The sequence below is a fragment of the Phyllostomus hastatus genome, unplaced genomic scaffold (genome assembly GCF_019186645.2).
Source record: "Phyllostomus hastatus isolate PE091 unplaced genomic scaffold, TTU_PhHast_1.1 phas_contig_58, whole genome shotgun sequence".
Lineage (NCBI taxonomy): Eukaryota > Metazoa > Chordata > Mammalia > Chiroptera > Phyllostomidae > Phyllostomus > Phyllostomus hastatus.
In genome coordinates, this window is record NW_025333916.1 from 14,527,410 (window position 1) to 14,815,767 (window position 288,358).

Below are 288,358 nucleotides of genomic sequence, written 5' to 3' on the forward strand. Positions count from 1 at the left end.
CAAACAGGCAAAGAAGCAGTGGTCAGAGATTTACAAGGAAAAGGAGAGAGAGTCATCACCAAAGCTAAGGGAATAAATCCTTTGAAAAACAGGTTTTGTGGACAACAGTATCAAAAGTGGCAAATAAGCACTGATTGCTGTCTACTGGTTTTGGAGTTGACACCATAAATGGCATTAGTCCCCTGGGAGAACAGCCAGGTGAATGAGGCAGAACCAACCTGCGGTGGCTGAACAGCAAAGGGGAAGAAAAGAAGCTACTGTCACAAAATCCACAAGTAAAAATTTTGAAACAGTGACTGAGTTTAGACCAAAAAAAAGTGTAAGAGGGAAGTTCAAAAGGTGAGTGTTTAATCAGATTGTTCTGCACAGCTTGTTTGTTCTAATTATTTAGCATGTAGTAGTAAAAATTCTCTGTGATTACAGTTCACAGCATTTCTCTAAGATCTTCATCAGTAGCTGGTATGGCCTCATGTGAAGCATAAATCACCTATGATGACAAATCTTCTAGCAGGAAAACATGCTCAATAAAATACCACTTTTGTCACATATCAAAGGTTTCCTTTCTTCCATATTTGAGCCACTGAGATAGATACTTCCCGAAGTATTTTGGAGCCTTCAGGGGTTTTCTTTTTTGCATGACTTCCCACATGTTAATGCGGCTGCAGGACACATTATCACCTTTATCAAAAAGAAAGCAGACAAGAGAAAGGTAAACATAAAACAAGACAGCACAATTAGAAAAACTCAGTTCAGTCTACCTACATAGGGAAAAACCCAATACTTCCCCATGTGATTCTCTTTTGCTCTCAAACTACTCCCACACTCACACAGAACACTTCACCTCTAGTCACCAAACATGTGGAGGTTTTTCACACTCCAACAAGAAGAACCCAAGTCCATTGGGGGGAGGATGTCCTTCCCATAGCGACAAGCACTGCTTGAGACATGAGCTGGGTGTCCTAAATTTTAACTCAATTCTGACACCATCTACCTGTGGCAGCATCAGATTCCACAGGTCAAGTGCTGGGTCCTAGGAGACTGCCCCCATCAGACTCCAGATGCCAGTCCCAAGCCTAGGCTGTGACCTGTGCTTCTGATCTAATGACTACAAACTGGAGGTTACAGGGGCCCCCTCCTGTTCAGAATACCAATCACACATCCAGGTTGTTACTTTCCCTTCTGACTGGCCATGAAACAGAGGTTCCCACAACTCCCTTTGGGTTTGATTAATTTTTAGAGCACTTCACAGAACTCAGAGAAACACGTCACTCACTAGATCACTGGTTTATAACAAAAAAATGTAACTCAGGAACAGCCAGATGTAAGAAATGCAGAGGGCAGCGTATGGGGAAGGGCTGGAAGCTTCCATGCTCTCTCCGAGCATGACACTCTCCCCACATCTCCACTCAGCCCTCATCCTTAGTTGAGGTCCAATATCACCTCGTTAACATACAAAAGACATACTGTCATTCTTATCACTCAGGCAACTCCAAGGGCTTTAAGGAGCTTTGAGGCAAAAATGGGAATGAAGACCAAATATGGTAGTCCCCCCTTATCTAGAGGAGACATATTTCAAGATCTCCCGTGGATGCCTGAAACCATGGAGAGGGCTGAATCCTATGTAGACTATACTTTTCTATATGACACTAAACTTATAAATTAGGCACAGAAAGAGATTAACAATAACAGAAAATAAAGAACAATTACAAATACTATAATAAAAGTTATGTAAATGTGGTCTCTGTCGCTCTCAAAATATTTTGCTGTATACTATTCACCTTTTCACTTAAAGGAAGCACTTTATGGCTTCTTTTCAGCAGATCTAAATTGCCAGCATCACTACTCTTGTGCTTTGGGGCCATTATTAAGTAAAATAAGGGTTACTTAAACACAAACACTGCACACAGCAACAGGCCATCTGGCAACTGAGCCAGCTACTAAGTGACTAACAAGTGGGGGACTTACACAGCACAGAAAGGGATGATTTACACTCCGGCAGGGCAGAGCAGAACATGTGACATCTCATCACAATACTCAGGGCACTGCACAATTTAAAGCTAGTGAGTTGTCTATTTCTGGAGTTTTCCATGTTATATTTATTTTCAGACCACAGTCAACGGCAGGTATCTGAAACCACAGAAAGAGGAACCGCACAAAAGGGAGGCTACTGTGTATATATTTTTTGTTATCACAATCTTCACGGTATCACAATCACCCGGAAGTAAAACAAGGGAAATCTGCACCACCCCCAGACCCACCTCTCCTCTGTTTCCCGGGTGAGGTGAGGGTGGGGGGCAGGTGGTAGTTTCAGGAACCAGGTAACTCTTCTGACAAGGCCTCATTGCTCAGACGGCCTTTGGGTTTCTGAGCAGCTCCCTTTCCTATGCCCACGCCTGTCCCGCCGGTCACTGCTCGCCAACTCTGGCCCAGTCATTCTATCCATTCGGTAATAAAAATGCATAAATAAAACATGTAATTTCCACATCACACAGGTTTTTCCATGCTTCAGGAATATTTCATTTTGCTTTCATTTTTTTTTAAACTTCACAGAAATAATCTTGTACTTGATATTGTTCAACCTCTTATCCGCTTACCCTCCTTCGAGGAGTAATTTTCCATCCTTCCCTAAAACTTAACATATCTTTTTAGAGTTTGATTTTTTTTCTTTCTCAAATTTTCAGTTGGATCATCTGTGCCTATATCACAAAATGATAGCGCATCATGTGTCGTTTTACTTGTCAAAAGGTAATCTTTCACATAATAAGCCTTCACTAAAAGTCCTGGCCCATAAAGGAGCCAGTATATCATTTTGTTTTTACAACAACCAGCATAAGTAAGTTTAAAATGGGCCTCCCAGGGACACTTCAACAGCAAGAACAACAACAAAACAACTGTAATGACAGGTACTCCAAATACTGTGGCAACCAGAGGGGAGCTATTTTTGAACTGACAGGCCTCTCTCTGTCCCTCAAATTATGCCACCGATGCTGCTTTCCACTCCATTTATAAGTAGGATCATCCAGCTCAAAAGAATTCAATGCTATTTCTTATTAATAGATCTGGAAGAAGGGGAATGTGTACATTGGGGTAGGAAAACATTTTTCTCTAGAGTGTCAGTGCCGTTCAGAGTCAATTAAGGATAACACCTTGGACATAAAATCTAATTTTAGCTATGAAGTTTTCTTTTTGTTTTATACCTTTAAAACAGAACATCATTTTAAAAACTTTTGTTAACTATTTATCAATAACTTACAATTTGCTAGGCATTAAAGATAAAACAGTGAACATAATGGTGCTATATCTGTGATACAGGGTAGCTTAATTCTACCCAGGAAGACAGATTTCAAATATCACAAAAATACAATATAAAGGTATTCAAGGTGCTAAGGGAGTAATGACAGGGAAACTGAGGTTATAATTCTCAAAAAGAAAAATCTAGATGTCTTTTCCTCCCAATTCTATTACAGTTTTGATAGTTTATCATTCCTTACATTAAAGCAAATACCATGAGGAAGTAAATTTGAAAAAAGAGAACTTAATTGAGGCCTTTTTCTGATTCTTGTTGGTATATAACTGCACCCTTAATTTCTAAAAATGGTTAGAACTTGGTAGTAATCATGTATTATAACTACAACAACTAAAGCCAATTTAAAATATAACTTTGTAGTGACTAAAGTTCAAAGACACCAGAAGCAGAAGTCTTTTAGTATTTTGGCAGATTAAGTGGATTTTTTTTCTTAAAACTATTTCTCAAGTGCCAATAATACCAGAAGTGATTATGGCTTCTTATACCCATGCGCTGGTAAACACATCTTAGGAAGAGAGAATCATGTGAATCATCTGTCTCTGAAAAAAAATTTTGTCTAGTAAGGCAATTAGTGTTCTAAAGAACTGTCCTACTATAACTTTTTCAAGCACCAAAGATTCTCGGGTATAAACTTTTCCTTGACAGAACATGTATTCCATTGAACAGGACACAAGAGCCTCTTTAGAGTATTATTTGACCAGTTTATAAAGGAGAAGTCCACCTAAGCATGTAGCCTCAAAACTACATAGATGTATTATAATACACTCTTTTCCAGTTCTTAAAGTATACATATGCTACTTACTATTATTTCCATTTTTTTCATGACAGGTGAATAAAGCAAAATAGCTTCAATAATTGCTGATGAATATTTTGATGCAAGGACACAAAGTAGATGACTTAAAGCATTAAGAACATATTATTTTATTGATTAATCAATCAAATGTGATTGCCTAATCCATGATATGGGGTAAAATCTGCTTCCATTTTGAAGTGAAAACAGCAAAAACCTTAACAAAAATCTTACCCTATCAAAGCAACAAACATGGATTATTCACATTCTTCCTTTCTTAGAGGAAAAGTAAATAAAAGAATGAAAATTGCAGTCATGGGTTTATTGTTTTTCTTATTCCTTGGTAATAGCAGCATACAGAAGGAATAGAGACATTAAAATTAGATGTATATTTTATTTTATGAGTTTTCTTTTTTCTAAACCCTAAGGAAAAAAGATAGCTTTTGACAGCCAGAACTTTGAAGAATCAGTGAGACAAAATATGCTTCCAATTAGCCCTGGCTGGTGTATCTCAGTGGATTGACCACAGGCTGCAAAACAAAGGGTCACCAGTTCGATTCCCAGTCAGGGCACACGGGTTGTAGGGTTGTAGGCCAGGTCCCTAGTGGGGGTCACGTGAGAGGCAACCACGCATTGATATTTTCCTTCCCTCCTTCCCCTTTCTCTAAAAATAAATAAATAAAATCTCTTAGAAAACATGCTTCAAATTCAACTATTTTTTAAAAAATGGTGCTAGAAAGTCATTTTCAGAGTTAACTTTTTGAAGGGTAATCACAAAATGGCACATATATTTTACACGGAAATGAAGATAATGCTATAAAATGTAATATTTTCATAGGAAAATTACTAAATAGAAAATAATACCACCATTAATAAAGATGTAAAGAAGGCTAGCTGTGGAATGCCAGTGGGCGTGAAGCAGCCTGCATGACAGTCCTCTAGGCAGAAATGAAGCTTCACTCTTAGTAAAAGGCCAGGAATATAATCCCAAAGGATTGAATTATTTTACCTGAAAACTTTTAATTTACCTGCTTCTATATAGAAGCAACACAATATTAGGATGTATTTTGAAATAACTAACACATATCTTAAAATCTCACAAATTTGTTCTTTTTTTGTTTTCCAAGTGGCCATGAGGACTACAAATTTTTATTTAGGATGAGATCTTATAGAAGTTCACTATTAGCTTGATTAAAATATCTAGAGGCATTAAAAATGAAAACTCAGTGATCACCAGGTATAGGTTGAAGGAGGGGAAGCACAGGGAATTTTTTGAGCAGTGAAATTATTTTGTATGATATTATAATGGTAGACATATGTCATTATACATTTGCCCAAATCCTTACAATGTGCAACACCAAGAGTGAACCCTAACATAAGCTGTGCACTCTGGGTGATAAGGACGTGTCAATGGGGGTTGATCATCTGGCACAACTTTATCAAACTAGCAGGGAACACTGATAATGCGGAAAGCTATGCATGCGTGGGGACAGGATGACTTTGGGGAAATCTCTATACTTTTCTCTCAATTTTCCTGTGAACCCAAAACTGCTATCAAAATGTTAAGCATTTTTTAAAATAGAAATTCAATAAGACAATGTACACAGTTGTTTTCTTTCAACAGTTAAAAGAAAACTGTTATTCCAGTTGAGGGTGGAGGCTTCTGAACTCTCTACACACTATTCTGAGTACTCAGATAATAAGAAATATGCAACACAAAGCCTAATAGCCATAAGAAAATCCACAATGTGATCAAACCACAATACAAAATTATCAAGTATATTTTTGCTCTACATATATCTGTCTATTATTTTATGAGTCCAGATGTAAGGAAATGGAGCGTAGCGACTATCTATGAAATTGTAGTACACAATTGCATTCAGCACAGACCTATTTGTTTAAGAAAGTTTCATGCATTGTAATTTAGATAATAAAAATATATGTTAGCAGTTGCCAGAATCTGATAAACAACTATATTTACTCAACTTGATCCAAAGGTAGTTTCTACTGTCTCCAAACAACTTAATTGATACAAAGAGTAAAGAATGCCACTCTCAGGCCAAGTATAGTAAAACAGTGTAGATTTTAAAATCTAGGTCACAAAACCATATAGAGATTCCCCCGCTATTTGAGAGCAGAATGCTTCTATGAAACTTTTTGTCAGCCAAAATGGCATAAAGCAAAAAAGCAATTACCATTAATTTATATGGAAAAATGTCTGAGCATTCCTAGACCCCAAAAATAATCTACCAAATCATATCAAATACACTTAATCATGTCCAGTTTTATGCTAAGCATAACAATGTTAGCTTTTTCCTATACCTTAGGACACATTTGCTAATGGATGCACAAAATAAATCGAGACAAAGCACAGATGCTCACAGACAGTTGAAAGCTATGGTGACTTGATGCTGAGATGCTGAGCGTGGTTCCCAGGGAAGGAGTTTGCGGTGCCACCCTCTCTGCTTGGGGTGCACGCTGCCTCTGAAATGGCTCAATGCAAAACGAACAAATACTGGAAGCTATTTTCACTTTTCAGCATTTTTTTTGTAAAAGTGTAAATCCTCTTCAGATTTTTTTTCAGGCAGAGAAAGCAGGTTCTAACATAGGTCTCTCATAAAAGCAAAGTGGCATAAAGTGAACTTTTGAAAATCGAGGGATACCTGTATACACCTCAGGCTTTTAGAGCTCAGCTCTCCAGCCAGCCCATCGAAAAAGTCCTTCATGAAGGAAGTGCTATGTTCAGAGCTCAGACAGAATGAAATAATATTTCAGGCATATAGAAATGGATCCCTACAAAGGAGAGCCAAGAGTCAGGGAGAGCAAATAAGATGCTACTACGAAGAGTGTATAAGAAAGGGTTATTCACAATGAGAAAACAGTTAGAGTTTTGAGAAGCATTACAGGCTTTTTTATAGTCAACAGAATCCTGACATGATCATTTCCAACTTATAGGAAAAATCAAACATTTGTAATGCTAGGTGTTAGGATGCTGAAGAGCAAAACTAGCAGGGAAGAGGGAAGGACCAAAGGCCATAAAAGTGAATTAAGTTCAGGTTCCAAATCAAAACACATTGCTATCTTTTATAGAAGATAAACCTGAAAATTTGGACTAGAATCATTTTCCAATTTCTTCCTGATACTATACTTCCTCTATGGTTTGATTTAATTTAACAACTTTTTCTCTATCCCCAAATGTACAAGGAATAGAGCTTGAGGTGGTTTGGGAAGGAACATTGGAAGACTGGAGAAATGAATTAAACATGAGCAATCGATGTGCTCATAGTATAACGGGAGAGATAAATACATACCTAACTAGTGAATTCAATTGGGTGCTGAGTTCGTAACAGAAATATAAGGTAATAAACAATGAGGAAAAATAATTCATTCTTAACTGTGTTGTAGGAAAAAATACATGAATTACAACCGCATCTTAAATACTCCAGATTTGCAGAAATGAATGGCTGGGAAAACTTACATTAGGACACCTGGGTGGCATTGGGACGATTCCCCAATCTGTAGACTCAGTTTACGTATGCAGAAAGTAGAAGATTGTTCTTAGATCGTTTCAGCTTACTTTTAATTTGAACAACTTTCTACTTCTCTTCAAGTGTTATTGGAAGGGGATAAGGAGAATTCAGAATATAGAACATTAAAAGGGAAGGACTTCCTAGAGATCACCAGATTCTGAAGTTACTGGCAATTCTTTCCATTAAAGCTGAAAGAGAGTCATTTGAACTTTGCAAATTTTCAGAATTTTTCATGTTCCTAAATTACCTGTCTTTAAGTTCAAAAGAGATCAAATACCACATATCTGCACCAGCAAGCATCATCTAGTTGACATTTAGGGCAGAATTATTGAAGAATTATTGTTCATTTAGCAAGAAGGCGAATAGCAGTTAGACACGGAACAATGCTTCCTCTTTTTCATTTCTCCATTTACTCATAGAGTCTTCTTTCCAGTTTACCTTTTTGTGCCTTAATTTAGCCAGAGGTTGGAACAACTTGACTGTGGCTAAGAAAGAAGTGCAGATTTCCTATTTATAGTAGAATCAATTGGCTGGACTACTCTGTGAAAGGAAGTACTCAAGATAAATGCATATAAAGCTATTTCCACCTGCACTGTTCAAAGATTTCCTCCAAAATCTTTTTACTTCCTCAGTGTTTAAAATAAACCAAAGTGAGCTTTCTAATGACCTCAATGCCAAAATAAAAAAGCATATATATGATTTATGTGTATGTGTATGTGTATATATGTAGATATAGATGGGTACTTTAGTTATTCTTTTAAATACGGTCTCATATCTGCCTAAAACTTCAATGTAAGGAAAGGATTAATTCTGTACTTCTTCTGAGATGAGGAAAAATGTGGTTTTACCTATCAAGCTTAGCATAGACTTGTATATAAAAATTTCAGAAACATCCAGATGTTTACTCAAAACCATTTAAATTAAAATTTACTAAGAGGCATGTTGTTCTAGATATATGTTAATATTCTCTTCTAGTCTTCTGGTAGAACTGTCCCTTAGCATGGCACTTGGCTAACCACTCCTTTTTGTCATTCTTCTTCACAGGCCTCTGGTACACTGTGTTCCTGTCTTTCTCTCCCTCTTTCTGACAACTCTAAACTCTGCCCTTCACTTCCAAACAATCAAAGTCCTATATCTTGGTCTCTCCTGAGCAGTCTTGGCCTATGCCAACCTTGATGCATTAGCTAATTTACACCCATTTTACTCTAAGAAGGACTATATATAAATCACTCCAGCCCAATTAAACTTGACAACCTTTCTTCTGAAGGTTATGAAAAGAAAAGAGCAGGAAAAAAAATACAATAAGGACTACACTTACTTATGGTTATAATTGGTTTAAATTAAAAATACCTATATAAGTGAAAGTAAAAAAATCAATATTCTAGTGGTGGCAATTGTAATTTTAAGACAAAACTTTATCTTTTCACTAACCTTAACCTAGTTCCTTAAAAGAGTAAAAAATTTTACCTTGGTTGATTATCATTTATGCAATCACTTGTCAGCCAAGCATGGAAGAAAAATATGTATTATGGTTCTTTTAATTCTATGAGATCAATAACAATGACACAAATTATTAATCAGTCTTTGATGATTTATTATTTATGCCATTGGCTATTAGATGCAAAAATACTCTGAACTAGCTTTTTTTGGTGGTATCATCTCTAGCTTAATTTTTTACTTATTGCATTTATTACAGTGACATTGCTTAATAAAATTATATTGGTTTCAGGTGTACAATTATATAACACACCATCTGTATACTGTATTATGTGTTCAGCACCCCAAGTCGAGTCTCCTTCCATCACCATTTATCCCTACTTCACTGTTCATGTACCTCCCCACCCTCTTTCCTTCTAGTAATCATCGTGCTGTTGTCTGTGTCTATGAGAGTTTTTTTTAACTAGCTTTTTCAATAACTAGCATCCCTCATTTGTTTTTATTATCTCTCCTGAATATAAAGAATCTATCATCATCTTCAACAATGTCAATAAACATTTTTAGGTCAGCTTCTAGTAGCTGTGTGCTAGAAATTAAAGATGCAAAGATGTAAATAATATGCTTTATGGTACAACTGACTAAAGTCAGCATCTAAATACGTGAAAATACAAACAAAACACAGGGCAGCACAAAAGTGGCCAGTGGATGTCCTTAGCAGGACGACGGGACTGTGTGGGAGGAATGGATTCCCTAATCAGACAGCCGGCACAGCCAAAGACTAAAGCTGTGTCTCGCTGCAAAATGAGTAGAATCTAGTTAATGAGGAAAAAGTGAAAACAGAGTTTCAACGTTCTGGGCAAAGCAACATGCTGAGAGAACAATAGAGTCCAAGAAAGGTGCTGTGAAAACAAAAGCAAACAACAGGCAAGAAGGGAAAATGCACGTTTTTACTTCTCAGGAGTTAAGGCTATTTTATCACTTGGTGTAATATTCATATATGGCCTCACTAGCTTCTGAAATGGCCCTGCTCTTAATACTTGACCAATTTATTGCCTAATTATTTCATTCGCCCTTTTCAGGAGTCTCTCTGCAGGACACTTTCCCAGAGTGATAGTACAAAAAGTAGGCCCTTTGAATGCTGTCTCCCTCCCATTGCATTAAAAGCAAAATAACCTTTTATCAAATGCTTTGTGACCAGTTACAATATTGAATTTGTATTTTAATCATAGAGTTCAACAAGAATATAGCCAGTGGGAATGACTTAATTACAAATGATGTCTTTCTCATGGCTAGGCTAGCAATCTCAAGGGATGCTTTAATGAAGTTCTGAGCCCTCAGACAGGAAAGGTCAAATGGCTTTGCTCCCCAGTACCTCAAAGTGCACAGAGCTGCACCTTTATGTTAGCAGATGTTCAACCAGGTACAATATTAGCCTGAGGCAAAAATTCCAGGAAACTCAACTCACATGGAAGAAGTTCTCTGGAATTCGGTGGATAATAGAGCAGCCTTTTTCAGAGTTGGAAGAGGAGATGAATTTAGATAATTTCCATTTGAATGTAAATATATATTTTGTTCATGCAAGGAGGAATACCATTCTGTTGGAGAATGTATTATATGATATAGATTCATGATATTTTAGATCAATAGCCTTTAAATGTTGAAGATGTTCTTGATATGTTTATAGTTTGCACATATCTAAGTTTGTATTAGTTTAAGCCAGATAAAATTGCCTTTTTGGATGGGTCAAAAATGTTTGAATATTTTATTTTATTTGGTTCAATCTGATTACTCAAATTTTCTAAAATTAGCAAAAGAATGCAAAGTTGTATTTTATAACACCATACTGATCTAATTTTTATTTTTTTAATATTTTTCTGTTATGCTAAACAAGATCTTTATAAAATGTGCAGAAATTGCATATATTATCCATTATCTCTAAATTTGTGCCTGTTTTTTTCAGAACTGGCTTTGATTTTCAACTTTGATTTTTAGGCTTTATACCTTCTGCAATAGTCAGGTAATTCAAGGTAAAGCCTGACATAAATTACAAGCACATAAGTCATTTTAAAAATTAATATTGAAGAAAGTATTTATTTCCTTTTGAAACTAAAAAAAGCTGGTCCCCTGCCTTCTCTAAAATAAAAACAAAAACATCTCTGGGGACAACTGTAACTGAGCAACAATTAAAAATTTAAAAAGAAATTGAAAAACAAACAAACAAAAACATCTCAATATGCAACGAAGGACATGAGTTTCCACATGAATTAATATAGTTAATGCTTCGAGGGAATCTTAATATACACAATACTCTTTTGCTGTTTTTCCTTTGAAAAGATATTTGGATCTTTAATTTTTTTTACAACTTACACTTCGTAAAATGGTCATAAAAATAGATTTGTATTTCACTTATTTACTTGACTTTTTTATCAAAGCTTATTATAGTTTTGCCTGGATGCTTAATTATAATGACTGATCAAAGTAATGTATACCTATTAAGGTAACATTAGTTAACAAAATATTTTTTAAAATTTAAAGGACTTAAAGCTAATTCCAATGTAAATTTTAATTTTAATTTTTTACTTTAGAGAGGGGGAAGGGGGAGAGAGGGAGAAAAACATCAGTGTGAAAAACATCTATTGTTTGCCTCTGGGAAACATCCAACTGGGGACCGAACCTGCATCCCAGGCATGTGCCCTGACCCGTAATCAAATAAGTGACCTTTTGGTTTACAGGATGAGACCCAACCAAATGAGCCACACAAGCGGGGATGCAATGTAAATTTTAAATAATTAGTAACCATGAACACACACAAAAAATGAAAACATATATTAATTAAATTAAGCCTGAATAACACTTGAAACACACACTATTGAGAGGTTAAGTACTTGTGATTAAAAATACTGAGTATCTTTTGACAAACACCAGTAACTAGACAACTTGGAAGGGAAGACAGGAAAGAGGGGTGGGGTAGCAATGACAAGGAACAGCAAGGGTAAGTAACTGTCATTATTTCTGGAAGCCTACCTCAAATGGCTTCAATACCTGAAGTTGAAAAGAATATTCTAATTTTTTATATTGTCACTGTTGTCTGAATAAATTGCAAAACAGATGGTTCTGTGTGGCTAACAAACAATTTGTGAAGAGAATGTACTGCATTCTCTTAGTATTCGGATGGCATGAATGTATAGAGCAGACACAAGGCAGGGGGACAAGGGCCATCCTCGGGCCAGCTGACTTCCTCCTAAGGCCATTCCCAGAAATGACGTTCTTAAGCTGAGGGAACCTGATCAGTATTTAAACTGTCTTTATATGATTTCATAGCCACACACCAGCAGCCTCACCACCTTCATGGAGCTTTAATATAAAAATTATAGAATATTTGGTTTTAACTCTAATTCCTTTACGTTCCTTAAAATACATACCATTCTGAACGTTTACAAGAAATTACATAGACACTCTTTCATGGTTAAAAAACAGATGCACTTTATTTGTATTGGCAGTTAATGCATTCCAAAAGCCATGTCAATAGCCACGATATTAACGACATAAAATTCAAAAACCTTCACCGGCCTGTGGGGAGAAACAGAAAAAAGAAAAAAAACGAAAACAACGTCTGGCTCAAGTGTTGGAATTACAGAAAAGGTGATGAATTGTCTGTTAGAAGATTCATTTTTAATTATTTCATTTCGAAAATAACTATCTTTATTTCATGAAGGTTTGTGAGCGTTTGGTTTGTCTTTGGAATAAAATAGGGGCACGTGTTAAATTACCAAAGATGAATAGCAGGCAAGGGCAAGCCCGGGCACAAGAACTGGTGAAATACGTTAAGGAAAAGCGGGAAGACTTTTTTTTTCTTTTTTTTTTTTCTTTTGAGGTCTCTTTCCCGCCTTTCTCCAAAGAGGAAGCAGCCTGGGGTGTAGGGTTTATCTTTAAGACAATAGCGCCGCTCGCTGCCGCCCGCACTGCCCGGACCCAGCGCTCTCTCCCCGCGCCCCTGCCCTACCTGTCCCGAGAGTCACCTGCCGACCCGAGTCCCTGCCTCCCCGGTCCCCGTGCCTCGCCTACTGGCTCGTCTGCCCACGAGAACCCCTGCCCCGTCGACCCGCCGCCCCACCAGTCCTGGGCCCACGGGACGCTGGGCCACAGCGGCGCCCGTGCCCCTGCGGGACCTGCGTCCCAGCAACAGCGGGGACAGGACCTGGCAGTCGGCCCTCTGCCTCCCCAGGGCGGGCGGGCGGGCGCCCGGGGGGCGGCGGCGAGGCCCCCCGGACACGGAGGTGCCCAGCGCCCCACGCCCGAGGTGCCCAGCGCCCCCGCCTCCCCGGCCGGCCGGCCAGTGTCCCGCCTCCTCCCTGGCCTGGGGCCCCTGGGGCTTGTTTGCTTGTCCTCAACCCCAGGCCAGCCCCGCTCCCTCCTCCCGGCCGCTTCAACAGCCGTTTGCTTCCTGCGGTGTGTTGCTTTTTTCCCCTCCAAGGCTCCATCAAAGGTGGCTCTGTTATTGAAATATGAAGCCATTTCCTCTCCAATACCCTTGGTTACTCAAGGCGGGAATCAATGGACCTATATACTCTCTCAGGAGTTATAAATAAATGTCTATTTATTCAGGAGGTGTTTTCCCGCGTGTCCCTGCATCTTCCCCGATGGTTATTTTGGGGGCGAGTGTGTGTGTCCGAGAGTGCCCTGTGCCCATCTGGTTCTAATCCTGGGTATAGATCCATAAGCCAGCCCCACCCATCCCGTCTGCCCTTCGCATTCCTCACGCTATAAATAAATCCAGGTTTTGAGCTGTGTCATCCAGAGGTACAATAGCAGTTGTTTGTTAAAGGAGATTCAAACCCAGTAACAATGCTGAGTCCAGAAAACAAGAAAATATACTTCTGGCCATTGCACTGGAAGGGCATCTTCCGTTTAGGAAGCTATATCTCCTGTGGTCATAATTGCCACTCTACCTAGTTAGCCTGGATCTACTTGCGGGCGGAAAAGGCAGGAAAGCTAGTACCTCTGCTACCCTTGAATTTTCCTTTTAAGCAGAGGCTAAAACAAAGTGAAAATCCACTGTCCCGGTGCGTCTGCCTCACGCCGCTGCCCCACAGCTCATTCCACAGACCCCTTGCCCCATTCCCTCAGGACACACCCAAGAAGTGATGAGGGTGCAGGAGGTGTGGTGTGGGTGGGAGCTTGTGGTTGTAGCTGCTGCTCTGCCTGTATTTGGGGATCTGAGCAGAGGGGAAAGCCATCTAAAAGCTGCTGTTTCACGAGGTCTGGGCACAGAGCTGCCCCTCCCTTCCTCCCTGAAGTTTGCATGAAGTGCATGTTAGGCTGTAATTAGGGGATCTGGGAGGAAAACTTTCCTGGTGACGCTTTGCTTTTCTTCTGCTTTTGGTGAGAAAGTGCCTCCTTCTTCTCAGGACCAGGACCTCTGCCATCCAGCGCCACAAAGAGACATTCTGAGCACACACACACATACACACGCACACGCACACACTTGCCTAGAGACAAACTTAAGGTGAGGGGAAAGAGCTCTAGCTTCACTTGATCTCCAGTCTCCAACTTCAGCAGGACTTGAGAACATTTGAACTTCTGGATTTCAGGACAAGGTAAAATTTCCATCACTTTTTTACTCTTTCTGCCAAACCTTGGTGCCTTTCAGATTTCAGAAAGCAATACATATCACGATATAGGTATACATTAAAACAAATTTTCTTATGATTTTCTTTTGATTTTAACATAACAACTCAACTTTTTTCAGCATCCATGTCAGATAAAATATTGTACAGCAGTAAACAAGCTCAGTCTAGAATTGGGGCAAGAATTAACTAGTATCCTGGCATTTGCGAACGCTCCTATAAACCTGGTAGACGGCTGGTTTCCAAGTGGTGGCTTTTCCATCTGCACTTCATCAGGCATTTTTATAGCACATGAGAGGGGAAAAAGGAATAGTATAGGGTGAAGGAAATGCTGAGGAATGGGACTGTCCATTTCAGACTTGTGAGTTATGTTTTAGGGAATAGGTAGATGTGTGTGAAAATGAAAGTTACTGATATCATAGATAATAGCTGTTAGATTGATCATCTTTACGATGTTACCAATTTTGGTCCAGGCTTCTCCAGTTAACTCTGAAATGAAGATCATAGAATTATGATGCATTTTATACAGAGAATCATGTTGATGAATAATGTTAATATGCAAAAATTTTTGTCGTGGTTGTTAAAATTATTTTTAAAAGTTAATTAAAGGAATTATTTATGTGTTGAGACTGCTCACCACCCTAAGCAAATCTGAACTCTTTGAGGCTTAAATGAAATTGTTTTCTTCCATTGACTATGACTGTTGTGTTGAAAATAAGATGGCTTATTATTTTGAAAATAGGTTATTTTATTTTCATTTCTCACTGGAAAAACACACAAAGTGGCCAGTACATTTGGGGACTTTTAGGTGGAAACTGTTCCAGTCCAGGCTCCAGTGTGACGTCATAAAATCCAATGTGCTGGCTGGCTTCTTGGAAGCTAACGGTTCTTAGGAAATCCTGTGAATTAACTTCTTTCTAAGTAAAATTCAATATTTATTCATTACAAATGTAGTTCCTGGTAACCGTTTTTATTTGATTATTTCAGTATACTAAATTTGCAATAATTGTATGCACACTTCAGTATATAATATTTTCAATATTTTATACTTTGATATTTTAATGGAATCATAAAATAGGAATATTGTCCTACTAAAAATATATCATAATAGTTCTCTTTGGATTACTTTTAATGTGATGTTTCTTAATCTTTTGCATTAGTTTTTAACATCAAGTCTATGTATTTCTACTAACAAAAATGTTTTTCCTTCCATTCAGTAAAATGGAATGTATGCCAAATGTTTATTGAGCATTTAAGTTTTAGTCTTTAGTTATTTGGGGGCTACTTAATAATTTAATTGTTTAAGCTAAGAGAGAATGACTTTACATTTTTGGCAGTCTCTTCCAAAAATTGGAAACAGCTTAAAATGGGAAAACTAGATAAGAAGTATTGTCCTTAAATTTGATTAAATGAGCAAGAGAAAACCAAGTACCTCCAGAGACCCCTGGTGCCCAGGAAAAACGTACCCAGGGTCCAATATTGCCGTCAGGAATATCCAGGGAGCCAGGGCTTTCTACAGGAAAGAAGAAAGGGGGGAACATCATGTTCTTGTAAAGTGAGTCATTTATGTCAGCTGTGCCCTGTCTCTTAAAGGAATGACTGACACTGTAATTTAGAAGTGCAGAAGAGACTTTTACCAGGAAGAATCAATTCATTATTGTCCTAGTGGTTTCACATCCTTTTCATTCCTTTGGGAGCAAGTAACACATCCAGGATAAATACATTCTACATTCAGAGTATGCAGAGTTTGAGTAGATGGTCTGCTACACAGTCTTGCTTTTTAGCATCCTGGGTACAGAATATTGGTGTTTTCTGAGTAGTTGAAAGAGTCTTTGAACCCTTAGGTGGCACTACACTTCATCTTTGTGAAGATGAACAATAGTCGTATTCAGGAAATAACTCCCTTATGCTGAAAGCAAAGCATTAGTTCTTTTTTTATTCCATGCATGTTTTGTTTTCAGATTCTATTTTTAAGGTAATGGTGTTCCACCAATTAAAACTCCAACAAAATGAAAAGCAAATTTAAAAATAACTTTTACATTATAGTCTTCTGTTGCCTGTAGTTAGTTTTCCAGCAGCCTGGATTTACGATTAGCAACCATATTACCTGGTCTATGTTATTTAAATGCAGTCAGTCTGTTATTTAGAAGTAACAAAGTGTTGTTGGGAGGAAATAGGGAGGGATGAAAACTTGAATATACTTAGGATTTTAATCAATAGTGTTTAAGGAGGATTAGAGGAAGCATCTGGTTAAATAAATATTAGGTGTAGAGTGGTCGTGATGGTATAAATTAATAATGCAGCTCTTTCTTTGCACCATGAATGGGAAGGTCTGTGATGGTTCAGTGTGTGAAGTGCGGTGCCTGGGTGCCACCTAGTGGATGAGTCAAAGAAGGCGGTCTCACCAGCCTCCTCAAAAATTCAGAGACTTCCTTCCATTCTGTTAACATTGAATGCAAACTGCAGGCCAGACGTTGGGATAGGTTCTCAGAGTAGAAACTACAGTAAACGACTTTTATATACTTTAAAAATCAAGGCACTACTTAACGGTTGATTAAATTCCCAATGGTTGTATTTAAAACCAGCTAACTCTTTACTAGGGAATTTACCATTAACGTTCTGCCTCCATGAGAAATTGTAACTTGCTTCTAATGTAGAATTTGTTTTTGTGGAGATGTCATGACTTAATTAAAAAAAAAGGGTGGGAGCCCTGGCTGGCATAGCTCAGTGGACTGAGCGCGGGCTGCGAACCAAAGTGTCGCAGGTTCGATTCCCAGTCAGGGCATATGCCTGGGTTGCAGGCCGCGGCCCCCAGCAACCGCACATTGATGTTTCTCTCTCTCTCTCTCTCTCTCTCTCTCTCTCTCTCTCTCTCTCTCTCTCTCTCTCTCTCTCCCTCCCTCCCTTCCCTCTCTAAAAATAAATAAATAAAATCTTAAAAAAAAAGGGTGGGAGAGTTTGAATCTTGAATCACCATTTTTTCTAATGGAAATACATTTTTGTCAGGTTTATTGTTTTCAAGTTTAAAAGGGTAAATAATCACTAGCTTAAAAGGTTAGCACACAGAAAATAGCACATATTACTACATATTATTTAGATTTGTTTCATTATATGTAAAGGATAATAGTAAAAATTGCTTTTGGGTAGTGAGGTTTCTTTTTTCTTGTCTTTTTTTTTTACCAAATATTGTGCTCAAACTGTAATAATTAACATATAGAACAACTTCTTCTATACCTGTTACCCATATGCAGTTTTGAAGCAGGAACATTTCTTCCTTTAAATTGCCATGATGGAAAAAATCCTAGGCAGGAACAATTACAATGGAGGTCAGTGTCTGAAAGAAGCATCAGGATATCATAGAAGATTAATCCATCAGAATATTAAACTGAGAGTTTTGAAAAACTTTTCTGCAGGAGATATATGAATTGTTGCTCCAACTGGCTCCCTGCAAGATATATGACTTAATGGTAACAGTGTTCAGCACATCAGCATTAATCAAGGGCAGTTCTGAAATTCAGATTGGAAGGGAAAAAATGCCTCAGTAGGAAAAAAAATGATTAATTTGTTACTTGCTGAGTCTAGAGGTATAATCTATAAATTGAGGTAGGCCTGCCAGTGTGGAATGGAAGTTTCCTCTGTAAGGAACTTTGGTTTTGTGTATGGCAGTGAGACCTGCCTGGTGCAAGAAGGAAGCTACTCACTAAGTCCTTTTTCATTAATGACACAAAATTATAGCCTCCATTGGTTAGTGGTGATGGCTGGAAACACTAACCACCATGTAAAATAAAGCATAATATTTTAATTTGTATTTCCCAATAAGTCATTATCCCCCTGAAACAGGCCATCCTGTTGACAATGTCAGCTTAACATCTTTGTGATTCAGGATGAATCGAAAACCCATGCCAGTGAGAGTTAGTGAGAGGTTGCCTGAAAGCCAAAGGACATGACTGTAGAAGCTGAGTCATGGGCTGGAAAACTCTTACAGGAAATTTTCATGATTTTTCATGACATAATGATACTATTGTAGAAAAGAACCACCTTTACAAGAGAGAATCAGCCAGCTCTGTGAAAGGGTCTGATGCTCCTGGGTTCTGCGTTACATTACTGTTGCTCCTCATAATGGCTTCTCCAGTGAGGGAGACCTCCAGGGGGCTCGCTGGTATTGCAGAGTTCTTAGCTATATTCAGAGAAATCCAGGATTTATTAAGATATCAAATGGACTATCTTACATTGCCGGACTGATTTTGAGCTTCTATTCACTGTTCTATAGCTTAACAGGGGGCAGGCGAGTGATGTCTGAAATGGGGTGAATGCTAGAAGGCCAGGAGGCTACTTGCAAAACAAAGCAAATAAAAAACAAACAAAATAAGCTAATAGAGTCTAAAATTCATTTGGAAAACTTACTAATGTTCAAGGATTGGTTTACAGTCTTGCAAGAGAAACAGAAATGTCACCTTTTGTCCAGAGAGAATACGATTTAGTTGAATAGTTACTAAAACTCCACTTACTGTATTCCAACTACCTTTACTGTACTACGTAAACTCCAATTAAGTTAAATATATTGAAATTATTTCTGAATTTTTAAAACTTTTTTCAAAGTTTTATAAGTAATATCTTGGCTCAGTCTCCACCTATATACTATGTGATTTTTTGCTGTTGTTTTGAGTTTGGAGATCAGCTCATTTCATCATTCATGCATGCATTTGTTCATTGAGCAAAAATTTTGAATACCTGCTTTTTGCCAATCACTGCACTAGCACTACGTGGCTCTCACTTTATACCTTGAAAATTAATTCTAAAAAAATTAGAAAATCAAAACTGATGATAATGAATCTAAAGTATTGCAAGATCCCGAGGAACAGAAACAACCAAAAAATTCTAGGCTCAGAGCTTTTGTTTTCAAAGAATTTTGAGCACGGATCTTGAAAGTCATTTTTCTATTTGCCATCTCCTAGCTGAGTGGGTAACAGCTTTGTTTCTTGGTTATGTGGGCACAGATGGGCCTGGGAGGGCAGCTCAGAGACTTTAGAGCCCCAGGAGGGCTAGGGTTCCTATAAGATGTCTAGTTGGATGATCAGGAAAAGCAAAAATTCATTTGCACATAGATGCCAGTTTGCAACTAAAATTCAGATTGAGCACAGAATGTGTTACTGTATATGATTTGCACCAGGCACCATGCTGGGAGTTGGGAGTGGCTTGAGGAGTTCACAAGCTAGTGGAGAAGACAGATGGACACACACCATGAATCACTAGTAAAATTTGCCAAGTAGGTGTAGTTTGCCTTCCTAGGCTCCCAGGTCTTTTCCCTTTGAACTTATCCAAACTTTCCACCTGATTCTGTCTCATAAACTGAGACTCCTGCCCCCCATTCCTCAACCCAGAGGACCCAGAAGATCTGATACTTTTCTAGTTTATTCATTTCTTGACTGATCACACACCTAAGTGTGAATGAGTTTCACTGGCATTTACATTTCAAGCCTTTTATCTCCTTAAAGTAAATGTTTTGTTTTCTATAAAAAGAATTTCAAACATCTGGAGGCTAAGCTGATTTAGTCATCTCTGGTCTTCTATCTCAGTGAACCCCACTCAAAAGCGAGGCCAGAGGGGCTCCCTCAAGGCCTGTTTACAGAAAACTGAAGGACCCTGGGCTCTGATAACCACTGGCTTCTTCTCACTGAGCTTGTTCAACCTGTCCTTCCACCCCACCCCCATCCCAGTGGCACCCAAACCCATTTGTTTGAACCCTTATTCACTTTGCCATAACCCATTTTCAGGGCCTCTCAGCCCTCATTACCGTGATTGGGTTGCTGCCCCTGAACAAGGAAGGCACCTCTAGCTGGTTATATTCTACTGTTTGAGCCCTTATGCCATCCCAAAAATCTGGGTCTAGAGGGAGGGAATAATGAGAATCTACATATATGTGGTCCAAAAATTGCTCTAAGTCAAAGGGCTGAAGGAGGAAGTCGGGAATATGCATTGGGCAAGCATAGGAATTAGTCATCACGTTGAAATATGAGTCAAAGTCAACATCTTTTTGAAAAATGTGGCCAGGTACTTAACTGCAATCGGTGTCAGAGAAATTTTGCCATCGATGCTGATTATAGATTCTGGAAAACTAACTGTGGAAAAAAGAACAGTGAAAATTTGCTTTGGCTATGTACAACGTAACACTAATCAGAGTCATTTGTTTAAATTTCTTCCCATTTCATGTTTAACATATGGCACGCTGACAGTCATGTTTTAGAAGCTGTTTCAGATTACTTATGCTCTGATTCCACATCTTTGATTATGCCACCCTTGTTTGGTGCTCCTGTAAGATACTGATCTAGTCTAATATAAAAATGTGCTTCCCACTTTCTAAATTGCTAGGACTGATGGCCCAGATTGAGCGAGTTGATTTCCTTTCCTTTCTACCCTGTAGCTTAGAGGAGAGGGATCACTGGCCTTGAATATTCACTGCACAGGGGATATAAATGCTGGACATTCAGTAGGTGCCCTATTGTTGCTATCAGTGTCCAGTCCAACGTTGAATATGCAGCACCAGCAGTCTCCTTGTCTTCTATCCCAATTGCTGTATTTCAGATGTGTGAACACCTCCCAAATCTAGGCCCTTCTCTGACTTTGTCTTTCTTTCCTTATCAGTCAACTTTCTACCTTTCAGTATTGTTAAATTTATAAACTCTTCTCAAATTTAAATAATGATAATTGGTATAAAATTTATGAAGTAAATAATGCTAATTGGTAATATTAATAAAGCTCTATGTTTAAGGAAAGCAAGACTGAAGGCAGGAAATGAGTTTTAAGAGGCCATGTAACAGGATGGGCATGATTTAATAAGGGTACATTGACTGGATGGGGGAGAGAAGTCAAGAACATGGTGAATATTTCAAGGGTGGAAGCTAACATGAAGAGGGATGCAATTAACTAAGCTTGGGAATAAAGGAAAAGTAAGTTTTTAAAGACAAAGGTGAGTCTAATTTAGGAAGTGAGTGAGCCAAGAATCCATCTGAGTTGTGTGTATCTTAAGCACAGGGGAGAAGTCATGGCTGGAAATAACTGCTTGGAAGTAGTCGGTATTAAAATGGGAGTTAAAAATCCTATGCAAGGATGTTATAGAACACAGAGTCATCCATCCAGCCCTGGCAGAGCCAAACACTAGACACTCAGAATTGCATTGAAGAAAGATTGGCTATTTTATTATGAATAATGTCATCCAGGAGAACAGGAAGTTAATGCCCAAAGCTGAAACTTCCTGGTAGTGGTGTTTGGGTTACGGATTACATAGGGCAAAATCACAAAAAATTGTGGATTAGAGTTTAGGGCTGTGCTGAGAACCAACCTGTTGAAGGTGTACTAGGGATAATGAATCATTTTTACAGGTCTTACAGACAGCTCTAAGGGTTTGTTTTTGTTTTTGTTTTTTCCAGTGCCTCTCTCTGTTTGATCTCCTGGGGAAAGTAGTGGGGGGGCGGGGAGGGAGCTGTCCTACCTCAAGGCTCAGGAACTGAAACATCACTTAGGTCAAAATATAATCTTTAGCCTGCCAGAGGTCCACACCCTGTGAGCATCTGTCCAGTCTGGGCTTCTATGTTCTGCCGAATATCCATAGCAATGGTTAGGTCTCTAGAGGTTTCTAGAGTATAGATAGAGAGAAAAAAAGATATTATTTTTAGAGCTAGAATTTGAAACTAAATTTAGTCAAAGTCATAAAGACCATGGTTTCAATTCTTCTCTTTCTTTTGATCATTCTTTGGTCTTGAGGGAAAAGGGTGAATACTACTCTGGCTGATTTCTGTTAAACATTCAGGGGCAGAGGTGAGGATTAGAGAAATGAAACTGTCATATTAAATTGAAAATAGTTTTTAGTTCTTTGTTTACCATGAATGTTGCTTACTATTATAATGTTTGACTTTTCCCTGGGAACTCTGCTTTTAGTTCTAAAGATAGATCTTTAGTCAAAGACATACGACCTTTAACAGTTAGGAAACATAATATGACAAGGACTATCAATATAATGCATCCCCATAATAACCCACGAAAGAGGCTTGCCATTCCAGAATGTAGCCAGGAAAAGAGATTGTCTACTGGGTCTTTCTCACATCTTGTGACAAAGTAGCCTTCTCAATAATTCTATTTTTTTGACTCTAACTTCTCCGGAGGTATTAATACAGGTATAGCACATTGTATTAGCTGTTGTTTAGACTATTTGTTTTGCCAGCAAGTATGTAATCTAAAGCAACCCTATTGTGTAAGGTCTCACATGTGCTGAGGACTCTAAAGAGGTCTTTTGGAGTCCTAGAGTTCAGTCAGTAGAACAGGATAAATGGCTTTATGTTAAATTCCATAATATCAGGTATTTAATAAGAAATATGTCTGTGAAAACAGAAAATAAACAAAGGTTAATGATCAGAGAACATTATAAGGCAGCTTCTGAAGGCTGTCAGTCAAGATTTCTAGAATTAAGGCTGAAAGCATCTTCCATAGTTTGAAATGACTGATGATGTTATCAGATGCTCAGGTAAACTTTCTGCATGGATTACACAGCGTCAGTCAAAGATTGTTTAAGCATCAGCTGTTGCGGCAATATTCTGAATTTTATATCAAGCTGTCCATCTTTAGCTTGCAAGGCTTTGGTGAAGGCAGTTTTAATTCTTAGTGATTCCTTGTCAAAGCATGGGAGATAAATTAGAAACATGTTTGGAGAGTCATAGCCAGATATTGGAGGAAACTAGAAGAATTCAGGATTCAACCAGTTTACAAGTAGAAAACAAAACAAAATCCAAAAGACAATAAACACTAGAATCTAATATCCACAAAGGTATATTATCATTTAATATTACAGTTATTGTATTAAAACATGATTTTTTTCTCTCTAATCATCCCTATTTTTACCACAGATAGCCAAGTTAAGACTAATTTATTTGCAAAATAAGTCATTTCAATAAACTTGGCCTGATTAATTGTTTAAGTCCAGCAAGAAGATTAATTAACCACATAGGCCTTTTGAAGTGTGCTTTGTTGGAGTCTTTCATGAGGCATCTTTAGAGTGAACGTAAAGGGCCTCTCAAGTCCAAAAAAGCCAAGGCAAAGACTTTCCATTAGACATTGCCTGTAGTACCTATAGGTTTGGGTGAGTTCCTCTCTTCTTGAGGTCCCAAAATGTATCAAGGTTCCTGTACCTGCCAAGAAGTGATATTCTTTATTCACATAGTAAGGCTGCTGGGAACCAGGCAAGCAAGATACAAGGACAATACTTCCAACCATTTTTATTGGCTTCCACAAGTAAGTCTTAACTCCTTGAAGCTGTGTGGTCACATTCAAGTCTATGCATTTCCCATTCAAACATGCCATTCTAGTCAAAGCCTTGATAATAAAAACTAGTTTCCAATTGTGTCCTATTAAAAAGGGAACAGATTCTTACTGAACTAAGGCAAATAATCATATTGGCATGAAAATAAAAATACTTAACTCCTTAAGGGTTAGTTTCAGAATTCTGGAGGGATTAAGTAGGAAGAAAAAAATCAATGTTTTAATTCTGTTTGCAAAGGTATAATTTACCAAATTGCTAAATCATAGTAGGTTAAGAGAAACAAATTTTCTTTTATATGGAAAGCAAAAGTTTTTTAAAAATCTGCAATATTTTAAACAGAAATTCATAAAAATTGTAATCATTCTCAGTTCACTCAGTGCCTTATAATCAATTTGTGCAATTTGTGTTTCTCTTGATCACTTGCCAGCATTTCATGATTACAGTTATTCCTTAGAGTTCTGTAAATCTTTATTTATCTTAAAGGTACAATCTGAAAGTTTATTCTCAAAAGACCTGTGTTTTGAAAAACAGAGTCCTCTCTGTTTTTCTCAAGATGAAACATATTTTCAAAAGTATCACAGTAAAATGATGACTATCTGTAAATGGCAAAAACTTTAAATAATATGGTTATATATATATATATATATGTATATGTATAATGCAATTGGCAAAGAAATTTCCTTTTTTCTGCAACACAACATTTTAAAATACCAAGTAGAATTACAAATGAAAATACATATCAGGATACTGCGGACTCTTGGAGATTATACAATTTCCAAAAAATTCATTTTTAGTAATGAGAATATAAGAATACAAACACAATATAATTATTATTTCTTTATTTGACAAAGCTTCCTATGTGATTTTAGTATTTCAAATAGGCCTAATTAGTTTAAATTTATTCTTGTATAAAGAGAGAGAATAAATTCTTGAAGTATACAAGGGCCCCCTGGAATTACCCAAATCTACTTCTAGATTAAAAAAAAAAATCTCCTTTTACATCCTGAACCCGGGATGTTTGTCAAATATGCTTGACCAAAAATATTATATATCACTATGAAATGATATTAAAGTATTATTTTACTCACAGTGAAAATAAAAGATTTCTCACATAAATATAGATAACCTATTATTATAAAAGCCTTAGTTCTTAGGATTAAGAAGATTGTTTTTTTGAGTGATCGAATAACTGATGCAGAAAATAACACAGAAAACTACTTAAATAAAATATAGAATTATTGCTATCTAGTTAGAAAATTTCTCATAATATCTTATCTGGAGCAGAACAATATAGGAAAATTTTATCCTTTTGACAGTGTGAAAGAGAACCGAACTCCAATTCTGTACTGTTACTTTAGGTGCTTAAATTAACTTACCCTTTAAATTGATTTTAACCTTATTTACCTTGACCATACATAAATTTTTCTTTCTTAGGATTCCTTTTCCATAAACCTCTATGACTTTCCTGGACCCTCTTAGTTTGTCTCTTCTTACTTATTCAGAAAAATAAATCTTATTTTAGAACAATCAACTTTGTTTTAATTCCTTGAAAAATATATTTCCATACCTTATACCCATCTCCACTGAAAACTCCCATTATTTCCTTCCACACTAATTAGAATTTATAACCCTTATAACATTAATTTTTACTGGCAACTAAAATGTAAATAATCAGCATTCTTTATTTTTTATTTTTTTATCCTCAGGCAAGGACTTTTTTTTTTCCTTCTAGAGACAGAGGAAGGGAGAGAGTAACATTGATGTGAGAGAGAAACATTGACCAGTTGCCTCCCATAGGTGCCCTGACCAGGAATCGAACCTGCCACCTTTTGGTTATAGGACTACGCTCCAACCAAGCCACACTGGCCAGGGCGTAATCTTTAGATGGGCAAATTTATAAATCTACTTCACAAACTTGAGAAAAATACATTCTTTCATTGGCAAAAGACAAAACATTTTTATTAACAAATACAAATTTATCTTTTAATTTCTCTGTAATAAGAGGTCAAAAAGAAGTAAATTTAGACACATCAAGCAATTAATGTTTCAGTATTTTATGTTATTTGGAAATACTTAGACATTCAATAATTTTTTATGCTTTAACTTAGTAAACTTCTAAAGTTTCAAATTACCAAAGAGATTTACAAAACTATTTGAGTACACATACAATATAATTATTGGTAAAGAGGTAACCTAAAAGAAACTTTTAATTTCATTTACATTTATTTAATTTACTTGCTTCTATCAATTAAGTGTAAATTACTTATGAATATTTTAACATACCAAGTTATTTTTTTTTTTGCTGAAAAAGTTTACAATGCAGATGACATGAACTGATTTGACTGACAAACCCAGGTAGAATAAAAACATTATTTAATGCTGATAATGTAAAGATATGCTTATATAAGCAAATCAAACTCAGACCAAATTTAATATCAAATATTTTCCTAAGTAATGTGATTCTGAAAACCATTTGGGTTAATCTGTTTTATTTTTAAGAATTCTCATATAAACACTTGTTCATTTAAGTTAACTTAATATTAGAAATAAGCAGCCCTGGCTGTTGTGGCTCAGTGGATTGAGCCCTGGCCTGCGAACCAAAGGGCTGCAGGTTAGATTCCCAGTTAGGGCACATGCCTGGGTTGAGGGCCAGGTCCCCCGTTCAGGGGGCACTTGAGAGGCAACCACACATTGATGTTTCTCTCCCTCTCTCCCACCCTTCACCTCTGTCTAAAAATAAATAAATAAAATCTTTTTTAAAAAGAGGTAAGCAATATCATTCATCAGTCAAAATATGCTTATATGTACAACATACACAGACATACATAAACATACAAATAATTGTAAGAGACCTCATAACTTTAATGTTTAATCACCAGCTTTTTGTGTCCCAGATACAATTTAAACCCTAGAAGAAAAATTCGATCCAAATTACATTTCTAGCAGATGGGCTAATTTAAGATTTTGATCAAATGACCAAAACTTTGCCTTCAGTAAAACAAATAATATTAACAAATAACATCCCTCCCTCACTCACATTCATACATTTCCCCCCAACATAAAACAGTTTCACATTTAATTTGCCAGGTTTAGACCAATTTCAAAATTGGTTTCAAGTTAGAAACAAAATTTCATGGCTCGGTTGATCTTCTGCTTCGCACCCTTCAAGGTCTGCTGAACCGCGACAATGACGTCAGTCAGACACCCTTCCCACCAGATGAGATACAGACTCAACAAATAACAGACACAGTTCCAGTAATCAGTCCTACTTGCTCATTTTAACTTCCCAGGGCTTTTCCCTAATACAGCCATTAGGATGATCCCCAAACCAAGTCAGATTAAGTCCCTTAAGGGTCCAACCAAAAGAAATCGGGGTGGGGTCCGGGCGCTCCCTAGGTTCTTCACCCATGAGGTTACTCACCAGCAAATGTTTCCTAAACCAAGTGCCCAATTTCTCTCACTGCAAATGAAAGCACTGTAGGTCAGCCACAGCCAGGCAGTGATGAGCACTGCGTATCTATCCCTGGAATAATCAGTTCAGGCAGGGGCTCAGGCAGAACCTGGAGAGAATGCAACCAGCCAGGGGTTGCCGAACAGCAGGCAGAAAGCCCACTCAGGGCTGAGTCACTTCTTGGTTGTCATTGTTGTTTCAGAAGAGAAAGGGTTTGCTCACTCAGTGCTAATGTAACTGAACAAAAATGGAGGTTCAGTTGCCTGTTGCCACAAAAGCTGAACTCAGGAGGCATATGCTGGTGCAAAAGGAAAGAGCTTTTATCCAGATGCTGCATGATCTGGGAAAATGGCAAACTCCCAGCTCAAAGCCCATCTCCTCTTCTAGCCATGGAAAAAGTGCTCAGCAAGGCCAAGACAAAAAAGCCAGCATCCACAGTTCCTGCTCCATTTGAAAGTACAGTCCTTCGGAGCCACAAGCATTTGGTTGCCAGGACTGCATGGTTGTGTAGTCCCAGCCAAGAGAGCGTGCGTCGTCAGCTGGGCAAGAGAGAGTGAGGCTCCCTCCTGGTGGCCATGGGCCACAAAACCACGCGCAGGTCATGAACTAGAGAGAGCTTTTCAAAAAATGACCAATTTCCCAAACTTTTGCGTGGTTCAGATGGGCCCACCTCCCAACCAATCCCTTCTCTCGCCAGGCTAGAGTGACAGGCTTCTTTGATCTAGCACCTCCCGCTGACCATTTTGACTTCTAAGATGTATTAGCTTGCCACTCCAGTTTGGTATTGGAGTAGAAGAAGGCAAAGACGTTATTTTCTATCCCATTATTTTGCTAGCCTTTTGCATGCTCGGTGTAAGAACCTCCCACTGCCACTATCTTGGCTGATGAAGGAGACTCCCTGGCTTTTTGACTGACTCTTTTATAGTATCACTAACAGAACCAAACACTAGACACTGAGAATTGCAGTGGAGAAAGACTGGCTATTTTGTTATGAATGGCACCATGCAGGAGCACGTGAAGCTAATGCTCAAAGTTGAAACTCCCCAGTAGCATATATGTTACAGATTATATAGGGCAAAATCACAAGAAATTGTGGGTTAGGGGCTCAGGGTGGCATAGAAAGCTGACTTGTCAAAGGTGTGATGAGGGTAATGAATGAATTCTTCAAGTCTTGAGAACAGCCCTCATGTTTGGTGGTGGTGGTGGTGGTTGTTGTTGTTGTTTTTTCAGGCATCCCACTGTCTGATTTCTGGGAAAGTAACCAGGGGGTTATTCCACCTTAGGGCTCAGAAACTGAAACATCACTTAGGTCAAGGTGTTATCTTTAGCCTGCCAGAGGTCCACACCCTGTGAGCATTAACCAGGTCCAGGCAACTCTTCTGCTGATTTTCCAGGGAAAAGGCTAGGTCTCTGAGGAGTAGATATAGAGAAAGGAGGGATATGGTTTCCAGAGCTAGGATTTATCAAGAGGGAAGGATATCATCTCAGGGAAAAACAAAGGGAGAACAGTGGGACAAGAACTGAAATTCTGGAAAAAATTGATAAAAATGCACTTGCTTTATTTTTGCTTGATTTTTACTTTCATCGATTGTAAATGCCTACTGAGTCGGGTAACATTAATTTTATTAATTCTTGTATCTCATGGTTTTAGACATATGCAGATAGAAGTTATTAGACATGTTCATTGAATTCAATGAAATTAAAATGTCATTTTCCAGACTTGATGCTCTAATGAGAGATTTTCATGATAACCCTGAACCTGAGTAAGACCCCAAAATGTCTGAGTTGTAGTTATTTATTCATTTTTTTCCAATACTGAGCTAGCTTTAAATATGTTGTTTTATTTTTGTTGCTGTTTAAAAATCAGTAATCAATGTGTGGGGTAGGTGGTAATTCACCAGAGTACTTGATTAACCCATGTTGTTTAGTTTAACATGTAAATGATTTCACCACAGAATGCAACCTACAGTCCATTTAGAATCATTTTCCTAGTTCCTTGATCTTGAGGGCCTCTAAATTTTAAGTTAGATTGGAAACCAGATCGTAAAATTTCTCTGGTATTTTCAAAAACTTGTTTTTTTTCCTAACTCTTCTTCCCACTGCACCTGCCACTGCACTAGGTCAGCCATATAAAACACAATAAATAATTGAATAATTTTTAGTATACACATGTGCCAAATATTTCACTGTGCATACTTATATTAAATAGATTATTTGTTGTTTATCTTAAGTTCATATTTAACTGGGCATCTTGTATTTTTTTGGCTAAATCTGATAACTCTTTCCCCCTAGCTGAAGTTCCTATAACTAGAATATAGCAAAAAAAGATTTTTTCTATCAGTCTTCTAAACTCTTCTTCAAAATATGAAAAATTGAAATTACTGAATTTATTTTCACTAGTGAGATAAATGTATTAAAGAGATACTCTAAATAAAATTATGTAAGTACAATATACCAGTCAAGATGCAAATTTATAAAACATTTATAGCCATGGTGTTCTATATCTTATATACTAATAACTATCTTAAGAATGCCCTAAATGTGTATTAGTGATTATGTTTTAGTCTAAAATATTTTTAAATAGTGTGCATGTTAAACAATAAAACTTTTGTATTTTACCTTTTCAAGTTGACAATAATGTTAATAATTTTTAATGAAATAGTATATATTCATTAAAATATATACAATGTACAATGAGTACAAATTCTCATATTCTAACTACAGAATATCTGAAAGGGATATTTTCCCTTGTTAATTGTGTTATATTGTAGATGTGCTGCCACCTTGTGATGTTTTGAGGTATGAAAATTTAACACATTATATTCTCCTGTTACCCCAGATTGATAATTTGGTTGTTGAAATTATTTCTTAAGTAAAAAAAATATATATATAATAATTCCAGTCACCAAACTAGAAAACTTGAAGTCACAGACTACAGGTTCATCACACTGCGCTGGAACCTCCATTCCAGACTTCCTATATTCCTTTCATCCATTTGCTGCCTTTCTTCTTCACTTTCTCCTCCACCGCACATCATGCTTGCTGAAATTCTCATTACCTGTGTCCTGTTGTCAGCAGAGGAAAAAAAATTGAACTATCCACTTCCTCCACATTTGCTCAAACTGCTGGAAGCTGCTGGGAAAAACTCAAATCACACTGAAGAATGGGAACACTGTACACTTCATGTACCTGTCTTCAGCTGGATCTTTAATGCTGTGTTCTGCCATATTTCTTAAAGGTTTTTTGCTTCTGTCTCTGGATGGTGTGGCTGAGTTTGTTGGAGCATCATCCAGTACACCAAAAGGTTTTGGGCTCCATTCCCAGTCAGGGCACCTACCTAGGTTGTGGGTTTCTTCCAGGTCAGGGCATGTATGGCAGGCAACCATCCATGTTTCTCTCTCTCTCTCTCTCTCTCTCTCTCTCTCTCTCTCTCTCTCTTAAAAAAAACTAACTAAAAATATATATCCACATATCCTTGAGTGAGGATTTAAAAAGAACAGTTTTTTGCTTCTTGAACTCTATAGCAAAGTTCCAAGCCTCCCTAATTCATCCTGAAAATAGAAGCCATATGTAAAGAACTACCCTCTCACTATCCTGCCACCCAAACTAGTCCCTGATGTCTAGCATCCCCATATGTTCTTTTTTCCCTTCTATTAGGAAAAAAGTCTCCTTTATCCCTAAGAGTCTAAGCAGTATTGCTCTCTGAGCTCTAAATCTCTTATTCTTAATTTTCTCAAAATTATTTCCTATCAATTAGCCTCTTTCCCTCTTGTATCTTCAACGTCTCCCACTCTGGTTATTTCTTCTTATTGGCATTTAATCATGGTTAAATCTCTTTGTCCTAAAAATATATGACTTTTCCTACTCTCACATACATTCTGTCTACCAGTCTTACTTCTACCAGAGCCAAATTTAATAAATTAATCTGCTCATTTTCTAACCTGGCACCTGCTCCACCCCTCACTTCACTGCAATGTGTTTTCATCCTTACCTACTCCACTGAAATGCTTCTCATGGGAGTCACTGGAGATTTGTTTCCAGTGTGTTTTCTTGGTGGCTGGCATTTAGTGCTGGTAACCACGTTCCCTTCATGACAATCTCTTGCTTTTGTGACATCACACTTTCCTAAGTTTCCATAGACTTCTTTGATGATTCAATCTCCATTTCCACTTCACGCATCTAAGGAGAAGCTCACCTGCTCCACAGCCACCTGCATTCCAACAGCCAGGATGCCTTGCCCTTACTCTATGTATCCCCATGCGTCGAACCACCACTACCTATGTGCCCAAGCTCCCAGATCACTGCATCTGTCCAGTATTTTCCCCTGAGTGTCCAAACCATATGCGTCTTATCACTGGGAGGTCTCACAACATCTCCATCTCTGAAGGCCCCAGATGAACAACTCTTCTTTCTCTTGAATTTGAACTTCCCCCAATTTTATTTAGTGTAATGAATGGCTCAATTTTCTCTCTACTCAGTTTTCAAAAACAGAAACATGGACGTCATTATGTTGATTTCAGCTCACAAATATCTCTTGAATATACACACACTTTTCTATCTCCATTAGCAGAAGCCTCATCCTTGTCACCATCCTCTCTCACCTAAATTCCGACAAATCTTACCCATTGGCCCCTGTGTCTCCAGTCATGTTACTTTCTAAAGCATCCCCCCTATGGTGAAGCCAGAATAACCTTTCTAAAGTGTAAATCTGGAACTATTTGCCTACCTAAGTCCTCCAATTGTAGTGAAGCCTTTCTTTGCAGAGAAATTTTAGTCCAAATTATTTAATGCCATTTTCAAGGTCCTCAGTGATCAATCATAGCTAACGATTCCAGACTCACCTCTCCTCTTCTAAAACTCTCCAGCAGACAAGCTAACAGGATCAAATGACCAAAAAACTCAAGACAAAAAACAGAAACAGATCAATAAGAGACCCAAATATTAGAGTTCTCAGGTACAGATTTTATGTGAGTAACTTATTTAAGAAATGAGATGGTAAGAGAATTTTACCAAAGAACTAGAAAGCACAGAAAAAGGATTCAAATGGAAATTTTAGAACTAAAAAATGTAATAAGTAAAATTATGAATATCTCAAAAAGTTTAGACACATTGAGGAGATGGTTAGTTAACTGGAAAATAGGTCTGAAAAAAATAACCAGATTGAACTATGAGAGAAAAGGAGGAAGAAAAATGCTGGCTGAAAGGTGGGGAAAGGAGTAAATGACAGAATATGGGATAGAGACGTTGGTGTCCCAGAGGGAAAAGGAGCAAACGGGGCAAAAACAATCTGTTAGAAATAATAGCTTGTGACTCCTTATGTCACAGATTCAAGAAGCACAACAGTCCCAATAGGATAAATAATAAATAACCCAAAACTAAAAAATCCACACCCAGACATGGCATAGAAAAGCTGATTTTAAATCAGAGACACTTAAAAGCTTTCAGAAACATAAGACTTCAGATCAACTAATGAGTAACAAAATTAGCTAGTTGAAAACTTTGCTTCTTTTTTTTCCACTGTAGGAAATGCCAAAAATCAGCAGACAGGCTTGACTGCATTCTGGGTAGATATTATCTGCTTGGTCTATTTTTTCTGAAAGAGCTAAGTCTTCAAGCACAGAGGATATCGGTGTGCCTAGTCTCTGGAGAAGCTAGGTAGGCAATTTGTTTTAATCTGGAATGTCTCATATTTCAAAAAGTGGAGAGTGCACACATTAACTGCTCGGAAAAAAATTCTAAAAACAATAATTCAAAAATGGAACTCAATAAATAAAGTAATGTGAAAAACATAAAATGCCACATGCATTTTATAGTTAGTTATTTGAACTAAAGTAGGGACCCAATGGATCTTGTGAGCAGATTCAAACTAGGGGTATGACTTAAAAAATTATTTTTTCTTTGTAAGGGAAGATGCTTCCTAATTTTTTAACTGCATCACTATTTCATGTTATTTTAAATTACAATGAAGAAATTAATATAATGATTGAGAAGCTTATGATTTATACAGGATATTTTACAATGTTATAACTGTTTAGTACACTGAAAGTCAGGCCTTGGTAGTAAATGCAAATTTATCACAAAGATTCTGATGGTTTCCAGAACATCTATCTTCTCTTCCCTAACACTCAAAAAGTTCTACTCCTTAGTTTTTTGCAAAGCACTTCTTTCAGGCAGAAATCCCTTACCCTTTGTCCTTGCCACCTGAAATAGGTCTCACTCTAGCATCATTAATATAACACTTCCTCCAGGCAACCTTACCTCGTACTGCTCCCTGAAATTAGTCACATATTTCCAAATTTTTTCTTCATATGTGCACCACCATTACTTCAGTTAACATTCCTTTCTATGTATTTATACTGTAAGTCAGCAATTTTCAAGCAGTGTGCCACAAGAATTTTTTTAAATATGCAGTACCTGACTATTTAGTGAGGGGCACTGACCTCTTTTCCCTTAGATTGTCAAAAAAAAAAGACACTAGCCATCTGGTGTAAATGAATCAAAATCATATCTGGTTTTCTTGTCAGATAAGCAAAAAATAAAACATTTTTTGATATGCCACAGAATTTTAATAATTAGTTTATGTGTGCCATGAGATGAAAAAGGTTATAAATTACTGCTGTAATTGTTGAAATGTCTCTTTTCTTATTTTATAGTGTCCTTGTTAGCAGATTGTTTTATCCATTAGATAAACGGCTCAGAGTTTCTACCTCAAAATTTATACTTAGAATCAGAGTTCAAAGGACCTAGTCTATTCCAAGTTTCCGCCCACTATAGGAATCCCTTGTGTAACATAATTGACAGGTGTTTGTCTATCTGCTTCAACACCTGCAGTGGCAGAAAACATTCTATATTTCACGGGGCAATTAATTTTATATTTAGAGGACTTACCAGAAAGTTCTTACTCGCATTGTACAAAATCAGCTCCCTTAACATCCTTTCATTGGTTCTAGTTGCGCCCTGTGGAGCTACATTGAGGAACGTGAGTGTCTTCCCTAGTTCATAGTCAGGCAATTTATTTCTAAATGCGAAACATTATGTTTTGTCCTTTAAAATTGTATTTCAGGCCCATAGTTCCATTCTGCAGATCATATTTTTTTCTTCTGGCTTCCAAGTCACATTTCATAGCTCATGTACAGGCTTCGAGTCTTGAAATTCTAAGATTAAATGGAAAAAAACAGACTCATTTATAGTAACATGACTTGAAAGCAAACCTCTTGAATTGACTGTGCTCACAGAATTATATAAATGAATAAGGTAATGTCTTTGTTACTGGAAAGGTCTCCTTTTATTAAACAAATAGCTACAGCAGCAGAGAAATGGAAAACAAACATCAATGAGGAGTTGAAAACCTTTATTTTGAAGACCAAAGGCATAGACCATCTGCACTCTTCTTGTGACTTTATTTTATTATATATTGTTACTATTTCAAATTAATCTCCAGACAGCAGAGCGAGAAGAGCATTCATTGTTTTTCTAATGTCACTAAATATCTGCATCCTTAAACAGGTCATACTGAAAAAAAAAAACCTAGTTTGATCTGATAGTACTATTAATGGTAATGCAGTAATTGCCCAAAGTTAAAACAAAATAGTTTGACCAGATTGAGATCTAAACATTAAAGGAAAATACTAGTTTACTTATAAAGTAAAATGTGATTTTAATTTGCATTACTGTATATCTTTGGGAAAAATTCATCCCCACCCCCACCCTTGCCACCCTCATCCTCCTTGCCTGCACCAGCATGGCAATATTCATGCTGAGGGTGAGACTCCTGTAAGATAATACTTCTCAATGCTGGGTTGTAATAGGTTTGCTAGAGGCCAGAAACTGTCCTCTCAAACTGATGGGAGGGGAGAGAGTCACTCAGAGATGGGGCACCTGCAACACCTAAAATGCCAGGTGAACCTTACATCCTCTCAGTGGTTTAGAGATCTGGCTCCAGCATTGTCTCAGACGAGCAATCTGCCTTGATCCTTACCTTTATTCTTCTGTACATACTGCACCTTTATACTTTTGGCTTTTTTTCAGATTTTTTTCTTTACCGCTGATTTTATGCAATATTATTGTTGTGCGCCTTGCTTTAATTGTCTTCCTGTCTCTGGTGCTTGAGATTGTAGAGATTCTTGGCTCTGTGGGTTTACAGTTTTCATCAAATATGAGATTTTTCAGTCATTGTCTTCTGCCCCCTCTCCTCTTCTTTAGACACTTAAACTTGGCTTGTAATTTATGCTATTTTCTATTCTATTTTTCAATCTATCTTCTCTGTGTTTTATTTCAGACAGTTTCTATTTTAACATCTTCAATTTTATTTATCTTTTCTTCTCTATTGTCTAACTTGTCATTAATCTCATTCAGTAAATTTTTCATCTTGGACATTGTTTTTTTTTTCTAAATGTTTTATCTGGACCTTATAAATGTCTTTTAAGACTTTATTTAATGTGTTAATTCTTATTGCTTTTGAACATTTGGAATACAGTTATAATAAAATTTTAATCATTTTATCTACTATATCCATCATATATATCTACTAATTCTATCACCAGTATCATTTCTGGGTCAGTCCATTGATTATTTTGGAGGGTTATTTGTCTATATTTTCATGCCTGGTAGCTTTTTTCTGGGTGCCATAAAATTTGAATTGTGCCTTATTTAGTTCTGAATAATTTTTGTTCATTCAAATATTATACTTTGTTTGGGGACGTGGTTCAGGTACTTAGAAACAGTTTGATTCTTTCAGGTCATTCTTGTAAGCTTTGTTAGATGGTACCAGAGTTGCATGTAATTTAGTGTTGATTTTCCCCCACTATTGCATCTAAAGAATCTTCTTAAGTGTCTAAAATAATGCCCCATGAATTATGAAGTTTTCTGTTTCAGCTATTGGAAACAAGTACTATTGCCAGTGCTGTGTTAAGATGATTACTCCCTGGACATAGGCAGATTCCTCACCCACAAGCACTGATCAGTCCTCAATTAAATATTTCAGGGACAGATTCTATAAATATCCTGAGTTTTCACTTTGGGCTAGTCTCTCCTCCTCCCTCCCAAACCTTCCCTTCCCCTCACCTCCCTTACTTTACCCATCTCTCTCTTCATCTCCTCTCCATCATTCTGCCCTCTGATCCCTAGCTTCCTTGGATTTCCAGAACTCTGGGCTCCATCCTTTCAACTCAGGTTGTCCAACACGGTCTGCATACATTCCATCTTCCTGTGCTGAAAACTTTCTTTAGATAATAAGCTGGGATAATCATATGGCTCACTTCAGTGTATTGCTCTTCTTTGCCTAATTTCCGATATCTTGAGTGCTGTTTCTTTCTATATTTTGTCCACTTTTTTTGTTTTACATAGGAGGGTAAATCCTGCCTCTCTTTCTCCCATCTTCATCATAAGCCGAAGTTGTAGATGGTTTTATTTTCATATTTTTGCTTCTTTTTATTTTTCTAGTACCTCTAAAATAGTACACACATACATATAAAACTTGTGATATTAAAAACATGTGATTTATTTTAATAACCAGTGTAGTATTATAAGATTTATTTGGTAATTAATCATATTAACATGCCAATATCTAATAAATTCACTATGTAGTTTTCAACTTCTTTATTAACATCCAAATTATATCAGATATTTCTCCCTCTCAGGATAAAATCATAGGCACACAAATATCATAATTTAAGAGAAAAAAATGGAAAGACCTGTTTTGAAAAGAAAGATATGTGACTTTTTATTTAAAAAACCATATTAATAAGTCCTAAAATGTTGCAATGGTATGTATTAGAATAGCATTTACGTAGCTCTAAATATAAATTACCCAACATTTTCCTTATTCTAGGTTTAATATATTCCTCAGATATTTTTTATAAAAACTTTAGTCCCTATTTATAGATGTTTCTTCCATGATCAAACAGCTAATGAGAATTCCATGGCCTGAGTCCTCCACTTTGAATAACTTCTTACACTTTCCCTAAACTCTGAAACTCATCACATGCCTAAAACCTGTTTCTACATCTGTGACTTTGGTTTTTATGATCTCCTTGGGTGGCTCACTTTTTTTCCTGGAATTTCTAAACCTCAAATTATGAAACGATCTCTCTGAAAAAGGTATCAGAGATTTTTAATTATTTTCTTGCTTTGGGTGTTTTAGGAACAAAAATCGAAGATTGCCTTTCCATTATATCCAGCCCAAACAGCTATGACGAAGTCCTGGTGCCAGGAATGTGCCCCGTGCACCCTTTCTTTTTAAGAAAGTAAAGATTGCTTCCTCAATTAGTTGAAACTTCTGGGTGGTCTTTTAAAAATACTTCTTTGAAGAGAGTAGTGAACTAATGATACTGTAAATGTAAAATAACATTAGTCCTTTAATTCTGAAGCCAAGAAAGAATGAATAGCTATTCAGTGTTTTTGTTTATTCATATAAAATTTCCTATCTCTGACTTTTAAGAAGAAAAAAATCAATATAAATACAGTAGAAGAAACTTATTTAAAAGATATGTGTATTAATTGGGCTTAGAATTAGCCAAGTTTAATTAATTGTGTGTGTGAACATGTGTTGCTTCTTTTTAATATGTAAATAGTACATAACCCCACATACTTAATACATTGTATATTAAACTTAGTATATAGTAGATATAAAACATCTAGAGATATATAGTAAATACAAAATGCCTTCTATTTTTTTTTAAATGGCCATTACTTAGCCTTAGTTCACACATTTGACTCTTTTAGGTCTGAAATCACCCCTGTGTGTTCTCTGGATATTATTCTTCCATTATACAATAGTTTGCTCTTGGCAAAATACTTAGTTGAAGTTGCTTCTGACACACCATTTTTTCCCAGAGACTTTTTTTCTCTTTTTCCTTTTTTTCTCTGGTCAAAGAAAAAATTGCATTTTGCTCTCCTTAAAAATGTCCATTGAGGCTGCCATCCCCTCCAGAGAAATGTAGGCCATGCTGACAGTATTTGTAGTACTTACTCCTCAGATACCCATACTGGGATTTTTATTACTATACTGACTGTATCAGTTTGACAGTGGAAACAGTCAACCTGTAGGTGTTTAGAATGTTTAATTTTGGCTCTAACTAAATCTAGTGACCCCAAACCCTCTCTATCCACCCATCCTAAATAGGATGAATAGTCAAATTAAATCTGTCATGAAAAAGGAAAATCTTCTATAAATAAGAACCTAATAGTTGGGATGATTGGTTAGTGGACTGAGCAAATTTGAATAAGACAGACTATGTGCTTATTGTAGATTTTGCAAATCCTCCAGGCAAGCTCATTCTAAGTGGCATTTTTGGCTGTGTAAATACAATGTCTGTACAAAGAATCGTACTTGAGCCTGAATACAGAACATTGAATAAAATTCCCCATGGCGCTGGTGAGTTTCATCAGCTATTGACCAAATGGGCATTAGTTGGCAAATAAATACTGTCATGGCCTGCAGCTTAGCTTTCTTGGCTTATGGCTTTATTAGTGGAATTATTAAAAGCTATTCCTCACTGTACTTAAGGAGAAAGTGATGGAAGTTTCCTAGTCTGTTCACCATTGCCCTGAATGCACATTTTTTTAGTGTTAGTGTCTCTCCAGTCTGTCTTATTGTCTCTCTTATAACAAGCTTTCCTCAAATACCCATTATTCAAAGCTTAAAAAAGAGACTGGAAGCTGCATTTGCATTTGGCAAACACTACTCCAGGAAATTATCCAAAAATCCTGGGTGCCCACTAAGGAGGTCAACAACCATTTGCTTTTCATGTGCATTTAATTATTGGAGAGAATTTGATTGGCCAATTATACTAGTATTTTGAAGCAACTTCATTTTACAATTGAGAATAAGGATTTCTTAAAGTGGGGACTGTGCCAATGAGCTCATGCCAGATCCATTGTGGGCACCAGAAGTTTAACTTGTGAAAAGAACCAAATAAAGAATTGCAGAAACTATGCTCTACATTGAGGTAAATATAGCCCGTGTTTCAGAACAGACAGCCAAGGGGGATGGTGTGTCTCAGTGGCCAATGGGATGACTTCTTGGACAAAACTTGTCTCTCATTGCCTAAAACATTCACTCTGGAAGACAAACCTTTGAATCAGAAGCAAGAGATTATTGGAAGACTAAAGAAAAAGGAGAAGTGTTGGTTTCAAAGAAAGAGAGGGTCAGAAAGGAGCTATCACTTGAATAAGGACAGTAGGTCTGAGGTGGGAGCGTGGAAAGGTAGATCTGTCAGCAGCTAAAATGTCCAGATATCAGCATGTTCTAAAGAGGGAAAGAAGAATGAAGGAAAACAAAGGAAGGAATAGAGGGATATGAGAGCAAATTTAGGTGGTCCCATTTGGCCTATTTTTGACCTAGATTTCTTGATTATCCAATATTTGTACCTGAAGGAAACCAAGGGCATAAAAACAGACTTTTGATATTTCAGTTGAAGAGCAGTAATTGGGAACATTCTATATAAATGCATTTCAGAATTTAGATATTCTAACACCAAAGACACAAAAGTTAATTGATCCTTTTGATATATTTTCTCTTTTTTTCTTTCCATTATTTAGGTTAAAGAATATGGTATTCCAAACATTAAGACTGACAGATACAACTTGCTAAATAGCTATGAGGACATTCTTCCAGCCTGGGTGCTGGGGATTCAAGGACTGATAATACACAAAATGGCCATTGATCTAAGGGAGTCGGACTTGGTTGGGGAAGTTACACACCTAATGACATTAGTGTAACACCAATGCAATCCAATGGGATTTAAAGAGGTTTTTTCTGGTTATTCCATAATGGTGAGAGATTTTTGGGGATAGGGGTTGCATTTTATTTACTTGCCTCTAAAATATTGCTCAGTAAATGCTTTAAATACAATGTTGGTAAGTAGCTCTTCTGCCTATGCATATGACTAAACAGAAATTTATGCTTTTTCTATCAGGGTTATTTTGCAAAGACCTTCACTAATTACCATTAAAAATGCAAATTGTGGTCAAGAGGTTTCCATCTGAGGGCCAGTGCTTTTCTTCTCATTGGGAGGAACAGCAGACACATGCATCCTTAGGCCACACACCGCATACAGACAAAATATTCACCAATTGTGCAGTTTTTAAAAATTAAAATTGATTTCAAGTAGATCACATCATTGAAGCTAATGATTCAATGAGATCATTGTCTTTTTTCTTTGCTGTTTTTTAATGAGCAGTTGCCATTTTTTATACCATTATATTGTACATACTAATTTAAGTACATTTCCTCTTTTGTTTATATACCAAAAATACCTGTCACCTTAACTACCTTAACTTTAAAACAGCCAATTTAAGTTTTTAATTTCCTCTTCTTCAATTATTTTTTTTAGCAATGGCATTTTTTTTTACAGTATGAAAGTCTTCCCTTGAAATGCAGGAATGAAAAAAACAACACACCCTTCCAGATGTTGAAAAAATAAACTTAGCCTGCCCTTGAACTTCCCAAAATTTAAATCACCTTCTTTTGTTTTGTGTCACTTTGCACCCCACCTGCATTGCCCTCTTCTCCCACCCTTTGGCCCAGCAGTGCAGACTCAGGAGCTTTCCTAAGTTCACGTGTTTGACTGGGTCTCCAATGGCAGAGGTGGGCTGAAGGATGGGACATATGCCCATGTCTGTACTGGGTTTTATGCCTTACTTTCCTGTCAGCATTAGCAGAATGAAGAGGTGACAATGGATACCTCTGAAATCATTCACTGCTAGAGATTACCACCTAAAGTCCAACGACATCAAGCCTTCCTATTTCATTGCTGCTATTAGTATTACCAATGCAGATGAGAATTAAAGTATGTGGAGTGGACACTCTTTGTCTCTCATCGAAGCCAAGGAAGATTTCCATAAGCTTAGCAGGAAAAAAAGCAGAGTTTGGAAAGTGTCATTATATTAGAGTCTGGTCTTGTTCTCCCTTCTACCTTTTTACCACTAGTAAGAGCTGTTTTTTATTTGTTTGTTTGTTATTTTGCTTTTTATCTGTCATAGCTTTCCCAATCTAAGATAGTGAGAAAATAATCATGCAAGGAGTGGATCAAAGGACACTATCCTTAAGCAAATTTTAAATTAGTAAGTAGGAGGAAACGAGATAGATTATCCAGCCTCCAGTCTTGTTTTCCTTCCCTTTCCCCATTTGACTGTATTTTATGTCCCTGATTTTGTTTTGACTCTGCCATTGGTAGTAGTACAATTTCAAACAATCTCCAAGATTTCTTCAAGAAACGAAATAGGAAATGTTGATGAAAAATCAATCCCACTCACACTGTGCCTGCAATGGCTTGTGCTGTGTTTGTTTCCAGCAGTGTGAGAGTATTCTATCAATAAAATGGGCTGGAGATTAGTGGTGGAGGGAAGGAGGTAGACAGGTAGCAACATGTGCCTTTTAAAAGCTTTTATGCTGTATGTTCTCCTACAAATGGACTTCAAGGACGTGTATGGAAACGCTTGCAGGAGGGTACGTTTGCAGGAGGGTATAGGAGTCGTATGCTCTAGGCCAAAAGTGGTCCTTTTGTGTCAGAGTGGATTACACTTTTCAAATGAGCAGCAAATTTACAAGATTTGCTCATGACAGGCTGAGATCGAGGCAGGCCAGAAAGAGGCATAGCAATCAAAAAATTATGAAGCGATTACTTCAGTTAACTCTTGTTCACCCTTGTATGAACTGTGTTTAGAAGCACAGAAATAACAATCTCTTCTATTTACTCATTGAAAACTCACTGAAAACTCACTAGATGCCAGGACTGTAGAGACTAATCAAATATGGTTTGTATCCTCAAAGTGGTTTAAACTTTTGTAACATTAGCATGAAATCAAACACTTTTGGGTGCTCCATCATTCATTTGAAAATGATGTGACGGTTTTCTGTGTTTGTGTGAATTGTGATGATTTGTTCATTAGGCGTGTGTATGTGGTATGTCTAATATATAGAGGCTACAGCATATGGGTGTGCGGGCTGTGTATCATACAACACGGGGACTGCCATTCATCCTGCAGGGCAGCCAACACCCCTGAACTCCTGCTGTGGGTGGGAGGATTTTGTGAGGACACAGTTTCTACCCTTTTGCAGTTTGTGTTTCAGTGGCTACAGAGCTACACAGTGGGCTGGATTCTGCTTTCAAATCTCATAAAATATTCCTACAATCACTTTAAAGTATGTGGCTTGACAGCCTTTTGATATAACTCAATATAAAAATGTATTAAATTTGTTTTTTTAAACTCTTTTTTTAAGATTTTATTTATTTAGTTTTAGAGAGGGAAGGGAGGGAGATAGACAGAGAGAGAGAGAGAAACATCAATGTGCAGTTGCTGGGGGTTATGGCCTGCAACCCAGGCATGTACCCTGGCTGGGAATCGAACCTGGGACACTTTGGTTCCCAGCCCGCGCTCAATCCACTGAGCTATGCCAGCCAGGGCTAAAATGTATTAAATTCTTGATGGGTTCCACGATTACACTGATCATTGAATTTATACCAATATTTATATTAATCTGAGACCTTTCTAAAGATTGAGAATCCAATACTAAAAGATAACCTGTAACATTTTGAAATGTTTACATTTTATTTAAAAAAAAAACATGGACACCTTTTCAGTTAGTCTTGCATTCCCCTTCCTCCATAAACAGAGTATACATGACACGATTAAGAAAATACTCTATGTCATACACTCTAACACAGAGGTACTGTTAGGGTATTACTGTGAGGTTTGTAAAAAGAAGGAAATAACATGCAGTGGTGGTAGCAGTTGGTTTAGGAGAACTGCTAGCACCGTCCTGGTCTCCAGCCAGCCCATGCTGATTACCCTGCTCTCCATCACAAGGAGCTACATGTAGTCATACAACACGCACCCTCTCACAGCTCTTATCATTTGCATGTGTCACTCCAATAGACAACAGTATCTGCCCCCTCCTCTCTATCTCCTCATCTTGCAGGTCCAGCTGAGCAATCATCTTCTTTGTGAAACTATTGCTGTCTCCTTCCAGGCTGGGTGAGGTGCCTGCCAAGGCTACTGCTTTGCACAGCTCCAGAGGGTGTCATTCTCATTGCATACTGAAGAGATGCTTCTTCTTCTCTAATCAGCCTGACTATGCCTCTGTGCTCTTAGCATCCTGTTCTGCTCTGGGGCTTGCAGCCTCCCAAAAGGCTGACTGCTTTTGGGATTTGAAATTGAGCCTTTTTCTGCTTGCCTGACATAAAGTGGTGCTCAATGGATAATTACTTGAATTATGGCTTCATGTGACATAGCACATAATTTAGGAGCTCTTGAGATGTGTAAAGCTGGGTTTTCTTTCCCTACATCTGTTCAGATTATTCACTTAGCCTATCTGGCTGATATTTTTCTCTATTTTGATGTCTGCCTTTCAAGTCATCTCTCCTACTTCCGATGGCTTTGCTGCTGGCTGACTTTGTAGGTGTTCATTTCCACTGAGGAGTACTGTTCCTCCTCTGCCCAGATGCTGCATTTTCTTTCTCCTCCCCCATATCCTCATCCTCATCTTTCTTGTCTTCCTTTTCTACTTCTCCCTCTTTCCCTTCTCCCCCAATTCTCTGTTCCCCTCCTGCCCCTCTTCCTCTTCTTTCTTGTTCTCTTCTGCTTGCGTCGCAGTGGTAAGGACTTTCACCTTTTAAACAATTACCTACCAAAGCACCCTTTTTTAGAAGCCAGTCTCTGAATCAGTCATTGACATTATATTTATCATGGTATTTACATCGTTCATGGTTCTCTCAGTATTTGCAGTACTGTGTGCACTAAAAACTACTTTGGGGTAGGCAACTATTGCCAGATTCTGAGGGGGATGACTGACAGCCATCTATGTGAGGTTTTTTCTACAGTTTTTGAATAGCAGTTCCTTTTTTGAGGAGCCGTACAATGTTACCATCCCTCTTGCTTTCTAGGGACTATATTCTCAGGATTCCATTTCATCACCCAGCTTTTATAAATACATCTTCGTTAACTGCTAAAGTTAACAATGTGAAAGAGTTTATTCAAAGATCATTAGTACACAAATAAACCAGCCATTATTTGCCCAGCATGGATGAGAATTTGGGTCTTTTATATAATTGTTCGTGAATGACCATTTCTTGCTTAAAAATTATGGAAGAGAAAAGCTTTGTGTTTATGGTTGCATCTTTCCTCTTGACATTGGCAGGACCCACCCAGGAACTCTGCCACTCTCTCTAGCATGGACTTGAGGCTCTCCTTAATATTTTACCAAACTGTGGTCAAGTTTCAAATAAAAAAAGGCCTTGGGGGACTTTGTATTGGTAAGTCTAATGATAGAAATTTGGAGCCAGGTGGAAAGGAGTCTGTGGGAAGGATGGGGGTGGAAATTTTATGGTATTTCGGACATTGAAAAGCCTTTGAGTTTTAGGTACACCTACTTTCCCCTACTTCTTGTGAGAATACTGCCCAATTTTTTGTGCTTTGTGTTCATAGATGATTATTTAGTTCTGAATCAATGCCAAGCCCAATACTTATTTAACATAAAAGTTTTAAATAGCATTGTCCTTTATAAAAGTTGCAAACTATGTAGATAATTGTGAAGTCTAGAGTCATCAGTTCTGACTGACTGACTGAGCTCCAGTGCCTATGGAAAATGTTGGTCAAATGATCTTAGTTGCTTTCAGAATAAACAGATTCCTCAGCTAAAAGAAGATACAGATGAGGATTATTGAGTTTTAAAAGCTTTAAAAAAACTGTCACAGATTACTATAAATTAGAAACCTATTAAATAAATACTCAGTTTGAGTCTTGCATAGCAAAGCCAATTTGGATGCTCAACTTAATGAGCTTATCTGCCAATATTTGCCAAGTTAATTGGAGAGTATTGGAGTCTCCCTTTTTGTGCTGTGTAGACACAGTCTTTTGGGCTACAACAGGCTTTGTCACTCATAAGCCAATAAACTGAATTCTGATGAGACCATGTTCTGATGCAGGATGTGGACCTATAGTAAATCTGCTTCAGGGCTGAATGATAGCTTAAAAATGACAGTCAGTAAGCCCTGGCTGGTGTAGCTCAGTGGATTGAGCGCAGGCTGGGAACCAAAGTGTCCCAGGTTCGATTCCCAGCCAGGGTACATTCCTGGGTTGCAGGCCATAACCCCCAGCAACCGCACATTGATGTTTCTCTCTCTCTCTCACTCCCCCTCCCTCCCTTCTCTCTCTAAAAATAAATAAATAAAATCTTAAAAAAAAATAACAGTCAGAAGAAGTGGGGACTGCATCAAGAAGAGAGGAGAGAGAAGCCGTTGCTGCTAAAAATCATTAATGGACTTATTTTTGTTTTTATCATGACTTAGTACAATCAGATACCTCAGCGAATCATCCATCAGTCTTTAGTAAAAACTCAGAATTGACATAATATTTAAAACCTTTCTACACCTTCTCAGAGTCTGATCACCCTCTAACGTGTGTGTGTGAGTTTCCAGATTCTCATTGTTTGTCAGCTAGTTTAGGATTGCAGGCAGAGCACGGTGGTGCGCTTAGAGTTGGCTTTTGCATTATATAGAAAACTCATTGCTGTCAAGTTCGTGATGCAACCAAAGCTGCTGTAGATGATCTGCAGTTTTATTTTTAGATCCACTGTTAATATAAGGTTTAAATGACAGCTGTTGAAAATTTGAACTTTATAAGAAATGCTAACATTTTAAATAAAATGGAGTCTTAAGATATTGATTTGTCAGCTCCATTAGAAATATTTCTGAAAGTAATTTAATTGAAATTGATGTTATGATCAGTTTTCTAGTTATATACTCCTTACTTCTAAATATTTTATTTTAGAAATTTTTGTTTTATATTATAAAGTCTAAAATTAAGGTTTGTATTCATTTAGTTGTCCACATGTGAGCTAGATTCTAAACTCATTTTTATGTAACCTACATTTAAAAGCAATCCTAATACTTGTCAGAGTTATTCATATGTGCACTTTAAAAATGAAGAGTTATTGTTCGTAGTTTTGAAATGATGTAAAAGAGTAATGAAAATGGAAGTTGTTTTATTTTATTTGCTTTCTCTTCTTTGGGATTTGCTATTTGTTAGTAAGGAAACAATGAGATAGCAATCTAAGTTCTTAATATTTGTATATATATGCATACTTTTATAACGTTTGAAATAAAAAGACTGTTTACCACTCATTCTCGACTAAAAGGGTCTTCAGATTTCTTTGAAATGACTATGTTTAAGTTCTATTTGAATTTCAATTCACGAGGAAGTATGTCTACCATTTTAGAGTTCTTAATTTAGTGTCAAATTCCTTGTCAGTGTTTAAAAATCATTTGGTATTACTGATAATGACAATGAGCTATTTGATTTCATACATTAAGAAAGAATTGTAAAGTACAATTTAATATAATTTGATATAATGTTTTGATCATGGAATCAAGAAAGAATGAATCTATAAGATGACATCCTTCCTATACAAGCATGCCTAAAAAGCATACTCCTTTGAGTGTTTTGCTCGAGTTTGCTAGAGTTTGTCTGTGAAACTGACATTAGGCCAGAAACAAAGAAAATTTTTTTGAAATTTTAATTTTAATCAAAGTTACATCTAGCATGCAGACTTATCCCCATAATGCAATCATTATTATAATGCTAACACACTGTGATAGCAGTTAGCATATTAAACTATAAAGAAATTATGAGATTGTCTGAAAAGTGGCAGCATTGCTAATTTATATTCTGACAGACTAATCATCTTTTCAGAACAGTTCATAAGGTGTTTTGATTTTTGATGATTTTTTATGTGTAATGACAGAAAATATATGTTTTTTTTTTCATTCCATGAAGGATGTATTTTAAAACATATAGCATTGTAATATTTATATTGGTTATATTTTATTTTTAATATTTTGTGGTAATTTTATAATTCTTAAGGCATCAAAAATAGAATAAAGCCCTCAAGGATAAATAAAGAGAAGCTAAAAGTTTTATTGTTTTAATGTCTCCATTATCATCAAAATATATTGCCTAACATGTATTTATTTACTTCCTCCACTAACAACTATCTGTTTATGAACCAGACTATTAATTGTAGGATACAGCTCCCCTCCTGACCCTAGAAACTGAGAAGTCTCATTTCACTGAAAAACTTTTGAGTGCATAGTGAGAACACCTGCAGATAATATACAGCCAGAGCTCAGAGTAACTTACTAAGACTACTGCACTGACTTCTGCTGCACTCTGAGGCTTTGAGATCGTAAGTCTTGTCTAGCTATCATGCTGTATTTTTTCTCTAACAGACTGTGAATTATCCACTAAAGTTAGAACTAGAACATTGTAATATATTGAAAGCAAGTCTGGAATTTTTTCAGTGTGGCCTGCAAAGAGAGTCTTAGTGACTGCCCAATAAAAAACATTTTTATATAGTTATGTCAGAATGAATTGGTGTTTCTGTGTATATACCCAGTCTCACCCGTATGATGTAGCTACATATACAAAAGGCACTACAAACACACAACAACAAGAAAGTTAATTTTTCCTATAGTCACAACTTATATTCTTTCTTTCCTCTCATATGAGTAGATTTTGACAACTACCTGGCCACTAGTATTATGCCATATGGAGAGATTCCTGGTTGAAGAAGACGTACCACAAGATTGGAGAGGCATAATTTACTCTGCTAATTCTCTTAATAGTGTAAAAATGAGTCAAATGACATATAAAGTAAATTTGCATTACTATATCTATTATATCTATAAATTTCATTCCCAAACTCCATGTGAACTGGGTTGGAGAATGCAATTCCAAATGAAGGTATCATTTGCAAATAAATGTTGAATGAAATGTTTACAACTCTTAAGTATCACTTTTAGGGTAAAGTTTCACATAGTTTTTAACCTAGGAGTGTCAAAATCCTGCTATGTGTGTTTCATTTATTTATGCATTCAGCAGTGCCAGACTCTTAGTTACTCAGAAACAAAAAGAAAGTCCCAGTAAGTCCTGCACTTAGTATGTATACGCACAGCTTTCCCCTCACACCCTAGTCAGGGGTGTCAGACTCATTTTCAGCGGGGACCACATCAGCCTCGTGGTTGCCTTCGAAGGACTGAATGTAATTTTAGGACTGTATGCATGTGACTAGTCCTTAACAGTTAAGCAAGAGCTCAGTGCTGCCACTGGGTAGAAACAAGGTGCCGGGCTGATAAAACAATGTAGAGAGCCGGATTCAGCCCACAGGCCTTGTGTTTGCCACCTGTGCCCTAGATATTCAAACAAAACCAGTGAGGAACCCTTTAATAAAGCTGGTTTCAGAGAAGCTGAGCCCCTGTCTCAAGAACTGTGCAAAATGGGTTCACATAGGCTAATGAACAGCTTGAGCAAATGTGCCTTGATTAAGTGTAGGGTTGCAGAGTTTATTCTAAATTCCCAACATTCTCTAAGGGAGAGCTGGCGAAGGATAACCAGCCAAAAGCAGTAAGTGAATTGAAGTGCTCTTTAAACAAGCATTACTGTTATCATCCCTTTAAAAATCCATGAATTTTTGTGTTGAGGAGGACAGTCCTAAAATGCAATAAAGTAGAAAGGAGGGCCTGGTATCTCCAATAATAATAGTAACTAATACCTGTAAGGCTTTGACATTTGTAACCAGTTATTCCAATTCATGGGTGGAAAACTTGAACTTGAAGCAGTTGAGTGGCTTCTCCCATGGTCCAAAACTAGAAAGTGGCAGAACAAGAAATGGAACTAAATTCTGCCTTTCTTCCATTACACACATTCCACATCTCCCCATCTCCCTGAGACAGCCCTAATTCACACGTCACTATTTTTCCACCTCATTGTAGATAGCTCTCCTGTTTGCCTTGTGCCCTGGTTTGGATAAGTCATGTGATCGTGTCAAATATCAAAAATGCAAAAAATGTAACACAACATAGGGAAAAGAAGTGAGAAAAAGTGAAGAGTGGATGAGTCAGATTTGTAGATAATGAATAACAAAATGGAAATATAAAAGAAAAACAGGAGAAAAGAAGAAGGATGGATAATTTTAGGGGGGATGGAAAAAATAGGCTAATTACAAAATGCAGAGGAGGAAAAGAAAAAGAAATGACTCATAAATTTTAAAATGCAGCTTAATCTGAGAGTCATAAGGGTCTTAGATGCAGCCTCTCAAGTTTTATCTGCACAGCATAAATCCATGACTTGTTGAGATTTCTGAGACTTTTTGGTTTGTTTTTTGAAAAACCCACAAAATGTGTTTTTTTTTAATTTATTTACTTTTAGAGATAGGGAAAAAGAGAGAGATAAATATCAATGTGTAAGATATATATCGATTGGTTGCCTCTCACACGCCCTCAACTGGGGACCTGGCCTGCAACCCAGGCATGCGTCCTGACTGGGAATCAAACCTGTGACCTTTTGGTTCACAGGCTGGCACTCAATCCACAGAGCCATACCAGCCAAGGCTGAGACTTTTAATTAGGAAAGAAACCACAAGTAAATAGTAGAAACATCTACAACAACGTGGTCATTTTAAAATGGTTTGCTCTAAACCTAAACAGTTTCCATACAGGTGGCTAAGGTGTGCTTAGACCTTCCTTCAGCAGTAATTGTAGGCTTTACTACAAATCTTATTCCTAGGGAAGCCATCTTTAGACATTCTTGGACCTGGGAATCACAATACAATATTCATTTCCTTGTTGCATTTTTATTTCCTCAAACTCAGAGACAGTGTGCCAAATATTCCCTTTATTATCTCTTTGCTACTTTTTTATCACCCTTCTTATTGCTGAGTGACCTTTACTTCCTCTTTACATACCTCTCTTTATATCTCCTATGCCTCCTTCTATTTTTCACTCTATTCCTGTCCACGTGACACCCTTTGACAGTGAGTCTGTAAGGGAAACCACGTTGTTTTCAGGGAGGAGCAATGGGTCCAGAGCTGATGCTTTGCGGGAACCTCAGAATCAGACATCAAAAGTCCAGAGACTCTCTCAGGAAGTATCTAAAACTGTTTTAGTAACATGACAGTCTTTCCAAATTCAGAGAATATAAATCATGGTAAATAATCTTTTTTAATGTCAAATATATTTTTTAAATTGTTAGCCATTTTTGGATGGCAATTGTTCCAAATTGAATCACATAGTTTTCTGTCTTTTTAATTTTATAAACATAGCAACATTATGAAAAGTTTATAAAAGTATCCATTTGCCTGATATTTTAGGAAATAACTAACATGCTGTGTGCATTACTTTCTAGTGTTTTAATGTAACACTAAACACAAACACGTGCACGCTGTAGAAAAACGGAAAATTAAGGAAGGGAAATGAACACAGGAAAACAGTACTGCCCGGGATTTACGGACTCTCTGAAGTCCAACTTCAGTGAAGAACATCTGGTATAGATGTTCTGGCATAGACCAGTGGTTCCTAAATTTGAGCCTGTCAGACTCACCTGGAGGAAGGGCGGGGCTTGTGAACCACCGGTGCCTGGGTCCCACCCCAGTTTCCGATTCACGAGATGTGGGGTGGGACCCAAGAATTTGCTTTCCTAAACAAGTTTCCCCGTGATGCCCCTACAGCTGCACCAGGACCCATACTTTGTTCAGCCCCTGCCTCATTCCACACAGTAAACTTTTGGAACTCACCTCCCCTGAGTGTGAGTGTGCTCTATATCTTCAGTGTGCCCTTTTTCTTGTGTTTACCCATAAAAATTAATTGGGTTTGAGGTGAGTTATGTCAGCTCATGAACAATAGTTTGTCTAGTTTTTATACTTTTTCAAAAACACTTCTCACCATAAAGAGAATTTATTATTGCTGCTGTTGTTGTTGTTATAGTTATTACTATTTTGTAGGTGGAGAAATTGAGACTTGATATAGTAGAGATGAGATATGGAGTTGAACTCATGTTTTCTTCTTCCTGATTTAGGACTTTTTCCATTTACCAAGTTGCCAAAGGGTCATGCCAAGGGCAAGGACCTGGGGACAGAGTAGGAGGTCACCACGAGGTCTGTGGCTGCACATCTCATTCAAGACATCACAAATGCCCTTCAGTTTCTTCAGTAGCTTGTTTTTTGGTAGAACAATGAAAAATGACAGGGAGAATGCTATGTTCACTTGAAGTATATACAGACTCGCTCCCTGAGGGGAGTTACTGTTGTATAGTTGAACAAAGAATTTTTTTTTCAGTTATGGTTTCACTCTTGAGCATTGGGTATATTCCAGGCAGGTCTGCATTCTTCACCATTACATACAGTGAATCCTGGGGCTTAAGAAAAGAACCAGATGTACTATACCTGCACACACTGAACAATTCGAATACACCATTAGTCTAAGGTCTTTTGCCATCATTTGGGTCAATGGCCTGACTTCTGTATTTTTCCTATATGTAGAGCCAAAACAGAAAACAAAGCTCACCACCAACAACAAAACAATTGATGACCCATTAAAAATGTTAAGTAAGGATAAAATAATCTACAATTTGAAAAGTCTAACATTTATAATTTTATAAAATAAAGGTCTTTCTAACAGCAAAATAACAAGAAAAGTAACTTCAGAAAAATGAAAACAATTTTTAAATTGAGTTAATTTAACCCAATGACAAAAGTACATTTTGTACCCATTTCACTGCACCACTGACCAGCTTTTAGAAAAGGGTGATCATGAACCCTCTTCTGACTGTAAATAGATCAGACTTACAAGATATCAAAGAGAAGTTTCAGTCTATTTGAAAATAATTTCATCAAAAAAGATTCTTTGGTTTGAGATTTTATGGTTTCTTTGTTCATTCAAAAACAAGCAAGCAAACAAAATACAGCTAGAGACATGGAAATAAAGAACAAACTCACAGTAACCAAAGGGGAGGGGGAGGGGGGAGGGCGTAATTGGAAAGAAGGGGAAGGGTCCTCAAGAAACATGTATATAGGACCCATGGACAAAGACAAAGGAGAGTAGGACTGAGGGTAGGTGGTGGGGGTAGGGGAGCCGGGGAGAGTGGTGGGGGAGAAATGGAGACAACGGTGCTTTAACAACAATTAAAAAAATAAAATGTTCAGAAACCTCTAAATTGATTCTCATAATTCTTAAACTAAATGTCAAGTGCTAAGCTGAAACAGGTTTATGTGATTATGCTCTCCATGGAGAAAAAAGTAGCTCTTCATCATCCTCCACACAACAACACAGGTAACCTTTAAATGAAGTAAAATCTCCCCTCAGTTTTGGCTTATTTATTCCATGTAACTGGCTTTCTCAGGTCCCTTTTCCATTCAGTCCTCCTCTCTGGACACAGTACAGTACTGGGTGCTGGGCTTGCAGTGAGAAGAACATTAAGACTTGAACTCACAGATGTCTGGCACAAACAGGGCTACAATCAGTGCTATACACCGACAAGCCAGTGAGAGAGGGATAAGGGGAGGCACCTAGCTTGTGTAAGCGAGGCCTTGAAGGAGTCATGAGAGCTGGCTACGGGACCTGGTGCATTCCTTGAGGTACACAGGACACCAGTAAAGGGGCAGAGAGTGCTGGCTCAGGGGAACACTGCCCAGATTCCAAGCTCTTCCCTTCACATGGTGGGACCTCACCATTCTGACAGGTGTCTACTAACATACTACTTCAATTGCCAAGCATAAAGTAGAGGCGGAAGAAATAGATGACATTAGCTCTGCAGGCACAGAAAGTTGTGTGGATGCCTTCCACCTGGATTTATGTATCCATTGCCTCATATGATAATGTTAAATAGTAGATGTTTAAGGAATAACATTATTTGGCCACCTTGGTGTTAGATTGTTGGTATTAATTAACATGTCTTAATTTCTATCCATCAAACTATTAGACTTTATGTTGTCCAAAGTATCTCACTTCCAAATAGCAGTTCAATTATCATCAAAGCTGAACTGTAAAAATACAGTGTGCCATGTCTTTGACTATGAATATGGACATTTCTATTTGAACTCATTGTGAAGCTGGCCCTAGCATCACTGCCTCAAGGCTGGATGGGTTACAAAAAGAGATCGTCAGTGTATGAGTTGTAATCGAATTAAGAGTGCTGGATCAAGGCTGGTGGGATGAAAGTCCCCAAAATGTCCTAAATCTTACTCATATCAAAAACTAAATTTTTTTGCCAAACATACCTAGATATTCAGAGAAGACATCATTAAAAAATGCAAATAAGCAAGATTCAGCATCCTTTTTCTCTGAAGGCTGGTGCACAGACCTCTGACACTGCCCTTGTTCTCAAGAACCTCAGTCTAGTGTGTGGTGCCCTGTGCGTACTTTGCTGACAGACCTGAAGATTGTGTCCTTAAAATTCACTTTTCTAGTTATATTTTAGTGAGACCGTTGTTATGCTGCCAGAGTGGCAAAGATGATTTCCACTCTATCCTACTTGTAAGGTGCTAATGGCAGTGGGGTCCTTGGAGGTGTTCACAGAAAAGATGCCTCTATTCTAATCACAGACCATGAAGTCGTGCAATGTACTCAGCTTTTTTAAAAGTGAAGATGGTGTTTGTGAGAGTGCACATGTATATGCACACACATGACCCACCAAGGAAGTGTCCATGGCACCAGGGTGGTGTCATAAACAAGGCGGTGAGCACTCATGGTAAGCAAAATGCCATCTGGCTTCTTCTATGTAAGTCTTGGGGAAAAAAGCTTATATTCATGTATAACACAAGTCAGAGTTTTAAGATCATAGTAGCTTCAAGTTAAAAAGCCTAAATTTAAAAAGGCAACAAAACAAATACAAAATTTTCTTTTTTTTTGGAAATATAAGGACAATTCAAAGTAGGTGTTGCTTTTGTTTGAAAGCAAATACAAGCTTTGCCACTTACTAGATGCGTGACCTTCAGCAAGAAACTGCAAAATTGAAAATATTTGTCGCACAGTGTTATTGCAGAGATTGCATGAAGCATTGTATGCACAGTGCTTAGCATGGATAACACTTGGCAAGTAGTAGACATTCAGTCAAAACATTCAGCTACTAGGATTATTGTTATTTATAACCCCATGTTTGCATATGTAATTTGGTCCTTGGAGAATTAATAACTTAACTGAATGAAATGAGCCCTTAATGGTATAATTTTTAATAGTTTGGTCTGGAACTAAAGGAGAATTATCAATTTGTGCTGGTTCACCCATTATTTTATGTTTGTGTATATAATTGTCCCGATTATATTCTAAATTCCAAAATGGTCACCTTTAGTATATTTGTTCACTGAAAGCATATTCTGGGATCAAAACAGGAAATCTTTGTTAAGAGTATTCCATGGTCAAAAGTCAATACCATGAAAAAATAACCATTTCAAAAAAGTCCTCAGAAGAACAAGCCAGTAGTGAACTTCTGAAAATATGATAAGTGTATCAGGTAGAATTTTGAAGGTGACACTTCGTTTTCTGGAAAAGTTCCTCAGTTTGCTCATCCACCATCTTTCTGTGGCATAATGAAGAAGAAGAAAAGGGTTAAAGCAAACATGAAAAACTGAAGCCATAGGCATCACAGTACTGCCAATGTTTAGAGGGGAGAAGAGTGCAGGCAGGTGTTGTGGTCCCCAGAGAGAAGCAGGGGATGTGGAGAAATAGAGCGAATAGTGCGTTCGGCTCTGGAGTAGAGGCTGGCTGGCGAGGACCTCCAGGAACAGACTCAGAGCTCTTTAATAAGTATTCCAGGGAGTCAGGCTTTCCTGGAAAAAACAAATTAGTGTGAGAAGCCAGTACTGTGCAATTTCAGTTTTAAAAATAGCCAAGTATTGTGAAGGCTGCTGTGTGCATGAGAGAAAAAGAAAGCCCTTGTTAATATTTGCCTCAGATTCCACATTGAAACAGAGCAACCACACTGAAACTCTTGCTCGGCAGAAACTGCAAAGGTCAGAAGGTTTGTATCAATCACTTGGAATGACTTTTTGCTCCTTCCAGTGACGAAGTTTGAGGGGTAGGTGCTGTCCCCTTTTATCAGTCGGTCTTGCAGTAAAGGACAGCCGAGTGATGGCTCTGCCTCTCTCACTTAGGACCAGAGCTGCTCCTCACCGTCTGCTTCAGCTCTTCATTTGCCTAATTGCACTGTGAGGCTGGCAGGGACTTTCCCTGCGGCGTGGCTCTGCTGACTGCAGAGACCCTACCTGGCACTCAAAGTTGGTGCATCAGCATTCTAGGTGGAAATGAATGAAAAATCAATCAGGATGACTGCAGTGGTAGCAGGTACAACTCTAACCTAGTTTGTCCATAATTTTCAACTATTCACCATAAACCCAAGCAGTATTTAAGATGGTAAGTGAATGTGTAACGAATGTGCTGCTTCTGTTTAATCAGTCTTTTTTTTTGTCCTTTTTATTTGTCCTTTTAGAACAAGCAAATCTAAACTGCTTTGGAAGCCACATGGAAAATGAATGATGATGTTAACTTTCATGCAAATATTCTTTATTTGGCCTTGTTTAACATTCTGTTCCTAATTAGACTGGCTGATAAATATCCATATATAGATACATAAAATTTGTGTAATTATCTTATACTTCAAATTAAGAGGTTTAAACAATTTTTAAAACTCTATTATATCCTTGCCACATGTCTTTGCACCTTTCTATAACTCTGTTATCAAAACTATACTATCTTAAATTTTACAATTCTGCAAAGATAGAGTTAAACACTATTTGGACTCTGGCTACATAAACGAAACTGGGATTGTTCAAAGCTGCAGTCTTCAGCTCCCAAAGACAGCTACAAAAACTTTCTGGACAGATTGGGTTAAATATTTTTACAGACCCATTCTATGATGATAAGGCGGTAATAAGTTGTGCAGTGCAACACTCCAAAGGGTTCCAAATCTCACAAGCCTCTTTGTATGTGATGCTCTCACAGTGAAGAAGAGTCTTGGGCTATAAAGATGAAGAGCCTACTTCTTCTGGTGCTGATTTCAGTCTGCTGGGCTGATCATCCTTCAGACAACTATACCCTAGATCATGGCAGAGTTATTCACATCCAAGGTAAGAAAACACAGGTTCTCTTATGAAAGTCAAATGAATTTCGAGTTACTTAGAGTTGAGATGCTTGGTTAGTGTTTCTTCATTTTAGTTCTGCTGCATTGACTCTCTCTTGTCCTTTCTGCTAATTGGTGAACATGTTCCCTGGCTTTTGAATGCTATGGCATTACAGTAGAGTTAAGAATTGGGGACAATTAAAGTGGAATGACTTATGAATGTCCCACTACAGGGAGTTGATGCAATTACTCAAGGCTTTTTAGTACAGTTGATATCTTTTAAGTAGAACAGAGGGCTTAAAGTTTATTTAAATGCAAGGGAATGGGGTTGGGGTTGCGGGGGGAGAAATAGGAAGTAAAACTTACAATGTAAGGTCATGCTATTAAAGTAATCATTTTAGGAAAAACAATGTGAAAATAAAAGTCAGGCAAGCTAAGGCTGAGGAAAAAGTAACTTACCCTGTTATAACCTCCTTTGGTAAATATTTAGTTCCAATAGACCAACACTTTGCCTCTGCATATGTCTTTTCAGCTCAGCTGATTCCTAAGCCTTAGAGCTGTAGCAAGATTTGGGGCTGCAGTACAATGCAGCGTTTTGCTCAGTCCCAGCCTCAGATGAGGGACATCCTGTATTAGGAAAGCTAAGAGACTTATGCAATTAGGAAATGATAGTTCTAAAGGAGCTTTAGCTTCTCTCTTTGCCCTTGTGTGCTAAATAATTAAAAGAAGTATTACATAGTTTAACAGTTTATACATATGATGCTATTAATTTTAGGTGAGCTCAGTCTAGGGACCAGAGGCATTATAAGTTTGCTAAGAGATATGAAACATCAAGTTATATCTTCAAGGTCAAAAGTGTAGTCTCAGAAAACTGCATCCACTGTTGAAAGTATGACTTGTGAAGGTCAAATGACAGTGTAAGTCTGGCTAGAAGCATTTTCCTGGGTGTATTATGACTACCCAAATAGAATTCTGATTTGACGATAGCTAGCTGTTTTACATACATCTCTCTCAGCTCTTTTTGCTTCCAACAGCTTTGTGTTTTTCACTGTTGGACCATGAAAAGGAATTATACAATCATAAATTTTACTATACAAGCTGCTGACTCAGCTGTTTTTTAAATGTGTACAGTAGAAGAATCAAAGCTGTTTCCCAAACACTATATTTACATATGGAGATATCTTTTTTAAATTTGATCTTTATTGTATTTTTTCCATTTAGACTCATCGTAACCCCCTTCCTGCAGCAACCACCATACTGTTGTCCATGTCCATGAGTCTTTTACTGATGAGAAATAACATCTTTTTAACATCTAGTCACAGAATTCAATTCAGCCAAAAGGTCAATTCCTACTCATTATTAAGGATAGCAGTTTTAAAGCTGATTTAAAATAAACTTTAGCTGTGATTTTAAGTTATTATTAGACAAATACCTGTTATATCATGAACTATGTATAACCATTTAGTCTAAATTGCACTCAGAATATGAAAATATTATTTTGGAAGTGTATTAACATTTTAAAAATTACTCTTGGGGAGCCTTGAAGTCAGATTTAAGTTTTGTCAATAGGGGCAACTTCTATGGCTCCAGCCTTTCCATTCCCTTACACTCTGTTGGAGTAGAGTGCGGAGGAATTTCTGGCATGAGGTATCAGAATACCCAGATTATGCATACACTATCTAGCATTTTTAAAAGAAATAACAAGATAGTTCACTTCATTTTAATTGTAAATTGATATTCTTAGAAAGTTACTCATAGCTTTCAAGTAATAAAACCACAAGGCCAGAATTTTGCCTAAGGAAGTTAATACTAAAATGGGATTTGGATCAGGGTTATGATGCTGGCTAGGTCCACAAGTCTTAATTTGTTTTAAAATTGCTCCAAATACCTGTTCTTGTTAATTTCCAGCTAATAAAAAGTTTTCTTCTCCCTTTATGGCAGCATTTAGGTTGAACGCTCACATTCTTCAGTCCTTCAAAGAAACATTTCCAGGTGGTCTGACGGAATTTCCGTTCTTTCATATGCAAAAATAAACCACACAACATAGTAATCACTAATGCAGATAACCTGCATTACTTACTTTAAATAAGATTATTTTCCTGTATTTAAACTTTTGTTTATCAAGCATGGCCCAGACGAAGTTTAAAGAAGCTGAAACCCTCATAAAATTTTACAAGAATTTCGCGGTCAGATGATTTAGTGAATCTGACTCTCAAGTTCCTGAATTGTACTGATAAGCAATACAAGCTTCCCTCGGTAATAGAAAATTGTTCAAAATTCACATCACTGCAAAAACACTGTTTCTACCTCCCACTTTTCATTAAATCTCTACGCTTATACTCTTAAGTGTGCAGGCCTAAAGCACCCCAGGAAAATGTGCACAGGATTCTCCAGTTCTCCTCAGCTGCCTTGGTTCAGTGCTAAGTTCCTTGATAGTGTGATCTTGAGTCTCATGCAGGAGTTACCTGATTATTTTTCTGAAGGCTTCCTCACAGTTTTGTTGTGGAAATATTTTTAAAAATATTTGGATGTGGGAGCGTCTATAAATATATGGACACAGAAACATTTAATCTTTTCTTCTTTTTTTCAAGTGAGATTATTGGGAAAGAAAATGTGAGTGTAGATCCCTGTGCAAAGGGTTTCTGGTGAAAAGCATTTTTCCAGTTATAAAAAAGAAAACTCTCCCAGCTTCCCATGAAAACACAGTCTTAGATAAAAAATGCACATGTACTAATTTATTTTTTAATTATATTATTGAAGCAATTTGGTTACATAAGAAAGCAAGCTTTACTTGTCCATTGAGTAGGCTAAAATGTTCAATTAAGATATTAGGTTATATATCATATACTGTCCCCGATGTAGGGGATAGTAATTTCTTCAAATATAGATGCAGGAAGAAAGAGCTGCTGTTAATACTGTCTTATAACACTCTCAACTCATGCATTACATCTCTTGTTTCATGATATGCCTAGTCAAACAGCCTCTGAATCCTTTGAAACTTGAGACCATTAGGAAGAATTTTATATGGAGTACCAAGTCACACAAAAGTGTACTTTTAAAAATATTTGGATCAAGTCCAAAAGTTCTTTCTGTAGACTTTTAATTACATGTAGAGGTTCAGAGATAATAGATATACTTTTTTTAAAAACACAATGTTTAAGAAGACATTTACATAGATAACAGAGAAATTATATGACCATTTGCTCATTAAACAGCATAAAAAGCAAAATAGTAATAATTATACTAAATATGTAACTGCTTGACCTTATTCAGGTCAGAGAACCAATGCTTCCTGTCTCTGGTGTTCAAGTGCAGGTCTTCTGAAGACAAGTTCAAGAGTTTTTCCCCTAATGCCACATGGCTTTGGACTTAGGCAATTAATCTCTTCAAGTCTTAGTTCCCTTAGCTATAAAATTGAGCATAGTCACTGTTTATTCCACAGAGCTTTGTAAGAATTACATTAGATACTATTTGGACAAGTGCTTACTACTGAGCCTGGCACACAATTGGCTTCCAGTAGAAGGCGGTTATTGTTGTCACGTTTGTTACTTCCTCTCTGACCTGGGAAAGGAAACACAAAGGCTGGTGGAAACACTCATGCTTCTCAAATGTATTTGTTAACAGAACCGTAGTTCTAATGAAGTAAACATTTTATAACTTGCCTTCATTGTTCTATTTAGTTTCACAATTTAAAATGTCCCCGATAGTATTAAACATTACCTGATACTTTTACTTTCCTTGTAAAAAACAGAAGCTTTCCAAACTTAAGTAGTTTTCCTTTAATATGCTTACAAGGTGAACACAGATAAGCTAAATGTTATTCTTTTAAATTAAAAAAATAAGACTAATAGAAATTTTTTCCGTTCGATTTAATAAGTAAGATTTACTGTCATTTTCTCAAAGATAAAACAATAATTTTTTAAAGAAAAAAATGTCAGAAGTATATCTCTATGGTAGAAAAAAGAATGCATATGTAGAACCCCTGGCAGAAGTGGGCACTCCCCACCCAGTGGGTTAATTTCTCTGTTCTGTGCGTGTCAACCTACTCCTCTGTTCCAGGTTAGAATGTCTTACTTTGTGTTAAAATGGCTCTCTTTCCTCATCAGATTGTCAACTTTGTAACACCGCAGCTATATAGCAGTGCCTAGCACATAGTAGGTGTTTAATATGTATTTTAGTAATATGTAATATGTAGTTTGTTAAATAAATGCATGAATATAGTGGGATACATCCAAATTATTGCTATCATAATGAGCATTTCTTAAATCCTGTGGCATCCGTGGCATTTAGCAACACAATGACACATCGAATAGGCTTAATGAACACTAATTTGATGACTGCCTTCATTCTAACACTGACAAAAGCTAAACCGTAGTTTACAGAAGGGCTGTCCAAACTTTCGGTGTCTCTGGGCCATGCTGGAAGAAGAAGCATGTCTTGGGCCACACATTAAATACACAAACACTAATGAAAACTGATGAGCAAAAAGTCCACGGGTTAGACACCCCTGGTTTACAGAATTTAAGAACTTAAAAGGACTTTAGTGTGCAACATCTAGATCAATATGCCATTGTACAAATAAAGAAATCAAGACCCAGAGATTTTGTTTCTTGCTCCAGATTGCATGGCTAATGAGGAACAGTTTCCCTTGGCTAATCCCCTCCCCTTCTTCCAATTTGGGCTTATTTCTCAGCTTAAGGAATTTTGCCTGACTACTGCACTCCCCCCTTTTTCTGGACTCTGAGTTTTCTCACATCTTTGTTTCTTTTTCTCTGTAGAACTGGCTGTTAACTTTATTTTCAAGTAATCATTTCTGTCCATCTCTGCCACAAGAACATAGGTCAGCCTCACCAGGGCAGGGATAGCTGATGTATCCCAGTCACCTAAATCAGTATCTGGCACATAGTAGGTGATCAGTACATGTGCATTAAATAAGTCCAGGATCAAATTCCAGGTATTTTTTGTCAATTCTTTCTTTCTTGTAAGCTGACAGGGTTTAAATTTCCAAAGTCTGCATATGATTATTTTTGTGTCTTTGCTTCGCTTTTTCATCACACTGTCTTAATTAGCTTAAAATACTAAAAAAGTTAATTAGATGTCAATACTTCAGGGAGAAGGTTCTATGTAAACAGAAACCTAAGTTTAAAGGATAAAGTAATTTTAACAGACAAAGTGACCGTCTTTATGGACTGCCCAGAATACATTGGAGACAAAGTATACTCCAAAACCAAGCTTCTTGAGCTTCAGCCTCTTAACAACCATTTATTTGGCCTGCATACATAATTGAACAAATAAAAATAAATGAACACATAAACAATAAATATACAAGTGTTTTAAGGGGCAAATGCTGTGAGAGAGCCCCAAGGGTGTTGTGGGCTGAACCTAGCTGAGAAATAGACAAGGAGCAGGAGCCAGTCACATCAAAAGCCAGGGATAGAGCATTGCAGGGAGAAAGAGGAAGAATTCTCTGAGATGGGAATAAACATGTTTTCAAGCCAGAAGGAAGCTGAAGGAGCTGCAGCCTGTCATTGGACAGGGTGTGGTTTAAGACAAGACTGGAAGAGTAGGCTGGAGTGAGATCCTAGTGCTTTGTGTTTGGTTTAGAGTACAGAGTTCAGATTTTATTATGAAAATGGTTAAAAGGTTTAGAGCAAGGGGACAATGTGGTTTGATTTACATGTACAAAAGACCACAGTGAACAGTGGATTATGGTGGATCAAGTGAGTAAAGGTAAGGGGAATTTTAGGAGGGTCTTGAGGTAATTGGGTGAGAAACCACAGTGCTGTAGACCAGGATGGTAGCAGATGAAGATGATCCAGCTGAGGGGAAATGGAGGTACAGACAGCAGCACTTGGATGTAGAGAACAGGGGGAAGAAACACAGTAAACACACCTCCTAGATTTTGGCTTGAACAAATGGATAGATGATGGAAGCAGAAACTAAATTGAGGAAGATTGGGAGAACAGATTTGGGCAGGGCTGGGTCAGGGGGGACTTCAGTTAACTATTTGATGTCCAATATATGACTGGCCGGTAGTTGGATTTACTAAGTTTGGTGTCCAGGAAAAAAGTGTAGTACGAGAAAGTTTTGGAATCATCAGTACATAGTGGTATTTATAGCCATAGGACTAGATGAGGTCACCTGCGAAAGAAGGCAGTGCAGATGGGGGCAAGGAGCCAACCCTGGCCTGAGATTTAGAGATCCTCAACACCAACAGGTGTGGAAAAGAGGAGGCACAGGTTCCCAGATGCAAATGCTTCCCAAGTCTGACGTCTTATCATTGAAGTGTGGCCATTTTTTCTCATATATTTTTTTTACATCTAAGTTATTTGCAAACATCTTAAAATAGGGGATTTTTGCATTAAAATCTGCATTTCTAGTGTCTGTTGAAAAATCTAAAGATGTGCTATTCTTCAGCCTGTATTCCCATTGGACAACATCAGTGGGAGGTGGTTCCTGCTTTGGAAAGGAGGAGTGTCCTTCTCATTTCCAGTGCTCTCAGGACTGCAGTGCCCTTTCCACTCCCACAGCCTTGCACACCTGGGCATTTCTGTTTGACTTACCTTTCATTTTGTTTTCAGCACGAAACTTAATACTTGGCACATTGAATGCTGTCAGTTCATAATTGTTTATTAAATAATGAATCACAGGATCCCTTTTGCCTCCAGGATTGACTGTGACAGTATTATTTTGATGTCTTTGATGCTAAGTGAAGACATTAAGCATATATAAGTATAAAATCAACCTGCCGGGGTCCAGCCTAAGCGGGTCTCTGGGTCCCCAAAGGAGGAATGGTTCAGATGAAACAAGACACCAGATGAGGTGCTGGAGGACAGCCAGGCTCTCTAGACCTGACTGACTCACCGAGAAAAATCAATCTTTATTTTTATAGGGGAGATTATACAATATTCAATACATAATATGATTATTAAAACAGAAATGGTTACCATAAAAATAATTTCTAAAAACACAGAAGGTTTTACAGATGAATCATGTTAAACAAAGAAATAACTGAAAAGTACAGGAAGTCCCACAGATCAACCATATTAAACAAAGGTTACTTGACCAAGAGGGTCATTAATCAGATAGCCAACGAAGCCATACAAGCACAGACTTTCAAATACTGATTATAATTAAATATCTACTAAATTTCTATAGATTGGTCTAAATCAAAGGGGTACAAGGAGTGATTTAAAAATTAATTGTTGTTTATAGAAATTAGATTGTCTAAATTAAATAAATGATTTTTTACCTAGATCTGTTAACTACATATCTGGGGAGGCATATTATGTTTCTATGTACTAAGATTATTATATTTAAATTAAAACTTCTTCCTCCTCCATTTACCTGGTCCCATCAATAACTGCTTCTGCCCAGGGCATGGGAGAGGCCATGGTTCTAATAAATCTTGAGCTTTTGAATGGTGACCCCTGAAACATTCCTAGCAATGGCCTCCTTCAGCGTTCTGGCAGTTGGTCTGCCCATAGTTTAATTTTGTCCTTAACTTCCCAGGTGAGGGAAACAGGCAACATTAGGGTTGCTAGGGGTCTCTAGTTAGTAGTCAGCAAGTCATTTCATGCAGAATCAGAGGCATCGTGCAGAGTTTTTTGTTATAAAGCACAGGTGTCCAAAAATCTCACCACTTGATGCTAATAGGGACAAGCATACGGGAAGAGATAGACAGGAGACCCGGCCACAGCCGCTTCTGCTGTGCAGACGCATCTCATCCAACCTGACTGTGTCAAGGGTCGGTTGTTGGATGGCCTCCAACACCAACTGTGTCCTTTCTGCAAATTATAGATAACTTGACCTTGTACTTCACCGCGAAGGGGAAGTGGTCTGAGTGGAGATAAGTAGATTAGCGATCTACCCCTCTACCACATAAAGACATTTCTAATAATTAAGGACTGTGTGGTTAATTACAGCCTAATGAAAAAGAATGACTCATGCTAATGTTTTGATTTCCCCATACCTTTAGAAACAAGCCTCCATTACAGTTAAAATCCTGCACAGTATGTTTATATTAAGAAAGTCATTCACTATATTAGTGAAATATTCTATTTTATTTTCCAGTTTACTTTCCTGTAATACATTCATTAATCTCTCTATAACTGTGATAACCAATTTGCTTTATTCTAAATCTAAAATAATAAGAATTAAATCTATTTCTTTTTCCATAAATCTTTAATAACACAGAAAAATTTAAATTCTGAAATTCAGAGCAGACAAGTCTCAGTTGACAAAAATACTAAGATCATCTCTAGTTCTGGGACCAGTCGTGTTGGGCTCACCAGTGACAATAATATTAATATTACTGTGTATGATACACAGTAGAAAGTATACTACCTGAGTTGTGTCACTTAGTCCTCCCCACAGCACTGTATGAAGGTGGTTGTCCTCACTGAGGCTGAGGGAGGTTCAGTAGCTTGCCTCAGGTCCTATGGTTACTGAGAGGTAAAGCTGAGATTCAAACTCAGGCAGACCAGTTCTTGTGCTCCTAACTCACACAGTAACCATATAACCTCATCTACACCTTCTCTTAGAAACTTTTAAGGGAAGCACTGGGTAAACTGGTCATTTTATTCCAGTCCATGAATATAATTGTGTTCCAGAAGAAATCAAGTCACAATGAAAAAAAGAGTTTGGTCTTGGACCCCAGAGAAATTTTTCCCATATGCCACCGTGGTGATTCTTTATAGGAGTTGGTGAGGTGGGGGTGGGTTGGCAGCTGCAAAAAACTCACTACACACGTATCCCTGAATGATGATTGTCTGGACCCCCCAAGGAAACTGAGGAGGTGGCAGAAAGCAGTTGGATTATATAAACACAAACAGATTTTCTTGAAAGGCTTCTCAAGTGGTAGTCCTGAAATGCACTCTTATTTTTGTTAAGAACCAATGGGTTAAGAGAATCATTAAGAGCTGACATGTTTTGAATTTGTCAGGAACCAGTAGTTTTTAGGAACTGTCTCTAAAGGAGCACAGAAAAGAAGGCGATGTGGAAGACAGAAGCTGCTGCATACCTGGCACACTTGTGGAGCTCGGTAGCTGTTTGTTAGTAAGAGCCAGCTTTTCTGGGCACTCACCGAATGTAAGGCAGGAGGAAGTCTGCAACATATTACCTCACTTAATCTCACCAGGGCCCTGGGAAGGAGGCGACCCAGCTCTGTTTTGCTGATGAGGGAACTGAGACACAGAGAGGTTAATGATACAATATAAGGGGCATAGAGCATTTATGTAACCAATAAATACTCACAGTTGAAAAAAATAGATGAAGTAATAATGAATGTGGGAAGAGTTAAAGCCCACAAAGAGCTTAATCAGCAGAACAGAACTCAACTCCCTCATCATACTTCTTCCTGGTAGAAAAAGATGAAAAAAGAGAATTAAGAAGACAGAATTTTTTTTCAGGATATAAACAGTTTCAGCTTTACATCTCAGAATGGTTTTTTATTAAGCTGGGTTCAGTTGATTCCCCCCTAGGGCTATTAGAGGGGGCTCTTGATGCACATTTCAATCAGAGAAGCTCATCTTTTCTCAGATTTATATGGCAAAGTTTTGTCTAAAATATCCTTTGGGGAGAAAAGTTCCATACTTCCAGAATTTTTTTTCAATATGTATTGCCAGAGTTCAACCCCTAGGCTGTAAAATATAGTAATAAATTTGTTCTTCAATTTTTACTCTGAAATTTGCATATAATAACATGGTATGCATTCATTGTCAGCACTATCCAAAACAATACTATATTTTGGTGCTGGATAGTTTCCCATTAGAGAAACAATTTAGCTTAAGGCACTACCTAAGAAGATGCTACAAAGAAATTGTAAAAGCACAATTCTAGGCAATTTGGTTCAGCTGTAGATCGATAGGAAGTAGCAAGGCACAAACACTCTACAAAGGTTAGAGAGAAGGCAGGGAGGTGGGGAGCAGGGTGGTTGAGAGGAGTGAATCCTTGAGGCCTGTGAGACCACAAGGCAGGGTCACAGGTGGTGGAAACCGGCCCTGAGCACTTGACAGCGAAGAGCAGTCTTCACTTATCCCATTTTCAGCGTTGGCTTTTCCCTTTGTAGTTCAAAACTAGACACCAGTCAGGACATTTAACAACAGTATCTTTAAGGAACAGTCTATGAGATAAGTTTTGCATGTTTTAAAGACATGTTTAAAGAGAACATTTTTATTAACGGAGCAATAGGTCTTCTGCAAAAAATATATAATCCTTAATTTATCCTTCAATGATAACCATATTATATGATTACAATCTTGGCTAAGAGCTCTTTAGCATATTTTCTGGAGATGTTCTAGATAAGTTTTTTTGGTTTATTTATTTGTTAGTTAAATTCCCTCAACTATTTAATTTATTTTCCTACCATTTATTTTAGTTTGTACATAGGCAATACATTCACATGGTTTAAAATATTTTAAATGTACAAGTATACACAGTGAAAGTCTCCCAAAATTCCTACACCCAGACATCTACCTCAGCTTTCTACAGGCTACGAAGGTCATTAGTTTTTTGCAGATCCTTTCAGATATAGTTTATGCATGGATACATATTTCTTTTGAGTTATGCAAATGATTAGAAGCATGACATTCTCTTAGAGCAGAGTTTGAACTTCAAATGAAGCAAAGATGGGCTAGGGACAAATCCAAGAGTGTTTCAAACTCAAAACAAGTAGGTGAGGGCAGAGGGCAAAATGGACCCTCATTAAAACTCCTCTCCTGCCCTCTTTAGGTCTGCCCTTCCTGAGGCGCTGAGTCATAGAGAACCTCAGGGTCCTTTGCATTTGGGGATATCTGGGGAAGAAATGAAAGCTCTGCTTCTGACAAATTAAAAGTCATCAGCTCTCCAACAGGACAGTAAAGGCTGGATGGAAGGTGGGGGTCGGGAGGCAGTAGGGTCCAGAAAGAGGACCCTCATAAAGTTTCTGATGCAAAGCTGACCAGACATGTCAGAATTATAATGAAAGGATGGGAGCTTCTGACTCCAGGTGAGCAACTTCATGAAAAATTATATTCGTTCCAAGCTGAGAGAAACAAAATAATTATAAACAGTTAAATTTTAATGAGTAAGATACTACATTTTTTTTCATTTTTTCTAAATCACCCTACTCAAATGGAATATGTAAGGTACAATGAGAGACCAATGCTTACATTATACTTTCTTTTAAATAATCTTTAGTATGTGTATTTAATTTTTTTTAAAGATTTTATTTATTTATTTTTGGAGAGGGAATGGAGGGAGAAAGAGAGAGAGAGAAACATCAATGTGCGGTTGCTGGGGGTCATGGCCTGCAACCCAGGCATGTACCCTGACTGGGAATCGAACCTGAGACACTTTGGTTCACAGCCCGAGCTCAATCCACTGAGCTACTAGTATGTATATTTAATTTTTTATAAAGTGTTCTCATTTTAGAGCTGTGTAACTGTATAAAGCAAGTAGCAGGCATCCATGCCTACTGCTACAGTGAGTGCAGGCCATAGGCAGCACAGCGCAGTCCATTGCGGTCGCAGACACTGCGAGTGCCAGGCGTGGTGTTGCTGAGGGAGGAGCCCTGTGAACCAGACGTGGAGGGGGAGGCAGAGTGACTATTTTCACTAGACAATGCAAGCACAGCAGTAAGGACACAAATCCCTTTTGGCTGCTCGTCCTCAGGCAGGTTTGGCTACCCTAATGAAAGTAACAGCTTTCAAAGTGTTAGTTTTACACACCCGAACCCACCACAGTGATAACAGATGTCAGAGAAACAAGGACCTATTTTTAAAACCAGTGCGATTTTTTCAAATGACTCACCGTGGCGCTAACAGTTGAGTCTCATCCTCCCAGTTTGGAATGGCAGGGAGAAATAGCTTTCTGTTCAGTGTGATGAAATTTTTGGAAATAGGTAGTGCTGGTGGTTGTACAATATGGTGAAGGTAATTAATGCCATTGCATCATACACTTACAAATGGTTAAAATGGCAAACTTTATGTTATGTATATTTTATTACAATCAAAAATTCAGATGGTGGTAAAGGACAGTATTTTTAATGTCCTAGTTTAGTGTCTTATTTAGCCATGTTATATTCCCCAATTCTTTGTTTTTCTGTTTACATTTTATTGATCTACAAAGTTCAAAAGTCTGTAGGCTACTTCACCTACATGCCAGTGAGCAAGTAACCAACCAAGACTGGCTATGTGCACAATTGACAGTTTATTTTGAAAAGAAAACTTGGATCTGTAGCACCTTCTCTTCTTTTTCTGTTACCTGTGTATTTCTCGACAAAGAATGGACAAAATAAAAAAGGGGGCATTACATTTTTAATAGAACTAAGAACAATAGGTAATAAATAATCCAATATCATGTTTCTAAATTGTTTTTCAGTAACTAATTGCTTTTGTTCTATTGTTTAAAAGACAGCATCTAAATTATATGGCAATATAAAGATCACTTATTTGGTCATGTAATTGCTTTTATAATTTTGTGAAATTGAACAACGTCCTGGATTTCACAGCAGAACTTGTAAAGTAATAACAAGACCCTGCTGTTTCCCCTGGAGATAACTGTGGTCCATGAAGGGCATCAAATCTTTCAAGTCACTGTCATTGAAACTCATTAATAGAAATATGAAATTTCTGCGACTTCAAAATTGAACTTAAAAAATTCACTTTCCAAATGAGTATATGTATACTGCCTACTTTTTTTTTGCATTTTTAAAAGGAAAACAAGCAATACTCATTCTTACTACCGAAGTTTATTTTTATTTTTTCTATTTTATTTGCTTTGCAACTGAGTGTCGATCAAACAATTTTGATTTAAGCATAAATTTCAAACTGATCCAGCTTTTTGTGTCCAATGATCAGATGCAAGGCTTCTACTGGACAAGAGAGTGCAAAGTTTGCTGTCAGCACTCCCCATTCCCTTTACTAGTCTTTGTGCCTTCTCTCTTCCTCTCCAGCTCAGTGTATTTCCTGGGTGATCCCTAGCAGGACCACCTTCCATAGTGAGTCTGATAAGACTCTTAAACTCGCCCCAGCTGTTATGGCTCAATTGGCTGGAGCATCATCCAATAAATCGAAAGGTTGCAGTTTTGATTGCCAGTCAGGGCACGAGCCTGGGTTGTGGGTTTGTCCCCAGTCGTGGTGTGAGGCAACCGATCAGTTTCTTTGCCTCGGCCCGCGAGGCAGTCAACGGGGTCCGCCGATATACCTGCAACGGATGAAAAGGGATGGGACAGGAGGCGTGAAAGAACGACAGCAAGACAAAGGATTCTGATCAAGCTGCAAATTTTATTTAAAAATGGAGGGAGTTATATAGAGAGGGGTGGAGGAAGGCAGATAGAGGAAGTAGCTCTGGTTGGTAGCCTTGGGGCGTGCTCTTAGCTAGGATTGGTCAGGGGACGTGTGATGGGCGCATGATCAAGGCACTGATTGGCGTGCTATCTGCATGTTCAGGCTAGGCGCCTGACCGCAAACATCCTGTTGTGGAAGCGCAATCTTTATTTCTGATTGCATCAGCCTGTTTCAGGCTTATCTTGGCCCCCAACATCTCCTCCCTTGTTTTCATTTTTAAGGCGAGGAGTGGACATTAACCGGCTAGGGGAGGCAGTGGTCTGGCTCCTCCTGAGCTTGTCCTGAGCTTTGAAGTACCTTTGCGGAGGAGAGGGTTGGGGTACTGACCTCTATGCAAGCCGACTTGCCTCTCAGGAGACATAGCAGAGCCACCTTCGGGGCAGCTTCTCCTTGCGATGCTTTGCTCTGCACCTAGCGGTATCCATTACAATTTATGTAAAGTATAATGCCAAGGGTTATACTGTTCCCGTAGGAAGTGGGGGGTGGTAAGAAGGCGCTTATGCGCGAGGACATTCTCGGAGAAAACGCTGCGAGTCAGTGCCAGGTTCATTCATTTCTAGCTGATGATAATGTATCTGGATAGATTTGCCAAGAAGGGAGTTAAGTTGGTCTCGGATGAGGTTTGTGGTGCGCCTGAGAACCCAGGGAGCAAAGGTCAGGAAGAGAATGATAGCTATTAAAGGCCCGAGGAGAGGGAGAAGAAAGGGGAGTAGTCCGTTGAAGGCTGTAAGGAAAGGGCTTTCAGTTAGGGCTTTTCGTCATTTTTCCAGATCTTCTCGAAGGGTTTGGATCTTGTCCCGGACGATGCCTGACTTGTTGGCATAAAAGCAGCATCGTTCCTGTAAAGCTAAACAAATGCCTCCCTGCTCTGCTGTGAGTAAGTCTAAGCCTCGTCTATTCTGGAGGACTACCTCCGCTAGGGAGTCTAGTTGGTCTTGAATGTCAGTAATGGTACTGGATAAGGCTTGGACATCATCGACAAGTTGTTTGGAAAGTTTTGTATAGGAGTGAACTGCGACTCCTAATCCTGCAGTTCCGGTAGCTACCGCTCCAGAAACTCCTAGACCAACAAGCAGGGGAATAATAGCTAAGGCTCTTTTTGTGTCGTCCTGCGAAGTGGTCAAAAGCAGGAACGGGACGGGTTCATCCCCTGGGATAATGTCTATGTCAGGTAGTAAGGCAGCTAGGGCACATAGCCCTGTCCAATTGGCGGGCAGGGCGGTGAAAGGTAGATTATTGCCACAAATGAATGCTCGTCCTGGACCAGGGCAGAGGGATGTGCTGTAATTAAGCGTGTGGCTACAATTGGTAAAGCTAGCGAAACCAACAGAAATATCAAAAGAATTATTTTGTAATTTCTTATAGATGCAGGGGGAGGAGTAAAAAAGCATAGGCTGAACTCTAAAGGGTATGCTGAGGGTGCAATTTTGTTCGGTGATATTCAGGGCTGATATGTTGGTGGGGACAGTCTCAGAACCAAAAACTTTATAATAATCATTCAGACAATCACCTACATGGTGCCAGACACGGGAGTCAATGCTACCCTCTTGAGGAAACCATGGACAGATTTTAAAAATGAAAGTAAAAAAGGAATTTAAATCTTTTTTACAAACCCGAATCTTCCACACCTTGAGGGATTCCTTTAATTGACTAACAAATAAATCACGTTGTGAACATGCCTGTCCCATGGTTGGGTCTTACCTTTGAGATGCCGCTGTCGGGGAACGGGGGTCGTCAGGGAATGCCGGCGCGCGGTTGGGCAGTCGCGGTGAGCCGGGCGAGACGCTGCAAAGCAGTCAAAACGCTGCGGTCGAAGGGGACAGCGGTCCGCACGAGCAATCAGCGGGGCCCCACGTTGGGCGCCACTTGCCTCGGCCCTCGAGGCAGTCAACGGGGTCCGCCGATATACCTGCAACGGATGAAAAGGGATGGGACAGGAGGCGTGAAAGAACGACAGCAAGACAAAGGATTCTGATCAAGCTGCAAATTTTATTTAAAAATGGAGGGAGTTATATAGAGAGGGGTGGAGGAAGGCAGATAGAGGAAGTAGCTCTGGTTGGTAGCCTTGGGGCGTGCTCTTAGCTAGGATTGGTCAGGGGACGTGTGATGGGCGCATGATCAAGGCACTGATTGGCGTGCTATCTGCATGTTCAGGCTAGGCGCCTGACCGCAAACATCCTGTTGTGGAAGCGCAATCTTTATTTCTGATTGCATCAGCCTGTTTCAGGCTTATCTTGGCCCCCAACATTTCTTGGTGTCAGAGTTTCTCTCCCTCTCTCTCTCCATCTCTCCCCCTCTCTCTAAAATCAGTGAGCATGTTCTTGGGTAAGGATTTTAAAAAATTAAATTAAAAAAATTTTCTTTAAGAATCTTAAACTCTTACACTCAATGTTCTCATGGCATATACCTGTTGCTGAAATGGCTAAGTTCTGGTAGAGCCTGCAATAGAAGCCAGAGCTCCTGACTCACTGTCCAGTGCTCATGCCTACATCTTACCTGTTCTGTAGCAGGCTACTCCCCATCAGTGTTCAGTGCTCTGTAATCTGCACTGTGGATCTGCTATGAAAATGAGCAAACAGAATGCAGTGTTCTCAGCAGGCTGTGTTAGAGGTTCAGGTTAATGATTAATGGCTCTCAGTCACTAAATATGTTACACATTACACATCTTTCTCAGGATTTTTTGAATTTCAGTCAGGGACTTCTGTCATCTATTAGCTCAACACCCAGTCCCCCCAAAATAAAAATAAAATGGTAGAAATTTATTTGGTAGGCTTGTACAAAACCTTATTTTGTGGAAAGACTGGATTTTTGTGTCTGCTCCCTTCTCGACATTACACCACGTAAGTCATCATCTACTCACGATGCTGGAGTAAAAGTAAATAGTACCTAAAAAACCATAAGCTTACACTTCTAAAGTACTACAAGATGATTTAGAGTTAACCACAAGAAAAAAATTAGAAGTCTCAGTCCTTTGCACAAGAGTTTTGATCTTTGCTTTAACTCTTTAATTTATGAAACACTCAGCTCTTGTGTTCATTCTGGAATACCTTATGATTACGCCCAACCATACAATCATTTCCACGTTTCCTGTACAACACAGGTGGCATTTTATGTACTTTTTTACTCCACAGAGTTCAAAACTTTATAATTAAGTGAAACCATGGAAGGTTAACATATGCCAATATTAAGCTCAGTATAAAGCAGTGTTATATTTGAGAAATACTGTGGAAAATCTATGCAGTAGGAAGAGTTACTAGTGAATGGATGCTTACTTTGGGTCTGCCATTATTTTAAGTGTTTTATGTGTCTATTAAGTCAACTCTAGAAGTTGTGGGGAGAGGAGAGGGGAAAAGTCAGAAAATTGTACTTGAGAAACAATAAAGAATAAATAAATAAAACAATAAAAAAGTCAACTCTGTAGAGTAGGTACTACTACCCCTAATTCACATATAACAAAATTGGGTTTAGAAGTTGCACAACTTACTCGAGGCTACAAAGCCAGTAAATTAGGGCGGTGAAGTTAGAACAAGGTCTCTATCACATTAAAGTCCTTGTTCCTAACCACTGTGATAACCCATATCCCAGTGCATTTGGACATTAGTTTCGACTTTAAAGAGCTTAAAAGGAACATGAAACTGCAACCTTTTGTAGTTTTGTGTCATGTCTAGACTGAAGTTCCAGCAGGAGAAAGCCCAACTCCTAGGTGTCCTCCCAAGGAGGTAGGAGATCTTCCCTATGACCCTCACGCATAACTGAGCTAACTTAGTCAACAGCTCATTCTTCTCCTCCCAGAAAGAAAACACTAGAGATACTTAGGTATAACTTATATGCAGTCATTGGGGATATTGTAGAGGACAATCATACATAGGGTAGAGTTGGATAGATTACCTTTCATCTCTTATAAGTTGATGGTCCTAAAAATAAAATCTAAAGGAAATGTTTAATGAGCTGGATTCACTTTAATTAAGCCATTATATTGTCTCTCTCCCTCTCTCTCTTTCTCTCTCCCCAAAGTGGGGGCATTGATGGAACTGTTAAACTTTTCTGTTTCTGAGGGTTGGGGCCAATCTATACATGAAATTTACTTTATTTTTAAATATTGCATGATTTTGATTGCTATATTATAAAAGTAGAACCACTGTATCTATTTCTGTATACTTTTTATTTTTAAATCTGAATAATATGTATGCCACTAAATAGCTAAGTTTTAGATCTGTCTGGAGGTGAGAGGCTACAACTCATATTGTCTTGTGTATCTTAAATGATTCATGTCCAAGGTTTACTCAGTACCTACCTGCCTATGGCAGAAGGGCTAGAGGAAAGGCAGTTTTTGGAAGCCTTTGAAAGCTGTGTATAGATGAGAAGTTGTGTGTGTCCAAGAGTCCTTATATCACTTTCTCATTTTCAAATCTTGCACATCCTCAAGAGACCTTGTCAAGGTCAAAGGCACAATGAGCTAACCAAGGGAAACCCCAGAGAAAGCCAAGATCTGAAAATAACCATGGCTCTCTAGAGAACCGCAGCCCTGCTGACTTGGCAAGCTTGGAATGCTGCGGTACTCTCTGGAAGGCAAGGCGATAAAGTCTTTGGCAAAGGAAAACAAAAGGACAAGGAAGGGAAAGGTGGCTGTGATAACTGTTAAATAAGAAATAGCAGGAAGCAAAGAGAGAGGAAATAGAAGGTGATTTAAGGAAATAAAGAAGTAATTATTTGGCTAGTCAGAAAATAAGTATAACTTTGGATACACTTTTAACATTCAAGTTTTAAGGAATATATTTTAAAGTCTGGAGGTTTTATAAAGCATTCACTAAAATACCTTTGTGATGTCTGGCCTTTTATAAAAACTAAGATATGCATGTTGCTTAAAATACTCCAGAATGGCATTTTAATTACAGGTATATATTTGAATAGAGGCCATAAAGTTGAGGCTATTCTAAGTTCTTTGGCCAGAAGTATAATAAAAGTTGATCATGTTGTTTTATACTTTTTCTATAAATATAATACAGATTTATTATATTAGAAAGCTCACTTAGGAAGAGGAAACTATATCTACAAATTTTTTGTTTATATTAATGAAATAATCATGGCACTTCATCATTTTTCTTGGTCTTGTTTCTATATATTTGACATTTAAATGTAAAAAAAAATAACATTTATTATGAAATCATCAAACTCCAGATGACTATGGAATTTTATATCCAATATTTCTTAATGCTAATGCACATTCTTCCTCTTTTCAATGGTTCAAAAGACATGGCTACCTTCCAGATGCCCTATAAATGTTAGGGGTAACTTTCCATCCTGGTTCAAAAGGGACTGCTCTCAAACAATGCAGAGAAGCTTATCACCCAATGCTACTATTTATCAGATACCCTGTAGAGGTAGCATATTTCACTTCAGAGAAATGTCAAAAAGCATATTAATGGTTCTTTTCTTTCTTTTTTTTTAATTATAGCAGAAAATGGCCCCCATCTCCGTGTGGAAGCAGAACAAGCCAAGGTGTTCTCACACAGAGGTGGCAATGTTACACTGCCATGTACATTTTTTCGAGACCCTACAGCATTTGGCTCAGGAACCCACAAAATCCGAATTAAGTGGACCAAGCTAACTTCAGATTACCTTAAGGAAGTGGATGTTTTTGTTTCCATGGGATACCACAAGAAAGCCTATGCAGGCTACCAGGGTAGAGTGTTTCTGAAAGGGGGCAGTGAAAGCGATGCTTCTCTGGTGATCACAGACCTCACCCTGGAGGATTATGGGAAATACAAGTGTGAGGTGATTGAAGGATTAGAAGATGATACTGCTGTGGTAGCATTAGATTTACAAGGTAAGTATCTATAAATCATGTCAAACTTAGAAATTATAACTTACCATTGATCATTTATTTTTTCATGATGTCTAGTCTTTTTTTTTTTCAGGATGTCTAGTGGTTATCAAAGCTATAATAAACCAAAAGTCCATGCATTGCATGTTTTTCTATTCTTGTGTATTTCATAGGCTATGATTCCAGCTTTCATATTTGAAATGTACACACAATGGTTATGCGCAAAATTGAAGCTATTTGCAAGTAGAAGAAATGTGCAGTGGAACTGAATTAATAATATTCAGAAACTGCCTATGCTATTCAAAATTTAAATCTCATTACATGGTTATTGAGACATTCAGATTCAATGCTTTTTTATTATACTACTAAAATTATCTCACTTTCAAAATAGTGGCAAGTTTTGTGAAGGATATCTACTAACTAAAATACATGTAATTGTATTCTGTAAAGTAATTCTGAAAACAATTTAACAAAAAAGTTACCTCCACATTTATTTAAGTATTACTGTAAAGAAGTATTTTTTAAAAAGCAGCAGAAAGAAAGAAGGAGCTCCTACCCTTTGCAACATTATGGATGGAGCTGGAAAGCATTATGCTACGCGAAACAAGCCAGGCAGTGAAAGACAAATACCACATGATCTCACCTTTAACAGGAACCTAAATAACAAAACAAAGAAACAAACAAAATATAACCAAAGACACTGAAATAGGGGACAGACTGACAGTGACCAGAGGGGAGAGAAGAGGGAATTTCAGGGGGAAATGGGTAGGGTTTACAGGAACAAATTTGGAGGACACATGGACAAAAACTAGGGGTGGGGGGTAATGGGGGGGAAGAGGGGAGGGTTGGGTGGGTGGGCTGGAATGGGAGTAAGTGGGAGAAAACTGTACTTGAACAATGATTAAAATAAAATAAAAAAAAAGATTTTATTTATTTATTTTTGAGAAGGGGAAGAGAGGGAGAAAGGGAGAGAAACATCAATGTGTGGTTGCCTCTTGCATACCCCCTACTGGGGACTAAGCTTACAACCCAGCCCTGTGTCCTCATTGGGAATCAAACCAGCGACCCTTTGGTTCACAGACCAGCACACAGTCCACTGAGCCACACCAGCCAGGGCAAGAAGTACTTTTTTTTTAAATGGTCAATAGTCTCTTAGACATTGAATACCAAATGGTCAAGACATTTGAGGGAAATTTTCATTTCTTGTATATGTAATACATTCAGTAGGTTCAAAACCCCAAATCTACAGAAAGCTCAACAATAAAAATGTCCTTGTCATCCTGTGTCTCTTCTGCCCAAAGCCCACACTCTAAATGCCCCACCAGTAGGGAAACTCTTCTCTGTGGTTTCTCATGTATCTCAAAACTTACATTCATGAATCTCTGAGTTTCTTTACGCTAGAGGATGAATTTTAGCTGCTTTGATAGAATATTTTTCTTCCTTGTGCACATGAACTATAAGTGTGTGTATGCTAGAAGCTCCTTTCACCTCCTAGGATGGATTTTTGCACTTGGAAAAGGATGGGTTTGCTCCACTAGCACATCATTGAAGATTTGACCTCTGAACCCCTTAGAATCCCATCACATGTATGGAGATTCATTAGCTTAATGTATCTAATGAATTATACGATGCTGTAAAATGGGGTTTTGTGACCTTTTCCTCCCAGTTGTTCTTCATTCCTGAATGCATGTCATCTGTGCTTTCAGTTTTTGATTCAAATTAATACCCATGAATATTGGTGAAACTGAGGCCAAATACACAAAAAATATCATCTGAGGACTTTCAGAAATAGAAAAATAATTCCATACGTGTACATAGCACTGTTAACCCCTAGGAAAGGCCTAGAGGAAGGTAAAACTATGCTGCATGGTCTCTGCCTTTTTGTTACTAAATGTAGTTACTTAATGGAGTTATTGAAATTTACTTTAGTTTTTATATGTATCATGATATGAAAACCTTTCATATGTCTAACAACTTAATGTTTGCCAACAACTGGGATGAAATAGACTACAATTATAAATATTAAAGAATATATATTCAAAACATACTTCCACTGACAGAACTACTCACATCGTTTGCTATTGCTCATTTCCATGTGATGATGTACCATCCTCATTAACCCCTTTGCAGTGATGCATACCAGACCTCCGTGGAAAAGTAAAGAGCATTTATTGTACTTTGACATATAAGGATAAAATAATTATACTCAGAAAATAACTAAATACCCTTCTTTTCACCCATGAAAGTTTGACTTTTCTTATTTTTGTAAGTGGTGGATGAAAGCAGTCACCACTAGCTCCATAATTCAGCTGTAGAAATTGCAGATTTTTCTCAAAGAGCCAAGAATATTTCTGCAGTCATAGTTGTAGGTGTTGAAATTTTAATAAGCTGAAAGTAAAATATGTAAATAAATTAATGCTAAAAATTATGTTGTTCCAGAAATGTTCCTCTTTGTAAGAAATATCTGATTGTTGAACTGTATGCACTGAATGTGCATAATATAGTGAAGCTTTTAAAATTTTGGCTGAGTAAAACATAGAAATTGACCTTCATATACTTGCAGTGGGTTCTTTCCAGCATCATCAAATATTCATTAAAGTGTATGTAAATCTTTTAAGCCAATAAAACAGTAAGTTGATCATTTATTCTTATGATTGGAAAATAGTGAAATTTTAATATAGGGTTTCATTTTGACTTTAGGAAATGCTTGCTTGAAATTATGCTAAATATGAAAGGAGCTCAAATAAAAAATACTACACTGGATTTGAACCTGAACCTACCACATTTCAGTAATATTCGATGATTAATCAAGGACAAATTACTAAAGAAAAAATTTTCCTAATGCCCATGAAAGTCCACTAAATATACTGCCATGAATTTAAGCCTGATTTTTTTAGTTTTTAAAATTATTATAAATTAAAATATTCTTGCAAATCAAAACCACAATGAGATATCTCCTCACTCCAGTTAGAATGGCTATCATTAATAAATCAACAAACACCAAGTGCTGGTGAGGATGTGGAGAAGAGGGAACCATTGTGCACTGTTGGTGGGAATGCAGACTTGTGCAGTCACTGTAGAAAACATCATGGAATTTCCTCAAAAAAAATTAAAAATGGAACTTCCTTTTGAACTAGCAATTCCACTGCTGGGAATAAACCCCAAGAATCCTGAAACACCAGTTCAAAAGAACTTATGCACCCTCATGTTCATAGCAGCACAATTTACAATAATCAAGTGCTGGAAACAGCCTAAGTGCCAATCAGTAAATGGGTGGATTAAAAAACTGGTACATTTACACAATGCAATTCTATGCAAAAGAAAGAAAGAAGGAGCTCCTACCTTTTGCAACAGCATGGATTGAACTGGAGAACATTATGCTAAGTGAAGTAAGCCAGTTGGTGAAAGACAAATACCATGTGATCTCACTTCTAAGAGGAAACTAATGAACAAAATAAACTAACGAGGAAAATAGAACCAAAGATATGGGAACATAGAACAGAACGACAGCAGCCAGAGGGGATAATGGTGGAAAACAGGTGAAGGAATTAGTCAAAAAACCATATATGAATGACCCATGGACATGGACAATGGTGTGGAGATTGTGGGAGCAGGGGACTAGCTGGGCAGAGGAGGGCAAAGGGAGAAAAATGGGGGTGACTATAATAGAATAACAATTAAAAAATATATTCTACATTCTTCACTGTTACCTTCTTAAGCCATTTGGAAAATGGAATTCAACCCATATGGTTTCCTTTTCTCTCCACATGGACATATTTTGGAATTTTTCTGTCACTTGACATCCAGCTACCAAGGAAATCGCTAGTGGATAAATTAAGCATTTTCATTTACAGCAGCATTCCTGGGTTTGCTGAGGAAAGGATGAAAGGCACAATGGACAGGGAGCACTGTAGCAATTTCTTCTTAGCACTGACTGGATTCTTAGCTGGACACCTGGGTGTAGCTCTTCTTAGATAGAGCCATATGAAGGTTTCCCTTCCATCATCACTGCAGGGGGCACTGGCAATCCGAGAGTCTTTTCCTCCTTCCTTTTGGCTCTGATTCAGCTTACAGATCACTTAGCCAAGAACCTGAGAAGGCAGGATGAGATCAGGAAGCCTTCCTGGATCTCTGCCTGTTGTGGACAGTGCCAGCTGGACTGCCCTAGAGAGACAAACGTGTCCTGCAGAGGCCTTCAGTGGATGTGACTTGATCTAGGCTATTGAAACTTCTTCTTGTAGAGTCTTCCAGGACAACTTATAAAAGAAAACACTTCCTGTGTGGACTGGTTGCACTATTAGTGAATTGTACATTCATCTTTAATAAGGCCTACAGTCTCATAAAAATAGCACAAGTGATATAGTTCACCACATTACTGTCAGTGGGACAACTTTTTATATTCTTTATCTAAACTATTAATTCTAATTATATTTTAAAAATCCAATGCAAGGACTTGAACAATCACACTAACATTGTCTTTTAGCAATAATGGGGAAAACATTTTGATACAGTGTCCTTCTTCAAGTCCAGCAAATGGCACAACTTTGCTTTCTTAAGCAATCATTATCCTTTAAAGAAATTGTGCAGAAAATTGTGAGACAGCTCAATCGCCTCCCATGATTATTTGACTAAAAGAATGCTTTTGGAAAACCGCTGCATCTTCCCAGGCTAACTAGCTGCCAAATCACACAACTTATATTTGCCTTTTAAAATATTTAACTTAATTCTCTGGCATTCACTTAATCAGCTGATGTCTATTCTTACCCTACCTTGTTTAGGACAAGCATCAGGAAGTTTTACTTATTTTCCCATCTTTAATAAAAATTGTTTTAAAAGTTTAGTTTTGTTTTGCAATATATGAATGTGAAAACTGAAAAATAGTAATGAAAATATTTTTAAATAAAGCCTTTATTTTAGCAGCATTGTTTAAGAACAGGAAAAAAAGTTTAATGGCTGTGTTAAAAACTGAAACAAATATGAGATCTATGATGTTCATTACGGAAGTATTCCTCACCGTAAAGAATTGCTTTATTAAGATAAAATAAGACTGTTCAATTAGGTTTTTGTTAGATGTGCAAAGGATTTCACTTGGAGGTTTCTCCAAATCAGAAGTCCTGTAAGCAAAAGTTACTTATCTGCAAGTTTTTAGGATCAAGTGTAAAAGACAGTTTATGAAATTAAGAAAAAACTGACAGTAACCAGAGGGGAGGTCGGAGGAGATAATGGGGGGAGAAGAGAGAAGGGTTGTCAAGGAACATGTATAGAAGACACATGGACAAAACCAAAGGGGAGTAGGATCCATGATGGGAAGTGGAGATGGCTGGGGAAGGAGGAGTGGGGGTGGGGGCGGAATAGAGACAACTGTACTTGAACAACAATAAAAAAAAAGAAAAAAAAAGGAAAAAATATATATGGATAATTTAACATATTTATATTTTTAAAAGATAATATAAAATGAATTACTAATTATATAAGAATAATTACTAAGAAAAATACATTGTGAATTTTGATAAATAACTTCTCTCTCAGCACTACTTCTGTATCCCCTACCATGCTTAGTTTTCAATATTGACTTTCTCCCAAACAGGGCTCAGGAATACATTTTTAGGGATAGTAACCAACAGCAGTGGTAAATTCTCAAAGATGGCTATTTGGAAAATATAGTCCACAGGCGAATCATTTTAGAAAGGAGAATTTCAAGGTTCAGGCTGAACTCTTAGCAAAAGAGGTAAATCACTGAAGTTGTCAAACCACAAAGTGAACTGTGACACACTCAGGGCTGAGAGGCTGTTTAAAGGGGAAAGAGACAAGGAGAAACCAATGCAAGTTGCCAAAACCTACTGCTTCATCTGATGGAGAGTTTATCATGTTTTTTCACCAGTCAAGTGGGATTTATTCATACTTGTTACTTTTTGTGCCACTAATGATCCTGTGCTTTCTCCTTTGTATAGGTGTGGTATTCCCTTACTTTCCACGACTGGGGCGCTATAATCTCAACTTCCATGAAGCACAGCAGGCTTGTCTGGCCCAGGATGCTGTGATTGCCTCCTTTGACCAGCTGTACGATGCCTGGCGGGGTGGGCTGGACTGGTGCAATGCCGGCTGGCTCAGTGATGGCTCTGTGCAATACCCTATCACCAAGCCAAGGGAGCCCTGCGGAGGCCAGAATACTGTGCCCGGTGTCAGGAACTACGGGTTTTGGGATAAGGAGAAAAGCAGATACGATGTGTTCTGTTTTACATCCAATTTCAATGGTAAGATACTAACCATACTTCCTTCTTTCATATACCATAAACCAATATGTACTATGACACTACACATGACTTTCAGTCTTGTGTACTTGAAAAGATAAAAGCTTTGAAGTTTGAAAAGATATAAAAAGTTCTTTCAGGTCATAATTTATTTTTAATTGACATGAGTAAAGCAAAAGTGTTCATTTCCACTGTTCTTGGGTTTTGTTACATCTGATTGGTCCTGTGAAATAGTTTACCGTGTGATGTTGTCTAGGGTCTGCTTTTTGTTGCCAAAGGTGATGTTGCCCCTCTATACCCTCCCTAGGATATAGCTCTCTCAAATGAAGTAAGGGTGGCTTCTGTGTCATGTTCTCTTTCACTGCATTCTAATGTCAGTACAGTCATAAATGATCAGCAAGGTTGAGGATGAAGAGTGCTTTGTAAGAAAACTCAGTAGAAATAGCATTGGAGGTGAGAGCTGAAGAGAAGAGGTTCATGTTTCCTCAATGTGGATGACTGATTCTTTGCATTCAACAAAAGTCCCAACCTTGCCCTGCTCCTTCTAGAACCAGCTGCATAATGAAAGGGGCCCAGTCAAAATGAAAATGTTGGTCCCTTGTTCCAAAATTATTGAGGATTTTAAGATGGTGACAGCAGAGCATTAAACCAATTATGAGACCATGTCTAACTGCACAGGTCATACACCCATGAAGCAAACCCTGGCCCCATCTATTTTATTTCCCTGGTGACATGCTTTGAAAAAAATAGCAAGGGATCAGGATCATCAAATTTTCTGTAAAGGGCCAGATAGTAATATTTTTGCTTTGCACACCATATGGTCTCTTTTGCAAGTAAAAAATTTAATGTGGTACATAGTAACACAAACACAGCCATAGACAGTATTAAATGGATAGGTGTGGTTATGGTTTTTTTTTATCTTTTTTTTAGATTTTATTGATTTATTTTTAGAGAGGGAAGGGAGGGAGAAAGAGAGAGAGAGAGAGAAACATCAATGTGCAGTTGCTGGGGGCCGTGGCCTGCAACCCAGGCATGTGCCCTGACTGGGAATTGAACCTGCAATGCTTTGGTTTGCAGCCCACGCTCAATCCACTGAACTATGCCAGCCAGGGCGGTTATGTTTTAATAAAACTTTATTTGACTCAGGTGTTGTAGTTTGCTGACACTGGTGTAAGTGATAGAACTAGCTAATGTTCCAATGGCTCTACCCTTTCTCCAGATCACGTCATCTTAGTCTAGAAAGTACTGCAAGCATTAATTTATACTTCAATAATCTATATTTCATGTATAATCAAACACAAGAGTGATTATATTCTATCTGAAAAAAGTCTGAGAAAATATTCAATTGGCGTGTATCACTTCAGTCAGTGCTGTCATATTTTATACATTTTATGGGTATTTAATACATGTTGAAGGAATCTTAGTAATTAACACTATTCAGTTAGTGGGGAGACTAACTTTAAATTGCTCTTGTGAAACAAAAAAAAAGAAAAAGTTAGGTATCAGGCTCCCACAGAGGAAAGTTGAAAAAAATAAATAAATCATCCTTTTGCTGGTGAGTGAACAGACTAGGTTCACATTCTGAGCCAGTATTATTTATGGCAAGTGTCTTCCTGTATTTTTTTCTTTTTGCATTTTCATACTGTAGTCTTTGAATAAGAATAATGTCTTATTGATACCTGTGATGAAAAGGACTTGAGGGCTTTTGATTTTTTTTTAATGGACTTTTATGTCAGGAATGTTTTTTGATCCTTTCACATTCAAATTTTGCCTCTCCAGAAACTTGTGCTGGGGTTCAGTCTTGCTACAGCTAGAATTTAAATAGCTCTTGCTTTTAACATGGAATTCTGTCTTCTCTATTGCCACAGAAGGGCCCTTTTAGTCACTAATTAGTGAACAGAAACTTCATCTGTCATTTCCCTTTTCCTTTTTAAAGCTATAAAAGGGTATGTCTGAACATGTATTAAGGGGCCAGGAAAAAAAAAAAACTAAGTAATTAATGGAGAGTGATTTAGGAGCACTATATTTGATTGAGAATCCTAGGTTCCAAAAACTGTTCACACATGACTCTATTTCCCATTATCCTGAGAAACACTTCTCTGTGGGGCTCCTTCCACCTCTGCATGGCTCAGGCACACACAGACCCATTGATCTCTCTCTCTCTCTCTCTCTCTCTCTCCCCGCAGGCCGTTTTTATTACCTGATCCACCCCACCAAGTTGACCTATGATGAAGCGGTGCAGGCTTGTCTCAATGACGGTGCTCAGATTGCGAAAGTGGGCCAGATATTCGCTGCCTGGAAACTTCTGGGCTATGACCGCTGCGATGCGGGCTGGTTGGAGGACGGCAGTGTCCGCTACCCTATCTCTAGGCCAAGAAGGCGCTGCAGTCCTACAGAGGCTGCAGTGCGCTTCGTGGGTTTCCCAGATAAAAAGCATAAGCTGTATGGTGTCTACTGCTTCAGAGCATACAACTGAGCGTGCCCCCCGAGCACGGCAAGTTCAGAGTCATTAAGAACATGTGAAAGGTTTTTTTTTTCTTCAATATGAACTCATGCAAGTTACCAAAACTGTGATAACCCTTTTTTTACTTACTGTAAAGAGTCATTTTCATAAAGATCAATTCATTAATTTGTTTTTGTAAAGCTATCATTCAATATATATTATAAATTAATATAATTCTAAGGGAAGTGCTACATAAAGGAGGCTTTAGAGCCAAACTGTTTAGGCTACATCATCCCAACGAAGTATCCCTCCATGAACGGGGCATGCAATAAACTGAGGACTGCTGGGATTAAATTAAGGAAAGTAAAGCTACTCAGAGCAGCAGCTTCCACAAGCACAAATTTTACACATTTGTACAATTTTGAAATGCACTACAACAAACAAATTAGAGCAACAGTCTTGAAATGCAGGCTTCTTTACATAAACTGAGATTCTGAAAGGTTGCACAAAACTCACTTTCACAAGAAAAAAATCTACACTTTTTTAAAAGTTAATATTTCAATTCTCCAATAGAATGTTTTACTGTTTAAAATCCTGCCTTTTTGACCAAAACATATAGTAAAATTCATATGGACTCCAATGCATAGTGATAAGCACAGTTAAAACTCCTTAATAACCCCGTTTATATGAAGTATGAGATTTAAATAAGCAGATAATATTTAACCCACAAGAGACTCCTACCTTCTTATTATTAAAATTACACATGCCTAAGAAGAATTGTCTTATCTTTTGAGTAGCTTTACTGAGTTATATTTAAATTCTAAGGGCCATTGGCTAAGCAGCATTTAGCATCTACTCAGGGCAGTTATATAGATAAACTGCTGGACAGAAAAATTGTAAAATTTAGCAGCTTGATTTTATGTTAGCTTATGAAATGTTATTGTCCTATAAAAATAACTTTAAGCTATTTAATATTTCCTTCTTATTTACATTACATTTAAAATTTTAATTCATAACAGGAATAAATAACTACACACATTCCTAACCAAGAAATATAGACCCAACTTTCAAAATTCTTATTTTTCTTATTTGTATTTACACTAGAAAGCCCAACTGGTGCCTGTGGTTGAGGAAAAGGAAGTCAACAAAGTAATTCTAAACCTTCCTCCATAAGAAAACGGTGGTGAATGATGTCACTCTCCTTGCTGGCCATCGTTATGTGTAAATGAAACACTGAAGCTGTCATCAAAGAGTTTACACTAAAATCGTCAGGGCTGTAAGCGAAAGGGAAAAAAGCCAGCTTCAGAAAAGCAACTTCTGCATCAGCAGCTCCAATCTTAAATAAAGCTCTGTTTTCCTATATTTTTATGACTGTTGAGACCCCACAGGGACCAATATTTGTATTCAAATTACATTTTATGGTTTCCCATTGTTTCACAATGAGTTCTAATAAATGGGATTTAGTATAATAATCCAAGTATGACATAGCTGGCATGCTTTCATGAATGTTTTTATGTAGATTTTCCTCCCATGAACATGAGTAAATAAATCTGTTTCCTGAATTGATTGTGGTTGCATTTAAAGTGCTGTAATAATTCTAATAAATTTACTCTCTAAATGTAGATTACATTTGTGGAAGGTATAGAATAATTGGAAGTCCATAAAACCATAACTATATTCATACATTATCCAGACAAAATATTGTAAGTAAAAGTAAATCACTTCTTTTATCAAGAACATAGCTGGAGATTTTCAGATGCTTTAATTATTAAAAGATAACAATGTATGCATGCACATTTTTACATTAGATTGGATATGCAAATTGTACAAAAATTACAAAAATAAATCCAAAGAGATTGTGAGGTTTAACTCAAATACTGGTGATACAAATAGAACTTGAACTTTTAAGTTAAAAATTCCTGAATGGTCTCAAATAAGATAAACACTTTATTTAAAGATTTATTTTTAGAGTACTATCTCCAAAAGAGTGACTCTTAACACCTCAACTATGGAGGTGAGTTCATTGGAGGAAGCTTATACTTGAACGATTATTACCCACAATACAAGAATTTTATTGGAAATGCAAATGGGAACAAATTTATATTGAACAGATACATAATTTTCAGTTATTGCTGCAAAACTCTACCTTTATAATGTTAAGCATAGTCGCTAACATTTCTTAACTTTTGAATACTTATTAGTATAGGAATTGGTGCTGATCAAATACTCTGGACTGTTAGCTGATTAAAATCTATACTGATTGAACACCATTTTTCCAAGCTTGTAAAAAAGTTCTTAAAAAGAAAACTGCCGGGCAGAATTTTTATCTTCTTACTTTCCCCTAAAGGATGAGAATCTCCTTACCCCTTTGGACTTCTACTTGAATAGTTTTTTTTTTAATGTTACCATTTGCCATTTTCCCACCAAATGTTTTCTTTCCTACTTCATTGACCAAGATATCTCACTAAGAATGTTGGGAAAAGACAGATTATCCTTGTACAACTACTAACAGAAAGTCAGCACATTGGCTAATTCAGAAATTGCCCCTCAAGCTTGAGTTCCAAGACTATCAAGAAGAGATAAGATGGGACACTGGGTTAGAAAATCTTGTTTTGATCATTTTGTCCATAATTAACACATGTGGCCATTAACACATATAAGCAGCAAAGTTTATCTTGGAGTTGGATTGAGACACCTACATTTTAAAACCCATCAATAAGACATGGTTCATATAAAAAGAATAGGAATGGACACAAGTTAACCATATTAACACTGGAAGCCTTCTTTTAATGACTGCTGCCATATTTTATCACCGTAATTTTTAGTCAGATATGGTTTTTGTACATTTAAACTCTCTCATAGAAAGGGGGCCGGTACCTGTTAAAGTTTTATTTTATGCAATAATATAGTCGCTTATTATTTTGGCAATTCAAAGTAGACTCAAAGGAGATTCCAATTTGGTTGCTGGCAGCCATACTGGGTTTCTTGATTTCAGTGCTCCAAAGAATATGGTGGTCTCACAGAGTAGCTGACCACTGTGAGGGGGGAGTAAAAGAGAATTACTCTCAGTTTTCAGCATAGAATGCATTGAGAATGATCAATGGATAACTGACAGTTTTGTTGAGAAGTTAACTGTATCATAGCTCACTACTGCCAGAGCAGCAATGATGTACGAAATAAATACAAAATACAAAAAGTCATTAAGCCATCTGATCAAAAGACAATCAGTATTTAAAGGAATTTAATACCTACTGAATACAAATCTGAGGAAAAGAACCAATCTGTATTACAAGAAAAAAAATGTTTTCATTTTCTGTAAGATACAATGAACTGGTAAACAAACATTAAAAGACAATTTTGTGTTACTGCAGTATCTTTTGATTCTTCTGAGTTGTACAACCTTAGTTATTATCCTTTGTGTCAAACTCTATAAATACATTATTTTAAGAAAAGATATTTAACCCATTTTGTTCTAATACATTTATGTTCAAATTGTAACCACATAGAAATTTCCATTTCCTGGAATTTTTGTAAACTTAAAAAAAGAAGTATATCTATGGTGTTGCTAAATCAACATTAGTACTGTCCCAAAATCTATTGCTTTTTTCTTTTTATATGATTCAAAGCATAATTTATTTTTCTTATGATTAACAATTCCAGAAATCTGTGTTATTAGTAATTTGATTAAAATACTTGAGGTAATTTATAACTTCAATTATTAACACTGAATTAAAAGATTTTTATTTTCATAGTAAATTTGCTACATTCCAACAAGGAACATTTTTTAATATTTCCATCTTTTTCCTGAATATTCAACGTGGGAAGTAGTTTCTGGATTTTCTTAGTATATAGAAATGAATTCTTAGGTACAAGAGTTCATTACTGATTCAGTGATTTCAACACAAACATACTCAAAACATTTTGAGTCATTCACATTTCAGACAGAAAATGCACCAAAATTTTTCCCATTCTTATTTGAAATACAATGAAAGACTTTGGAGAAGAAAGTCCAAGGACTAAAGCATCTGCTTTTAGTGTTTATTTTCTCACATAGATGAAGTATATTATTTTTACCTTGCTAGCAAATTTCATCTATTGCTACAACCTGGTCATGTATAAAACCTCCTGGTACTAACACTGAAGGGTCCAATGGAGTTTCATTATGCTTAAATAAAAACAAGCTACCCTGCTCAGATGTGATGTCCTTAGTTCCCAACCAAGTGACAAAGCTTAATACTAAGACTATTCTTGAATAAAATGGACCCTGTCCAGGACAGTCAGATATGTAAGGAGAATAGTGAAAGCAAAAAGATTATTGGGGTGTAAGAGGAACACAGGGATGAACTAAGAAGAACCTGAACCTGATATTTCCCTTCCTGTCTTGATTTCTTGGGCAGACCACTGAGGATTGTTTAGATGCACAACTGAGAGTATCTCTGTAGTCCTTGATTCTCAGTAGGTGATAGATATATTAGACAACTGACAGCAAGCTACGTCCCCTAGTCTTAGAAGGAAATTCACTACACACTTTTTTTTCTACAGAGAAGCAAATCAAGCTTATTTATTTTCTCCATATTTCTTTTAGGCTAATAAACTTTTGCTACCTTCACAGCCACTCATCATCTGAAACAACATGGGTCAGCCCAGAAGGCGATTCCACATCATTCTTGAAATCCACCAATTCTCCTTCTCAGCCTATTTCTGTCCACTGGGGCTGTGTAGAATCACCTGCCTCAGCTACTAAGAAGCAGCATTTTCATTTAGTTGGTACTTGACTGCAGCCTGATTTCTGTTTATTTAGGGAGTCCTCCCCAGATGTAGAGAAACTTCAGATTTTCCATTACCTAGCAATGAAACTATTGGTTTTATCAACAAATATAAGGATTCTAAGAATATTTTATTCTTGTAATTGTTTTCTAAGGAATGGGCTCAATCATCAACTCTTTGTCCTGTTTGAAATATATTTTGTTTTGTTTTTATGTTTCTCCCATTGATTTTCATCAGTAAACACTCTGCTTTGCAGAACTCACATACTATATATGTAGACAGCAGGAAAAATGGGTTTGAGGTTTTAGAGTCTTTGAAAAGCCCTCCCTTAAAGATGCTGAGAATCTTGCATGGGAATCTAAAACCAGAGCTGCAGAACACTCATTTATTATTCTGAGAAATAAACATATTCATGTGTAATGATTGCTGTGAGCCCAGGGAAAAGATAAAGTCTTTGGGGGTTCTTCCTGTGCTCTACTTTTGCCAAATGGAACATCCTTACTCCATGGAAAGATACTCCTGTGATGAGAGCCAAGTATCAAGTGGCTGAGAAGAGACTTCTGCTGTTCTGACAGAATGTTAATAGCCAGTTTTTAAGTTCAATATGCATGGGACTTCAGTAACCTAATAAAAGCAGTTGTATTCAGCATATTTACACCACTTGGGAGAATTAGGAAAAGATTGAGGCCTGGGTCTCTCCTCAACAGATTATGGTCAAGAGTGCAGCCTGGACCTAACGATTTTGTAAACCTCCTCCGGCCTCAGCTAATTCTAATAAGCAGCCAAGGTTGAGAACCACTGGTCTTAATAGATTTAGGAGAAAAGTGAAACCATTCAATTGATATAAAATTATACTGATATTAAGAATTCAATAAAAAGTAATTTTTAAGTAGTATATAATAGGTGTAAATTTGATTGAATTTGGAATACTATTCCAATATTTAATTTATCTGATTTAGTCTTTTCTTTTGGTGATAGTTCCCATGAGCAGATATGCATCTAATAAGCTATTTATATGCCTGCTCCACTATTGTCACTTCTGTAAAAGTGACTTTAAACAATTTATATATTATTTTGATATCAAACTCTTCCCAGTCTAAAGTATTGACACCCAGGGGCTATAACAGTAGTTGTATAAAATATTTTGGGGGAAAGAATCAAATTCCACATGAAAGTCAATGGCTTCTGAGATTTCAGTTATATCTCAGAAATAAAAGAGCTAGCTCCACTGTGAGCCTTACATTACAAACAATGACCCTCACACACATACACACACAAGCCAGCACATGCTGGCAAGATAGACAAGAGAATCTAGGGTGGAGGAGATGAGGAGGAAGAGAGGTGGAAAGGGAAGAGGGAGGAGAGAGGAGAAAGAAATCTACCTTTGTCTTGAGAAAGGATACATGGTTTGATGAAATAAACTTCCCAGGTGTCAGAAACAACTTCTACTTTTTAATAGTATAAGTGTACATGTTAAAATGTATAAATCGGCTGTCTTCCAAAATCATCTTTATTTTATTGTGCACACATATGGAAATATGCAGTCCTCTTTACCTATCACTAATTTACTCACTGAATAAAAGACATTGCACTGTTTTATAATCTGAAGACACTATTCAGTACAGTGGTTAAGAGCACAAACTCTAGAGCCAGATACCTGGAGTTCAAATCCAGATCTGCCACATACTGTCCCTGGCCAAACCGTAGGATGTTTCTCAACCTTGGTTTCCCCATCTCTTCAATGTCTGCATCACTGAGTTATAAAATTTACATGAGTTAATATATTTTGGTAATGGCTAACACAATATATCATTGTGTGCTGAATATTTTACATATACAATTTATTTAATTTACCTAACTCTATAATGTAGGTATTATTATCTATTTTTTACATGAGAAAACAAAGGAGTTGTTGCGCGTGGGTCACCAGCCAGCAGTGACCACGGAACGCTGTGGATGGCTCGACGATAAACACGTGAGAAAAAACGACACATGCACAGAGACAAACTAGTTTCTGTGGGGAAGTAGGGACGAAATGGCCACCCCCCCAGTGGGGGAGCGCCTGATTTACCATCCATACCTGCTTTTATTAGGCTCATTTTGCATAATAATTCAGGTAAAGTATAGTACTCATTAGGGGAAGTAAGGAACTATAGAAAACAAAGAACTCTGCCGGTCTATTGAGTTGGGGGTCAAAGAGCTGTAAGACTGAGGAACAAACTAACTTCCTCCTAAGACCCTTCTCATTCAAGTGAAAGCATTCTAAACAAAGAAGGTTTCACAGTAATTTACATGTTCTTTCTTAGGCCTGATCACCCTGGGGAATCCGCACTTCTCAGTACCGAGCTGCACCACCCTGTCATTGTTTCAGGCTTAGGTGGAGCAAGGGAACTAGGTAACCAAGAGATAAGGAGATTTTCTCCCAGACGCTGAGAACTCAGGCTATGTCAAAGCCGAGGAGTGAGGGTCCATCACCCCCTTTTGCTGCAGCCCCCCCAAGTCCTTCTTTTGGGGGGCCTCCCAAAGTGATCGTGCCTGGCTTAGGTCGTTCCCCCGTGGGGAATCTTACCCGTCTTTGGCTAACCGACCAAGCTTTTGGGGGGTTCAGTCATGAATAAAGCAGCAGAAGCAGCATTCCTGCCAGGGAGATAAGCTTTTGTCTCCTTGCTGGCTTACGGTTCCAAGGGCGTTCCCTTAGCCTTAGCTAGGTGGGGGTTTCAGCCTCTGATACCAGTCAGGGCGGTTCCCAACAAGGAGTAATAAGGTTAAATGACTTGCTCAGAGGAGCATAGTGAAGATTTAAGTCAAGAGATGGTTGAAGGATTCTCTCTCTTAACCACTGCACCATACTTAACTTCATAGAAAATGATGGAACAGCTCCTGGTACATAGTAAACACTCTGTAAGTATTAGTTCTTGTTATAGTCTATACCTAGATTCACAAGTCAAACAGGTAAACAGGTCTCAGTTTCCTCATCCAAAAAAAGAGATCAGGATACCAATATTATAAGTTTTTCTCATAATTAAGTGAGATTATTTGAAATTAAATTCATTATCCTTCATCATTAAATACTACCTTGAAATATCATTATGGTCCATTTGTTACTATGCAAACTTTTAAAATATAATTAATATTTCTATTTGCATATACTTTTGGTCATTAAGCTAAATTGTAAGTTTACAAAAGCACAGACTATTAATATGATTTTAATAATTCTCCACTTTCATTTCAAAGTCTAGTGTAGTGCTATAAATGTCATTTTTAAATGACATTAATATTTTCTTATCACATATAACACATTTATAATGAAAATACTGGAAAATACAGATAAGAACAAAAAGAAAATAAATATCATTCATAATCCAAACACCCAGGGGAAAAATAAAGCTTTATTTTGATTAATAACATATTTTCTATTATATATGCAAATAAGTCATCATTTTAAATAAAAATTAGATCAGCAACATAGATTTTAAATACTTGCTAAATTAATTAACTGATTAATCAACCCTAAAAATATAGAATGTCATAACTATGTCATAATAAAACAATAACTGATTTCCTAATGGCTTATGGGTCTGGCATAGCAATTTGAGTCTGCTACAAGTCACCCCGATGCAAGTGAAAAACATGAACAACAGGACAGAAAATTAAATTAAATTAGCTTGAAATACCCATTACTGTTCTTCAGCTTCTTTAATCCTATGGGTCCTGCAGAGAGCACAGAGACCAATGGATCTGCTCCTTCTTTCCCCAGCTTTAGAGGACATAAAGGAAAGACTAGTGGCTAAAGACATGAAGGGTATCAGAATACTTCCTTGCAAAAAACCAAAAGGATGAAGTTCTATGTTGTATTCCCTCCATTGAGAATAATAATTTTAAATTCGAAAGAAAAAATGAAAAATGTTAACCAATAACCTAACTAGATTAAAAAGAATAGACAATAAGTAGAAATGTATACTAACAATATAAGTTAGTTGACACCAAAAAGTTCCAGAAAACTGCTGACATATGACAAATTCATTGAAAACTGGCTCCATTGTAAAAGGCCAGTGTCGGAAACTCCAGGCATCAAAGTCTGAAGGATTTGGTGGAAGAGCACTGTTCGGGATAAACTTTGGAAACTTAGAGTCACAATCAGTGCAGCGTAGCAGTGTCTAGAGAACGACACCTAACGGTGTGGAGAGTCCGTGGACAACTGTCCCCATGACAGCTGATGTGAAGAAATGCCCCATGCTATTTGCTAAAGCAATTACTTCACAAGTCAATTTTGACATGCAATATAAACAAACTCTTCCCAATGTTGTTTGAAATTATGCAAGGATAAATAAAGCACTTAAAACGTAATTAAAGGTCACTTCTATTTGAAATGTAAATACTTAATGACTTTTCACATATACAAACCTTTAAAAAAACTAAAATTTACAAGCATACAGGAATGATCTGAGGCTATGAAAGTTATTCTCTTCTATGCTAATAATCAGAAAGAATTAAAATTGTGTGTTGTCCTTATGATTTCAATGATCTGCAAGCCATCCTATGTCTAGTAAATCCTGAAAGGCAGTAAGTACACTAGTATGTTGATCGGGGTTATCCTTTTTCCTACTTCTGTTCCTACTTCTAAAGTTTCCACAGCAAAGGTATATTATACAAAAATTACTTAACAAATTAACATGTCACAATATTAATACATTCTCATTGGAGCTAAAATTTTCCTCCCAAAATTGGAAAAAAATATTTCAGATTAGATTCTGTAACTTCCTCCCTCCTTCATCATACTTTGTTCCAGTCCCACCACTTTAAAACCCCCTGGATATTTCTCGGTGAGGGTCTGAACCACTTCTAGTTTTTCTCAAGAAGGGCCCTGGGCATTTTGGATAAAAATGATCCTTTCCTGTCCGGGATTATCTCACCTTTCAAGCACTTAGTATTCTTCAATCTTCCAGCCACTCACTGTTAGTGATTGCGCTCTTCTAATCATTGTAACAACTCAAAACACACGCTTGTCCTGGATCCCTCATAGGGACAACAGCCACTTTTTTAAGAAATGCCTGCGTTTTCTATTACATGGCAGATGATTAGAGTAGAAGGGAGAGGAAAGAAACTAATGCTCCCCAGTGGGGCTTTGTTACAGCTTCTCTAAGGTGGCCACAACCAAGCTCCTGCTGCAGTGTCCACCAGAACTACAAAGGTGTGCTCCTCCCGAAACCAGCCATGAGTCTGGGGCTCAGTCAGGGCTGCCCTTCTCCAGGAATCCATGGGAGAGTTTACTCATTGCTAATCTCTTATCTGCTGCTGTCTTTCTATGAGTGCCTGAGGTTAGGAAAGAAACCCAGGCAGCCCTTATCCCTCTGATTAAGATTATTTGTTGATTAAGTGAATTAATATGTGTAAGTGTTTCTAAGAATGCCTGGCACTAATTAGTGTTCCATAAATGCCATATTCATCATCAATAATTTTCTTTATCGTCAACACCATCATTTGTGATTTTCTCTCCAAGCACAATATATGAATTTTATCCAAAGCTGGAGCCTGGAAGCTTACAACAATTACCCCTTAGTCTACTATACGCCATGCTCTGCATAAAGCAAGTTATTTCTTCTTCAATCTGGTGACGATCAACTTAAGATAAACAGTTTTGCCCAATAGTCAAAATATTAAGTTGCATCCATACTTCTAATAGACACAATGATTCTGTTCCTGGTAATGTATTTTTCAAAAAAACAACTACCAAAATTATTCACAAATACATGTTTTTAAAAACATTTGTTGAGTTGTGAAACCAAACACAATGTAAAATTTGTCACACATATTCCTTTGGAAATTTTCTGCATGCACTGAACAGTTGAAGTTTCTTAAAATACAAGACTGGTGACATTTGAACCAGAAATACTTTTTCGTGGCTTAGTAGAGCTTTCTGTAGCAAGTAAGTCTTTTTTTTTTCATTGATTGAAGATCCTTTTTCTAGGATTCAAACTTAGAATCAAATGTCTCGAAACTGTCAGTTACATCCGTGAAAGGTTTGATATGTCTTTAAATAAAAACCGTGGGGCACCTGCTGACAGGGCCTGTGTTGGCAGTGACTGCAGACCCTCAGTGGAGTGAGGTACCTACAGTTTGGGCAGTTAATGGGGGAAGGGACAGTATGGATAGGGTTCTAGTTAATTACTTTTAAAGGATCTAAAATTGGTGTTTGCCAGACAAACAAGTATAAACTGAAATTGAGCTGTGTTCTGACCTGGGACTTGGTCATTCCTGTTCTGACATACAGCGTCTCTGATGTAGAAACACTGCAGTTTCTTGAGACCCAGTTCTGTCCGCAGTTCCCCAACTCCTACACACTTCCAGCAGCACCTGCTGCCACGCGCTGCTCGCCCTAGCCCTCAGTCAAGGCGCAGAGGGACTGAGGGGGAGACAGCTAAAGAGGTGAGTCAGATGTGAAAAATGAGAATAATGCTAAGATAAAATGAGGTTTGTTACATTTCAGTGTGCATACTTACCTATAAAACACCTTGACTTTCCTTTATAGGAGTTTCCTTTATATAAGAACTTAACTAGTGATAACCTGTATCCCTGCCAACTGGTAAGTGAAAAGGGTCACTCAGAGCAGAAGACTTTTAGGGAGGGTTTTTCATTAAATTATTAACAAGTGTTTGCCTCCTTTTTAGTTCTCTCTAAAGAAAAGAAAACATCACAAAGCAAAAGGCTCAAAATAGATCTATTCATTAATCCTTGTTAAGTATCTGTGCATTGTCTGAGCTGCCACATTTTATGTCCCAATTTAAAAGTCATTCAAGTTCAAATTCTTTTTAGTTGCAATCTGTTCAGGATCCCTGGGGAGTTTGTGAACCAGATGGCTGACAAATATGCAGAATTCCACCTAATCTAACTTTTTTCTTAAAATAATTGAGTTTCTCCTCTTTGTGTATCCTTTAATAAAGAGCAAATTATGCAACGGGAAAATGCTATTGACACGTGTTCAAGTTTTAGTGGGTGATTTAATACGAGTTAGTAAGCATGGGAAGAAATCAGGGTCATAAGGTAGATTTCCTAGTCCACAAGTGCTCCTCAGCTTGCTATATAAATGAGTAGAAATGCACGTTACTTGTCCAAATGAAACTTGAAAGAGCCCTTGAATTTTAAAAGCAGACTTCCAGATTTGACTGAAATGTTTCCTGATTGGCTTCATCAAAAATGTGTATTTCAGCAGTTCTCAAACTAATTTTCTGCTGCCTCTCACACAACAAACATATAGAGATTTATGATGTGGTACAATAGTATGTTAAAATATCAGTTTGCATCCTTCCTCACAAATACTGAATGTGTTTACTCACACCCTGAGGGCTTCCTCCCTCCACGTGCTGGGGTCAGACCCCTGCAGAGCCTAAGGAAGAACTCTAAGATACTCAACCCTTCAACAGCACTGGTTTAACAGGAGACTGAGAGTCCGATGCCTCCTGGCATGGGGGGCGGGGGGTGGCACAGTTACTGCTCCCCAGTGGATGGGAAGAGAGAAAAGGGACTACCATGTGGACAGAAGAGCAAAAAAAGAAAAGCAGAAAGTCTTTGCATGTTGTCCCTATAGACACAAAGGAGGGGTGTGGGCCTGAGTCAGTGCAGAATTGTCCCTTGAGGCCACCACTCCTTAGCTTTCTCTGCCTTCCAGTTACAGAGGTAAGAGTTGCTTTACTTACTGCTTCCAAGGGCACATTCCAGGAGCTATACATAAGCTCTACAAGCAGGAACAGGGTCCTCACTGCTCGCCACAGCACAGGGTCTGCCTCCAATACTCCATCTTAGAGTTGGCTTCTGCAGATTACTGCTGGCAGTGGCTGTCTTAGATCACCTTCTGCTGGTAATTGACTCTAAGATGTAGATTGAATGCAGGAAGTCTTTAGCACAGTGTACTCAGGAATAACACTTGTGAGGGGCCAAGAGAAGAAGAGTTGAGCAGAGGGACAAGCTGAATGACAAGGCTCTTACAACAGAAGCTTTAGCCAAGCCCACGGGCACTCAAGAAGTAGAATGGATCTTTAGGCTTGTCCTGACTTGAGGGAAGGGGCAAGGTGTTTGTGTCCCTGAACTGATCCGTCCTTGGAAGTAGGCTGCTCCAAGGAGGCTCTTCAGCAGAAGTCAACTTTTACTAAGGGATTTAGATGTGAGTTTTCAGCAGCCAGCATGCCCAGCAGCTAGGAAAACAAGTATCTCTTAAAATCATGTCTTCCTGATCTAGGGCCTTTAGTCTGGATGCCCAAGCCGCCCTTTGGTAAATTATCAACGTCCTGCAAATCTTTTTTTGCCAGCCCTCTCCTCTCCAGTCACACTTTGTACTTGTTTGCCTGGGGCTAGCTAGGGCCTAACTGCAGTGATAGGTTGAAAAATGAGAGATAGGAAGGACAGGTCATGAGAAGAGTCACCTTTGCAGCATAACCATCTTGGGTGAAGTTGTTTGAGGCTTCCAGGCAAGGCAGGACCAACTTCACCGATAACAAAGGAGGGGCTGCTCTTCTAGCAGAGGAAGCCCTGTGGGGACCAGGACACAGCATCATCCAAACTGTTAGGAAGGCTCTCTTTCCAAACCCTCATGGTCTTCCTCGCTCCCAGTCACACAGCAGATCCAGTGAAGCTATACATTCATCTCATCTAATCATTAGCAGCTCCCAGGTCTTGTTTTCGTGATGATAGCTCTGTGGTTACAAAAGATTAAAACAAATTTTAAGGTAATCCTGATCATGCCTTGAGCCAAAATTAAAAATTCTAGTTTATGACTTTTTATCTTTGTAGCTTTTCAGAACAGTCAGAAGCAGCTAGCCCACATCAACATTGCTGCTAGAAGGAAATCTGTACTAATACCACATGAACACTGAAGTAGCATGTCTGCACCGTCCCTGTTCACCAGGAACTCAGTGTCCAAAGGACAGTGTTTACATCTTCCACAGAGTTCATCTTCATCCATATAGTAGGTCAAATGACTGGTTTTCAAGATTCTATTAGCCCATAGCAATAAAATACTTAAGTTCTGGAAAACTTTTTATGTGTTCTATTCAAACAAAAATCTGAAACTAAGGAATTGCACAAATAGCTTCATAGAACAATAATTACATGAAAGAAATAAGTACTTTGAGTAAAGAATTTCCCTATAAGCTTTGAATAGGAGCTTATTTTTTTTCAACTATATATGCATTTTTTAAGTGTTGAGAGCAGGGAAACTTCTAGTGATTTCAAAGTAAATTCTAAATTTTTAGCATGAGCAACCACATCATATAATGTAGGAGACTGCTGCTGAGCAGAATGCTGGAGAGATGGGATTAGAGTCTGCAGTCAGAGACAGAAAACAAACATGTTCAACTCAAGATCAGGCTAAGAAAGAAGAATTTAAAAAAACTGATGTATTAAGATATATTGATTTAATTGCATTTAAAAATATGACTGCTTGGCCCAGGCTGGGTGAGTCAGTTAGTTGGAGCATCATCCCATACACCAGAAAGGCTGTGGGTTTGATTCCCTGTTAGGGCACATACCTAGATTTTGTTAGGATCCCCAGTCAGGGCATGTATGGAAGGCAACTGGTCGATGTTTCTCTCTCTCTCTCTCTCTCTCTCTCTCTCTCTCTCTCAAATCAATAAACTTCTCTTTGGCTGACTAGTTGGATAATTTTTACTTATTAGGTTCACACTATCTTTATATAAAAAGTAGTTAGGCACTGAGTTAGGCACAGGAACTACTGAACTGACCCTTTAGAACCAGCACCTACAGTGTCTTTATCTTTAGAGAAAAACTTATCTGAACAAGCTGATAGAGTTCTTCTAACATATAGGGCAATAGCGTTGCAGACACTAAATTGGGTTAGGAGAAAGTGGTACTATTTGGAAGTACATAATATCCTATAATTGTATGTGACTAGGTTTTTCTACAGTGTAAAATAACTGTGTTTCTAGATAAGTAGTCCCTAGATAAAAATAAGTTGTGATTTCATATTTAAACAAGAGAACACTTTGGAAAGAATTAAACTGCTAACTGGTGAAACTTGTGGAAAAAATGTTTTTAATTAACAGTGTATATGCAAAGCTTTAGAAATCAAGGTAGAGTACCAGCATCCAAAGTTAATTGGCTATGATGAGATGTCACATTGGACTAATGAACTACTTTTTAAATAATGACCATGACTTGCCATATAAAAAGTAAGATTAATATACTTTAAACCACCATGTAAAATTACTTTTGAAATAGTCCAGATGGGATTTCATGTGTATTACCAAAAAATGAATATAAAAAAATAGAAAAGCACTGTCGCAAACCACTTGTAAACACTCTTTAGTTCTATAAAGGCCCCAGACACGATATTTAGAGAGACATTCTGATTAACATTTTACCATCTTAAAATTATACTTACAGGGGTTAAGAACAGATGTCAGACACACACATTTTTTTAAAGATTTTATTTATTTATTTTTAGAGAGAAGGGGAAGGAAGGAGAAAGAGAGGGAGGGAAACATCAATGTGTGGTTGCCTCCCGCACACCCCCCACCAGGGACCTCGGGCACAACCCAGGCATGTGCCCTGACTGAGAATTGAACCAGTGACTCTTTGGTTCACAACCAGTGCTCAATCCACTGACCTACACCAGCCAGGGCAGACACACACATTTTTATTCTTATATGTACATATGGCTCAGGTGTGTGAAGAAAGGGCTGTTTTAGCAATTAAACAAAGCCTTGAGGTATCCAGCAGACTGCATTAACTGTCTTTGTGAGCAAGAAGGAGATGTAAAATGTGCAACGTGAAACTTAAAATGTGAACATTAAGAAAGCCTATTCTTAAATGTCTGTTGGCCTCTATGTTGCTCAGCCACACCTCTGTTCTCCTCTACTTGTGGCTTTCTTTTCCCTAAATCCCTGTTTATTCCTAATGTTCCACCACTCCAACGTCTCTTTACTTTGCTGCCTCCAAGTTCTCATATTTCACCCCAATCTATTACACAAATGATTTTCCAAAATAAGAATACTTTCCCCTTTAACAGAAATTCCACCATCAATGGTTGAGATAATTTCTTCAACCCACCACCCCACCAACAATCTGCAGCCTGCAGAGAAGTCCACCTCGCTGAGGTTTAAATCCTTGGACATTAAAGATGTTCCTGATCCTCAGGCACACAGGCTTGGAGGACAGTCCTGCTCAGGGCTCCTTCTGTTACGACCGTATGGTCTGTATTGTCTAATTCTCCTCTTCGGTGTCTCAAATTGGCCTGCACCAAATATAGCACATCGGGTTAGTGATAATATACCACCTACAGAGACATATCTTTCAACCATTATTAACACAGTTTGGTTTTTCTGGGAAAAGTCTATATTCAGTATGCTTACAGCCCTGCAGGGCCAGACTGAGAGATTCACCCTCTGCTAATTCTCATCTGCAAGCACACCCTGTGGGCATGGCTGGGGGCACTAAGGCAGGCGTTTTTCTGTCTGAAGCCCCGCTGGCCAGGAGGTCCACAGTCTGCTGCAGGCCTTAGTGAGAGCAAAGTGACTTGCAGGTGGGTGCTTCTTCAAAGCCTCCTCTCACTTCTTACAATCCCTGTGACTATATCCTATAAAACTTTATTATGTATCCTCCTGCCTGCCAGACCCTAAAGATCCTTGATTAAAGATCCTTGATTTAAATATAAATATTAGCAACATGCTTAACGAAAATCAAGGGTTGCAATAAAAGGAATGAAGCCTATGTCATCAAGAAAGAAACTAGAAAAACAAAAACAAAATAAACAAAAAAAATCAGCCTATAAGTTTTCTGTCTTTATCATGGAAAAGAATTTAAATGAAAGGCATTTTCAGCACAAAAATCTTTTCATAGTTACCCTGCCCCCTGAACTTACCTCCTGTATATTATCTAAGCACCTCCTTCAAAATACTTAAGTTTTACAGACTAAAAAAACAAATCAAATACGACATTTTTAACAGTGATGACAGACAAACTCACCTTCTTCCACAGCCAATTCTCAGATATTTACAACAGGATCCTCATAGTAAATTAAAAGCCCATTTAGTAACCTTATGTGACAGCTAAGCTGTCTGCAAGCAGCCCTAGGCGAAGGATACAAATGTCTGGTTCACTCACAGAGAGCCATAACTTACAAACAACTTCACAATGTTTAGTCTTGCTTTCTTTGGTCTATAGACTCTGCCATCCGTTTTATGTTTAGTGCCTATTTGCCAAGGCACTAAAGACATGCTCGGAATAAAGTATCTATGAACACACTATTTATTAAAATGAAAAGGAATTATGTGAGAGTCACCTTTTCAGAAATAATCATTGTACATTTGACCTGTACCAGTGAGGAATAGGGTTTCATCTGGAACATAATTACAGGACCTAAACCATGTGCTCTCAGCACACTGTTCTTCACAAAACCCAATGTACTTCTTGGTAAAATAAGCTGAAAGCTCCTAGTTTAAATAAGCAAACTGAGAAGTGTGTAAGGGTGTGTATTTACTGATGCCTTTTAAAGTGCTCATAGAATTGCATAGGATCCATAGCAGTCTTGGCTTCTTCCCCGTTTGACTGACTTGGGTCCTTTCCCATGTCTCTGGGAACCATCCCTCTATTGCCTTTTCAGGCCTGGACCTGCATTTCTAGGGCACCAAGGTCAGACTCCTCACTTCCCAATAACCTCTGTTTGCTCATCCTCTGCCTCCCCATCTCCCACACCCTGGAAGTTCTTTACAACTAAGCAGTCTTCTCCCCAAATGACATTTTCTCTAGGTAGGCATCCAAGTAAAGACACACACACACATACACACACACACACACACACGCACACTCACAGGATTTGACCTAAAATCCTAAATCACTTATCTGGGGTCATTCACCTGACTCTACTGTCCCCACCAGTAACAGATCCACCACACCTACCTATTCACCTCAGGCCCCAGATACACCCAAACTAACTGTTGTTCCCATTACTGTCAAGAATGCTCATTCCTTTCTGTTCTCCCTATAAACATTCGCCAAGGCCTTTGTAGATACACTTGAATATCATCTATTTCAGCACATCTATTTTAACTCTCTTGGACAGATACAGAAACTCCTCATCCATGCTTCTCGTAATTCCCTATACATATAACTGTATTGTTGCAATTCTTGCTCTTCATACATTTTTAAACATATCTGCCTCCTTGTTATATTATATTCTACAGGACAGCAAGAACCACACTTAATTAGCTTTTGTATTTTTATGCAATCACACTACTTGAAAACATAATTTTAATTGAAATGTATATTACATATACCCAAAACTGGGATCTAATCCTTTCAAGTGACAATGAAAAAGAAAAAGATATTACTGCTTTGAGAACTGAAGTGTCTGTATACATCTATGAGTGTATAAAGAATTCACAGATGAAGTGAGAGAGGCAGGGGCAAAATAGAAAATGAATGGAATTAAGCATTTGAATGAACCATTAAAGTCCTACACAAAACTTTGGCTGGCGTAGCTCAGTGGATTGAGCGTGGGCTGTGAACCAAAGCATCGCAGGTTCGATTCCCAGTCAGGGTACATGCCTGGGTTGCAGGCCACGGCCCCCAGCAACTGCACATTGATGTTTCTCTCTCTTTCTCCCTCCTTTCCCTTTCTAAAAATAAATAAATAAAATCTTTAAAAAAAAGTCCTACACAAATTGTGACTAATTTAGGAGGAGTCTTTCGAATTTTACTAATAGATTTTCTCCTCTCCAGAAAAGGGAGCGTATATACTCCCTTTTCTGCTTGTGTACATGAACACACACACACACACACACACACACACACCTTCAAGATAGTTTTAAGGGGTCTTTTGCCCTTGAAATTCATCCAAGGATTCCAGTAGAGAGCTTTTGGGCTAGCAGCCTCTGACCAGAGATTAAGAGCACTACATATTTGGAAATGATGTGAAAGGCAGGACTCTGTAATACAATGAATAGTCAGCTTTAGGAGAAGTGGAAGTTTACAACAGGAAAGAAAAATAGTGTCCCTTTGGACCACACTGGCTAAAAGAGCTTTTGCTCCAGGGTTTATTTGAATTTTATTTTAAGTTATATCTGGCTTATCATTACACCTAGCTGCTGAGGCAGTGTGGGTTTGTTGCAGTGGCTGCTATTTCTTTACGAGACAAAAAGATACAACTGATCAAAGGCCTCATCCTTTTCTGCTCTGAAGTGGAAGAGATGAGATCTTTAGGAGCAAGTTGTTCTAAGACGGGGAAAATGTCTAAGGTGTAGAGCAGGGAGTTGGGAGAAAAGAAAGTAATGGCTCCGAAAGAAGATAGATAAGATGTTACACTTATTTTCACCATTAAATTCACACTTGGAAGAGCATTACAATCCTTAAAACTTTCCAATAGAAGAAGGAATGAGTAGGAGCAAGGAAACAGGATGAAATGTGAAAGAAAAAGGAAAACAAACACAACAAATAAGATACAGAAAAATGTTAAAATTATATGGAAGACTTAAAATAAGAAACTACTACTTAAGAGAACTATGGCATGCTAGCAGTTAGAAATAAAAGCAGGTTGTGTCTACAAACTACAATGAGGAGCAGGCCACTTTGCTCACAGCCACTGTAATTCAGCAAGCCCCAGGCTCCCTTCTGGGTCCCATCTAGCTTGCCAGGACACAGAGGTTCTTCTTGGAGACTCCCAAGGGTTCTGCCTGATTTTCACCATTTAGCAACCTAAACAATTACAGGACATTATCATTTAGTTAGCCCTCCCACTATGCCAAATACTGATCTTTATACATACATGATTTCACTTAATCCTCACAGCTATTCCATGAAGCAGGTGCTGTCACTATCCCAATTTGTAGATGGAAAAAAAAAAGGAGGTTAAGCAAATGTTAATTTTGTCGAGGTCAAACAGCTCATGAATGCAAAGATGAAAGGGTTTCTCCTCCCAGCACACATGGGCATGGAAAGCAGTTGCAAACCTGAGCTAACTGGTTATGAGACATGAAGTCTGGAGTGTAAAATGATTCTTCTGACATTATGGCAGACCAGACAATGAAAACATAGCTCAGCAACCAAGAGAAATTTCAAAGTAACTTACATTTTTTATTCGAGTAACGTTTCTTTTTTTTAAAGATTCTATTTATTTATTTTTAGAGAGGGAAGGGAGGGAGAGAGAGAGAGAGAGAGAGAGAGAGAGAGACATCAATGTGTGGTTGCTGGGGGCCGTGGCCTGCAACCCAGGCATGTGTCCTGACTGGGAATAGAACCTGCGATGCTTTGGTTTGCAGCCCGCACTCAATCCACTGAGCTATGCCAGCCAGGGCTCGAGTAACATTTCTTAAGAGTCCATTCCCTTTCATCCACTTCCATACCGACCTGCAGCTTCTCTGGTCCTTTCTCACACTAACTGCCTGAAAAACCTCCTTTTTCAGTCTGAGCCATCATCTCTCTGGCCCCTTTACTTTCTTCTCTTGGGCAGACTTTTTACAATTCTCCCAGTTTTGAATCACAAAAGCCAACTATGCAGAACCTCTGAGACAGTAAGATAAGCAGGCCAACTCTGGATGGACTGTCACCTCCTGGCACTAGGCATAGTTCGGTAGACCGAGCACAGGTCGAAGCTCAGGTCCACTCTTCCTCCTGCCCTGGGTGTTGTTGGGAAACCTCCAAACTACAACACTGACCAGCAGCCATCATTGGACACTGGGAGAACTCTTCTCAAAAGAAAGAGAAAGGAAAACTGAGGATGGGATGGGGAACAAACCACTCCTGAGCTGGCAGGAAGAAGAACAGGCCTGAGAGCTCCCATAGATCAGTCACTTTGGTTCTCGGATATTTGTTTGTATGCTGTTCCCTTTAACTAGCCCTAAATATCATAGGATATGGGGGTTTATTTTGTATAATAGTAATAGGAAAATACTGATGAGATATGATGAAGAAAGGGACTTATCCACACACATTGGAAAATAGTTTTGTTACCATAGGTAGTTAGCTACTTGTTAATAAGAAAGAGCAAAGAGAATTACACATTGAGCTTAATGTATTGGAGAACACCAGCCTGTTTGCTTCACCAGTGTGCTACAGCTTCACACCCCACAGGATTATAGCATTGCTCCTCCAAGGAAATTAACGCTCCTCCCTTCCCCCCTCCAGTATACTGAATTCTAGGAGGGCACAGGGGTAGGTGCTTACCAAAGAGGCCTGTCTGTCTAGCTTGGGGAAAGACGGGATTTTGGGGAGGTGGACCTATCAAAAGCCCACAGAAACTTGAAAAGTTAATCATTGTTTTGAAATAGCACCTGGTCTATCCCAAACCCAAGGTAATGTAATCCCAGGGGAATAAAAGAGCTCTCACTCTCTCTCGGTCTCTCTGTTCCTCTTTCCCTCTCCCACCCAGCAATGCACTCACGCATGCATTTGCACATTCTCCCTGAACCCAGGAGCAAACATCAATATGGGCCTAGTAGCAGCAGGGGCCTGCAGAAGCTGGTGTGGACTCCAAAAGATTAAACTTTAGTATGAGGCAGAAACTCTGGACACTGGCTGTTGTTTTGGCCTTATTGAGGACACGGTTGGCCATTTTTCATGGCGAGACTGATGGAGAGGGGACACAGGGACAGCCTTCCACACAAATAAACCATATTGCCACACCACAATTTCTCATGCATGGGTCTCTGACATGCTTTCTTGCCATCCCATGGAAGAGCATGATTTCCACCCACAACCATAAAGTAAAGAAGAGACTAAAGAAATGAAGGGTGATGAGTGACAACCGAATATTTCCTTTGTTTTTGTCCTATTTTCTTCATCCTTAGCAAAAGGAGTTTTGCAAAGACTCACACATTGTCAGACATTACTATGAAGTAATGCATTCAAGTCATATCACAGGAGGAGGTCAGTATTAACAATGTTTTGGCTACACTCTGTTTGTAATCATGGCAAAGATATCCACTTGGACTTCTCAGACATAACTGGATAAGATTTCCGTCTAGCCCAGTGCCTGGCACATGGTAGTCAATATTTATTCACTACATAAACAATTGTCTGTTGTTCACATGAATAAATGGTCACATGTGAATGGCAGTCATGATTAGGCAGATAAGGTCATGAACTAGTGACATTTAAGTTATTACTATTACATAACTTCATCTATTCTCATAAGCTAGTGATACCAGGAGATGTGGAGCTTTCATTTAATAACTGTGGGAAAATAAAAGAAAATCAAATTTGAGAAGATCACAATGACATTGATTTAGGATGTTGACTGAGCTTTAGGGCTGGAAGTCTTTGTTATCTCTGTGATAACTGGCTATTCCCACTTGCAGACAAAGACTGAATGACTATCCTTTATTAAACTAAATGTTATTGGTGACTGCTTTGGGCCAGGGATTATAATAGAGACCATACTGAGATGACAGGAAGGAGAAAAAATCATCTATACCCAAATTAGACATAAGGAAGTCATAGTCTGGGATAAACAGTACAATACAATGTGAACCGTGGCATAATTGAGGTATATACTAATAGATCAAAGTGGAAAAGAGTGTATGAGTTACGGGGGTGGAAGAGGGGAGCACTCCTCATGGAAAGGAGGAGTGTATTTTGTACAGAATTGCCGGTGTATGGTGGTAATTAAAAGCAGGCTGACCTTTAGTCCGTTTTATTATTGCTTTTAAATTTTCCACAGATAAAGTACCCCCTGTTTGCCTGCTGCCAGGGCAAATTACTCCCCACCCCACCCCCACCTCCTATCCCCTTGGCATCCACTGATACCAAGTGCTTCATTCACAAAAGGAAAGTAGGGATTGATTTTCTCCAAGGAAGCTACAAAAAGAAAAATAGGACCAGTGACATTTAAACTGAATTTTGATAAAAACTAAGATTTCACCTAGTTATCTAGAATTAGAATATCATAAAATATTAATTCCTACTGGATTTTTGAACACGTGCTTCTGTGTGGGATATTACTATTGATTCACACTTCTAATCAGCTAGGAGTTACCACTGCTATTCTTTAATACAGTAAGTTAATAACTTTGCTCACTCTGCCTCCCCACTCTTGGGAATACTGTGTGTTTCTCCAAGGGGAGAAAGGAACCCTGACTGTGGCCCACAAGCTCCTGTCTTTCCTTTCCACACACACAGATGCAGGTTAGTTTCCCCAAGAAGCTGACTCTGAGGCAGACTAATGTATAGCATGTTTATTAGGAAGTGGAAGCAGGAAGAAGAAAAGAGAATTAGTGGAGGAAGGAGTTGAGCTGTGATGCAGGCTTGATAAAGGGCTTTCTCTGGTCCTGTTCTGGAAATATTGGCCCTTCCAAGTTGTCCCACATTGTTCTGAAATGACCGAGCCTTTAGTGACCTGTCAGTCAGTGAATGCGGGCCACCCTAGGAAGGGCAGGCCCTCAGGCCAGGCTGCGACACCTACTGCATTGCAATGCCTGAAGAGAATAATATCTGAAGGCTAGCTTCTGACCACCCCCAGCAGGACCTTCTTGATGGGGCTTTTGGGGGGTCCATTTTCATGTCAATCATGTATACCTCCTGCTCTAATGCAAGCTGCACTGTTTTGGACATGTGCTGTACTCGGTATCCAAAGAATCCAAGCACCACCTTCCTGACTGCCCCATGCTAACAGAATGCATTCAAAGTCTCTAGTTAAGAAGAGTACTGCCTTCCACCCAGTTCCTTTCAAGCCGTAGGCACCAAGTGGGTCATTATCATAAAGTGCGGTTTATTCTGGAGTACACCCTAGCTGTGGCTTGTAGCAGCCCTGAAGTGCTCAGCCCTTTCCCACCTTCTGCCCCATCACCATTCTAGAGAAAAGGGCCATTTCCCTTCACTTAACCACACTGTTAATTTTTTCAGCATTTGTTCCCAGAAAGAACAGCAAATTCTCTATCTGTAGCTGATTGCTACATACACTCATATGGTCACATTTAGTTCTGGCATATTCATACACCATTATTATTATTATTATTATCATCATCATCATCGTCATTATCATTATCATTATTATTCTCATGGGCTACTCAAGCATCGTGTTGCAACAGGTTGGTATACCAATGATTGGTCAGATGGACTACGACAGGGAGGAAGACTCTTGTGTTTACTTAGCAGGTTAGTCATTTGAGGTGGAGAGTTGGCCTTTCCATTTTTATTTCACTGGTGTGTTTGTCAGAAGAAAGTTGGATAGGTTAAATTCTACTGGGACATGATACAAAATAGGAGTTTGTTTTATAAAACACTCCCAGAGACTCAAATTTAACATATATCAATAATCTGTGGGCAAAATTGATGCTTTAGGAAAACTGTTTCTCTAGAGAGAACTTTAATGCTATTCATTACCCATACTATGATTCTGTTAATTTTCAATTTCAATTTATCTGGAGGGTGTTTTCCTCCACCCTCTTTGACAGCTTCTGGGATGGCAGTGGCTGAGAACTGGAGGTGAGGAGGATAATAATCTGTACTAGGAGGCATCTTGGGCTCTGAGTGTGAACATTTAAGAGTATCAAGCACAGGGGGTCCCAGATTGGGGGATTTTAAAGACCAGAAAAAATTTCCAAAATTAGACCACCAAAATAAATCTGTCTGTTAATTTTGCAAATAAGAATTACTAAAATAAAAACTTGTACCTACGAATGTTATTTCACAAAATACAGGACATTTTAATATCGACACAATACAGAAACAGTTTTTAAAAGCCCAATTACTTAAGGTAAGTATCTTTAGCTACAGTAAAACTTTCTACCTGTCCTTAATTTTATGATTTTCTTAATTTTCTGATTTCACTACAAATGAAAGTTACTTCTGTCTCCCTTAGCCTTTCCAGGAGGGCAGTGACTACCATTTTTGTTTGCCTCCGCTTTCCTCAGCCTAGCACAGTGCCTCATGGTCACACATAGATGGGTGTGGAACCCCAAATCAAAGTAACACAGATCATCTTCCTTTCATAGGGAAGAAATTCCATAGATTTTACTTTGAGAACATTATCTTATCTCTCGCCTTATCTTGTGTTGCCAGCATTATATATAAAGGATTCTTAAGGCTTCTGTCTTGGACAGAACTTATCATGAACAAAGGTGGAAAAGATGTGTAACCTTTCTGGGCCCTTCATAGAAGGATGGCCCGCATATATTCAAGTTTGCACTGGGGTAGTCACCCCAGCTAAAGAAGGATTAAAGAAGCTTCAGTTTCTGGTTACATGTGTAAGGGACTTGGAAGCCACTATGATGTTCTAACAACAAGTGAAAAATCAACAACATTTTTGATCCATAAGAGAAGAGAGGTCACAGATGAAAATGCTGCTCCCAAGGTAGAGAAACATATGAATAAAGGGGGTCTTGGGATATAGTGTTGGGTTAGCAAACCTGTAACTAACTACTTGCTAGAGGCTCAGTGTGAACAAGTGTGTTAAAAACTCCAAGTGACTGAGTCATGGGGGGTGGGGTAGACCAGGGGACCCACAATACTTTTGAGATTTACTTCCAGAAGTTTGACCAGACTCCCGAAGTAAATACTGAAGAAAAATCCCTTCCTTCCAGCAGGGCGAGGGAAAAAGGAACCACTTTGAAATATGCCAGAGAGCTCTGTTCTTAACCAGGTCTGTCCTCTGAGGAAACTAGTTAACCAGAGCCTAACCCGTTGGGACATTACTGCCTAACTCACCTAAGGAAAGAGAATACCCCACCCCAGCCCACACTAGCCACCATCTCCCATCAAAAGGAAGAGAAAACACTGAGAAACACTCAAAAAGTTCACAGTCTGGAGTCATAGACTCACTGCAAGACTGAGACCTAATCATAAGACATTAAGAATATTTCCCCTCCCCCTACAATTCACCATCACATTATTAAAGCTTTTTTACAAGAGTTCCTTTTACCTGGTGTGTCACGTCTGGCTATTAACTAAAAATTGCAAGGTTTACCAATAGGCAAAAACACAATAGAGCAAGCATCAGAACCAGACATGGCAGGGATGTTGGAATTATCAAACTTGACATTTAAAATAATTATGATGCTAAGGGCTCTAATGGAGAAAGTAGATGGCATGCAAGAACAGATGGGCAATGTGAATAAACATATGGAAATCCTGAGAAACAACCAAACAGAAATGCTACTGATAAAAAGCACTGTAGCAGAAATGAAGAATGCTTCTGATGGGTTTATTGGTAGACTAGACATGGCTACGGGAAGAATCTCTGAGCTGGAGGATGTGTCAACTGAATCCACAAAAACTGAAAAGCAAAGATAACAAAGACTCAAAAAACAGAACAGAATATCCAAGGACCGTTGGACAACTACAAAAGGTGTAGCATACCTTTTGTTGTGGGATTATCAGGAAAAGAAAGAGAGAAAAGTATATTTAAACATGAAAAAAAGATAAGGGTTTGCCAAGAGTGAGGAATGGGAAGGAGAGATGACTAAAAAGAACACAGAAGATTTTTAAGGCAGTGAAAATACTCTGTGTAATTGTTTTGGTCTGTTCAGGCTGCTATAACAAAATTTTATAAACTGGATAACTTATAAACAACAAACATTTCTCTCTGGAGCCTGGCAGTCTGAGATCAGGGTGCCAGAATATACAAAAGTGAACTCTAAGTTGAACTATGGACTTTTGGTAATAATGATGTATCAATGTAGATTCATCCTTGGTAAAAAGTACACCATTCTGGCCCTGGCTGTTGTGGTTCAGTGGATTGAGTGCCAGCTTGTAACCCAAAGCATCACTGGTTCAATTCCCAGTCAGGGCATATACCTGGATTGTGTGCCAGATCCCCAGTAGGGGTTAGGGGGAGGCAAGGACACATTGATGTTTTTTTCCCTTTCTTTCTCCTTCCCTTCCCACTTTTCTAAAAATAAATAAAATCTTTTTAAAAAGATTTTATTTATTTATTTTTAGAGAGGGAAGGGAGGGAGAAAGAGAGAGAGAGGGAGAAACATCAATGTGCAGTTGCTGGGGGCCATGGCCTGCAACCCAGGCATGTACCCTGGCTGGGAATCAAACCTATGACACTTTGGTTCACAGCCCACGCTCGATCCACTGAGCTATGCCTGCCAGGGCTTAAAATCTTTTTTAAAAATGTACCACTCTAGTGAGTGATGTTGATAATGGAGGTGGCTATGTACGTGTGGGGGCAAAGAGTATATGGAAAACTGTACCTTCCTCTCAATTTTGTTATAAACCTAAAACTGCTTTAAAAATATTAAGTCTTTTAAAACAAAAGTTTTTTTAATGTATTTTAATTTTAATTTAATTTTATTTTAAGAAGAACTACAGTCTCTTATCTCTCCTCGCAATAGAAACCACGGGGAGCAGGCAGAACTCTTCCCATTTGTGACATCTAGTGGCTCTGCCTCTGAATGACAGCCGCTTAGTCAAAGGAGGAAAACCTGGCAGAGTCGACAGTGGCTCTGCCCTGATTTTACTGACTCCTGAAAAAACACTATAGCTCTCCTCATTCCCCAGAAGAGTTCAGCGGTGTTCCAGTTTAAGAATCAAGTAAATTAAAATATAAGGGTTTGTCTGTTTGTACAGTATTTATCTGGATTTGGGAAAGCACAAAAGCCAAAGAGCTCCAAACCTCAAAAATGATGATAGGAAGCCACTGAAAACCTAACTCTTTCTCATCCTCTGGCTGTTCGTTGGCACAAGAAAGACAATTGAAGGGCCAGTTATCCTCCATTGCAGCATCTTTCATGGCAGTGGGAGGCCACCCTCAGGATGAAGCTTCAGGACAAATGTCCAGTATCTTCATGGATGCTGGTTCCTTGGGAAAGAACTGGGAAATCGACTCAGCCTTAGATCCCGTCTGCAATGATGTTGACTTGGCTTGTGGGTATCCTCTCTGTGTTTTTGCTAAATAGAGACACTACGACATTGCATATATTATCTCACTAAATTTAATCCTCATTCCAACTCTGGAAGGTAAGTCTTTCATTTCCTATTTTGGTTAAAGGAGTGCAAAGGCTCAGAGAGACTAAATAAAACTTGCCCTACTTAAAGCTAAGAAGTGGCATTGTTGGCATCTGATTACATGTCTCTTTGGCTTCAGGAGTATATTTTTCTTTCTTATCATGTTTATCCAAATCATAATTTTGATAAGCCCACTAATATCCCTTGTTTTTCACCAGTATTTTCCACCTTCCTTGACCCCCTACATTAGCAAATATTCTGCGTTCACTGCCTCAGGGGAGGGATGTGGAAAGACAGAAAGTTGAAAGCTCCAGCAAATATTTGGGGTTTATATCCCAAAAGTCTAAGTGAGGAGGCAGTTAGAGGGTTGGGGCATAGATAAAGAGCAGAGGGAGAGTGCCAAGAAATGAAATGGAGGGAAATGGGTCCAGTGTTTTTCCATGACTGGAGAGGTGGGGTAAAGATGGTAGAAGAGACACAGGTGGGTCTTGAGAAAAGAGGCTCTAAAGCCTTCTTCCCTGGCAAAGCCATCACAACAGTCACACTTGCTGTGGAAATGTCCATGTGGAAATGTCCATATCTCTTTAGCGAGGTGTCCCTGACTGTAAAATGCCTGTTTGAGAATCACATGCCCTGCAGTAGACTGGAAGCTGCCGGAGACATCAGATCTGTAGAGGTGTGGGCACAGAAACAAGGCATGTCCCCAGACAAGTGGGCCGGACAGATGTGCACGTGGTGTCACTTAGACACAGCCCTGGGAGATGGTGGGGAACCTAAATTACCAGGGTTTGTCAGCCTTGACCCCCTTGAAAACTGAAGAACAAAATAAATGTCATGTTGAATTACAGAAGAATACAATTATATTTAATAGTCACCTTGTATTAGGGTGACTATTACAAGGGTTGCCACAAAGTGGGTGGCTTAAAACAACAGAAATTTATTCTCTTAGTTCTGGAAGCTAGTAGTACAAAATTAAGGATATTGGTCACCAATTTAGAGCCCACCCTATTCCAATAGAACCTTATTTTTCCTTGATTTCATCAGAAGAGATCTTATTTCCAATTAAGTTTCTATTCGCTGATACCAGGAATTAGGACTTGAACATAGCTTCTCCAGGGAACACAATTCAACCCACTGCACACCTGAATCTGTGGTTTTGTGGTAGGCAGTTAGACACACCTGTGCAGAGCAAGGATAATGGACCAGGTGCAGAAGGGCAACAGGACTAAATGACCTGGGTGCCTAGCAATGGGCAGAACTGGAAAAACAAGGACCTTGCCCCAGGGTAACCTTTTCTCCCTTGTCTTTCATATCAGTGGTCATGAGATTCAGACTCTCACCTGAACTTTCCTCCTTGGCACGTCACTAGTCATGCAGTAGCCCCCCTTGGAGGAGGAACAAGGGGCCAAAGAGTAGTCTCATGAAACTCCCAACTGAGCCCTTGCACAACCGCTCCCTTAAGCATTAACCTCTAGGGACAACATCTAGGTTTCAGTTGTATTTCAGCTCCAGGCCCAGAAAAGTAGCAAAACCAGACAAGCGATGCCATGACTGCAATGACTGATGACCCCCTACCCTAGTGCTGACCAATTAGTGGAGACCACAACTTTGAAAGGACATACCTGGAAAGTTGATGAATATTCTATTGAGATCTTTCCCTGGGACCTCCCCTAAAATCTCCACCCTTATAATCTCTCTCTCTCATGCTTTGTCCCACCCCCTTTACCCAGGCAAATTTTCCTTGCCTCTCTCTTTCTTAAGCTCCAAATGACCTCGTTTTGCCTCTGTAAATTGTTTCCTGTGCCTATTTCTTTTATGGGTCACTTCTTCTACCTCTGTGACTTTCTAAATAAACTTTCTCTTGTAGTTTTGAGTCTTGGCTCTGAATTCTTTCATAACCAGAACTCAAGGGAGATTGCTGAACCAAGGTCTGGTCTGACTCCACCCCTCTCACATCTGGTGCTATTTCACCACCAACAGTCTGGAATTCATACCTGCTACACACAGGAGTGGAAGAGGTGACACCATGCAGGGCTGTGGGCACTGGTATCAGGAGGGGGATGGTATTGGTCAGATGCTAAGGTGACCTGGGATCTTGAACAAGGCAATTAGCTTCTCTTAGTCTTCTTGACTTTCTCCTCCCTCCAGGGCCTGGAATGTTGTCTGATCCTGTCTAGCACTGACATTTAATGGTCTTACTGGCCCTGAGTGGAGGGGTAGGGAAATCCTTCCCCCATGTCTCCCACACAGTGTAGTTTCAGAGGTATCACAGGATTCTGCTGGTCTGAAAACACTACCCTACCACCTAGTAATGCTTCCTTCCTTACTGGCTTGCTCTTCTCATCATTAGAGCCACAGACGTATTTAATGTATTGTCTCCTGAGGCCATTGCAAGGATGGTCTGATTCTAAATAACAAACAAGATTGACAACAAGATTCCATTTTGAACGTGAAAGCTACAGGGAGACTTGCTTGGGGGAAAGTGAGGGGTAAAGCTGCAGCTGAAAACCTTCGACTGCCGAGAGAAACTAGCACATGATTTAGAGGAGAAAATGTTAAAGAGGCAACACAGGGCTTACAGTCTGCACAATTTTCGTTATCATTGCAAAAGCATCCTTAAAAGAAAGCAATGACATAGAGCCAAAAGCCAAGGAACAAAGACTGGCCCAGGCTCCCCCCATTCATCTCCAGAGAGAGCCAGTGAGCTGCTAAAGTGACCGGGCCCAGCCTGCACCAGGAGGCTACAGTGATGTCTCACTCGGGTAAGGAGACAGTCTCAAGGACTCCCTCCCACTGCTGATGGTTTTCAGAGATGGAGTTCTGGCTGAAATCTGGGCTGCTTTGCAGTGCCCAGCAGCTCCGTAAGTAAGAAAGCAGCCATGGGAAAGTGTGAGGAGCGAGACTCAGGATCTCAGAGTGGTGATCAGAAGCTTTGTGCTCTGGAGACAGACAAGCAGCCCAGATGCCACACTTACTACCTCTGTGACTTCAGACAGGTTGTTATCTTTTCTATGCCTCAGATAAAATGAAGATTATTATTTTATCATCTGTCTAGAGCTATAGTCGTGAGACTAAATGAGATGGTGCAGGGCAAGTGCTCCATAGAGTGCTTGGCACAAGAGAAGCATTCGGTAAATGCTACTTATGTTATAGATGTAGAACCAAAGCTAAGTGATACTAAAAATTAAGTGCCACTAAGGCCACATAGATAAACAATGGCACCTCTAAGGTGAGACTCCAAGATTCCTCACTTCTTAGTTTTTTCACAAAATGACAGAAACAAAAAGAAAAAAATGAGAATACTATATTTAATAATCAGTTATCATGTTTGCCCTGTGCCAGGCCCCATTATAGGCACTTTATTAATACTGAGTCATTTAATCCTCACAGCAACCAAAGAGGCAGGCACTGTTATCATCACCTTTTCATAAAAGAGGAAAATGAAGACAGAAAAGGTGAGTGACTTGCCGTGGTCACCCAGGGTCAAAGGGTACTATGCTGTGTCTAGGGGTTCTAAAGTAAGTTTATAAAGCATAAGGGCATCATTTTACTTACAACATTTCCTCAAAACTCATTAGCTAAAACATACTGTTATTTTTGTACATATTTTAATTTTAAGACATACAATAGACTAGATGGTATACACCAATCTAAGTCCCCCAGTTATCTGTGACTAAATGAAAAGCCTAAAATTTTAGACTGTATAGCATAAATTGATAGCCTATTCAGTTACTAGCAGATACAGTTCTATGAAATGGTAACTATTTTCCATAAGATAGCCTCACAGAATTTACCTAACAGCCCACCTCAGCCTCTGTGTTTCTGAAGTTTCCTAGAAATTATTTAAAAATTAATCATAAATGTCCCAAATGTCTAAAGCAAAGCATAGAGAAGATAAATTAATCTTCATGTGACGACTTTGATCTTGCCTATGAATTGTCATATCATATGTTGCAATACAGTGACATTTCATGGTTCACAGCCCTGATGCCCTCAAACACCCTAAGAAAAAAACCCCGATGGGTTCCAGAACTGCACATTTGGCCCAGGGCAAAGTGAAGTAAGATCACCAGCTGGCAAAGAGATGAACTCTTATAAAGCTGAAAGCCTGATCAAAAGATGAGTTGTGAAAACCTGGTGCATTAAAATGAGAGGGAAGCGTCAAGGTCATTCTCAAGTGCCTGGCAAGAGTTACAGGCTAGAGGGTGGGGGTGAAGAATGGCATCCTTTGTTGACAAGGAGGACTTTAGAATAAGGGGAGGTCAGCATACAGCACAAAAATAGTTCAGTTTTAGACATACTAAATTTGAAAATCCTTGAGTCACCCAAGTGGAGATCTCAAGTAGGTCATTAGATCTAAGTTGTAAAGTTAGAAGTGGAGCCTGGACTGGAAATGCACTTTGAAAGTTTCCAGCCAACATTGAAGTTTGAGTAGAAAGGAATTAAGTCAACAAAGATGACTGAGAGAAAAACTTGATAGCAGAAGCAGGAGGAGTACCAAGAGTGTTTGGTATAAAAACCTAAGACAGAAAGTAGTCAACTGTGTCAAATGCTGCTAAGAGATAAAGTAGGATATGGACTGAAAGAATCCAGAGAAATACCACCATGGAAGTCCCTAGTGACCCTAGCAACAGTGGTTTCATTGGAGTCGTGGGATGGAAATTACATTACAGTAAGTTGGAAAGTAAAGGGGAGCCAGCTCTGGCCTTGGCATGGTAGCTTGTACTGGTTTAATGCTACAACTGAAACTAGTATGAGAACTAAATGTGCAATATGCAAAATGTAATAAAATATATGCCATATAAAATGTACAAAACAACTGCTCGACACTGGAGAAGCAGCAATCAGGTGCCAGAATCCTGGAGAGAAGAAGGCATAGAAGGTGTGCTCCACATCCCCCCTGGCTTTTTCTGTAAGGTAGTTCTCCATATTCAAACATAAAGAAATAGAACCTTTGTGGAAAGTGGCAATTTTGCAGGGTTGAGGCACTCCAGAAGCAAATTTCTAAAGAGTTAAAAAAATTCACACAAGGAACCCAGAGAGTGGTGTATATATTCTCCACAAGTTGTTGGATGATGCCTAAGTTGTGCGCCACAAATCCAGATGAAAACAGCAGCTGGAGAGCTAAAAGGCTGAGCACAGATCTCAGCAGCATCCAGCCCTGGGAAACAAAGGTTAGAGTTTAAGCCCTACTGAAAAGAGGGTGCACCAGTAAACATCACAAAATTATAGCCAAGACCTCAGACAGGGAATGCACTAGGAGCAGAGGAAACGCACAAGGAACAAGGTCTGCACAATAAGGTCAAATAAGGTAAAACAAATTAATAGTCTAGCCCTAACAAAGCCTAAATTCACACCTCAGCAGGATCTATCTGCCTGCCAAAAAAAACTAGCTTTTTTTTTAAAGAAATCCACAGAGCCTCTACAGTTTTTTTTATCCACAATATCCAAACTTATGAAGCATGCTAATGCATGTAATACACCAGGTTTACAAAAAAACAGGACTGGGGAAAAAATGATCCATTGGTGATTAGATATTAGAGCAAAAGTTAGTTGAATGGTGGAAACGATTAAGTGAAAAAATGGAACATATAAATAACAAATGGACATTTTAGAATGGGAAAAATATAATATTTGAAATTAAGAAATCATTGGATGGGTTTTACAGAAGACTGAATACTGTACAGCCTGGACTGGTGAATTGGAAATCAAGTGAATAAGAATATGCAAGAAAAAAAACCCCAGAAAAATAGAAGAAATAAAGCAGAAAGTAAGAGATATATAAAGCACAGTCAAAAGGTACAAATCTGTATAATTGAAGGAGAGGAGAGAGAGAATGGGAGAGAAGCAATATTTAGAGAGATAATGGTCTATTCTACAACATTCTCTCCCTATTTCTGAAGTCAACATTGTATCCTGAAATGGTGTTTGTTTGTTTTGTTTTGTTTTTATCAAAGTCTGATATCTGGGAAACATTCTCTTGTATTTTCAAATGTCTGCTGTCTTAGCTTGGTCTGCTCTAATGAAACACCATGGACTGGGTGGCTTAAGACACAAACATTTATTTATTACAGTTTTGGTGGCTGGGAAGTCCAAGATCAAGGTGCTTGCAGATTTGATTCTTACTGAGGATCCTTTTCCTGGCTTACAGTTGACTGCCTTCTTGTTGTGTCCTCATTAGGTAGAGAGAAAAAAAGTTCTGGTCTCTCTTCCTCTCATGGAACTTTACCCTGATGACCTCATATAAACCTAATTACCCCCTAAAGGCTCCACTTCCAGGTACCATCACTTTAAAAGTTAGGACTCCAACATATGACTTTATTTTATTTTATTTTTGGAGGGATGACACATAACACATGCCGTGTAAATTGGGTAAGTAGGAAAGGTGAGCTTGAAGGTCAGGTCTGTCCAATGTCAGAGATTAATGATTGCTTTTTCCCCTGCACCATGCTGCACCCTCTTCAAGTACTAGAACCATCTCCCAAGCCAATATAGTCTCTGTGTTCTATCATAAAGGCATGCAAACTGCGGCCTGTCACAACTGTCCTTCCTTGACACAATTCTCCTTCTTATTTCCCACCCTATGAAAAGCAAGAGTCTCCCAGGGATTTCTGGTGAATAAGATTTTCACAAGCCCAGTCTTCTAAACAACTCATTAACCAAAATATTTCAACAAAGCTTTTAACCCAAGTTAATACCTAAAAGCTAGACACTGATTTCAGACCATTAAGGTTGACCTAGAAGTGTGGAACAGCAACTTTCGATATTCTATTTATATCTAAAAATCAAGTTAAGTAATAAAAAAAAAACTCGCTAGTTGATAGGCTCCATTTGTATCAGAGGTGGTTGTTCAGTCACAATTTTATTTTTTCCTTCTTTCCAAGGTATCATTATGTTCTTTATGCCTTATTTCTATAAGTATAAAAATACATTAAGGGTATCCATATACAACTTTTTGGCTCCAGACCAGGTCTGAATGCAGAAATTGGCACCGTAATCATAACAATTACCAACAGCAAAGTCTTTTTCAATGTTTTTATGTGTTTCCCTGTCATTATACAGAGGATTAAATAACAAAGAATTTTCTATGCTCTAATAAAATCATCCATTTTTAGCCTTTTAACTGATGGAGAAAAATTGTTTTGTTCTAAATGAAAGTAAGAAAATATAGATGCTAGCAGATGAATTGACATATAATTATCCGCTTCTCAGTTAGTAGAAAAGCAGTCCCAGGGTACTGAAGTTGAAGTATTTTGCCTAGAAAGCAATGTAATAGAAGCCTGATTTTCTATAAAAAATATTTCTTATTGTTTTGAATTATATTCTAACTTTCCAAGTATAAATGTCTGCATGGGTTCAGTTTTAGTATTTAAATATATTTCTGGGGGGAGAGTGGGACTCTTAAAGCAGAAAATTTGTGTTGACTCTTAGAAAATTAAATTCTTGTAGATATTAACTTAGTGTGTTCTTTTCTCTAGCATTCAGATTTGAAAAAAACTTGCCTTGTTTAGTGAAAAATAAACAAGAATTATTCAAAGCACCATGTAAGGTTCAGTCACATCTTGGACTTTGGGTCTCCCAGAACCAACTACTCTGGGATCTGCCCTGGTTTTTCAACCCAACAGGTCAGAAATAACAGAGTCGAGTGCTAGGAGAAGACAAGGGAAATTCTATATAGACCCTTCTGAATTTTATTCACACAACTTCCAATGTTATGCATAGTATGCCAGGAGGGTATCATGTTAGCTATTCAGGACCTGGCATATGAATGGAGAGAGGACACAGCAATTTGTAGGAACTACCTTTATGTGAGATACCCTCCATCTATAAAAGTCCATACAAAATAAAACCATTTGGCGTCATGAAAATCATATATGTGGAATTGTTTAGTTTCCAACAAGATGGAGAAATGGGACTCAGATTTCCTTTTTTGTTTTAAACACCTCACCCCCAAAAGATAAGATGTATAAAACAATGGTTTGTAGATGATGAACAACAGGCAGCACTAGACAGCAATCTGTGAAAGAGGAGAAACAAATAAAGCAAAGGATGCTTTTGCATCTGTATAGCTAAAATGTGGAAATAATTCACAACCATCCAATAAATATCTTCAATTGTTCTTCTTTCATTTTTCAAAATATATAAAAATCATCCACTTAATCAACAAATATGTATTGAGCCCTAGTATGTTACAGTTGTAGGTGCTCAGGGCTAGTAAGGGAAGCCAATAAGAAACAAGTAAACAATAAAATAAGTAATGTAATTTCAACTGCTGAAGACTGTAAAGGTAAATAATATAATAGCACATGATTTACAGGGACAGAAGACAATGTCTGTGCCTATTTTGATGTGATAATCATGCAAGTTATTTTTAAGAGGATGTGTGAGCAGGAGACCTGAAAACTTAGGTGTGCAGAGGTAGAGAAAGAACACTGCAGATGTGGAAAGCATTGCCTTTAAAGGCCATGCGATGAGAGGAGATGCAGACAGAACTGCAGTGACTGAAGGGAGCCTGGTAGACAGTGAGTTCGAAAGGGCTGGCCAGGGCCAAATCACAGAGAGTCTTGGGGCAATGGTAAAAGCTTCATATTCTAGTCTAAGTGGATTTACCTCAAATCTGGGAATGTTTTGAGCAGGTGAGTGACATGATTAAATTTATGTAAAAAATATAATTCACCCTAACTTGAGTGTGGGGAATGGGTTTAGAGTGAATGCATAGAGATGGAATAGAAGGCAGTTTTAGGAGTAAAGCAAGAGGTAATGGTGGACAGAATGACAGCTCTAGATGTGGTGAGAAGCAATTGATTTCAGGATACATGTTCATATTTACATTAAAATATATACTTCATTTCTAGTACTGTTCTAGGTACATTTGTGCAATTGCTCATTTGATAACACATCAACCACACAAGGTAGGCATTATAAGTAGTATGCCTATTTTACAGATGAGGAAACTAAAGCCCAGAGTAGTTAAGCACTTAAATATTATGAGCTATTAATAGGTGAGGCCTGGATTTGGCCTCTTGAGTCTAGCTCTAGAGCTCCAGTATCTTAACCATTGTATCATGCTACAGAACCTACAGGAAATGCCAATGTCTCTCCTTAGTCTCACTGGCTTTCATTTAGTTTCTCAAATATGAAGTGTTGCTCTTACTGAAAACAAAATACTAGAGGTTAAGGCTCTCAAGCCCCACTAGGATGATAAGTTGCACATAAGTAGCAGAGGAAGTAAAAGCTGTCATTTTCATAGCAGCATGGAATATGTGTACCGGAAAAATGCATGCTGCAGAACTCTGGAGTCTTTGCTGCAACTCACAGAGGTGTGTTTACCAATAACTGTTACCGAGACCATGCTTTTAGGAGTCTGCACATTTTGTTCTGCTCTGTACAAGATGTATCATTATAAGGGATGCTACTATAGTGATCCAAAGTATCAGATCAATTTCAGAAGCAAAAACCAGGAAAGAAATTGTATAAATACAGCTGTAGATAAAGATAGATAGATAATTTATATTGTATAGGTACGTATTATATCATCTATATTGTTTGTATGTTACATTTTATATTTACTACAGTGTGTATATATATCAACTGCCAGTAATATGTATTCCATCATTCTACTGAGGCTTTTTCATTAAAAACAATCAAGTGATCAAATTTTATAAGATAATATTTCATTTGAAATTAAAATCCATTTCATATTCTTTTAAAAGAGTAACCATTTCCATTGAGGTCTGTGTTGGTAACCTCAGAGTATTAATTCAGTAAATAAGATGAAATATTAGTACAAGTGTGGGGTAGATCATTTTCTTTCTTTCTTGGGTGTAGAGCTTTGTTCTGCTCTTCATACTGACTACATGAGGTGAATGTAGATGAGCCAAATAAAACTAGACATATTAGCATGTCACAATTAATACCAAGTGACAAAAAATAACTTTTGCAAGCCAACTTGAAATGAGATTTTTTCGGACCCATGTTAATTATCTGTAGTTTCAATTTCATTATTAACCACCAACTACTGGAGCTGACTTGGACTGACTTCATTTGCACTTTAAATGATTAGTGTTTAATAATGTATTGTGCATTACACAGACACTCATAGAGAACCTAAGTTTCAATTACCTGTCACTTCAAATTATAGGCTCCCAGTAATTAGCTTCTGCCATACAACCCATAATGGAACTGACCAAAGTTAATAGAAAGTAGGAATAAAACTATATAGCCAGTTTGGCATGAGTGGATTTCCAAATTAACCAATTTGTGTACTTTTAAATATATTTCTCTGCAGGAATTAGAGTTGTCTGATTAACCTTTCTAAGTCTCCCTCATTTGTAATAAAAGCAGTAATAAAGACAGTGCCTGTCTCATACGCATTATTCATTCACTATCCAAATAAAGGCATATTGTTCAGTTGTCAGGGTTTCATCAGTGATCTACTTTAAAACACTTTTGTATCCAGTCATGAATTATTTCTAAAAGCAGAGACAACTCATACCTAGTATAATATTTAGAATAAAATTTTAAGTCCTCATTTAACCTATGAGGCCTTCTATCAATGGTTCTCAAACCTGACCCCACATGAGGACCACTCAGGGGCTTTGGGTAGGATTCTGTGAGACTGGGGAATGGGGATGTAGGGGGATGAAGAGGGGTGAAGATGCCTAGCCTGAGAATGCTTTAGAAATTTGCCAGGTGTGGCCAGTTTGAGAGCCACCATGCTACATTATCCTGTCCAGAACAACATAGCCTGAGAACTTATTAGAAATGCAAATTCTCAGGCCCTACCCAAGATTAAGCGACTCTGAAATTGGGAGCAGGGAACACTAATCTGTGTTTGAATGAGCACTCTGGCAGATGTCAATGCCCACAACAGTGTGGGAAGCAGTGCTCCAAGCCTTGCTATCCAAACTGTGTTTTATCTCCCACCAACATCAGCATCACCTGGGAACTTTTTGGACCTGCAGAACCTCAGACCCATCCCAGACCTCCTGAAGCCACATCTGCAGTTTAACAAAGTCCCCAGGTGATTTATAGGCATATTAAAGTCAGAGAAGCACTGATCCAAGACGGTGGATCTCAAACTTGGCTGCGAATTGGAAGCACTTGGAGGAACTATAAAAAACTTGGATGTCTGGTGAGCTGAGCAGGCAGCTTCAACATGGAGCACTCTTTTATTCATTTTACAGACCTATGTTTGGAAAAAGCTTTCACTGTAAGAAGGGCTCTACTACTACTAAATGCTTTGGGCTCCATCTACTGCCCTTTTCACTGGAACAGCCTCGGAGAGAGTCACAATGGCTAAAATAAATAAATTTGTCTGATTCTTGCCTCAGTCTATACTCAGGGGGCTCACAGCACCCTTAGCTCCCAAAGAGGCCTCTGGTGCTTTCTGGGTGTCTCAACATCCCCACTGCTGCTGTCCCATGTTCCCAGCAGCCCTCACTGTGCCAGAGCCACTCCTCTTGCCCTGCTCTTCTCCCTTTAACTACGGGTCACATCTTGTCCATTTTGCTCTAAAACACAGCACTGCATCACCCTTATTTCATGGTATCTAATAAAAATAGTTCCTTCAGCTTCTGCCTCAAGTCATACAGAGTATATGTCCCTGTCCTCTCACTTCCACACCAGGAAAACAAACTAACAAACCAAGGAGAGCTCCAACTGATGTGGTTCATTGGGTTGAGCACCCGTCTCTGAACCAAAAGGTCACTGACTTCAATTCCCAGTCAGGGCATATGCCTGGGTCCTAACTGGGGGCCAGGTCTCCAGTTGGGGATGAAAGAGAAGCAACTGATTAATGTATCTCTCACCCATTGATGTTTCTCTTCTCTTTTCCCCTCCCTTCCCCCTCTCTAAAAAATAAATAAAATCAAGAAAGAAAGAAAGAAAGAAAGAAAGAAAGAAAGAGCGAACGAACCCAGGAAATATTTTTCCTTTAGTTTGTGTTCAGCAACATAATTCCTAAGAATCATCTCTTCACTGTGTGTCAGACACTACCAGATCCTAAACATCATTTAGGTCCTGTTAAGACCCAGCTGCATTATGAATCCCGTAGCAATTGAGTCTCAAGAAGCCCATTAGACAGTTGATGGACATGCTGAGTCCTGACCCTTAATGTCTCTATTTCAGGAAGATCTGCTTTCCACTACATCCAATCTGCCTGATGGCCTGTGAGCTGATAATCACTCCTCCCCTCAATACACCCCCTGCAGAGCCAACTCGGGGACTTCCGTGGTGTTTGGGATATGCAGGAGGCTTTCCCATCCACTCAGATCTCACGAGCCCAGTTCCTAACTCCCAAACAAGAAACAGGTAGGTGTAAGAACCAGAAGTTCAGCCAAAACATTGTTTGGCACCATGTCAGTACATTGTAAATCTACTTCCAAGATGGCAGAAGACACAAGTTTTAAAAAAATATTCGAGACTATATTTTTAAGAAGGTCCTTATTTGCCACAAAATCATTGCAAACTACTTATTGTTGAATACAAATCTTCCTTCCTACACATGAATGTTTTTTCCATTCCAAATTTACAAGTTATTTATAGCTTCCAACAAAGCTTGTTTTACTATGAAATGCCGCTCATTCTGACAAAGAAAGTGTATAGTATTTTCAGGTGTAGGATGTTCTTAGACCATGTGTGGACAACTAAAAACTTTCCTGTTTCAGGAACAACAACTAAAAACCATAAGAGCCTTGTCTTATTGTGGAAATAATGTAGTAAAGTCTTAAAAGAATTCAAGATATTACATAGACTAGTTCCTGGACTATAGTTCCTGCTCAAAAAATATTTGTTAAATGAATGAAAAAAATGAGTGCACAAATGAATAAGTTTATATTTTATATGTGCAGCCTAAATCTCAATAGATATCAAAAGTTTGTGAAAACTTGGAGCTATGGAAATAACTATGTTATTTCCATAAATTTCTCTGCTATGTTTTCTTTGAAAACAAAAATGTGGATTTTTTTAAAAATCTCTACACTGATTTCCAAAATTCACATATCACATACTTACATCAATATTCTCAAGACACAGGATAAAAGCATATCAGTGACTACTATGAGTGCTGTCACGGGGCTGCATGTGCAAATTTCATGCATTAATTTCTTTTTGTTGGTGGTGGTACCTAGTTTTTATTTCATAATCATAAACTTAACTCTGCAAACCAGCTAGACTTGGAAGGGGTAAGGAAAACATGGAATCCAATGAACTGTGTCGAGAGTGAGAAGATTATAGAACATTCCAAGCAGATGGGGGTGAAGGGGCAGACTCCTGAACTACAGAAGGAATGGTCTGGTGGTTAAGACAGAACACAAGTCAAATTTAGTAGAGTTGTCCACAGTCAGTGATGGTGATCTTCTTGCTGGTCTTGCCATTCCTGGACCCGTAGCACTCCACGACTGTAACAACATCCATGCCGTCTTTCACTTGGACAAAGATCGCACGCTTGCCGTCCAGCCACTCGGTGTTGGCAGTGCAGATGAAAAGCTGGGAACCATTTGTGTTGGGTCCAGCATTTGCCATGGACAAGATGCCAGGACCTGTGTGCTTCGGGATGGGATTCTCATCATCAAATTTCTCCTGGTAGATGGATTTGCTGCCTGTGCCATTGCGGTGTGTGAAGTCACCATCCTGGCACATAAATCCCAGAATAACTCTGTGAAAGCAGTAGCCTTTATAACCAAATCCTTTCTCCCAAGTCCTCAGAGTGCAAAAGTTTTCTGCCATCTTTGGAACTTTGTCTGCAAACGGCTCGAAGGAAATGCGTCCAAAGTTTCACCATCAGCATCGATGTCGAAGAAGATGGTGGGGTTGACCATGGCTTGGCACCGGAAGGTCCAAGGTGGTGGCATTGGCATCTGCAAAACCTCCTGCATTAATTTCTTGATCCTCATGTCCAAGTCAAATGTCTGCATGAAGTTTTCTCCACATGTTCTGGAAAGCAACTTCCAGTTCTGCCTCAATGGAAAATACCTACTTTGTTTAAATAGGCAGGAGTGAAGGTCACAATGGTTTGGTATCTAGTGTGAGATAACACTGACATTCACTCTGACTCTGCAGTCTGTGGTAGACATACAAAGCAACTGTATTTCTCTAAATATTCACGTGTCTGAGGTTCCAGAAATCTCAATAGTATGATTCTCATCTGCTAAACCATTCAGCCTCTAACTTAGGTGGCAGACAACTGTGGATGGCATATTTTTGGAACAGAGTGGGGAGGGAGAGACAAATGCCTTCACACTTTTTTTGTCCTCAGATTTTGATGCTGCTGGGTAACAGACCTGCTCAATGAATGTAACATAACAGCTACTTGATAGCACTTGTGGCAAGGAGGGAAGGGGTTTCTGTCTTAGTTTCAGTATGTTGTTATTAACATCTTCCCACTGACCTTCATTTCTATAGGCTCTCTCTCTAGCTAAGGAGTGGCAATGAAACACATGAACAAGTCCAAAGTCATACTTGCTGGGTGTACACCCTGCTCATGAACCAAGTTGTCATTGTAATCTCCCTGCACATCAGTTTTCTCCATCAGTAAATAGGAATGACAATAAAAATCAATGTAAATATTAAGAGAGGGGATTAAGTCATTCATTTAACAAATATTTATTGAGTGCCTGCTGCATGCCAGGCACCACACTGCAGGTGTTAGGAACATGGCGATGATCAAAACAGAAGAGTGCCTGTGCTCACAGGGCTTATGTTCTTGTGAAAAGAAACAGATGGCCACACACTTGTGAGAGGGGCTGGCTCACAGTAAACAGTGCCCTCTACACATAGGTGTGGAGCACTCTCTGGGACCACGGGAGTTAAAAACAGTGACTTCAAGCCATTATTCTCTTGAAGATTTGCTTTCCTATTTGTGTTTTCTGCATTTTCCAACACAATTACAATGAACAGGGATTATTTTGGTACGATATTAACAAGAGGGCTGTGACATAATTTAACCAATACCTTAAAGTACTTTCATGGTGTCTAATAGTTATGATTCAGGTAATGATTCAATAAACATTATTTGCCTGTGCTGTTTCCAGCCTAGAAGCATATTTTCCAGCTCTAGCACAGTGGCCCATTCATCCTCAGTGATTCCAGCATCCCTCATCCTCTGGGTGAGTCTCTATCCTGAACCTCTGCTTTACAGATGGACAAGACTATTAATTTTTCAAGCCCTCATTTAATCAAAAATTATTTTAAATCTCTTTGTCCTTATACAATCAAAAACTCTCAAGCAAACTGCATTACTATTGCCCTTCATATATTTCTTGTTTTGTTTTGTTTTTTAGGCAAACTGTCTACTCTTTTTTAGCATGAATGCTTTGTGGCATTTCTATTTTCCCTAACTCTGTATGCATAATGGTATAATTAATATTTTTCTTCTTTCTTCCTTCACTAATCAGAGCATCACCAAATCCCAATGCCTCTTTTTAATGACATGTTTTCTCTACATAGATTAGTGCAGCTTCTAAAAATCCCAGAAGGTCTTCTTCCTTTCCCAAGTCCTTTCCCCAAACCATTATGTTATTGTATTACTGTCATTCCTCTGGAATTACTTTTATTTATTTTGCTGGGTTACATTTTTCCTGCTGATGCTATTAATTTTTAAACTCCCAAAGTACCCTTTCTGCCTTCCATATTCGTATACAAAATGAAAGCATCTGCTAATTAACTTCATACTTTAAGAAGGAGAGACTCAAAGTTAAAAGTCAAAAGTATTACTACTTATTAAGCACTGAGGATATTACTCACAACAAAGCCTACGTAAAACAGATATTCTCAAATTTAGCTCTAAAGAATTTCACTTTCCTTCAGTGCTGAAACAATATTCCCAAGACCACTTGTTACTTGCATATATATATATATATATATATATATATATATATATATATATATATATACAAACACAAAATTTTTTACATACATCTGGTACCAGGTGTATGACTCCAGAGCATATCACACTATCTGTAAGACTGCTGCTGATCTCTCTCCCTCTCCATCCCTCCCCATTGAGGGCGTGGCCCATCTCTTAATTCTGACAAGCTCAGTTAAGCCTTGAGCTGTAACAAAACTGTCCTGAAGACATAAAGAAATATAATACATAGCCAGGCAGCACTTAAAACTCTGCACTTTGTTGGCCTGTTCCAGAGGTTATGGGCTCTTCCACAGATTTTTATTAGAAGTTTCTCTCAATATCAGCACATTTGCCATCAGGTTGCAAGCAAGTTCCTTCTGCAAAATGTTTTCCATTATTTGGAATCAAGACCCCAGAGAAAATAAACACAATCTTTTCTGAAGTAAAAGCTTACTCTAAAAAAAAAACATTTTGTAAGAGAAGAGAATAACATCTACTTTTCAATGCAGAGTAACTCAACTCCTCTTTTTATGAATTCTCCAAAGTGGAACAGGAGCATGGTCTTAGACCCCCTGGAATGGCTCCTCCAAAAACAAAGGGAAAAATCTCTGAGAGATAAAGGCAGATCTTATCCAGAAAAAACAAAATGGGCTGGCTGCTTTAAAATACCAATCTCCTTTCCCTCTCTTCCCTTGTTTCCCATGTATGGCCGCAAAGCTTCAAAACATCAGGGTTTAGTCTCAGAGAAACTTGTTGTGCACACCTGTAACTTGACTCCAACTCTTTCCTTTACTCCTAATTATGAAACAAGTGTTGAGTATGGAACTTGACTGTGACCTCAAGCAGAGGAGTATTACATTTTATTTTGGAAATGAAACCAGAGAATGCAGCCTCAGGACCAACCAGTCTTCAGTGTGGCCATGTTTACATGGACAGAGCTGAGGCAGAAAAATGGCTGGCAATGCACCTCTCACATGCTTAGTGTTCAGTGGTTGTAAAGGGAAAACAAAAGATATAACCTCGTAAAAGTACACAGCAAGATGCTGTGGAAAAAACCCAAGGGAACAACTGTGGAGCTTCCAGACTGTAACGTATCATGCCCATCCTATGATTGACATGAACTAAGTTATTCTCAAAATTTTGCTTTTAAAAAGTATCTACAAATACCTTATCAACTAGGAATTTGACAAAAGACAGAAGACAGAATAAAATTGGATAAATTGAAGAGAGTTTAATAAAGTAACTATTTACAAGGGCAGGCAGCTTAAGGAAATCACAATTTATAGTGCAGTACGCCTGGGCCAATAATAGTGGAGAGCTCTACCATTCTAGATCTGAAGGGTCAAGGTGAGAGAACAGTAGTGAAACCAGGGGTTGGAGAGGTCCATGTGGTGATGGCAGACTGCTAGGAGCTCATGACTTTGCTATGGGGATACCAGCAGCCCATGGGGATCCCACAGGATTGAAAGGGAGCCTAAAGGGCATGCACACTGCCATCTCTGGCTCCGATCTTTTGCCTTGCTTGCTCCCCATGGCTGAACCCAGTAGGATCAATCTATACAGTCAATGTAGAGGGCACATGCAGGAGAAAAAGGGTGGAGAGTGCATCTGGAGAAGCAAGCCTATGTTCCACTAACACAGCATTGCTGGCCTTCCATTTCTGCCTTATGTACAACTGCTACAAGGGCTCATGCCTGACCTTTGATCAGAAACTGAACAGGAAGCCAAACTGGTCTAATTAAGAGAGAAAAACTAAATCTTAAATTTAATGGTTGATTTATTTAAGATTTCTAAATCAATTCCTCCATTCTTCTTAAACCCAGAATTCCTAGGACAGTGTTTCTTTTCTTTCCCCCCCAAAGCATTTTGCTATGTATACAAAATTTGATTTTATTTTGTAGGTAATAAGTTCTGAAGAATTTTGAGCTAGAGAATATCAGGCTCTGATTTGCACATTTGAAAGAATACTCTATAGTAGTTCAAAAGATTATATTGAAAGTGATGCATCTAGAGATACTAATACTACATGAGATGTTGAAGAGAGTGGAATAGAGAGAAGATGATGGCTATGAGAAACTTTTGGAGTTAAAATTAGTAGAATTTTGTGATTGGTTGCATATGGGCAATAAATTAGGAGGTCAGAATGACTTTTTTACTCCTAGACTTTAAAAGATATATATGGGATGGTTAGCAGGAGGGTTGAATAATTGTTCAAGTTGGGACATACAGACTTTAATGTACCCATGACATCCATCAACTGAATATACGCCCATAACACAAAAGAAGGAGATGTGGAAGTTACCATAATGTAAAAAGTAATTAAGGCCATGGTTATAAGGAGTCAGGTAAAGGTGGAGAGTAGGACAAAGAGATGGCCAAGAATGGAGGCATTAGCAAAAGCATTTTGAGAAATCAGATTTCTTCCTGCTTTAGTTCCATTGCTAACCTTTCCCTTAGACCTTACAAGCCACTGAGGACAGGGACTTGGCCTGTCTTGTTTATGGAGGTATCCCTGATATCTAACATAGTGTCTGGCACATGGTAAGTACTCAATATATATTACAGAATGAACAGTGAGTTCGATCTAGTTAATGGGAGAGGGCGATAGGATTTAGGAACAGTAGTTATTCAGAGATCACTTCTCTCCCATGGACTCTCTTACCTATACCCCCATAGGACTCCCCATTGAACTTGAAGTTCCTTTTCCTGTCTGGCTGTTGCTGAGAATTTACAATATTATTTCTTTTTTTGGCTTGTTTCTGTTTTTAAATTTGTCTCAATTCTTGCATCTCAAACTTTATTTCAGGTCTATCCTGTAAGAAATAATACATTTTAATCATGCTGTTTTATCCAGTTCTCCCCATAGAAAAAGTTTTCCTCACTTGTGAAACCAGAGGTCCACCCTAAGTGTGGAGAGCAATCCCTGCCAACTGATAGAACACATGTGCTCATAAACATGGGTGGATAGTGTGCTAAGAATCTGAAAGTACTTTACAGACTGTGTATCTTAAAGCAGTGGTCTCCAAACCAGGGTCGCTTACCCTGGGAATACCCCAGACTCTCCAAGGGCACATAGGAACATAAGGGGAAGCAATTTCCTGAACTTCAGTTTTCATCTGGCCTCTTTCCTAAAACTCATTTATGTAGAATGGTGTCTGTGGTGGGGACTGTTCATTCTATGTTGCATCGTCATTACACCAGTTCTCAGAAACTTGAGCTGCACCAGCAGCATCTGGAGTGCTTGTGAAAACCCAGGCTGCTCACCTGACTCCCAAAAATTCTAACGCAGTAGCATAGGTTTTGAGGATTTGCATTTCTTACAAGTTCCTAGGTGATGTGAATGCTGTTATTTCAGGGAACAAACTTGGAGAACAAAGGCTCTAGACAATTGCTCTTTTCCCACTTTATAAAAAACACCCACCATATCAAATGCACCTCTCATTCTTCCTGAGTCTCATGACACATTGCCATGGAATGTAAAAGTGTACAAACAAAAGAATGAATCAAAATGAGTGATTCTGATGACACTGTACAAATCAAATCTTTTTTTAAGTCAGGTCTTTACAAAAAAATTTCTGAAGGACTTCATTGAGATGCCAGTTGAGAAAACATTTGATAGATTACTATGTGACTTTTGGCATATAATTCAGGAAGAGATAAAAAAAGTTGAGAGGCAAAAAAAATTGAGTAGCATTGCATAATAAAACTATCATTTCCATCTACTTCTGTGAACAAATTTTTAGTGTTTAAATTGATAAAAACAAAATAGAAATGGAATTGATGTTATGCCATGACACATTCTACTTTTAAGTAACACTTACTAATGGAGATGCAAACTGGGGATAAAAATAGCCCTAATCATTTCGTTGAAATATATTTCTAATAAAATTTTACAATTGGTATAATAATCCTTTAAATTTTACAAGAGTATAATATTGTTTTGATCGATATATATCAGTAAAGTACAATAATAAGTCAATCCAGGAGAAGATTTTTAACTTTCACACCTTTATGTTCCCAAGAGAACATTAATTTTCATATTAATCTACAAATTTGGATATATATATATATATATATGTTTGATAGCTTAATCAATAGAAGACTTTCAAGCATATATATGTATAATATTTGGATAAAACTCCATGGGGAGAACTGAAATAAGGAAACAAGTCCAAGAATAAGAAAAGAAAAAATAAAGTATCTGTTAAAAAGTATTTTCTTGAAGTATTTTTAAATGAATGATAGTAGGATTCAAATCATTATGTTATTTAGATTCTACTGACTGTATTTAAAAGAGTAATGTTACATGTTTACTATAGAATGGCAATATTTAAAATATGCCAAAAAATGACATCCTTTGCAATTTTTTAACTTTATGATGAAAAAAATTGGGGTTGACAACTTAAAAAGTAATGGAAATTTTTATTTTAGAGCCAACACTTTAAAAAATTATTTAAGAATTATTGCTTTAAGGCAGCAAACTTTTAATCTTCAACAGGGATCACTTGAGGAACTCATATGGAACTCTGAATTAAATTCCAGTTAAAACCCAGACTTTGCTTATTCTGTAAACACCTCAACAAAAACCAGTTTTGTTCTTGTTTGGCATTTGCTCTTTCTTCTCCAGCTGAGATCCAAACATACAGAAATGAGTAATAATGGGAAAAGATTATACAATCTTGAATGACTCATTCAAAGACATTTATAAACTTTCAATTTAGACTTGTTTTAGAAAAGAACCATTGGGTGAATTCTGGTTCATTTAGCAAATGGCAATTGTAGCATAATAAAAAGAGGACACATACATATCAACACAAAAATATCACTATGAGCCTTTTCCTTCAAAAACTATTTCACTGAATTTGTAATATTAGAAAACAAAAAGAGAAACACATTAAAATATGTTGATGTTATCATTGGGTCTTTTTCAATTTCCTGTTTTTTAAATTGTTCAAGTACAGTTGTCTCCATTTCCCCCCCACAATTTTCCCTGCCCCACCCACCCCCACCTCCCACCCTCGATCCTACCACCCTTTGGCTTTGTCCATGGGTCCTTTATACATGTTCCTTTTAGCCATGTGATAATAACATTTTTTGCCTTTATCTAAAATATATTTTTTCTGGTGGATTTTATCCTTGGCAGGCATTCATGCACAGATGATGCACAAAATCAGCTCTGAACCTTGTGTGACCTATTACATTTTTTTCTGTCCATTTCCAAGCTTCATAACTTTATTTAACATGATTTATGACTTCTCAGCAATTAGTTCAAGGTTAATCTATTTCCTACTTCCTGCACAGTATTAAAAATATAGTTAACATCAGCAAAGGTCTATTTGTTATCACATTAATGTGATGTATCCCTCCTATACAATTTCTCTTCCCTCTTTTCCACTTCAGCTACCCTGGAAGACAATCTCTTCCTAAATAGCCACCAGTGGTAGGGGCCCATTCCTCCCCCTGATATGCAACCTTGCCTTTAGATACAAACAAAACCACCTCTGGTTGACTTTGAGTAGTGCAGGTCTCCTGGAACTTATTACTCTGTCCCAGTATTCTGGGTGATGGAACATCTCCATTTTTATTATTTGTATCCAGAGGAACAAAAATTTGGTTGGTGGAATTATAAATATCCAAAAGGGTAGGCACAAGTAATGCAAATCAGTATATACTCTTTTGGGTCATTTCTGTTTCAAGTTCCGTGTAAAAGATGAGAGATTGCAGATTAAAAGGATAAGCTCAGCAAGAAAAAGAATCTCCTTTTCTGAATCTATTCATGCCCAACTTCCCATATATTTTTGACATTCCAAGAAAGAAACCTCAATAGAATTTTCAACTCACCTTCATCCTTTCTATATTCTGTACAACTGCAAAACATGTACTGGATTTGTTCTTCTGAGTTATTGATAAAGATATCAAATAGAACCGGCTGTAAAACAAACCCATGTGTTGCATCCAGTATAAAAATTTATGTGGCTGAGACCTGTCTAGTTCATTCTGTGCCAGACCTCCAGAGCTAAGTACACTGCCTGACACAGAGTAAGTACTTAATAAATAGTAAGTGAATGAAAAATGAAAAGATGGATGGATATCTAGGTGGATAGAAACAATGTTTTTGACATCTTGTCATTAATTAAATATGACTGTCTAGCCAGTAACTTTACCTCCTAAATCTATAATAATTGGGAGCTTAATATTTTATTTTTTTCTCAAGGATATTTTGCAGGCTCTAGCAATTACATGCATCCACTACAAGCTAAATATGTACCTTTGGATCAATAACTTGAGTTCTCTACACCTGACCCCTCATCAGCCAGAGTAACAGTGCCCTCACAGGCTTATTGGAAGATGATGCACAGAAGACACTAAGCCTGGAAGCACTTGGTAAATCTGAGCTATCATTTTTCCTATTGCATGTTACTCTCACATTTGAGATCAATGCATAGGTATGTAGATGTAAACATTATCAAAATTATCTCAATTTTTGCAGGTATGTATATAATCACCTCTCTGCTAGCCACAAATTCATTTCATCTGAGCAGCTTGTACTCTGTGATGGAACCAGAATGTAAAAATGTTGGTGCATATTAGGATTAAAGTTGTAAATAACCAGACCAGTCACAGTAATAAAAGAAGGACTTTAGGTTTCTTTGGTGAAACAAAAGCAGGTATAAAAAGTTACAAAGATTTTAGATTTTCATTCACAAAAAAACCCACAATCATTCACATTTTACACTATACATGATATAATATAAATACAGGAATGTATTATGTGCATCGTAATGAAAGAGGAAAAATGAAAAACTGATAGGCTGGCACAGTGTTGTTCTGTGCTCTGGAACACTCAGTGGTGGATTACAGTTAATGCAGCAACCAAGGAAACTTGCACAGACAGTGTGAATGATTGTAGCTACCGTGGTTACTTCTAAGCAAAGGAGGTTTTATGAAAAAGAATTATTGCTGAGCCTGTTCTTTTGCTATTTGCAATTCTTACGCTGTCTACTTTTCTCAAGATCATTCCAACTGAAATTAGGGATAGACTCCTAAATGCCTTCTTTCCATTACAGATTTTTATTTAAACATTAAATTAATTGGATAATAATTCAAAGTCATCTTCGGCAGTCACTTTATTCAAATAAAGGGGAGAAAATGAGTGGTAAGAGATAGGAAGACATTTTAACACATACACCTAACTATTTCTATATATATGCTTCTTGCTTGGAATGGGCAAACACCATTCGCTGAAAGCTATACACGTTTCCACTCTTTCCGTAATAAACACTTGATGCATTCTATCCATCACATTATTGAATCAGGGACAAAGTACCTAAGAGTGTATGGTTCCAAACTGTGTGAGAGAAGTACAAAGGCTAACACTGAAAAATAGCTAGCATACTATGTCAATTTTCAGGTTTGGGGGAAAATAACATCCAATAAATTAAATCAGTATGGCTTACTTCATTTATTTATGTATGCTTCACAGCTGCAGCATTCATACATGAACATTCAAAACTTTATAAAAGATTAAAATGGTTATATATACAATTTTTTTCTTTGAATGTGTGTTGTTGTTTTAACAATCCCCCACCCTCCAGAGCCCTGGATCTATACCCATTTGAAATGTGTTGATCTGGAACCTTGCAAAGTTAGTGTTATGAAAGCCATTAAAAAGTAGACCTGGTTGAGTTAATAATTAGCACTTTGACCCCTAAAAAATGCTCCCGGTCATAGAAAAGTCCTCCATTCAGGCCTTTCTTGTAAGTGAAGAAAAAGGGATGCAGCAAAGAAGAGGTCCACATTGCAGTCCCTCATTCCATTGGGACCCCATTAGCCCGGCTTTAGCGGCACAGGGAAGCCAACTGCACCTACAGCTGAGACGGTGCAGCGTGACCCACGAGACTGTGTATTTGTTAGTTGTCCAGGAATAGCCGTCCTCAGTCTTGCTGACAGTCAAAGGGCAAGTGAAACCATTTCCAGCCTAAACAAACTACCAAAAGCAGCCAAACCAATGATGAAAGACCTCTAATGCTCCATAATCATCATTAAATATGCCAGAACTCAGTGTGACTTTTCATTTTATATACAGGATTAAAATCAACATTAAATCATCTTATTTACATTGCCATTGGTGCTGAAATGGAGCTTTTTAAATAGTACAGTAGGCTGGTATACATTAGAAAATGATCTGCACTGGAGGCAAGTAGAAACCCAAGAAATCAAATAGGCTGCAAATGGTTACTCTCTGCCCTCATTTTCTTTCATCTCTTTTGCTTTCTTTTTAAATGCCAATGCTCTCATTGAAAATGTTTTGGGAGCGCAGCAACCCAAAATGACTGGACAGCGGTCCAAAAATCCAGACCAACTGATAATACTTCTTGAGGTGATAGGAAAGGCACAGGAAGTTAGGACTTTGGCTGAAATGATGAAAACACATGTTCGCCATTTTAGGGATCAGCGCCTCGACTCCTGCCACCGCCGGGTCCAACGGTGCTCGTGTTTTGATGCATTTATTGAATTGTCCTTTGATGAGGAGAAATTTTTTAAGTATTTCTTAGAATAAGTCCTTTGGTATGCAGATGCTACATGGAAGGAAAAAAAAGAAAGAAAGAAAGAAAACACAACAATATTACTTGCTCCATACCCTAAACTACCAGTACCGCAGCTGTAAAATGTAGGTGTCTAGTAGTTGTTATAGCACGGTTGTCCGTTCTGTCTAAAGGACCACTTACGGTTCATGCAGGTAATTTTAGGCATGGCCCATCTTCCATTTCCTAGGCAACGAATAGTTGGAAGGTGGCGTTGAATGAAACCATCTTTGCAGTGATATCTAATCAGGGAGTTGATTTCATAACGAGGTTTCATCTTTCCAAAGGTCTTGGCATTTTCTACAACAGGGGGCTGGCCGCAAGCAACTAAAGAAAAGTAAATTAAGTTATTTCCAAATCATCTACATATTTGTATCAGTATGAATCTCTTTTTATCTCTTTGCTTTTTATGTTCCCAATCAAGGACCTTCATCAAAAGAATCACTTAGAATTAACAAATTGAAAATTTTTAGGAAACACAACATCTCAATATTGGGGCTCTGGGCTTAGTGTGAATCTCAAGACTATGTCATTTTGAATCGCATTTTATTAAAGAACCATAGTGTTAAATGGTCACTTTTCTAAAGAAAAATTAAAAATTAAAAAGCAGCTGTCTCATGTGGCCTGGTGGTATCATCTTCATCACTATCCCAGTTTTTATTTATTTCCTACCCTCACTTGGAACAACAATGAATTTGTAACAATTAATATTACTGTTACCTCCCTGAAAAAAATTAACATCTATAATAATATCATGGTTCTAAAATATGGACAAAACATGTCCAAAATGTTGACAAAATATGAACTCTAAAGTATGAGTAAGATACCTCTGGTTCTGCTTGAGTTTATTTACTCTCTTTTGCCTTCTGCACAAAGATGGGAGAAAGTCAGGCACAGTATTCATGCTCTGTGTTGTAATTACCTTAAAAACATAAATCTCAGCTCTTGAGAAGAGTACTGAAGGTACATCTTGGAATATTTAACTATAATTTTTAATTTACAATGAAAAATTCTAAATATCAACCAACTTACCAAGAGCAAATAATGAAAGAGAAATAGAAGTAAAAGAAACCTTGTAATTTTTAAATTCAAGACACTGAGCAAATTGATTTAACTGAATTTGAACTTACAGTTTTATTCAACATTGGTGTACTTGGTTTGAGTGATATATTTAAAAATTAGCTTTCAGTGAGTGACTGTGTTTTGCTATATATCTTGTATAAAAATATAATTTAACTTTGTTATAATTTCCCTAAATGGCATTTCCTATCCAAGTCCTAAGGATTCTGCCATCACAAGGCCAGCAACAAGAACATATTATGTTATCTTCTCCCATAAATAGTGCAATTCTTCAATGGGAGGATGATTACCAGGAACTTTGGTACCAAGATGTTTGATGTTAACATCCTAATAGTAAAAGTTTACAAACATTAAATTTATTTATATATTCATAAGGCTGTTTGCAACCATATTCTTCTTTTGCAATGACAAATTTGGGCTTAACTTATACTCTTAGTTCCTCTAATTTATTTCTGCTTGACAAAAGAGCTTGGGACATACTGACCCCTAGCAAACAAAGTTGTCTTTAAAAAAACACAACCCAAGCATTTCCTTTCATTCGTATAAGAATTATCACTCAGATAGACATAACCTAAAATTAGATTATAAAGTCATACTAATATGATGAATAAGTTAGAAATATTTGTGCATGTATTTGATCTACACAAATTCCTAAAACAGAAATTTCTATAATAATATATTGTTTTCAGTTAATAAAATATACAATGTATGTGTTTCGATGATAACCCCAACCTGCACTTTTTTTATTGTACTATGAAAAGCATGTACCAAGGCCCAGGTACCTGCTAGTATCAGATAGAAGGAAACAAAACTGACACAGAAGATTAAATATTATGAATTAGTTCATTAGACTTAATTCTGTGTAATGTTGACACATTAGACGTTTTCTTTGTAATTGTGAGAAAAGCAATGTACAGATTTCTTCTAAAACTAGCAATATGTGAAGACAAGCTAAAATAGTTCCATGAGTGTGGTATTGGCAAAGACAGGCAAATAGACCCACACATATATGCTTGATATTCAACAGAAGCAACGTGGCAAAGCAGTGAGGAAAAGGAGCTTTTCATTTGGACAATTGGGTATTTTTATGGAGAAAAATTTACTTGGTTCCTTACCTTGGAAAATGCATGGAAAATCAGTTCTAGATAGTTTAAATATATAAATATAAAAGGTAAAACTATAAAACATTTAGAACACAACATAGAAAATCTTTATGATTTTAGGGTAGTAAAGGTTTCTTCAGGTAAAAAATGGTTTAAATCATAAAGGGAAATGTAAAAATTGATGAATTCTGTTCATAAAAAAAATTGCCATTGGGTAAGAGGAAAGACAAGCTACAACCTCCGAGAAGATATTTGCAAAATATCTCATTGTCAAGGGACTAGTAGTAATCAGAATATAAACTCCTACAAATCAATATATAAAGGAAAGCAACCAATTTTAAAAAATAAACAAAAGACATAAACAGAAACTATAAAAGAAAAGCCATGAATGATGTATACATTTATGAAATGATATCAAGGGAAAAGTATCCAAGAAAATGCAAGCTAAATCAAAAGAGATAACATTTTATACCCACCAGACTGGAAAAAATGTCAAAGTCCCAAAATACCAAATGTTGGCGAAGATGTGGAGTAACAGGGCCTTTCGCACGTGGCTGGTGGGAGTGCAAACTGTAACAACCACTTTAGAAAATAATTTGGCATTTTCTAGTAAATTTGATGGTACGTATATCCTATGACTCAGCACTTCACTCCTGGAAAAAACCCTATGGAAACTCACAGATTTCTACCAGGAACAAGTTTAAGAATGCCCATGGAAACATTGTTTACAGTAGCAAAAACTTAATATCCCAAATGTCCACTGACAGTAGAAGTGATAAATAAAATGTTATATAGTTATATAATGAAATACTATACAGCAGCAAAAATGAAGAAATACAGCTACATGCATCAACATGGATAAATCTCACAGACATAATGCCAAACAAGTAAAAGCAAGGCACAAAATACATACAGTATAATACCATTTATATAAAGTTTTTAAATGTGGAAAACTAAATAATTTGTTGTTCGCAGATATAAACATATGTGATAATACTAAAGAGAAAAGTAAGGAACTACGTCATTATCCATGGTTGGAACTGGGAAATAAATAGATGGGACTAGAAAGAACCTATAGGATGTTCCAGGTAACTGTGAATAGTATGCACTGAGGTCTTCTTTTAACTATATATATTTTTGTAGATATATATGTATAGATAGATATAGATAGATATAGATATAGATAGATAGATATAGATAGATAGATATAGTCTTGTATTTATTATAATCCTTCTTTACAGGTATTTAATTAAAAGTAGAACTATTTAGATCTGTATGTTTTAAGATGTCTAAAGTATCTGAAAGAAGAAATGAGAATCTTTTTTTTTTTGAGAGGGTAGGAGAAAAGAGGGAGGATGAGGAAGAGAAACATTGACCTGTTAACTTCTGTCCTGCTTTCCACATGCGCCCCAGCTGGGGCCAGAACACACTACCCAGGCATGTCTCCCTGACTGAGAATCGAACTGGTGACCTTTCAGTTTGTAGGACAATGCCCAACAAACTGAGCCACACCAGCCAGGGCAAAAATTCATATATTTTATAAAAGTCTACAGATATTTATAAAATTCATATAATTCCCCAGATTATTGATTAACAGAGTTAAATCTACATAAATAAAAATCACTAGGGAGAAAAAATACAAGGATTGTTTTGTTTTTTTCTCCTTTCATGAGGTAGAACCAATATTTTATAAATCTCTTTCCCCATTGGGAAATGTAAATTGTGATGCCAGGTTTGTGAACACTATTTAGGTACAGGGCAGCTATTCTCAAACCTGGGGTAGTTTTCTTCCTCTCCCTCCCTCCACAGGAACAGCTGAAAATTTCTGGAGTCACTTTTAGTTGCCACAAAGTCAAGGAGAGGGACATGGAATGGAGGGGAATGCTAGTGGCCTTCAGTGCACAGAGGGCAGCGATGATGCTAAACATTCTGCAGTGCCCAGAACAGCCCCCCTCAACACCATGACTTTGGGCATTGGCCCAAAGTGGCAACACTGCTGGTGCTGAGAAACCCTGTGCAGGAACTACAAGAATGTTTGGATCACAACATGAGAAAGATGACTCCAAGGACCATTTGGAGATCTGAGAATGCAAATATGACATTTGGATAAAGACAAACAGTTCATTACAGACTTCTTACATTAGAAACAGGGAGAATAGACACTTGATTGCTCTTTTCACGAGTCCCATCGCCGAAGTGCTGAAGCAATGCACATAGTCAGGAAAGCAGCTCACATACAAAGGATATTCACAATAAATTCTACTTCACATCAGAGAATAGCAAAGTAGTCACAAATGACGGTTGCGTTTTAGCTGAGCTTTGTGTAGCATAGTGTTCTATTTATTCTAATAATGTGTCTCATTATTGGTGTTTCCTAAAATCTTTATAGAGTGTGAATTTGTAGTTTTATTATTTTTACATTCAAAAACAAATCAATTGAACTTTATATTTTGCATTCCTACTTTGTACTCTTACTTAAGGTGGGTGAAAGTCTAGCCCTCGAGATTAAATATCCATGCTTTAACACCATTATCCATTGCAAAGAGGTTAAAAAATATTTATGGAATTCCTATTTGTTTAAGGAAGAAGTCCATACAGTGTACCTTAGACATTCAAACATACTATATTGGTTGATAATAAACACAACACATTTTTTCAAAATCAGCTTTCTTAATTTATCTACTTAATGTAAACTAAGCAATATCTCTTCATTATGGAAGTTATATTACAACTGTTTTTATCTCATTGTATCTTGAAGGCATTCAACTATAGATGTGGGGTGGCTTTTTTATTCCATGATTTATAAGCATACAATGAGCTTCTAAAAAAATGACTAAAATTTTCAAAGCATCCAGAGCCCCTGCAGTTAAAAAGAGGGAACACTGGGTAAGGATGGCCATGACCTGCAGACTACGGCCCCGCTGCAGGAGGGCAGGGGTTTCAGCCCCAGGGCTTCAAACCATACTTGAACGTGGTCAAACAGTAAGAGTTATTCTTTTTTTTTTTAAGTAAAAATCTCAGAATATTTTATGATATATCACAATTTTGAAATACTGACAACCTTTTTTAATGCTTTCTTCATCAAAATAAATAGATTTTTAGGCCCTTGGGCTGGTTGTTGTTCCTTTTTTTTTTAAATATACTTGGAGGTAGTTTTTCTACATGAACACTACATTATTATCTTGAGCACCTGAAATGTGTGGTGAGAACACTCCTGAAAACAAACTTTTTAAACTGTATTGTAAGGGTGAAATATTTAAGAGCAACAAGAGACAATGTGTATGACATCCAGTTTGTGTCTTGGAGAATGAAGCTTAGTCTTCCTGAGTTTACTTGATAATGAACATGCGGATTAGGTGTACATAATTAACGGAGCAATTATTACCTGTTCCTTTCTTGCAAGTATAGGTGAGATGATAGTTGCAGGGAACATCATTCCACTGGCCGTTCTCATGCCAAATGATGACCACGCAGTCTTCTCCAGAAGAAAAGAAGCTGTCAGGCTGGTTGGGCCTCCAGTTCTCATATTGCTGCAGAAATGGAGGGAGAGCCGAAGAGCCACGTATGATAAGAATGACACTGGATTTAATAACGATCAAATTAGAATGGACCAAATGTCTAACCATCTAGCTAAAATGATTTTGGTGGTAAAGAAAAAGACTTTTATGGTTTGAATAGACAAAGCCTCTCTTCAATGATATGTGTTTTCCTATGGCAATGAGATGTATCTGAGGAATTTTATTCTACATTTCTAATATATATAATCAGTGCTCAATTTAAAAACTAATTGTGTTATTATTATTATTATTAATTATAACAGAATTAATGAAAGGGCAACAAGTGAAAAGATCCATGGTCTTATCACTCTAACCTACCCTGTTCCCCAGCCCTCATGTGCAGATATCATCTGCACAGCTGTAATTAGAGTGCAAGCAAATCAGTTTCTTCTTCTCTACCTGACCACTATAAAGTACCTTTCTTTGTCTTATTTAATGGGATTTTTTAATCCAAATTCATTCATTTGATGAATATCTCAAATTTCATTAAAAATTTGAGGTATTTGCTGTATTTACTTTATGTATTTACCTACCATACCTGTACCCATAATTTTATATCCAACCTCTCTGAGTTATTCTGTTTTAGATGTGATCTTACATGCACCATATGGTTGAGTTTTGCTTTAAGATCTAATCCTGAAGTTGATTTCTCTTAATAGGAACATTTATCACATTTATACATATTGATATTAAAGATAAGCTTTTACAAATATATCTCATTATAATTATGTTTGGTATCTTTTTTGTATAATGTATGTTCAGGTATTTGAAAAGGATTTTATTGATTGGGTGTTTTTCTGTTGGTTACCTTTATATCTCTATCTTAAGTGGCATCTATGGATTCACCACTCTGACCAATGATATCTAACTGGAAATGTCTTTGTCTTCCATCATCATAATACACAAAACATAATACATGGCATGTATTATTCATCACCTACAATGAATGAAGTCCTCTTCTAGCAACCTGTTATGCATTGTCTCTTACAACAATCTAACAGCATTGGTAGTAAATTCAACCTTAAAGATAATAAACAACCATTGGTTTATGTTCAAGTTTTGTTACTTAAAAATATTCTACCTGGCTGGCGTAGCTCAGTGGATTGAGCGTGGGCTGCGAACCAAAGTGTTGCAGGTTCAATTCCCGTCAGGGTACATGCCTGGGTTGCAGGCCATGACTCCCAGCAACCGCACAGTGATCTCTCTCTCTCTCTCTCTCTCTCTCTCTTTCTCCCTCCCTTCCCTCTCTAAAAATAAATAAATAAAATCTTTAAAAAAAACAACAAAAAATATTCCATATGAACCAATAATTATAAGAGAAACACAACCCCTATCCCTATTCAAAATAACAAACATGAGATGAAAATAATACTAAACTATACATAAGAGCCCACTTTCCTAGTCTTGAGTCTCCCAGCCAGAATTGGTATAGGACAATTTTGTTTGTTCAAAGTCTTTCTTGCTCAACTTGAGTATTACTTTCCCACCATGCTTTGCCTATTGTGATTTTACATAAAATCTAATGGTAACAAAATAGTTTTGACAAACTTCCTTCATGTGGCAGAAATACAGATTCAGAATTATGGAACAATGGTTCACATGACTGTCTTTTCTGGGCCTACAGATAGACTCGGGGGGTCCAACCTTTTGGTGTCTCTGGCCCACACTACAAGAAGAAGAGTTGTTTGGGGCCACACATTAAATATAGAAACACTAACAAAAACTGATGAGCAAAAATGGTTTTAAGTAAATTTACACTTTTGTCTTGGGCCACATCCATAGCCATCCTGGGCCACATGTAACCCATAGGCCATGAGCTGGACAGCCCTATTAGTCTTTTCTTAAATGAGATTTAGTCTGTGATTTGAAACAATGAGTTAAGAGATTTTATTTGAGAAAGTTAAAGGCAGAGAAGAAAGAACTATATCTAAGAATGAAGGCAATTGTTCTGAATTGAGAGAACAACAACAACAACAAAATGGTCCTAATATTTATTTCCAAGAGCACCATGGCTATTTTTATGTCTTTTAAAAATGTATAAAATAATTTGATAAAATAATTAGTAAGAATACTAAACTTTGAAAACTTCAGTGTTGAGATCTACTTTTCCTACAGCTTTCTTTAAAGTTTTCAAAGTTTTCAAAGTTTTCAGTCTCTAGGAGACTAGAGATCTTGACTTTATTATTTATTTGTTTTTAAAAAGTGTCTTTGAAGAGCAATAAAACTGCAAAGAACCAAGGGAAGCTTAATACAGTTTTTTGGTTTTCATTTTTGCCGAAACAAAGAATGAAGGTTGTTTTTTAGTTCTCTGGTGGAAAACCCAATCCAGCAATTAGATGGATTTACAACCAACTGCAGTAGACTGAATCATCCCACTGAGTCCCACCAGATGGCCCTGGGTAGGGAGCTTAGAAGACCACACTCCCCCCGGTACTCTTGGACTAGCAGGTCTCCCTTGGGCCAGGAACTGACCTTTGCTCTGAACTGGCTTTCTAATTATTTCTCTGCTTTCCTTTTCTATGCTTACTTCCTTTCCCTTATTATCTTTCACAGCACTCCTTTAATAGATAATAGACAAGGAAATGGAGCAAGAAAGCAGGGATACGGAAATCATATTCAGTCCATTACTGATGTATAACTTAACTTGTCTTTAACACATGATTTGAGGTAGGATAAAAATAATAAACAAAAAATAGAAATGTCTTAAAAATAATAAAAAATCTACATCTCATATCTTTTATGGTGGAAGATTACAGAGTTTCTCAAATATTTAATTTGGATTTTGGAGCACAGTACTTTCTAGCTTACCTTTGAACTAACCCTCTTACAAGAAATCAGAAAATGTCCTCAAAAGTAGAAAACACCCAACATCCCAACAGTATTTGCAAACCATGCAATGCTCCCCCTCCTTGCCTCTGCCCACACTGCCCATCTCCCTCTCTTGCTTTTTTTCTTCCTAACACTTATCATCTAACATCTCATATGATTTACTTATTTACTTTATTTTTTTCTCCCTAGTATAATGTAATCTCCACGAGGACAGGATTTGGGGTTCTTTTGTTCAATACTATATTCTCAGTGCCAGGAACAATGCTGAACATTTACTGGTGATGTTTAACAAATAGTCTGATGTTTAGAAACAGTGAACCGGAGCGTGTTACATTCTCCCCTACCCACACCTACCCCGACTGAAGATGCTGCTTGCTGCTAACAAGTCACAGGTAAGACAGGCAATTACAGACACAGCCGATGGAAATAAGCAACTTTTCTGGAAGGTATCTGCCAATACATATCAAGAGCCTCAAAAAGTTTCTACCCTTGGACCTCAGGATTCTATTTCTAAAATTCCACCCTAAAAATAATTACAAATGTGAACAATATTCTGTCTAAAATGCTACTTATACTAGCAATAAATGGGAAACTACCTTTAGAGTGAACAAATATTTAATAAATTATAGTATAGTCAGACAAATAAAATATTATATAACCATTATATATCCTGTCTTTGTATAAAGGGATGGGTAATACTAAAGTGCTAAGCGAAAATTAAAAAGCAAAATACTAAAAACATACAATGATCTAAAATTTACACATACCATATTTTGCTAGGTATAATGCGCACCCATGTTTTTGGCCCAAACTTTCAGGAAAAAAAACCTTCCATTTTAATTTTCTAATTCAATTATTTATTTATTTATTTATTTATATGTAGGGACAAAACCTATTATCATATTCCAGGGTATTATTTTGCATATGGATATCATTATTGCTTTCTAGAGTTACACTTTTAATGCATAAGCATAAATAAAAGAATTAAAAACATTTATATAGATACAGAATTACTATGGCCCATGAATAATGTACATCCTTATTTTTCCCTCAAAAATTTGGGCAAAAAGTTGTGCATTGCACACAGCAAAATATGTACTCTCAGAGGAAGCTCTGTGTGTGTGTAAAAGACTGAAAGGAAATGCAGTAAGACATTATAAAGTTTATATTTGAGTGGCAAGAGACTGAAATTATATTTTATTCAATGTATTCTTACATACTTTAAAACGTCTCTAGAGTAAGCATGAATTATTTTTCTAATGATAAAAAACAAACACTATAAAAGGATCTTTGCAGCTATCAGGAAGGACTTACAGATTTCTTAGCTGACTCTTTTAAATCTAACCTCAGCAAGTATCACTTTAAGTTACAGTCATTTGACTGCCCTGTATTTTGCAACTGACATTTCCTCCTGATCGGAACAATGACCAGCTCATTTTCACACTGAAATGAGATTCAGATTCCCTGCCACTGAAGTGATTTTCAGAGTGTGAGCTGCCCAGGCACAGACCTCTGGTAAAAGATTTAATTGTTTTTGGTGGGAATTACATTTGGCTTGCAACAGTGATTTAAAGTGTGTGCTTTGTGTTGTTGCTTGGCAGAAATGTGGCTTAATGGTGCAGGACCAAATTTTATGTCCGTGGTTTTTACAGGAATGTCTGATACCCACAAACATGTCACACTATTACCTCATATCTGATAGCTCCATTGTGCAGATTTATTTTGGCTAGGGTGGTTTGATTCTGCCTCATGTTATTGCCAAACAGAGTTAGCAAAGGAAACTTCAGTTTTCTGAACAACCAACTCTCTTTGTTTCCTCATAAATGCTTTACAGCCTTATTTAATATCACTTGCAGAGAGAAATAGTGTAAAAGTGAGGAAGCAATCTCTCCTCAGGAAACTGGTTTGAGTTATTAGGCTGTAATAGAGCATTTTTTATATTCACAGTATTTCATACACACAGAAATGTAGATTTTTGAAATGAGCAGGGAAAAATCACCACTCCCATATGGATTTTTTCCTCTTCGTTACTAGCTTCCATAAAGCTAGTATGTCTTAAGGAGAATTCACTTGCACTGCATTAAAAAAATAAATGTTGACTAGACTTTGGCATGTTTGTCTCTGTCTCCGAGACTCGTGTTCCCGACCCCAAACCCCAAACTCTCGTTGCCGTCCCAAGACCAGAATTTGGTGAGTGCTGCACCTGAAGAGAGAGCCCTACATTACTCTGCATTTCCGTTTCCTTCTGACGGTAGAAAATTGTGACACAAAACTCAAATATTGATCTAGAGAAAAAGCTAGCAAAGATTTAACATTTTCTACATGTCCTATAACAAGCTTGCATTTTATTTAGAGATAATTGTTTTGTACCTAATATAAAACTGCTTAATGCTGTACATTATGTGATAAAGTTACTTTATTTTTAGAGTTCCAATTAAATGTGTACCACTCTCTATTTGTAAAAAAAAATGAAAAAGAAAAAAGAAAATGGAAAAAACACCCAGCATTTCAATTAAACTGGATTTAGCAACTTTTCAGTTGTTTTCTTTTTCTTTCTCTCTCAACTGGATTCAAACAAGTCAGTTGCCAACACACATAAAAGGATTCAAAAAGCCTCTAGTGAAAATCCACAAGCTATGTAGAGTTTCTCACATGAAAATTGTCTCCACAAACCTGAGAACTCATTCTGAACCAATCCTAATATTGATGAGGAAAATTCAGAGAAGACTGAAGTTATTCATCAAAATCCATCCAACTTTAGCCCAAACTGATGTGGCTAAGTGGGTTGAACACCATCCTGCAAACCGAAAGGTCACTAGTTTGACTCCTGGTCAGGGCAACATGCCTGAGTTGCAGGCACTGCAAGCCAGGGCAGCTGATCAATCTCTCTCTCCCTCTCTTTCTCCCTCCCTTTCCCTCTCTCTAAAAATCAGTAAAATCTGAGAAAAAGTTTTTAAAAAATTCTATCTAACTTTATAAATACTTAGATTACTCCAAATAACCCATATTTTATTGTAAAAAATTCATTTTTGTCTCATATTAACATAAAAACAAAGAATTATTCCACAGGTCTTCTGGAGCACACAGAACTGCCCTGTCTGACACAGTCATCACTCGCAGAGAGTGGCCTTAATCCCACAGATTTAACAGCGACTGGACTAATTTTTTTCAAGCCGAAAGGCTAAAAAGCTATTCTTTCCTTTGCTCTTCACAAGTCTCCAACTTGATTCAATAAGCATACTAGAGAAAAGTGTGTGTAGGGATGGGGTGTCTGCTTTTGAAAGTTATCAGCAACCCGCTCAAGTCAGACAGGGTTTACATCCTTTCAAGGTGAACCTCTGATTATATAGAGTCTAGGAGTTCCCACTGTCAGTCAGAGATACCAGACATCTTTTATCTTTAAAATACACACTACAAGGCCATGATCCACGGGCCTCAACCCTCAGCAGATAACTAGCATTAACAAAACAAGCATGATAAAGATAACAAGCAGGAACAAAACAAACTGATGATGAAAATGTAATGTAACTGACTGACTATTTCCTTTTGCAGAGATAGGTAACTGCCTTTAACATAAGGTTAAGAGATTTAGAAATACACCAGGAGTTTGCTCTGCTTAAAAAAATAAAAGTTTGCCTTGGTTCAGCTTTGGGCTCTGCTTTCAGTTAAAGGAAACCAGTGTGAGTTACTGCCGTGACAGTCACATCCCAGCTGGTCCTTTAGGTGACAGATACAAGCAGACGATGAGGACATGCACACACAGTTTGGGTGAAACTAAAAGGCTGGAGCAAGGAAGGTGCTTGAAGCTTAGAATGGCTTCCTCTTACCCCTCCACTCAACACTCCTGAACAGTGTTCATTTTTCCACATTGAGATTTTTAGAGAAGTGTTTGAAAAAGAATTCAAAAATCAAAACCTTGAAGATACAAGGTCATGATTCAACCTCTACTAGGGAAAGAATTCCCAAAACATTAAAGACTCTTGTGCTTAAATTCCTTTTATCTGCATCTTAAAACTAAGAAGTTTTCAAAGCATCCTTTTTCCTATCCAAACTTAATAACTAGCCCTTCTTCATAATATTTAATCCATTTCAAATTATTTTCCTGTATTTTATTTTATTTTATTTTATTTATTTTTAGAGAGAGGGGGAGGGAGAGAGAGAGGGAGAGAAATGTCCATGTGTGGTTGCCTCTCGAATGCCCACAACTGGGGACCTGGCCTGCAACCCAGGCATGTGCCCAGACTGGGAATCAAACAGGCAACCCTTTGGTTTGTAAGCCAGTGTTCAGTCCACTGAGCCACAACAGCCAGGGCTCAAATTATTTTCATTACAATTTTATGATTTCTCTTAACTTGATCTAATAACTATAAAGAATAATCAATGGGCACTAACTACTGCTTCTAAAGACTTAGACATTCTGTTTAGAATCTCTTCGTTTCTTTTCCTCTCTACTAAAAACAAAAAAAGAATGTTCACAGACACTAGGTTAAATTAAAGGTCATCTTTCTGTGAGTCATACATTTGAGACTTATCACCATCACACACACAGGCACACCCCCTACAGTGTGCCCAGTGCTTATTGGCACTCGGGAAGATCTGTATAGCAGATAGGTTCTCACCATAAGTACCATAAAGAATACGCAAATATTTAAATGATTAGCAGTGTAGACAGCAAAAGAGCCCTTGAGATGGGAAACTAAGCTATGCATTAGACAGACTTGGTAGCTAATAGAACAGTTCTTACACACCAGCCAGCTATTGTGTGACAGCCTGAGCAGAAGGTACAAATCATTTCATACTGTAGATCTTCAAGATTTCTAGTATGTAACTGCAGTGGCAAATCTTGAACCTGCAGCTAGTAAAGGCCTATTTTGTCTACCTATGTCTAACTATATTTAGATACAGTTTATCAGCTTAGACGGAGTCACCCTTTAATTTTTAAAATTCACTGTAATTCAGATTACTTTGAGTGGTCAATTAAAAGCTCTGTGTTTCAGAACTATTATGAATGTTGCCAAGCACATTTGAACAATTAATCACAGACATTCCATTGAAAAAACATCTTTGACATTTGCCCAGGGAAGCTAGTCTATGATGCAATATATTATTGTAATTTGGGGGAGAATTTACTAAGACTTCAAGTTAAAATTGGGTGTTTTTTTCCATGAACAGTCCAGTCACCATTTTCACCTAGTCTATCCCGCCCCAAATACTGCTAATTTAATTCACTGTAAAACATTTTCATAAGAAAACCAAAAAAAGTCCTTTAGGTTCGCATACCAAGGAAACTCGCCAAGGAAAACTTTCCTCTGTGTGTATTATTGTGCACAAAGTAAAGAGACTCGAGAGAGAACTGGTCCTAATATTTGCCTCAATGGCTAGGATTTTACTAAGCATGTGACTCCATGTGCTGGCCTCACACTGCATTTGAAAAATCATCTTTTTCACATGTAACTTTCAGGTTCACAATATAAAGCAATTCATGCTAGAATTTTTAAACTCAAAGCTACAGGAACTTAATTCACAGAGAATATTACCCCTGGAGACATTCAGGTGGCAGTCTGGGAATGTGCAGTTTTGAAATGCAAAATACAACATGGCCACTAGGTGGTAATATCCATCCATCATTTTATTATGAATTACAAACTATTAACAAAAAAGAATGTAGAATACGCCACCAGAAATCATGATTATTTACTCCATGTCGCAAAAAAAAATTTACAGGATCATCTGTGATATGTCCTCTCAGTTTTGTGAAGGACAGCATGGAGAGAACACTATGCTAGAAGATGGACCTCAGCCAGAGCATATTTGCCAACCTGATTGCGTTCTGTCCTGTTAGAGGCTATGGTAGCCATAATCTGAATTTTCTATTGGACTAAAATGTTCATCTACGGCAGCTGCTTCTCTCCATTTCACTTTTTAAATTATCACATGGTTTATGTCAATAGTGAAATCACATCAGAAGCAAAGCAAAATTTGTAAATCCTACCTAAAATCCTTAGAATGGGGCAGATCATTATTAACACCTAGGCACACAAATGAATGTCCACAGTGTGATTCACATTTAGTGTGGTTTTAGGTAAAAGCTTATCAAGAGTAGCTATAGAAACATGACACTAAAAGCCGACTTCCCTGTGTGCGAACTCCTCTTATCACCTGTGCTCCCACAGCTACAAATGACATCCAAATGCAGTAGATGCCAAGGGTAAGCAGATAACCACCAAAGTACAAAAGCAAACTCCAAACAGAAAATGCTTCACCAAGAGGACAGTTTAGCCATTTGAAACACACGCTGATAAGAGGCCACCTTTCCCTAAATAAAGAACTTAATAACCACACTGGGTTACCCCCAGGCATTCAGAACACAGGTCAAACGTTTATCTGAAAGAAAGCTAGAAGGACTACTTATTACAGAAATAAAAACATTTGGGAACTTTAACATGCCTTTGTTTCCCCTAGACGGCTGTGGGAAACAATAGGCATTTGTGTGCAGTCTGTGGAGGGCACAGTTAACTTTGTTTTATTTAACTTGTTCGGGGCAAATGACCTCCCTGAAAGGTAGAGATAGACCCTCTTCTGATCCTTGTACTTGCTTAAGGTTACTTCGGTCTGGGTCCTTGTTTATTTATAGTTTAAAGGAGGTTATGGTTTTGCTGTTGTCTTTTAGCTGAACAACTGAAAGGAAAAGAGCAGCTTTGTTTTAAAGGAGAAAGAGACGTTTGTTTTGGTGTCACCGCCTGAGGCTGGCAGCCTGGAGTCAGATCCCACAAACATGAATATGCTGAAGGAAGAAAAACTAACTTGGGGTCTCCTGATAGTTGTTAAAATGGCAGCGTGCCCATTCTTTTCCTAGCTGGCAAATCTCTGTATGGAGGGACGATCTGCCAGGTCTTGAGTGCAGCACTAATCTTGTGTAATAGCGTGAGCTCACTGCCCGACAAAGGCGGTAATTATCAACAGCATTTTCCAAAGGATGTGAGTTATTCCCACTGTGAGACCACTTGGAGACAGGGCCCCAGGCAGAGCCCCCTGGAGCCGCTTGCACTCGGTTCCTAGCATGAACGGGGGCCAGTGGACTCCTTCACCCGGGCTTGTTTGCACAGGTCTTTAGTCAGGAAGTGCTAACATCCAAATGCAACGCGAAACTGCCAAAACCCATTCAACATTTTTTTTGTCTTTTTGATGGTTATTCATTGCCTGAAACTATTAGTCATGAAATTTAAATGTCTGTATGTCATTTTAAAGTTTCACAGAGCATGTTGGAAGAGCATCTGTGAGAAGGAACTATGGCATTAGTAAATTTTTTTTGGATAGTCTTCTTAATTATGAAATGATTTTCTAGGGATGGGTAAATACTGTCCTTCCAGTTGCTTGACTCATCACTAGCTATTTGCACTCAAGTATAGGTGAGGCGGAGATGTGAGTTTTCTGTTCTAGAGCTTGTCTATAACTCCTTACATTTCCCATGCAGAATCAGAAGGACCAGTGCTTGGTTTCAAATCACATTAAACTGCAACATAAGTAAAAATGTTCATTAAGAGCTCAGTGGTCTTTTGCAGAAAAGAAACTGAAAATTCTTCTAATAATGATGAATGTGTTAAAGGCTGAGGAAACAGCATATGTTTTCCTTGGCTTTTAAGTTAATATAATGAAGCCTGTGAGGTTTAACATAATTAAATTAATGTTGATATGCAGTGTGACTTGTTCACAGAGAAGCAGCATTCAACTTGGAGCTAAAACCACACCACAGCTGACACACATCCATCTGCAAATGCTTTATAGAAAGTCTTCTGAGATTTTCAGGTAGAAAGAGAAAAGCTTAAGTTTTAGGTTGGGGGGGTTGTTTTGCATTATTTTTCTGCTAACTCATGTAATCCTTTCAAAAGAGCAGAAACCTACAAAAAAATGTTTAGACAACATCAGAAATTAGTTAATAGTCCTGATTCTCTTTTCAAGGTCCAAGACATCTGGGAGAGGGAGGAGGCTAAAACCTTTGTGTTTATAAAGCACAATAATGATACATTCCTGCAGAAAAAGAATAATGGTTTATAGCCTGCGATTTGTTACTCTTTTTCTCTGCCCCTTTTAAGTGTCTCTTCCTGGGTTAAGGGCTATTTCTTTATTGTTTCTACTTTTTTCAAAGCTGGTTTTTCTCACAATACTTTGCTTGACAGACTAATGTGTTTGTTTATGAAAGAAGAAAAGGCACTCTGGATTTAAAGTAAAATCCATAACCAATCTGGCTATTGTCATGAGCCGATTCTACCCAGGAGAGCGAGTGAGTGTCCCAAATTCTAGGTGTGCCAGCTTGCCAATGTTGGATCATGCTTATTAGAATAAAAAACAAAAACAGTATTTAGTTATGCTCTAGAAAACATTTAAGTAGAGTCTTTTTAAGTAGAAAAGGCTATCAAGTAGTGTTTTGTAATCTACATTGTAATCTACATTGTAACAAGAGGCCAGATGAGTTGGCTAGAACTAGAAAATAAAACATTTTCTGATCTGTGAATTAGGAAACTACTCAAGAACTCCCTGGCCAGCTCTAGACCAGCTCAGAGGAGAGGAAGGCTGTGCGTGCACCAAAGAGTGAGGAGGAGGAGGTCAGGACCACTTCCTGGGAAGCCCAGGGGTCGGGCTTCAGTGCTAACGAAGTGAGATGACCCAAGGAAAATGTGAAAGAGATGTAGGAAGTGTTTATTAAAATGTATAAGAATAAATTTAGGGTTTGTTTTTTTCTTACCAAACAACTCAAACTTTCCAAAAGCCCCTCAATATTTTACACAGGGAATTGTCTGTTCTGTTCAGTCCTCAACCTCTGGACAATGCTTTGTCAGGCGACATAGGTTTTTTTGTTGCTGTTGTCGTTTTTTTTTTTTTTGAGGTAGATGCATCTGATCCACTGAAGTGCTGACCTCCCTTAGTGAGGGATTAGCTTTGAAGGTGCTGGGGGATGCAGTGAGGGGAAGGGATTAAGGAGCAGTATAGACCACAGAGAATTCCCCTCATGAGAATTTTATTTCTTGGCGTCAGGAGGAGGATGGAACAGGAAGGTGACAGCTTTAAATCTCTGCAGTCCATGGGTTAATTTTAAACCACTGGTTGGGGAAGCAGGTTATTAAAAGTAGTGTGATTACGGCACCTGTTTCCAATATCTCCCTAACCATGCTGTCCATGGACACACAATAGTCTAGAGTTGCAAAGACAGTTGTAAACATGAGATTGCTAGGAAGTATATAGACAGAGAAGTGGAAGTGTTTCCTGAGGTCTGGCTCCCTCTGTGCCAGAAAGAATGGTCACAGGTGGTGGGTGAATGAATGAAGCTCTGTCCTGCCTTAGGCAACAGCTCATCCTTGGTCAAGCAATCGATGAAAAACAAAGGGAGCTGATAACATCCGAGAGTGAGATTTCCTTTTGCTTATCTTATTACACTTTGGATTTAGATAATAGGGTTCTTTAAAGTCATTTTTCTTAAAAGAATATAATGGTAGAATATGTACTTATCTTGAAAAAATATCCTCCTTCAAAGTTTTGAGTAATCGTTGGTTTCCTAATTCTCCATGGAAAATCTGCCCCCATGTAACTCAAATGAGCAGGGGCAGCAGAGGTTGAAAAGTTTACTTTCTATTTTTTCTTCCTAAAGTTTACTATAAATGTGTTCTTTGGACAACCATGGGCAAAACAGCATCATTCTCAGAAGGAACACTGTTATCTTTGGGTTAACAACTTTAGTAAGATGCATTCATTGTGCTTAGCTATAAATTTCTTCCTTTCTGAGGAAGATTTTTTCTTGTCACCATATTTGAAATCCCACATATTATGTTTTAATGTTTTTCATACTGGTACAACTTTAAATACAATATTTAATCTAATATGCAAGAATTGCCACAAAGAGATTGAGCCAAAAGACTTCATTGGTCATTTCAGGATTCGAGAGATTGCAGCTGAACAGTTGAGTTCATTGAACAATGTATGGCTATTGAATATCATTCAGAAAACATTTATTAGGTATCTATTTTTGTCAACAACTCTGCTAGGTGTTAAACAAATAGAGATGAAAGTTCATCTCTGCCTCAGAAAGCACAGTGGCAGGAAATTACCCCCAGAGGTCTGTGGTAGGATAGGAAGTGCCCAAGGAGCTGCAAGAAGGCTTCCTGGAGAAAGGGGGCTCTTTGCTAAGCAAGGAACTGAATGCTTATGAAATAAAATTAGGGCAAGGGGCATGAACGTTCTAAGTACCAGGGCAAGTGTATGCAAAGTACTGCAGGAATGAGATGTTCTGGCTTATTCCAGAGAGTGTTTTGAGATGGGATAGCATAGGAAGTGGCAGAGGGAGTTGGTGGACTTGGTACGCCATGCTAATACTCAGACTTTTACTGAAGGCAATAGGAAGACATTGAAGAATTTTAAGAAGGGAGTAACAAGAGTTCATAGCAAGTAGAGAGGAAGGTTGTAGGCACTGAAAACAGATCTGGGGGAAAACACTTCAGATTAGTCCTTGATTTAACAATAAGTTAAGGATAGAGCTTAAAAGTCAGATAATACTGTAAAAGCTAGATAAGAAATATTTGTTTAACTTTGCCAGCTTTAATGTGTATTTAACTTGGATGGTTTAACTTAGTGTCTTTGAAGACATTACTTGGGTGACAAGGAAAGTATTTCATTGTTGAAGTTATTTGTCAAGATTTCTAATAAAGCACTTGTGGCATTTCACTGTTATAGAGATCAATAGTAAAGTTAAAGAATAACTGTGAGTAGAAATCATAGCTGCTGATAGAATTAACTTCGTGACACCCAAGTTGAAGCCCAGGTGACAAAGTAAAAATGTAGATGTGTTCAGAGAAAACAACCTTAATACAAATCACAAGGGGAAGCCTAGAACCAATTTTACTCACGAGTATCCTTTCATGAAATTTACTGGTCAAACACACCAAATAAATAATAAAAAAGACTTTTACAATATAACAAAAGCAGGAATTTGGCATTTTGTTAATTATGTCAACATCCTATTACAGAAGCCAATAATGGGGAATGAATCGATCAGAATCTGAAGAAGAGAGGCAATTTAGAAAATTTGGACAAATAACATTGTTAATATAGCATAAGCATGGGAGTTGAATTAGTCTGGCTGTAAAGCACAATCACGTTAAATGTGTTAAAATTATACTGAAAGTTGATTGAAAGCGAAGTTTAATTATTTCAAGAAAAATAAATACTGAAATCGAGACCCAATATAAACTTGTTTTTACTGAATATTACACTGAGTAACCAAAGGTAACATACAGTAAATATCAAAGGTTCTTTTTGTTTTGACACTGCTGTGCCTCCCAAGAAGGATAAGCTCTAATCAATCTTTCAAACCGAAAATGGAGTGGGGGTGGGAAAGACAGAAATCACTCTAAAATATAAACGAAGTCCTTAAAATTACACACAGTCAAGTTAACACCATTTCCAAGTGTAAGCAGATACTGCTTTCCCGGGTGAAGAGTTTACTATTAGGGGTACTTTCAAAACCAAGACACTTGGAATAAACACTGAAACAAAGGAGAGCTATTTTATTCCAAGGCCTGTGCACATATGGAACCTGTTAAGGGGATGGTGGCTGCAGGAAGGACTACAAACGAGGGTGAGAGTCACCTAGGCTGTCCCAGAGAGGAAGGGATGGGGCGAGGGTGGGTACGGAGCAGAGAGTGGGCCAGAGATCAGTCAGATGGGAGTGAGACCGGCTGTGGGGCAGATGGTCTTTTCTGTTCCAAAATGTTCAAAGTTAAGGTACACTCCTTACCACACTTTCATTTTATACAAAGAGTGAACTAAGAAGAAACCAAGGGTCTGTCAGAGTTTTTTCTGGAGTTACTTGTGTCATTTCTTTGATAAACTTTGCTTGTTTATATAATTCATTTGCTGCCTTCTTCAACCAAGGCCCTCCCTGGGGGCTCTCTCCATAACCCTGGGCTTACAGTGAAAAATGTCAATTAATTAAGAATAAGGTTCCTGTGCACATTTTGTAGTTATCAATGTTAGGTTCCCTTCCTGTGAAAATTTCCAGGGAAGATCAATATTTTTCAACAAAGTGCAATGCTTGCTTATTTTCCAAGTTTAAGACCAGTCTGATTATGGAAATGGTAGTTTTCACAGTCCATTAAAAATTAATGGATACAGATGAAAAAAAAATGGCTAACTTGCCTTGCTTGGGCAGAGTGGAATAATAACAATTGACGGGCCAAGCTAACCTGACTGGCACCTGACAGGGAAGATGAATTTCCTAAGATACATAACAGATCTTACATGGCTGCCAGATGGAAGTCAATATTTAGTCTCATTAATCAAGCTCACAGATCTTATAGGGACACTGTGAGAAATAAAAAGCAAACAAGAGAAACACTTCTTTGAAGAGCTAAACTCCTAATGGGGAGGCCAGAATAAACGTCTATAACACACAAAAATGCTAAGAATGAAAACATACAAATCAACTCTATGTAACCAATGAGAGATTGTACATAGTCAGGGACTTGTCCCAATCAGGTCAGTATGTAGCAAATGCCAGCCTTTACATACACTCCACCTGGCGAGATACAGCTATTCCAGGCTCAGGGCTGACGCATGCAGGTAAACTACGACATTCTGGCTTCGGTAGTGTAGTTGGGATCTCACATGGACCTGCACTTTTCACTGGGCTATTTATAAAGGAAAGTCTCTGAGAGAAAGACTTAATGATAGGTATCCTAGGAACCCAATCTATCCCACAAGAAAGAATTAGGCATCAACAAGAGAAAACTCATTAAATGCCTATACGATATGATACACATTAACAGAATTATGAATGGTTTTAACTATCTGTAATATATAGAAAAATGTCCTTTTAATTTTTATATTCACTTATAAATTAGTAAAACAAGTCTATCTTCAATTAAAATTAACATGCAAGGACTTGTGCCATGCCAACCACTATTAATCTAACTGACCAAATTTATCCTCCTTAGTTACAATGAAAAGAAAACATATGGATGCAAAAATTGCAGATACACCATCTAGTGAGAACAATTAGAAGAAAATAAGACTGACTGACCCAGAGGCTGTGGTTCATATACCTGACTGGGAATGTGTTTTATGGACAATCAGCTTTCTTTATGTTTTCTGATTCTTGCCAAAGTATCTACTTATGAATTTGAATGACAAACAGTGCTGATTAAACATAAGGAGTCAGGACAAATAAAGGGCAAGTCCAGCTTTATTTCAGGGTTGCTAAAGGCAAAATGTAATAAGGATACTCTTTAGAGTCAAGGAAGTACCAGCCAGAAAGGCCAATGGCTTTGGAGACAGGCCTGAGTTCAAATACTGGCTTCACCTTTTAATAGCGTTGTGGCTCTGCACAAATATCTCAGCCTACTGACCTTTCCTTTCTTTACCTGTAAAACACCTAATGCCTCCCGTAAAGGTTGTTACGGGGAATAAACAAATGCAAAGTCCTTACTTCAGTGGATGACATGGATGAACTAAGGAGTAGGAGAAGAGACCCACGTGTAAAAACCAGAATTATCTTCTGGAGGGTGGGCCCCTTGTAGTACAGGCTTCCTCTGTTAGACGAGTGTTCTAGAAAGCCATTTGTATCAGTGTATCAAGTGGCATTGTTGTGAGAGGCTGCATTTGGCTTCAGTAAATGTTTTTGCAAACTCTTTCAACATGTTTCCCCATTGCGTGATGGGTGATTTAAGAGTGCACCCACCCACACCACACTGAGTGTTCAGCAGTTTTTGACAAAAAAGGCATGGCCCCCATAAGCCCCCCTCCCTATATGCCCTTGACCTGAGTGATATTTTTTTGTTTCCCCAGGTGAAAAAAGTTCTCAAAGGGAAACATTTTGTCAACATGGAAGAGGTGAAACAAAAAAGAGCAGAAGCCCTAAAAGCCATCAAAATTGATGAGTTCAGAAACTGTTTTGAACAGTGGAAAAAAGTCTCAATAGGTTTACTACATTAAATGGAGAATACTTTGAAGGTGACTTAAGTTTAAACGTGTAAGACTAAATACACAATTTTTTATAAATAAATTCTGTTTTTTGGAGCCCTCCCTCATATGTCCACAGAGCACAAAGAAGCTTTCCTGGACAGAGTAGAACTTCCAAAACCAGATTACTTTGGCATTTGTTCTAAAATGAACTTTACATGTTGCCAAACTCATTAGATTAGATGAGTGGCAGCTAATGAATGAAATTTAAGCAGCTAAGTAATTCACACCCCCAAAAGAGCTTAACAACTATTTTCAACTTTTCTTCTTGTTTATCTAACTTAGAATTTAACTTACATTTGCTGTCTAGCCCAGCGCATCCCAACTTTGTGTGCATTTCAGCATCACCTGGGGACCGCTCAGAAAACACAGCTGCCAAAGGTTCTGCTGTAATGAATTTGCACTGAGTCCTAGGCAGCTGTATATCCCCCTGGTGATTCCAACAGCCAGGGCCTAGACTCACTGGTATAGCTAACTACGCTTGAAAATTTTTGAAAAAAAAAACAACAACAAAAAACAGCTTTATCTATCTTGTCTTAAGAACCTTATTCCAGCCTACTTGAGATAGTGGCCAGTATTACCAAATCATTCCTTTCTTTATAAAAAAACATATAATTAGTGAGCAGAGCTTGAATGTGAGGAAATTTATAAGATCACAATCCAATAATTTTTTTAAGATGAAAAAAGTGGGCATTTTTTGCTTGGAAATATAATGAGTCAGGCCTTATAGCAGATTTCCAGTATAATTAAGTAATGGAGAAAGGTATTTTTAAAGGCCTTTTCTCTTACAGTTATTCTTTTCCTTTTCATTTTGAAGCTATACAAAGCCAAGATAACTATCTTAAAGACAGACTACAGGCAATTCTGATTATGTGGTTTACCAGTTCAATGGAAATCTGATAGTCTTCTTGCACAGAGAGCCACAGTGATTGGAGGACTGGGGTTGGATACATTTTCATGGAACTCTAGTCTAACTCCCCTTCGTTTCACTGAGCGACCCTGAGCAAGTCCCTTAACTGGTCTCCAGTCTAACATGTCCTCTGCACAATGCAATCAGTGCACAGCACCAAGTTCTTACAATGGGCATTATGTTCATCAGCAGCTTACCAGTGTGCTGCCATCAGTCCAGCGGAAGTCATGCTCAAACATCTTGTCATTGAGGCCTATCCACTGGTAGTCATGGCCCACACCTACAAAGACGGTAAATGACACAGATATTTGTATTAGCTTTCCAATGTATGGATGGAATGTAGTAAAAAAAAAAGGATTTCAGGTTGAATCATGTGTCCCCTTCTCTGACTGAATTTTTGTTAGGTTGCTCATAAAAATATTTCATGGTCTAACTTACTTTTGTTCTCCTGCCCAATGTGCTTTAAACTGAAAAGCTAATTTGCAAACATTGCTAAACATAAAAATATCAGACATAGACAATCATTTTTATAACAATTTATTACAATTAGAATGTTTTTATTCATGCTTCCTGATGATAGAAACTTTGGATTTATTTTTTTATTATTATGCCATTAGCAAAAAATTCAGTGACTCAATAAAACAAGACAGATCTTACCCATGCTGGCCTCACTTCAGAAGGCATGTGTTTGTCCTAAAGCAGTTGAAACACTGAATACCCATGCCAGACAGTTTTGCAGAATTTCCTCAAAAATAATGGCTTTTGCCATAAAATTAGTCACAGGTAAGCATACCAGGCAAAAAAATTAAATGAACCTCTATCCAGATTGCAAATTAATAATCACATCTCTAAATGATAGCAGGCATTAGGAGAACATATTTAATCAAGCATCAAACAATGCTTTATGAGCAAAAAAAATCTATATATTTGCTATGTAAAACTTAGCTGCCCTCCTCTTTGCTATAGTTTAAAGAATTAGTAAATAGCTTTGGTGGTAAGTTTCATAGCATTGTCTCCATCTATTCATTATCATAATATGAAAGTCCACCTTCTATGCTCTAAAATAATTAGAAACTTGGATGAGAATGAATGATGTACAGAGGATAAAAATAGGGCACTATTAACAATTCAATCTTAATTACTGGGACAAAAACAACTGAAAGCATGTTCTCTTTAACTTTAGACAGCATATGCATGTGCATATTCAAAACAGAGACCACATAGGCAATAACCATCAGAATAATTATATTGAACCATAAGAGGTAGCCATTTTTGTAAGTCAAAAAATGATCAAAGCAATCTCATGCATTCAATCTGTAGCAGGGGTGTCAAACTCATTTTCACCGGGGGCCACATTAGCCTCACGGTTGCCTTCAAAGAGCCAAATGCAATTTCAACTCCCTAACAGTTAAGGAATAGTTACATTTATACAGTCCTAAAATTATTTCGGGCCCTTTGAAGGCAACCACGAGGCTGATGTGGCCCCAGGTGAAAATGAGTTTGACATCCCTGACCTATAGCATGCTGTTTCACCTCTTAGTACTGGCTAACCAAGAAATTCCTTCCTGTGGTATCGTTGAATGTTTCCCAAAATGGGGGACTCATATAGCGGAGATGAGTTTAAGTAGTTTGTAAATGAAGGACTCAAGTTGAATCAGAACTGAGAAAGCTATTCTTTTTGCTGTTAGTGGTAGATGGAGAGGAAGCTAAGCAGGTGGTGAGGATGAGCGCAGCTTCAAGAAAGCAGTGTGTATTTGGTACATACGATTCACAAACATTTGTTCTTCGTGAGAGAGAATGCTTGTGAGATGGGCACCCTGCAGACGGCACTCCCGCTCAGCTGCATCCCACGTGCGTCGATGGGCAAAGTACTTGTAACACTGCCCTTGGAATTTGTGCCAGCCGTAGTCACACGTCTCGGTGTCTGGGCAGAGATAAGGCAAGAGGCTTAATGAACTCACCTACATCATTTAAACTTGGCTCACCAATCCAAGCGTGAACTGAAGACCCAAGGTATATCAATGCAACATCCCTGTAGTAATGGATTCATAAAACTTGGTCATCATGACAAAGAAAGTATGGTGAAGAGGGCCCAGCTGATTCCTGCCCAGCGAGTGGCTGTACAGCAGGTCAACAGATAAGGTCTTATCATTCTGTTCAACTTTGTTTTGTTATCATGTAGATAATACTGTGGGAACTTAACTCCTGTGTTTTATCAACTAGCCTCGGCTTAGACAGAGGCCTGATACACTCAAATGAAATAAAGACACCATTTCACTTAAAGTCTTCAGAACCTGGAGAGGATGTTTCATGGGGAATTACTATACATTTTTTTTTGCACTGAAAAGACAGTATTTAACTGCAATTTCCTTAAGTAAAGGCAGTTTTAGCAGGAGAGAAGCTTGGAGGAGAGGCCAGTCAAGACCTCCTAGGCTGCAGTGTCTACCAGCTTACTTGTGAAGCAGTTGGGCTAATCCCTTACAAATGAAAGTTTTCTGAGGAGCATCAATGAAGTGATAAGAATTCCAGCTAATAGGATTCTGAATGCTTGCATAAGGACTTCAAAGGTCTGGCAGTAGTCCCTTCCCACTTCCCAGAGAGATAGCAGGTGGCCAGTATCTAGCCAGGTAAGATTTACAAACAGAAACAAATCTTCATCAGTAGGCAGCCTCTGGGATATAGCTAAGGCTGCATGCCTTCTTCCCAAAATAGCAGGAATATAGGTAACTGCAAATGCAAATGTATCCAAATTTTAAGTTTATTCAAAATGACAAAACCTAAGTTCTTTAACTGCATTCCTAGTATTCCACCAAGCCATTTTATTTGGGTTGATAAATATATCTATCTTTTTCCCTCTTTCACAATGAGCGCACTGTAACCAGTGTCCTGGTAGGAGGAACACATTTTTTCAATACATTTAGATTATACACTGGCAGGAAGCTTCAGCTGTACTCCCTGGTTTGCCATTTCTAACGTATTTTCATAGGAAAGCAGCCTTGCTTGTAGCGCTGCACGGTCAGTGGTGATTTCCCTTCAGACTCATGCATTCACAAGTGGGGTTCAACTCTATTTGATAATAATACATAGAAATATTTTTTAATTTTATTTTTATAAAATAATTCTCACAAATATATTTAAATATTACATGTCAAACTAACAAAATTGTAAAGTTCATAGCATTTTAAGGACCAATAAAACTTTCCATGTTACCTAATGACCATTTAAGGGATGACCTTTCTTCCCTTAAATTTACTGATCAATTAAAAAAACCAAACCCTCCTCCATGAAATAAATGCTTGTTTTATGCATCAGACTTGGTGGCTAAATTGAAAGTCAAATTGCCTGATTTTCACTGTTCACTCCTCTTTCTCCAATTGTGGGAACATGCACAACTGGAGAAAGAGGAGTAATGAAAGATGAAATTTTTTCATCTGAGAGATGAAATTCACTTTTTTCTGGCTTCAGTTGTTTGGGCCATAATCATATGACAGATGCAACTTATCTCTGAGAACAGTCTTCATTTCAGTTTAGTCTATCTGGCCTGTTGTTTAGTTACTGCCAGCTGACTAATTGGTTTAAACCATGTGCACTAAAGGCTTTGAGCTTTATTAAAGTGCTGTTTGGAGACGCCAAATCTCATAGGAAAGGACAAGAGACACAGCTAGATGATTTGGTATAAAAGTAGCACTCAGTGCCCAAGAATGAGGCATATTTTGGTTACTTGGATGTAGTAATTTTCTTTTTGTGGAGTTCTCATGAAGGACTCAGAGCTGAGGTACAAGTGGTGGGGAAGGAATCAATCTTCATGTAGGAGGGGGTTAGTTTACATGGGAAGAAAACTGGAAAAATTTTTAGAACACTCTTACTGCCAAGGTCAATAATGCTACATTATAATAGCACAGTGTTGCTTAACCTTGGAGATTATCATTGACTTTAAAACACAGTTTAAAATTCTAGAGGATCCAAATTTACTGAATAAAGCATCGTAAAAATTCCTCTATATATTCTTTCTTATCTTCTATTAACCCAATGGTTTTGGTCTGGTTTTATCTTTTATCAGGAAAATAGATTATCATTACTTTTCCTTTTACACCCATACAAAGAACACATGACCATCACACCTAGATCCACGACCACGTCACTGCTACAACACCTTTCTCAGTCAGCAGGCACACACATTCCTGCCAGAACAGGGATCCAAAAACAGGGCCAGGTTTTCTGTTAAAACTAACAGGGACAATGTATGTATCTGTACTAAAATAATACTTGACAAAGAGGCTTTTTAAAAAGCCAAATATCCACACTGATTCACTGGACTTTTATTCAGTCTATGTGTAAGGAAGAACGTGTGTCAGGCAGCATCTCCTGGGGTTCTCTTCCGAAAGGAGGTATCAGAAGCAGTCTGTTTACCCTATCTTAGCTAAAAGTAGTGTAACACATATTTTATTTATTAAAAGGCAACGCTTTTTGGTGATTCTGTCTTAAAATTCATTTGACATGGAAATACTTTTCATGCTTTAAAATGCCGGCAGTGCACAGGCTGCGTTACAAATCCCCAGGTGTCGTTTTGCCGTGCATGCTGGCGTGTAGGGGGGTGGGGGATGACTCCTGTTCATGACCACAGGAGGTGAAACTGTCACTCTTAAACAATCTCACAAAAAATCCGTTCACTTTATGATATGCATGCAGTGTTTTCAACACCTCTGACAAATAGCTGTCAAGTCTTAAGAAATTGTCAACACTGAGGCACTTCTCACTGGCAAGCTGTATCATTGACTTTGGCTGGGGGCAATCTGAGTGTACAGAACTGTCTTTCCACAGTTCTGAGACCCCATCTAGATCTCAACTCTGTTATCATTCCATCAATATGTAGCCCCATTCCGCAGTTATTGGGAGCTGGGGTGTTACTAAGGCAGAGAACAGAAAAGGTCAGCTGAAGAAACAATGACCCAGTCATCACTGAAATTTGGACAGAAAACTGTTTAGACAACAATGCTGCTGTTAATGAAGAAAGCATTTGTTCTTAGGCAACCTGAAAAAGAGCAGAAAAAAATCTTTCACAGTCCTGGCAGTAAATCACAGAAGCACAGCTGCATCTGGTAAACAGACTGGGGTGGCTCTTTCTCAGCATTGCCTGGATGAAAGTTAAACTTGCTGTAAGATAATACAGAATGTACCTGAAAGTTAGGTGGTACCAGAAATGAGAGGGAAAAATAAACCTTTTTCATGACAAAATTCCTTCAAAGAGGTGGAAAAGGTAACTGGGCCCTGGATCCACCAGGTACATCCATGAACAAAATCCTTATTTGTTTGAGCTACCTTAGAAGAGGAACGATGTTGTAAAAAGCTAGGCTTTAAAAGGCAGCTTAGGTTCATTTTTCCCACTCTCTAATTTATTAGCTGTGTGACCTTGAACACAACTTTGCTCCTCTCTGAGCCTCAATTTCTGACCCATTTATAATACTGCATAGAAATACTGGGTCAACCAAATGCAATGATTCACCTGGAAGCATTGGATTAACTATAAATGATCCAAAAAATAGTATCTCTTCTTCTGCTCTGCCAAGAATTGGGCTGAGTCACCAAGGCCAAGGGCTGTGTCTACATTGTTCGGAGCTCTGTTTGCAGTGCCCAGGACAGTGCCTGGAAAACAATGGGTGCTCCATGAACACCCATCAAACAAACGGTTTTTTGAATTGTTCCTTGTACTTGAAATGAAGGGCAGTCAGAATCATTTACACATATTTTAATAACTCAAGTGTATCACCCTTTCTTCAACAAATATCATTTTTCTCACTGTTTTACTTTAAGAAGGGAAACAATGAGAAAATTCCTTAGTCAATTTTCATATTAGCCTTTTAAAATTCTGAAGCAGATTTATGCTATGCAATAAAGAGAGAGGAAAAAAAAACTCTTAAAAACTCAGCCATCAGCCATCCCCTTCAACTGGCAGTTTAATACAGGCTCCTTTTAGTTTTGCTTTAATTGTGGTGACGTCTGGACTAATGCTGAAAAGCAGAATGTAGGGCCAGACCAATGTGTTTGAGTGTCTAATACATTTTCATTCTGTCTGGTGAAATGGAAGTTTGGCACTAGGCACTTTTGTCAAAGCCAAACCACTGTATGACTTTAAGTAGAGGAAATTGATGTTCCAAAGTTTAGTGTGCTGAGCATGCAATTTGTTTCTGATTGATGGACTAAGAAATGTTACCATTAACCACCTAACATTCACTCTCAGGTTGGCCATAAAATGCAAATTACAGGGATCCTGAGATTTAAGCCATCGTGCACCTAGACCTTTCATTCAGAAAAAGTAAATGCTTCTTCAGTAGGAAAATTCCCTGTTGAGCAGATCCACAGTATCTTTTACATAGTGTTTGCCAAGCCAAAGTTAGTGTATTCTAATAACTATATAAACTCATTCCCCATAGATGATAGACTGTGAAAAATAAGCCCCTAGAGTCACAAGTGCTTAAGGGGAGAAAATAAAGGCAACGAATATTGAATACTCCTCAATACAAACCACATACATGAATTTAGGTTTATTTCTAATTTGTCCTCAGGAAGAATACTTATAACAATGTTCCTTTTTTTTTTGCTATCTAGTCCTAAATTCAGTTCAGTGTGTCTGTGGATAATTGTATTCTATCAGCAAAACAAAAATGATCAAGTCAACACTAGTTTTCAGATATTGTGGACTATGGTCGTGGCAGGAAACCAAATGTATTTAGGTAACTTGTGAATTTCCTCTGTAGGAAAGAATATGCAGTGTGGCCAAAATTACTAAAAACATCCAAATCATTATAGCAAAAGGCTATCTAGAAGTAACATTCAAAATGAAGTATCAATAAGGTTCATTATACAAATGTTGCAATAGCGCTTACCTTGCTCACAAAGTGCACCGACATAGCTGGGGAGACAGAGGCACCTGAATGTATTAAAACCATCAACACATGTGGCTCCATTGCGACAGGGGTTAGAGTGACATTCATCAAAATCTGCAATAAAGTCATGGAAGGTCATAAGAGTACTTTCAAAAAGAGTCAAAGGATTCTTCTGTTCACTGTAAGGCTGCTAGATAAAATACAAGATAGCCAGTTTAATTTGAATTTCAGATTTAAAAGAAAAAACATTTTTTTTAGTATAAGTATGTCCTATGTTATATTTAGGGCACACTTAAAATTTTAAAAAATATTCTTGTTTTTCTAAAATATAAATTTAACTGACCTCCCTATTTCTATATTAGATATTTGCTAAATACCTGGCAACCCTAAGAATATTTCAAAAGTATTAGAGGAGTGTCACTGTATCCATTTCTTTTAAATGAGTCATATGAGCCTTAAAATGAACAGTTTTAGTCTAGCCACCCACCCCAATCCTGGCTCATGCTTCCACGACCTCACTCATGGAATACTGAAAATACCTAACAGCCTCCCAACCCCTGGGTCCTTCCCTCTTCGCTCCGCTGTCACCTTCGTTGAGCACAGTCATGGCAGTTTTACTCTTTGCTTCCAAACACACATATATTCAGTTATTTAAGTATTTTGAATTGACTTTAATGTAAAATGAATGCAGGCCAGATAGATGTGTTGTATATATATAGTGTTTAATATGCAATTATTCCTTAAATATTATCTATTGCTATATCTATATCTCCACTAATCAGCACACAACTAAAGCTTACTAACTGTTGGCTTCTTTTTTTAAGATTAAGTACTCTTTTGATATGACATTGGCAATTTTATTCCACTGCTTCTGTGGGCCTTCTTTATTCAATCAATATGAGCTAAACTTCTTAGTTTTAAAATATGGCTTTGTAAAACTCTGTTGTACTTAAATGGATCACTTATTGATCAATTTATGCAGATTTGGAGGATAGATTAATATTTTTTCTTAATACTGATGCAACTTTATGTTTGTAGAAAGCCTATCTGTAAAAAAACACAAAAACACATAGCTGACCTCAGTAAACTTCACTGAGTCTTGGTTATATGAGCAAAATTCAGTAACCATCTGTGCCCATTTCCCAGAACCTACTTAAATTATACCGTGATTGTAATTTCACTGAACAGAGTTCGTCTACACATGGGTCTCCCTGAAATCCTCCAACTGATTCGAGCAATGTAAAGTCTCCCCCAATATGCTTTTTGGAAAAGTATAGCACTCTTCTGGGCAAGGACGTCTTACCGAGTTCACAGCGGTCACCACTGTATCCTGGCACACAGGTGCACACATAGGAAATTTCAGTAGAATAGCAAGTGCCTCCATTAAGGCAAGGGTTCGTTTTGCAACGATCGGGTCCTTCATGTACAGGAAAGTAAGAAAAGTAATTAGGCTCATCTCTAACTTTCAATGTATTTTAGCATAAGATGCCCCTTATTGCTACCATAATATATAAGGTTTACCATAGCAACTTAGAGATACTACACATAAAAATTAACATTAACTTTACTCTCTGGAGTGTTTCTTGACATTATTAACAAAATGCTACAAATTGCATCTATTCATTTCTGGGATTCAATCATTATTATTTTAAACAATATTTTGTACAGTATCTGGCAACTAATATATTCTACTGCAGATTTAGTTGGCATGATAATGGCAATTGATTTTAGTCAAAAATGATTACACATATGTGCACAGTGAATGGAAATGTATTCTTTTAAACGAGGTTAGTTCATGTGAAATGGCTGGATACACAGAACATGCATTCTTTTTAGCAGATTGGCTTGTTACCATCATTTGAATTATTATTGCCTTTTACCACTTAATGCTCAGAAACTGTTTTTCTTCGAAAGTGTGCACTGAAGTCTCTTCTGCTACATTAATATGCTTTTTCCAAAAACACGTTCCAAATGTACTCCTTTAAACTATACTTGAAGAAAAGCAACACATGGATTAAACTCTACTGTATAAAAACAAACCCAAACACAAAAACCTCACCTAAAATGAAATCCCCAATTTTCATTACAGTTTTTCTCATTAAAACAAAAATAATATTAAAACCCCTAGCAGATAAATATAAAGTCCAGAGACACAAATTTATGAAGAGAAACAGTTTAAAATATGTTTACTAAATGCAAATACTTTTAGACTATTTGAAGTACATATATTATTCTGTAACAAGTCTTGGATGGTTGTTTTTACTTTTATAGCTTATATTTATGTGAATATTTTTCTAGAATTGCTTATTTCAAAATGTTCAGAAATCCATATTACACTTTAAAGTTTTATAAAATTGAGATACATGGTTATACATGGGCTACAACCTATTTTCAAGAATCCTAAGACCCAAAACCCTGAAATGATCACATGTGAAAAGATGTCTACTTATAAAACATGAACTTAATGACTATCAGGATATAGAAGATGAGTGAGTCTTTTCTACATATGAAAATCAAACTCAAACTTTCTGAGTGTTAAGCAAATTTGAAACTACTAGAAAGCTGGACAGATTCATAGTCGCTTTGTGTAGGTTCAACATTAGGTTAATTAGGTTAAATCAGATGCTTACACCTACTTCTCCAAAAGCTACTCCAATTCTTCTAAGACTTTTTCTCATATAGTCCTAACTATAAAAGCTCCCTATAGCCATTTTAGCCTTCTGTCTTTCCAAGTACTCTACCTAGATGATGAGGCTACAGTCCACAATGCATCTACATGTTGCCCTCAGTACAAAGTCAACATGACACTTAGGAGAAAGCGCTTGGTAAAACTGTGAAGCTCCACACACATGTGACGTACTAGTCCTGTTCCCACCACAGACATTAGATGCCACACTGAGTATGGAAAAAGGGGTTGGCAAGAAAGGGGGACTTTCTATGAACTTAAAGTAGCTTAGATTAGGAGAAAAGTTTTATTTTTATGATCTTCATTCTTCTCTACACAGTTTGAATTAATCTCTGAAAGTTGAATCTGCAGCAGATAAACCAGGCAATACAACATGAACAGCCGTTCACTGAATTAATCTAAAATGACAGTGTGTTTTGCAATGAAGACACAAACTCTAACTCTCAGTAAACAATGTGGACTGGATAACTGGTACACATTTTTTATTCATGTGTCAAACTTAATTCTCTCTCAATATATAGTTATTAGCAATGATTTTTACATCATATTTTCACCAACCTGAAGTATATTTTAACTAAATTACAAAAGAATAAATATTGGCCAGATTACTTGCTTATGATTTACAGATTGAATATAGAATGACGACAGAAACAAATTCATCAACCACATTTGATATATTTTATTCATAAAATAAGTCATTTATAAAAGTTGCACTTTATGACTATTTATCTGAAGCACAACAAACTAAAGCATTAGTGGCACAAAGGGTGATATAGAAACAATCAGAAGAATAATTCTAGGTATAGCCATGCTGTAAAGCATGCTCATTAAAATAAAACGTATTTTCAATCAAACAGCCTTTGAAGTACTGATTTTTTTTCTTTTCCTAAGTAGTAGCTGGATGGTGACAGTTATTTATAGATTCCACTGACATTGTTGTTCTCATAATATTCCTGGAAAACCACCATTACAGAGGACTTCTCTGTATTATCTGTCTAGATTAAAAGGAAAATAATTTTAAAATGTAAATATGCCAAGATTGATGGTTCACATATCATTAACTATCAATTATCCATTTTTATATTAATAGGAAACCATCAAAGATCAGTGGAAAGACCATGGACTTTGGAATTGGGCAGATCTGTGTTCAAATCTCACTTTTCCCATGGTGTGTGGGTGGGTGGGTCTGTGCAACCAGGGGCAAATTACAGAACCTCTCTTATAAATGGGGAGAGCAGTACATGCTGTACAGCTTTCTTTGCAAAGGTCAATTAAAAAAACAGAAATCCTCTTTCAAGACTAAATGCATACCCTGAATACCCAGTGTGTCCAGGCACTGTGTTAGAAGCACTATGTAGGCTATCTGGAGCAAGGACATTGAATAAAAATTGAAAAAACAAATATGAATGGAAAACTGATATTGCACAAACTATGTGAAATGCTTATTAGAGCTCTTCACTACTGTCAAAATTTAAAGGCCTGACAAACTTTGATATTGCCATATTATCGCTTATCAATGAGAGATTTTTGAGAATTTTTTTTCTTTTTAAAATTAACACATGTGGCTATGGAACGTATGAGAAAGTAATACTGTAGTTGTGAGTAAAATGAAAATTAACTTGTACACCACTAACATTTTCAATTTTTCCTTGGTGCAATTATACCCTGTTTCTAAAACACACAAAAATACAAAGCTCAGAAATTATCTATACTTACTTCCTTTGAATCTCATTATGGACTCAGTATTGTGGCCTCGCCTGCTGCTTTGTGAGCAATGTAGAAATCTCCCCTGATTTAACATCACAATAAAAACTACATACATATATGTTAGGGCCGAGGGACTATTTCCAGGTTTGGAAACAGATTCATCAATGTTGTGACCTTACCTGGTAAATAGACTGCTGTGCCTTCCACTGACTCTTCATTCATGTCAATCAGGAAACGGGTTTCATTAGAAGTTTTCAGAAAGTAAAGTGATGGTGTTGGAAGAGAAATATTGAACTCTGCAGTGTGTACTGTTGCCTGATTATTGGAGTCAAGAATTATCGCTGGTATGAGCTGCTCTGATGCTGCTACTGTGGAATCCTGCTCTCTGATCAAAGCTGCTTGTGTTTCAGAGTTTATTTCCAGAGAGGAAAGAGCAGTGGGCTTCCCAGAAGTCTGTGGGCTGGGCTGAGGCACCGCACCTGCCTCAGCCCCATAAGCTGCAGAAACAGAACTAGAGTGTGGCCACAGTGTAGCACCTTCTAACTTAATTTCACCTGCAGCTGTGACAATACTTCCAGCCTCAGGTGTTCTCTTACTAGAAAATACCTTGATCATTTCTCCAGAAAGTTGAACATTGGTTTTGTTTGGGGAATCCTGGAGAATCTCAGTTCCTTCTACAACAGTTAGTTCTGTGGGAGAAGCTTCCATTTGTTCTGATAGTGTAGATTTATTTTCAGCTTCAGAAAGCTCTAGTTCTGTGTCAGAAGGTAAGGAAGGAGGCTCAGTTATGTGAAAGTACTCTTCACTTGATGGTTTGAAATTCATTTCAATATTTGCAAATTTTCCTGGGGACATTCGAGATGTGCCCGCACCTACTCCAGGCAGAGCACTTGGCTGAGGGCCCTCTGTGTGTTCAGAGGCTCTGTTGCCTAAATGGACAGTGAACGGAGATGATGGAATCTCAGAGGACAACTTTTCAAAGGCCAAAAGTGATGATGTTGTATCGGTGTAATCTGGGGGATTAGATTCTTCCACCACATTAGGTGCTTCTGTTAAACTCTGAGCCATAGGGTGGACAGTACCAATACTTACGTGGGGGGTAGAATCTGTTGGTGCCTCCCCAGCTCCTGAAGAGAGCTCTGGCTGAAAAGAAGGGTCTAGATATTTCTTTTCCTCATACTCTTCCTGTGTCCTTTCCAAATGACCCAATGTTGATATTACTTCACTTTGGTCTGCAATAGCTTGACCATCAGACAAAGTGCTTGATTCAAAGATATCTTCCAGGGCTTTTGCTTCAGTTTTTGGTTCTTCAGTATTTGGATGAACTGTGGCAGACTTACTAGGAATGGGCAGGGATGTTGCTGTGGGAAGTAAAATATCTAATTCTGTTTCTGTGCTTGGGATGGGGATCTCGGTTGTTAAGATAAAGCCCATGGGATCAAATTGGTTTCTGTCTTCAGAAGTCATGGATTCATTATGCCCTACCTGAGTATAAATAGCCAGAAGACTATCACCAGAACCTTCTAAGTTTTCCTCAGTTAAGGAAAGGTTAGCAGCTGCCTCGTACTTCTCTTGAATTTGAGCACTTTCTTCAGTATTGCCATGTGGTCCTGCCAGTGTCTCTGGATCTATTTCCGTTTGCATTCCAAGGATGTCTTCATACACAGGTTTAGTATGATCAATATCTATGATAGTATTTTTATCCGATGTCAGCCCAGGTAGAATGTCAAGGACAGTGCTCTCTGTAATTGTCAGTAATAAATCCTTTTCCTCTTTGTCCAGATCTATAATAATATTTTCAGTGGCTTTTTTTCTGTCAGGTTTCAAGGTGGAATCCTCAAATCCCCTGTAATGGTCTTGGAAACTATCTGCACCTTCTGTGGACCTCTTATATGACATTGTATTTGATGGCGTGGTAGTTGGATCTGTGGAGCTTTCGTTCTGCTCTAAGTGAAGAGGCATCACCACCGAAACTGTTGGGAATCCGTCAGCATTAACAGCTTTAGGACTTGAGACCTCAGGATATTTTTCCAGGGATCTATTAGAAACAAATGTGGTGCTTCCTTGCCTGGTTGCCTGAGTAGTTCCAGAAGTGTGGACTAAATCAACTATATCCAATTCCCCAGATCCTTCTCCAGAATGTTCATAAAACAAGTCAGATGGTTTTGGTGCTGATGTAACAGATCCTTTGGTCATTCCAAGACCATAAGTTCTAGCCAGAAAATCAGTGGAAGAGGTTGTTGTCTCCCTAGTTTCTGCTACTGAAGAATTCTTGTTAGAGACTTCTTCAAGAGTGAGTTGTGGTTGGCTACTCTGAATTTCTTCTTCCCAACTGTGAGTCTGATTTTGAGGATGTTTAGTGTCTGCGAAGAAAGTGAGAGTTGCTATAGAGGGTCTTTCTGTCCTGGTGTCACTTAAAATTTCTAGTGAGGTTGTGCTGGATGCTGTTTCACTATCTTCAGAGATGCTGTCTGTTTTAGAAAAGGGTGATCTAACCTCCTTTGCTGCATTTTCCATTCCCTCATAGTCTTCAGTGGTATCACTTGAGATGCTAGTTTCTAAACTTTCCACTTCAGAAGTCTGGGGATATAATGTGCTAATGATTTGTTCCATTTCAGTAAAATCCACTGATATTTTAGTAGGCAAAACTTCTTCTCCTGATCCCAGGCCAGAGAATACATTAGTATCTGACTCTTTAATTATTGGTCTCGTAACTTTGGGAAATCGTTTGATGTTTTCTTCCTGTTTGATTGATGAATCTGTAACTATGCTTTCAGTTAATATAGATTCAGTCACTGAGGCAGTAGCTAAGAAAAACTGGGATTTTTCAGGAACTTCAGGGAGAATAGTATAGGGTTCCACATCCTTTGAACCTGGATGTGGAGTGGACATGTCAACTAAGGAAATGCCTTCCTCCTCCTCCATTTCTTTATCAGTATGATACGTTTTCTTGGTTGTTAGTGTAGAATAATCTGCAGTTCTAAATCCAGTTTCAATAAATGTTTGTGAATCAAAAATTGTCTGTTCTGGTGCAACAGAGCTTTGAGAAGATTCCAAAGATTTTTGATCTTGAGTCTTTTTCTCTGATGCTGTTTTGTTTTCAACTTCTTGTCTTACAGGATTCACTTCTTGCCTGGACCACAGTTTGGTTGGCTCCATCGTCTGGGAAAAGTCTGTTGAAACCAAGCCATCGACATTTATCTCCCCCTTTTCTGTTGAAGCTTCAGTACTTTCAGATTCTGCTCTTGGTAAAACAGTGGATCTCTCGTCAGCTTCCTCGATAGTACCTTCCTCTCCTGAAACTTGGTAAATAAATGGGGATTCTGTACCAAGAACACTTCCCACTGCACTGGAAAACACTTGGTCAACAGAGCGGTTGACTGAGACTACTTGCTCCCCGGAGCCCTCAGCTGAAGCTGTAAACTCCTCCCAAGGGTAGGCTGACGTGCTGACCAAGGTGTTACCAGGTCCTTCTGTGTCAGCTCTGTGATGGATGTGAGCGGAAGTAGGTATTGCTGATGGTAAAATTTGAGTATCTTTAAACGCCGCATCTCCAGAGCCTTCCATCATCACTGTTTCTTCTTTTGTTACAGGATTAGATACTGATGAGTATTCTCTAAAGTCACCACTGTAATCTTCCTCCAAAGGAAAATCTGTAGAAAAGCCCTTTATTTCCATCCCATGATCTGGCTCTCCTAAAATCTCTGATACAAGGTTTTTCTCAGATGTTTGGCTGATAACTTCAGTAACCTCTCTGTCCATCACTAGTCCTGTTGGCTCAAAAGGGAATATAGTTTCTACATGGGGAGACGAGGTGCCAGCCATTTCTTTTATAATTTGAATTCCAGGCTCTAAATGTAATGAAAATGAAGAGACAGTGGTGGTCCCTAGGTCAGCAGCAGCTTCTCTAGAGCTCTGCTCCGTAAAAGTAGGGGAGGGGTTACCCAGGATGGAGAACAGCCCTTTCTGAACCCCAAATTGACTGCTACCGCTGGGCTCACTCATCTCTGCTCTCAGATTGTCTAAAACATTTGCTTCTGTAAAGACAAGATTAGATCTCGTCATTTCCCTTTCAGACTGCGTGGGTGTTGTCAAGGATATAAAACTGTTCCTGGTAGCAGATGCTGAATCACTAGAGGTAGCTTCATTTGAGTTTTCTAATTCAGAGGGTAAAATTAATTGATCTGATCTCTGTGTGAGCAAATGTGGCTGAACTGTAGTCATTGTACCTACAGTTCCCTCCTCCTCATCTTTCCTATGCTTTCCCTCAAGAGAGGTACTGAAATCCCAATCAGAAGTGTCTGCTTCTCTTACAAATTTGGTGGGTACTACTTCTGTAGAAGGTTGTTCAGAAACCAAGTAAACAGCAGTTGCAGGAACATCAAAAATGTTGTCTGTGATTATTATCTTGCCAGTGTCTAAAGTAACTAGAGTATCTGTAGTATTTCTCTGTGACAAATCAGTTACCACTGTGAACATTTTATCTTTATCTTCTTCTGCTTCCCCAGAGCCATCTGGAATATGAATCGAAGGACTCCCAGAGAGCTCTACAATTTGCCCAGAGGTTATTTCCAACCAGTTTCCCACAGTGGACAATGGGTCAGCAGTCTGGGTCTTTCCTGCTAATGTAACAGATTCTTCCTCCAGAACATTTGTTGACATAGAACTTGGAACTGTACTTGGGGTATATATGATAGAAGTACTTTGTTCTGCTTCTTCACCAAATGTTACTTCTGTAACCCTTGGAAAGATCATTTCTGGGGATTCTGTGTCAACGGCAACATCTCCTGAAGACTCTTCAGGAAACAGAGGTACAGGTTCAGTATGATCAGGTACCAGATGATCAAGTTCAGGACCTTTCTCCGTGGCAGATTCTGGTCCCTCTGTGGCTTGTCCCTCATGCACTGGGACTGTGGGGAACACATCAGGCTCACCACTTGAAAAACGTTCTGGTGTTTCAGGGTAAATCTCAGGCTTCCATGTCATTTCAAGCGATTCAGTTGTTTCTTTAGATTCATTTGGTTGCACAGCAGTAGATGATCCAATTTCAGCCATGAGAAAAGGATGAGCATCACTCTCACTGCTGTCTGAAAAATTCTGAGAAGGTGCAACACTTTCAAACTGGCCACGCCTGGCTTCTGCTGCCTCTGGGTCCTTGGGCACTGTGGTGACTAGGTGTTTCCCATTTATGTACTGCACTGATGGGGTGGTTGTTAGGTCAGTAGCATTTGCACAGTCCTCGTCTTCTTCTTCATCTTCTTCACTGTGGTACAGATCTAGGTCAATTAACTCGGGTAAAATTGCAGCAATTAGGTCGTGCTCTGAATCTGTTTCTTCACTACAAGGTTCATCTTCTTTAGATTCTGAATCTATTGGATGACCAATTACACTCAAATCACTCATTCGACCTGAAAAAAACAAAGAGTTTTCACAATACTTAAATAAAACAGGTGGCAGTGTATGACAGAAGAAACTGATAGCAAGGCTGGCAGATTACATTCACACACAAGGAAGGGTTCAAATCTTTCCACATGAAGTACAACCACTCTTCTATACATGGTCCCCAGTCTTCAGATTTTCTGTTTTATATCAATGATAAGGAAAATAAATCCAATTTGAGAGTATAAAAACAAGGTATGAAAACTCTGACATGTTTTACAAAGCAGTGTCCATAAAATGAAACAAGCAATCACATATATACATTATAAAAGTGAAATATGGAAATCCATCTTTGTGTGAACTGAAAAGAAAATTAAAAATTAAGATCATTTCACTATGTCATTCAGAAAAAGCAATTGGTTATTGTTCTTTATGTAAGGGGATCTCTAGTGATCCTCTATTCAATAACAAAATGCGAAGCGATTCCTTTTGGCCTTTTGTCATGATTTGTCTTAAGAAGACTGTCTTTAGAAAAGTAGAGAAGTTTCTTTCTAGCCCTTTTACAGTGCAGTGAGAACCCCTCCCCAAAGCAACAGTGAGAAAAGACTTGGTGTGAAAAGGTGCCCATGGGTGCAGCGACCTTGAGGAAGACAAAGCAGAACCCAGGGACTGCACAGAGTCTCACCCTCCTGCCCCCAGAAACATGGCGCAGAATTATTTTCAGCCTAGCCCGGATCCCTGCCACACATGTTCAGGCTGAAGGTGCTCAGGAGGAACCTGAGAAGATCACAGGAAGAATCATTCCGATGGAGCCACACCTGACCCCCATGGTAAGGAGATAGTTCCTGTTGCAAGAAGCCGCACCCTTCCACGTATGAAAGGATCAACATCTAGCCCTTCCTGATGGTCAGAAAAGACCCTACCGACAAGGAACCGGTATTGCCTGATTCTTTATGTATCAACATAAATATAGATATATATGAATGATCAATAAAGACTCTACAAAGCTCCTTCTATATTTTTAACTATAGTTTGTTTAAAAAAAACAAAAAGAACAAGACCTTCATGTAGCTAGAAGACATTACTACATTTACATTTATTCCTCTCACTAATAAAACAAAAAAGAAAACTTCTCTGTATCCCATCTTACTGTATTGTCTCCATGAAAGACCATTTGTGTAGGGATAGCTCACTCTTACCCAGATTACACGTCCTTTGTCGTGAATTTCACACATTTCTTATGTCTCAACCCCATTCCGTGCCACACACCCATCTTTTCAACTATGTAAGCAAGGCTCATGGGTATTCAAATGAATGAAAAAAATTCTACCATAAGAGAAGTGAGGTAAATGCCTGACTCTAGTGCATCATAAAAATACAAAGTGAATACTGATGATTGCTGCCATAGCTGATGCAGCTTCTAATTGCCAACCAAGAAAATGACTAAATGCCTTATCTTTTTTCAAAAAGTGTAATTAAATGAATAAGCTTGTTCAGTATTAGATCACTGAAGTTGTTACAGTGATCTTATAGTGCCCCAGACTGTGTATGTAAAAGAGGACACAATAACTTACAGATAACAACACTTTTAATAGGTGAAGCCGACCTGTCACTGTAAAAAAAAAAAAAGAGAGAGAGAATTCATATGCACATGCATTTATATGTCTGTGAGACAATGCATTTTAAATGCCTTTTATACAAATGAATCTCAGGAAATGTCACATCAATAATTCTATCTAATCACCAAATTAAGTAGCTTCTCACTGCTAATACTATTTGAATATAGTTGAGTTAAGCTAGACTCTGTTAAACTATTCCATACTTCATAGGATTTAACTGGAGCTTCAAAAATGTGCCTATCTTAATGTTTACAGTACATCTGTTTTACCCTCAACCCTTTTCATTAGGTGTCAACAAAACTAGAATTCAAATTATGTATCACACACACAGACACTAAATTCACATAGCACCTTTCATTTAAATACAGAAAGAATTTTAAATAAGAAACATGAATCTGTGTCTTGAATATAAAGAATCACCACCACATTTTTTGCCTTTTTATAAATAATGGAGATAAAACTAATCATTCAGCCAAGCTTCTCCTGCCAAACACAAGGACCAATAAGGAACTAACTGTTCAATACCATTTATTTATAAACTCTTAGACCAGGAACAGGATAAAAGCACTCATTGTAATTATAAAATCTCTACGAGCTTCTAAATATATTTCTTACTTCTAAAAATAATGTTTGAAAAGCCTAAACTGACATAAAGATATTCCATGAACTTGTTAGTGAATAACTATAGAGAGAAGTTCCATCAGGTATGGTGTTGGCAGCTCTAAAAATAAGCAGAGAGAGAAGATGCTAAGGTTGCCAGGATGTCAATGTGTCAAAGAAACGGACACATGTTCACCTAATGTTTCACAAAAGAATGAATACTTAAAAACAGAATGGTTTTAAAGAACACTAATTGAGAATTGACAACTTATATAATAATTTCACTGACTATCAACTCTTATTATATCTACTTAATTCATTTATATTCAGCAAATTTAGCTCCAGTGAACAAAGCATAACATTCTTGGACTCCATTTTCCACTTGGATAATGAATTCTAACATTTCTTATTACTGATAAATCTATGAAGGTTTCCCTGGGCACATTACACCATAATACCAGAATATTTTGCCAAAAGACTCAACTATTGAGTGTGGTATATCCCATTTTGTAATCTAAATAGATATCACCATATTTCAATCACAGCAATACAAACATTGCAGAGAGATGGCCTTTCTGTACCCTTTACAAACACAGCTCGACTGCACACTGGTTTTGCACATAGAATTTAATTAACTACCACAACCATACCTGCCACCCAATTGTGTTATCTCTTCAGGAGCCAACTGACTGCACAGAACTGACTGAGCACCGATTATGTATCAGATGGTATAGCAGACACCTGCTCACCAACTTTATAGAGAACTAAGACTTCCAAGTTATCTTCCAACTCCTTCTCTCTCTCTCTCTCCTGAGTATGTGTCTGACTCTGCTCTCTCAAAAACAAATGCTCTTGCCAATAGATTAGAGACGTGGCCTAATTAAACTCCTTTTACTATATTTTTAAAACAAATATTTTGAGTGTACATGTCTGAAACATTACATTTAAATTACAATTTCTTTTTTCACCTGCATCCCAAGTATCTGATCTCACTTGCCTTCAGGATAGTAGAAAACATAGAATCATTTTAAGCTCTTTTATGCTTCTCACTATACCACAAAGCTGGCAATGACCAAAGAACCATAAGCACATGATAATGAACAGTGACTGAAAAGGAAAAATTTATTACGAAGTGTGCTCATTTGATGTTATAAAAATGTTTCACTAAATGAGAATTCTTAAAGAAAACAAAGATATACAATAACAGTTGGAATTACTTTCTGTCCTTTTTCTTAAAGGAATATTCTCACAATTAACCTATGAATATTCATTGTTTAAGTAAGTTTACTCAACTTCCAAATGGTTTCATTGGATTTCTTAATATCATTGTAAGGGTAAGGGAAATGTTCAGTGCCTAGGACTCTGAAGTTAATTTTTTCTGCCAACAGATTCTCCACAGAAATTTATATTTTATTCTCTTAGTGTAGTTAATTGCTCTCATACTTTTAAAAGTCCCACAAGGGTATGGTGGTGAAGTCTGTCTAGCAGAGACAGGTGAAGTCTTTCTTGCCACAGGCGCTCCCGACATTGCCACCTCACATCCAATCCCTATTCCTATTTGCTCTATTGTGTCTCTTCAGTTGCCAAAATTACTTCTTCCTCCCCCTTTTTTGTTGCCACCTCTCACCTACTACACATGTTATCAGAAAGCTGCAAAAGCTGCAATCATCGAAACTTAGAAAAGTTTCTTTGTAGGATATGGTGGTAGGGTGAGGTTGGGGGTGAACACCGGTGCTGTTGTGAAAGCAGGTATATCATTCCAAAATTGTGATCTGCTCTATTTTGTACTAACAGTGCAACCTGATGGAGCAATTAACATTCCCACCTCTTAGATGAACATGTCTTTATAAAAGACTGCTCTATTTCAGAATTTTATTCTAAAGGTAATATAACTTTTATTTGGATTTTAAGAGCCAAACCACAGAACTCTACACAAGTGTACGTATAATCTTTTCTATGTTTATATGAATGTATTTTAACAGCTTGACTTGAATAAACTGGTACCATGGTTAATAGATTTTTTTAGTGGTCTTTCACACCAAGCTTTATTGCTAGCTGACCTCAAATTATTCACCAAGTATTTTTAAGTGCTTCATGGCAGAGTTTTGTAGATGTAGCACAAGCCCTCCAGTCAGACTTTTAGCAGGCACAAGACACAGTTGCTGAGATGCACAGGCCGCTCGCTAACGTTCATGTTCTCTTCAGGGGGGTTGACAATTTAAGTTTAAGGGCTTTCAGTTAAATATAAGCATATAGCAATCTACTCAGGAGAAATAGAATAAGCAACAAAAAGTCTTGTTTTCTTGTATTAAAAACACAATAGACAGCCACACAGAAGGATGTGAGAAATACCTATAGCATTTAAGTAGAAAAAACTTGAAGTTTTTAAATATGTTTAGGTTTTCTAGCACACACCTATGAGATCTAATAACCACTCCAAAACGAATGCTTCAATTTCCTTCACCTTTGATATGTTCTTAATTAAAATTAAAAGCTAACTTGCTTCCTACAAAGCAGAGTAAACCACCTAACATGAATTTCAACCGGATTATCTCAGATATCCTACATTCTTCAACATTTTAAAGATTTGAGACACTAAAAAAGGTGCCAACTCAGGATATTTTAAAAAAATATTGACATAGTAATCAAGATATAAACATCCTCCCCAAACCTTGTCAGATATTTTTGCATCCTTAATTACCTTAATGATTGAAAACAATGTGATAATTATATCAATATTCAATTTCCCAGAGGTGAGAGAGATTGAACTAAAGGTTAGGAGACCAATATCGATTCTGTGACCCATCTCTCTCCATTTCCTCTGCTAGCTAAGGTGCATTTGGTGCGCTGCCCGAGTGTGTTATCTGACAGCAACAGGCCCTTCTTGCTGAGTGAAAAGCTCAATATTTCCCAATTCATGCATTTTACACCCAGAAAGGGATATATATATGTGTGTGTGGGTATATATTTGTATGAACAATATCAGAGTTTTTGATGGCCTTACTTTTACAAGGCAAACATATTTTGAGGGTGGTAAACAGGAATCATCTCTTTTCTCAACCTCAGATAATTCTCTAATAATGCTGCTCCCTTAAGTGGAAACAATGTGTTTAGCTACAGTCACCTGGTCTCAGTGCGCCTAAGCAGATATTGCTGAGTGTGAGCCCTTCTTGCTCACAGAAAAGTCCCAAGGACTCAAGAGTAAGGGCTTCGCTGCCGCGCATGGTCACGTCATTTGGAGACCGGCAAGCATGTGTGAACAATGACATACAGAGCTACACGAAAGAGAAGTAAGCCAGAGTATTTGGTTTATGAATGTTTCCTTAAAAGTAGAACAAGTAAACAAAAACTAAGGGCAGTACTTTTAATACCTTTTTCACTTCAGTTTGATAACACCATCAAAACTTATTATAGATAGATAGATAATTACCAGCCTTCCTAACACCAGAAAAATGCTTTGCTCAGAATCATGGATTTAAAATTTAAGTAAAACCTTTGACTAAAGTAAAACAACTGCCTCTCATAAATAAATACAGGGTGGGGCAAAAGCAGGTTTACAGTTGTAAGTATGCAAAGCACTTTATTCTCATATTATTATTATATTATTTTTCCATCAAACAACTGCAAACCTACTTTTGCCCTACCCATATATATACTTCTTTTCTAAGCCTCCCGAATTATAGCTGCCAAACTAAACCTTACTGAACAGCATGTTATTTGTAATTGTGCCACTTCTTCAAAAGTCAGTGGTAGTTTCTGGTCACCTCTTCCACCACGTGACCTCCTCAAAAAGGTGTTCAGACGTCTCCTCCCACTGTGTCCATGTTTCTCCCCCTCCTTCAGGTCTCTGGTGCTATTCTCTGCTTCCCCACACAGGAGGCCAGCAGCGTCATGTCCCTATCGCAGTACCCCCATTTCCATCTCAGACTTTGGCTCCAGAAGAGCCCTTCTGTCCCCAAGTTGGAATGCTTTACAAACTCCCCTTTGCACTTCACCCATGCATTTATGAACAATCCAGCTGAAGCCCTCAGTTCTCCCGTATATTTTCTCTAAAACTCCTCAGCCCAGACTGGTGGTGCTTCTATTTGCATGCCACAGACTTATTCATACTGTTTCCTATTTATAAATGCCCTAGTTGTTGTGACATGTTTATCTCACCTCCCTTACTGAAGTCTACATTCCATAATTAAAGTCAAGGGATCCTTTAAACGTGTAATGCTCTTCATACCCTGGCCACTTAGGCCTTCTTTGGGGAACTTAGTTGGAAGAATGTCTACACAGTTATTTATCATCAAGAATAAAAAAGTTTACTTGTTTGATACTCCCTTTAAAAGATTTGCATTTCAAACTGAAGAAACTGTTCTTTAGCTGCAATAACAACACAAATTCTAAGATACAACTAAAAAAACGTGCAGACAACTCAAACACTAAAGACTCCAATGGTTATAAAAAACCAGGTAATCCAAATGTGCAGACAACAGTCTCAATATTTTTTAATCATTCACTTGCTTTCCAAATCCAGCATTCTATATGGGCTCATATCAGGGATATGAGCTCAAACAGTGATAATCACTGTTTCCCTCAAATGTAAATATACACTGCATGCTATATACATCGATGTAGCCAGAAGAATCCTTAAGCCACAGCATAAATACTCCCTTTTAATTTCCATGCCTCCAGAGAAAAGGTAACATGGGTACAACAAAGTGAGTATGCAGTTGGGGGTAATTTGATATATATTCTCCACCTTTCAGAATTACTTCTGATTCATTTACAATTATTCCTAAAACTTTTAAAAACATATTCCAATGATATTTAATTTTACTTTATTCCTCACAGATGTCAAGATTCATTTAACATTTGTGACAAAAGCTACACTTCCCCAAAATTGATCAAAGACCACTATTTCCCTCGGGAGAGACTGATTCATATATGTTCTTCCCCTCCTTAAAATGGGTCAAGTACATTTTAAACTGGCAGATACTTAAAACAGCCCCTTCCCCTGGAATCTCTGTGTCTCAGTCAGGGTTGTCCGTAGGTCCCAATGCCTTCAGTTTAGCAGTGGTTTCCAACCTTCACTGTGCATCAAAATCACATGGGGTGCATTAAAAAAACATACTACTAATAACAAGTAAAGCAAGTAAAAAAATAAACTTAACAAAAAATAGAAATGCTTCAGCACTACCACTAGAAATTCAGATCAAGTTGTCTGGTGAGGGGTGAGGTAGTGGGTATTTTTATTTGGAGGCTCTCTGGTATTTTGAGTTATAGCCAGGGTTGAAAAGCAGCGAGGGCAATCTTCATGCACTGGGTGATTCCCTGGTGTTTCTCAAATCCCAGCATGTGAGGGCCTCCTGGTAAATTAGCTGGCTGGTGTCTGCCTGCTGAGCTCTGGGCCCTCCCAGTAAACTGGGTGGTTCCCTGCTGAGGGGATACATGTTCAGACTTTCCTCTGAGGCCAGTTCTGAGACTTTGCCTGCTAAAGATGCTTTTTATATTAACATATTTAGTATTATGACTATTTTTTCCTTTTTCTAAGGTATGCAATTTTCCTTTAGTATATACTCTCCTGCTTACTAATTATTTCAAGTCATCTTCCCAATTAATTTATAGGTTACATTATTTTCTTCCCCCCAGCCACACAGTAGCTTCACTGAATGGCTTTATTTCAACAACCCTGAGGATGGATGTAAAGAGATAGGCAGAGAATATTTAGAATATTTTCTCTTCAGATAGGAAAATGGCTCCCCTAAAGAGCAGAGTAAGGTGAGATTGAAACATACTGAAACATGGTAATTACACTATATTCTATTAAACTATACAGAATTAAACATTGGTATATTTCCTTTTCCCTGTCTCAGCTTAGAAAAACCAACGCTCAGAAACCTAGCACATGCATCACATGGCCACAGCAGCCAGCCCACCCTGTGAGAGACAGGATGGTGCACACGGATCACACGTGTGCACAGCAAGTCTGGGCACAGTGTCATGACACAACATGGCAATTGTCATAGATCGAAATACAATTCGACTTTTCTCTCCCTCCACAGATGCTTTTTTCCCAGTTTAACATCTCCTACTTAAACTTTAAATAATTTATGAAGAAATAATTTATGCATGACTGCAATAATTCTAGCAAGTATTTAGAAAGTTCATCATAATTTATTTTCTTCCCAAGAATCAAATTACTCACTTTAAGAATAATTACAGTCTTCTTGCCAATAGATTGGTGTTTCCCTCCTGACTCACACACTCAAAAGTCTGAACACTGGTATCTCTCTAAGGAACAACATTTTTAATGCAATAAATTAGATTCTGTTACCCACATGATGCCTCAGGATGAAACAATGCTTTCCATTTTATATTGCTTCAATTGTGTTGTCAAAAATCCAAAGTACTTCAATACAAATGAAAAAAATATACAGAACAGTTTTCACCAAGACCCATGATTGTCCCTACTTGTCCTCACCAGGGTCTCTCCTGTAATCATTCCATCCACAAAGGCACTGAATAAACCAGCTCTTTCTGTACCTGGCAAACTGGTCTCGTTGAGGTGTAATGTTTTGTAAACTGACAAAAATAGGCAGTCCCTTCATTAAAACATGAAATTTGCAGCTTTACCTCATTAAAATAAAACCTCAGAGAGCATTTCTTTTGCTTTTCCTTTTATCTCTGTTGCTCCTCTCACCAGGCACGTCTGTCAGCTACACCCACCAACCCACCCCCCTCCAAAAAAGTGCTGAACGCTGTCTGGGCCTGTGAATACATTTTTTATTCATTGCACAAATGAATGATCTAAGAGCTATTAAGAAAGAAGAATGTAATCCCTGTGTAGAGAACTGGGTGGTTTCCTTGACAACAACAAAAAGACAGCAGGGAATGCCCATGTGTTCTATGAATATGCAAGAAGAAGCTAGGCTCAGTACCTGGAAAAAATTCATAAAGAATTCAAAAAAGCTCTTTTTTCCTGGAAAAAAATGAAATTGATAGTTATCAAAATCGTAAACCCAATTTTCACACATTAAATAAAGCAGAAAGCTAATGAATGGTATACTTGGATACTATAGAATTGGTACTATATTTAAATATTAAATACAGGCTGCAGCTGCTTCTGATCTGCACCCAAAATGGCATCACCCAAACACAATCCACAGAGGATTAAAATTTTAACAAGCTCTTGCAGTCAAGCAGACACTACAGTATAATTATTTTTGGCTCCCCGTGGTATAAAGCATCTTGAATCTTAAGAGAACTCAGTTTTTGCCTATTTAGTACAAAACAGTCTAAATTTGTCTACATGTAAAATTTCAGAATAAAGTAATTCTTAAAGCTTAGAGGGGCTTAATTCATGCTAACTAGTTCCTGTGTGCCAGGCACAGTGCCTGGGGCATTGCTGTCATGGAGCTTGAAGTGCGTGATGTGCCCACAACAGTGGCTGACAAGCCCTCGAAGAGGCCCCTTTCCACTTGCAGCCTGGTGCGTTTGTAGTATTATATATATGTTTAAAGTTATAACAACTGAGGCCTATGGAGATTAGCAGTTTATTCAAGATCAAAACAGATAGCATATAACAACGTGGATAATGAACCCAGGTCTGTTTCCAAAGCTCTTTCTACTACATAAACTACCTCTTCTATGTATCCTATGAAGGGAAACGATTACCCTCCCATTTCATTCAGAATATCACAGTGTGCTTCAAAACTCCAATTCTAGTCTAGAAACTAGTGCATAGTAATTATTTCACTATTTGTTGAATACGTGAAAATATATATTTAGATATATACATATATCTGCATATACGTGATCACCTTTCTTGTTTCATAATGCCTGTGATTGGGAAAAAGTATGGATCAAGGTTTAAGAAATATTATTCTTTATGTACAATAATAGCCATTACATCCATTTTACTGTCAAAAAAAAAAAAACACTGAAAGAGAAATGAAGGAATTCCTGGGTCCACGTTGCAGATAATCAAAGGACAGACTGACTGTTGATTCCCCAGTTTATAGCACCTGTTTCTGCCTCACTATTGATCAAAATTCACTAGACTTAAGATGTCCTAAACCTTTAAACCACCTCTTAGGAGCATATAGCTCACTCTTTAAAAAGTACTTTTGAACTTTACAAGTGTGTAACTCTGAACCCTGATACTTCATGGGAACATATTTTGAAAAGTTAAACATACTTAACCTATAGCAGATGCTATTTTATCAAAAATACAAGTCACTGAAGAACAGAAAAGTGGTATGAGAACACTCCCTCCTGAGGAAGTCCGTTGAATGCTTCTGGTTTCCAAGAACCTGTGGGTTTCCAGGTGGATCCTAAGAAGGCAGACTATGCTCTCACTGTAATCCAACTATATTTAGAAAAAATGCCTGTTAATACTTGGGGCTGCTTATAGCCACTCAGGAGCCTTCGTTGGGAAGCAGTAAGGTGATAACTGGTTTCCAGTAATTGTTTTTTTTTTTTATCTACTCCTCCAACAGGCCCTGGCTTAAGTCTCTTCCTTCTCATGCAACAGTTTCTGACTCCCTGCCTTCACTGATGCCTTTCTTTGCTCACCTCATCTGCCAGTCACAGCCAGCACCACATTACCTAGTGCACCAGGATCTCTTTCTGTAATAAAGTTATATTTGATCATGTTAGCACTGGTTCCCCAAAATGCATTTGAAGTCTTGGGACCAGGGCCTGTAGTTTATTTTTATTTTGTGTCTCTTTTAATATCTGTCAAGAAAGTAATCATGCCGTAGCTTTACCTGAAGATAATCCTTGATTGACTACACTCTGCTAGAAGAAAGTGTAAGCCTTTCTCTCAGGGTCGCTGCCAATGATAACTAAGTGATGCTTGTCTTTGGATAACACCCCACCTCAGTAGTCATTCTGATAATGGTAAATTGTAACTGCAAATGCCATCCTCAAAAAGAATTGGCATTGCGTTGTGTTAGGAAGAAGATAACAAAGTTTCTTTTAGCTATCTATGGAACACGTCTTTTATTATTAAACCTTAGTCTGTAAAGAAAATAATTTTGATTTCTTAATCTTTTTCCTTGAGTTTACTGGATTCATAAAACATGCAATGAGGGTTTTAAAAATTGAGATTCTATGGAGTTTGTGTGAGTGAGCAGTATGTGTATATATGAGTTATATATACAAAATATTTCACTTAGAGGAACTTTTTTAAAAGGCAACCTTTGATCTGTAGTGCAACACTACTTAATATCAATTATTAAATGATAATCAATAATTTATGTAACATATAAATTATTATAATTTATATAATGAATAATTTAGAAACACTGAAGTCAACTCTTTTCTTTATGCTGTAGAAATGAAGGGAGGATAGATAGCCACTTCTTTTTCCATTATTTGATTAAAAGAAGAGAAACACAATCCTTTTCTGGCCAAGGAGGGAGGGGAGATTCCCTTCCTAATTCCCATCCTAATTCCCTTCAGAAAAATGTGCTTCTCTGGCAGGAAGCCACAGCTGGTGCCCAGCGAAGGGAACCACTCGTGTGTGAGCACCAGCCCCAACCACTCTAAGGGATGTGCCCCAAAATTCTGCAGGGAAGAAACCGCCTACAACCAGAATTACTGATCTCAGCCCGCTGTTCTCTTGCCACTACAGGTCTCTAAATAGCATGCAGGTCCCATATAGTGCCTGCAAACTAAACCTGAGTCACATAGTCTTAACAGTTGCATAGAAAGACACCGAAAAACCAATCTTCCCAGAGTCTGTGCTTTTTTAGGAACTGATGGAGAGGTCAACACCTGAGCCAATAGGGGGTCATCACTCCTGGGAGTTCATCAGGGGAGAGAAGTGCCTCACAGCAAAACTGCTCCAAGGAGCGCCAAGGCTGCCAGGCCCAGGGTGCCCCGGTCCACCCACCTGCAGGACTTTCTTGCATTGTCCCACACATCATCTCCGAGACTTAAACATCACAACATATGTAAAGCCTAGTCTGAAAGAATCACACTCTAAGTGTGAGCTGGGTGGGGATTTAGCTCTGCACACACACGTGACACTCTGCAATGTGGCTAAGCACTTTCCGATTACACATAGGCATCAACAGGATTGAAATGAGATTCGCCTGATTTGCTTTATCAGAATCCTACAGTTATTCAGAGATGAGTGTTAATAAGTCTGAATCATTGTAGTGAGAGACATATTGAAAATCGGACCAATCAATTTTTTTTTTACTTTATGAAATCAATTCATCCAGGAATGAGTAATTGCTCTGCTTTGTTTTGAATTATCTAAATACCGTCATTCTCTTTTTTTGCTCTGTTGTGAGATGCACATTATTTTAGAAACTACCAAAGGGCCCAAGGGGGAGGTCTCAGCATGGTGGGCTCCTGTCTGTGCTCTCAGACATTAACCAGAACAGCCATTCTCTCATCTGCTCAAAAAATATGAAGGTTCTCAGTAAGATTTTGTTTGAATAAGGGAATCTGATCCTATAACAATAAATAAAACAGTAATTTTTACATAATTTCGATAAAAATAAAATATATGTGTTTAAAATTTATATGAGACTACCTTGCATTAAAAAAACCTTTTTAAAAATGATGACTGCAATCAATAATCTGAAGATTGGCATTTGCCCAGCTGTGTTCTGTTCTCAGAGCCAATGCCCCTTATTCCTTACCCTCTCTCCTCAATGCTATCATACTCACACAACAAACCTCAAGCTTTATTTACATTTCTCAAATGTATAAATAAAAATGCAGAAGGGATTAACCACATGGGAGTTAGTGCTGAATGATGGAGCAACTATGGAGGCACAATTCTCACTGAGGAAACTGGGCAAAATACATTCTAATGTTGTGGCCCAAATGATCTTACTTAAGATCTCATTAATATTTAATATTATTACATTAAGTATTTTATATATCTTAATGTTTATGTCATCTTGGTTTAATATTGACTTTATACTTGCCTTGCACTCAGTTTTATATTAGTATAAATGATAAAACTAGCAAAAAATATCTGACAAGACAAATAACATCAAGCTGGCCCGACACATAGTATGTAGTTTATATGAACTTGTTTTTAAAAATAACCTAATAAGCGCCTATTTTAAAGTTATTACTGTGAACATTTGCATAATAATATTTGCATATTTACAAGTTATTCTTTGGTTTAGACATACCAGTATATCAGTTTTTTTTAAAGTATTCAAAAGCTCTGACACATTAACTTGTAATATTTCAGACAATTCAGAGAAAAAACATTCTTTTTTTTAAAGGCCCAGAATTGAAGGAGATCTCCCTACATCGTTAAACCCCATAGACTTCATACATGTTCACAAAGAAAACCTTTTAATAATTTTTCAAAATGCAGGTGTGCAAATTACTCCTGAAATAGACAGGAGTCATGTTTTTAGTATCCCCCGAACCACTGTTAAATACAGCCCACAGCATTTTTCAGCTCATAAAACTTTTATGAGCTGAAAAGTTCCTTCAGATTTTTTTAACTGCCAACTATTGCTGCCTTCCAGCAACAGCACCTACGTTGCTATTAAGATCCATTTGAACAAACACAACATTAACGTGTCCTGAGTAGCATGTTTTGTTTCATAGTACTAAAAAAAAGTATCAAGATTTATATGACTCGCTGAGTGCAGCAAAAAATTATGAATGTCTTGGTTTAGTGTAGCATGGGTGGTATCTTAGCTTACTTGGACATACAGTATACGTAGAGGTCAAGTCTATGTTTGTGAATAGAGTTATACAAGTTCACGCATATACCAAGGATTTTCCAGTCTGGAAAAATATGCCTCGATACATAAAAAGGTTGGTTTTCCAGGCACATATGTATTTTTCTTTATTTATGTACACCTGCCTTAGAACTCATTAATTTAACATCTGTTTTAGGGCCTTCCGTTGCCAAATTTCAAAATGCTTGAAAAATTAAATTTCTCATAGAAAACAAATAAAAGTAAAAGTAAGCAGCTGGGTTTGAGTTAATTTCATTGTCTTATTAAATAATGCTTTTAGTCATTCAGAAAAAGACACATATAAACTACACAAAAATGATTAAAGAGAGAGTAGGAGAAAGCAGGGGAGGGAGTAGGGAAGAGGTGGGGAGAGAGAGAGAGAGAGAGAAATGAGGGAGGAAATTAGGTAGATACAGGCTCAAACCACCCAGACAGTAGAGTCCTGTCCTTATGGAGATAACAGTATTCCCTTTCTACAGGGCATTCTGGCCATTTGTTATCAATGCTGAACAAAAATTAGTCTGAAGACAAATCATGGTCCTGAGTTTTAAAAAGGAAGAAGAGGAAACACCTAGTCATGTCTCCCAGACCCAGCTGAATTAAGTTCGCCACTCACTATAAATATGCACCTTTGTATAAACAGTTTCTGGGTTAGGTCACTCAGACCCTCCATTTCGAGTAACCATTTATAAACTCAGATATTCTTTTTCTATGACTGCCAATCCTTCCAGGGAAATGGAGTTTTACTTTTCTGCTTTGTAACTTGATCACTCTAACCTTAACACAGTTCCCCATTTAAAAGGGTTTTCAAATGTAGAGCATTTTTTACTGGTTTCTGAATTATTTGATTGAATGTTAATACCTACACTAATAAAAGAGTAATCTAAATTGGGAAAAACTGCTGCATAGTTATTCAAATGTATTATTTAATTCTCAAATTAAGTGTTGGCGGTAATTCCTTTTTACTTCACTTCTTGCTTTTTCGTATTAATAGCTTCTTTTCAGTTTTCCAGCCCTGCTAATAGGAACCTTCATTCCCACTACCTGGCAACTCATCTTCTCATGCCAACCCCAGTCCCAAAAGGCAGAAAGGAATGTAAGAAATATGCTATGGTCTCCAAGAAACAGCATCGTTAGCAGGAAAATAATGCTCCAACCCTGGCTACTTTCAACTGTATCGGAAAGTGAAGATTAATTTCAACACTCTGGGAATACATTCCCTTCTCTACGTTTTACTCCCTTGGCAAGAGCTTTTACACTGAGAAAATTCTAGATAGTAGAAATCATGAAGTTTCCACTACAGCATTGGAAGCCTGCCAACATAACAGTAGTGTTACCTGTTTGTTCCCAACAGGTACACTCCTAAGAATTCTAAGGAGGAGAGCACCACTCTTCAGAAAAATGGCAGGCCGAGGGGAACACCTCAATAGTAAGAGAAAACCTGCTTTAAAAGAGAGACTCTCCTTCAGTCCTACTTCTCAAGGAAGAATTCACTATTCAAGAGAGAATAGAGCAACTTAACTAAAATCAACAACCTTGACTCGTATACTAGAGAGAAACAAACCAGAACTGATCTACTGAACTGCATGTGCTACGTTGTCTCAGTTTAGTTTACCAACATTAAAAGATGATGTGATCTGACCTTTAGAAAGAAATACGTTATGTCTGATAATGAAAATTGTAAGTATGTGTCAATGTGAAAAAACAGCTTTTAAGCATTTTACCAGAGAGATAAATAAAATATTTGAGCAAAATAGAAGGCATTGCAAATATCCCTATTAAATCATAAAATATATAATATTATAGCTGGCTTTAGGGAACAGAAGTAATGCTGACATGGATACAATGAATTATAGCATTTTCTAGAACTGAGCTAGATTGTATTCGTTCTAAATATTTAAAGCCTCATTAAAATACCCAAGGACAACAGCTTAAACACATGTTAAACCAGCATGAAATAACATTTAAACAGCAGACATATTACCCACCCCCACAAGTCACGTAATAAACCTGCAAAATCCTGGAAAGAAAAACCATAGCAAACCTTTAGATGTCTTTCTGTCAACCCTGGGAATATGAAATACAGTTTTAATTGTCCACAGTGTAAGTACTGAAGGTTAATAGTTAAAGACCAATGGAATGTTAACACAGTCTAGTACTACACTTGAGTAGTAATGCATGGAGAGACACTGAAATTAAAACACTTTGTTCTGCATGTTCTGAAGTGATGTAACATGATGGTTTGGTTATATTAGATGACAAAGCAGGGCTTCTTATGTTTAAAACAAAATGGTATCTAACATTCTTCCAAACTGTTTAACATATTCTTCCAATACTTGTACAAATATGTGAAGCTAAAACACAGAATTTTTTCACACTCCAGTTATCTTCTAATGGCAGCATTTGGTATGTCGATATTTTTTTTTCCAAAAGTAATTTTCAAGATAAAAAGCTGATTGCCTTGACTGGTATGTCTAGAAAGCAAAGACTTACCTGTCTTGTTTTCTCTGACCTCAATAATATAAATATTTATATCAGTGCGGAGTTTTGTCCCTGTTGGGGGTTCTGGAATAGGGAGTGCCTGAGGTCTGAAGGCCTCTTTGCCTTCCACAGTGGGTGGTCTTGGTGGCTGTGTAACAGAAGGAGGACTTGAAGTTGTGAAATACTCTTTATCAATGTCAGTTTCCATTTCCTTGGCTACAGTATCTTCAAGGGTAGTGGGAGGAACATGAGATGTTGATTCTGCGTTGATGACCATGTCACTGGTTGTTTCTTCACAGGGCTCCCTGTCAATGAGAGGCGGCGTCTCAGTGGAGGCCGAAGATGGCATGAAGGCTGGAGCTGTGTGAAGTGTGTCTGCTGAACTGAAGGCAACAGCGATCTCACTTGGAACTGTGGTTTTCAGTGTTGGAAATTCTGGGAGTTCTGTGGCTTTGGGCTTTTCAAGTAATCCTGAGCCTAAATCAAAATAATCTAAGGGTGTTTCCTCTCTTTTCTCAGTAGTAGTTTCTTCCATAAGCTGGGTATCACTGGTGCTTAAAGGCAACACAACTCCCCTTGGGCTAGTACCTTCTGTTTCATACTTTTGTTCAGCCCTTGGGCTTAAAAATACCTTGGGCCCCATGCTTGGTGTTAGTGTTACCACTTTGTCTGCTTTTGATTTGTGTTCAGTGATAGCCCCAGGTGGATAAGACATCGTGTGTTTAATTTTTCCGATGGGAGTTGTTTCTAAAATGGGGACTCTCTCCGAACTCGTCACTACTCTGTCTTCAGAGACAGTATATACTGACCCATCACTTTCCTGTTCATCCCAAGGTGCCGTTACCTCCCTGGCTGTGCTGGCTGTGGAACCAAGAGCAGGAACTGGTTTCTCCGGAGTCTGAACTTTCCAAGGGAATTCTTCCTGAGTTGTTCTCTGGGTAATGCCTGGCCGTGTTCTTATAGTTTTGGGAGAAATAGTCTGATCAATGGCATGTATGTCTTGAGAGGGTTCACCTAGAAACTCACCTTCTGGTGGAACAGAAGGTACCAACACTCCCCATTCTGTCTTGGGAATTAGAGAAAGAGGAACGGTATGGGAAGTGTGTGCATAAGTAGTAGGCTCGTGGGTGCGGCCGTGATTAACAAATGCTGATCCTTCCACATCTGAAGTGTGTGCAAACTGGGGGACAGTAGCTACAGGCTTAGAGACATGTGTATCTTCTTCATCCAAAGTACTTCCTTCTATGGTTGCCTGAGCAGCTCGACCTTCCGTGCACGGGACAGGTAGATCTCTTTCTTTGGTGGTAGACTCTCTCAAAGTTGACTTTTCTATAATGCTAATTGATGTAGTGGGCTGAAACCTAGCTGTGGATTTCTCATGGTCTGCTGGGTCTTCCTCAGTAAACTTCTCTAATGGTTTTTGAATACTATCTGGGATAAGAGTAAATTCATCTCCTCCATCCTGAGTGGAAGTTGAGATGTCTTCATCCTTCCCACTCACTCCTGCAGTTGTGTGTAAGGCAGGGGGCAATTTCAGAGAGCCTGCCTGTTCTGTGGACCCTAATGGCACTGAGGTTGTATTATCTTCATCCTGTGACCATTTCGATACAGTGACTACCTCCACATTTAAAGTGCTGTGGGCCGAATGGACTGTTGTAACACCCTCATCATACTTTGTAGTATCTTGATAGCCATCTGTTTCTAATCCAACTGGAGTTCTTGTAAAGTCTTCCTCCACATCTCTTGCCTCTGTTGGTGCCACACTCAGCTTTGTTGGTGTCAGTACTGGTGAATCAAAGGATGTGGTCATTTCCATCAAAGACTCTGTAAGATGAATTTGCTCTGAGGAAGCTGTGGGGAACTTCATTCCAGAGAAGCCTTCGTCCTCTCTTTTTCCCATAAATGGATCTTTGGTGATTTTTGCCTGTATTGCATTATTGGCATAAGTATCTGTTCTTATCTCTGGTACTGGTGTTTCTGTTCTTTCTCTTCCTTGTGTCATTTCTGTGTATGGAGATGGATGAATAACTGTGGGTATTACCTCAGCTAATATTTTATCACCAGAATAAGGAAACAATTCTACAACTGTATGATGCTGTGATGGGAAAGGTGTGGTGGATACATACTGGCCAAAAAAATCTTCAGTTTTCTTACCATTAATTTGCTTTTCTTCCCAGTTGTCCTTGGATAAATCATCACTGTCAGGCACAGCTACAGGTGAGACGATCGTTGATGCTGAGACTGACTTCGCATCCTCTAACAGAGTTGGGGAGGTGTCTTCTGAAGTCTTTGACACCGTGATGACTTCAGGTATTTGGCTAAAGACCGAGGTGCTCTGGCCAGGTCTAACTGTAAATGTTCTGTCTTCACCACCATCTTCTTGGGTTGTGGTCACTGATTCAGAAGTATCACTTACTGTTTTCTTTTCAGTTTTGGATTCCAGGGTCATTGCTGTAGATACAAATGGTGTTTCTGTTACAGAGAATTCTTTGGAAGTAATGTGCTTTGAGATTTCCATAGATGTTACCAAGGGACCCACTTCTATTTGTTCAACTTGTGTAACTGATTCTTGTGTTTGTATGTATTCTGTGATGCCATCCCATGAATCAGTAGCATGATCATAGATGACAGTTGTACTTTGGGACACTTCTTCCTTAATTTCAGGTATGCCTGGCTTTCCAAGTGTTCCTACAGCAGAAGGTGAGTAATAGTCCTCATCCCAAGGCTTCTCAGTACTCGCAGCAGGTGTGGGTGTTTCTGTGGCTAATCTGTGTATGACAGCTGGAGGCCGAGCTGTGAATTTCTGTTCAAAATGGACTATGTTTCCCACAGAAGTTAACTTTGTTGTAATGATGGGTAAGTCAGTGATTAAAGGGGTGACTGGTATATTTCTGTCAGGTACCATTTGTAGTTCTTTGGATAAACTGTGTGATGCAGTTTCTGTAAGGATATTCAGATCCATGGTTGTAGCCTCTGATATATTCTGTTTAGCTAGAAAATAATTTCAAAGAGTTGATTAGACAAGTCACTAATGAAAAGCTGCACGTCCAGTGTTTGTTAAGTGCTGCTGTATATTTGGGGTGACCTAAAAGTGTTTTGTGATGGAGGGGAGTCTAAAAACTATATTGACTAAACTCAATGAAAACTGCACATTTAATAGTCACCAATTGATCACTTGTTTTATATTGCAAGGTTATCATTGCTTTTACCCATAGATATGATTAACTGTTCTTGGTTAAGGAAATTGAATATTATATCATTTTAAGATCAGGAGATGTCTAAAAATGCATAAATGCAGAGTTTGGAAATAATAGGTAGGTGATTTATCAGAAACTACAGCAACAACATGAAACCTAGTTGGAGAACTTAGTACTACTATTCTGGAAGCCCCGGTACTCTGCCACCAGGATTTTCCCTCCTTCTCAAGCTGCATAATGCTCAGGGGAGAGGGAGTGCCTCAGATTACAAAACAACAAAAAGCCACATCAAATGCACCCAAGTTACATATAAACTATTTTACAGTCCATAACGCAGAGGGTGTCATAAAAACAGGATATTAAACTTTTTAATACCACCCCTCACTTGACTCCAGGTGTTGGACATTTGTCTTCCCTTCCTTTCAACTCTAGTGTAGCCTTGTTTCTAATAAATAATAGTAAAATGTTTCTGGAGGAGGCTGCTTGGTATTTATTGTAGTTCTACCTTTTATTCTATGTTCTACACAGTGTGTTTGTAACTCTTAAAGCTCTTGGTTCCAGGCCTACTTTAGCATGAAACCCAAATGTAGAACAGGAAATAAAGTACCCACATGATATATTTTAGGTCTGTAATTACAAATCCCAGGAAACAACCCTGAGCATCAGGAAGAATAGGCTCAGGCAATAAAAAGTAACCTGTCATCATAAAATGCTACATTATAAGGCATCCAGATTTATAGAGAATGGCCTGGCCTGTTTAAAGAAATTCAAACTGTGTACAAAAGTGACAGTGTTGTAGACAAGTTTCCTTCTCAATGTCGGAAAGTGCACCAGCTTAGTACAGGAAGATTCTGCTACTTTTCCCCCCAAATTCAGACTTTCAGAAATCAAAAACTAGCTGCCACTAAACTCAGAGGAGCTCTCCTGAGGAAACCTTAGTTGCTGTTCTGCTATATCCTTTACGACTTAGAACTAGTTGCATGACTAATGCCTGTCCCCCTGGAAAGAGCTGTAAGGTCTGTCGTACCTATGCTATCTTGTGTCTTACTGTTAGTAACCCCCAAACAGAAGTCCTTAGGAAACAAAACAGGATACCTCTGAGCTCCCTCTACTGTGTTAAAACTTAATTTTGTCAGTGGAACTGTTCTGGATGAACAGAATGGTAGATACATGTCATTAGGTTCTTGTCCAAACCCATAGAATATACAACACAAAGAGTGAACCACATGTAAACTGTAGGCTTTGGCTGTTACGATACGTCCACGTGAGTCCATCAACTGAGTGAATGTGGAGGGGATGTGGGTAATGGGGGAGGCTATGCTGGGGGCGGGAGGCACACGGGAGTCACTGCACTGTCCACTCCATTTTGCAGTGAACCTAAAACTGCTCTAAAAAATAAAGTCTGTTTAAAAATTTAGTGATAAGATGATGTTATTTTGTTATATATCAGACTTGAGCTGTCATAGCCTAGATTAACCAACTTTATAATAAAAGCTTGGTGGCTATTTACATTATGGTGCAGTTAAATAATCTTTAAAGTCTGTCACTATTTATCCTTTAGTAGTGGAACAACACTAAACTTAAAAAAAGACTTGAACTCATCAAACTATGTTAAATATCCTTTTTCTTTTTTAAAAGGAAAGCTCTTTCTTCATTCATTTACTGGTAGAAGCTTTATTCTATTTTGATTAACATGAGCAACTTAAGGAACCAAAGTGTGGTTGACTATTTTTTCTTTTAATTCAATTATCTATATCCTCTGACATTCCATAACTGTTACCTCATTTAACTGCCAAATATCATGTTTGTCTTATAATTGCATTCTTTTGGGAAATAGTAAATGTACATACAGAGAAAGTTCCCATGGAAGCATAATATAAGCTCTTAGGACACTGTATATTAGAAAAAAATTAATCATATTATTAACAACAAAAAAGGCAATCTTGCTTTTTTCCTCTGAGTGTTTCCATGGTTGATGAGGTTAACTTCACAGGAGGTGATAACTGCATTAGAGCCATGCAGAGAGCCTGTAAATCAGGTCTCCATGCGTTCCAACCCGAGTTCTGTGCTAGCAACTTCTACAGTGCTATGAAAACACTCATACAGTGTTCAAAAAATGAAGGACTCAGGTTAAAATAAAACCTAATAACTCTGTCATTGTTAGTTATTACTGTAGCATTTGGATTGGCTTCATCTAGGCCTGGAGCACAGTGAAGTGACTTAATAAGTCTCAGAGAATGTCCTTTACAAAGCCAGGAGTTATGTGATAAAAAAACAAAAGAACAATGGTTTTCAAAAATTTTAGAGCCCTGGTAAAATGTCTGCCTATAATTAAGTTAATTAATTATACTATTCGGAATGAAAAACCTCAGACTTCCTTTTGGGGTCGGATGAATTTTACATCAATTTAACAGCTGATTTCCATCATAACTCAGCATATTTCCTCATCTGTGCCATTTTTTTCAACCATTTCCCTCACCCCCCCAAAAATCATTTTTAAAAATATAAATATGTCTGAAGCGATATCATAAATGTTGCTGTAATAATGATGATTATATAGGTGAGAATACAATGCCTGCAGAAGGAGCATTCCCATGGGGAAGTTTTTGTCTTGGAAAACTACCAGTGTCCTCTCAACTGCATTGCTGAGGAACCAACAGAAATCAGCATGCCGCTTTCCCACAAAAGCTCCCTTCCAACCCCTGCAGCTGTCTACCACACAGATGTTTCACATCACTGCACTCATGGCATTTTATGTCATATGGACTGTCTTCTCTGTTAGACATCAGGCAGATTTTTCTAATAAGATATAAAAACCCTATTAGCAGCATGCTCATTGATTTAATTCATGCCCACACTACCTACATACACTACAGGGAGATGACTAATTTCAAATTCTTCTGATTAAATGTTTTATGCATAAATAATTATAAACATAGGATCCACAAATAAAGTGGATATTCGATAGGTTGATTCTGGGTTCATTGTTGGGGGGAAGTACAGGATGAAATGATGAGATTAAAATTCAAACTTTTAAAAAAAGTTTTATGAATGAGGAAATGCTAACAGATTCAAATTCAGTAAACAGAAAACACTTTAAAAATGCCAATTAGAGAGGAATGAATGTTGGTGCCTACGGTCATATTATAGGGCACAAAAAAGCTAAACTGACTGTAGGTTAGAAGGGCAGGCCAAGTTTAAAAGTAAACAAATAAGTATGAGAGATGGCATCTTAACTGGTGGGTACTTATTTAGCCTTATTGAGGCCACTGCTTTTAGTTCCAAGCATAATCAAACAGACAGATGTGAAAATAAGGAGGATACAAACCAAGATCACATGGGTGATTGGAGGTTTAGACATTGAAATTTCAAAATAAGAACATTGTTTCAGTTGAGGGACAAGCGGACAATTGTGTTCAATAATATTCAATAATAGAGATGGATGTTATTTGTTGTAGATTTTGGTTTCCAACTGAAAAAGGAAAAATGGGTTCAAACTCTAATATGACAGATTTAGATAATTAGAAAAAACTCTCTGAGTGATGGTGATAGGGTACTAGAATGGGTTTTCTAGGAAACATTCTCCACTCCCTGTCTTGGAAATCATTAATAATATCAAATGAGAGATTATCATGTCCTGAATGCTTTTGATTCACTTAAATTTGGGAATGTATGGGTGATATTTCAATACCCTGTTTAACTCCAACTTTCACATAACTTGCTCAACTCTGAGGTCATAGAAAAATCAAAAGTATACAATTTAGTTTAATCATCACAGGGCGATACAGAAGAAAACTTTACTTAATAAAGATGTTTATTTACTGGTTTTTAATACCTATTTGACAAAAATAAATTCTAGTTATATGCATTATCAACTATTATTAATGGCTGGTAATTCAATGATTTTAGAAGAAAAAGGGAATTATAGCAAAGTGAGATTTGTTATTGTTCACTCACCAAGAAGTGGCTATAAAAATACTTTCTGCATTTGGTAAAAGCAAACCAGAAAAATGACTATATTCTAAATTCCTCTATTTTATCAAACCAACTATACATTTCTGAAATCACTTTTGAAACTGTTGGTGAGGCTATAACTCCTATAAAGGTTACCCTACAGAATTCAGTCACTACTCTACTGTGTGGGAAAAGTGGATGGCAGTCAAATCATTTGAGAATATTTTTCAAATTAAAATATATCTATATATTAAAATACACATATACAGGGTAGGTCAAAAGTAAGTTTACAGTTGTTCATGTGAAAAATAATGTAATAATATATAATAATACAAGAATAAACTTTTGTTTTTGTGAATACACAACTGTAAACCTACACCCCATATATTAAAAGAATCTTTGAAAATTGCATTAGAAATTTGGGGAAACTGTTGGCATTGTGTATGCTTTAAGAAAGGTTTTTGTGTTATGACTAAACATTCTAAGCCTTTTATGTGTTGAATAAATTTTGAATGTGATAGGGTCTTAGGTAGAGAAGAAAAAAAAAACAAAAATCTAGCCTCTAGCTTAGGTGAAACAATAACCAAAAGTTGACGTATATAAGCTACATATGTTCAAGGTACATAGATTCAAATGAATTAGAGAGAAACAATAGACCTAAACTTTCCAACTTTTAAAGATTTTTATGTAGATTTTTAGTAGGTGGTTTTTCTATTGGAATTTAAGTACCTTGCTATTTCATACATTCATATGAATTCCTCATTCAAACAAATAATTTAAAATACATCAGGATGAATTATTTGTGGCTACAGACAGGCTTTGGTTTAACTTTTACCCTCAGGGGGAAAAACTGTTTAACCAGTGCCAGTTTTATAAAGCACAGAAAAATACAATCCAGCAACTGATAATGTTGGAGAATTCTACTCCTTGCCTAATTTCACCTCTCTAACCCCTTCACCCCAACGCACAGCATCTCATGTTGTCCCTCGGTCATGTCAGTCGCTTCATGTGACACTGATCACAGAGCTTGAACTACTTAAAAATCACTGCTATGAGAATGTGTCTTTCTACTTTTAGGGATGAAGTGTTGTTATTATTATTTGTTTTCCTAGAAATGATTAAGGAAGACTTTTTCTGTTGTTTTAGGGTTTAGAAACAAAAGCTAGTATTTTCAGTGGCTTTTTATGGCTCATTTGTATTGCACGGATACACAACTCGTGCCTTTAACACTCAGAAAGTTGAGCTCATGGGAGGAATCCAAGCTGAGGCATCAGAGCTGGGAGACAGCAGTATGTGAAATCACACCTGTTCGTGGCTCTAACATCTACTCTGCTGACTCCTCAGATTCCCCAGCTATGTCTTTTTGGCTGATGAAGAATGCCTGTGTACTTGACTTCAGAAACCAATCACATAATAAGGTATTTTCCATTCATTTCTGTTATATATTGCTATAACAAGATGTATTAGAAACTTAGTAAAAACTTTTTGCTACATTTCAATATAACATGGCTCTATCTTAAACATAACTCCAAAATTCTAGGAGATCTTTTTTTAGCTGTCATGAGACAGTCCCAACAGTACTAACAGACTCTGGATTACTTGTCTGTTTAATTAAGCATTCTACAAGTATGATACTCTATCATGTGACTAGTTTTGATAAAATAATTTAAAGTCATTTGAAAAATTTAAATAACTATATCATGAATGTTGAAAAATCTTATTTAAAATGAATTTCAAGCATTAAACCTAATGAAGATAGCCTGTGTCACACCTTGCAAAAAGCATATATTGTATGTCAATTGGTACTAGAGAATTGTTTATTAGAAGGCACATATTTCTCTTATTTGAGACAAAATGAGATAAATGGAGATTTTTATTTATAGCATGGTTCATTTTTTAGGCATTAATTGAATGTTATGATTATCCTTGTCAGTTACAAGTACTTACCTGCAATTACTGATATTTAAGTTCTCCGCCATTTCAATGAAAGATATACCAAAGACAAAATAAACAGAATTCAAGGATGCAACTCAGCCATAGTTGGCCTCAGCATTACAGCACCAATTATCTAATTGCATTTGAGGACTATGGTTAATATAAATTAACTACTCAGTAATGTGTTCCGTGGTGCAACGGGGCACAGTTAAGACCTCAACTTGACATTTCCTCATCCCCTTTATAAAACCATTTGTCAAACTTCCCATTGCTTAAACAATATCACTGCTGTTCCATTTGATTGCTTTTGAAAATTACTGAACTGTTTCCATTCTGTGCACACACTGCAAGATATGGAATCCATCCAATTGCTAGTTGAACATCAATGCATGCCTTCGAAGTATTTTTTAATCTGTAACATTGAAAAAGGTATCAAACACTTACGTTTAAAGCAGTAGGCATCAAATCTGCTATCAGGGGAAGGGAAGCCTGTCTGGTTCTCAAAACGATACAGGGTTCTCACCCCAAGTAAACCACCTCCACACTGGGACCTGGCCACAGTCACAGGGTGGCGAACACTGGCGTCCATCAGCCACCCGTAATCGCACTGGTCAAAGCCATTCCTCCAAGCCGCCTGGAGCTCCCCCACTGTCGCCAGCCGAGCATCTTGGTTTGCACACTCTTCTTCAGCCTCCTCATAGGTTAATTTATTAGGAGCAGTGATGTGAAACACATCACCTGAAATAACAAGAGGAAAAAAAGTCCTAAGTATGGTTACTCATTCCTTTCCAGTTTGGGGTGTAGGGGGAAAGCATATAATACTTTTTCACAGCATGGCAGCAGCTTCTGACATGTTAAAGCAGAAAACATAATAGTTACTTAATTTTGTTGCTATTTGTGTATGATAAGAAATAACACATACCCAAAAATTTTCATATATATATAAACTTTATTATCAAATGAATGCTCCTTCCATAGGCCATAGAAACAGTCATTTGATAATAAAGTTACAATTAACTCTTTAAGAAGAACAAACCTTTCCAAGTAAATATTTGGATTATTGTCCAAGAAATAGGTTTTCCCTTTAATGAAAGAGCCTGTGGTGTGCTTATTAAAATTGCAAACTGGGAAGGAAAAGCTGTACTGAGCTGTCACTGAGGGCATTTCACTTTGTTTACCCTAAAATCAAATGGTAATTTTCTGACTCTCCTCATATACCACTATTATCAAAAAGGATTAACTCCCATCAAATCAAACAACAAAACAAGAAAACCTCTAGGGTTTGAAGCCAGGAAGGGATAGAATCAGAATGGAATGCTGTTACCTGTCTTCCCATCTGGGGCTCAGGACTGCTGGGATTGTTATGTGGGGCACTGCCTGCACACGGTCAGGGCAGAGAGTGAATGGGGGCCATCAGCTCCCACTCACCCAGCCAAAGGCACTCCAGTTCCCCTGGGAGGAAGTGGCACCTTTTCTTTTCTGCTTGCTCTGCCCAGGGAGGGAAGTTTTGCAATCTGTCTAGGGCGGGCAGTGGGGGGTTGGGGGGGACAGGGAGTGTGTCTCCATTTCTCACAAAGCCACCAGGGGCTCTAAGTTTGAGAGACTCTTATATTTGCTTATTAATTAATAAAGAAAGGCTGGGCATTTACTTTGTTAATCACGGGGCCCAATTAACTAACAATATGTTTATTTCCATTTAAGGTGCCATAATAAAATACTCTGAAATACCAGACAGTTTATTAAATTGCAATTTTCCTTGGGTAACAGAACAATTGGCTGAACATGATTTAATGTAAATTAAATGGTGTTTTCCACACCTGAGCACAAGTGCCTTTTTTAAAAGACAGAGGCAGCATTAGAATTACCTAAGCAAATACAGCAGGCAGGAGAAGGGATATAAAATGAAATGCAGAGGAAGCTGAAACATCGACAGCCCATTATTGCAGCAGCTGTGGGTCCTGTTTCCATCCCACCACGGCTGCTTTCTGATTCTATGGGATATTAAACAGCTGGGACTCCAGCGCTCTCGGGTTCAGGTTCGGGGTTTCACCTGACCAAACTTACATGTAACAAGCAATTATTTAAAATGAATTGAGCCACTACTCTCTGCGAGTGTGTGATAGATTTATAAAACAAGGAAAAAATAGTTATGGGGAAAATAGCCAAATCACACATATCAGCTTTTCTCACTATAAGTCGAAAATGGCTGCTGATAATACCTGGTCAAATCCCAAAAAGAGCTGTTTGAAAAAGAGGAAGAAAAACAGCTTTTACCTGACTGAACAAGGTATGGTGGGGTGTGAATAGGTTTGTACTTAATGATCTAGTCTGGGAAGGGTTAGTAACCTCAAATCTAAAAATACACATAAGCATGTAAGTTTTCCCCTCCCCATTTCTTCAATGTCTCCCTCCCTAATAAGTTTTAAAAGCATAAGGGTCACAAGACCAGTTACAGAGTATGTATTCCATAATATTTGTTAAATGGATTCCATTTCAAGGTCTTGTTAAGGCACAAGGTACACTTTTTCTTCCCTGCTTCCCAAGCAGCACATTAAATAAAGCTAATTCTGTGGCAGGGCTTTGGGAGCTGCCGTCTGGAACAGGTGATTGATTTCACCTATGGGTTTGGCACAAAGCAACAGGGGGGGAAAGGCAGACGGATAGACTGGTCCATGCAGCCCTGAGCAGCCTCACTCACTTCGTCTTACACTTGCATTAAGCCTGAAAGGAACGCAAGTGTGAAGGAGGGCAGCGTGCCAATCGCTTCCCTCCAAGCTGCAACGCCTGGGCTTGTTATTACAGCTGGCATATCGTTTTTGTTGCCTTCGTTTCCTGCCCTGCGAGGTGCTTCTACATTGAGGTAAAACTACTGTTCCTCTTAAGTAACAGGAACGATCAGCCAACCAGAACAGGGCACAGAAATATAATTAACTGACTAAAACTGCTTCTCCAAACACCTAGGTTAGTCGATTGGTTAGAGAAAATCAACTTCTCCATATACAGCCAGACCAAAGGGCTAATGAAGAAAAATGGCAGCATGCTTTCATGGGTAACGGTTTCCCTGTCTGAAACAACACACACGTTTGTGGTATTAAAGGAAAAGAAAGGTTTCAGAAGGGGCTGGCAGGTTAAAAAGGGAATTCTCTTATTATTATTAAATCATAAAGGTCTACTTACAGACCTTTTTAATATAGAAACTCTTGTTAAATCTGAGTTTATGTCAAAACATCAATTATTTAGTTCATTTTGGGAAGATACAGTTTTCATCTATCTACTCAGTACCTATGAAATAATGATTTTACTTATTTGATAAAATTTGTTTCCCCTAAGGCTGCCTGTTTTTCTTTTCATTTATATGTAGAAATTTTTAAAACATGGCAAATAATTTTTTTAAAAAATACTGGAAGATGCATTACTATTGGGTCTTGTGTAACTCAGAACCACCCCCCCACAAAAGGAGTATTTAACTGACATTGAACTTATTTTAAGGTGAGAATGAAAAGGCTCCATCTATAAAGAAAGATATGTACATGTCATAATTGTTATTTTATTTAAAATGATGAAAAATGGGAAAAACATTTCCTTTAACTCAATCCCCAAAAATACCTGAGACTTCTAAATTATAATTGTTTAACATGAACATTACCTTGCACATCGCAGAAAACTAATTATATGGTGAAGTATCCACATTATAGAATTATCTTACTGTATCTCGGTACTCCTGTGATTAACACTGAATCTATATCCAAATTGATATATTAAATGTCCAAACTTTGCCCTTCTCATGTATTAACCTCAAACTATTAAGGCCAGATCATCATATGTTTTTCTAAAATGTGCCAGAATATCCTGGCCTCAGTTTCATACTAAAACTCAAACCACACGTACACAAAAAAGGCTTCTATAACTTCCTGTCAAATTTATTTTTTAATTCATTAGATGCCTGGTTTTAATTAGATAATCCTTTGACATTCTATGATTTTTATCTAACATAATACAAATACAGATGACTTGCTGTTTAAATTACAATTAACCTATTAAAAATTTATTATTGAAGCCCGGCCGGTAAAGTTGGTTAGAGCGTCCTCCCTATATAGGACACTCTATAGATTGTGGTTTGATCGTGGGTTTGATTGTGGGTTTGATCCCCTGTTAGGGTACAGAAAAGAACCAGCCAATGAATGCATAAACAAGTGGAACAATGAATTGATGTTTCTCTCTCTCAAATCAATCTGTAAAAAAAACGTATTATTGAAGATGTGGATCAGGAATATTACTAATTTACAGTTCAAATTCTAAGAACATAATTTCCAAAAAATGTCTCCCACAGAAAACCGATGAGCCTTGAGATGCAACTAGGCATTCCGAGGAGAAGAGACTCTCCGTGCACAACCGCGGTGAGAAAACAGACACGGTCATTTGACAGGCTTCCTTTCTGCAAGACTCCTCTGAGCATTTAAAGTCCTAGTATTTATTGGAAGTCCCATACCATTTGACCAGAGAACTCTCCTTTTTTCACAGAATACTACTCAATAGTCCATAGATCCCTTTCTTGGAATAGTTTCAAAAACATTACTCTAGAGACGTATGTGTTTCAATGAAAAGGAACTTCAGTTGACCCACGACAACTATAACTTAGTATTGAGTTTCTGGTTGCCTATCTGTCAACCTGCTCAAGGTAGAAGTGGAGTAAGTGGATCAGGTAACCACACAGAATCAAAGCAGGGGCCAAAAAACTAAAGAGAGTACAAAGCAAATAGCATATTAAGTTTGCTGTCTCCCACAGTTGCTTCAAAGACTTCAAGTGAGCAAAGGGTGCTGGGATGGAGCAGGGAGCCCTGATGAAGTGTCTAAGACAGTTTTTAAGCCAAACACAGATTATTTCTTAAAAAGATCTTTTTGTAAAAAGTAAAACAAGATACAGCCAATAAAAGCATCGGGTTTTCTTCTCTGTAACAAATCGTAGGCATGTCTCTCCATGCCATATCCCTAAATACTGACCACTGTTACACTGAGGCAGCAGTCAAGACATTAAGATTTTCAAAATTTTTATAGGTTTTCTTTCAGCTTTTAAGTTTATAGTTAGGAATTATTTACAGGTCAAACTATATGTTTTAAACTATAGTATGGTGGAATGAAATTAGACAGTTACATATTGAGTCTGGACCAATAATAATAAAATAACTCAGGTCTTGATCCAAAAATGAATAACCACAAGAGGATGCATCAAAAGATGTAAAATATAAAATCCAGAGGCAAAACTATATCAGGAACCAAAGAACAACAGAAAGAGAAAGCAAACATGGGGAACCAAGCAAAGTAACTCAGTGCATTTGCTTGGCTTCTCTTCAACATGACTTAATTGGGCAGGTTGTGTAAGTTCCTACCCTGAGGGTATCTTAAAGGCACCTTTTTGCCTCTGATGTGGGCAATAAAAGTTCCTTCTGAGTTTTTATTACAATACCACCTATAGAGTGAGAAGGGGAAAGCAAAGCCTTCAGTGAGAGAAAACTCTATTTTATTAGGCTAGGACATGGCTATGGTTCTATGTCTACATCTGAATACTTGTAAGTAACAATTTCATGTATTTGGGATTTACTGGATAATTGCCTTCTTGGAAGGCAAGTATCACATTTATAACTTGACAATGAGTCCACTATTAAGTTCCAGAAGTGACCTCATCAAAGCAGCTACATCTATAAGACACTTATCAAATTTGTAACTAGAGTACAGATTTGGAACATGTTTCCAAATGTTATCTACCTATGAGAGAATACTTCATTGTATTTGTACTAGCATACACGTGAGATATAATGTGGAACAGAGACTTTCACACACAGGTTAATTTGCATATTTTATGAAAAACATATATGCAGTCTTCTTACACATACTTTTCCTAAATTGAAAATTAAATACTGTGGCTCTGAATATTCCTGTTATTTCAACTTCCTAGGGATGTTCTGGAAGAAACTAGAAGACACTGCTGTTGAGACTTTAACATCTGTTGACATTCCACAAGCTGAATTCATCTTAATCATGAGAATTAACTTCATCACAATTATTAACAAAGAAAAAACTTTAATTTGACAACCAACTGCTCTAAGACTCCCTAGAAACTGGACCATGCATGTTCATTTTCTGTATTTCTGATTTCTAAATAGGAAAGCTGTATCATAGCTAACTCAACAATGACACATCCTGAAAAGGCAAGTAATGACAACAAATCAAAACATAAAAAATGAGCCATGCTGTTCAAAATCTAGACTTGATACCCAAGAGTAATTCAGAAAAATTGTTAATGGGCCAGGGTGTAGAGCAAAGGTGGGATAGAATCGTTCTCTGCTGCTGATGATTCCCTGTGATCACTCAGGTGAAAAGGGAAACGGGCATCAGCAGGTCACAGGTGATACTCAGTTCCTTCCCAGCCTGCAGCTGACAGGCTCTCTCTGTGAGAGTCAAAGCTGAGACCTTGCCACAGTTCTGCAGCTGGATGTGTTTGCTGGATGGTGATAAATGTTTATGCTTTTTTTTGTTTATCTGTGCTCATAACCCTTCAATCCGGAACTATCTGGCCTGAAAATTAGTTCTCATAAACTAACCATGGTTCCCTTGGTCCATCTGAGAACAAAACTTCCTGATTTATTTTTTCATTATAAGAAAGTTCAAGATTTGTACATTTTCCTGCTATTTGGATCAAAAGGGTGTATAAGTTATAAATGCATGCAAAAGTAGATATGGTGTGAGCTGAAAATAGGCACATAAAATGAGCTTATAAATGCCCATACAATAATAAAACAACTTATAGTATATGGCAAGTACTATAGTGATAAAAACAATTCAACATAATTATCATTAGCTTTGAAGTTTTGACTTTTAAGTTTTTTCAAAGGAGGTTTCTTTTTTCTTTCTTCCTCTTTCTCTCTCTGTCTCATTTTTTGCCTGAGTCTACGTACACAAGATCAAAGCAATGAAGACTAATGCTCATTATCCTCTGGATCATGAAACCCATCAGCCATACATGTGTGGTTAACAGCTAACACACACTGCTATATAATCTTCTGAGGGCTAATATTTGTAGATGATACAAAAAAATTGTTGATTCTCCCTAAGATTTGTTTCTTTAACCTTCACAGAGACCACCAACCTCCCGTTAACAGTGACAAGAAAGCCCCCCCGCTCTGCCAAAGTAACTTCATTTCATTTCCAGTGTGAGGTTGGTGATGTTTCTAATTTGAGAGGGGTGAGACTAGGAAGCCAGATCAGTGCTTTTCCAACTTCTCCCTTGTCTTAGGCTGAAGTAGAAGCATACCGTGGCTTAAAGCATAGACTCTGGGTTCTGAAGTTGATAACCTCTAATTAATTATTAGAGAATTTCCTTAGTCAGCTTTGAGAGTCAGCTAACATTATCTAAATCAAATAACATTCACAGGAAAAGGAAGCCACTCATTTGTCCATGTGTTATTACACAAGCACTCATAGGCATCAATTTGAAGGGCTGAAAGACAAGGAAGCCCCACTAAAATTAAACACCTTTTTACGGTTTTCAGGATGTCGCTCTTATTCTTTCCCATTGATAGAGCAGTAAGGTTTTAGTTAGAGTGAGAAGGAAGTTCTAAAAAATCTGGGTGCCTGTGTCTTCAAAATATGTAAGTGATTGAACATGTCATTTGGTCTGACAGGTACAGTATGGCTGCAGGTCAGCACGGGAGAATCAGCCTACTTTTTGCATCTGTGTGCACATGGCTTTTTAGGTCTCACAGTTGAGAGGTAAATGGCCACTGTGTTCCCAAAGGACTTCTTTGAATTCAGTAGTCAAGGAGACCTTGACATCAAAACCTTAACACAATGACTATCACATGCTTTAAGGAGTTTATGTCAAGACATCCCTGGTTTTTTGAGGTACTATTATAAAATTTAAAAAGAAACTATTATAGAAAATCCTAAGGATTCCATTAAAAATTTATCAGAGGTAATAAGGTCAGCAAGGTTGCAGGATACAAGATATAATGTCAATATATAAAAATCAATTGCATCTCTATACTTGCAACAAGCAGAAAAAGAGGAAACCCCATTTACATTTCTATCAAAAAGAAAAAATATTTAAGACTAAATGTAATAAAAGTGCTGCAAAATTTATACTCTAAAGGCTAAAAATCATCATTGAAAGAAATTAAAGATGATTTTTAAAAAAACAAAAAAGCATTTCACATTCATGGATCCAAAGAGTTAATATTGTTGAGATGGCAATACATCTCAAATTGATCTAGAAATTCAGTGGGATCCATACTAGAATCCCAGCTGGCATCTTTGTGGAAATTGACAAGCTGATCCTAAAATTAATATGGGAACTCAATGGACCTGGAATAGCTAAAACAATTTTGAAAAAGAAGAACACAGTTGGTAGTCTCACATTTTCCAATTTGAAAATGTACTACAAAGCAATATTAATCAAGACAATAGTACTGGCATAAGTAGAGACATAAACATTAATGGAATATAATGGAGATACCAGAACTAAACCGATATATCTATGATTAATTGATTTTCAACAGAATGCCAAGACCGTTAAATGGGGAAAGGATAGTCTGTTCAACAAGTGGTGCTGTGATAAACGGACATCCACACACAAAAGAATGAATTTGAACTCTTCACACTATATACAAAAGTTAACTCAAAAGAGATCAAAATATAAGTAAACAAATGTCATATCAGAAGAAAATACAGAATTAAGTCTTCATGACTGGCGATTTGACAATGTTGTCTTAGTTATGACACGAAAAAAAGCACAACCAACCAATGGAGAATTTGATAAACTGGATTTCATACAAATTAGAATCTTTTGTGCTTCAAAGGGCACTACTGAGAAAGTAAAAATCCTACTCACAGAATGGAAGACGATATTTGCAAATAATGTTCAGTATTGGAAGGGGCACCTGAATTCAGAGTCTATAAACTCTTACAACTCAATAACAAAAAGGCAAATAACCCAATTAAAAATAGGCATAGATTCTGAATAGACATTTCTCCAAGAAAATATATAAATAGCCAAAAAGCACATAAAAAGTTCAAATATGAGCAAACATGAAAATACAAATCTCAACAACCATTGGATATTATTGCATACCCATTATGGTGGCTATGATTAAAAAGTCAGATAAAAACAAGTGTTGGCAGGAAAGTAAAAGAAGCAGGACCCCAAAATACTGCTGGTAAAAATTTGTGCAGCCAGACTGGACAACAAACTAGCAGTTCTTCAAAAAGTTAAAAATAGAGTTACCACACAATTCAGCAATTCCAATCATTGCAATGAAATCAATAATGTAATCATCATTCAGATAAGAATTAGGATACTCTCATGTGATAAATCAGAGATTCAGGGGAGCTGTGAGAGCTGCTGCCCTGCTGGGGGCTCTTCGGTGGCCCTGAGAGCAAACTGCCGTGGAACAGAGGACAGGACACATGCAATCATTTAACCTCTCTGTGCTTCAGTTACCTTATGTTCACAAAGGAGGGTGTGAGTTTTTCTTTAATGCCCGATAAGCAACCATATTATAAATAGTTTCCTTCCTTATCCTACCTAAGTCATAGTCAATCTATTGAAGTCACTACTCTGAATGTCATTTACCAGAGGTGCAATGCCTGATTGCCTTCATCAATGGCTTTTTCCTAGACCATTCAAACACTTAAACAGAAACAACTCCAAGTTCAGTTTCAAACCCCTAACAAGTTATGTTAATCTCCAAAGCCTATATAAGAAGCATAGCCATAGCTGTGATCTATGATTTATAGTTCTACAGAGAATAGTTAAAAGTTTCCAGCATTTTATAGCAACAGCCTCAATCAATGTAGAGAGGTTCTGTAATCCAGAATCAATACTTGAATCATCTGCTGAACTTGGAGCTTTTTAACTGAATAAACTCAGCATCACTAATTCTTAAATAACTCTCATGAGTGAAGTGTTCTGTAGATTACATGCTGTAAATTATGTTAAAATTAGAAGCCAATTTGAGAATCTACAGGTAGGAAATCACACAATTTCCAAATTTGATATCTGATTTTAGTCCAGTTAAAGCCTCCCAAAAGGCCAGAGCTAAGCATCACTCTAAGACATGTTTAAGGACAATCAGGCCTTTACCTAATTTTTTTGCTTTGCATTTCTAAAGCAGCTGATACAATAACAAAAAGAAAGGTTCCATTTGACTCTAGGTCAGATACAAGAATGACATGGAGGCATTAGACAAGTTGCAGAGGTGACAGAGCAATCCTGAATTATGACATGAGGGGAAGTAGAAAAATTAACCTATAATTTATAAATAGATACAAAGGAATCAATCCCACAGACGACAATTGACTGGGTAGGTAAGGAAGAGAAATTATCATGAGGTGTTGGAGAGCAGAAAAGAGTATTGCTAGAAAGGAATTATTCCAGAGACACCACAGAAAAAAGTGAGAGGAGATATTCACAGAGAAAAATTAGTATCTTGGTGATTCAATAAAGGAAAAAAAAAATCCTTAGTAAATTTGGTGGACAGAGCTTGGTACAAAGCTTGACAAGGCTTCATTTGAAATATAGAAATGGAAGAGTAGTGGAGGTGGTCTCCAAAAAACACAAAGTCTGGAGAAATACTGTCATTACCACCAAGTATTTTTGAGTAATTATTATGTGTCTCTTTCTGGAATAGGTCTTTCACTGTGGTTGAGACAGAGATAAAAGATGTAGGGCACTTTAGTTTTGCAGAAAACTAAAGAGGGCACTTGCTGGAGAGAGGGAGGGAGACGAGGTCAAATAGGTTACTCCCAAGCCACGTTTGAGGGGCTTCAAAAATCAGGCAGAGTTTGTACTTGAGGAGGAAAGCAACAAAAAATTCACTGCACAATGTTGACTAGGTGATTATTTGTGAGAATCAAAAGCAGAGATGAGTCATAAAAATTATTCAGAAACCAGAAATATTAATATGGAATTCAGAAGAAAGGTTAGGTTTAGACATGCAAAACTAGAAACTAACAATTTCATTTTCTTTTTTTGTTGTTGTTCTCTTTGGTGTACTTTTGCACTCCAATCATCTATACTACAAGACATTTGACTTATAGTTTACATATAAGAGACCTAAAATGAAATTAAACAAACTACTGAGGAAATTGGAACAATGGAAAAGTGGGAAGCAAGTAGTAGAATAGTGATGAAGCCTGGAGAGATGTGAAGTTTTCCAAGGTACAAGTATAAAGTAAGGTGAATAGAGTGGGCTCTTATTGCTTGGAAGTTAATTTATTAATTCACTCATTTATTCCACTCCATTTATGGAGCACCTACTATGTGCCAGGAAGATAGTGAGGATACACATGGTTTCTTCCCTCCCAGAATGCACAGGCTAGTAGAGGCAGGGAGGTGTGCAGGACAGATTTATAGTCATACATTCAAGTTTTGGAGATGGCACAGGTAAGAGAGATCACCTAGGACTCAGATGGGAGATATGAAATGAATGAAAGAGCCCTGGCTGGCGTAGCTCAGTGGATTGAGCGTGGGCTGTGAACCAAGGCATCGCAGGTTCAATTCCCAGTCAGGGCACACGCCTGGGTTGCAGACCACGGCCCCCAGCAACCTCACATTGATGTTTCTCTCTCTCTCTCTTTCTCCCTCCCTTCTCTCTCTAAAAATAAATAAATAAAATCTTTTTTAAAAAAGAAATGAATGAAAGAGCCCATCAATGTACAGACACAGACACGTTAAAGTTCAGGGAAACTGTGTGAGAGCCAGGGAATACTGGGGTGGTAGTTATTCCAGGTAAAGTAAAAGCCAAAAACTAGGGCTACATAGAAATACAGATCATAGAAGAATAAAATGTAGGTCCCCGAAGTTGTCAGTGTCAGAGGGGCAAGGATCTCCTGGATCAATTATTTGTCAGATCTGGAGACAAAACTGGAAGTGTTGACTCATTTGCAAGGGGATGAAAGGGTCAGCCATGAAAGAAAGCAGTCCGACCCCATCTACTACCCTCTGATTTATCTGCAGGGAGAATTAAACCCCTGTATAAAGGGAACTATTGTTTTACAAGTACCTGCTATCATAAGTAAACCAGATAACAATCCATTGATTTTGTTAAAAAAAGAATTAAAGTTCCCTTAAACGTTTGAGTGTTTTCTTAGCTGAATGTTTACATTAGGCTCCATTCTTTCCAACACTTTTATCTCCCTTATTTAGGAATCATTTTCTGCTATAGATACAACTATACACAAATACTTCCTATTAAACTGCCAGTTTTCAGCACAGAAACACATTAACTCACAAAGCACTTTCAGAAGTACTTAAATTTTCCATTGACAAAGTGGACATGTTTATGTGCCCTTTGTGGGAGGTCGGACACCAGATTAATTCCTGAAGATAACATTCTATTAGAGAATAAACTAATTTCAAACAATTTAGGAGGGATAATATAGGAGTTCTTATTTTGCTACAGTGTTATTTTTAATTATTCAGTAATGTTCAAACAATTTAGCATATTCAGAATGCCTTGATGTAAAGGTACCCTTCTTCATAAAGCGACTCTGTTCCAGTTATCTTCTGTATCCTTCAAAGTACAAGCAGGACTCAGCCTTTGACAGAGGATTACAGTCATAACATTTTAGATTCATTTTAGTTTTAAGAAAGTTCCAGAGAAGAAATGTTACAGCTTGTCAAGATTCCTTCTACATTTAACAATATTCATTATAAAAAAAATTTTATACTGAACATAATTTATGAAGTTGAATTTTACCTCATTTCTTCTTTCCAGGAATTCAGTGGAAATAAAGAAGCTTTCATATATCCATAAGCTATAATAATAGCTGTTATTTATTGAGCACTTACTTTGCGCCATGTACTGTGATAAAAGCTTTACACATTAAACTACTTCATCTTCATACCATGATTTAAAAGTACATATTCTTGTTTCTATTTCACAGAAAAAAAAAAAAAACTGGAGCTTGGAGAGGTAAAGGGTGGCTCAGGATCTCAAAATGAAAAAGTAACAGAGCTGGGGCTCAGCTGAGGTCCTTCCTGTTCTTAATAATAAGAAACTTAACTGCCTCCCAAGTGTCCCCTCTCAGCACTGTCTTTACCACTCCCAAATAACCCTAATCCTTTACTCAGTGGTCTGCTATGTAAACATCTCAACTCTTCTCTAAACCCTCTCAAGATTTTCCAAATCCACCCTACCGGGAAACAAGGATTAAACTTTCTAAGAAGGAACTTTCTCAATGTTTCCCAAATCTACTTTACCAGGAAACACAGATAAAGCTTCTTAATAAGGATTATTTTATAAAGCATAATTACTAGATTCCTACTTTAGAGTCTCAACTCTATCAATTGCTTAGTAACAGTACGCAGGTACTGTGTGGTGGCTTATAAACCACCTTAATGTCTACACCATTTCTAAGAACACAAGCTACCAGTGGAATACTTGGTGGTGAGTATAGCTAATGTAATTGATCTTTTATATTTATAAGGTTATTTTTTAAAATAGAATGAAATATTGCATTATATGCATAACTGTGTTAGAATCACCATCTTAGAATGAGAACCAGATTCATTTTTTCTCTTTTATAAAGAAATACATGTCAGAATGAATATGGTAGTATAAAACAAGAGATAAGAAAAAAAAAAGAAGGTTGATATCCTGTCAACTAAATGCCTTGGATGATAAATAACTAAATTAAAACAAAATTAATGTTATCTTAGACTAGGTTTAATTTTATACTTCAGTGGATTTTTCATTACACCATCTGGGATAATATAGCTTCTAACTGAAGTATTTTACCTTGTTCATAATTGTGTATTCCACATGCATTCCGAGTACGTCACTATCTTTAATGTTTCCTGCCCCACCACTTCTCTCACACACACTTGGCTATTGAAAATACAATAAAATAGAGGTGGGAGTTATTATACCCATGAGTACGGTAATTAGTACCTCTTATGAGGAATTTTTGGCTCACTTCAAATAATTTCTTATCAATGTGGCATGAAATACCAGATGTAATAGTATATAGTAAATTTTTCATAAGAACTTTTATCAATTCACAGTTTAGGCAATGGCCTTTAGTTCAGAGGGAGGACACACACCTCAGTAAAGAAGGGAGAGAGACCTTACAAGAATGACCTTGTGCTCTTCTTACATCATCAGTCACAAAAGTCACCGTCACCTCCTGGCCCCACCCATGACCACCAGCCCAATTTCAAGTTGAGAGAAAATAGCAGTGTCCCGAGATTTGCTAATTATTCCAAGGAACAGAAAGCAAGGAGGGAGAGATTTCTAGCACAATGCCACTGCAAATATATTGAATATCTTTCAGAATTGTTGAATTCCTTCTATGAAACAAATAAAAACCTTGTTACTTGGCTGACACAAATTTCATCCAGTGCTTGAATTAGGATTTACACTGATTCTTTTATTTCTGTCTTCTAACTTGTATGTGCTAAAAGAAAAGGTTTAAATTCTGTTGCTTTTGTATAAATACCCAAATAAATTTATGGTACATTACACATCACAAGTTTTCAGTCGCCAAATATGTGAAACATTTGTCCTAGGTAACTGTGCAAAATACAGCTGGGTTACATTGGAGCCTACACTGGCTTCACAAACAACAGTTGCCTTAGAAATGACGTTTATGGAGGTGGAAAAGACTCCTGTATGACTAGTAAGTCCTTCTGTTTGTGTTGCGCATGCACACTCTCAGATCTACTTTCCAATTCTCCTCACACACTAGTTGCAATACTCTGAGCAGACTATGAGGGGCCCAGCTTTCAATGGGTTTAGAGTGGCAAGGGATCCCCAGTGATCCTGTCAAAAGTATTATCTCAAACAGTATTTACAGAAGGCATGGGATTTCTAGGACTTCTGCAGAGGCAGAAAGTCCTCTGGTTGGTCTCAGAGTAAGTCATGGAGTTTTCAGCCTTAGAGGGGGGTTGAGTAGCTCCATCAGGATAAGAATGAAGCATACACACACAGAGGGGGCCTTAGGCTTTCCTTCTGAGAGCACTGTGAGTACATGGGCCTGTCTTTCCAACAAGGAAGCTGGTTTGTGATCATTATTCATATTTGGATCAGACCATGGATTTGTACCTGAAATCCATCATTTCAATTATATTTGGTAAAGCTCTTTTAGGTCATTAAAATTTATGTACACTGCTTTAAAACTACCTTTGATTCAGTTCCAGTATTACCAGAAATGTTCCAGAAATGTTTATAACTATTGCTCTGATAGATAGTATTCTAAGTTAAAACAACCGTGATTAAACAAATTCCATGTTATTGAATTTGAATACAAATTAACATCTTGCTGAAATAGCAATAGCCAAATTTATTTCCTAGAACTAGATTCTCTTACCAACCCTCTCCTACTAAATGAAACCTAAAGCAAAGGAAGAAGAAAAACTATGTATCATAGCTTGGACTTTACATGTGTTTTTTTCCTTTGTTCCTGTACAAAAAAAGGAACTGTTAGTATCTGAAATTCTGGTTTAGAAAATGCATATACCAGTATTAAATGATAGTTACAATGAGAAAGTTAAGATGCTGCAGACCCACACTCAGCAGCCTCCTGGTAAGCAGGCCCACTGATGCAAATTTACTCAGGACATTGGGAAATATAAGCTGCTCCTCTCCTACCTGTCAGTCTCTGAGGTTGTTCATTCAATTCACAAAATCCTGGAATCATAATGTTGGACAAGACCATGGCAATTATCGAGTCCAATCTCTTAATTTTATAGATAAGAAAATTGAAATCACTCTTTTTATATGTACCCAGACAAAAATGTACAACTCAATTCAATATTTCTATTTAAATATTTAGGCTTCCAATATATCCATTGATACAAATGAAACGCCATTTCAAAAGTCACAGAAACTTGTATTCCATTTGTTTTATAATGAAACCTCAAGCACCCCTTAGATAATGTTGCCACTATTGAACTTAAATTTGTCTTTAAGAATGTCTATCTCCCACCATGAGCATGGGTAGGGCAGGGGAAAGTGGTGGTGGAAAAATGGAGACAACTGTATTAGAACATCAATGAAAAAAAGTAAAAAAAAAAAGATTCTCCAACTCATGCTGAGTGAGAAATGATAATCCAAATCAATCAGACTCTAAGCATCTCTAAAGCAAGGCTTATATCTTACCTGGCTTCACATTCCTAACACCTAGCAGAGTATCTACCACAAAGCAGATGTTTTTTGTTTTTGTTGTTGTTTTTTTAATGTGTTGATTAGCCAAATGAATAAATGATTGCTCTGAATATCAGTGTAGTAGCAAAATAAACAGAAGTGAAACATGAAAGCCCTTCTTGGCCTAGTTTATGTTATTTAGTTGTAATTCGGGGTGTTATCAACACTTGGATTCACATTGGTTTATCATCACAGGATTTTACCTGAAATTCTCATAAGAATAGGTGCCACCCTTACAACTTTCTATTCTTAACACTCTAAAAGTGTATTGGAAACAGTCCAACAGAAGCATGATAGAAACGAAACCCGCTATTAACTAAAGATACATCTAACCTGCATAACCATTTACACCCCCCTCCTACTCTTTCCACTTTAAGCTTATTTCACCACAGAATCATATGGTCGTTTAAACTCAGTGTTGCTGCCGGAATCCAAGCAGGCATGAAAACTTGTTTTATTCCAACATGCTCCTGGTCTTTCCTCAATTTTCTCAGTTCAAATGATACTAGAGAAATGTAAACCTCTCACCATCCAGATGGTCCACGTAACAATACACATCATAAGTTTCATGAGAAGAACGGAATCCATAGGTCCTGACACCTTCCTTCCCCATCATGTCTCCATAACAACCTTCTCGGGGAGTCCGGATGGGATATCTGGAGAAATAAAGAACTAAAAATTAGCACCTGATTCTCACTCCCAATCGACGAATTAAAGCCTGTGGCCCCCAGACATCTCACCTAACAGTCTGATCAGCCAGCCAGCCTGCATCGCACTGCTCGAATCCATCTTCATAGGCAGCATTGAGCTGCTCTGGACTTGCTATGACTGCTCCAACGTCCAAACAAGCCTTCTGCGCACTCTCAAAATTCAGAGTGTACCTACTGGTGGCCGCCCTGTAGTGAAACACAACCCCTGCAAAGACAGCAGCAAACAATTACGGGTATGTTCAATCTGCCACCACAATGTGCCAAGTTTCTCATTGGAGCAATATTCAAATTATTGCTAACATGGTAATAATGCCTTGATAATTCTATATTTTTACTTTATGTAGCATTATGCAAAATGATGGTGATATGAGGAGCCCCAGAAATGCCATTCACTTGGGTGTCCCATTGTGCTTCATTACAAAGTTCCCTAGCCATACATTTTCTGTTCACATGTACGTAATCTAAGATTTAAGCCACTAAATCCCAAAATGTGGACAGTTGTCCTAATACAAGTAGTATTCAGTAGTGTTCATGGGAACACTGGACAACTAAAGGGAGTAGTTGCAAGGGATAAAAAGAGTTTAGGGGCCACAAAACCAACATCTACTTCATGATTTTTCCCAGAGCCAACTCAGAAGCACATGGAACATTCATGAACACCACTTCTCCTAAACATAAAACATATTTACTTCCAGTGACAATACACTAAGATGGAAAAGATACTGTACTAGGTATGAGTGAGAAGGCTTGTTTAATCCCTAATTATCTCCTTAAACACACACAAATTCTTAATCATGTACTGGACCTTAATTTCATCCTCCTTAAGTATGACTAATACTGCTTATGTTCTTTGACTAATGTGGTGTTGAAATTAGGTAAAGGATTTTAAAATGTTGGACAGGCTACTAAGTACTACTCAAATGTTTATCATATTTATCATCTGATCAGCATAATTTAGGGTCTCCCATATGACAGACAAAATGTAGGACTTTTATCCAAAAGAAGTCCTGAAGTCAAGTCAGGAATCCTGGTACTTGTCTCAAATTCCACTTTCTTGTGTTTTAGGAGTTGCATAAACTAGTAGCTCTTCCTGTCCTCCAGGGCTCAAGGAATTGTCAAAGGGCTGAGGAAAGAGAAGCTGAGGTGGAGCTGTGGTCCTCTCCTCCCACTTCAACAAGAGCATCTCCATTTTCAACTGGAATAAATATGGTGACTCATTTCTGTAAGTCTGCAAAGCAAACCAAGCTAATATGCCTGAGAAGTCACCAGAAAATAGAAATTGGGACATCTGGGTCTCATGGATGAGCTTTTGAGTCATATCATTTGACTACTTTTCTTTTTCGTTATGCAGAATGAATTTTGGTTTCTGAAATATCTTCTACTCTCCTTTTATTCCTAGTACTTTACTGGGGTTGACAAAAGTCTGCCTTTCAGAGCCTGACATCTAACTATAAGAATCTCCCACATATCCATACCTAGATTGTTTGAGGTCTGTGCCAACAAAGGAAGTAACTGTGAGGGAACAGACTAGCCATGTCGTAGATGAGCACACGTGATCAGTGCCAACACAAAAAGATCTACACAGGCACCAAGTAAGATGCATTGACAATTAATATTTGTGTTCCCATCTCTGATATTGGAAACAAAATCATCTACTGCATTTCAGAAAATTTGTACCTTTACAGAACTACTCTGAAATTGCCAAGACGTATATATGATGGTATTTGGTAAGTATGAGAGGTGGCTTATAATAATCTCTAAGGCAAAGCAAGAATTTGAACAGTTGTAAATTAGTCTTATGTTGACTGAAGCTTCAAATAGTCTTCTTGATAATTAAAAATCTTCTGTGTGCACTGCAGATTGGCAGTGAGGGGCACAAAAGAGCCTCCATGCCCAAGGCAGTGAATAACAGACTGTACAAGTATCTGCAACTGTTGGGATCATTTGAATACCTCATGCAGCTAAGGAGATTAAGCAGAGGATTTTCATTGTTTCAGAGGGGCAAGGGGCAAATCCATTGTTAATTCTTTAATGATAATTTTAAGAATTTGTTAAACTCTTGGGCATTTTAAATATATATTTAATATATTTATATTATATATATATTTATATATAGTATGTATCTATCTATCTACCTATCAAGAGAAATATTAAAAGCATAAAACAATTCTATGCTAACTAAAATTAATGACAAAAAGCTTAAAAGAGCAAAGAACACAGGATATTTAGTGGATACCTGGATAATATAAAAATAGATTTATGGAAGAGAACAATAGAATCTGAATGTAAAAGGATGTCCAGAAAATTAATTTGTTGCATCTGAAATTTAAAGTATTTCCTTTTGGCTACACAAGAAAGAGTTTTAATAAAGCCCTTTGTATATATTTCTAAAAGGTAAATATATTATAGGGAAGTGGAGGGTTGGAAGAAAAATCTGTTCCATCATGTCTAGGTATTAGAATTTAGCTTAGTAACTTGCCAAAACATTCTGCTTCCAAGAGCTATGGCATTATGTGTGTACCCAATTAAAGCAATTTTTCTTTGCTTTGTCTCCTAACTTAAATTCAAATGACATGTAAGCTACCACTGGAAGATGGCTAAAACCAAATGTTTCATTGTAAGGCAATGATAACAACTAGTATATTAACCTTAAAGAAATTCTGTGAGTTATAGTTTTGATCCAATTCAAATGTTTATTGAGTTTTGGCCTTTTAAAGGTACTGTGATATGCACCAAGTTACTTATTGTGGCTATTTGTTCAATGTACATTAAGACAGAATTTATATTTCATAAAAGCAAACTCAAAAATTTTAACAATCATGCTAGAAGAGTGAGGAAAATAAGGAAAAGTTTTTGGGGAGTGTGTATATACATGCATATGTTGTATATGTGTATGTGTGTATATGTACATGTGCATACACACATATGGAATAATTTTAACAAAATGTAGATAGCCTTTACAGTCTTCGAAAGCAATATCAATAGGTCTCAATAATGAGTAATGATATTGAACTATATACCATGTCTTCAGGCATTCATTATTTCCAGTGTACAAACTATATTTTCCACACTGAATCATTCAAGTTGCTATGCAAAAAGTGACCTTCCTTGATCCTCGAACAAATAACAGTGTTTCTTTTTTTGCTGAAAGATATGGACTATTGGGATGATCGATGTTTTTTCCACTTGTTCAAACCTTGAGCAACAGTTACTTTTGAGTAGTGTTTCGAACACTTCTGAACTGAGTATCATGTTATACTACCTTCTAGGCCTTACCGTTCACAGTCAACGACACCGTGTCCCGGGTGTCTTCAATCCCGTACATGACATCACAGCGGTAGAGGCCCGCGTCACTTGCAAGCAGTTTGACCATGGTGAGTGAGGCGTCGCCCACATCCTCAGGGTGTGTAGGCACCGACACTCTCCCTTTGTAGCCCAGGCCAATCTTGATAATCCCATTTTGAGCCACGAGAACAGTAGTCTCCTTTAAATCTTTTCCACTCTTGTCCAATTCAATCTTAGACCATTTGATTCGGAGAAATTCGCTGGTGGTGTTGTAACTGGGTGGTAAGGTAGGCATGGTTGAAAAATGACAAGGAAGGTTGACTTTCCCAGAGAGGGACCCCTTAACAGGTGGGCTTTTTTCCACTTTGACTAGAAGAAAGAGAAAATATCAAATTAATAGTCCTAAAAAAACAGTCTATTAATTATGTAAATAGATAAGAAACCCTTACAGAAATTTGTTTATCTTCAATATATGAAATAATGAGAGTGATTTTATGTATACAATTTCAATAATGTTTTATAACAAAGGGGTAGATTAATAATATTCCTTTTATACTAAAATATGCATTAATATTAAAGTATTTGTAACTTGGTGTTTAACATGAACAAATAAGTGATAACATAAGGCAAGCAAAAAAGAGCCAAAGGAGACTAGAATCAGGAATGCAGGTTCAAGATACTGGATCAATGGAAGAAAGAGCAGTTGAAAGGTGAATTTATGTCACAGGTCAGAAGATGAAAAACGTTTGTTAAGATAACTGCCACATTACCTTAGAGGAAATGAAAATAAAATTTAAAGAGGAAGTGAAAATAAAAAAAGATGCACTTCAGTAGAGTGGAACAGGGGAAGTCTAACACTTGAAAGGACCCTCTTTGGTTCAGTGTTTGAACCAAAGGCTTTCATTATAATGACAGATCCAGCTGCAATCACTTTGCAGTGAAACCTTACCTCTAGATTATATCCTGGGGGAGAGCTGGCATCTGTTCACCTAACTCCCCTAAAGTATTAATCTGCACAATGTCTTTCTGTGTAAGCCCTTAAACTTTTAATGGAAAAGAATGTATTGGCTACAATGTAACACTATTACATGCAAGAGAAATGTTCTTTTACTCTTATAGGAATCCACACCTCCCCCGACCCCATCTTCCAGTGTCTACTAATTGGCCTGAGGATTGTTGGTAATAACAATAGAAATGATTGTTAATACAAAAGTAGTTTCCACTTAATGAAATATGATGAACAAGTTAATCGGTGGAGTGAAATAATAATTTGTAATTAACAACATGACATATATCTAACATCAGTGTGTTAGTGGTCAAAGGTGGTGTTAACACACATATCAATATGGATTACATCAGAAATTATATAGTTGTCAATATAGCTCTGTGGATTCAGCATGAGGTAAGTTATTTTGAAAATTGTAGGAAGATATGGAGATATTATGCTCTTTAAGAAAAAAAATACTATTGCTAGAGGTTGAAATTTAACTTCAGAAAGACTGGTTTATAAGATGTTTCATGTGATACAAATAATCTAAAATTATTAATACAGTAACTGTATATGTAATAGAAACCAGTAATCATTCCAAGTTTATAATGATCATTGCCATCATAAATTCTTTAGCACTTTACTAATCTAACAGGGTTTAAGGCACTCAAGAGTAAATAAAATTAAAAGGAAATGTGCTATTAGCTGCACTAAGTTAATCTTTAAAATGTTACAAAGACTATTAGTATTTTGGACTATAATAGCAAGGCAATAATTCTATTTTTAATGGCCTCCTTGGCTTATAAAATAAATTCTCTTACTTAAAGCCCATCCTCAGAGTGAAACTGGTCCAATACCTTACTAAGGATGCTCCACCAAAGAAGTGACTGTTAAGATCCCAGCTTGCTGGAGACAGGCCTAGACCCAAACATGTCTCCTTACACCTCATCAAGGCATCTTTCAGCTTTGGTATTTATTGGGTTCTTCCTCTGTCCCTAAATTAGTTTTAGTTCCTTTCCAGTCCACAGCTATCCTATCTCTAATGGCTATCTGAACTGAAAACTGTTAGAAATTTCATAATCTTTTAAATAATTCTGTAAAGTCCACAGGGGACTCCCAGACAGTAACCACTACCTGTTTTAGAGGCCTTTAACTTGGAACCCTCCAGGGAGATAGGACTGCTCATTTTTTTTTGGCCAGGAATACGGGTCCTGAGAAGGAAAGGGGTGAGGGTCCTGTGACCTAAAAATCTTTTAATTTACATTTATTACATTTCTAAAAAATCTCATCTACCTTCATGAAGAATTATTTAGATGATTGACTTCAGCAGAAGTAAAGTCTTGCATTTTTAATGGAGAATAAACTTTATCATCAACCTCAATAGTGGTATAAATTATAAGATTCTTTACTACCTCCTTAAAAATAATTTTAAGACAAGTGACTTAGAATTCTTTGATATTTATTATTAAATTATAGTTCTCTTCACAGTTTTAGATGTGTAGAGGCAGATATGGGGTTCAAGCCAATCTATCCAATCGAGAGGTCTTGGAAACTTAGAGTATTGCTCAATAGCTCTACTGTATTGAAAAGATATACTGGAACAAAATAATGTCAAAAAGACAAATTTCCCAAGAAAATTAAAACCTTTGGTTGGGCATAAATGTATATTCCATGTAGAATCCAAGACTAACAAAAAGCTGTGTGGTCAGCTTTTTTGTGTATGAAATCTTGGGTCCTAACGCACTGGATCACAAGAGCTAAGTTCACTAAATCTAAATATTTTAAGAAAGAAATTTAGCAGTTCAGAGGATAATGTTTATGGATTATCCTTGTTTAAAAAAGAAAGCTGCTACCTGCACAAACTTGTCTGAAATTCCGACAATGCAAGGAATAAAAATGCTAACAAAAAGTTTGCTATTCCTACCAGAAGGTTTGTGATCTAAATGAGTACTATAAGGCAGAAATGGCTAAATACACCTAATATATGTATTGAATGAATAATCAATGACTTTTCACTCTCTGTCCATACATTCTTCAGAAGAATGATGTAAATTCCATCTACATTATTTGACCAAACACGCTTATACGCACAGAGACTTTGGCCAAAACATGTCAGATCGAGAGTATAGGAATTTATCACTTTCTCAGGTGATAAATATTATTTTCTCATTCATTTATTTATGCATGACTGTGCATGACTCTAGTTATTAATATTAGAGGACTATCTAAATAACTAGGTCAATGCTAGAAAATCAAAATAATGTGTATTGTTAAAGCAAAGAGCTCTTCATGAATTAAAATTAAGCCAATAACCAGTACACAGGGTGTTCCTTAATGTGAGTTATTGACCTTTGAAGACCTAAGAATAAACAGAAAAAACCTTAAGATGTAAGCACTTGTGTTGACTCACAACAAGGTACTGTGGTGTACTTCACCATGAACTTGGCAAGTCTGTTTTATGTGGGTCTTACATGTTCAACTTTGTCCTCTCATGTAAAAATAAATAAATTCTTCTGAAATTAGCCCCAGTTAATCACATCTCTTAATCATGATCATAGATTTACAAAGAACTCAGTTCTTGGAGTGAAAAGAGCATGGCCTGGATTGGGGAGGAGGTGGTAAGGTCTCTTTGAGAAAGTAAGACTTAAATTGGGATAGAGAAACCCAGGTGGCTAGTAGAGTTTAGGGTCCACTGATTTGTTAACAGTTCAGGAGCTGCCTTTTTCCCATTTTCAGCAAGCAAAGGTGAAGGAGCCCAACTGCCTGGGTTCGACTCCAGGCTCCAACACTAAATTGATGTATGATCTTCTACATTAACTATGCCTGCAAACCTTTTGGTACTGCAGTTTCCTCGTCTAACAAATGAAGAGAATAAAAGGATGTATCATTAGAGAGTTAAGATTAAATAAACTAACTATGCAAAATACTTTCAACACATTAGGCCTAACACATTAAAATTACTCAATATTTTTAGTTATTATTATTGTCTTACTATGTTAAAATATTGTCAAGGAGCTATACCACAGTTTGTTTGTTTGTTTTAATTTGGGGGGTGAGTTCTTTTCCTTTTTTTAAGTAGAAAGTCTAAACTTTCTTTTGAATGAGGATGGTTGCTCTGTCCTTCCAGGTTCTACTGCTACTTCCTCTATAATTCCCCTTCCATTACTACCTACCCAAACCAACTCCCTTCTCTATATCTCTTTTCTATGCCCTCCCTCTTCACTAGATGCTGTTTCCCTTTCCTTTCTGTAATGTTCACCTTTATGCCTGAAAATGTGAAAAATGCAGCTCCTGAACTGTTAACAGATCAGTGGACCCTAAACTCTAATAGCCATCTGGGTTGTTTCTATCCCAATTTAAGTCTTACCTTCTCAAAGAGGCCTTACCACCTCCCCTCAACCCAGATCATTCTCTATGATGTCACACTGCTTTATTTTTATCAATCTGAAAGTACCTGACTTGTTTATTTACATGTTTATCATCTGTCTCATGTAACTAGGAGATTAAGCTTAATGAAATCCAGGATAACGGTATATCCCTGTACACCCATAATTAAACCTGGAACATAGAAGGTGTTCAAACAACTGTCAGTTGGTAGTTACATGAATGGATAGGTAAGGGGTGGATGGATGAATAAATAGATGGATAGATGAAATGATACTTAAATGTTGAGTACTGAAGAATGAGTTGAAGTAGAAGTGTAGAGAATAAGAGACTGGACTGCAATGCAGAAAAATTACATATGAAGAATGAAGTAATATGAAAGTCTGTGCATGGAATGGCAAAATACTTCAGAGATTCTGAAGGATAGAGAGCGTGTGAGAAAGAGGTGGATGCTGTGTCTGGAGAGGCACCCAAACAGGAGTAGCTCACTGCAGCTCAAGGCAGTATCGTTCATGAATCATAGTCTACGAATTGGGAATTGTGAAATATTCATTTGGTAGACATATAATTTAAAGCTAAGAAAAACAGTTTATGTGAATGCATCTAGTTACTTTGAAAAGGAGAGAGAAAAGAAAGGAAAGTAGGTGCAAATACTTGGCTGTCAGTCTTCTCTTTATCTTCTTGACTTTTCTCAAAATCTAGTCTCCTGAGGGTGTGATAGTCTTTTTTTATAGGAAAGTCTTTGAGTAGTATTGAAGAAGATGGGAAATTTGCCCAATGACACATGCAGTTGGCCCTCCATATCCACAGGTTCTGCATCCACAGATTCAACCAACTGAAGATTGAAAATAATTTTTTAATGTTATGTTGCTGGTGAGTAATATGTAGTTAAGCCCAGATGGTTGCCTCCATACTTGAACACATTCTCTAAATAATACAGTATAACAACTGTTTATATAGCATTCCTATTATATTAGGCATTATGAATAATCTAGACATTATTGGTTTAAAGTATATGGGAGGATGTGCGTAGGTTACATGCAAATACTATGCCATTACATATAAGGAAAGTGAGCATCCTCAGATTTTTGTATCTGTGGGGAGGTCCTGGCACCAATTGCCCATGGGCACCAGGGGATGACTGTATGAGCCTTTTGCACAGTCTGGAAGTAATCTGGGAAGTTACCATAAGCCCACCTGCTTCTTTAAGCATCCTGTTCATTATTCTGTTTTGATTGATTTATTTAAAACCACTCTTTTCAGCCTAATAATATTTTAACTAAAAGTTTTCAGCACTGAATAGATAAAAAAATTAATCTTTTATTCTAGTTATTCCATATTGCTATTCCATGCTCCAGCACTTAAATTTTTATTTCCCTTAGCACCAAACAAATTGTTACCACACTCACCTTCATGTAGTGCATGGGTTGCTATTAAAGTAGAGCACATCAATAAGATGCTCTTTATATTAATCAACATCTTGTCCTAGAAATGAAGAAAAATTCAAAGTAAATCATAAGCTTTCAGGTTTATGGAAGGCTATAAGTCACATGCTATTTGTACGTTGTATGTGAAAAGAATACCAGGAGCAGCTCCTCTTTGATAGTCAAAACAGGAAAGGAAATTGCAATAGAAGTTGTCTCAACACTATTAGTTTGACTCTCACACAGGGCAGTGGTTACCAAAATAATCACAGGACCCAATTTGGGGACATAACAATATGAACGCGTGGGACAACCACAACTGGGTAGGCTATAGGAAGAACAATAAAGACCACAGCCCTTATTACTGGTGGCTAAAAGCTGGCACAAAGAGAGGAGGGTGACCACAAAGTCTATTTAGAAACAGGAAACTGGTCATAGAAGGAGCAAGAGAAGATAGGAAAGCAATAGGGAGAGATGTTGAAAGAAGAAGATTTGCATCAAATTTGAGATGGGAAGGAACCTGCTGGTGGTTCATACACATGGTATCAAAAGAGAGAGCAAAGACTTCAGCAGGCTTTTTAAAAGCACAGACTCCATTTAGTTTCTAGGAGGCTGAACAAACAAATACATACATTATGAAGAACTGTTAATTACAAAAAATTACCAGTGCTGGCCTTGAGTTTTAAAACCATCTCAACAGTTCTAAAGTCTGAAGGGTAAAGCATGAAAGAAAACACTCGGATCTGAGTCAAGAAACCCACCTGGCCCTGGCTTTGCCATTAATTTATTGTGTGCATGACTTTGGGAAAAACATTTTAACAAACTGAGACTCAGAATGGTCCCCTCCAGCTCAAATTTCTATGAAGCTGTAATTATGAGGATGGTAAGTACCAGTGTTGGGGACCATCTAGAAATCAAAGAGCCAGTCTCTGAGGAATTGCAGATTATTTGATCTCCACAGTTCTATGAGTATTAACTGAACCCAAATAAGAAAACTTTCTATCAATATACTTATAAACCATAATTTATCACCCTTAAAAACTGTTCTCAACTTTCTTTTTTTTCTGGAAATATTTCTAAGTATAATGTTAAAAGTCTGGGCTCTACTGTTAGATGGTCCTGAGAAGGGAACTTCTCAGCCACATTTAGAACTCTTCTATAATGGGCACTGTTTGCTATTCAATTCAAGAATGGCTATGAATAGCCATTCTTCTTTCTCCTTTCCTACAAAACTCTGATTCCATCATAGTATCTACCCTCCTTCATGCAGCCATATACTTTAAAGGAGCCAGGGTCAAAACCCAGCCCAAAGAGTGATTCTGATTGTCCTAAGGAAATCCCATTCTTGTCACCAGTGATCAGTTTTTAAATAAATACATAATGCAATTTTGGCCAATGAGAGGTGAGGAGATCTTTGCAGGGGTTCTAAAAGGTGCTCCTGGGAAAGGTGTATTCATCTTAGGGAGAGAGAGAGAGAGAGAGAGAGAGAGAGAGAAGAGATGGTAGCTTTTCCTCACTGCACATTGTGATGACAGATTTTCTTCTCTCACTGTTGTAGCCCTGTTGCATCTCTGAGTATATACGATAGCCCCCGGGGATGGAGCTGAGGAAGAACTGGAAGGACCAGAGCTTAAACCTAGAGTGAGCCTAAAGTGAACCTTTGCATTTTCTTTTACATGAAATAATAAATTCCTTTATTATTTAAAACCAGTAAAATAAGGGCTTTTTATTACCTATAGCTGAATGCATCCTGACACATATATGTGCTGACATCCTAAATAGCTTCCTAACACTTTCCTTAGAAAACATATTAATTCTATATTATTTAGGAAACCTAGATTGACAACAACCAAATGCTACAAGAACCAAAGTCAAATTTAAACTCAATTTCAATTTCATAATTTATGCCAGGTATTCATTTTTTCTGTATACTCATCTTGATTTGAATGCTTTATTTTTATATATCTTGAAATGTGTTAGAACTGATCTAAAACAAAATTATAAAATTCCAGATTTTTCCTAAAGAGCATTTTTTAACCTAATACATTGTATGTGTATTTTTCATCTATAGGCCATTGGACAACTCACAATGAAAATCATATAGTTGATAAACCTTGACAATTAAGTTTATTATTTAACATACAATTACTAGAATATGCTAATAAATGTTGTTAAGCACCAACAGGGAGATTAGATTTCTACATTTCTGGATTTCTTACATGATACCACAGCACACAGAAAGTATACACCTATTTCTCAATGTCATTGCAACATTTCAGGGAAAAATAAAGATATCAATTTCACATACTCTATAGTTAAAAGTTTCCAAAAAATGTAATGTTAGATTATATCATAAAACAGTATTAAAGAAAATGTATTCTATGAATATTAACTGAATCCAAATAAGAAAACTTTCTATCAATGTACTTATAAACCATAATTTCTTATCACCCTTTAAAAAACTGTTCTCAACTTTCTTTTTTTTCTGGAAATATTTCTAAGTATAATGTTAAAAGTCTGGGCTCTACTGTTAGATGGTCCTGAATTCAAGTTCTGAATCCTCTACAGATACTCCGTGATTTGGGGTAAGTTATTAATCCTCTCATTTTCAGTAGCTAATTAGATATGAAAAGCAGTACATAATTATTGGAATAATTGTAAGAACTAATAAAATAATTAATATGACATATAACTCATTGATAAAGTATGCCAAATATTCAATATTTATTATTAAAATTACTAATTCAGCCCTGGCTGGTGTGGCTCAGTGGATTGAGTGCCAACCTGCAAACCAAAGGGTGTCTGATTTGATTCCCAGTCTAGGGCTGGGTTACAGGCCAAGACCCCAATGTGAGGCATGCAAGAGGCAACCACACATTGATGTTTTTCTTTATCTCTTTCTCCTTCCCTTCACTTCTTTAGAAATAAATAAATAAAATAAAAAATTAAATTAAATTAAATTAAATTAAAAAATTACTAACTCAGTCTGTCTACAGGTGTTCTCTTCCCGGTTTCATATTGCTAATAGTAAAAAGAAAAGTACTTGAATCTCTTGGATTTGAAAATATTAACCTGGGTTACCCGTATAGAAGCAAAGTGCTACTTCATGCTTACAACAAATTGTCTTATGTGCTTGAATCAGTACTTGTAAACATGTTTGATGTCCTCTGTAGAACTAGCTCTGGGAGTCACAGCTTGTATCATATTCAGCTTCCTAACTCCCACAATATTGCTGTAGTGCCAGGTTTAGAATAGGCTTTTGAAGAACATTCGTACACCAACCAAATGCATGACTATGCCTCCATTTCCTATTCAGAAACACACTTTGAAGCAAATCACCAGTGGTCTCTTATGAAGATGGGCAAGCAGGTTAATTAACACCTGAAACACATAGTTGAATATTTACCATGATGCAATAATAACTGATGTCTGTCAATATCTCGAGTGTTGTATCTCATAACAAACCTGGAGGAGAGGTGTGATCCTGACCCAGGAATGTGTCTTCTGCACCCTAATCTCCTCCATGTCAGACACTCAAAGACTAAACTCTGTGTACCACACTTTATCCTTATAAAAGTGTCTTCTTTATTTGATGGAATAGGAAAAGGGATCTTTCATCTATGTAAGTATAACAAATATCCTCATCACTTAAAATCATCCCAAGACAAGGTTAAGTAATGACACCAGTGCATTGAAAATACAAGGGAGAGATAGATCATGTTTTAAATACATTTGTAAAGTTATGTCTGAGTAAGTGGCCAACATTTAAAAATTGGAGTTTTCACACCAAGTCTCAGATCTGTGACGTCTTTTGAAAAATCAGATCTAGCAACTCTAGGTTCATATTCTACCTGGGCAATTATTAGCACTAAACAAGCAGCAGCCTCTCACCTTGGCTCTGTGTGCCCATTGGGCTTCTCATTCATTTCTACTCCATGCCTGTTCCCTGTAGGCACAGAATTTATATCCCTTAATCTAAAGGATGGTCATTTATCTTTTTAGCAAATACCACCATGCATGTGCATTCATTCATTTCTTTAATTTTCTTAAGGCTATGTCCATGTTCATGGTTGTTAAGTCACCTTATGTTCCTTCTGTGTTTGATCTTACTAATAAATGAGGAACTCTAATAAATGGGGAACTTTATTTTTTTATTGTTACTCTATTATAGTGGTCCCAATTTTCCCCCTTTGCCCTCCTCTGCCCAGCACACCCTCCTTGTCCCACAGTCAATCCCTACACCATTGTCCATGTCCCTGTATCATTCATACATGTTCTTTGACTAATCCCTTCCCCTTTCTACCATTTTCCCCCTCACCCCTCCCCTCTGGCCACTGTCAGTCTGTCCCATGTTTCCATGTCTCTGGTTCTATTTAGCTTATTAGTTTATTTTGTTCATTAGATACATCTTATAAGTGAGATCATATGGTATGTGTCTTTCTACTAAATGAGAAACTTTCTAAAGTCTCGCTTTTGTTTGTTTGTTTTCAGCACCACTCAGACCCCTATTTCTATTCTTCTGCTCTTCCTGTCAGTCTTGAAGGCATAATCTATTAGTGATAACAAGTCTGTCTGCATAGAAAAACCTGGGAGATAGGAGAGCTGTGCCTATATTTAGTTTTCTACTACTCCAGTAAAGTCAGTGAGGAGAGGAGAGAGTCTTTGAACAATCAAGACACAGCTGACTGCAGCTGTCTAATTGCCTGGGAGACACAAGAGACAAGGTCAACCAGACTCCTACCCATGAGAAATGACTGCACAGAGGATAAATGTCACACCAGGAATGGGCTGCTCAGAGAAAGAGAGAGCCCAAGTTCTAGCAAACAGACATTTAATATTCTCCCTTCATTTGGGGGAAGCCCCACTGAGCAAAGGGTGACTTAGGGACACAGGCATAGTGGTTTTGTCTTCCAGCCTTCAAATTAGTTACCCCAGACAACCAACTGTCTAGCACACCTCAGCCACAAAGTGAAAGTAATGAACATTGTCTATCAGATTGCTCCTGGGTGCTTTTTCACAGGAGGAATGGTTGTAATACAGGGAGAAATATCTCATGGTTTAGACATGAAATTTCATGAATTTACTTCACAGAATAAATGGCACCATAAGAATTTATGTCTAAGCTGCAATTAGACTCCTGAACCTGGACTTGCTAAGCTTTTTCATGTCAATGCCCCTTAGCACTGCTGCTCTGTTCTCTGCCTGGAAAACATAGTGCACTCTCTATTCCATTTTCCCTGCTCACATTTCACCATAGCCCTTATCAGCATTTCATGAATATATTTGGTAATGGCCTTTCTGTCTCTACCATTGTATAAGCTCAAAAAAAACAGTCTTTGGTATTTTGTTTTTCATTACATCCACAATGCACCGGACATTCAGTAAATATTTGTTGAATTAATGAATATGTCCTTTTTTTACATAATTAGATGTGTATTACACACACTACTTAACACATTACTTTCTTCATTTAAAATATAATACACTTTGGAAAATGTTCCAAATCAGCAAATACAGTTTTTCTGTGTTATTTTTAGCTGCATAGTGTTCCATCAGATGAATGTAGCATTTTTTATTTCACCAGTTCCCTAATGAGCCTTAAAGTAAATGACATTTTCTTTAAATATCATTCCCTACATTTCATATTCAATACATCTTAACTTTTTTTATGATAAGAAATGAGGTAGAACTTGACTCTGTGAGTGAACTGATTGGTTGTCCCCAAACCATTTATTGAATAATCCTTCTTTTTCAATTAATTTTCATGTCCATTTCATTCTATTTCTGGATTCTGGATTCTCTTCAATGGAACTAGGCAATTCTTAGAATAATATACTCCTAACTCATTGTATATATTTAGTAGAAAATATATATTTATGTAATGCTGTCATTATTAATGTTATAGAATTGATTTGAATCCCACATACATAATATATTAACACCACTTATTTGCATAGTTTTCCATTTGCAGAAGCCTTTCCACAGGTATTCATCCTTTTGATTCTGACACTAAAGGTTAGAAACTGTGTCTTAATTTGATTTTCTCAGCTGGTAAGTTCAAGTCAAGCTTTCTGATTCCTAGTCAGGTGCTTATCCCACTATACCACACAGGTAATGTAAACTCAATAATTTAGCAATAAAAAGATTATAACATATATTATATATATATATATATGTTTATTATAAGTGATGTAATGTAACTTTTATGGACATAAGCACCTCTTAAAATTTTTAGATTAGAAAAACCAGGTAGGATTTGTGGGTGTGTATGTGTGTTTATATACACACAGAAATAAGGTAAACTTAAATGTAGATATTCATTTACACTCTTTCATAGATTATTGATCTATCCAGAGGAATTTCAGGAAACATGACTGACAAACACATTAAACAAAGGTACTTTGCACTAACCACTGAAATACAAGTACTCCTTGCATATTCAGTGATAAGAACTTAGAAAAGTCAAAAAACCCTGGGGAATATACATAGATATAGAATATATACTTATATGTGTGTGTATATACTTAGATCTAGATCTAGATATAGATTAGATATAGATATGTCATTTACCACATCTAGGCTACCAGAGGAAACTGGCAAAAATTCATTCATTGAAGCGCATCTCAGCCAAGGCATTTCTCTCTAAATCCCCTTGTTCTGATTCCAAACCAGACAGAGTACTGGCCTTGTGTTTTCTTGTAAAGTATAGACCTATACAACAAAGCATGTTTTCTCAGACCAGAGCTAGTAACCTCCAACAATGAGGGTTTGTGAGTCCTAACTGGGTTCTCTAGGTGGGTGGTGACATAATAGCTTACTACAGTCATTCATTCTTTTCCTCAAAAGAACCATGTATCTTGAAAAGTTCTGCTCCATCACAGGGCAAAATCCCATTTTAACTACAGTGTCTACTGATGTTTGCGTATGAATAAAGTCGACAAATATCTTTAAAGCCCACTAGGAAAGGAGAGCTTAGTTTCACCACTCTTGGGAACAATCTTGGTTGATCTTTGTGTTCCCAAAGGCTTCCATGCTCAATGAGTGACCAATCATTAACCATGAAGTCCTTAAGCATAATAATGTGAGGAAAGAGAAAACAATGAGTATGTCCGTAATATAAATTTTATTCAGCTTTCAATTAGCTTTTTAGATCCTTTCCAAACAGAATTTACAAGGCCATGACTATAGAGATCTCATAATATTAGAAGCATTCCCTTCCAGTTTGTAAGAGCAGAGAAAAAGAAGAAAGAAGAAACCTATATTTGTAAACTTATGTAAATCTAGGAGGATTTTTTTCTTTCAAACTTCATTTTTAATAGCCAGAAATACAATTTAGGAATACCTTTTAATTTCATTTTTTTAACTAAGAAAAACAAAAAAGTAACTTTGAATTCTTACATAAATTCTTAGTGATTGTCTTGAATCTCATCCCTCTTTCCACCACCCACAAGAAGATTAGGGACTGTGGACTTCCTGCTGGAGGAAGTAATTGGTCAATCACTTTGGAATCCATTGGAACCCTTTGCAGCATTAGACAAGACAGGCATATACAGCCATAAAATATTCCTTTCTTAACTTAGAGCTCAGAACTAGATGTCAGTCCCTAAGACCCTCTGCTTGATATGCTGGCATTCCAAGTTATATATTGCCCAAACTAGGAAGAGATTTTTGTAATCTATTTATTCTTAGAGAGAAGGGAAAGGAGGGAGAAAGAAAGAAGAGAAATTTCGATGTGAGAGAGAAACATCGGGACCAAACTGCAACCTAGGCCAGTACCCGTATCAGGATTGAAACCAGTGACCTTTAGCATCACAGAAGGATGCCCAACCAATTGAGTGCAGCCTTCAGGGCACTGAGATTTTATCTTAGACAAATAATTGTTGCTTTCACGGGTGACCTTCTGTTTTTATATTAAACTGACAACATGCTATTTTAGAACTTTACATGAATTTTTTTCACGATACATTTGACACAACTTCCAAGCAGCACTTCAAACAATTTACGTCACAGCTTTTAGGAGTCAAAAAGAGAGGGAAAGAAGATCAGTTAGTTACATGTCAGAATGTGAGATTGAAAAGATCGTTAAAACCCTGTATATCTAAGATAAAGAGAAGTAGGAGAAATTAAAATGCAGCTGTAGGTGGCAGTGTCACGTCCGCGCCACATTCCCTCGAGTCACTAGCTCAGTCATCTCATAAATAAGTGAGGAGTTCCCACTACGGGCCGGGCCCACACTGAGGCCAGTGATGCACAGGGACCTCTGCTACGCCCGCAGCCTCATGCGTATTTGCGATCACAGATAGAATTCTATCAGTCCTGTCAAAAATGGCAATTGTTTGCCATTCCAGACGAACTCTTTATAATAGCCTTGAACGTGATTATCCTGTAAAAACAATAACAACAAAAAAGATCTTTAAACCGACCTGAACATATTTAACACAGAATAAAATCATCACATATTTCCACCAAAAAAATAAAGTTTTCTTAGAGTAAGTCTTTGCTTCTTCCCTGTCGCAAGGCAAAAACTCTTACTGCTCCCAAGAGGCGAAAAGAAAAGAAAAGAGGCGAAAAGAAAAGAAAAGAAAAGAGGCGAAAAGAAAAGAAAAGAAAAAAGAAAAGAAAAGAAAAGAAAAGAAAAGAAAGGAAAAGAAAAGAAAAGGCATTTTTTTAATAAGTGTGCTTAGTGCGGTCTGGTAAAAGTCGGGTCGCTTACAACAGCAGACAACACCCTCAGCCCCTGGTGCCTGGTTGCCCGGCTCCCACCACGTAGCCGGCCCCGCCTTTCCCCCCACCCCCCCGGCCCCGGCCCCGCCCCGCCCCGCCCCGCCCCCGGCCCCGCCTGCGGTGGAGCATAGCCCCGCCTCCATTGGTCTCTGGGCGGGGACCCACCAGGCTCCCCGCCAGCGCGTCTTAGCGGACGGCTGGTTCCTCTGGACAGCTGTGTTGGAGCCCAAGAAGTCACACCCGTCTCCGGCCCGTAGCTGAAGCCCCGGCCCACGTGGCAGCGGATCGTGAACTCCGGGGCTGCAGAGTGCCGGGGGCAGTTTCCAGCCCCGCGGTGCTGAGCCGCTCAAAAAAGGCCCCAGGCCCCAGCCGCTGCAAGGGGCTAGTTCCTCCCCTAACCACCCTCCCACCGTGCTAGCCGCTTCAGTCGCGTTGGTTGTCGCTCTTGGGCTTAAAAAACTATTTTAAAAAGAGACTCGAAATTCAGCCCGACACCTCGAAACGAACCCTGCGGGTCAGCTTCCAGCAGTTCGCGTGCATCTGCCCCAACTCTGCTCCTTTCTTCTTCCTACTTCACCCCCTGTCCCTTTCCTTTCCCCTCCCTTCCCTTCTCTTTTTTCTCCTGGAGCCCTCCTTCCAAATTTACTGGTTCGAGTGTCCTGACGCTGAGGAGGTGTAAACTTTGGACTAGGGGCCCTTCTTTTGCAATGCCCTGGGGCGGTGCCCCAGCTTTGCGTTCCAGTGATCAAAGGCCCTAGTAAAATCTACAAAAGCAAGGCCTTTTGCATTCTCTTTCTTATGGTGACACCCAAAATTGAGCATCATCCTTCATTTCTCTGCCCACCCAAAACCTGGACGCGCCCTTGGTAAAGAGTGTTGATGCGCCAAGCTGCAGACTCGCCACTTATCCTAGCTGACTCGGGTGTAGGCACTTCTGAAACGTGTCAAAGACAAGGTCTCCTTCCTGGGTTCTTCAAACCCCTAGATTTATGTTCCAGATTCTGAGTAGAAAACTAACTACTACAGGGGCCCTCCATCCTTGTGAAAACTACTCGCTCCGGTGGAGGGGCTCGTTTTTCTCCACGTGTGCTGGATTTCTCCATCAGGGGGCGCCCATACCCGCCACAAAACCCCCTGTTCCTAGACGTTTGGGTTCTGCTAGTCCACTGCAGGCAACTGCAGGCTGATCCCAAGGAGCGCACCTCCTCCCTCGCTCCTCCCTGCTAGCCTGCGTCGGCGGACAGGGGAGGCTGGGTTTTCACACTAGCCATTCATTTGTCAGCCATGGGGGAGGGGACGCAGGAGCTAGAGAGGCCGAGCGGCAGAGGCTGGGAGAGGGGAAGGGAGGCAGAGAAGATGGAGACAGAGGGAGAGACAAAGATGATACAAGGAACACAGATAGCGAGACTGCCTTTCCGCCTGTGGGTGTGCGCACGGCGGGACACCTCTCCAGGCCCTGCACAGATTTCTCTTTCGTCCCGCAGCATCTTCCGGGGACATGCCAGACTTGTTGATGTGCAGCTGGATCCCAGAGCAAATAGTTTAGACTATGACATTATTTCTCTACCTCGATATCTGATGCCTAAACACTGACCGTGACCCGCCCAGTGATAGAGACCACGAGCCGGGACAGCCCTGAGGCTCCCTAGTCCACAAGCACCGGGGATGTCGCAGCCCGGCAGCACCCAAGACTCCGCAGGGCGGTGGGACGCTTAACAGAGGGCGTCCCGCGGGGCTCCCGGCACACGCTCTCCGTGGCCGTTTGACCGGCCAATAAAGTTGCTCAACTTGGGCCGAAAGCTGGGAGGGGCTGGGGAAATGGAAAGAAAAGGAAGGTTTCGGTCACCGGGGCGAGACGGCTGGTCCTAGAGGCTCCAGATTCGAGTCCCCGCACCACCTTTGTCTGCAGAGTGCTCGGAGCGTTGGCTTGCTCCTTGAGATGGGAGTGAAAGCTTCCACTTAGCTCCTCAGGGTAAGATAAAATTCTTGTACATCACTGCTAGTTTAGGGCGAGCTTTTCCCGCCCAGGTGCCGCTCAGACCTCCACGATACTCCAGTAACCCCACCCCCTCTCCTGCTCCTTCCCCGGACAGCCCCGGTGCACAAGGCGCAGGACAAAAGAACGCAGGGGCAACAGGGAGAGCCTTGACAGCCCCCCAATCGCCAAGGAGACGCAGCCCCGACACTCTGCACCTCCCCCGGCCGGACATACCCCCAGGCTGCCTACGGCTGAGGGGATCACGTCGGCGCAGGTCCCGGGCTGCTGGGACGTGGGGTCGCCCTGTCAGGAGCTGCCCCAAGCAGCTTTCCAGGAACGCAGAGAACTGACTGCACACCAGGGGCCGGGAACCAGGTGGCCAGCAGCGAAGCAGCTTCTGGGACTTGTATGTGGGCAAGTCTCGGAGTCCCCATTCAAACTTTTGCCTCAGCAGGTTAACAAAAATTTTCAGATCAATGTGCCAGGGGTCCCTCTCTCCTCTCCAGCTCAAGACCCCACGACTTTTCTAGGGGTTCTCCACAATTCTCTTTCCTCCCTTCCCCCAAATCCGTTAGTAGTTCTACGCCCACCCCACTTCGGGCTTCTTTTGTCTGGATCTTTTTCAGCACCACGGTCCTTCTGTATTCGTTTCTTCAAATGTCCTTCTGAAAGTTACCTGCATCTTTAAAGTGCTTATATTTTCTTAACTTAGCCCTACAGATAGTTCTTTTTGCCTTAATTAAAGCCTTCTATCAATTGCAATGTACTTCTTTTTTCTAAGTTCGCTTTTTTTCTATAAGTTTTTTTTTAAGGGGAAACAAAGAAACGTGATTACCTTGAAAGGCGGCTTAGTGCAGTTTGTGGGAAACAATTCACCGCAGAGCTGCGCGAATGGGTTCGTTGTTGCCTGGGCGGATCACATAGGAAGCGCGGTGGCCTGGGGATGGGTGCGGAGGGTGCGGGATGGTGCTGGAGGATGCGGGAGGTTGCGGGGCTGGTCCAGCGCCTGTCCACAGCACTTAATGTTCGCGGCTGCTTCGCCTGCCCGCCTGGAGTTCTTCCCCAGAAAGGCTTGGGGCAGCTTGCCTGCAAGTTCAAATGCGGGTTGTGACACCCATCATCATTATATCACTGTACCGTCAGCATCGAGGAGGAGACTCATCGAGGAGGAGGAGGAGGAAGAGGAAGAGGAGGAGGGTTCATTCACAGGCTCCTGAAGCGCTCCGCTGCTTCAGCCACTCCTAAGAGCCCAGGCTTGGAGAACAGGCAGAGAGGCGGAAAGGCAGCTCCCCGCGCTTGCGGTAGGGACCGCCTGCCTCCCTCCCCAGGCACTCCCACCTCTCGGCGTTTCTTCCTGACAAGTACCAATCGGCTTGGGGACAGCAGCACTCCCCATTCAGCTACTCCCTAAGTAACATCGCACTGCGTGCGAGGAACCACTGCCCTCCCACCCCTTCCCCACCCCCACCTCCCGCCCCCGTGCTGCCAGTTCTCGGTTAGGGGGGAACGAGCCCCCAGGCTCCTGTGGGACAGGCTAGTACTAGACAATTGAGTACCGTCAGTTCTTGCGAGCAAACGAAACTCGGTAAAATCAGCAAAGAACTTGGTTGCAGCGTGCTTATGCGGCCACAGAGCCTGCGTGTCCCATCTGAGGGAAGTGTGAGGCTCCAGGTTTCTGCCAATCTGAGACACAGAAAGGGAGATCCTTCTGAGATCTAGAGGGAAAGCATAAGAATTCCCCACTTCCTTCCCGGGACCTGCCCAATGGGGAGGCCAGCGTCCCTGTGCAATCTACAAAGACCTGGTAATAAAGGGCTGGACAGGAAATTCTCTTATTGGATCAAACAGATCCTCTTCCTCTGACACAAACCTACATTCAGTCTAGATTCTTTCCTGTTTTTTTTTTTTCCCGTCAGACTTTCAAAGTGTCCCTCGTGACAGAGTATTTAATAATTGTTCTGAGTGACAGAGACTCCTTGGATATATCAATCACCTTCCTTGTGAGCAAGAAGTGAAACCATAATCCTTCATATTTATGTGAAATCTGTTTTCAGCCAGGCCCACCCAAATAGGTGAACTACATCAACACACGGAAGAGTGCCCTGCATTGTGTTACAAAAGCTTTCAATAGGACCTTACAGAGCAAAGGGTCAGCCAGTTAACACAAAGCTGTTCTGCCCCCTTCCAAAGAGACTTTGTATTATCCTTCTCTTTGAAGTCAAGTGTGAGTTTATAAGATGGGAGCAAAATAAGTCCAAGGTGCATATCAGTTTAATGCTGGGGTTACTGGAATGGACAGGAAGAATTTCTTTCTATACAAATATGGAAACATCTTCATAATTCCTCTCTCTGGTCTCTACTCAGACTACTATATCAAACACAATACCTCAGAACAGTGATGTTTAAAGGAGAAAACCTTTTTTCACCCTGAATCTCTTTGAGTAGGTTGGCTGAAGCTCATATTTTAAAAGTTGTAGTAACATGGACTCGTGTGCATGCACATTTATAACATTTCCTTTGTGAGTTTCTTTTGCAAATTGTATGCATCCTGTATGGTTATAGTTTTTAAGTGATAAAAGGTAGGTTTATCAGGAGAATTTCAGTCTTCAAAATGTACATGTTTCATTTCTTTTATCAACTCACCACAGTGAATGATATGAATATTAATGATAGGATATAGAAATCAATTTGATTCCACAATGATTTATTCTTAGTATAGTTATTATACTACCATTCCTAACATTGAAATTCTATTCCATTAAATATTTAGAAAAGTAGAGTCATGCAACAGAATTGGACTTCCATCTTTACATTTAACAGATAAGCAAACTAAAGCCCAGAAAGTGACTTTCCTAAGTCACTGGCACCAGAGCTGGTACCAGAATGTAAATCTTGACTCTTGGTTCACTGATCTTTTCACTGCTACTCATATCAATTTGATGATCAAGATGACTTGACTCAGAAAAGGAGAAAGTGAAATAAAAGAATCTTTATTGAAATTTATATTTCAGGCACTAGTGTAGACCTTTATCTGAAACACTTCTAGGTATGTCTTATTAGTCTCATTCTTAAATTTGAGTTAACTTAGCTGAGTTCTAAAGAGTTTAAGTTTGTTGTCCAAGGCCACTTTCTGAGTGGTAGACCTGCCAACCTAAAAAGCTTAATTCTATCTCTCTTACCTTGCTCTCCTTTTACAATATGGTTAAGTAAAACATTTTCACAAAGGCAGTCTACAGCAGAAACCAGCAACTAATAACAGTAATAACCACTTTCAGGGAAATGTTAATAGTTAACATTCACTATAAATAATGCCATCTGTACGTGATGGAACATAATGAAAAATTATGGCTCTGATACTCTTTATACCCTGAGATATTTTCCTTTATCTTGCCAAATGTGTTTCTCTAGCCCACCAGTGTGTATCATTCCTTATAATGTCCACCCAAAGACATTATATCTCTCGACCAAGTAGCTCTACAGGGCAAAGGCACTGTCTTAGGCAGACTTAACTAGTCAGAACATTGACAACGTTGAAAAGCTTTATACTGCACGCCTTTATTTTGACATGTTACATTATTGTTTAGAAAGATCAAACACTTCTCAGGCTGTCGCATAACTAAAATGAAGTGACGCCCCTGAATACCTGCTATGTGTTTTCTTTATCTAAGGCATATTTTCACCTCTAGCTCTCTATGATAGAGAAGAAATAAAAATGAAAGCGTACTAGGTACATTCAGGGTAAAGGCTACAGCTATTCCATTTCTATGTAATTGTGCTTGTAACTCTCTCTCCACCCCCCTTCCTTCTTCCCTTTCTTCCTTTTTTTAATTGAGAAAAAGAGAATGAGAGGACAGTTATTTCTCATTTTCTTGTGTCTGGAAAATCATCAGACATTTTTGAATTGGAAAATGTATTTTTGCAGCTTTTATAACAAAAACTGAATTTGCCCATTAGACTGAAGTCTGTATCACACAGTAATTCAAATATCATCCTGTGCATCCTCTTTAAATCCTGTCCTTGTACTGGAGACATTCTGTATGTAAACTCCACAGTTCAGGTGTAGGTAAAGCAAGATCTTCACTCCTAGTGCTGGTGTCTATAAGAAACCAGAAGCCAGGAGCAACATGCCTTGCTCCGTTGCCTTGATCTTGTCTTTGGGAACTTGGCTGATATCAGGGACAGCCAGCCAATGAGTTGAAGAAGAAAGGTGTCATCAGCAAGTGGATCTCCAGGGAATTTCATTATCTTCATCTAAACCTCTATCTGAGGGCCTTAGGGATAACATTTCAGTCTTCTCCTTTTTTATGGATCAGGTGAAGTATTCTGAGACATGGTACTATCTGTTGTTGCACTAGGGATGACTAGGTTTCAGTCCCATCCACATTCAGACAACAGAGTTTGCATTTCAAGCCCCTGGTCTGGTTGATCCTAGGCACAAGGAAGTCTCCTCTCTGGGTGGGGAAAGAACGTGACAGATTAAAAATGCACCTTTATGAATCCAAAGACCCTAGAAAATGGGAGCCAACCTTCTGAGAGTGCTAAATTTTAAAAAGGTTTTGTTTTGTTTTAACTCTACAGACTAGGAACAGACATTTTATCCAACACTTTAAATCCTCTTTGGTTTTTTTTTTTTTTAGGAAATGCAAAACTAATGTAAGGTTTTTGTTACCTTCTTTAAAAAATAAAAGAAACCCTACAAAAGGATGGTGACAATCTCATTACATTTAGCCTTAAGTATATAAATTATTTAGAGAAATTAAACACAGACAAATATCCTTGAAAGCCACAAGAAATTGATTTTTCCCAGAAATCAGATACCAAGTCTCTGCTTCCCAACCCCCAAATCAAAATTTTACAGTAAAATATTTCTTTCAATAAAAGAGGTTTGTGTTTTTTTTTAATTTGCTGTAAATGTCTTGTCCATGGTTGGGCAGATTTCTCCAGGACTTAACTGGAAGACCATCTACATCACGATGGAACTATGCAAGTCAAAGCCAAGTTCCAACATGGAGTGATGGGAAAAAGGCTGGGCTGCGGAGAGGAGATGACTTCATAAGGGAGAAAGGAGGCTCTCCGATTCCGTCCACACGGCAGCCAAATAGCTCAGCACATCTGCACTCACCCCCGGGAGACTGCCTGGAGCAGAGTATCAAAAAATGCCATCGTTTTTATAAAGACAAAGATCAAGACATAAATTAGGCAGTCTCACTAATTGAATCAAAGATAGTATCAACCTAACTCTTTTTCTTAGTCACTTTCTCAGACTTTTTTCCCTTCCCCACAGCCTGAAAAATATAGGTCATGTTTTATAAAGCATTTGTCTGACCAAGATGAAATGAAGAATCTGTTTTCTGAACACAAGGAAGCGGTAGAGATCTTGGAATCTATGTGGCAAGGCAGAGAACAATGCAGAGAGTTTTTTAAGAGGGAAAACTTTTGCAGTGGCTGTTTATTTTCAATGAGTACCAGACCCCATTTATTTAATTAGAGTACAATGGGACCCAGAAACAAGAAGCTTCACGAAACCATCACAAATGGTGCAAAAAGCCACCACAGCATCATTAGTTTCCCTGGTGAGCAAAGGGGAAAAGCAAGAGAGGAAACAAGGAAGTGCTACATGAGAAGAAGGTTTGGAGAGCTCTGTCTAGTACAGGTAGCAGAACCAACGTGCAGGCACTTCATTTTATTCTATCAGTAAAAAGAATTGCAGGACTACTTGAATGTCAGAGACTTTGGGCTCTTGCCACAAAATATGAGTGATCACATTTTAACCCTGTGACTCAAAGGAGATCAAATATTTGTTTAACTCATAAAGAAAAAAAAGACAAGAATACTTATAAAACTCAGCAAATACTTATCCCAAATTGTCTGCTCTCAATTTCATTTCTGTTTTCTTTGTTCAATTCAGTAGTTACTGAGCACCTTCTCTGTGCCCTGTTTAAGACCTTAGGCGTTCAGGCATTATTCAGTAGGTAAGAACTGCTTCTTATCTAAAGGAGTTTATAATCTCTGTACAAAATTTAGTTTATTAGAGTAGCCATGGTTATGATTTATCTACATAATGACTAATGAATTTAGAGGGAAAAGTGTATTTTTTTGCATGAGTCCTTTGACTGGTCTACACAACCATCTTTAAAAAAAAAACCCCACAGACTACAAATAGATGAGGGAGACTGGTAGCTCAACCAATCTTTCTTTACTGGAAAATCTCTTCCATGTACATATCCTACCAACATTGAACCCCAGGCATCAATCTTGTTGTATGTGACGCAGTTGGTTTTCTTATATTCCCATAATAAAAAATAGTTGGTTTGGTGACATGCATTCAGGGTCCATTTTAAATTTCCAAAAGTCTTCCAGAGTTGATAAATTAAACCACAGTTGGATGGTGGAAGAAAAATATTAAATGTTCTCCCAACACAAAAAGGTCAAAGATATTGATCATTCCAGGAACAATGGAGTCTCTGACTGCTGGATATGAATATCAAATGGATTCATCAGAACACAAGAGGAAAGAACAGTGCACTAAAATGTACTATTCCTAGTCATTCCTAAAACTGAAATAAATTGATTAAACACATTGGATTGACTTTACAGGCTTCTCTCAAAACTACAGTTATAAATGTGTAATGGCCCTTCCTATGCCCTGGCTCAATAATGCCTTTAAGGACATTCTGTCTTTTTTTCTCTCTGGTGGCAGCTGCCTGTGACTGCCTCTTGTGTCCCATATTATCTCACAACATATCTATCTCTCCCTGCCCACCGTTAGTGAGATAAAATTAACATAGAACGTTGTGTAAGTTTACAGCATATAAAGCAGATTTGAAACATGCATATTTTTAAAAATATTTACTACAATAAAGTCATTTAATACATTCTTTGCCTCATATAATTACCTTTTGGTTGTTGTTACAGTGAGAACATTAAAGCTCTACTGTCACAGCAGCTTTCAAATGTATAATACAATGGTGTTAACCATAATTGCCATGCTATATAGTAGATCCCCGGAACTAGTTCATCTTATATCTGAAAATTTGTACCCCTTGATCAACATCTTCCCATTTCTCTCACTCCTCAGCCCCTGGCAATTACTATTCTACCCTCAACACAATTAAAAGCCCACATGTGACAAGCCCACAGCTTAAACTATGTTCCATGATGAAAGGTTGAAAGATTTACTAAGATCAGAAACAAGACAATGGTGCCCACTCTCCATAATACTAGAAGTCCTGGCCAGAGCAATTAGGGAAGAAAAAAGAAATACAAGGTATCCAAATTACAAAGGAAAAGTGAAATTGTCTTTGTTTGCTGATGACATGATCTTGTACATAGAAAACCCTAAAGATTTCACCAAAAATACTGTTAGGCCTGATAAACAAATTCAGCAAAGTTTCAGGATACAAAATCAACATACAAAGATCAGTTGCATTATATACAGTAACAACCATTTAAAAAAGAAATAAAGAAGGCAATCTCATTTATAATAACATCAAAACAATACATACCAAGAAAGTGAAAAATCTATTTATTGAAAACTGTGAGACACTGAGGAAAGAAATCGAAGAAAACACAAATAAATGGAAAAATATCCTTGTTCATGGACTGGAAAATATCCATACTACCCAAAGCCATTTACAGTTTCAACACAATATCCATCAAAATTCCAATGGCATTTTTCACAGAAATAGCAAAAACATGTGTGTCTTAGTTTGCATTCCCACAGAGGTAAACTCTGAGACAAGTATTTAAATAGAAGTAGTTTATTTGGGAGGTGAGACCAAAAAACATGTATGGAGAAGTAGAGAATGAGACAAGGAAGGGAAGGAGGCTAGTAAAGGGTGCATTTCAAGTGGATTATGGCTACGGAAACTGGAGCTTGTTTCCACTGGGGAATGCTGGGAAACAGTGGAGAGCATGTACCCCAGAGGTGTTTCATCTGAGAGAGAATGAGCTGGAGCATTTATGTACCAGTCCTTGGTTCAAGGCTTTTCCAAGGCATGTTTTCCCCTGCCACATCTGCATGTGTGCAGGTAGACTGGGCACTGGTGGCCTGAGAAAGCTCTTGGGCTAAAAGGTGCAGGGGCTACAATAAAAAGTTGAGTCAGCATGCACAGAAATAATAAAGGTGAAGGAATATGAGTGGGGTATCAATCACATCTGCTTTAATTCCCAGTCTTGTAATCACCACCAAGGCTGGAGAGGATTGCAGGACTGGCTACCACAGGTATCCTACATCGGTTGAAACAAGATGAAGTGGAAAGTCTTAGCATATCAGGGAAGAGTGTGACCTCATCTGGTATCTACTGCCTCTCAGGCCACCTTCCTTGCCCCACACCAGGAGCATCCCCACTGCTCAATATCCCACCTCCAGTCCTGCCTTCTTGGCAGATGCACAGTCTCAATCTCCACGCCTCTTCTCCACACACCAGTCTAGTTTGTCTCCCTCACACCTATCTCAACTCCTAAGAAGAACCAGCCAAATAAGGCCTGGAAACTGTTGTCCTGGGGATCATGAATGAATCTTAAATGTATGGAAATTAAACTACAGGAGGGCTATGAATTTATCTACCACAAAGTTGTCTTATTTTAGATATGTGGTCACTGGGAGAAGCTCTGCGACTACACACACAGTTCCTCGGCACAGGTCCTGGCCCACAGCTGCTAAGTACAGGTGGTTGAGCAGATGTGGAAGGGCTACACCTGTCAAGTGTGTTCTATGTCCTGAGAACCGCTCTAGAGAATAGAGATAGAAATAGAAATAAAACATCCCCTCTGCATAAAAAAATGTAGGAAACTCAAACGCCTTACCCAGGCCACGAGGACACTATAATAGAGTGCAATGGGCAGAGAGTTAACGATAGAGAATGGTAAGGAGTGTGGGAAGCAAGAGAGCCCACTGCCACCTAGTTCCAGCCACACATAAGGTGGGACTTTCCTTCCAGTGCTTCCAGCTCTTAAAACATTCCATAGGCCAAAGGAAACTGGTCTGTCAGGTGAATCCCACCAGAAGGGTCCTAAGATTGTTACCATAAGTCCAAATTCTCGAAGGGAAGGTTGATGAGAAGCAAGCAGAAGCAAGACTCAGTTTATTCCCTTTATCCACTCTTCCCTTTGGGGCTGTTTCTTTTTATTTCGTATTAGTAAAAACCCTTATAAATCCCCAAGAGGCCAGGGTGTTCTGCCAGAAGCTTAGGAAGGGGAAGGAGCAATGGCAAGAAGAGTTCAAAGAAGAAAGGGGACAGGTACATGAGAATTTCTGAAAAACAAAGCGGCTGAGACCCAAATGTAGCAAGCCAGCACGATGCCCCAGTCCTGCCCTGCTCCCTCATTTTGGCCATCTCTCCTCACCATGTGCTGCCAGCAATGCTAACTCCCCCTGAGCCTCTGTTCCAGGACCCAAGAAAGTCACCTTTCCCCTTGTAGTGGAGGGATTCAAACCTCCAGCAGCCCAGGTAACACCAAGGGGTCCAGAACAATCACATTGTTAACCCTGTACTCCTGAAAGTTCATTCTCCACCCATACGCTCCACATGATTTGATATCTTGAGACAATGTATTCTGAACCTAAAATAAAATTTCACATTATGTATAAGTAAAAACTGGCAGCTCAGGCTGTAAACAAAATGGGAAAGAAAGTATGGTGGCAAAGACAATGACATTATCGGAGGGGGAATAGTAGGGAAGCAGATTTCAGAGTGTTCACACCTGAGGAATATATCAGAAACTTGAAAATAATTGAAATTATTTCTTATAGTTGCCCAAGTAAAATTTTAATAATTTGTGGTAGAACTTTTTAGCATTATCCTCCCCACCAACACCCAAAATAGAGACAGGAAGACTCCTTTGAAAATGTCTAAAACTTGGAGAATCCACCACCCATTAGGGTCAGATTTCATTTTCTACATCTCATCCCTGGCCATTCCTTTTACAGAGTTTCTTAAATCAAAATAAAAGTTTGTGAGGGATGTTAATTTAAACTGCAAGACACAATGAAATTTTTATATTAAAGATCTTCTACTCTTAAATTGCATAACTGTCTTTATATTTGTGTAGAACATTAGTATTTACAAAGTCACAAAGTTAGTATTCATAGTTTACTTAACCCTTTAACTATCCTGGATAATATATGTGGAAGATATTAATAGGTCCTCTGGCAGGGACTTCTAGCTGTTCCCTATGTTAAAAACATAGCCAGGATTTGTTTTAATCAGGTATGGTAGATGGCAGACATGGAAATGATTGTCATGAAGGAAGAAATTTGCATTCAGAGATCCCTAGAAATACATGCACAGCATGCCACGCAGGGCCACATGGGGAAGGACCAGGGAAAGTCAGGAGCCAGGAGAGGTGTGAGAGCAGAGCATAACCCAGACACTTTATTGGGGTTTGGGGGTGACACACACAGCTGACGTGCTGCGTAAGATCGTGCAAGCATCTTTCACTACTCACAGTGTACACAGCCTCTGTGCTGTCCACGGCAGCCCCGCACACATTCCTGTTTCTCAGATGAGGGCAGGGATTGGACCCGCCTTTAGTGTATTCTAGACCCAAAGCCTTACAAAGATATAGAACCTAAGGAGGATAATTTGTCAGTTTCACTATAATATGGCACACAGTAACCCATCAACCTTCTTAGGCAAAAGATAAACATATGTTAAGTACTACAATTTAATATTTACTGACTTAGAAATAAAAGTAAGACATTTAAACAAAAAGAAAAGTGGATATGATTTTCCTGCTGAATGTTGTTCAGCATGTTCAGAGGACCAGGATATCTCCTTGCAGCCAACCGCCAGTGACAGGCTGTGCGCAGGGCCGCTCCCAAGGCTGTGTGTGGGGGTCTATCATTTGCATGCATTAAGATGGAAATTGAGCATCCATATTTTCCTTACATGTGCCAGTGAAGTGATTGCACTTCCCAAGATCCCTTTGTACCCATAATTACTTGATTTGTGAACCAAATGTGTGGTTTGAGGATGGAAATAGGTACACAGTAACTCCATTTGGGAGGTCCAATTTTGACCTCAATGACGAGAGACTTTTTTATTTATGAAAGAAAGATTAGATATTGGATTCAAATTTAGTTTATTTAAAAAATTTAGTATTTGGGATTTATTTATTTGAAAGGTCCAATTTGATTTTCTGCACTTGTACTTGAACTGGGAGATGTAGTTAAGGGATTAACTGAACTAATTAATTTGTAACAAGAAGACAAGTAAAAAGCATCCTTTATCAGTAGGATAAATCATATCAACTCTGCAGCCTTAAGCAAAATAATGTCAAAATTTTATATCTAAATGAATTGTAACAACATTCCTTAATTATCTATGAGTTCTAAAACACATGTGCATAACACTAATCATTGCAAAACTGAATTTTGCCCTCACAGACCTAATAGATACTTTTCTAAAAAACACCCTGAGATTCATATTTCAATTCACAAAATTTTCCCTTCCTTTAAAAGTCATATTTTTTCCCATGTGCAAGTATGTTCCATAGGAAATGGGACAGCCTTAAAAGCAAGTGGTCCTTATTGATCCAGATGTTGTCCTATCCTAACTAGTGCTGCATTACTGTAAACACAGCAACGTTACATCTACTGTATCACAAGTTGTAACTAGTAGAGGACTTTCGACTATTCATGCTCTTCATGCTAGAAAATTAGCTTTGCATTTGCGTGGCAAAGATGCTCTCTAGATCCCCCTGGAGCCAGAAGGGATGCAAGAGGAGAAAATCTGCGTCCTGGGCTGCTGGGTTTCTGTGGCTGCTGGTGGCTAGCATGGGGCAGTACTGTAGCCCTCTCGAGATAATGATTTTGGAACGATTTTAATCTAATATTCATGGTAAAGTTGCATTCAGAAAGTTTGCAGCCAGTAATAGTTTTTAAATTGAGTAAGACAATGACCATTAAGTTTTTTTTTAAAGGATGTTGTCATTCATTAAAGTAAATGGACCAGGCTGGTATTGATTCCTAACTTCTATTATGGTGACAAATCTAGTCCTAAAATGATCTCTCTGTTATGGAACCCAAAGCATTTTGTTTCCAGCAAAGCATTTATCCAAAAGATAGGAAAGATGCTACAGTCTCAAATGTATTCTACACTTCTTTCACTCTCCAAATAGGGTGATAATAGTAATAAAAATGACAATAATAAAATAATGTTAATAATAGCCGCCAATTGTTGACCACGTGATATAGGCCAAGCGTAGCCTCATGATAATCTCGAAAAGTGGGTACTATTCTAGCTTTACAGAAAACTGAAGTTTAGAGAGGAAGGACACTGCCTTGAGCAGCCAGTATGTGACTGATTCCCCACCGTGAGCTCCTTCCATGGACACCATCCCCACATGTCTCTGCTCAGGTGGCTACAGCTTTTGGAAAAGGTGAGAGAAAGGGGCTTAGGGCACAGAGAGAAAGAGCAAAATCACAACATGCAAGCTCAGATATGTCTTAGGAGAGCACAACGGTGTGGGCTCGCTGGGATAAATTTTGTTCCTCTTGTCAGGCCTGAGATACCACCTGGTTCAAAGCGTATTTACTCTGGGACAGAGATTTTCAACCTTTTCCATCTCATGACACATGTAAACTAATTACTAAAATTCTGTGGCATGCCAAATATATATATATATATATATATATATATATATATATATATATATATATATATATATATATATTTATATATATATATATATATATATATTTTGCTGATCTGACAAATGTAGGTAAATTTTTGAATCCTTCTCACAGGATGACTATTGTGTTGACTGTTGTTGTTTTTCATTTGACAATCTAAGAGAAAAGAGGCCAGTACTTCTGACTAAATAGGTTATTACACGTTTTAAAAATTCTTGTGGCACTTGGGTTTAAAAATTCCTACTCTGGAAAATGTTGCACCTTAATTTCCCAAAAGTAAATACACTGTAACTTTCCCAGGGAATTGTTACTGTTTGGATAAGGGGTCACTTTTTTTTTCTTCTTTACTAAGCTGAAGCTGGACAGGACGTGGATGGACTGCCCAGCTTCCACCCTCCCAAAAACAAAACAAGAGAGGAGGAGTGTGTGGCAAACTAGTTATCACATTTAAGTGGCCTCAGACTGAGTTAAGTGCTCTGCAAGTCCTTACCATCCTGGACATTCTGATAAACACTGTTCCGGGGACATATTATTTTGATTTTGATAATTTCTCTTCTACCTCATGGTTTTACTCATGAACACAGAAAAATCAATTGCTGTTTTGTTCCATTGCTTATTCAAATAAAAGTTTCTTTTTACCCTTTTCCCCTCTACCATGCTTCAAAGTAACCCCAGTGACACAAGGCGACTGCATCAGCCTTGGAGATTAGCCCTGAGAGATAGAAATGTTCTTGAAATCAGCTCAGTAGGACTTTTTGTAGTGACCTGATGCGTGTCCTCAGACTCCTATCAGCCCGGGAGGTAGTCATAATAAACATGACCTGAATCTTCAGGAAATTCTGGCCTTTAAGAAAAAAAAACTGTTTTTGGAGTTTTCTCTAAAGTTAACGTAATGTTTACAAATTGGGTCAATCATCTATCAAAATAAAAACCAGGGATTATCTTAAAAGATAATTAAGAACTTCTGCTTTTATGGTACTAAAAATTATAGATGACATTTTCCAACAAAAATAAGGCAGTGATTTCCTAAGAATAGGACTCCTTATAGGAAAAATGAACATTAAAAACTTTGGCATTCCAAGTGCTCTTAAATACAGAGAAGATGAAATTTAGAGAAGCAGTTTTATGACATTTTCACAAAGTATAAAGTTAATAAAGCATGTTTAATAAACATCAGTCCACTTGAGATGGTCTTGCTGCCATGTGACATTGAGCTCGCAGGGACAAGTTTAGTCTGGATCCCAGTTATGTTCACGTTACTGATACACCACTCAGAGATGCCCTGCGCTTAGCGATCCCAGGTCACACACGGTGACCCAAAGTGTACGTCACAGCTAACCTCCTCAAGTTCATCTATTTTTGTTACTTCTAGCCCACAAAGCATAATAAGTTTTATGTTTAGTTGTTTCTGGAAATTACAATAGCCTGGTGCACTCCCAATGAACACTTTTCATATTCCAGAAACTTCCAACTCAAATATTAATGATTCTTCTTTAACAAATTGACTTCAAAGTTAATTTCCCTGTGGCTTCTACCTTTGAAAACATCTGCTCTTTCAAAGCATCCTGCTCGACTCCACATATATTGTTTTTATAACTTATAAACTTCTTTCTCTGCTTCCCATCTTTGTTTATCTGGAAAAAAAATTGACCCAGATGTGAAGTGCTGGATGAAGGTTAGGGTGCTCCATGAAGTTCCTCTGAAGCTACCCCCTGCTGCACACCCCCCAGCCCCCCTGTCCCTCTGGAAAGAGGCAGCTACTGTAAATCACACCTGCGGCCATTACTGCATTTATTTCAGCAATGCCACCGTCCATGGGTTACATGATTACATGAGACTTTAAAAGCAAGAATTGTTTTTTTTAATTCTATTTTTCCTGTGCTTGTATCTCAAAATTTTGGAGCAGTGCTTGATACCTAAATATCCTGAAGAATTATTCAGTAAAAAAAAAAATCAATGGTGAGAAAGAACACACCTAGTTTCTACTTCAGAGATATTTTTGTTTCCTTCTCAAAAAGAAGTAAAATCGTTAGTGCACCTACTTCACTGTCATTGAAAAATTATTCATGGACATTTAAGAGTTGAAATAGTAATAGATTGCCTGGGTTTGAAATATGGCTTGACCATTTTACTAGCTAAATAATCTTGAAAAAGTAACCATTCCAACCTCTCCCCCAAAAGAAGTCCTCGATCTACTCCTCCATAAACTACGGGTTATAACACTGTTTACCTCACAGAGGGGACTGTGTCCAAGAGGAAGCACAAGGGAGCAACTCCTCTAAAGGACCAGATACCAGGCTGGTGTCTAGCAATCTATTCTCCTCTCAAAAAGCTGAGGAAAAAAAATCCTCATTTTGTGGTGACTTTCCTTCGTCCTCCTTGTCCTTCTGCTCCTTTTCCTTCTCATCCTCTTTCCTCCCCAAATCCAACAGCTTTACTGAGATATGACTGACAAATATATTGATGGGTCCAGAGTTGCAAGATGAAAAAATTCAGGTGAGGATTGCAGAATATTGTGAATTACTTTATGTCACTAAATTGTATAGTTAAGATTATTAAAATGGTAAATTTTATGTCATATACATTTTACCACAATTTTAAACATTTAAAATATTTTAAAAACACACACAATAAACTCCATATATTAAAAGTCCATATTTTTTTACAACTTTTGCCATGTGTATACACCCATGACACCATTACCACAGTAAAAACAGTGGACGTATTTATCATCTCCAAAATATTCATTGTGTCACTGTGTGATCCTGCCCTTCCTCTGTCCTCACCCTCTACCAATCACTAATCTTTCTGTCACTATAGATTAATGTACATTTCCTAGAATTTTATATAAATGGAATCAATATGTACTTTATTTTGTCTCACTTCTTTCTCTGAGATTTATCCATGCCGCTGTGAGTATCAACAGATCATCCCTTTTTATTGCTGAGGAGTATTGTGTTGTATGCATTATATCACAGTGTGTTTATCCATTCAACTCTCGATGGACATTTGGGTTGTTTCCAGGTTTTAGCTATTACAAATAAAGATGCTATGAATAGTTGCATACAAATCCAAAGACATATGTTTTCATTCTCTTAGAGAAATAACTAGGAGTGGAATGGCAGATCTGATGGTAAGTATATGTTAAACTTTTTAAAGAAGCTGCTAAATTGTTTCCCAAAGTCTCTAAGCCCTTTATACGACATGCCTGAGTTTCAGTCCCTCTATGGCTGGGACACTTGGTACCGTGGCCTGGAAACTCTCTCAGGGAATTAACTGAAATGATAGTAAGGCTCTCCTTGTTGACTTCCTGTCCATCAGGTATCACTGCTCTTTCTTGTCTGATGTCTGGTGACTTGAAAGCTATTGTTTAATATATTTTTTGCCAGTTGTGTCTGACAGGAGGATAGATCTAGGCCCTTTTATTCCGTTGTGGACAAAAGCCTAGCCTTATGTATCTTCATCCATATTGTGTGAACAGTTAATTTACCAAGTAAGCCAAGAAAGATGGGATCATTAAATGAAACTGCAGTCATGTTTCACACTTTCTAATATTTCAGTTCACAGTGGACATCAAGTGATTAGTCTGTTATTTACATTGAGTCATGTTTGGATGGTTACAAAGTACACTAAACATAGGAAAATGCAATCTCTTACCTATTGATTTGGGGAGAAGAGAAGCAAGGGGGATAGGTCACTTTTCCCTGGCAGTTTGCTGATTTTGTGCTCTTCACACATTAGCACCAGAGAAGATGAGGGAGTATAGAGTTGCTCAGGGCTGCATTCAGTCGATTATAAGAACTTAATAAATGAAAATGGTTGTCGATTCAGTTTGGGTAACTTAGAAACCTAATTACACATCAGCTGAATTTCGAGAGCTACTTCTAAGGAATTTTCACTTTATACTCCTTTATCTCTGATGAGGTTTATCAAGCAACTCTCTCATTAAATAGGCTTTGTAAAGAACCTGCTTGCCCTAGGCACTGCTGGCTGATGAACAGAAACAATTTTTTGCTTGGCATCTTTTTTCTAGTGTCAACAGGGTGCTTCATCTCAAGAGAGTTATTTCCTGGCTTTAAGGGGTGAGTGCAAGCTAAATGTAGCCTTCCAACAGCCCAGAGAGAGGCTCAGCTCCTGAGACATTCTTATCTGTGCCACTGGTTATCATTTCCTGGGAAGTCACAGAGAGGAGGGCTCTTGGGCTTGTGCTTGTGAGTGTTCCAATTAGTGTCTATTCTCATATCCCTTCCCTGTACATTATCCCTTCATCTTTGCATCATTTCCAAAGCCAATTCAAACGAGAAAATTATTCTAGCCTTTGGGTGAAACGACTGGCATGCACACATCTGAGCTGGTGGAGGTGGGAAGTGGCACACCTTCAGGGGAAGTGAAACAGTTCCCAGAAGGTTGAGCAATATCTGGGGGAGCCTCTTCCAGGTGATGAGTGTCCAGAGGCAAGAGGAAGCCCCGACTACAAGGTGTTCATTTATAATAAATTCCTGCACTGCAGGTTCAGACTGGGGATGAAGCTGGGGAAGTGGAATACCCCTCTATGAATGAAAGGTCTGTGGAGAAGAGCACACACTTCTCCAGAGCTTCAAACATTAACCTGTTTGAAGCCAAAGGCACTAACTGAGGTGAAACAAAAACAAGGGGAAGAAGAGTGAAGAGCGGGCAAGGAGAGAAAGTTTAAGTTGTGTAGGCCAAAGACTTCAAAAACTACAAAGTCAAAGTTTTATCATAATTCTTGGAAAATCTATATTTTATTATTTTTTCTACTTTTTATTGTGGGAAATGCACACAACATAAATCTATCACTTGAAATAACCATTTTAAGTGCACAGTTCAGTGGTGTTTAGCACCTGCGCATTACCATGGAACTGTCACCACCATCCGCCTCCAGAACCCTTTCCATCTTCCAGAGGTGAAACTCCGTGCACGCGAAACAACAGCTCATTCCCCTGGCCCCCAACCCCTGGCAGTCACCACTCTGCTTCTGTCTCCATAATTTTGACCTCAGATCATTGAAAAGTCTGTCTTTGTGCCAGCACCACACTGTTTTGAGTACTGTGGCTTTGTATTGTAGTAAGTTTTGAAATCAGAGAGTATGAATCTTCTAGCTTTGTTCTTCTTTTACAGGGTTGTTTTGGTTATTTGGGATCCCTTGAGATTCCAGATAAATTCTAGCATTTGTTTTTATATTTCTGTAAAAAAAAAGGTCATTGGAATTTTGACAGGGATTGCCTTAAATTTGTAGCTTGCTTTGGCTTATATTAACATTTTAATAATATTAAGTCTTCCAGTCCATAAGCATAGGATGCCTTCCCATTTAACTGTCTTCTTTAATATCTTCTCATTAATGTCTTAACACTTTTCAATGTACAAGTCCTTCACTACCTTGGTTAAATTAAATCCTGAGTGTTTTATTCTTTTTGCATGCTAGTGTTCTTTTAATTTTTTTCAGGCTATTTTTGTTAATTGAAAAACCTATTTTAAAACCAAATTAGAAAAAACATGAATATCTCTGGCCACAGTAATAAATTGAATCTAAAATTAGAGTCAATTCACAGAGTGTGAACTAAAGCCAAATGCAAAAAAAAATACCGTATTAGCTGGCTAATGTATTCCAGGTTGAAATACACAAGGTGATTAGTCTATGTTGAGTGCCTTTTCACTCTTCTCCTTCCCAGCTCTGTAATGCTGGCTGGCTGGCTGGCTGGCTGGCTGGTGTGAAGATGGAGAAAAAATATCTCTACACTCAGTGGATAGGATGCGTGGAATTTTTTTTTTCTTAAAACTGCTTTATCAACTTGAAATCAACTAAATTAACCTAATCATTTCCCCTAAAGATTATAACTAGTGTAAGCAGAAGTGAGTTACCATTAGAGATAGATGGGTATTAGACAATGATAAGAAAAGCATTCTTTGGGGCACGTGACCAGATTGAATATAACCAGTACTATGACAGTAAGTGTTTAATAATCAGCTCTCTGGATTGGAAGTGAGGGACCTCTGATTTATAGTTTCCCAATCTCCATGGCCAATTTCAAGTTACCAATGTGGTGTCACTGGATGCGTACCGGGGAGGAGGTCCACAGTGCTGGATGGTAAAGCCAGCTCAGGCTCACCTGTGGGTGTGACTAAACTATGGTTCCAATGTGAATCAGTAACAGATATTTTGTAAGAGGTGCGGCTGCCCTTCTGACATCCTCATCTAAAGGTGCCTGCTTTCCTCCTGTCCCCAAATTCCCTAGTTCTATCTAGCTTTGTTTCTATGGGTCTTTTCCTTTGCCAGACTCTAAATGCCCAGTTTAAGCTCATACCCCCCCAACTTTTTTATCTTCATATGTTATGTTTTTGAAAGTGATCTTTTAAAACATCATTATAAGTAAGAAATTCCTGCTTCAATACCTACACTTTACAGAAAAAATTAATAACCAACAGAAATATTACCAGCTATACCACTCTTCAGTAATAACCCCTGAAACCTCCTTGATAGATAGCTTTCTAGACATTTTTGTTTACATATTTTCATATTAATGTGTATTTCCATGTGCATTTTAATATATTTTATATATTTATAAGTGCATAAAATAAAAGTACTACACGATGTGTACAGTTTTATGATCCAATTTTAGCCTCAAAAATATTATAATTTTATAACTGAGGGACAAAGAATTAAAAGGGAGGGGTTTATGGCAGAAAGCAAAGAATCCAAACTAGATTCTCAGAGACCTAATTCCATTAACTAGCCTTGCAAAAAGGATTCCCTGATTCTATAAACATTAAATACTAACACTTCTTTGGAAAACCCATAATATACTTTAACACATTAAATATTCTAAGTATTCCTATATGTTTTACTTAGTGTTTACTGAGTAAAATTCTTAAAATACTTAACACTAATGATATTAATATACTACTACTAAATAAAATAATTAGAAATGACTTCTTTTTCAAGAAATGACTTCTATTGAGCACGGGCTGGGAACTAAAGTGTCCCAGGTTCGATTCCCAGCCAGGGTACATTTCTGGGTTGCAGACCATAACCCCCAGCAACCACACATTGATGTTTCTCTCTCTCTCTCTCTCTCCCCTCCTCCCTTCCCTCCCTAAAAATAAATAAATAAAAAATCTTAAAAAAAAAGAAATTAATTATAAAAAAAAAGAAATGACTTCTTCTATTTCAGGGAACATTAAAAAATAATTTTAAGCTTCTGTCTGGACATACAATGACGTATTAATACCATACTACTGGCTATTTAGGGAGTTCCAGCTGGGGTTCACTGACCCCAAAGCTGGGGTGGACATTTTGGAAGCAAGGTAGCAAAAGTGTGCACACTTTACGTTTCCCTCCAGAAGTTGGTTCATTCTGTGCAGCCATCCTCTGCCACACTAAATGGAATATTATTTTTAGTCTACTTAGTAATGTTTATTCTCCTTCTAATGAACATCCATCTGCTCACCAGTCTTCCACTCCATCCTCAGGCTCAATAGTTGGGAGCTCTGTTATTGTCATTGCTTGAGTTTAGTTTGATTTGTTGCTTCTTAAAATGTATTTGCCATAACATTGTTGCAACTAGCATTTGTTTAACTGGGAATAAAAACTTACATGTTACATCCTAGAAACATAAGTCATTGATGTGAAGATAGCTGAGCAAAGAGCTTACAGTTATAGGAAAAAGCAGAGACAAAAAAATGACTGTATCCCTGCATTCTGCTTTCAAACACAGTAACTTCTTAAAGGAGTTTACAGAGAACAGTGCTTATGCTTGACAGTAGCTTAAATTGCTGAAGAAATAGTAAAGCTTCCTACTATCCTCCAATTTAAAACATTAGAAAAGAGTTTAGTAACCTAAGATCAATGAATATGCCTGTCAATGGATAAAGATTACTGTATAAAAAGCAGGTGAATTTCACCTTAACTGTTATAAGGCATAATTTATCTTCAAGAAACCTAGATGCCTTTCAGAAAACTTTGAAATTCAATTTTTGGGGAAGCAATTCTGCTTGAGAATCTAGTTCAGGCTGCTTAAGTTTTATACCTATTTTTCTTCCTTTTTTTCTACTCTAAAAACATTCCATTTGATTACTTCCTCATTTATCCCTCAAAAATAGATAGATACTTGGCATTTTTAATTTTAAAAAGTCCATGAGGATAAAATTAATGAGACTAGATGAGTTCATGGACAACTTTAAATATAACTGTGATCCACAGCTTTGTTGTAATTATTATATTCAGTGTCTGACAAATCAGGAAATATAAGGTAAATTTATGCTTAAAGAGTGTAATAATTATGTTTACAAATAATATGCAAAATATTTTTTCTTCAACTTATGGACAATTTTTTAGGTACAGTATCTCTAAATTTAAACAATGGGTCCAATGGGTCATTTGTAAAATAAACTCTTTTCTCCATATTTCCAGACTCAAGGATATCAACAGATCTGAAAGGCCTTCCATTAAACACATGTGCATACAATAAACACACCCAAGAAGATTTTGCCTTTATTAACGTAGCATTTCCCAAACATAACTTCTTGATGGAAAGCTCCCTGAGGATATAGAGTCTCATTGTACATAGAGTACAATGTCATAGACATTGCATCTCTGGTAGGAATTTATCAGACTACCTAGCACTCATAGATGTCAATATGCATCACCTGAATGAGTGAGTGAGTGAATGAATGAACGAATGAAGTTTGGGAAACCAACAACTAAATCTGTTTGGTGCTATACGTAGGATGTATTCATAAAAACATAATTCCAAATGAAACTCGTTTTGACATCTGAAATAACCCAATAATATGAGTATCCCTTGCAGCCTTCAAAAATCTAGAGTAAGTCTCACTACCCCTAAGACCCCTTCTCCTAGTATTCTAGTTGTCATCAGTTTTCTCCTCTGAAATTTTATAGCACATTTAGTCTCTACCACATAATTTAGCACTGACTTATATATTGTCTTGTAGAATTCACTACAGTATGTTTGATTTATGACTATTTGACTTCTGCCTATGCACAATTTTAGTGGCTTGTGAATTATAACTATCATATAATAACAAGCATGCAGTGCACAAATAAGCCTCTCAATTATTTTTGTTGTATGATTAATAACTGTTTATCCCTTTGTATTGATAAGATTCATTTGAATCTATTATATCTAGTTTCACAATGGTGTAGGGGATTTTGGTGCAATTATCCCATTTTATAGATGGAGACACTAAGAACAAAATAAGTTAACCAATGTCCTGACGATCAGATATTCATTAGATTATGGGCTAAACCCCAGTGTTTGTGACATCCAAAGGCCATATACTTGCTTTCTAATCTGTTTTCTGAGTTGCTTGCTTAAGGTAAGCCTTCTTTTAGTTTTCAGAACCCATCCAGTTCTCCAGCCTTTCTTCCCTGCACAACTTCTATCCCAGACACTAGTTTCCAGAGAATTAATGATTTGAGAGGAAGAAGAAGAGAGTGAAAGAGAGGAAACAGAGAAAAACCTGAGGAAAGTAGAGAAAGGGGAGGATGCTAAGGAGCAGAGACCCAGACTGGAGGATTGGAGGCCTGTCTGGCCAGCAGATGTGTTTTGTTTGGCCATCACAGAGCTTTTTTTTTTTTAAAGTGGATTCACTGCCAACTTTTAAAATGGCAAGTGTTCTCATCTATATTTCTGGCATCTCTTGAAAATATGAGACGAATGGCAAATTAGGCTCAAATTTCTGCATGGTGACAATTGGCTCCAGCTGAGTCAGGGCTGCTCCCTTAAGGCAGGACGGTACCCTCCAGGGTACCCCAGTCCCGAACCCCTGTTTCACTCAATTCCAGGTAGCTGCACTTGTCCAGCCTCTTCGGGGAGTTGTGGCTGTTCCTTCAACTAGAAGAAATAAATGAGCTTTATTTATACCTATCTTTGCCCTTCTATAGGTATGTCTAGCTTTAATGGGTTTATTTTACGATGTACAACTTAATTGGAGGGCTACCTGAAGTCATACTCTTCTTTAGCTTTAGCTGAATAAGTCCATTAATTGAACAAATATTTCTTGAGTGCCTACAATATACCTGGCATTGATTAGGAATCAATCTCACTACTTCAAAGTTATATCTTAGATTTCCCCTAAAATGATTATTGATTACAATATCTGATAAGGTGTCAGTCTTATGACTCAGATGCAAATGCTTTCAGTAATGCACAATTCAGAACCAAATTTCAACAATGATTTGGCTATCAAATCTAACAATAGCTTTAGGGATTCCAAATGATAAAGTAAGCATGTAGTAGATAAAAGTGCACAAAAGGGTTGATTTGAATATTTTAATGATTTCTGATGTTGTTCTCTCAACTTTTAAATACATGAAAAACAATACGATTTTTTAATTAGGTTTGGCTCAAAAGCCAGACTTTGATTTGAAGGTAAATAGATGAGCCAAAGCTTATTACCTAATTTCCTTATGTCTTACACAGAAATTCAAATAAAGAAAAAGGTGACCACAAAGCAGATACATATAGATACAATTCTCTAACTTTCATTATAATCCCCATATACCTCCTCAAAGGTGCTATTACATTCCTCTTAGAAACGACGGAATTTCATCAATCCCATGTGGCTATACCTTTAATTTCTGATTCATTACAAGAAGGTAAGGCAGGAATTATGATAAGTTAAATGAGACTACTAAAAGGCTTTAATGGGATTTGTACCATGTGTCTTACTATCTTGTGGCTGCCCTAACAAATTACTAAAAGCTTAGTGGCTCAAGACAACAGAAATTTACATTCTCACAGGTATAAATGGATGAGAAGCCCGCAATGAAGGTGCCGGCCGGGCCACCCTCCCTGGGAACACTGGAAGGGTGGCCCTTCGTGGCCTCTCCCAGCTTCCTGTGGTTCTAGGGGTTCCTTGGTTGGTGCTGCAAAATTTGAAAACCCGCTCCTATTTTTATATGACCTTTCCTTCTGTGTCTGTGTTTTCTGTCTCTTACAAGGATTCTTGTCATAGGATTTAAGGTCCACCGGAGTAATCCAAGACAGTCTCATTTTAAGGTCCCTAAATTAATTATCTGTGCAAAGATCTCTTTTTGCAAATAAGGTCACATTTACAAGTTTGAGGAGTTAAAATGTGGACATATTTGGGGGGAGGTAGTCCACAGTTAGAGAGATTATGACACATTTCACTGTTTGAGCTTTTGATACAGCTGGTAGAAACATTTATACAATACAGATGTACTATTTATACTTAACTCAATGTAGTGCTCATGATTAATCCTATAAACAGTTTAAAACCAAATTCTTGGTCAACAACACAAGCCTTAATTCTGCTACTATTCCTATAAGGTAATTAGATGTGGTTTATGACATGCTTGCTTGTCTGTCCCATGAATATTTAAATGTTAGTTTTTCCATTTAAATAATATTGTAAGCTCTGAAAATCTAAGATCTGTGCTTATGTGTATTTCTGTTTTCTGTACAATACTTAAAACAGCCTAATATACGCAAGCAGGGGTATTTTTTTGCATGTTTATTGGTTAGTGCATTCATTTTGAAATTAGTCTTCATCCATGGTCTCTGTAGAGATTTTGTTAAGGGTTGAATGTGCTAGAGGAAGACGGGCAGCTTCTGTATGACAGTATGTTTTCCTTTAGGGACAGAGGGAGGCATGACCAAGGCTAGCTTTAGGCTTGTAATTTCTTTTTTACCCCCAACCCCAACCAAGTCCTTCCATTTGGCTGTTCTGTTTGAATTGACCTACATACCTATTTCTAGAAGGCATAAGTAAGACGAGCAAGCCTGTAAAGTCTGTTCAAGAGCAGAGGTACATGAGCATGGCTTAGAAATCTTGACAGAAACCTTTGAGTGATTTAATTAAGAGTAAGGCTCTACAGAATTGCCACTGGGAAGTGTGTCTGTGGAACTCATGGAGACTGTATTAACACCTACGTTAGAATTGTGTTGAATGGTTTTCTTGGAAAGAAGGGAGAAATGAGGGAGGGTGAGAGAGATCTTTAGCTTGAATATGCATTAGGATGAATAGATTATTTTTAGGTACAGAGAACTTCTGAAGTTTTTTGAGACATACTAAAAGATGCCAGAGAATGAGAGATTAAATAGAAGTCTGTAGGAAAATAAAGGAATTCTGCACTGAGTTGGTGCTTGTAGGAAACAAATTAAAATAGAATGTCAGGAGCCAGCTGGAGGCACTTAGTAGCAGAAAAACACTAATGAAAAGGGAAAAAATGTGTTTGTGGAGCAGGCTAGAGAAATATGGAGCCTCTTCGCTGCAATTACAATATGAATATCTGGTCAATCTGGGGCTGCTGGGAGGAATCATTAGTGCTGGTTAAATGAATGTTTCTGCTGCTCACATAATAAGGTACCTTCGAGGCATCATCAGCTAGGTTAGTTTTGAAGCAATCCTCTTGATAGTTCATTAATTAACTAAGACCACCTTCTCCTAGGCTTCTTTAAACCTCCGTTGAGAGAACTCGTGGATTTTTTCTTCCTAGGTAGAGAAAAAAACCTAGTTTAATCGTGTCCTTTTGTTCATTTTAAGTAGAGGTCACTTAGTTTCCCTTAAGCTCAGTGAAAATATTATCCAGGCAAAGATTCCACTTCACACTAAAATAACTTTATTAATCCAAAGCCCTAGATTAGCCTCTAAATGGTTTTCTTTTAAACAAGGAAAATTGTAAAACTCTGGAGTGTTTGATGAGGACCTAGATGAAAGGTTGGTTTCTATAGGCAGTTGTGCTTCGGAGACGCGTGAACTCCACTGTCCCTTTTCTGCCTGTCTAGCCAAGGCGTCTCCGAATGCCCAAGGATTGTTTTCAAACCAGATTGCTAAGAGACTAAAAAGGCCCAGCCTGAGTTTTCTGGACCTTATCTTTTTTCCTTAAAATGCCTACCACACTATCAATGTAGAGTACAAATAGGTAAAATTAAATCAAACATTGTCAAACAATACCTTTTCTCTTACCACAATGGACATTTCTGGGATTTTCTGGAAAGCAAAAGCAATGACAAGGTTGTGATGTGTATGAGGTGGAGAAAGGAGAAACTAAGGGTAGGGTCCATCAAACACGGAGAATAAAACTCCCTCTTGTTCTGTGGGGAGGGCTTTGCCTAGGGACGTGTCCACTAGGTGGCGAGTCGTCTCTTACGTTAGTCCCATGGTTGAAGAACCCATGGGCTAGGCATTGCAATGGGTGTAAGAAAAGTAAGTGTGGGCCATTTGCTTTTAAAATCGCTTTTCTCTGAAATCACAGTTTTGAATGGTGGTGAGAAAAATACAGATCACTCTTTTAGGTTAAAATTTGCCTGTTCTGGAACCTAAACAATAAAACAAAGAAACAAGCAAAATATAACCAAAGACACTGAAATAGGGGACAGACTGACAGTGACCAGAGGGGAGAGAAGAGGGAATTTCAGGGGAGAATGGGAAGGGTTTACAAGGAACAAATTTAAAGAACACATGGTCAAAAGCTAGGGGGAGGGTGGTAATGGGAGGGAAGTGAGGAAGGTTGGGTGGGTGGGCTAGAATGGGAGTAAAAGGGAGAAAACTGTACTTGAACAATGATTAAAATAAAATTTTTTTAAAAATTTGCCTGTTCTCATTTTGGAAGATTTTGTCATCAAGGTTCTCGGTATTAGGCAGAGGTAAAAATTTCAAGGCTAAAAGTATCCTTAGATTTGATCCCAGGGATCATCCTTGTTTAGCAGATGAGATACTGAGAACCAAGGATATCAAATCAGCTGCCTTGGATTATACTATTAGACAGGGAGAGACCCCAAATTGGAGTCCATGTCACTTGAGCAATCCTTATCCAGGTTGAAAGCTTTCGTCAATAAATGGGTTTACATGCACGTTAAGTTCTAGATACAAAGCTGGAGGCTGAAGATGCAGGACTAGCATCTGTCATGAATCAGCCCTTCTGGTGTAGTTGGAGAAACAAGTAATCTAACAGGCAATAACAATACAGAGAGTGCATTAAACAATTGCCAGCGAAGTCTGCCTGGTGCTCAAAGCAACATGTGGCAAGGCAAGGGCAGGCCCTAAGAAAAGTAAGACAAGGCTGAGTGGGAGAGGAGTTGAGTTCTGAAACTGGCTAGGGACTCTAACAAAGGAAAAGGCTGGATGTTAGGGGCCAGGGGTTTGGTTAGAAATAGAACACATAAGTGCCGGAGTGAGGCTGTGCCATAACCAGGCTAGCTCCAGGACACATTTGAAGTCAGATTGCTGCACATAGCTAAAGCCTGGGCGAGTGGGTAGAGACCAGGAGTTGCACAGGAGCCACTCCCAAGGGAAGCCAGAGGGCCAGGCGAGGCAAGGGAAAACACCTTGACAGGGAAGCCTAGCAGCCATTGATCAGATAACCAAGTAAGGATACAAGAATCTAGGCTGCAAGTCCATTTTGCCCTAGTCAGGAAGCAACTAATATGTTTTCTGATGGGGCAAGAAATAGTTGCAAGACATGAGCAGCCTGGAATCTGTTGGTCAGCGCACACCCGTAGAACTCCCTTCCTTCATCCTCACTTCCTTTCTTCCTTTCACCCTTCCCTCCATCCTTTCTTCTTCCTAGTTTTCTCCATATAAAGCTATATAAAGATTGAGTTTACTCACCTGACAATTGCACCTAGCTATGGTGTTATCTTTATCAAAAATGTAACAAATTTAGCATGCAAAATTTCAAAAATCCATGCTCATCTCAAAACATAGTTAAGAAAATTTGGTGAGAGAGTGGGTGACTAAAGAAAGGCACTACCGTAGGTAAGTGGCCCCTTGTGAAAAGCTGCCTTGGAATCCATTTGTGGAGAGTCTATGGCTGTGTGTGACCTCCCACATGAGTGCTGCCAGCAATAGTTTTCAGTTGGGAGGAAGCACTGGATCCTGGGAAAGAGGGAAGCAAAACACAGAGTAAATTGTTTGTGAGGAAGACAGGTCTTCCTTTATTCTAGAAAGTGAATGTCAGATCGGGCCATTATTAATCCACTCCTACACAAATTTTGCCTCTAGTTTTTATGATATTTACCTGTTTTCTCTGACAGGAAATTGGCTTTTCAGAGCACAAAGAACCACCCCAAGGTGGGTCTTGGATCCTAACCTTGCAATGTCACTGTGAAACAAGGCCCCACTCAGCAACGCTGAGTTTTCCGTTGGAAGCTGATGGCAATCATTACCTTTAACTTCTATCCTGAAATATTTCACTCAAACCAAATACAAGTCTTGGCTTATTGTCAGTTTAAGTTTATCAAGATTGTTCATGAGTCTGTCAAATGCCACTTATCTAGGACATTAATTTCTGAAGATATGGTACAATGTTTTTAACCCCCAAAACCATTATGGAATTATTTTAATCAACAACTCAATATGTCATGAACCTCGAGGAGGGCCTGTGGGTTGCTGGCATAGTTCTGTTTCTTGGCCTATGTGATAGTTCTATGATATTTTGCTTTATAATCATTTATGTTATGTTTTATACTTTTCTTCATGTGTATTACATTTCACAGTAAAAAAAATTATTTAAAATATTATGCTCTATGTTCCTGAATTTGTGAGGACCTTCGAGAAGCACAGTGAAGTGCTAGCAAACTCAATACAGTAGTCCCCCTTTATCTGTGGTTTTGCTTTCCACAGTCTGAAAATATTACATGGAAAATTCCAAAAATAAACAATTCATGAGTTTTAGATTGCACGCTGTTCTGAGTAGCAGGATGAAATCTTGCGCTCTCATGCTCTGTCCCATCCAGGATGTGAGTCATCCGTTTGTCCAGCACATCCATGTTTTTATGCTACCTGCCTGAAAGTCGCTCAGTAGCCATCTTAGTTATCTGATCAGTTATTGGAGAAACAGAGAGACAGATGGAAAAAGAGAGAACTTAGTACAGTATATTGTTATAATTGTCATATTATTATTAATCTCTTATGGTGACTAATTTATAAATTAAACTTTATTGAAGGTATGTGTATATATTTTAAAAAAACATAGTATATGCAGGGCTTGTTACCATTGGAGATTTCAAGCATCCACTAGGGGTCTTTGAAATTCTCCCCCAGAGGTAAGGGGGCAGGCACTACTGTAGCAGTATTCCATGAGATCCACTGGCACTGAAAAACTAGTTTCCGTGTATGTAATAATAATTTATTTGATAGTTGTACTTTGAAAGTAAAGTATTTTAATGTATTCTCCCACTGTCTTTTTAGCGATTCACAAACATCTTTTTGCTTTCGTTCCTGATACCCTCAGGTGAGGGGATGTTGGCCCAGTTAACTAAATGGTATAACTTAAGAAAATGAGAATTCTGAAAGTAATTGTTTCATGTTGAAACTGTATCTTTTGAACTCCCATGTCTTAGTTTTGGACTTTCTCTCTGAGGAGGACTATGTCCCTGGCGTAGTATTGTATGCCATTCATTCACCTCAGAAAGTTCTCTGACTTCCAAAAACATTTGTCATTCTGTTAACTTACTCCAGGTGTGTTAGTGGCAGAACCTGAGACTCAGGAGCTGCAGATTCATGTTCGCTACAACAGACCTGTATTTTAAAGTCTTTTCCTGATCATTCTGCTAGTTTAAACTGGTCTTCTGTCTTGCTTCATCAGACAGTGTCTATATATCTCCTCCATATAATACTAGAAAGAGTTCATGTGAGTCTCACACTGCCAAGCGTAGGTCCAGTCCAAACTTGTGGTTTCTGTTTCAAACTGACCTTGAATCTTCAGTGTTCGGGCATGTTTAATCTTGGCAAAGTTTTGCTTCCTTTTTCTAAGAATGAACTATTATTAAGCTTGAAGGCTTCTTGCCCATCTAATAGTTCTTAGAAAGGAAATTATGATTGTGTGAATGTATTTAGCAGGGCAAACACTCATGATAACAAAATGAAGTCTGGAAGAATCAAATAAAAAGCACAAAGAAAATGTATTTGGTGAAAATCACTTGTGTTTAACAGAAGCCTAAAATGTTCAAAATGGCTTATAATTTTATGTATTTAAAATGCTAAAGAGAAAAAGCTAGTCCCTAAAACTGACTTCTAAATGAAGCTCAATGAGATAACATGTGTTTAGTTCATATAAATAAATAAATAAATAAATAAAAGCTGGGGCTGGAAATCAGGATACATAGATCAACAACCAATTACTATGTAAAAGTTGTTAACTTCTGCTACTGATTTGTTTAACTTCTTTTCATAGATAAGTTTGCACCTTTTATATTTTGGTGCAAAAATACTTGTACCAAATGTAGTGATGAAGTGGAGGCATGGCTCTGAGCAGCTAATCAGCACCAAGCTCCAGGTTCCTGGCCAGCATGGTTGAAAAGGAAACTGTATTTAGTCTCTGCATTTAGTGTCTGCCCACCCACTAAAATTTACATGTGTGGTTTCAACTGAGAGAATGATAGTGTTCTGCTTCTGGCCATGATGGAGTAACAAAGACCAGATAAATCCTTTCATCTTAAACAATGAGAAAACACAGCAAAGTAAGTGAGCCAATAATTGTATGACATTGGACAGCAGGAATTACAGGACCATTATCACACAGAAGAGCAACAAAGAGGATTGCTCTTTGTGTAGGTAGGAACTACCTACTGCCTGGAGGTAGTTCACAGGCCACGGCACAGCACAGTGCGCAACGTATAAAGCACGTTGGTTTGACTGAGTTGAGGAGATAGAGACCAAAGTTCAGGGAAGCCAAGGAAATTAGAATTCATGGGACAGAGTGCCAGAGGAAGAAATGCAGAGAGAAAGAGTGAGAGAAGGAGCAAAGGAGGGGGAGAGTCAGAGAGAGGGAGAGAGGGAATACTCTGGGTATCTAGAACTGAAGGGATCCCCTTGAGCCTTGAACTGAATACTGACCCACAAAGCCGTAAGAGGAAAATAACCAAGATAAGAGAAAGAACCACTAGAAAGCAGCAGGCTAAATAATAGCCCAAGCTCACACAAGACTGGGAATATTTCTTGTTTTAACCATTTAGGGTAGAAAGATCTTGTAGTACACAGTGCTTTGGGTCAGGTCCTCTGAAGGGTATTGCCTTAGTCATGCAGCTAAATTGGTCCTAGATTAAAGGTTGCTCTAGATCTGCCCTAAAAAAGTTTAAAAGCGATCCATGAAAGGACTCAGCCAACTTATAGTATCAACTGAATGCTGGAAAAATATTCTTCAAAGAAAAACAGCAAAATCTAGCAAACAAAAAGATAAAATTCATCTGTGATCTATCAAAATTTACTAAGCATAAAAAGAGGAAAGAACATATGACCAACAACTAGAAGAATTAGTTATAGAAACAAACACATGTAATGGAGAGGATGGAATTGATCTATATACAAGGACATTAAAACAGCTATTATCAATATGCTTCCAAATTCAACAAGATGGAAGAAACGTGAACATGAGGATGAGAGAAAAGGAAGAAATACAAATGTCCCAAGCCCTGGCCAGTCTGGCTCTGTTGGTTAGAGTATCATCCCATACACCAGCATGTTGGGGTTCCAATTCCCAGTCAGGGCACATTCCTGGGATGCAGGTTCAATACCCCTTTAAGGCATTTGTGGGAGGCAACCAATCAATGTTTCTCTGTCATATTGATGTCTCTCTCTTTCGCTCTCCCTCTTTCTTCTCTCTTTAAAATTGATAAACATATTTTTAAAAATAATGAAAACAAATAAATAAAAATAATCCAAATAGCAGTCCTAGAGCTGAAAGTGAAAGTATTGGAAACAAGAAAAATCATGGATGGGATTAATGGCTGACTAATACTACAGAAGAAAATATCAGCAATTTGAGCTGACAGCAATAGGAACCATCCTAAATGAAGAAGAGAGAGAGAACTAAAACTAATAAACAGACTTTCACTGAGCTGAAGGACAACAACAACAGGGCTAACATATATAGTATAGAATTATAGTCTCAGAAGAAGGAGAGAAAAGGAAAAGGAAAAATATTTTAAGAAACAAAGAAAACATTAAAATCTGTTTTCAGGCAAATAAATGTTAGGAGAGTATATTATCAGAAAAACTAAAGGGAGTTCTTCAGATGGAAGGAAGATTTGGATCTGCACAAAGGAATGCAGACTGTCAGAAGTGGTGGGTATACAGCACAATTTTCTCATTTCAATATGTTAGAAAACAAATGTTTAAAGCAAGAGGAATAGCAGTGTACTATGGAAATAGTAAATATTTGCCATACATATAAATAACATGATTTGTTTGCAGAATATAGAAATAACTCATATGAATTAATGAGAAAAAATTGTTTCTAACAGAAGAGAAAACACAAATAGCCCATGAGCATGTGTACAGATTCTCAACCTCATGAGAAATTAGGGGAATGCAATTTAAAGTCACAATGAGATCCCACCTAAAACTCACCAGTTGGCAAAAGTTAGAAGGTTTGACATTTGGTGTTGGTGACAATATGTAGAAATAGGAACTCATACCCTTGCTGGTACAATTCCTAAGGGGTAGGATTCATTGTCTAATAAAATCCCACTCATAAGTATAGTCTGTAGAGAAATTCTTAACTAAGTATACTAGGTGATCTATACAAGAATGTTTATTATGACAATCTTTGTAAAAATAAACTGAGAAACCTAAATGTATGCTGACAAGAGAATGGATAAGTTAAATTATGGTAAAGTGTTATAATGATGCACCATACATCACTGAAAAAACAATTTATACTTACATGTAACAATGAATAAATCATGGGACCATAACATTAAAGAAAAATTGCAAGTCACTTATTGCTCATTATCTGTGACACAATACCAAAAACAGACCAAACTAATTAATATGCAATATTCTTGTCTGTCTTTCCACTAGACCCTTTAGTATATTTATCATAGCTATATTAAATCTCTGATATATCTTTTTAAAATATTTTATTTATTTATTTTTGAGAGAGGTTAGAAAGAGAGGGAGAAAAACATAGATGTGAGAGAGAAACATTGATTGCCCGCATGTGCCCTGACTGGGAATCAAACTGGCAACATTTTGGTTTATGGGACTATGCCCAACACACTGAGCCACTCCAGTCAGGGCTCTGATGTATCTTATACTTGGCGATCTCTACATCTGATTCTGTTAACCATCTGATTGTATTTTCCTCTTGACTATGGGCCAAATTTTCTTACCAGTAGGTATGACTCAAAGTGTTTTATTGTGTGCCCAATATTGAGTATGAAAGAACCGTGGAGACTCAAGTAGTCCTTACACCTAGAGTCAGTCATGCTCTACTTCTGTTATTGCACTAGTGTTGACACTGCACCCATCTAACCTACAGCTTAGCTGGGTCTGGGCTCTGTCACAGCTCTAGTTTATTCAATTCAAATGATTTGGTAGAGGAATCAGAACCTTCCCTTCAGCGGGACTTGAGATCTGAGTAGTCACAAAACTCCAGAGATGTGTGTCTGTGTGTATGTGTGTGCACCCTACACACCAGCTGATGGCTCTTTGAATGTGGGAGGTGTCTCTTTGCTCTACCTGTGAATGCCAGCTTTTTGGGTTTCTGGAGAACTCCCTTTGCTCTCTAGTGCTGTGGTTGGCCATTTGTATCCCAGGAAACGTCTATCTGCAGTCTTGGGAGCGCTAAGATGGTGCCTTCAATGGAGGCCCTGAGATTTTACTCTCCCGCCATGCTCCCCCTGCAGATACTACCCTGTTCTCAAGGAAAGCTTAGGGATCCTCAAAGGGATTACTCTCCATTCCCCTGTCCTGGCTCCAGCCTTCAGCACTTCACTCAAATGTACTCAGGAAAGTCCATGGGAAAGGGTTGGTAGGAGGTGGAGACCTGCCCTAGGTCAGGGACACATTGAGATTCTCATCTATCATAGTAGCTCACTTGCAGCTGCTAAAAGTTTGTTAAAAGTTTGGTTAGTTTTTTGTCACTGCCTTCTGTGGTAGACTTCTTCTCCTTTCCCTGCACAGCAGAGGTGAAAGTAGCCATGGATCTCTTTTATCCTGGGAATGGCTAATTACTTTCTGGATTTTAGTTCATTTAATTTTCTTTACAACTTCCACACTCTGATTAGTTTTAAATACCAAAATTGTGCAACTTATCTGGACTGTCCTCGGTGTTAGGAGAGACAAACTCTTGTGACTTATTAAATTGTAAGTGGAAGCAGAAGACGAAGTTTGAGTTTTAAAAAAAGAATTCACAAACAAGTGTTTAAAAAACTATAATGCTTTCCTGCTAATTAAAAAATATTGCATTTTCATTATTAAAACTCAATTATACAAAAATGACAACAATCTCAGATACACAAATATTGAAAGTCCCTTTTAATTCCACCCCACAGACATACACCTTGTAAAGTGGGCTGTTGTGTTGTTCTAAATAGCAAACACAGTTTGCAAACTCAAAAGTAATCTGATTTATCACAATCAATTTTAAACACAACTATGTTGACTGTGGTAAGTTAAAGCTGTTTATACAGGTGATTAGGGTAGATGGTGCTTCCAAATAAAATTACTGTCCTGGACATTTATAAATAACATGAAATTACTTTCTTCTTTTCTTTTCCCAGCAAGTCCTGACCATAGTCTAAACTCATGATATCAAAATTTAATTATAGCAAAATTACCTTAGCTACATTTTGACTGAAGATCTGTGCCAAAGAGAAACAGATTAGCTGAAAGAAGATTGAAATCTTGTTGAGGTGTATGCCTGATGGATGTTGTGATGAGAGAACCAGAGGCCAAGGAGTCCCATGATCTGTGTGTAAGATGGCGATGCAGGAAAGCCAGTGGTGTAAGTCAGTGTGAGTCTGGAGTCCTGAGAACCAGGGTAGCTGACGGTGTAGGTCCTCATCTGAAGCCAAAGGCATGAGAAGGGGAACAAGGTGAGTGAGGTGCTTATGTAAGCCTTAGGGTCCAAAGGCCGTAGAACAAGAAGCTCTGATTTCCTAGGAGAGGAGAAGGTAGATGACCCAGCTCAAGGAGAGAGTGAGAATTTACCCTTCCTCTGCCTTTTTGCTCCATTTAGGCCCTCAGTGGATTGGATATGCCTCCCCACGGTGGTGAGGGTGGATCTTCTTTGTTCAAATGCTAACCTCCTTCAGAAAGACCCTTACAGACATACCTACAATAGTGTCTTACCCATTATTTGGGCACACCTTGACCCAGTGACACTGACGTAAATTTAACCATCACGGAGCATAACCGAAGCTGAGGGAACAGAAAACCATTGACTTACCTAAAAAAACTGTGGATATAGAAATGTTATTATTCCTTTGTTCATCATCACTGGGAATTTTAAAAATCTGTTTATGAACCTATTATAAGATAAAGATTTTTTTTGAGGACTTCAAATGAATAATAAGTTTAGCAGATTTCAGGAACTCTTTCTAAAAAAATGAGAAGAATTTGCTACTTATAAATAAAAGGGATAGTTTCTGGTTGTATAATGGCATGTCACAATAAATATTCCAGCTCAGAGACCAAACAGTTCCAAAGGAACCTTTTTCCTTTGGAACTTTTGTTCCAGCTCAGAGACCAAAATATTCTGAAGGAATTGTTTTTCTTAAGAAGTTTAGCCTCAACAGACTGTCTCAGTTCATGTATTATAGTTGCTTATTCCATTGAATTTACAGCTTATGTTACTCTACCACTCAACAAACATTTAGAGACCACCTACTGTATGCCAGGTGCTGTGCTAGATGCTTTTAGTGCTGAGACAAAAAAAAATGAGTGAAATCAAGCACAGTCTTTGCCCTTGTGGTGCTTATACTCAGCTGGGGAGGACAGATATTGTTCCACTAATCACAATAAGTAATGTGAAATTACAAGTGGAGATGGATGCTCTTCTTACAAAGAACGTATTTTATGAAAGCATGTAATGGAAGAACCTGACCTGTACTGAGACAGTCGGAAAAGGCTTCCCTGAATCTGAGATCTAAAGAGGAATGGGGGTTAACTGAGTAAGTGAGGAGGTTTGGTTCAGACAAAGTGAACAGCATATACAAAGGCCATGTGCCAACTGTTTCTTCAGGGACTTAACATTAGTGCCACTGAGAGGAAGAAGTCAAGGGAGCTGGTGGTTTGGGATGCGGCACAGAGGCATGCAGAGGTCTGACCATGCAGTTGTACAAGATTGTGTTCTTGTCTTTATCCTCAGAGTAACAGGAAGCAGCAGGAGGGGATTTGGTGAACATTTTGGGAGGGCAGTTAGAGAGTGACTTAATCAGAATAATATTTTAAAAATGTCACCCTGTTTTCAATGTGGAAAAGTTGGAAGGGGCCATGGATGCAGGGAGACTAACTGGTAGATTTTGCCAAATAGACTTGATGGGAGGACAAGTCTGTAGCAAAATGTTATCAGTATAAAATGAGAGGAATAAAGTCTCGTTTGAGATATTTCACAGGTATCGTTGAGAGGACTTGATGATACATTTGAATTGGGGGAGGTAAGGAAGAAGGAAACATTGAAGGTCAATTTCAGAATTCGGCTTGCATGATTGACTCGATGATGATGCCAGCGGAGATGGGAAACACTAGATAAGCATGAGTCCTTAGCAGAAGGTCAAGAATCTGATCTTGGATATTTTAAATGAGAAGTGTTTTTGCAATATCTATGTGGAGATGTCAAATAAGCAATTGTATTTATAGGTCTGGAATTTAAAGAGAATGTTAAGACAAGATGCATATTAGTAAGATAGATATCTAAAGTACAAAGGTGAAAGAGTTTGGACAGGGGAGTACAGAGTGGAAAGAGAGAGAGAAACACAACTATGATCATGCTTGAAGAGTTCCACAGTGTGACATGTCTCCTTCCTGACATGATCCCTGAAAAGGACACACATCACTTCTGTGGTATTTCTCCCCCACCTCCAAAGTATTACCCAATTCTAATCATAAGGAAAAACGAGAAACCCACATTAAGGGCCATTCTACAAAATAACAATAACTGTTCAAAGACTCAAGGTCAATAAAAAGAAGACTAAAGAATTGTTTCAGATTAAATAAGTCTAAAGAGACATAACAACCAAATGCAATGCATGATGCTGAATTGGCTCCTTCAGCTCTCTGCTGGTACAATAAACGAAAGTGGTAGTGATACAGCCTTGTGGCATAAAGGGCCAACAATTCAGCCCTAGATTATAAATGACAACAAGGCAGGAACTGTGTCAGTGTTTCTTTAAAATTTTTTAATTTTAATTTTTTATTTTAGAGAATGGACAAGGAGGGAGAAATAGAGGGAGAGAAACATCGACCAGTTGCCTTCTGGACTTAATTCTGCAACCCAGGCATGTGTCCCAACCAGAATCGAAGCAGAGACCTTTTGGTTTGCAGGACAATGCCCAACCAACTGATCCACACAGGCCAGGATGTGTCAGTCTTATTCGTTGCTATATACCTAGTAACCAGCACCCAAAATGCTTTACGTATATAAGCATTTAAGAAATATTTTCCAAAACAAAGAATGCATGAAAGAATACTGTGTAATTGATGGATTTTTAGATCTATTAGTTGTTATTCTCATTTTCTGAACTTGATTGGTCTCTCAGAAAGTTATCATTTCCATTTCCTGAGGTTCTGGGACCCTGTAGAATATTAAGTGAGGGGAGTATGTACTTGACTGTTGCTATTCCTCCCCTTGCCCCCTGCTTCCTTTCCCATAATGACTAAGCCATTGAATTTCATGCCCATAGTCACTCCATGGCCATGCCCATGCAACTGAGAAATTCAATACAGTTTGAAATCAGGAGAATGTGTATTATCCCCCAAATAACTCTTTTTTTTTTCATTAAACACTCTAGCTGCCATTCTTCCAACCCCCAGTGCCTGGCTTTTCACTGTCTTTTATCCTGGAGAGCTGCATAATAACTTTTTTGTTAAAAATAAGCCAGTTTGTTGATACCTAACAAGGGCTATTGTTTCCTATAGGTAGTGGGACCATTTTTATCGATCTCTGTGTCGCCTGTCAGTACTGAACACTGACTCATACATGGTAGAATATTGATTATAAACACACACACACGCACACAAATACATTTACTGCCCATGCAACACATTTCACAGTAAAGACAGTAAGTGATCTGATAGGTTTCCTGTCTGCAAAACAGACGATAGTTGGGGTTGATTAATAGAAGCTTCCACCATGTTTCTTTAATTGTGCTACGGAAAAGGGGTCTGTGTCTTCAACTGAACAGACAATTTACACTTCATTAAATTCTTCTCTCGTCTTTGCACTTCAGGTACTTCGATTAGATGGCAGCTCTATGTTGAATGCCTCATTCAACCATGACAACATGCCAGTGGGTATCTGGAGAAGCAACAGGATTAAAAGCACCCTTTACATCTGGAAGACACTACCTCTCATGTCTCACAATACTCAGTTGAACCCTGTGGTTCATAAATATTCACCAGTTGAAAACGCTATCTTAAATAAATGAACAAACATCACAGAATTCCTTGATGGGAAACTCAGCTAACATTTCAAAATCAGAAATTTATTTCTATAGAAATGAAATATTTGGCACACCTGGCACATATAAGATGGCTTAGAGATTTATTTATTTTTAATTTCAGTATCCATAGAATATTAACCCTCCAGTGATTAAATATGACCCACAAATACATAAAGTTTGTAAGATGTAGAGCTTGAAGACTTTTTATTTTCTGAAGTCTAATGATACACTGTATATTTAAACATTTTCTTTGAAATATTTGTAATGTCACTCCAAATATGTTATGTTTTTATATTCATATATTGACTTGAATTTGCACAAGTAAAGAAGTTTCAAATATGTGGGGATAAGATGGGATCTGCTTTATCATTATCATAACTTCACAAAGAATCAGGCAGCCTGTACTTCCACTGGTAAAAAGTTGAGAATCTTAAACCTGTTTCCCTTGGAAGATAATTAAATACTAAAAGCACCACTGGTTCCTTTTCCAGTTAAGTATTTGCAATATTTTTAATGTTTATATTGATGAGCCAATGAAGTCATACAAAATGACTCTTCCAACTCTTATCATTTTAGTAGACATAATCTTTAACCAAAATGTAGCCTTCATGACTGGATGTTTGTACTCCTTAAAAAAGGAAAGTGTCCATTTTCTTTGTTTCTTTTTCATCACTTTGCCTACTGTCTGGCAAAATGCCTTCCTAATTTATTCTCTAATTTGCTGACATCCAGATGCCTTGGAAATTGAACTAATAGTTATGATACTCTCTTTGCATTTGTATTTTCTCTTATAAGATGGAAATCAGGGGCTTTTTAAAGCAGTTTAGTCATGTTTCTCAGTGGTACAGGTCAATTCCAGAAGAAAGTCAATGGAAATATAAAGCCTTTCAGAGAAAAGATGGAAAAAGTCAGAGAAGCCAAATGAAAGGGATATCAATGATGCTCACAAACTGAGCCCTACCTGATGGGTTTAATCATTCAAAGGCAACCTTACAATTCCACTGTCTTTCCTCGATGGTTGGGCAAATATTTTTTTAATGAAGATTGCCTCTTCAGTTCATTTACTCTCTTGCATGCACAGAAGTCCTTTGAGCTGCTGATATTTGTTTCACATGTCTCTTTTCTTTCACAGGAGCCATTTCTCTCCCTTTCTTGCCCTGACAATGTGACAATGCGATGTTCCTTAAAAATAAACATCCTTTTTTTTTAAGCAAAGAAAATCTCTGCTCTGCATTTTTGTCTGACTTCCCACACATGGCTGTTAAGATTTCCTCAAACACAGATGAAAATGAGGGTCGGACTCTTCCACTGGTGGCTTTTTCACAAGATCTCTTTTTAAATATTGTGATTTATTCTTCAGAAAAAAACCCTGTCCCTTTCAGGGATATTTTTCCCTCACCAGGAATTGATTATTTGTGGACCTTGCCATTTTGGCAGTAATAGTCTCCAGTGGCAAAGTATACACTGGGGGATGGCCAAGGGTACAGTTAAAAAACCCACTTTTTGCATCCCTTATTGGGTAACTCCTAAGTGAATAGAAAGGGTCAAAGATGGAAAGAGACAAAAAGCAAATCTACCAATAATCTCTAATTAATGAAGGAAGCATACATGATGAGGAAGAAAATGACTTCTTTGATGTTTTATTGTGCACAATATCCTTGCTTTGCCACTGAGCCAGAAGGGCGTGGCCGGTGTGCTCTCAGGGGTGGGATTATTTCAGGCCACCATTCAGCCTGAGCGTGTAAGCATGTGGTAAGGACACTGTAAATTCACATTGCCTCTTGAAAAGTAAGACGATTGTTCGTAACTGTGTGCTCTGACCTGTGTGTTAAGAGGGTTGAAGGAAGATAGACTTTTCTTTATCACACAGAGCAACTATTTTCAATATGAGATCATATAAAAATCTACCTAGCATGATTTTAAAATGATACAAGGCTTTTACTTAGAAAAGAAGTTTAATGTAGAGGAAGAAGTTCAATGTAGAGGTTGAAAGAATATCCAGAAACTAAAAATTTGTAAGAACTTACACTTTGGATCTGTCACTATTAACCTCACCTGTATTTATAAGTTTTCTTAGAATTAACTGTAGGTTTCCTTCTAATGCTAATGTCTGTCCACTGATAAATAGGTAGATCTGTATAGAGAGATCTCTGTTATACTTATATGGGTAATTCAATGTAGGATAGGAATTCTCTCTTTATACATATGTGTGTGTGTATATATATATATATATATATATATATATATATATATATATATAGATACACATACATAGATATACATATACATAATATATAATAGAGATCTCTATATAATCAATATACATTATAGAGATATCTACATGTATATCTATGTATCTATGTAGAAAGAGAAACATAGGAGGGAGTCCATAAACCAAGCCACAGGATAAGGACTCTAATTCATTTTTGAACTCTCCTTCTATACACACTTGTGAGTATTCAAGTATGTGCACCCTGTATTAGTGCTCTTTTGTTCACCAAATATTTTTGGATTTCCTTCTTCCAGGCACAAGGTAGGAGAGCGTTTCCCTGCCCCTTTAAAGGGAGATGAGGTCATGTGACTGGCTTGGCCAGTGAAATGTGAGCAGAAGTGTGCTTCACACCCAGGTAGAGACTTTGAGAGCCAGTGTTTATCTCACCACAGCCCTTCTCTGCTGTTGTGGCAACCGTGAAAGCACACGAAGACGAGCAGTCTCCGTCTGCCTGGGTCCCTGAGAGACCTGGATAAACAGAGACACCGACAGCCTGTGTTGGGCATGAAGTGAAGCAAGAAGTGCATTTCTGTTGGGTGAAGCTGCCGACACATGGGCATTGTTGGCTACCACAGCATAAGCTAGAGCAGGGATTGGCATGATTTTTTTTGGAAAGGCCAGATAGTACATTTCTCTGTCTTTTTATTTTTCTTAACAAACCTCTTTTAAAAATGCATTAGTTTTTAGACTATACAAAACCAAGCTGCAGACCAAATTCAGTCTTAGTTTTCCATTGCCCTGATCTAGCCTATGCTGAGTCTCAATAAAGTTTTTCTTTTCTGTCTGCATCACTTTCCTTAGCTGTCCCAATTATCCTATTGGAATTTCCCAGACAGGAAAAAGAAGAAGTGGAGATAAATTTATTTAGAAAAAAATTGTTGTTTGCTATGCAAAATGTTATTATTTCAACTTAAGTAATGATTTAAAAATACTTCCAAACAAAAATTGTTAGGAAGAAATGTTTTCCCCATCATATTATCTTCATCTTCATGTAAATAACCTATTTCAAATGAAGCCCTTCCCTGTCATACCCAATACTTTTTAAGGTGTGGTCTATAAAGTGTTGCTCCTTTAAGATGCTGTACACATACAACTGCACACACAGTTCTCAGGGTAAACAAAATGAGGCAATTACACATATTGTGTCCATGGAATACTTATTAACATAATGCCTGTCAATACCCTGTGGAATTTCTATTCATCCCAACACACTCTAGGCAGCCTTGCATTGTTTCTTACTTGGTACTGGGCTCCTTGAAGTTAAGTCATGGCGAGCTTACCTGGTCCAAATCAAAGCTTACCCTGCTTCCCTAAGCTCTGCATCTGGCCAGCCCTATGGCCCATCCCTAGCTTCACAGCATCCGTGGAAAATCTGTGTGGCACGTTCGGGCTTGAACACCAGTTGTTGGCGATGGTAAAAATTAATTTCATGCTAAGGTCTGAAACAACAAAAATGTGAGTTACCTTGGTTTTCAAAGAGAAAAAAAACTCAGGAGAAAACATTGGGTAGGAGAGGCAGAGGAAGGATTTTTGTTACTTGAGTTTTTACTCTTTGTAGTCTAGTTGGTTTAAAAGAATCAAGAGAATTTGCAGTAGCACTCTCTGAAGAAGTTCAAGCTTTTGAAAGCAAAAGATTGAGCTCAATAGAGACCTCGTCATCTGTGATTGAAAATGTTACATTGAATTATTTCACTTTCATGTATGAAGATCACCCTTGTTTGTTATGTCATCCAAACTTAATTCAGTATGTGGGCCCTAGAAGGAGGAACAAATGTTTCCCATTTAGAATTGCACGAGAATGTTTAAGTTAGAACATCCAAGGAAGGGGTAATTATGAGAAAATAAAGAAATTAAAAGCTAAATTGAAATGCTTTAGATATACTTTATATCTCTATACATATTTTAATATATATATATACACACATAATTTTATTATGTGACTGGAAAATGCTTGAGAAGTATATTAGTTGGGCCAGAATAGATATTTCTACTTAAAGTTACATAGAATTATATAGAAAGTTTCACATACAGTGGTTTTGGTGATGTTCCATAAGATACAAAAAGAAGAAAAAAAAGCGATAGAATATCATGTCGGTTAGTATATCTGAGCCAACTTATCAATGATTCAAAATGCACATATCTTAATTACTCCTTTAAAACCAGGACTATAGGGCAGGTTGGGCAGGTTCTCAGAGGTGAAAATGTTTCCTAGCTGTGTTTGGGCTACACATTAACAAAAAGCCAGACTTGTACAAGCTTAAACTATGATAAAATGTGTGTGTTTTTTTTTCCTTCAAGAGGACATTAAAAGTAGTGGTAACTTCATTCCAAGTCTCCTTCTCCAGTGGGAGTGAAGGTAGCACCTTTCATCCATGGGATGGCTTCCACTGAGTTTTGCTGGGCCAGGTGCGGCCACACATTCCTGAGCAAATGACAGCCACTGGAATGTTGTATTTTCACTGAGTTAAACACTGATTCCTCAAGCGATTCTGGCAAGGAAGATGGAATTGTTGTAATTGGCTTAGTTGAATCAGAACCTATCTCTGGAATTAGGGTCACCTCCTAAATCACACGGCTGCTATTTTCTTGGGGGCGGGGGGCCTGTCAACCATACTAACTTCATAACTGGCTTCTTCTAGAAGGCACACGGGAATTGTTTTAATTAGTCTGATACAGTCACCAAGTCACCTTCAAAGATCAATAGCTCACTCAATTTTGAGTCAGGAATTTATAATGTGATTCTTAGAATTATTTCCTCTTACTATTCATGAAAATTGGCCCAGACCATACAATCAGGAAAGATCTTCAGTTTAGTTTGAGAGAGACTAGGCTATAGGAATTTTTTTTCCTACTTAGGAATTATATTCCAGTACTGTATTCCAGGACAGGGGTCTACATCACCAACTGATATACTGTAAGTTTGATGTTGATAAATATAAAAAGTGTTGGCCTTGTACCAATTTAATCCAGATGATATTTTAGGGTAAAACCCGATGTATTCTTCTACTGTCTCCCTTTGTGACCTTCAGCAAGCTGCTTCACTTCTCTGTAGCTCACATCCCTGCACTGTGAAATGGGCATAAAAATAGTACCCATCTCAGAGGGTTGATATGGGCATTAAATGACTTAATATGCGTAAAAGATATGGTACATGACAGGCATGTGAAAATAAGATGGGCATATTTGTTATTACTATCATTTTACTGTGATTGTTTCTTTCCTTCTACTTCAAAGTGGTGAGCTGTCTACCAAGGACATTTCAGGTTAGAAGAAGAGAAGTGGAGACATCCATGTATTTTCAGATTGTTCTTAAGAATTTGCTTTTAACAGAGTATACTGCATTTGGATCATTAATAAGACTTGTGGAAAACATAAATCAAGAAAGACATATTTCATGCAAAATCATAGAAACTCAAGACTTCACTCTGTGTGTGCTACAGGGAATACTCACGCTAGGTCTCAAAGCAGAAGAAAACATAGTTCATTTTAAACAATAATTGGGGTAATTTTAATTGTCAGTTATTCATGAATATAGCTTGAATCTGAAAAATACAAAAGTATCTGGAATCTTCCTCAGCCTGTTATAAAATAACTGTGCTTACGTGATTATCATTTTGGGAATATTATTTTAATTCTAACAGCTTTGAAAGGCTATGAGTGGTTTATGTTGTTCACCAATACTATGAGCCCAAATGTTATTTTAAAAGTTGTTAAAATAGTACTTCATCCAATTAACAACCTAATAATACAACAACTAGGGCTTTAGCATAGGCTATTTGGTATAGGCTGCTGGAAGGTTAAGCAAATGAGGCCAAAGTTACAGATTCTATTTAAGTGTGACATGATCTAGTTAGAAAGCTCTCTTCTATAAACTAGTGGACTCCCAGACATACCCCTGGGACTGTGGGCTTTTGAGGACATAAAGAATAGGCAAGGGTGGGGAGGAGACAGCCTCCTGCACCTGTACCTCGGCCAGAAAGCAGTTCAGAGCTCTGTCGCACCAACGGCCTGTCAGCAGCATTGCAGTAATAATAATGACCATTGCAGTTTATTGAGTACATGCTAGCCACATCGGTCAATGTTTGACCAACCGTATTTTATCTGATTTAATCTTCACAAGAACACAGTGGAGGAGGTATTATTATCCCCTTTCCAAAGATGAAGAACAGGAACCTAGGAGAGTTAAAGAAACTTGCTCAAAATCACACAGCTAATAACTGGTAGCACCATAGCTCTGCACATAAGAAATGCTCTTCTCTAAGGTAGATCCCTGAGGATGTGCCTGCAGGCCTGACTGGGCTCTGAGCTTATTCAAGCATTTATGTTGCTTTCCAGTATTTTTTGAGCTACACTCTATAGTTGGAGTTTTCAGACAGCTGCATCAAATGCCGCCCCCCCAAAAAAAATTGAATGTAAAAATGCAAAAAATACATAAAAACCCTCCTGAATTTTTTCCTTGGAGGTGGAGGACTGGCTAATGATGAAGATTATGATAATTATAACAGGTATTATTGAGTACCTACAATGGGCCAACCACATTTAATCCTCTCAGCAACCTCAGGTAAATATATTAGTTTTCTCTCATTTTACAGATGAAGTGAGAATAAAAAGGCTAAATAATGTCTTCAAAGATCACACAACCACTGAAAGGAAAAGCCAGGACTTAAGTAACCTCCATTTAAGGTAAAATCCCATGCTCTTATTGAGATATTATATTGACAAAAAACAGCAAAGAAATGTTTACAGGATTTGGCAGGTTTGTGCTTAAAACTGCACCCAACTCCCTATCACTTCATCCAAATTTATCCTCCCCAATTTACTTCTCAGAATGATCTATCATGGCTTCATGGTGTAATACAATGTGGGGCAAAAGTAGATTTATAGTTGTTCATATGGAAATAACACAATAATTAATAAATAATAAAAGAATAAACTCTGTTTTACATACTCACAACTGTAAACCTGTTTTTACCACACCCTCTACATTATGCCTATAATTAAAACCTCTTGCAAAAACAAATATTTCCTCAGAAACAAAAATGCAGGGAATGGAATATACAAGTTCTTCACACATTTTGAAAAAATTCAGATTCTCATCTAATTTTTTTCATCTAATTGGTGAAAAGTCATAACTGCATTGATCCCTACAGTAGCCATGATCTGTATAAAATGCTTACATTCACTTAAGGCATGTGAGCATTCAGCCACAAAAACAAAATGGAGAACAATTCAAATTAAATTCCATCATTTGTTCAAATACATGTCTCTTTGGTCACACCTTCTTAATGAATAGTAGCGGACAAGCACACAGCTAGTAAGTTACTTTAATAGGCTGATGTAACGGCGTGTGAACTGTTACCTCCTGGGAGAGTGAGTGACAGATTCCAGTTCTCATTACTGTGGAGATTAGTCTCAGAGAATTCATTAGTGCCCAGTGTGACAGCTCTGTGAGTGCCTTTAATTTGGAAAGAGAGACAAGAGGCCTGTGCGCCTAGGAAACTGCAGGCAGGTGATCTGAAATTGAAGGCTTTTAGGGCAAAGGACTCTCCGGAGAAGACGACAGTTACTCACCTGGTTTTCCAGTGATTGGTGCCAGGTCTCTTCCTTTAGTCTGTGTCAGGGCACACTCTAGAAGCAACAGAGACTGCGGGAGTTGCCCTCCCCTGTGAGGAGGCAGGTTCAAAGCAGGTTTCAAAGGTACCTGACATCCACATGGCTCATTTCCCTTGTAAATGATCTTTTTATTCTACACCATTGCAGTGAGCAGAGGGAGAGAGAAAAATGCAGCTTGTCAAGAACACTGACATTTCATTTTTGGGTAATGGTGTTAACCCTCTGCATCAAACCGCCGAGCAAGCTTGGTACTGATGGATTTAAAAACCCTACATGTGCTACTCCTGCCACATGCTGGTAAAGATATTTTTTTGAACAAGTTTCATCACAAACACAATGTTCTGACTTCTAGGTAATTAAAGGTGCCAACACAGCACTTACTAAAAGGCTTTCAAAGTTTTCTGACTACAACCCTTAGGTAAGAAATATGTTTATACACCACAAATACCCACATACAAGTAGGTGTTTACACAGGTGAAATTAATGCTTCAGTAATTGTGATGCTCTCTTATCTGTAGTGTCATGTTTTAATCTCTTCATTTAGTTTATACTGTTCTATTGTATTCTATTCTATTTTTATATTGGGATTTTAAAATGTTGATTCTGTTTTAAAAATTGGTTTTACCATTTATCAATGAATTAAGGCCTGCAGTTTGAAAAACTGTATGATAGAACCGTATATAAAGACAGACCTTTTCATATTAATTTTTATAAGAATAATAATTAATTATTGACTTCTTACTGTAGGCCAGGCATGGTGCCATTGTTTCACAAATTTTCTAACCTAATTTCCTCCCACAGCAAAGATGGAACTCGATATTCTTCTCCATCTCAGATAAAGAAAATGAAATTCAGAGAGGTAAAGAAAGTTGTTCTGGGCACACAGCTAATAAGTGGCAGAGCTAAAATACTGGCACAAAATAAGTGTACAACAAGCATTGAATGAGTGAATGAATGAATGAATGAATGAATTATGGTAGAGAATGAGGACATGAGCCTGCTGACTTTTGACTCTCACATGTATTGACAACTAATCCTCACCATAGCATTTCTTTCCAAACCACAGTCTAACACTATGGTTTTCAATGATCTTAAAACAAAAATAACAATTTTTATCTGAAAATGCAATCAATTCTTTCTTAATCGCAAGGGATGAGAATAATAATAATGGCTAATATTTATTGATTACTGAATATGAGCCAAATATTACTCTAAGTTTTTTTTATGTGTATCAAAATAATAGTAGCCACACTGTAAGGTTTGCAGGAGGATGAAATTCATGTAACTCTTTCATCACCCATCGGGTAGGTACTATTATTATCTCTGTTTTGCAGTGGAGACTGAGGCACAGAAATTTTAGTGACATGTTGAAGAGTACACAGCTATTCAAAGCTGAGAACTCTATCTTAGAACCTAAGCTCTTACTTGACCTTTATTCCCCAGTGTAATCACTAGGTCAGCTAAACTTTTCTTTTGTCAGTAAACCAAGGTTGATTGCTTCCAAAGCTAACACAATTAGAAATGCTAAATCCTTTGGTTGAGTGAGCCATCCATCCTTTGTAAGGTGTTTATCTCTCCTAACATGCTCCATGCTTAAGAGCATTTTTCTGAGGGTTTAGATATAGCCAAATTACTTGACACAAATATTAAAGATTATAATTTCAGAATATCCCATATTTTCATGTCTCAGTATTTTATAAGGTTAATAATAAAACATAACCTTTCAGAAACTAGTCATGAGTTTATTTTTGATATAATCAAACTAAGAGGTATTTGTGTACTTAATAGCAATTCACTCTGTTAAGTCAATGTGGGAAGACTAAAGAAATACATTCTCAAGAATAACCATGAGTGCCTTAGTGGTGGGAAAAGCTGTGGTGGGACATCTTATTGTCATTGTCTGTTGTTGACTTAAGGGGTCAACACCAGAGTTTGAAAAGGAAGCCAATGAAGGCCAGGAGCCAGGTCCTCAGTGAATCCCACGAAGAAGCAAGAGAACATAACAGAGTGCCGTCCAGAATGGAGGCGTGGGCTGCAGAGCCCTACAAGCTAACTTGCTGAACACTTTGTCCCTTTGGTTCCCAGATTATCTCTTGCCTTAGTTGAAGCCTATAAGTCCTGCCAGATAAATACAGCAGGTGCAATTGGTTAGAATATTTGAAGCAGAAGAGGCCAATACCCTTGGATACATGATTTTGCTCTTCTACCTGGGAACAATACCGAACTACATTTCTTAGCGTCTTGACATTCTGAACCATGAAATTTGGGTACAGGCAATGTGCCTGGTCTTCAAGAACCTCCCTCGGGATCCTCTATTATCTTGCTTTCTTCATCCTTCTGCTGGATGACACCAGGCATGTTGAAGAAGGAAGCCAATTAGGTCCTCAAACAACTGAGGGGGGCACACCCCACCAAGATGCATTAGAGGGTGGGAAATAAACTTTTATTGTATTAGGCCACTGAGATTTTTATAGCAGCTAACATTACTCACTCTAACTAAAGCAGTGTTGTAGTGTGAACATTGGTGCAAATGTTATGTTTTAAGTGAAAGATTATGATGGGTATCTAGTGTTGTAAATTGGGAAAGTGAGTGGGTTCTTTGCACATGTAGCCTTGTCTACGAAGGTCTGGCTGACCTCGTCAAGAGCCGTGACTGCTCCCAGCAATCACCCTGGCAATCACAGCAATCACAGAAGGGTATGTAGTCAGCTTGCTTCTCCCTCCTTTAAACCTGTTGAAACCTGCTGGGGGACCGACTGCCCTCCCTTTGGCAAATCAGATGGACCCCAGACTCCTTAAGGACTCACATGGTAAAGCCCAGGCACACTACCTGAGCAAATCCTGCCTTCAACTCTTAGTAACTATGTTACTTGGTAGATTGATTATAATCTCTGCTTGTCGAAATAAAGAATGAACTGACAGTAACCAGAGGGGAGGGGAGAGAGGAATAATAGGGGAAAATAGGGGAAGAGCCATCAAGGAGCATGTATAAAGGACACACAGACAAAGCCAAAGCGGGTAGTTTCTAGGGCAGGAGGTGGAGATGGATGGGGGGAGGCTGTGGTGGAGTGCAAATGGAGACAACTGTACTTGAACAACAATAAAAAAAATCTCTGTGCTCATCTTTCTTATCTGTTAGATCATTGGAATAATAGTATCTATACATAGCAGTGTTTTGAGAATTAAACAAGCTAAGCAATATAAAGCATTTAAAACAGTATGGCATGTGTAATTGCTCAGTGTTAGTCATTATTATGAGTAGTATTGCTATCACAATATTTGAGTTATTCTCCCTCTCCTGCCTGGAGTGTTAAGACTTAAAATTTTTACCTTTTTTCTAGAAAAGGACCTTTTCTCTCCATTACTGAGGAATGCTAGGAGGCACTGACAGAGCTTTTGTTTATTACAATACTATTTTTCAGGTTTGTGTTCTTTGTGTCCTCACACCATCAGAAGGAAAGAATCTTCTCTTGGGTTTACTTCAGATTTATGAAGTAAAAAAAACTTGGGAATTCTAATTGTCCTAAAACACTCACAGGCACAATAACCTGGAGGTGAGGCTGGTCCGGGTGGGCGTGTCTGCCCCCTTCCCCACAGCAATGGGCATTTTTACAGGACTTGTATCTGGGCCTCAGCTTTCTGTTGCCTAAGCCTACCCAGCCTTCAACACATTTTTCAGTGTGGCTGGGTTACAACAGGAAGTTCAACACCAGCTTTCCTAGCATGGTTGTAAGGAACTAACTCCATCATGAGCCAAGATTTTGGTTGAAAGGGGATTTTATAATGAATTTTCACACCAAGACATTTTTAATTTTTTTCCAAGTCTGA

General features: G+C 38.0%; 2 protein-coding genes and 1 pseudogene across 5 annotated transcripts; 1 reads left to right on the top strand and 2 right to left on the bottom strand.

The window, feature by feature from the left end:
* The first annotated feature begins 14,538 nt into the window (after positions 1 to 14,538).
* On the top strand, positions 14,539 to 86,723 carry HAPLN1 (hyaluronan and proteoglycan link protein 1). Of its 3 annotated transcripts, none has more exons than XM_045848067.1 (5): positions 14,539 to 14,661; positions 56,222 to 56,346; positions 75,123 to 75,494; positions 81,443 to 81,745; positions 83,929 to 86,723. In XM_045848067.1, the coding sequence occupies exons 2-5, from the start codon at positions 56,247 to 56,249 to the stop codon at positions 84,216 to 84,218; spliced, it is 1,065 nt and encodes a 354-aa protein (XP_045704023.1). In that variant the 5' UTR covers positions 14,539 to 14,661; positions 56,222 to 56,246; the 3' UTR covers positions 84,219 to 86,723. The 3 variants fall into 3 exon arrangements, with proteins under 3 accessions (XP_045704023.1, XP_045704024.1, XP_045704026.1); XM_045848068.1 differs by lacking the exon at positions 14,539 to 14,661 and adding an exon at positions 55,185 to 55,241; XM_045848070.1 differs by lacking the exon at positions 14,539 to 14,661 and adding an exon at positions 55,565 to 55,633.
* Positions 86,724 to 125,171: 38,448 nt separating this feature from the next.
* LOC123824931 lies at positions 125,172 to 125,677 on the bottom strand (annotated as a pseudogene).
* Positions 125,678 to 134,354: 8,677 nt separating this feature from the next.
* Positions 134,355 to 239,847, bottom strand: VCAN (versican). Of its 2 annotated transcripts, XM_045848089.1 has the most exons (14): positions 239,453 to 239,847; positions 227,901 to 227,976; positions 222,111 to 222,488; positions 218,865 to 219,039; positions 218,653 to 218,780; positions 202,370 to 202,663; positions 171,223 to 176,451; positions 167,954 to 168,067; positions 166,651 to 166,764; positions 161,532 to 161,690; positions 159,964 to 160,046; positions 141,849 to 141,993; positions 136,425 to 136,607; positions 134,355 to 136,274 (listed from the first exon to the last, which is right to left on the bottom strand). In XM_045848089.1, the coding sequence occupies exons 2-14, from the start codon at positions 227,968 to 227,970 to the stop codon at positions 136,147 to 136,149; spliced, it is 7,200 nt and encodes a 2,399-aa protein (XP_045704045.1). In that variant the 5' UTR covers positions 227,971 to 227,976; positions 239,453 to 239,847; the 3' UTR covers positions 134,355 to 136,146. The 2 variants fall into 2 exon arrangements, with proteins under 2 accessions (XP_045704045.1, XP_045704047.1); XM_045848091.1 differs by lacking the exon at positions 171,223 to 176,451 and having other exon boundaries at positions 239,453 to 239,844.
* Between the last annotated feature and the right edge of the window lie 48,511 nt (positions 239,848 to 288,358).

Bases quoted from the DNA above. Each gene is read 5' to 3' on its own strand.
- HAPLN1 (XM_045848067.1), top strand. From the start codon at position 56,247: ATGAAGAGCCTACTTCTTCTGGTGCTGATTTCAGTCTGCTGGGCTGAT. The intron at 56,347-75,122 runs GTAAGAAAACAC...TTTTAATTATAG, and splicing joins CAGAGTTATTCACATCCAAG to CAGAAAATGGCCCCCATCTC. The intron at 81,746-83,928 runs GTAAGATACTAA...CTCTCCCCGCAG, and splicing joins TTTTACATCCAATTTCAATG to GCCGTTTTTATTACCTGATC.
- VCAN (XM_045848089.1), bottom strand. From the start codon at position 227,970: ATGTTGATTAATATAAAGAGCATCTTATTGATGTGCTCTACTTTAATA. The intron at 222,489-227,900 runs GTGAGTGTGGTA...TCTTTCTTCTAG, and splicing joins AACCCATGCACTACATGAAG to TCAAAGTGGAAAAAAGCCCA. The intron at 136,275-136,424 runs GTAAGTGGTCCT...CCTTCCATGTAG, and splicing joins TAAAATTACCTGCATGAACC to CATCTGCATACCAAAGGACT.